General features: G+C 35.2%; 2 protein-coding genes across 5 annotated transcripts; both read right to left on the bottom strand.

Moving 5' to 3' along the window:
- Positions 1-28,651: 28,651 nt before the first annotated feature.
- Kifap3 (kinesin associated protein 3) lies at positions 28,652-202,409 on the bottom strand. Of its 4 annotated transcripts, none has more exons than XM_063253658.1 (20): positions 202,388-202,409; positions 166,415-166,546; positions 162,178-162,332; positions 160,147-160,202; positions 158,738-158,879; positions 155,552-155,651; positions 153,567-153,691; positions 151,975-152,073; positions 130,389-130,567; positions 124,223-124,385; positions 97,483-97,583; positions 90,807-90,915; positions 83,735-83,847; positions 82,336-82,501; positions 78,804-78,929; positions 76,071-76,169; positions 73,654-73,739; positions 64,291-64,480; positions 57,951-58,050; positions 28,652-29,842 (listed from the first exon to the last, which is right to left on the bottom strand). In XM_063253658.1, exons 2-20 carry the CDS (start codon positions 166,456-166,458, stop codon positions 29,734-29,736), a joined length of 2,262 nt encoding a protein of 753 aa, XP_063109728.1. In that variant the 5' UTR covers positions 166,459-166,546; positions 202,388-202,409; the 3' UTR covers positions 28,652-29,733. The 4 variants fall into 4 exon arrangements, with proteins under 4 accessions (XP_063109728.1, XP_063109731.1, XP_063109730.1 ...); XM_063253661.1 differs by lacking the exon at positions 202,388-202,409 and adding an exon at positions 192,511-192,746; XM_063253660.1 differs by lacking the exon at positions 202,388-202,409 and adding an exon at positions 33,754-33,826.
- On the bottom strand, positions 103,061-106,337 carry LOC100718945 (RNA-binding protein 39-like). Its single transcript, XM_063253662.1, is given in 2 exon segments — positions 103,061-103,369; positions 103,372-106,337. Coding segments are annotated over 2 exon segments (1,566 nt in total). The 5' UTR covers positions 104,723-106,337; the 3' UTR covers positions 103,061-103,154.
- Positions 202,410-267,663: the final 65,254 nt, after the last annotated feature.

Genomic DNA, 267,663 nt, shown 5'->3' with positions numbered 1-267,663 from the left:
CACTGTAGCACCAAACATATCAAGACAATGTAAAACCATTCAAGAGAATGAGTATTACAGGGTATTTAGAACCAACTATCAGAAAATGAACAATGGTTTCTGTATAATCTCCTTGTCTATAAAAGTTTTTGCTTATATTATCACATATAATAAAATCCAGAAAGATACAACCTGTTAAGACTGATGGAGACAAGAATAAAAGCTTGATGGGACTTCAAAGCAAGATGATACTAAATCATCAATAGCTATTATGATGTCATGTTTTCTCCAAAACAGCTGTTCCTACCATCCAATCTTCTCTGCCTCATTTCTGTTGAGCTCTTTTTCTGTCGTTTGTTGTCAGTTTGTCTTCTTCATTTCGCTTTCTGCTCCATTCATTGTGGCCTCTCTGCCAGTGTTTCTGAAGTCTTGGTATTTTCGTTTTTTAGAATATCCTGCAGTATTCTCTGTAGAGTTGAATTGGTGGTTGCAAATCCCCCTAGTTCTTCTTTATCCTGAAAGCACCTTGTTTTTCCATTAATTTCTATGGACAGTTGTGCAGGATATATCAATCTTGGCTGGAGGTTGTTATCTTTCAAAGCTTGAATTATTTCCCCCCATGCTCTTTGTGATTTGATGGTTTGTGCCGAGAAGTCTGCTATAATTCTGATGGGTGTTCCTTTGTAAATGATCTGTTTCTTGTCTCTGATGGCTTTTAGTATTCTGTTCTTATATTGGATTTCTGGAATTTTGATTATTATATGCCTGGGTGTAGCTCTGTTTGGGTTGTAGATGGCTGGGGTCCTGTATGCCTCATACATTTGAGTATTTTTATCTTTTGCTAAATTAGCAAAATTCTCTTGGATTATTTCTGTGAATAGCTTTTGTAGTCCATTTGTTTGTGTCCCTACTTCTTCTTTTATGTTCTTAATTCTAAGTTATAGATCCTCTTATCATCTTCTAGCCTTTGTATTATTGCTGTTTGTTTTCTTGTTATTTTTAAGAAGCTTTTCATTTCATGCTCCCATATTATAAATCTGCCCTCCAATTCAGATAATCTATCCTTAGTTTCTTTCAAGCTGTTATGCCAGCTTTCGATAGAGTTTTTAGTTTCCTGGTAATCTCTTTGAACCTGCTTCACATATTCTATGTTTTTTCTATTTTCTCCATCAAACAATTCTCCCCTTTTTTTCTGTTCTTCCATTCTACCATCTGTTTTTTTCTTGGGTGGTGCTTAGCATTTCTCTAACTATTCTACTTATATCTTGCTTTGTTTCATTAAATACTTCATTTTTAAACTCGTCTATGAGGCTCTGGAGATATCGCTTTATGTCTATTGGTGCCGTGTCTGATATTGCATGTTTTCTGTCTTCTTTTACATTTCCCTTTCCTGGATCAGTGTTCTCAGGATTGGGGATTGAGGACCCTTTCTTGTTGCTTCCTCTTCCCATACTTTTTGTTCCTTCCATACAAGTGAATATAGGAAGCCCATTTTTTTTTCTCTTTTTCGGTTACAGTTTGTTTGAATTGCACCGACTAGGTGTTCCTGCCCACTGCAGTGTACTAGGGAAACACAGACCTGGGCAGCCTCTGCTGGGCCCACCCCTTCAGGTCAACCTACCAAAGGCTTCACCGCGAGGCTGCACCCCCAGGCGTTGGGACCTCGTTTGGGCTAGCCTACTGGGTCTTAGCGGCATCATGCAGGCCAGGCACTCCCCACCAATCCTGCTTGAGAGGGGAATATGCAACTAATGTCACTGCAGCGCCCTGTTCTGGCAAGTCTGCCCGGTCCCAGTATGTCCTTTGCTGGAGCCTCCTACTCTATGAAAGGGTCCCCCCATTCCACTCACTCACCGCAAGTCGATGTAGGGCTCCCTGCTAGTCCTGCTCTCAACTCTGTTCACAGATTCCCACTCTCAGAGCTTTCGTGCATCTCTCTCCCTGCCCTGCAGATTTGGACACAGCAGCAGGCAGCAGGAAATTCAAATCATGGCTTTCAGTGATGCGGGTTCTAGCTCCAGTGCTGAGATTTTATCTCTTCCTGTTATAGCACCAGGATTGGATTTCCAGTTGGTTTCTCTTAGCTTAGTTCATTCCTGGGTTGGCAGGGTGTATCTCCCCTTGCTTAGGACTCCTTGTACCATACCATTCCTGGGTTTTAAGCGAAGTATCTCAGAGAGACTCCGTAGCTGCTGCTATCTACCCACCATGTTCTTCCCCATCTGCTAATGGAATTTTTAAAACATGTCCATCATCAATTCTGGACTCCTTTCTGTATACGCTTGACTTGTAGAGGGGTGGAGACTTTCTGTAGCAAGGAGGGAGTGAGATCTCCTTCCTGCTGAATTGGAATCAGAGCATGACTGCCTGTCCAGTAAAGCTGCCCAGCAACTGTGGGGTGGCGTTCTCTGCAAAGCCTGTTGCAACCAATATCTGGGAGCAGGTGCTTCCTAAAATCTCTTCTGGGGATGAGAAGTTTGAAGACTTCATCATATTTGAAAATCTTATAAGACTTTTGGATATGAGTGGCATTTCCTTAAGTTTGCCTGACTCCAGGCTCTTCCCCTGGGGCTCTCCCTTGCCAAGGGTCCTGTGTGATTTGTACAGTGTGCCTGGAGGAGCCCAGAGGTGCTGCACAATGGGGCCGATTGATGTTAGAGTAAGGGGCATGGGCTGCTGGGGTGGGGGCAGGGCTACAAAGGTCATCTCCTAACTGTACCCCGCTTCTTCAGATCTTCCCGTGTATGCTCATGCCAGTTGCTCCCAGAGAAGTGACTGCTGACAGCTTGATACTCTCATTTGATGAAGAGGATACAAAGGCACAGATCACAACCCCCACCCTGGGAAGTGTCTGTTGGGAGTCACACTCAGTGATTATCTTAGTGTTGGGCTTTTTTTTTGGAATACAACTTAATAACTAATATCTACATATTTGAAAATATGTAAGCTAAGGAGCCAAATTAGAGTCCCATCTAATTAGTGAGGACCTGCCTCTAAATGAAAAGCAAAAAGGCCTGGATATAATGCAGGATGAAGACTTTGGTCAAATTTCTGGTACTGGGAAAAAATATCTAAATTGTTTAAAAACCATGAAAGCATTCATTGTACTAATAATTTCATTTTTGATGGAGTGCAAAATGGTCAAATCTTTATTGGTTGGAATATTTGTGATTAAAATAAAATGAATATATATATATATATATATATATATATATATATATATATAGCATGGAAAAACAAGCATAATAGTAAACATATTTCACCTAGTTCAAAAGAGCCAGCTGTTTGAATTCTTCTAAATACTTGAATCTCCCTGAGTCAGGATAAAAATGCAGTCAACATGAATCATTTTGCATTTGTCAATCAAAGGTGAAATAATCACTATTTTTATAGCAGTCTCTACATTTTTCAATTTTTTGTTCATATCATTACTTTTCCAAGTAACAGCAAGACATAATTACAGAGGGTGAGTCATGAGAGAAAATCACTGTCTTTAAAATTCCAAGTCAAATTATACTGCTACATGTCACACTGTCATCTGTTCCCATTCTGACAGCTCCTCTCTGGGTTCCCACTTCCCTGAACGCTCTCTCTTCTCAGCTGTTACCCTCTTCAGCAGACCCCAGCATCTGTCCTACCAGGTACCTTTTCCCTAAGAAGGCTGTGACCCCACGAGAATGCTGACCTGTCGGTACAGAGAAAAGGAAGACAGGAAAAGGCAAACGAGCCTAGCAGGAGCTGTCCCTAGGAGCATCTAGAACCATATATGGGACGGGACAGAAGTGGGGAGTTGGTAGCTGAACAACCACGAGAGGATGGAAGGAGAGAGATGCGCAGAGGCCGGGGAAGTGCATGGTCGGCTGGGAAAGGAGTGGCACCCGGGCCGAGCCGGTGGTGACATCAGGAGAGGAAGGCTGAGCTGGAAAGGGCACCAGGACGTTCTCACGGGCAGCTAGAAGGATGTGGGGCCTGGCTGCAGGGAAAGTAGAGAGCGCTGCTAAGCAGCTTCTGTGTCTGAGGCAGCGGCTGTTCTGGGGCCAGAGGTGGGCCCTGAGCGTCACGAGGCATCATCTGCAGCCTCCATGGCCAGCAGCTGGCCAGGTGCTGCACAGTGGGTTGTGGGGAGCAAGTCACCGACAAGAGGAACCTCTGCTGCCAGGGAAGTGCTGTTCCCTATCAAAAGATGCTAAAAACAAAATCGCTTTGATGTGAGATCTCACCTTACACTTTCATGTGGCAAAGACTCAAGTTTTCATAAACTGGGATGGAAGCTTTGGAGGCAGCAAAGTCTGCTCAATGCTATATTCACAAAGAAAGAATCTGGGCTCTTCCTTAGCCTCTTAGGAGCCCTTGTTTACCACAGTTCACTAAGCACAAATGAGATGACCTGTCTAAGCCTCCTGGCAGAGTCAGCACTTTAACTGGAGCTTCTACTGCTGTGGCTTTGGGGATATGGACAGGAGATAGATGTCAGGAGTTGCAGGACTGCAGCCATGAGTGTTGAAGGCTCCATCTACCAAAGGGAACTGTGTTGGTGTTTGTCTGTTTGTTGATGTACTAGCATGAAATGTAGGAGTGCTCTACCACTGAGCTACATCCCCATTGCTTTTTGCTTTTTAAGACAGGCTATAGCTAAAGTGCCAAGACTGGGCTCAAACTTACCACGCTGCCTCGGTCTCCTGAGAGTTGAGATTGCGAGCAGGTGCGGTAACATCTGTCCAAGCTGCATCTTGGGAAACAGCCTATTGTGTATCTTTTAGAAGCAGCCCAAAGAATGTGAAGGAAGTGCACGTGGACTCTGACCTCATCCTTCCAAATCTGTGCTGTGCACCTGTGTCTGGAGGCCCAGCGTAGCACCTAGGGGCTGGGAATCTGCACTACCCGCCCCAGCACACACTCACTCTCACACACAGGTGTGTGCGGACCTCTCATCCCATTTACAACGGAGGATATCTCCACTCTGCATGTAGTTCAGACATTTGAAAAAAGCAGAAAGGGGAAAGGCTCTGCCAATCTAAATGATGTCAGAAGAGCACTTGGTTATAACAGGTGATCGGACTGGAGAGAAAACATCCCAGGAATGGTGTGGTGCTTCTAGGGTCTGCTGCACCGAGCTAGGTGCCTCCTCCACCTCCTTGTCCTGTGTTTTCCTTCTAAATAACTTGCTTGATACAGCACCTGTGTCTCTTCTCCCAGGCCAAGGAGTGAAGAGATGAAGTCTCCAGAAGGACTACGTTTCTGACAAAACGCGTGCTTCTGTGCGAAGGACGGCTCACCCTTCTGCCAGCAAACTTGCTCAGATGCCTAAAACCATATTTTGCTCACTCTCAAAGTGCGGCCTTACAGAAGGGAAAGGAAGGAAGGGGAAAGGAACAGAAGAAAATAGAAAGGAAAAAGGGAACAAAGCTTTTGTAAATAAGGAGAAAAAGGAGGGTTGAATAGAGGAGAGAGAAATAGGGAGAAAAAGATGAATCGAGATATAGACAGGCACAAACTCCCTATGATGAATACAATCACTGTGTGTAATAAAATTAAAAAATATGAGTAATCAGTGAAAGGAAAAATTTTATCATTAAATGTAATTTTTAGTACAGCAACTCTTAAAAGTTAGGCTGGGGATTTAGCTCTGTGGTGTAAGCACCTGCCTGGCAAGCCTGAGGTTGGGAGTTCAATCCTCAGTACCTAAATAAATAAATAAAATAAAAGCTATGTTGCCTAAAGTCTCCATGTTTCCTGCACCTGTTTATCTGTGTGATTGTAGTGTTTAATGAGTTGGAAGGTTCATGGGATATTTTTTTCTTTTTTTATTTAAAGAGAAAAACAAAACAAAACAGTAAGAGGGTACAAGTAATACAGAATTTAAAACAAATAAACGTAAGAAATCATTAGTTAACAGATTACATACTGTCATCTTAGAAATAGTTGTTCAAGTTACAAAAGCATACACACTGGACATTCAAACAATGAGACTGCAAACAGCTATGTTCAATGATCCAACAAAAGCTTAGTAATACGGTTTTCTATCTTACACGCTTAAATATACATGCAGTTATATCTTTTAGAGCACTTTCTTTTCCTCTCTTTTTTACAATAACAATTACACATTTTGGGTTTTATTATTCCCACAGTTATTATTACTTCTTTTGAATAGAATAAAACCAAATGTGACAAAACAAAACAAAACACAGTCAGTCAAAACAAAAGGATGGACATAGTACATGATGTAAAAACAGACTACAAGGTGATCAACAATGGTTACCATAATGCCTCTTGCTATCTTAAAAAGAATTGCCTATATCATCAGGTATAATAAAATTAAACAAAACAGTACAGAACAAAACCAATAAAACCTAAACATTGCAGACCTTACAGGACTTCAAACGAAGATAATAGTCAAACCAGAATGGGCATCATGGTGAATCTTATTGCCTTCAAAGTATATAGTAGTAGTATAGTAGTATATACCCTCAAACTTGATACTATCAAACAAAACAGAATACAGTAAAATCAGTCAATACAAGATGTTGAGAGCAATACAGGGGTTCAAATCAGGTTAATAGGAAAACAAAAAAGTTACTATAATATATCCTGCTATTTTTAATTTATTTTCCCCTTAATTAAAAAATAATAAAAAATAGTTAAAAAAGAAAGGAAAAAAAGGGGAGACTGAGATAAGAGAGGACATGACAATATAAAAACACAGGTCAGAACAGAACAAGTTAAGCAACATATGTTTCACCACCAGATAACCTGACATAATAGTAGTTACCAGTGTCTCTTTCCTTGAAATATTTGAGTATAACTTTGTATACTATAGCATCAAACATATCAAGACTGTGTGAAACCATTCAAGAGAATGAAAGTATTATGGGGTATTTAGAACCAGCTAACAGAAAACAAACAATGGTTTCTATATTATTTCTTTGCGTATAAAAAATCTTGTTTGTACTATCACATATAATAAAATCCAATAAGATACAACATGATAAAACCAATGGAGACAGAAGAACAACAGCTTGATGGGACTTCAAAATAAGATGATATTAAATCAGCACTAGCTTTTATGATGTCTTGTTTTCTTCAAAATAGCTGTTTATACTATCACAGATAATAAAATCAAACAACCCAGAATAATACCATTCCAATTAATGAGTGAAGACATTATAAGGCTTCAAAGCAATATAATGGGGAATCATGATTACCCCATACTTTTATGTAGTGTTATCATTTCTTACACTAGGGAAACTATTTGGTATTTATACATGTGAGTTTGATTTATTTCACTTACGAGTATGATCTCAAGCTGCCACCGCCCATTTATTTATAAATATCTCAATGTGATCCTTCTTTATAGCCGAGCAGTACTCCATTGTATAAAAATACCACAACTCTTTTATCCATTCCTCAGTTGATGGACACTTGGGTTGTTTCCAAGATCTGGCTATTACAAATTGTGTTGCTATAAACATGGGTGCACATATATCACTGTGGTATGATGCTTTCAGTTCTTCTGGGAATATGCCTACAAGTGGACTACCTGGAACAAATGGGACTTCCAATCCCAGCTTTTTGAGAAATCTCCAGACTGACCTCCACAAAGGTTGTACCAGTCTACACTCCCACCAACAGTACAGGAGAGTTCCTTTTTCCCCACAGCCTCTCCAGAATTTGTTGTTGTTGGTTTACTTGATCCTGGCCATTCTTTCAGGAGTGAGATGAAATTTCAGTGTGGTTTTAATTTGCATTTCTCTAATGAGTAATGATGATGAACATTTTTTCATGTATTTATTTGCATTTATATTTCTTCATCTGAGAATTGTGTATTCATCTCAGATGCCCATTTTTGGATTGGATCTTTGAATTTTGGGGGTCTGATTTTTTTTAATTCTTCATATGTTTTAGACAGAAGTCTTTTGTCTGAGGGACAGTTCACTAAGATTTTTTCCCAGTTTGTGGGTTTTCTTTTCACTATGCTGGAGATTTCTTTTGACATGCAGAAACTTTTTAATAAGAGGTGATCCCAGCTATTGATTCTGGGAAATATTTCTCATGCGGTTATGATTCTTCAGGAATTCTCTACCTACTCCTATGTCTTCAAGGTTTTTACCCAATTTGTCTTCCAATAGATTTACTGTTTCTGTTTTAATATCCAGATATTTGATCCATTTAGATTTTAATTTAGTACATGGTGATAGAGATGGGTCTAGTGTTAGTTTTTGGCATGTGGAGAGCCAGTTTTTCCAACACCAATTATTAAAAGAGATTGTCATTCTTCCAGTGACCCTGTTTGGCCCCTTTATTAAAGATAAGGTAGTTGAGTGTGTTTGTAGTTGTGGTTGTATCTTCTAATCTATTCCATTGATCTTCAGCTCTGTTTTGGTTCCAGTACCATGTTGATTTTACTACATTTGCTTTGTAGTATAACTTCAAGTCAGGGATTGTGATGTCTCCTGCCTTGCCTTTGTTGCTTAGAACTGTCTTTGTTATTCTGGGTCTCTTCTTGCTCCAGATGAATTTTAGGAGTGGTTTCTCAAGATCTATGAGGTATGTTGATGGTATTTTTTATTGGGATTGTATTGAATCTGTATAAAAGTTTTGGGAGAATGGCCATATTAATTCCTAGTTTACCTTGTGTTGTCTTAACTTTTCAAATCAACTATAGGTACATTATAAGCAAAATCATAAGCTTTTTCCTTACCATTGTTTCTAAAACTATACAGATCTATTCTCCTATTTTAAAATATCTCATAATAATTAAAATTTTACTTTGTCATCAGAATCTTTTAGTACTTCAGTAGGACCCATATACATTAGTTTTCATTGACAAAAATGTCGTGAAGACAGTACACAAACTGAGACCCAGTCCACCCAATCTGGACAGAGCAAAGTGCTGGTCGGTTGTAACCAAAAGTCCTGCTGGTTTGAGCTATCAGCAGAGATCACAACTAAAAACTGTGGGACTGAGTCTCTCACTGTCTACCTGTGAGCAGCTGTTACAGAGTCACCGTGAGTGTGGTGCTTTTGACTCCTTATCTTGCTAAATATGCAAAATTACAAATATTTTGATTTTTTAAGATAAACTGTCAGATTAGACCCAGAACTCTACAAGCACTTCTGTTTGGTGATCTCTGAGCACTGGAAGCAGGAAGTGATGGAGGCGGCTTATAAATCAGTGACTACAAACACTTGTCAAATGAATGCCAGGAAGGGAATAAAAATAAATATCCTAACTACAAGGAAGGGAAAATAGGTAATGTGTCTTGATATGTTTCAAATGCACTGAATTTTCACAATTTTCTATAAAGCTGTAAAAACATTTGGGTCATAAAGTATTTTGCAGTAGAGGAAAAATAGTTTTCTGTGGATTGAAAGATTTCAGTGTAATATTTCAAAGTCCTCAGTCTACATATAAACAAAAGTGTATTGAGTTAAACCTTACTTCATACTATCAGGGAGTGCTGTGGTCTGGATAGAAGATTATTCCTTGAAGATGGAGCCCGACAGTGTCAGGAACAGGGCCAGCCTCACCTGGCACAGGTCGGGGCTCTGCTGGCGCCATTTTGGGTGTCTCAGCAAATTCTGAAGACCTTTTTGCCTGTACGCTTCGCACTGGACCCCACGGCGAGGGTAGCTTGTCCAGGGAGGAACCTGGTATGACCTGCCGCTTTTCACAAGAGAGAAACGTGTAAGGATGTTTATGTTATACCGGTATGTGCTGGCCCAGCAGATGTCTCTGGGAACTGGTACCAGTGGTCATTTGCTCAAAGAAAAGGAAACAGTGGTTCTAGGATTCTGACAATTAGACCCAGGAAAAATACATATCAGAATGGCTGTTGAAATGTATTCTTTTAATTGTCTTCATGATAATTCATGAAGATCTTCATCTTCATTTTCGTGTGTTAATAAATCATATGTTAGTAAACAATTTGTATGTAACTATGTCTTGGTTGGTGATCTCAGAAATTTTATACAGAAAAAGTCTAGGCTTAAAGCTCTAAAAGTCTCTAAACCTCATATTTTAAATACTCTGGAAGCACAAGCATTTTTTTTTTTTGATAAAAAAATAGCAATGCCACAAACCACACTTGGTTCCTGGTGAGTCTCCCCGGTCCCTTTCTTTCTTCTGTGGTCTCCTGACCACAGTATGGATCTGTCTCTTTGCTTAATAATCTGAAGCTTGCACTAAACTGTAAACTCTGTAAGGGCAGGGTTTTGTCATTTGAGCACATTGCTGGATCTAGAACATGCCAAGCACATGGGTTTCACAGAATACTTGAATGGATAACTTTTGGTGACCAAATGATTTTAATACAATCAGTGAATTTTTCAATGTAGGCTAAAAGCATATCTTTTAAGTAATAGTATCTTAAAAAGTTAATGAAGACTCAACGTGAATGTGACCTGTCTCTGCACACAGCCACGCATTTGAGGCATAAGCTGATGTTTGGCCTTGTGTTGTCTTAGCTGTCTGGGTCAAGAAAATCCCTACTTTAAAAGTACTTGTGGCATGAAAGAATAAAGTCTTGCTTCAGCTTAGTCCAGGTCCATTCCCCCTGCCTCCCAACTCTTTGCATGGGAAATATGGCTACTTAAGGTACATTCCCAGGATGCAAGAACCAACAGCAAAGTAGAGCACCAACTGACTGACAGGATCCCTCCTGCCCCTTGCAAAGGTCAAAGCCTTTCACTCCACAGTCTGGTCATCTCTTAACACTGGGACTCTGTTCTGTATACCCAACAAGCACACTTAGTCACTTGTGAAATGGAGAAGAGATAAAAGAGTGTTCCCCCAAAGAGATTTACTTTCCTTCCTGATGTCTTCTGGCTGTACTCACCAGCTAATGTCATGGGATGGATGCAATAGATATTTTCTGAGCTCTTGTATATGGTGAGCAAAGAATTGGAAGCATACATCCAACGGTGAAAGAAAAGCAACTACATTTATTTAAGATGCTGGGAAGTAGTGCTCAGAGAGGTCCATGCAAGACAGATGTGACACAAACAGAAAAACAGTGCTAGGACAACAGGGAAGTAGAAAGCATGCACAGACAGATAAATCGTGCTTGCAGAATGTTTTAAATCCCACATACATAAGACTGCTCCAGTGGCTCAATCCCTTACATTTTTACTGTAAATTTGTATGTTAGCATAATATAGCTGACTGTGCATCTCAGTACCGTTCGCTGAGGGAGACAGGAAGCAATCTGTGTGTTTATCCCCTTGGTATGACAAATGGTAAGGTGGGTACACAAGTGCAAAAGTGGCAAAAACAAGACCTTCACCCATTTTATACTCTGTGTAGCTTTGTTTTATGTATACTTACCAGAGCATCACAGAGGGTTCAGTAGACCCACACCACTCTAAGATTTGTCAAAAAAGTTTTCTTTTGATTTTTCTGGTAGAAACAGCCAAATTCAGTACAATGATACATGAAAAGCCAGATTTGCAAGTTTTTAGGAGGTCAAAAGTGAATCCTCAGATTTCTCATACATGGATCATGAAGATGATTTATTATGTTAAAATACATGCTTTCATAAGAGAAGAGTGGTGTGGGTGAAGAGGAAAAAGATGATGATGATGATTACAGCATTGATGCTGGAAGCCAAAATTTCTGCAATAATGAAATGGAACAAGAGTTGAGTGATACAAATACAGGGAGGGCAGATCTCCTTAATTCAGATGATGAAGAAAACAGCAGTGTGAGTAAATATTTGACTAGTTGAAATGTTGCAAAATGATCATGCAACCAAATAGAATGATCCAATGTTAGAACTAGGACAGAAAACATGGTGAGGATCTTGGCAGGGATGAATGGTGTTGGACAGAATGGCAGCAATGCCATTCACTGTTGGAAATTCTAACATATAAAATGCTACAAGATGCCGTGAGATAAAAACTGAAATGTAAGCAAAATGTTCTGTATGCACCTGCAGCCATATTAAAAAATGTGTTTGTTATGACACCTCGCTAGCTGAACTGAAAGTATTCAAAAGTCTGCTGTACCTGGCAGGAATTTCTCATGGTAATTGCAGGAATGTAAAAAGGCTTATGCAAAAGCAATAGATCAAAATAAAGCCTTCATAGATGCAAAGACTCATTATGCATAATTTAGAAATTTATCTTGGAAGTGAGACATCAGGTCCTTACTCATATAGTAAAAAACCGAATGATGCTGTGAGCAGACTTGTTGCTCCCTTCTCCCAAACTAATTGGACATCAACAATTGGTTTACCAGTTTCCAGTTGATGCTACATTTGCTAAGAGAGCACAAATTGACCAGTGCAGGCACTGTACACAGGAACAAAGCAGAAATTCCAGATGAAATTTGCCAATTTCAAAATAGAGAATCGTGTAGTACAATCTTTGGATTTTAGAAAGATATAAGACTGGCCTCTTAATATGGCAAAGAAAATCAAACTGGTACTGCAGGTGTGAATATTTCACTATGATGGAAACATTGATAGGGAAACCTCAACAAAATGGTAGCCTCAGATGGAAACTTTCTACAACAAGGCCAAAGGTGGAGTAGATGCTGGTAAGTTATGCAGCAACTATGATGTCACTCAAAACACAAAGTGTTAGACTATGGTTGTGCTTTACTTGATGCTAAACTAAAAATGTGGCATAAATAGACAGTTTACAAAGAAAATAAGTGCAGAATATCATGGAGACATTAGAGAATAGGGACTGGAGCTCATTAGAAATGATTTACAGCAGAGGAAAAACAAAATGTTTCTGCCCAAGGAGCAATGCAAAAAACTGTGGAGCAAATTGGGGAGCAGATGGGTCAACAGGCAGGTGCAGCATTCCAAAGACCTACTGTGACAATGGGAAAACAAAAAGATGTCAACTGTGCCTTCCAAGAAAGTACTAGAAAAACAAAACAAATATACTATTCTACTTGCATATGGAACACGCAGTTGTCATGTGTGAAGACTGCCTTGGGTGTGACAGTGGTAGCAGTTTATTTTGGTGACAGAGTTCTATTTGTATTTTCATTGAGTCCATATAGAAATTTATTTATGATGTTATCTTTTAGGTTTTCCAAGCAGTTACACAGCTGTTGTGAAAATGTTGGTGTCTGTTCTAAATGCACATTACATGTCAAGAATTCAAAACTTTATTTATTGATGTTAGGATCCTGTTAACTGCACACTGTATAACAGAGTAAGAACCACTTGACAAAATAGTAAGACCACTGAGATGTCAAGGATATCCTACAAAAAGGCCAGGAAAGCAAAACACATGTGCTGTCAGGGTAAGCAGTTGATATGTGTATACGGAATGTGTCTTTTTCTTGTGTGGATACTGCCTGAGTGTGACAACTGAAGTAAAGTTTTTTTGGTAAAGTTTTACTGGTATTATCATGGTAGTTCATAGAAGAATTTGTTTGTGTCATTCTTTTATAGACAGTGTACCAAACAACAATTGATGTTGAAAATTTTGATTCTTTTTATAAAAAAATTAAAAATTCAATAATTAACTTTTGTGATGTTTTCCCATTAGTGCTCATTGTTTAATATACTATAACTCATAAAATTAAAAATTCTTCAGTTGAAATGCTCTGAAGAATACATATGGGCCTTACAGACCTATGTTTATGCTCCTTGATGACAAAATTAGTCTTAGGTTCTGATTAAGGATGAGCCCCTACCCTGGGTGCCTCTCCCTGGATTTCTAGGTAAGACTGATGAGAAAGATTACCAGAGTGCTGAGTCATCCTGAGTCAGGGACTTTTAACAATTATGTATGCTCCAGGTTCATACTGATTAAATTATATGAAACAATGGACGGAGGACTGGCCCTGGGAATTCCACAAACTCAAGTGGGCACGAAGGAGTGGTCTCCCAGTGACCACTGCACTACCCATAGTGGGCAGGTTAGGGTCTCCAGTTCTGTTTTGTAGGGTGAGTCAGGGTCTCCAGCTCCACTTTGTAGGGTGACCAGGATCTCCAGCTCAGAGACCCTGTCTGTGTCCATCCTTACCCCTTGTGTTGAGTGGTTCCAGCAGCCTTGCATGTCGATGAGTGATGCTTCCTGATGCATCTTTAGGGCCAGAGGGACCCAGTATTATGTCAGTGGGAGCTGTGATCCTTTAACTCAGCAATAGTATCTCCGTGCAGTATCTCCCCTTTATCCTAAGCATAAAGCCATGTACCTGGACTGCAGCCACTGGGTCTCAGGTCCAGCTGTGGCCTCTCTGCTTGGGTTGCAGACAACTGTGCTGTGCACAGCCCCAGCCCCATCTGCCCATCACGGCCCCATCTACCCCAGCCTAGCTCATCCCAACCAGGTTACCTATGGTGGTGGAAAGGACTAAATATCCCACCCTCCTCACCTCCCATGAACCTTTGGCCATGACACCCACAACATCAGGCATTCAGATGCTGCGGAAATGGGCCTGGAAGTGAACAGAATGTCCAATCCCCCAGATGCCATCATGGAGGCCTGAAACCAGGATAGAACAGCCACCTGGGGAACTCAGGCAGGTGTAATGTTAAGCGTGGGTGTCCATGTGACACAAGTTGTGGCGTTTGGCAGCCCCACTGACCCAGAGGAGGAGATCTCCTCTTTAGGCTGTTGTAGTGAATAGACAAAATTGTCTTTTAAGTACTTCATAAATTCTTAATTGTGCAGCTTTATTTCAGTTCCACTTGAGTCTCAAACATCTGCCGTGTACCCTCTAACACGTGTGGGGAGTAGCTGAGTCTCAGGTCGTCAAACCTGAGACTACAGCAAGAACACGGAGGACCAGAGGCAGACTGTAAAAACAAGCTGACCCCTGGCTCAGCTGCATATCAACAGGGGTCCGGCCTTGGGTTCTTCCTCCTCAACCATAGTACAGATAGCTGTGAGAGTGCTCGCTTCAGCAGCACATACACAGAGAGCACTGAGAGTTCTCAGCAAATGCTGAGATGCACTTTGGATTCCATCACACACTTTTTCCTTTTCTGTTTTTTATTTTGCATAAGTAAAGATGCTGGGGCTGGGACATCAGAGAGATCAGGCCCCACTTTGTCCCACTTCCCTTTTGGTATAGTTTTTCCTTAATCTCCCATCACCGCATCTCAGGACCTTGCTCTACATGCAGCAAACGTGGTGTCCAGGAGTGTCTGAGCAGAGGGAAAAAAGGAGGTGATCTGCGAGAACCCCAAATGGTGGGCTGCACGATTCAGAATAGAGCCCTTCAGAGGAAAGACTCAGGTTAGAGCTCAGCAAAGAAACTGGGAATATTAACAGTAACTGCTTCTCATAGCAACAGTGCCTACATTACCAGCTGTTATGAGACATGATGTTTGAAATTATCTTGGCATACATGGAACACAACTGTAATCCAAGATACACGGAGGCCCTGGAAGGACAATCATGATTTGGTAACTTCAAGTTTGTCTGCAAAATTAAAAAAAGTGAGGGGCTCAGTGGTGAGGCCCTAGAGTCCAGGCCCAGTAGTAGAAAAAATAATAAAAACAGTAGAAAATCTGGTTGTGGAGATAGTACAGTTAGAACAATGGAGCTGAGGAAATCACTTCTCTCCATCCTGCAGCCACCCTGCAGACTAAGTCGGGGGCAGCCAGGCTGGGGGGCAAATCCTTTAAATTCCAAAAGCGTGATTTACCTCTGTGCAGTGCAGTGGTTTTTACTTTCCTACTGTCCTGGCACTGAAGTTCTGTCTGTGCCATGTTTTGTCTGTATAGACTTCCCTTGACAACAGCATCCTGTGATACTCAATAAATGTAGCTGCTTGACACTTGCCATGTGACTATGCATTTGCAGTTCTTCGCCTGTGATACACGAGAGCCTGGAATCTGTCTGCAGGATCCATCCCACAGTAACATGTGGCAAGCCAGCCAGGAGACAGTAGACAGGGATTGTCAGCAGACCAAGTATTAGCAGCTAAGCAGTCTGTTATCCCTTGTGTCCAGATGTCTCCCCGAAGCCTCATGTGGGCACAGCTGGGGCTTTTCAGAGGAGGCTGGATCTAGAGTGTACAATGTAAGCTTGAAGGAGGATAATTACAAAATCAGCCCATTGATTGGCTTGGCACCACCATAATCCCAGCAGCCCGATACAATATAAGGGACAGTAAGAGGTGGGTCTTGTCCTTTGCTTGGTTTGCTGCCTTCTGCCCACCATGAAGTGTTTCTCCTTTGTGATGCTCCTCTGCCACGCCACCCTGCTCTGGAGCCAACTGGTTATGGACTGAAACCTCTACAAACTGTAAGCCAAATAAACCTTTCCTCCTTTAACTCTGAGTGTGGGATACTTTGTCTCAGCAATGGGAAAAGTAACTAAGACACATACCAACCAGAAAAGAAGGTGAATTCCTTTTTGAAAGGAATTCATTTGCTTTTCACACGTGACCAAGGTTGTTGAGTGTATGGGACAGATTCCCAGGATGAGCGACTCTTTTTTTTTTTTTTTTTTTTTAAATCCGTACCAGGGATCAAACTCATGACTGTGCACTTGTAAGGCAGGCACTTATGGCGCTGAGCTAAATCCCCAGCCCCGGATGAGCAACTCTTTGATTATGTTGGAGGTCACCAGACTGTGGTGGGAAAGGCTTCCACCTTTGTGTGTGTGGGGCTGGGGTGAGGAGGGGATAGGAGAGACCTGCAGATCTGTCTGTTAGGGGTGTATTTTGCTGTTGGTCCTTGCAGCACACAGTCCTCCTCTGTGACTGGTTGCTTATGCCACGAGGCAGCTGGCAAGGTTCTTGCTCCTGTAGGTACCAGGGGACTGGGGCCAGAGGGCTTCCTTGAAGTTTTTCAGTGGGCCAGGGAACATGGGTCCATTCCCCCTAATGTTATTGCTTTTCTCTGTGGGGTGCAATTGGCAGCAGGCACTGGACCATGCAGACTTGGGTGGGCACCTGCTTAGCCCCAAGGGTATTTTGGAAGGGCATGCATCATAACCTCAAATGTAGCGTGCTTTATGCTTTTCTTTCGTTCCCTGTGTCCTTTGAGGAATTCTGGTTCTCTTCTTGTCTGTGCTTCCCACTCCCTGAGGATTTCATCTATTAAATAATTCAAATTCTTTGGCTTTTTGGTGCTGAGCAACTGAGGAAACAAAGTTGAAAAGTGCAGTACTTCCTTATGGTGAAAGGACGGGAAAGTGTGTACGGTTTCAAAGTCACACAAAGTCACACTTTGCGGAGGTGCAGAGGCAGTAGTGCTGGTGGCAGGCACTGTGAGAGACAGCCTATGTGTCAGTGTGCTCACTGGTCCCTACGCCCATCTTCAGGGCCCATCAGCAGGTCCCCAGCGGGTCCCATCTGTGGTCACTTCTACAGTGCTGATTCTTCTCTCCATTCGATTTGGTTTTGCTTTTGTTGTGGTAACTCGTGGCCTTGAGTTTGTGCTTCTGTATAAAGGCAATATAAGAGCCAAGCAAGCACCTCCCCTCCCTGGGAAGTGGTGGCGGTGTGGCAGACTGCGGCCCTTCCAGGGGGAGAACCAGCAGCAGCTCCTGAGATCCGCGCCATGTTGGAACTTAGGACGCTGTGAAACCAAACAAGCAGCCTGCCTCCCTGCTAAGAATAGTGAACCTACTGATGCACGGCCTAGAGTCAAACATCCCACTTCCCCTGCCCCCTTCTCCCCCCCCCCCCCCCGCCCCCAGCCGCTCAATAGTAAATGGGAACCAGAAATCTGAGTGTCTCCTGGGAGGTTGACCATAGCAAATAAGGGGACTTCCTTCTACCATCTCTTTGAAGGCAAATATTTTTATTACTGTTTGGCTCTTTTCTGATTAATGGTACTGCTCTATTCAATATTCTGTTTTGATAAGTTCTATAGGGTTCTATATTTCATTTTGATATACGTGATTGAAAGACCAACTATTATAAAGATAACGAAATATACTGTGATTCCTATTACGGTTACCCCGGTAACCTGCTGTGAAATTCTGTACCAATTTCACTGTACGATCTTAGTTAGCTTTATTCTGTCTTGTTCTGTTGTATTTTACCACAGGCAAAATAAAATTTTTTTAAAAAGGGAATATAACCTGTTTGCTGACTGAATATTTACCATCCCTGACTTTTTACTTTGAGGTTTGGTCACCAGATGTGCAAGTTTTGCAGTTTGATCTAGTGAGATGAGTTTTTTTTAAGTACACGTCTCATTCCCTTTTCTTAGACTGCCACCTTCTGGCTTATGTGGGAGTTGCACAGGCCGCCTCGGTATTATCTCGGGGGTTTGAGAAATCCCCGGTACCGATAAAAAAAGAAGAGAGAGAGAGAGAGAGAGAGAGAGAGAGAGAGAGAGAGAAACACAGCCCAGGTGATCAACACCCCCATCCTCTGACCTCATCTCCCTGTGTTCTATCTCACTCACCCCAGTCCCCTCCATACCATTAGAAACAGAGCACCTGAGTGAGCCACTGTCTTCCACTGTGGGCAGCTGTGAGCCCAGCGGTGGGCCCAGCGTCACCTGGGAATTGACGATGTTTAAACTTAGGAGGGCATCATGCCCGAGACATCATTATTTGAGCGCCCATGAGAGACAGAACGGGAGGCACCTAGATAAAAGGTGACTTGGTCCTTACTGGAAAACCTGAGCTGTGTCAGGGCCTTGGAGGGTTGTGCTTGTTCCTCTTCCTACTCCTGTTCCCCTTCTGCTTGTTCTTGCTACCATCCTGTGATGGTCAGCAAACATGGCTACTTATTATGAGGTATACGCTGGGCCATTTTTCCTTAAGGTGCACAAGGACCTGGACTGGTATTTTTGGCCCACTCAACTGTAACATCTGCCAAGCTGAGCTGAGAGGATGTTCCCAAACCCCACGAGACCTCACCAAACATTGGAGGTGTCCCCAGCGCCCCAGAGACCTCAGCAGGAGCATGTGCCCAGGCAACCCAGCCAGCGAGGAAACTAACTCCTCCTCCACTTGGAGACACTCTCCTCTCTTTTCTGGGTGAAAATGGATTCCAGGGAGGAGAGGCAGTCTAATTGTCATGTGGAAAAGACTAGGTCATGGGGCAAAAGGCTTCTGGCCTTATGGGGGACAGGAGGGACCCAGCCATCAGTTGGGCTCACATTCTGTTGTTGACCCACACAATGTAGAAAGCCCCTTTGCTTTAGCTGTAAGGGTAGCGAGCCCTCTACGGCATATGGAGGGGCCACTGCTCCTGGAGTCTCTGTGGTCTTAAAGGAAGGTGATATTCTAGGTAAGATCGTCTAGACTGTCAAGTTTTAGATGGTTGTTGATGACAAGAGAAAAATGCGATTAGTTTTAAGGTCTCATGTAGGTAGTCACTGTTTATTCTATTAGGGAAAGTTTTGTGCATAATCTAGGAGAAGAGTAAAAGAAACAGAAAAGATATCATATTATAACTTGGAACAGGAACCTTCAGTGAAGGAAACAAGGCAGTAGCGAGTATATTCACATCATTTGCTTGGAGCGAACTGAGTTATCTGGTTCATCCAAGTGGTTGGTGTTTTCTGAGAAAAAACCAAAGGTCATCTATTGGTTCACAAGGGTATGAAGTTTGCAGTCCTTGATCCTCTAATCTCGCTGGTGGTTTGAATTTTACCCTGGGACGAGGACTCTAACTGGGATTTCTTGTATCTTAATAGCAAAGGGAGGGGTTAATAGGGCTGTGAGCTCTCGTATTAAGCAATATTTTCCTGATGGCTTGACTATTGTGTAGCCAGAAATTTATCAATAAAGGAGTTTAACCCCAGAATATCTTCTTTTTTAAGGAAATCGTACAGTACTGTTTTCTTTTTTAAAGATTTTATTTTAAAGAGAAACAAATTCAGAACAAGCTAATAGGACAGTGACAATGGTTAATATGTTGCATATTGTTATCTTCAAAGTAGTTGTTCAGCGTGCAAGATATAGGCATGAAGAACTGTCCAAGTAATATTATCACAAAGTGTTCTTTTCAATGAACTAAGAGAAATTAGTATAAATAATAAGCTATCATATATATATATATTTTTTCCTCTTCTTTTGCTTCTTTCCCCCTTCCCCCATCCTAGTTTCTCTTTCTTTTTGAACAGTTTCTTCCCATTTCACAATACATTTTGGATCTTATTTACTCTTTCAGCTTCTCATACTGGGAGACAATATGACTTTTACATGTGAGTCTGATTTATTTCACTTATGAGTAGTCTCATGTTACATCCATTTACCTATGAAACTCTCCCAGTTTATCTTTCTTTATGGCTGAGTAATATTCCATGTATAAAACAATCATGTCTTTTTTACGCACTCCTTGGTTAATGGGCATTTGGGTTGTTTTCAAGATTTAGCTATTATAAATTGGGCTGCTATAAACATGGGTGCACAGCTATTTCTGTGGTATGGTGTTTTTAATTCTGGGAGATCCCTAGAAGGGGAATCATTTGGGTTGAATGGGACCTCTCATTCTAGCTTTTTAAGGAATCTCCACACTGATTTCCACAGTGGCTGCACCCATCTACCCTCTCACCAATGGTGTAGACTGGTTCCATTTTCCACACAGCCCCACCAGCATTTGTTATTGGCGCATTCCTTGATGGTAGTCATCTTTTCTGGGGTGAAAGGGAATGTCAGTATTGTTTTAATTTGTATCTTTGGAATGACCAGTGATGTTGGACACTTTTTCATGTATTTATTTGCCATTTGTATTTCTTCTGAGAAGTGTGTGTTCATCTAGGATGCCCACTTTTGGACTGGGTCTTTGAATTTGTGGCGTGTGATTTTTTTTTTTTTTGTCAATTTATATGTTTAGATGTAAGTTTTTTGTATGAGGGACAACTGGCTATCATTTTTCCACTCTGCGGATTGACTTTTCACTCTGTTGGTGATTTCTTTTGTTGCACAAAAGCTCACTGATCCTTTTTCTGCCAGTATCATGTTGATTTTATTACAGTTGCTTTGTAGCGACATCCTCTGATTTGCCTTTGTTGCCCGAAATTGCTTTTGCTATTCTAGATCTCTTCTTCTTCCAAATGAATTTTAGGAATGTTTTCTCTAGATCTGTGAGGTATGCTAATGATATTAGGATTGTATATGTGTAACAATTTTGGGAGCATGGCCATTTTCACAATGTTAGTTCTTCTTATCCATGAGCAAGGGGTATCTTTTCAAATTCTGATATCCTCTTTGACCTCCTTTTTCAGGATACTGTAATATTTAATGTATTTCATTTTGTTGGGTGCTATTAAAAAGTGTTACTTCCACAATTTCTCTCTCAGTGAATTTATTGTTTGTGTACCAGAATGCTCCTGGGTATTGACGTTGTATGCAACTATGCAGCTGAATTTGCTTATTAACTCTGGTAGTCTTTTAGTCCAGTTTTTGGGGTCTCCTATGTAGAGTTTCATACCATGCACAAATAATGATAATTTAGCTTCCTCCTTTCCTATCCTAATTCCTTTTATTTCTTTCTCTTGTCTAATTGCTCTGGTTAATGTTTCCAGAACTACATTGAATAGGAGTAGTGACAGTGGACATTCTTGTCTTGTTCCTCATTTTAGAATGAAAGCTTTCAGTTTTTGTTTAGTGTGATGTTGGCTGTTGATCTGTCATTAATGGCTTTTCTCAGATTGAGAGAAAGACCACCTATTCCAATTTTATGTAGGGTTTTTATTAAAAACGAGTGTTGGATTTTATGAAAACCTTTTTCTGCATGTATTGAGATGATCATGGGATTTTTGTTTTTGGCTCTGTTGATGTGGTGTATTATGTTTATTGATTTGCATATGTTGAAACCCCTGCATTCCTGGGATGAATGCCCCTTTGTCACGGTGTACAATCTTTTTGACGATTTGCTACATTCTGTTTGCTAGTACTTTACTGAGAATTTTGGCATCTATGTTCCGTAAGGAAATTGGCCTGTAATTCTTTTTTGGTTGTGTCTTTTTCTGGTTTTGGTATCAAAGGAATAGTTGCCTCTAAGAATGAGCTAGGGAGAATTTCTTTCCTTTAGATTTCATTAAAGAGTGTGAGGAGTATTGGTATTAAATCTTCTCTAAATGTCTTGTAGAATTCAATCTATCAGGACCTGCGCTTTTTTCTATTAGTAAATCTTTAATTGTTTTCAATTTCAGTAATTGATATTGGGTTATTAAAACTTTTATATCTTTTTGAGTGAACTTTGGTAATACATATATTTTTAGGAACCTGTCCATTTCTTCTGTTTTCCAGCCTATGTGAATAAAGATTTTCAAAATAGTTGTTGGTGATTTTCTAAGTTTCCACAGGATCTGTAGTAATTTCACCCTTATTAGTCATTTCATTAATTTGAGGGTTTTCTTTCCTTAAATTGGATAGAGGTTTATCAATTTTATTCTTTCAAAGACCCAACTGTTTGATTCATTAATTCTTTGTATTGTTTTCTTAGTCTCAATTGCATTAATTTCTGCTCTGATGGTTATAATTTCTTCCCTTCTCTGAGCTTTGGTCTTGACTTGTTCTAGACGCTTGAGGTGCAGCGTTAGGTTGTCTGTTCTCATTCTGTGGAATTCACTGCTATTTATTTCCTTCTTAGGATTGCTTTCATGGTATCCCACAGGTTCTGGTATGGTGCATCTTCATTTTCATTTAATTGTAGATATTGTTTAATTTCTTGTTCAATTTCATGTATGACCCATTGATTGTTCAGAATGGTGTCAATTTCCCTATTGTGCCATGGGGTCCAGCTGGGTTCCTCCAGGAGGGAGGTACTCTGGCTGGCATGCCCGGGGTTTTCTGTGTGGAAGAAGGGCTCACCCAGGCCCTCACCTGCTCACCAAAATTCTCCAGGTGGGGGGGGGGGTGTGTGGTGGTGGAGAGACTCCTGCTGACCTGTTGAGTCCTCTGGTTGGTGGGGAGATTCACCGTGCTCTGGCCTCCCCAATGAGGTTCTCTGGGTTGAGGGATGGGTTGCCAAGGCTCCTGCTGGCCCACCTAAGTCATGCAGTGGGGGAGGGGTGGCCAATGTTCCCACCAGCCTACCAATGTACTGCAGGTGGCAAGAGTGGTCGCTGATGCTCCTTCTCACCTGCTGCAATCCTCTGGGTGGGGAGAAGATCACCAATGCTGCTCCTGTATGCTGAGGTCCTCCTGGTGGGGAGGGACTGCCAATGCTCCCAACTGCTGAGCTTCTCATAGTGGGGAGGCGGGCGTGGGGAAGGATGGTGGGTGCTCCCAACAGCTGCTGAGGCCCTCCAGGTAGGTGAGCAGTTTTTTAAATATGATGTTGCCAGTAAGCTTTACTAGATTGAGATAAGGACCTTTTATGTCTGTTTTCATCATGAATGGATGTTGGATGCTGCCAAAGGTGTTTCTGCATCTATGGAAATGATCATATAATTCTTACCCTTTCTTTTTTGTGGTATGTTGCATTTATTGATTGTGTATGTTATGCTGACCCATCTTTGCATCCTTGGGCTGAAGCCTACTTGGTCATGATATATGATCTTTTTGATGATTTGTGCATTCTTTGCCAGAGTATTGTGGGTTTTCCATCTATGTTTATTACAAACATTGACCTTTCTCTTTTATAGTTGGTTCCTTGTCTGGTTTTGGAATCTGGGTAATGCTTGCTTTCAGAAATTTATTTTGGGGTACCATGTTCCTTTTGATTCTATGAAAGAGTTTGAGGTGATTGTCCTTGAAGTTTTTGTAGAATTTAGTGATGAGTTTTTGTTATGGTCTTTTCAGAGCTGGTAGGCTTTTTATTACTGCTTCAATTTCAACCCTGAAATTAGTTTTTTTAAAAAATATCTTCTTGAGTTAGTTTTGATAATTCATATCCACCCAGGAGTCTAACCATTTCTTCTGGATTTTCATATTCATTCAAGCTAAGGTTTTTAGTTAACAATCTGAATGTTGGCACTGAATGTTGTGGTTTTGTCTATTTTTAATTACACTTTTTTTGGTATGGTTGGCTAATAGTTGATCTATTATTCTGAATTGCTCTTTGATTGACTGTATTGTTTGGCCTCAATTTCATCTTTGCTCATTATATGTATTTTTTCCTTGTATGAGTGTTGGATTTGGTTTGTTCTTGTTTCTCTAGGACCCTTGAAAATGCAGGTTATTCATTTGGGCTGCCTCTGTTTTTCTAATGTGGACTTTCATGACTATAAACTTCCCTTGCAGGACTGCTTTCATTGTGCCCCATAGGGTTTGGTATGTTGCACTGATATTTAATTCTAGGAGCTATTTTCTTCCTTGATTTCTTCTGAGACTTATTGATTATTCAATCGTGCATTGTTTAATTTCTAGTTTGCAAAACTTATGTAGCAAACAAATTAATGGTTTATTTAGCCACTGGTTTGTAATTTCATTGCCCTATGATCTGATAATATGCATGGGATAATGTTTTCTTTTGTATTTATTTAAGCAGTCTTAGTGTGCTAATATATTATTTTGGAGAAAGTTCCATGTTTTGCCAAAAGAATATGGAATACTGTTGATATCTATGAAGTCCATTTGCTTATTTTGCCTAACATTTTTGTCTAATTGATGTTTGTGATTATGTGGTACTGAGATCCCACTATAATTTTGTCAGTTTATATGATTTTTTATGTCTACTAGTGTTGGTTATCAAATTGTTAAATATTTAGTGCATATATATTTGTAATTTTTATTTCATATTGAAATTTTTCTTTAACATGTCATAATAATCTTTGACTCTTATGCTCAGTTTTGACTTGAAGTCCATTTGGTCTGAAAATAAGGTATACCTGCTTGTTTATAAAGTTCCATTGCTTGAAATATTTTTTCCATCCTTTGATATTTTCTATGCACTTCTTTTTGTACTAAATATATCTTATATACTTAAAATATACAAATATATAGTATGGAGACCAATTAAATGTCCACTTCTCAGTGGTGTCCTCTGGGTATAATTAGTTGTCTTTGCTTCTGTCCCAGCATTTAACCACCTTTTTCTTTTCTTTTTTTGTCTTTTTTTTCATTTTTATCAGTACCAGGGATTGAACTCATGACTGCCTGCTTGCAAGGCAGGTGCTTATGTCGCTGAGCTGAATCCCCAGCCCCAACCACCTGTTTTCTTGAGATAGGTTTTTGTAGGATAGTTAGCCCAGTATACAGTTGTCTAGGAATGGACCACAGTACTGTTAATGACTGCAGAGTATTCCAGGTATCAGAAAACAAACAAAACAAATACTCATGTCACATTGGCTAGTGATAAAATCAACATCAATTATAGCATCAAATACAAACTGAATAATGACAAATCCTGTTAATATAGTACCATCCTTCTCCAAGAAATTTATAATCTTGAATACTAGGCCAAAAACTGACCTACTTCTAACAGCAGCACAGTATTCAACAACAAGTGTAAAGTTAGCTATCTAGAGTCATAGTTTAGTAGTTACATTAGGTGGAGGGGGTGCAGAACTGGAAAATGAAAAAGCAAACTTTGAAAAATTAATCAAGGGGATAAGAGATGTAAGAGAGGAAATTCAGAAAGGCAGTCTTATTGAGTAACAAATAAAAACTATGATAAAGGAACAGCCACTAGAAGGAATAAGAAAAAGAAAAAAGAAACATCAAGAACAGGAAATAAAGAAGAGAAAAAAGTTGGGGGAGAAAAGGAACAAAATTAAAAGCGGAGAAAAATAAAGGAGGAGGAAAGAAAACCCCAAATTCCCAGAAAATCTAATGAAGGAAAAATAAAGCACAAAGAAAAATCAACAGGAGATGGTCAAAGAAAAAGTTCCCGCGCTGCTGAAGAGTGTTTTCTTCCTAAGATCCGCAGTCTAGGGATCCAGCCAATCTCAATTTTCCACGGTTAGGTTTAGGGCCCATTAAGTTTGGAGGTGCTCTCCTTGCTCTGCAGGTCCGTTTATTACCCTCCACCCAGGCTAATGGTACTGTCCAAGCTAACGCATGTCCCCGCTCCTGTTGCTGGTTAGGATGTGATCAGCCCTCTAGTCTCTGGTAGATGTAGGTCCAGGCCGACGTTCAAGTGGACTGTTGGAGTTGGCGTCCTCAGTTGGGGGATCTGGTGTTCTCTTTTTTCCTTGGGTGTTGTGCTCTTCCAGGATCAGGCTGGATGCTTGTTCTTTGCCTTTGGGGCCCCACTGCAGAGCTCCCTTGGTGGAATGGCACTGCTCCTCTGGCATGGGTCTGCTTGTTCTCCAAGAACATACACTTTTGCATGGAACCTTCTTTTACTGATCAAGAGTAATGCTTTTGTCAGCTAAATGCCTATTAGCAGTAAGCAATGTAGTAATTTAGCAAAATGAGCATACTTCTCAGTCTATTAAGATCATGCCAGACTATTATACCAGGACAGTTGCATTTAAAAAAAAAAAACAAGGAATATCACATATAGTAGTTTATATAACCTCAGGAATGGGGATTTAGCTCAGCGGCACAAGCACCTGCTTGGCAAGTGTGAGGTAGTCAGTTCGATCCCGAGTACCAAAAAAAAGAAAAAAAAAAAAAAGTTTGAGGCGAAAACTTTAAAGATATGTAAGTAATTTAACTAGCTAAGAATTTTATAAGCCAATAAAACCTAACAAGACAGTAGAAAATATAAAATTAAAAGTGAGGCCTCTACTTTAGTTGTTATAATTTGTAATAAAAAGGCATCAATATCTTGTCTTATTGTTAAATGTAGATTCTGGGCCATGTTGGAATTTAGGACTCTGGGAAGCCAAGCCAGCACCTCCCCTCCCTGGTAAGTGGCAGTAGTGTGGCCCACTGCAGCCCTTCCAGGGGGAGAACCTGCAGTGTCTCCTGAGATCCACGCCATGTTGGAACTGAGGACGCTGTGAAAACAAATGACCATTCTGCCTCCCTGCTTAGCAATAGTGAACCTACTGCTACATGGCCTAGAGTCAAATATCCCACTTCCCCTATCCTCCTTCTCCTCCTCCTCCCCACCCATTAGCAAATGGGAACCAGAAATCTGAGCATCTCCTGGGAGGTTGACCATAGCAAATAAGGGGGACTTCCTTCTCCCATTTCTTTGAAGGCAAATATTTTTATTACTGTTTTGCTCTTTTCTGATTAATGGTACTGCTCTATTCAATATTGTTTTGATAAGTTCTACAGTGTTCTATATTTCATCTCATTTTGATATACAGGATTGAAAGAACAACTATTATGAAGATAACAAAATATACTGTGATACCTATTACTGTTATCCTGGTTACCTGCTGTGAAGTTCTGTACCAATTTCACTGTACGATCTTAGTTAGCTTTATTCTGACTTGTTCTGTTGTATACTTTCAAAATAAAAATTAGGGTTGGGGGTTTAGCTCAGCAGCATAAGCACCTGCCTTGAAAGCAGGCAATCATGAGTTCGATCCCCAGTACTGATAAAAAGGAAAAAGACAAAAAAAAAAAAAAAAAGTAGATTCTGATATTCCAGTGTCAATTTTGAACTCTTTAAAAAATATTTTTTTAGGATGAACTGCCTCTAATTAGAAATGCTTTATGCAAATATATACTATTATCAATTTACAAGAAAAAACATAACTTTTAGACAGTGATTTTAAAAAATCATGTTATCATTTATATTTGAATCCCAAACTGTGTCATATGTAGATGAAAGTACTGTGCATTTAGAAATGAACACATAAAGGGAAAACTCTGAAGCTTTGCTTTTGGACCTTGCAAGGGTTTTCTGCCAAAACAAAATGATTTTTTTAAAGATGTATTTTCAGTACTTAAATTAAGCAAAGAGTAGACAGTAGGGTTTTTAAAATTATTATTATAGAGGAGCAAAAAAGCCTTTTTAGCATCTCTTGAAAAGCATTAGGTCATATAAACACACTACTAGACCGGTAAAATAATTATCTTTACAGTAAAAAAGATTTTAAAAAACCCCAACTGTTAGTGAGTTGTTGTTATAAAACTTAACTTTAAAATGATGAATAAACACAATCTTTAATCACTTTGAGACTTATTATTTAAAGCCTTTTTTTTTTGGGTACTGGGGATCAAACTCATGACCTTGCACTTACCAGACAGGCACTTGAAACACTGAGCTAAATCCCCAGCCCTATCTAAAGCTTTTTAAAAACATGTTGACTTGTACTTTAACAGGAGTTTCTATTTTCAGATACTTATCTCTCTCAAATAGTTACTCTGAGACTCAGATATTCTTTGCTCTTATATTGAAGTGTTAGTGATATATTATGAGTAACATTTAATATACACACATATTTCATTATAAAAATTGTTTCATTTATGTTTATCTTTAAAAATCAAGATATTAGACCAACATAATCCACTTCTTAGCCAAAGGAAATGCTAAAGGTCACTTGAAATATAAGATGGAAATGAACACTGCATCTTAAGTTTAACAAAGATTAAAATATAAATTTGGTGAACAACCTAGGCAAAACATATTTTATTAGCTTTAAAGATACTTGTACCCTTATTTTACCAACTAATTTAAATTTCTGTATAGTGAAGCTATGAGAAACCAAGAGCATTTAACTAGTATCAGTGTCCATTTATCTACAAGCCAATTTAAATAGAGCTTTTATAGGATAACATTTATGTGAAAGAGAAAAACATACATATTAACCTAACATATATATAACCATGGAACTAAACTAAGATTTTTATTTACATATTTGATATAAGCCTTGAGCACACAGTTTTATAATCCTGAGTTTCATAACCCTTGCACATTTGCATAAACCATTTGCTTTATTAAAAGTCCTAACAGAGCTGAAAGTCTCTAAGAGTAAATAAACAAACAAATACATTGATAAGAACTCCAAATTTATTTTTATTGAAGCAACTGCAAGCTATTAAAAACATTAACAGGCAAATGGACAAACAAAATGTACACCATATATAAAACAATTACATTAAGTCAGAACATACTCTTAAGATACCTTGGCCAAGCTGAATTATAATAATCATTTTCTTATTTCTAGGTTTATAGCCATAAATAGATTAGTCAGAACTTTCCCTATGGATTATCAGCATTCCTTTTTGTTATGTGAGGCAAGAGTAGGTTGGTGCCTTGGTTCATGAAGTTAATTCTCTCCAGTCGCCTGCCACCTGACGTGGAGTTTGCAAATGGAAGTCAAATCTTGCCAAATGCTTCTGCATTTGTGAAATGAGGCATCACTGCATTTCCTTTAATACTTTAAGCTATTTTGTACTTTCTCCTGTTCGTTACCACTACAGACTTATAAACAGCAACAGTCATAAGGGGAAAAGAGGGATGGGCCATAGATTGCTAGATGGGATTTTGTTCATTTTCTCTCATTGTAAAATCAAATATAAGGTGTCGTCTCTTTAACTTACATTTAGAGGAACACACAGAAAAATCAACTTTCTATAATCTTTCACCTTATATTGGTCCCAAGTTCATAAAATATAAATTACAGATAAAGACACTGAGTTATCCATAATCATTTAAGATGTACTACATGCTTTTAAGATCTTTGTGTATTTTTGAAGAGACACAAAACAAAAAATAAAAAACAAAACCAGATCTCTGGGTTAATTTCTCAGATGGAAGCCTGCCCGGTTCCTCAAGGTCAGACCTGCCACTTGATGTACACAGTGTTGGTTTTCCAGACTGACAGCTTTTCAGCTTTCTCTTTTGAGTGTCACGGAAAATTTTATTTAGCATCAGGATGTGGCTGGAGAGTGTATTGGAATCAACTGTATTCAACCGAAGACTGAAGACACTGGAGTCGATCTGGAGCAAACGGAAAAGTAAGAAACACACAGCCATAACAGGATCAACATGCATTATGAGGTCAAGGTCAAAGTTAGCCCAAACCACAAAAATGTCTTCTAATCTGAGAGCAAACACAGGAAGCGATGATTTTATTGAGACCCATAGCTGTAGTAGTAAGGTTCATCAGGGCGGAATCCATAAGCTGTGGCAGGGCGTCCAAGAATACCGACTGGCTGGCCAAAGCCATCCATTCCCAGGCTGAAAGAGACAAAGCAATGAGCTGTGTTTTTAAATCACAAATCTATAATGCAGGGCAGGTAAGTGGCTCAAATTTTATACCTCCATAATTCTTTTTCTGGCACTGATAGTGATTTGTAGGAATATTAACCTTGTTTCTTCCTTAAGTTAATGTATTCATTAAAATGTGTATTAAGTTCTTACTTTTCACAAGATGTTAAAAATGTCAAAAACCTGTCATCAGGTTACTATTCAAAATGAAGTAAAATAATAAGATCAAAAAGATTTCATTTAATAAATGCTCTAATGACAATATGAAAAGACTTTGCATCTAAGCAATTATCAATATACTGCTTGAGAGTGATAAATTTCACAATGGGTTTGATCTACAAATCCTTCTTCTGATTTCTCAGTGCAAAAAACTGCCACATGGTATAAATTCTAGTTCAGCTTATTTTGTAGAAATAATGGAAACCCAAAAACCTTTAGAGTTGCAGAAACCTGTTTCCCAAAGTACTTTTTAAACATCAAAGAATTATCCCACACTGAGGAAAATGACAGTGTATTTACTTTAGTAGGCAAATATGACAGCTGTAACATGCCCATGCATAGCTCATGCAGTGAAACAATACTGAGCTTAATTTCAACCAGGAAGCCATCTACAATGTGCAAATATAAGCTTTGAAGAAAATAAATACACATAAATGATTTAAGATTTGAGACTCTACAGGATGGAGATTTTTCACCAGAAAAAATCTGTTTAAGAATATATTTGCATTGCCACTAACTTCCCCTCACACTCAAAGTGAAATTGAGTTCAAACTGCTAAATTTAAATTTTAAAACAATGTGCCTAGTTTATTAGGGTGCAGCTATATAAGATGTACTGGTTGTGTGAATCAACCTTGCAGGTAAATAGAAGTTTCGAACTATCAGTGTCAGGTTATTATTTTGTACTGAATGAACCTGGGGAGGGGCGGAAAGCAAGTTTTTAGGGCTGTTTATAAAAAAATATCTGCCCATAGTTCCTCAAGGTTAGCTAAAATGTTTCAAGTCTGTATTTTATCTTGAAATAGTAAGATACAGGCACCCTTTCCTACTTTGGTATCATGGGAAGACAGAGTAAATTTTGAAATGCTAAGAAATGTTATTCTAGAGGTAGCTTAAACATGTTTCTGAAAGTAGAGTAATGGAATGGTGAACTCTTGTGTACCGGTAAGACACACCATATCAATTTAAAATTTACAGGAAAAGTTGGCTGTAGAAAAAAAAAAAAAGTTTTTTTTGAACTGGGAATTGAACTCAGGACCTTGCACTTGCCAGGCAGGTGTCGTGCCTCTGAGCTATTATCCTGAGCCCGGCTGCAGCAATCTTTTAACACTAAGGCTAACAAAGTACTCATGTATCTAACTAAACAAACTCTCAAGTACAGAGCTTGATGATACAGCCTGCGGATTCCAACTCATTCCTTATTCAGCTTTCACCTGCTACCTGCCGTCAGTGCCCCTCTGAGGTTCAAAACACAACACTCAGAGGAACCTCATGTGCCCTCGTTTCTCAATATTCACTCGAGAGGCTGTGGTGGGATCTCTTTCAAGGATTTGGAACTAAGAGGCGCATACAGATCAGTGAAGACATCTTCAAAGGTAACTACAAAGCAGAACAACTTACGGAAGACTTCTTAGCCATCCTGTTGTATTAGGGCTAAAAAATGATCCTCAGAGGGGAGTGAGCCAGCCATGCTGGCATGGCCAAGGAGCTTCTCAGCCACAGTGCTGGTGGCAGCAAACTAAGCAGGTCCTTGGAACCTGGTGATCTATGACCTGACTTTTCTGGCAAGCGTGTTCGCAATAAGGAAGAGGACTTAACAGATCTCAGAGACGGAGGCCATTCTGCATTGGAATAACATTTGTAATTCTTTGTTTAGTATAACTAACTATAACTCTTTGTTTTAGTATAACTAAAAGGGAAACTGTCCTCCCACCCCCTTTTGGGACTGGGGGCCGAACCTAGGGCCTTCACGCTGAGCTACAGCCCAATCCCTTTTCCAGCGTTCAGTGCTGAGACAGGGACACACTAAGCTTCTAAAGTACTCAGGCGGGCTTGGACTTGCCATCCGCTTGCCTTCACCTCCCAGAGCACCGGGATTACAGGTGGGCGGCACACCTGATTGGGCGAACTGGTTATGTTTTACTGTTCACCAGCAGAGTAAATAATACATGATTCCTGATCTGCCAGCTGGCTATCTTTTCATTAGAAGCTGACACATGGTTTTTTGTTTGTTTTTAAGTATCAGTGACATTGTTGATAACAATGTTATGACTGAACCTTGAGCACTGCTGAGTTGGGAGTATCTGAACCTCCAAGTCTCAGGTCTTGAACATTATAATTTCAGGCTGCTGTGGTAGTTCCGTTATTGTAGTCAATAGATCACCCAGATTACAGTGACCAGGATATCATTTAACTTTTGAAACTGGGAAAAAATTTCAAGGGAGAAAATTTGAAACTGACTTTTCAAATAAGGATTTAAAAAAAAACTATCCATCATGAATCACTGACAAATTTGCTACATGAAGAATATTTAAGACACTGTCTAGTCTGGATGGTCAATAGACAGGAGTTAGGTCCTTTCATATTATGGAAGATCCATCATATGAATAAATTAACAGATTTTAATTCCACTCTGAAACAACAGTTCTCTTTAATCTTATTTGGGTCTTTTAAATGTATTAGGAAACAGTATTCCAGGGTGCTAAGACATGAAGATGGTTATTCTCTTGGAACACGTGGAGACTTATCCTACGCCTCCCTTGGGATAAGGGTGCAGCCTTGCTGATAAAGAATCTGGTTCAAAACCAAGAAATCTTTAAATAGGAGACAGATTCTTTATGTAAATTCTTTTGGAAGGAACAGAAACCATGAATTAAAAAGGCAGAGTCATGTGGGCATGGTGGTGCACAGCTCTAATACCAGCACTGTGGGAGGCTGAGACAGGAGGATTGCAAGTTTGAGCTCAGTCTGAGCAACTGAGCCAGATTGTCTGTCTGTCTGTCTATAAATTTTTAAATGGATTGAGGAAGCATTAAAGCTCTGCATTCAATCTCTAGTGTGAGAAAAAAACAAAAAGGCAGTGTTACTGCAAAAACTTTCTTTTCCTAATCCAAAAAGACTTGGCATAGTTTAAGGGATCCTAAGAACCAAAGGAATTAAATCTGTGATACAACTTTGCCCTGTGTGACGTTTTGCTGAAGATAATCGGAGTGTGTGTATTTGGCTATTTATATTGGGGCTGAATCCCGCTCTGCACTGTGTGTGTTTCTGGTTATACACATTCTCTTCTTGCCACTCTTAACACACATAAGAAGTTGTATATCTTATATTAGCATATGCTGCTCTAAGAAAGCAGGACTAGTTATAGCATTTTTATCCTTAATGTTCACATAACTTATTTTAGATCTTTCAATTTCCCAGACGTAGTACATTTTCTAGTCCAAAGAAAACACTGTTTGTTGTGAAAAGATAACTAGGAATGGTTAGGTCAACAAATCAATCTGCTATTAAATTTTATGTCCTAAGAACAATGATTTTTGGTACCTAGACCTAGTAAGGAAAATAAAAAATTAGGTAAAGTGAAAAATTAGTTTTAAGATCCAACAATATAAAACCACATTTAAAAAAAATCTACAAATGTAACTGACACACAGCACACAGAAAATCAAATTTTCTCTAATATTTTCAAGACTTTAACCAAATCCTTAACAGCATTCATGAGATGATTCAGAGTGCGGCAAAAGAGATCTGGCGATGACAAGTGACACTTCACATGCAGGCATTACAGGGAGATAGCCGCCAGCGGGGCGCCCCAAACACTCCCAGACACTTGCTACACTGCTTTGCTGGAGCTGCCATTCCTGTAGGAGGGAAGGAACTTACCTACCTCTGGCTGCTTGTGAGGCTTACTTAGTGCATATTTGTAAAGCACTTTGAAATCCTTGGATGGAAAGTGCTGCATGAGTGAAAAGTATCATACTGTATTAAAATTAGACAAAACAACAGATCTTTTTGTTCTTTTAAGTTTCTAAGCCAGCAATGTAAGTACACAGAAGGTAATAAATTTGTGTATACTACAAGAATAAAAGAGAATAAATCCAAGCCACGTTCCTCTTTCATAGGCCTGCAGGACTTTCGGGAACGGTGTTAGAAATGATCTGGTCTTGGCTGCTGTTTACAGAGTCCACCTAGCTCTTACCTGAACACCTCCAGGAATGCGGCCCTCACTAGTTGGTCCAGGCACTTCATTCCATTTATGGGGAGGTCAAATTGTTCAGGGAGCTTTTAATTCATCAGAAATTCATTTACTTAATCCTCAGGAGACAGCTTTGAATCTTTATTATGGCTTTTGTGCTCAATAATCACTTTGATCTGAAAGAGTTTAGCTCAAAGGGAAGCTGAAATTAACATTATACTTGTGATATTCTGAAACTAGTATGACATAGGAGATCCTCTCTCTAGCCCTAGAAGTCACTATCAGAAAGTTAGGTAAGATTGAGTGTGTATGTACATATATACACATATATGGTTATGTACATACACAGAACATGGTAAAATTTCACTTATAACCACTAAGCAGAATTTCATCTTTTTAGTTCGGGTCTGTGTTTAGGGATTTCATTTTCTGAGGTAAAATCCTATACCACAGTATATTTATGAATAGGAAATAATAATTAATAATCTAGTCTTTTGAATTGTAAAGAAATATTAATGGCTGGAATTGTTTTTATTTTTTTTTGGTATTGGGAGATGAACTCAGGACCTTGTGCTTGCCAGGTAGGCGCATGAACTACATTGTGCTTGCCAGGTAGGCCACTGAACTATATTCCCAGCTGGAACTGTTTAGACAACAGAAAATACTTAACAAGACCTACCTCTCATGGGTGAGACTGTTCCTGGATTTTATAGAATAGTGTGAAATGATCTGTTAATAATAGGGAACATTTCATTCTTTCTTATCAATTAATATACTGATCATATAACCAAAATCAGAATGTTATTTTTAGTAGACCATGTTGTGCTCGCTTTGGCAGCACGTATATTCTTATTTAGACTATAAAGTGACTGTAAGAATAATATTAGCTGGAGTGTAATTTGTTCTGGGACTGGTGAGGCATAAGAAGACATGGTTTTTCCTATAAACTGTGGGGAGAATGCCAAACATGAACAAATATTTTGATAATCAGATGATGCTATGTTTCCCTAGTCTATATAGAAATAGAAGTTAAGATCACATATTCAATATGATACATGCATATTAGAAATATATATGAATTGCTATAGGAAAATCTTGGAAAGTTAGAAAGGTTTCACATACAATTGCTAAATTTTAGTGTATCTGCCATCATAGCTTTCCTGGATTTACATTTTATTGTCTTTTTCTTCTATCAGAATGTAAGCCTAAGAATGGCAAAGACTGTCTTACACAGATATATCCTTGGCACGTTGGGAATTTGACACGGAGTGGAGGTTCAAGGAGTATCTGAATATATGAATGGATCAGTCTTAAAGGACAGGTAGGATTTCACAGGGAGAGAGAATTCCTCAAAGTGCAGAATGCTGAGCAACAGAGAGGAAGGGCTAAAGAACAGCACATATGCAGTATCTTACGGTTAGAGTCATGTGTGGAACATAAGCAGAGGCAGGAGTGAAGTCTAGAGTGGGAGGTTAGGACCAGTTACCGCGACTCTTCACACACCAGATTAAGAAGTGCATGTTTTGAGAGTTGCCATGGCCTTTAAGAAAGGACAACCTACTTTTGTATTTTAGAAAGTTATCTTTGAACTCAAGGAAAACACTGCATGCCTTAATATGAGCTAAGAATAATACAAACAAAAATGAAAAGCGGGATAGAGAAATTAGAGGAGGAGGAAAAAGTGCGATGGAAGCGGGTTAAAAAACAACAACAATGGCTGTGGTCTGTGCTTCCTTCCCCCAGATGACTGCAACCGGCACGAACAGCAAACACGTACTAAAAAAAGTTATCTGTGGTAGGGAAGAAGGTGGCAGGTGACTATTCAGGAAGTCTAAATGTAAAATGCTGAGAGGGGCGCTGACTGAAATACACTTATAATTTAAAATGTATTTAAAATAACATCTAACATTTGTAGAGTGTGGTATTAAATTGAGACGTTTGTAATTTGCAGACTGACCACTAGATGGAGAGCTTGTCTTTCCAATAAGCACCTGCCCTTGCACTGCAACTGAAGACAAGTTCATCAAATGTAAACTGCCTACTTAACCTTGATAGAACGGGACCTGCATTGCTTCCTCAGATAATCGGTCTTCATTTTATAAACGTGAAGTAATTTAATGAGCGCTAAAAGGAATACCTGTTAGTCATATATGAAGAATCTGTGAACGTATTAAAGGGTATACTGTACCTGCACATAGTTATTACAGCACAACTTCTACAATTTTCATTGAGCTCACTATCAAAGGCATCGTATTTCTATAAATGTAACTGTGACAAATACACAGCACACATATGGTTGCTCAAAGTTAGTGCTTTGAACCTGAACCATTTTGTTAGTGAAAAAGTAAAATCCAAGAGAATAGTTTAGAAAAAAATTGTTTTTTGACAGTTTTTCTATGTAGTTCAGGCCAGCCTTAAACTTACTATGTTGCCCTGGCTGGCCTCGAATTCATGCCAGTCTCTTGCCTCAGCCTCCCGAGTGCTGAGAAGTTAAGCAGATTTTTAAGTGAGTTTCACAAATACATGTCAAATGTAGCTGTTGTTTTCCATTTGGGTTTCTTTTCTTAAGTTTTTATATGCATAGTGATTAGTCTTTCTTTCATTATGATAGAACTAATGCATTTTAAGGAATCACATTTTTAGTGAAATCATCCAAGCAATATTTTTTTTTCCCCAAAAACCAAGAACAAATTATAGGAGGAGGAGGAGGTTGTATTTAAAATATTCTTCTGGAGTTTATTTGAAAAATTTAAGGGACACCTGTCAGTTCTAAGAGAAAAAATACTACCTTGAGGACCGCTCCTTTCAGTTTACCTTCCATTAGGTACTCGTTGGAGTATTTTTTCTCTTTAATAGATAAAATACATTTTAATAATTTTAGAGTTAACTGGACACTGGGCATGCTCAGTTACTACATTGAGCTGCTTCAGATAAAAACTAATTTATACTAATGATGGAAGGAGCAGCATAAAACAGCCACTAATTTATTCCAAACGGTGAAGAGATTCCACTTCACAGACTCTGGGCTAATCTCAATTTACACTTCTTACACTGTTAACCTGTTGTTTATCTCGTCTACTTTAATGATTTCTATGTGGTGATGTTACACTTGGTATGTTTAATACACCAGCTCATGACTTTCCATTAGAGCTTTCGTACATCTTATTTATTATATTATAAAGTTCCACTGAAATTCTTCTCTTAACTGTAGTTCTTGGCATCCTAATGTATCTGATATAGTATTTGATGCTGTATCAGATTCTGCATGATGATCCTTCATGTGCTTCATGATGTTGTAGTTTTCGTTCAACTCTGGGATGTTTTTCCTTGGAGTTGTGCCTATTTGTACAGAGACAACAGTAACTGTTTATATTACATCAGGGACCTGCAGTTTCATTGTCCCGACACAATCTGATTAGCAGTTTGTCATTTTAGAGCATTGTGATCAAGTAGATGCATACTATACATTCACAATGCAGCCAACAAATAATGAAACAAGCCTGTGGTTTTTCTTTCTCATGGCAACTATCCTCTACCTAGGGCCTTGGGGAATAAGACAATTTTGGACACTTTTCAGGACTGATGAATTAAAATCATCTTATCTTCTTTGCTTCTGATGAGAAATATGCAGCTCTTTGAAGTTCCAGTCTATGTACAGGGGGCCCAGTTCCATCTTCTGGTACCATGTAACCTGTTCCTACTTCGGCACTCTAGTGTGTGCGTGGTTGCTGTTTTTTGTGGGGAACCTGAGGTGTTCCCCATCCTTCTTGTAAACCTGATGATGCATTGTAAGTGCTTGTTACACTCTGTCTGGTGTTTCTATGTATCCATGTAGGAACAGGCCTTTCTAAATTAGCAGTCTGCTGTCTTGGTGGAAGTCTTTTCTAATTTTTCATGTTATTCTTATTTATCTACTTTGTACATTCAAGAAAAAAAATAAACCTTGTATTCTTGTGACTCAAACCTAGTTTTCTTGAAGGGAACAATGATTTGAAAAAATTAACTGGACACTGGGCATGCTCGTACAGGCCTGTAATCTCAGTACTCTGCAAGGCTGAAGCAGAGAATATCAAGTTCAATTCCAGGCTGGGCAATTTAGAAACCTAGTAAGACTGGTTCAAAATAAAAAGATCAGTGTGAAATCTCTGGGCCCAATCCCAAAGAAACCAAACAAAAAACAAAGCTAAGCACAAAAAATAAACAAACAAACCCCTCCAACTCTAAAATTATTAAAATGTATTTTATCTATTAAAGAGAAAAAATACTCCAACGAGTACCTAATGGAAGTTGTGCAGTATGTTATCAAACTGAAGTGATATTTACTCAAGCTTATACAGTTTCAGGCTTTTTTATAGCAAACTTTTAATGAAGGTATTCCATGTAGTCATCTCTAACTTACATTTCTTCAATTAAGTAGAGAGACTTCTTGAAACTGGCAGCTCTATGCTATCAAGCAATTCCTCATTTCACACCACCAAATGTTAAGGCAATTTACTAAGTGGCTTAAATAACCTCTAGGTCAATGAACTGAATCATTAGCACCTCTCTTAAGTGACTGTCTGTTACTAGTTCAACATTTATATAATCTGTCATAATACCTTGATTTTTTTAGGTACAGAAATTACTGCTGGAGGCTTAAAGTAGAGAACATGGTGTAAGTAGCAATGTTTTCTCAGTGATAGTTTAATCATGCTGTCTGGTACTGAGTGAGTTAAATCCTGAACACCACAACTAATTACTATGTAATGCTAACCTTAGTTGCTGGTTCATTTTGAGACTCTTTAAAATATGAACTGTGTATTTTACCCCTATGCACTCTCTTAATGATTTGTTTTTTTAGACTGAAATCACTTCCAGCCATCAGTTATACTCTTGGTCTCTACATATGCACTTTTCCAAGCACAAATATTTCTTTTTCCTATTGGTCTGCCAGCCCTGTCAGAGCAAATTTCACTTTAGACTGAATGCTATGATACTTAAACCTCTTGGATTACCCGGGCTGCTAGTGTGATCTATGACCTTCCCAGACTGACAGCTGAACTCTCCAATTTGCTTATATTGCTGGGGACTAGAAAGCCCACGCCAAAAGGAAACTGTTTCTGATGTTGAGCAGAGAGGAGAGTTCTTGTTGTAGGTGGGGGTAGGGGGCTATTAAGTACTGAAAAATGCTAATAAGAAATGAAAAGAAACTAAACAGTCTGCAAAGCTGAAAACCTCAAACATAATTCAAAAGTTAATGCTAGTACTAAAAACTCTTTAGCTGGACTAACTGGTTAAAATATGAATAATGACTTAGCTCCTATATATAAAGCACCGACCAGAATTTTCGTCATAATGTATTATTGAAATGACCAAGTTCAAGAAATTATATAAAATTTAAAATCATTCTGAGTATTTTACAAATGGGCTATTGATTGCCCATCTTTCTCTATAAAATAGAAATCTGACATGCAAAAATCAAAATCAAAGACAGAATATAGCCATCTAACATGCATGCTGTCTCTATTCACATAATACCAACAGTCTCTCTTAAGTGGAAGATTAATGGTAAGTTTTTGTTAAAACTTATGGCTCCAAAGTCCTTAAGTAATACAGTTTGGAAATATTTTTAGTATAGTTTTGAAACTTTTCAGTTCTACTACCTAAGAGGCAGACAAATGTTTGCTTTAAAAAAAAATCTCAAGCTTTATCAAATGCAAGATATTTAATATAAACTTTCCAATTTATTTTATAGTGTATTCATTTGCTACCTTTTTTGATTATATAACAAACAAATCATGTTTGACAAATATCAGTCATTGATAGGTAATAACTATTGCAGCTAAATCAACCTAAGTAATATCTTTCCAAAGCTAAGAATAAAAACAGGAATAACAGAAACACTTAAACTCACTGAAATGCACATTTTTAAGTGCCAGACATGAAAGCTTGAAAATCTGATTCTAAATAAACTTATAATTGCAAGTATATATAAAAAGCACTTTCTTCAATTATTAGGTGTAATGTGAAGATTAATATTGGGAAGTATTTAATTTCTTTCTAGTCACTAATTCAGTAGTTCCACTAACAAATACAGGATACACAAATTTTCAGTCAGCAGCCTTAACATTCAGGGCCTCAGAATACTTTATATCAGCATCACATTTAGCACTGGAAAAACAGGTACTGAAATAAATTGCTACATTTATTTCTCAAACTTTCTTTGCCCTCAAGAATATATTTAATTGTTACATTACAGGTCTACAGGTCTGATGATGAAATAAAATGTTATTTCATCTTCAAAGAATGGGGAATTTACTGGTTGATACCAAGCAAAGTCTGTGTAGAACAGAATATGTAAGTACTGCATACAATTCTAACAACTTTTTATAATTTAGATACTATTACTATCTCTTAAAATTATTTTCAAAGAGCACAAGGATACATCACATTACTTGTTCTTTTTTCCCTACACTGGACCTTCCTATGCAGCCTCCGCTGGCCTTGAGCTCATCAACCTCCTGCTCAGCTCCCCAACTGCTGGGATTACAGGTGTGGACTGCCACTACTGGCTGTATTTTTAAAAAAATCATCATTGATATGCACTGGGCATTTTCCCTTAACCTGAGGACTACAAATTAAGTTTATCAAATTTAGCTAAACTAAATTTTAAAGAGGGCTTTTATTAAAAACCTCCAAATTTTCTTAAAGTTAGTGCAGTGCAGGACCTCAAAGTTAGCATGCCTGAATGGGATTTCTGTCACTGTGGATAAAATCTATTTCAGTCTATATCTGCAACTTTCTCTTTCATTATTTTTTTCTTTGTAAAATAATGGTTATCACTTTGAACATGTCAATGCCTTGAGATTGTTTCCAAGACTCTTCTAAGATTAGTACAATCTTACAGCATACACTTGGTTTTGCTATTTTTATGACAAGAAAATAATGGAGCCTTCCCTATAAATGCTTAGGCAATTCGAGCTTCTGCCATACAAGCTAGATAGTTACAAGATATCGGACTTGACATGCTTTTTACATATGCTTTCTGTTTGCTTTCACAGGGCTTTTACGAGCCATAGAGATTTCTGCCCACACATATGCATACCAATTATTGTTGTAGTAAAATAATGCCATGACCAATCATATCTTCATTTTACCGAAGCAAGGCTGGACTGCTTGTATAAATAAGGTTATTCAATCAAAACCCTTCAGATTCTCTGCCATGAATAATGCAAACAATACAACACCTTTAGAAAACACTGGGTGACTCTCCTTACTTGACTTTTCATCTTATTTTACATTCAGTGAGATTTTCTTCTTTTAAATAGTACTAAATCAAGGGTAACGCTTTTAGTTATCTCATACAAGTCCTCATCCCCACTTTGCCCACATTCCTGTATGCTGCTACTGTTTGTTTCCCTCACAAAAGTGCACAGGTCTTGAAAACATTATAGAGGACTGTGTTCATTCTGTGATGTTTTTTGTCTTCCAGGGTGTAGCTACCCGACATTGCAGAACTTTATATAAACAAGCCTGGCAATGCTGAGAATTATTCAAGGCAATGGAAAAGTGTATTTATGTATTTTAAAGATTATCTAAGTTTTAGGCACTATGTGTTATAAACCAACGTACAGATATATTAGTTGTTTTAAGTGTGCAGGCCAAGGAACAACTTGATTCCACTGAAGAGAACTCTAAACCCTACCTGCCTATGGCAGGGAGTACCTCCCTCCCTCAAAATCTGGAGAAAAAAAAAATGCAAGCTCTAGTGGACAGGAGCTGTAATAGTATCTTTTCTCCTTTAAACACACACAGAGAATGAGGTAAATTATAATGCTGTAATATTTGTAAAGGCCTTGAAACCAGTATTTAAAAGACTTTTTGAGCCTTTTAAGAGTGTACACATATTTATTTAAGAGTGCATCACTTAAGAAATTTCAGGATAAAATGTGAACACATACACAAATATGGCTTTAGGGGTTTCTTATATAAATTTCAAAATACATAACATTTTTCTTTTCGGTACTAGTGATCCATCCTAGGCCCTGCACATGTTACGGATGTGTTCTGCCACTTAACTACATCCCTCAGACCTTAAAAGATGTACATTTTAAGTTACAATTGTAACTTAAAACTTTATCTGCTCACTTCCCAAAATACTTCTTTCATCCTTTTACATTAGAGGGGCTATAAATTAGCCACTTGGTTCTGACCATACAAATCTGTATTCTTTTTAAGGCTGCTTTGTCTTTTTATTTCTCGAAGGCTAGTATGAAAATGCTTTGATTTAGGGTGGAAAAACCTGGAAAGAATTTCTTAAAAAGTGGAATGTATCTACTTTAGACACAATTTCTTCTAAAGCTAAACAAAGAAAATACGTTTAAATAAATGTGTATGTATACACACATATATTTTACATTATGTGAGATAAAATGCTGACTTGCATGCACAAAAAAAGAATTTATGCAGGAATTCATTGATTATTCTTCAAGACTATTTAAGATCTTTAATTTAAAGAGCATAAAAAGCATTTGTTAACTGTACTGTTGTAATTTGAAATAAGACCATAGAAATGCATAGCTTTTACTTTTAAAAAAAATCAACATAGACATAAAGTTATTTTTTATATACCTATAATGTAACAGAAAGATAAAATTTAGGAAATTATTAAAATTTTAAATTGCTAAATTTCTTCTCAAATACAAAAACAAGCTGTCATCAGAAGTCAGCCTGTCCACAGCGCCACACTGTCTGTGCTCTGTCTCACCCACGGGGTTTGAGTGCTGTGGCACTTATGATCTGAGCTACTAGTGAAAGGCTGTACGCGGCCTGTAATTCTTGCAGGTGAATAAGATTATAGCCTGCAATGAACCCTTTTAACTCTAGGCTTCTCCTCCATTTTTAAGTAACCACCAATGGAGGTTTATTACCTTTTTCAAGAAAAATGAGAAAACCTAATTCATTTTAACAAATCCTTTGTAATCTGAAACTTTTTCTAATGAAAATTTTAAGAATTCTTCACTGGCTATGATGTCAGTGATAAAAAAAGAAGTTCAAAGTACTAATGTTTTGTTACTTGTTCTATACCTATCATCTATCTAAAAGGAAAATTTCTACTCAGTAAACATTTGCTCCTGGGAGGCAGAGAAATCAGTGCGCACATCGGACTCCTTTACATAAATGCTCTACTCAATCTAGCAATTGTTCAAATTACATTTTGAAGGAGCCCCCCCCCCCCCTTAAAGACTGTAGCTCAAGGTGGGAATGAGTTGCCAATTGATACATTTTTTTAGAGGCAATATTTCTGTTACAATGGCACAACAAGAAGCTGTCTGGATTAATCCTTCCAAACTATTCACTGTAACAAAACTAAACTCTAGTGAATTATCAGTATGTTCACTAAAATTTTTCATTACACTGTATAATTTAGAAAGTTGTATTTAAAAAATAACGGAAATCCTTGTCAAATATTGTACTGTTCAGTTTAAAATGTCAGAACATCTGAATTTAATTTTAAAAGAAAATTCATCACTTTACCTAGATTACTTTTTGCCTCCTGTAAGAAAATATCAGTGTCCTGTGTTTCTGTAAAAGTTAATGAATGACAACACTCTAGCATAATCTTAAAATGAAGCGGGTTCATTATTTAAGATAACATAGCATTCTTTTCTAAAGAGACTAATTCTGTTTCCTTTAAAAATAAAAATTAAAATATGTTAAAAGATGCTTATTCTGGATATAAACACATCCACAATCATATGTTTTTTTTTTTTTTTAATTCAAAGTGTAGGGATAACGTTAACAGTGGGGAGGAACAGATAAAAGAACACTGATCTCCAAATACTGACACTGTCCTTAATTCCCTTTCTAAGCCTGGCAATATCATTATCCTTAAATATGTATACTTTTTAAAAAGTTGAGGGATAATAAGTAGAATGCATCTCAAAAATTATATTTTAACCCTGAAAGATATATCCCTAGAGCCTGTTCAAGTTCTTAATCAATTAAAATAGGTGTTAAATAATAAAGAAATTAATATTTTATTATTTATTAATAATTGTTATTAGTAATAAAAGCAAACATAAAACATATAACTTTACCATGAGTATATATTTTATGTTATAGAAAGTTAATTTCAATCATTATTACATAAACCTTAAGTAAAAGTATCTTTTGGAAATCATAGCAACAGTAATAATAAAAAGCTTATCAGCAAATATGCTAGATTTTTGATTTATTTATTGGCAACAATGACATAGTAATAGGAAATAAATAAAATCAGGAAAAGTATTCAGTTTGTGAGGTAGAATTAATTACTATAGAATTTATATTACCTGATAGTGAAACTTGTGTATTTTTATACTACTCTGATTATACTACCACACTCTAGATATACAACTTTAAAAGTTCTTTACAAAATTAATGCTAATGCTAATGGAGGTATCAATCCTTAAGCAAAACTGAAAAAATCTATAGTAAGGCAGCAATGAGATTGGCTATAACTGAAATTATATGGCCTCTACTCATATTTTACTCACTGCTCCACATGACAATTTTATATTCCAGATATACAATTCTAGAAAAACATTATTTGCAATTCTGAATAGTCAGTTGCTTATTACTATTAGTAATTAGACTTCCTTTGTGAGGAAAGACTATGTTTCTTTAGGATAAATGAAATTAGACTATTCATGTGATTGTATATACTTGAACTTGTAATATTAGGACATTATTAGAATTTCTCTTGGAAACTATTTTCTATGATACAGACTATGCTTACATTCAGTATACATGAGTACTCAATATACTAATTACTTATTTAGTAGAATACAAGAAAATACTATGAGTCTCTAGGTCTTCATTATGAAGGTAAGTATCTTAATCTACATAAAATACAACAATTCAAACAGGTTTTTACCCATCTAGATTATTAAATATTTTGCCACAGAGCACAGCAGGTTTCTACTAACAATTTAAAAACCCAAGAACAGAATATAATATATAGAATACATAATACATATATACCTTGACTATACATTTAACAAATGCTTTGTATTGGATACTGAAACAGTAGATTAAATATAAACAAGAAATGTTTAAAAAATAATTCACATTGAAAATAAAAAAATATAGCACATGAAATGGGGCAACATGTATCTGTGTTTGAATACTGGCTTTGACTTTTTATCAAAAAATATTTATTATGAGTCATGTGTGTCAGGTACGGCATAAACAACATTGAACACAACTAAAATAGTCAAAAAATTCTTGAACCATAAAGTACATTCATATGAAAGGAAGAGGACTAAGAAGTGAAACAAACAATAAAAGATTAGGGTAGATGGGGAGGAGCCTCTGGTAATTTTGTGAGGAAAAACTCTGAGGAAATATTTTAGCTGTGACTTGTAAGAAGTCATTTAAAAAAGTCTGAAGATTCTTCAAGCTAAGTACAGGGTGATTAGATGAGAAAGACTTGGCGAGCACAGGAGAGAGAGGCCTGGAGTGGAGACTCTTAGACATGGGACAGTTGTGGTAGATAAGGCTGCAGAAGTAGATGAGTATCAAACAGTGCGGGGCTACAGAGAACATGGGAAGAAATCAGCATTTTACTACAGGAGAATGGGAAGCCACTGACGGCAGGTGGGAGACATGGCCTGCCTCGTGAGTCACAGGCATCACACACATAGCAGCGGGGTGCAGAGGCACAGTCCTGTAGTCCCCGTACTCTGGGAGGCTGAGGGAAGACCACTGCAGGTTCAAGGCCAGTATGGGTAGCCTGATAACTTAAAGAAATCCTGTCTCAGAACAAAAAAAGTATGAAAAGGGGTGGGAATATACCTCAGTACTGGACCTAGTACTTGGGGTGGGGATGGTGGAGATCACAATGTTACAATGTTATAAAATGCCTTTATGTAAAAATCTATACAGTTCCAATTCAATAAAAATATTACCATCAGATGTCTAATTATACAGCAACAGAATAAACAAAAAATACTGTTAGAGGTTATCCAACACAATACTATAGTAAAAAAAAAAAGCTAAAAAGGATAATTTTACAAACAGTATTTAAGGTCATGGGTTTTATGAGCAGTGGCATGCAAAAATTAGCAAAGAGGCTGCCCAAATATGTATGGCTAGCAACAAAGCCTTGACGCAATCAATATTTAAAGGCAGAAAAGAGAAGGAACAGCCAGCCCAGAACATTAGTAAGGAACGAAAAAGGACTGAGGAGAAAAGTCAGGAAAACAGTATGCTCTGGGAAGAAAGAAGGGAGTTCCAAAAGCAGAGCTTTGGAACATGGTCAAAACACAGCTGAGAGTGAAAGATGAGAATGGTCCACTGGATTTGGCAAAATGGAACCACTGGTGACTGATGAGACTAGGGCTGCTGAAGAATGAATGGAAGTCTTGAGAAGTTTTGCATGCGAGGAAGTGGGAAATGGACAGTTGTTTGAATATGTGGATCCAAAGAGAGTCTCACTTTGGAAATCCCAAGTTGTATTTATATGCTGATGGGAAAGATGCAGGAGAGGGAAAAGGGTGAATGACGTGAGAGAGGTCCTGGAGAACTCAGGCAACAGGCATGGGTCGAGAGTAAAAATGGTTTACTCATTAAGAGTGTGAAAAAAAAAAGATGCTTCTTAGTAAGGGAAGAAAGAAAGGTGGGTAAAAATGAGTTAATGGATTGGGGGATTAGAAGATAATCTTGGACAGACTCTAAGTTTCTGTTCTCTTAACAGTAATGTCTCTCCCCAGCTGTTGTGAAGACTGCATTGGGAATACAATAAACAGCAATTAGCACACTTCCTGCCTCTCACTAAATATATTCTAATAAATGCTATTATTCATGAACATACGTATCTCAGATTATAGACAGACTTGAAATCACCTAGGGAATAACACTTCAAATAACGTTTAACATTTGTATTGCTTCTGCTCTTTTTGTGTAATGTCATTTATACCTGCACTGGATTATTCACATCCCAAAAGCAGTTTTATTTATGTTCCTTTTAAAGAACAACAACAACAAAAAAAAACCAGAAAAAAATTAATGTTCACTTTGTACAAAAATTTTCTGTGCACTCCAACGTTCAGAATTTAGATGAGTTGCAGGTAAAAAAAGGCTACAACGTAGCCTGCCAGGCAGACTAAAGCTCTGTCTTAACCTTCCTCTTTTTTCACATGTGAAGATACACTACTGTTTAAGTAGACACAGATAGGCTTATTTGAGATAATTCTATGAGTACAAACTACAATTTTAAAGTTCAGGATTTCTTCATTATAATCATTACATTCTAAAAAGGTCTCAAGTAGTGGGGACTGTAACGTTATTAAAATTTTCAAACTACTTCCTTTCTTACCTGTCTTTCTTACTGGGGAAACCAATAGCTACCATTTCTCCAAAAGTGGATCCCTGTTTCATAAGAAAAACTCACTTTACAGTTCCCCAATTTAGAAACGTTCTTCTAAGTTTACAACATGCTTTTAGATATTGCTTTTATGAGTTATCTAAATCAGTGAACAAGTATTACACTGTGTTGATTTATTCCAACATTTTGATTTTTATAATAATATTTATTCTGTGAAATCAGGCAACTGTAACAGTAACTGAGTTCAACAGTGAGAAATTAGAAATTGATTTACTTTTTATATATCTTATTAATAATACTTCACACTGCTAGGGATTTAGCTCAGTGGCATAAGTGTCTGCCTGGCAAGTGTGAGGTCCTGAGTTTGATCCCTAGTACCAAAACAAAAACAAATAAACAATAAAAAACCCTTTATACTTAATATGTAAATCTGATTCATATAACCATACAATATAAAGATGTATATGTTAAAGTATAACATTAAGCTTAACTGAATTAGATATTGAAAACATTTTGCAGGGATCCACTGATAAAATGGTGCAGTGTCATCTTTACTCTAAGTGTAACTATTATAATGTAGATACCAGATGGTTTAGTATTGAGATCATACCTAGTGCTTGGTGCATACTTGGAAAGACTACCATGGAGCCACCCAGAGCCAGAGACTGAACCTCGGCTAATACGTGTTAGACAAGTGCTCTATCAAGTGAGCTCCCAGCTCCAGTCCAGGGTTTGTGAAATCTATGAAATTCCCTTAAATAACTCTGGTATTTTTCTCAATAGCCAAATGTGAGAAATAATTTTCTGGCTCATTAAACTCCCTAAGTACAAATTTATGTTGAAATCCAACATAGTACATAGCCAAAGAAATACTCTATTTTATTTGAGAAAGGCTGGGTCTGTTAAAGGCTTTAAAGGGACCTAATTTGAATCTTAATCGTCAAACGGCTTAAGTCCATTCCCATGTCCCTCCCCTTGAACACCTACTCCTCTCAGCAAACATCCTGAATCTTCCAGGGTTGGCCTTGCAACCACTTGACTTGATGAAGTAGGTCACTTGAAAAGGAAGAAAGCCCAATAAAATGAATTACAGAGTCAACAAGATTAAACTGATTGCACTGTTTTCATACATCTAGCTGAAATTCTGCAAATATGCAGTTGGCTGTGGTTTGGCATTTAACAGCCTGCGATCAGTAAGGAGGAGGAAATTTTATTCTCATTAACTGTTGCAGATTTACTGCAGTGAAAAAGGGCTATGTAATCTGAGATGTGACAGTACAGAAAGATCAAAGCCAAGGACTGGAAACTAAATAAACCCTCTGGCTACTTCCTGCAAGGAAAATTCACTTTGGCAATGTAAAACAGAGCTCAGTTAAAAACTACTCTCAGTTTTATGAGCTGTCATAGCAGCTCAAGTGGTTTGGACCAGCTGAGTTTAGAACATTATATTTCCTTGTTTTTGTCTTAGATACTTCTGTAGGAAGTTTTATAGATTCCCCCTCCCTTTTAAAAAAACAACAACAAAAATCTCTTTTCTTTTAGTTGAAACTGAGAAGGTAACCACTAAACTTATTAAAGCAGGTAGGTCTTCATTTGCACATTCCTTTCTCATTTACTGCAACATAATATTTTACTCTTAGATTTATTTGACAATATAAATTTAATAATTCATCTACAATCTGTACAATTCCTATTCAAAATAAGTGCAAATCAGTTTACACAGCCCATATGGCTTGTATCTGAGGAATGAGCTATTTGTGTAATCACACATCTGGAGGGACTATAGGCAATATGAAGAAAATAGGAATTAATTAATACCATAGTTAAAAACCTATGGGTTCTAAGTGCTAGCTGTTTATAAAGAGCATATTTAAGAAAAAAGACATAGCTTAATATTTTAATAAGAAAAATGTAACAACTGTTTATAAATACATAAATCACATCAAAACACAGATGGCCTAGAATAACTCTACCTTAAACTAGGAAATGTCACTGAGTTAAAATGACTTAGTCTACTTCTCTTTAACTTCTTAGAAGGGTGGGAGTGGTTATTAACTATTTGATGAGCATATGTTTGTTATTTTTATTAGAACATGAGTAAACCACTAGAATTTTCCTTCAATGAATCTTGTTACTTTTAGATATTTTTTTGCAGTTCCAAGGCAAAATATATATGAGCAATCATCCTTGCCTACAAAATTTTGATTCTGTTTAAAAATCACAACTGATTTTTAATACCTATATAGTCAACAGAAATAGAATTAGTATATGTGAAAATACATGAGTTTGGATAATCACTCTTAGACGGTAGGGATACAATTAACTTCCTCGGTATAACTTCCTCAGTAGCTCCCAAGGCATTTCTTATAGCATAAAGCTACCCCTTAATCAATGTGTGAGCATCTTTATAGGATCCAGTCATATTCAGATTACTTTATTTATAGACTCAGTTTTGCCTGGATTTCTTCTCCTAAAAGAAAGGTCTAAGAAAGTGACAGTAAATTTGGTTTGCTTTGGAAGTATCTTTGGGTATTACAGACAGCAAATTATGAGCATACTTCCAAAAATTGCTCACATTACCAGACAGAAAATAGTATTAAATTGATGAAGGCAGTTGTGTCATCAACTTCTTTTGCTTCCAAATGCAAGTAAGTAACTGAAAAATATTTTTCCAAGTCAAAAAATAAAATTTCTTTAGGATAAAGCATCTTCCCAAGATTGTAGGATTCTAAGCCTTGATTTTTGGCTTGTATTTCTGAATTTCAGTAAAGTTTACAGTTTTGCAAATGTTGATGTGTGATAATCTAATAAAATCTGGCCTGAAAGGTTATAGGCCCAATTTACTAATAAAACCTAATTCAATTCTCCACTGGAAATGCAAACTATTAGCATACAAGCAGTGCAACGGAATATTCTTGCCTTTTCATTTCTAGAAAAAAGCTGTCTCTATAAAATGTCTAAATAAAAAAGACAAATAAGACTAACATATAATCAGCCCATGGATTAATTCATGGGCATAAAAACAGCATCATGCAAGCAAACATTTACATTGGTTAATTAGCTGAATAAATGATTTGCATGAGGCTTTTACCCTTTAAAACTGAGATAATCCTACTTATTTCATTCTCATTTTTTATACAACTGGATTTAATCTGAAGAAAAGTTAGTGGACTACTTAAAAGAATTTAAAGGTAGCGAATTAACTATAATTACTTACATGTTAACAAACAGCAGCGTGCCTCCAAGCAAATTTAAAGTACCAATGTACAGTGAACCATGTCAGATATATTTAAGCAAAATTGGTACACACTTCACGCTATTTATCTTACTCTGAATTTTTATAACATTTAATCCAAACTTTCTAAACCATAATACACTGATAAACACATCTGCTTGTCATCTGGAGGTGGAAGAACCAAGCTTAAAGGCTTCATTCTTTAATTAGTTACCTGGTCTTAGGTTAGTCCTTTAAAAATTTCTGAGCCTGAATTTTCACACTGTTAAAACAAGGATAGTGGTTCCCTTTGCACCATCTACCACACACATGTTCATGATTCAGTGCAATACATGAAGGTATACGGGTGAGGTCAGCACAGTTAGTTATTTATGCAGTCTGTTTATTTAGATTTGGACTTCTTTTAAAGTATTAAACATTTTATTCTTGGGTATTTTTAGATGGTTACACTAAGATACTCCATCTTCAAAAATAACTGGTAAAACTATTACGGGAGTATTCAGAAAGAAGAATGAGACTTCATGTAAAGATTATGTAAGAGCAAGAGCCTCATGCTTCTATTTGCACTTATTTGATTTCCTTATTACAACTGTTTGGTTACATAGTTGTTTCCATTTATGTTCTGTTTATAAAGGTCTACTTCATTAATATTGAGGAAGATGGGAAGAACTTAAGTTCTATTGGTTAAAACTAAGTATAAATCACCTTGTTACAAGGCTTAAAATGGAAGTTTACACATGTTGAAATGTCATTTGCATAAATGAATATACATTTTATAATAACTTTAAAAGGGTGCACAGATCTGGGTATTTTCAGATTGAATTATACTCTGCTTGAAATGGAGAAAATTTTTAAAGTAAACATGATATTGTCTTGTTACCAAACCCTGGTGTTATAAAGAGGTTCTACTGTTAATTTAATCACGGTTTAACAAACTTCCATTTAAATTGAGAGCAACTCAAGCAAATATCCCAACCTAAATCCAGCTAAGAAAAGTATTAGGAACCTGTGCAAATGTGCCTGTCAAGGACAAAGAATAAAGAGTGGCTATAGAAAGGTGCCTTGCTCAGACAAGATGCTTTATGAAAGTTTTAAAAATAACTTACATTGTTTAATAATGTGCTTGTTTTAAGGTAAAATGCTTGCAGATTAAGAGTAAGCCAACAAATCTAGTACTAAAATGTGTTAACAAAAGGAAATGAAAATAAATGGAATGCCAAATACTCAGCCATACTTTTGTACTACCACAATTACAGGCATGACAGTGGTATATCTATGTATGCATGTATGTGAAAACAGCATAAAGGGAGATTTTAAAATGGAGGAAGTGAATTAAAAGGATCTCTTGGTAAACCCTTAATACAGTGAAGAATGTTTTATAAGGTGAACATCATAACTGCTAAATGTCTCTAGTTTGACCTTTACATAGAGTTCACTTAGAACTCTAGTATAATGTACACTGTGGACAAAATCTTGTGGCCTAACAATAAGCGTTAAAAATGATTCTATTGGTACATACACTTATTACACTTAACATTACCTGATTTCTTTGATAATAATAACTTATTTATGCAGCCTTTATTTTTATCTTTGATTACTTGGTCAATATTAAGTATTAAAAATGAAGTCACTGAATTGAAATGGACAATTTAAGGCATTTTTCTGTATTATCAAACGTCTTCCACAAAGTCTTTATCAAAGTAAATTCCCGAAACAGCTAATTGAGTATTTTTTAGCTTTAATGTGTGGGTATTAACATTAAGAAATATGACTGGTGAAAAGGGTACCTGGCTACTTTACTTTGTGACTACCATGCCTGGAAAAATTACTAAATTAGGAGTATTGCTGTTTTTAAAGCCTTCGTGCAGCTGGGTGCAATGGTGCATGCCTGTAATCTTAGCTAGTAATTTGGGAGGCTGAGGCAGGAGGAATCCAAGTTCAAGATTAGTCTGGGTAACCTAGTGAGACTCTGTCTCAAAAATAAAAAGGACTGGGCGGGCATGTAAATCGTAAAACAAAGCAAAACAAAAACACCCCCCCCCCAACCAAAAAATCCCCAAAAGTATGTATCACATTCTCTATTGAGAAAAATCTAATGGAAGAGACATTCATATAAGGAAAAAAGTATGATCATCTGACAGAAATTTAACAACATTATAACAGGGTTTTAGTGATTAACCCTATGTCTATCAAAGGAAACATTTTGGGGAGTTTAACTTTTCTTAGAACTTTCCAAGTAGTTCCTCTACTGTTGTTACAGTAGTAAAGATCACTATCATGTAACTACTATGGGTTGGAACAAATTAGAGGGTTTGAGTAATCAATTAAAAAAGGTAAAGGACTTGTTCATAATAGAATTTTATAAACATTTATTTTTAATCACAATATTAACAGAATTTCTTTGGCCAAATTAAGGGTTATAAGGCAGACAATCCAATTCTTTTTTGAGTAATTATAAAATTAACTCATAATATGCAATTTTAATACTATACATTTCTATAAATACTACAAATTCCTTCTAGATAGAATATGAAATTTTATTATTTTTCTCAAGTAAAAACTGTAAACTATATAGCTGAGTATAATTAGTACATTAATGAAAAAAGCAAGTCTTAATTTTACATGGAAAATCTTAGCCACAGGCAAAATCATATATAGAAAAATTCAGATGAAAGGTTTTTGTTTTTTTTTGAGACAAAATTGTATTAAGTTGCCAAGCTGGCCTCAAACTCCTGATCCTCTGCCTTAAACTGCTGAGTAGCTGGGATTACAGGCATTCAACACTGTGACCAACAAAAGATTATTTTTATAATAAGAAATAATTTATTAGTTCTATCCAGTATGATATTTCAAAGTACAATAAACTATGATTTAATGTTTGAAAAAATGAGATGAAAATGAAAAACTTATGTATAATATTTAGTATATTTAATGCACAAAAAGGTAATACTAAAGTACCCAAAGAAAGGGGGAAAAAAAAGCTTAAGCTATACCATACACATAGAAAACAAAACTGTAATAATCATATGGCTTGGATAATGCACACATCCAGCTCATCTCTGACCTTGGTGAAACGGTCAGTAAATGACATCACTCTGCTAACCACCAAGAATGTTAGTCTCTCTGAAAAATATTTTTCAAAGACTCAAGGAAACCTAAGCAGTCTCTACAATTTTTTTATGAAAATTGGATTCCTATAAAAGGAAAATGGACCATTTTTACTGCAACAAAAACTGATTTGTAAAAGCTGGAAGCAGTTTAAAAATACTCAACATGAGGTTCTTGTTAGTCTTGAAAAGTAAGAGTTATAATAAAAAAAAAGATCCAAAAATATGGTATAGATTCATGGTATATAACAGGAAAAAAAGCTAGTCTTGCTCCTATTATTTTTAATTAGCTTCAATAGCAAGTTCCACTTTACTTTCTAACACCAGTTCAGATTTGTGGGGGGGGGGGAAGATTTACATTTGGCTCTCTGGGATTGGCAACTCCATAGCTAATGCCTTGGAGCCCTAATGCATTTTGCATTAGCTCTCAGTGTCGGGAAATCCTGGCGCCAAGGGATTCAAACCAATAGTGATGCATGTCTAAGACCCAGGATTCGCTGTCCAACTGCCAGTATCTATTGTATCAAACATTCAGTCTGTCTTGTAAAATGAGATTGATGAGTTTAGCAGTTTTCACTGTTTCCAATTAAACTGCCTTGATATATTACAAAAATGCAGGCATTCAGATTGAGAAGGACCCTTGACTTGGATTTTAAGAAAACACCAATTTGAATTGTTTAAACATTTCTCTTAGTCTGTCTTAGTTTCTCAGATATGAACACATTTGTCATTTTAGGAAAAATAAATTTTTTAACAATTAAAAAAACCTTCATGTCATTCAAATCAGCAATTTATTCTTTACCTTGCAGGAACTTGAGTTCATCCATTTTATACTGATTCACTCACACTGCAATGTTCAAAAACCAACAAAGTCCAGCGAGCTGTGAGAGCCAGCTGAGGAGCATGCCGCTTGGCCCTGTCACACACCTGCTCCACATTTCATCCCACATCCCACTGTCACCCAAATCATCACAGCAGTGGTAATGACACAAATTCACCATTTATATACTAACCATTTATACACTAACCTCTCCCCAGATAAAGCCATATTTATTTACCAAAGATGTATGATAAAGAAGCAAAGAAAGACCTTGTAAACCATCTGACTCTTTTCTTTGATTCGAGGAGGAAAAAACAAAATCCGAAAGAAAAAAAAAATCTCTCAATATATAATACTTTCTCTTTTTAACCATTTTTAGAGGATCAGTTTTTTCAGTATTTTAAATGCATACTTGATCTTAGCCAAAAGGCTGACAAGTGATTGTATTTCAAATTCATTATTTTTTCAGTTATCCTAAATTCTTTACAGTGTCCATAAAATCTTATTTTCATCTTCACAGTGGAGATAAATAGGAATCCAATAACATTTCTTGAAAACATTAAATATTAAAGTATTTGAGTAACTTAACATCTGTTAAAATAAATAATCTCAATAGTGGTTTGAATCAATGTTATCAACAAATTTTAGATTTATCTACTAGATATCAGAAGATTTCGGAAGAACTGAAAAAGATTCTAGTTTAAAATTTTACATCTGGGACATCAGCAAAAGTATACAAAATATGTGAATAATTATGAAGCAATTTAAAATACCAAAATCTGTGCAGAATTAAGAAATATGCAAGATCTATGGTTTATCAATATCCAGGGACTGCTAACAAGCCAAAAGTGACTGAATAAATGAAACATTTAATTTCAATGTCGATCAATAAAACAAAACGTAGAGAGTATATATCTTTGGTTACATTGAATTTTCCGTATCTCTGCTGATACAATTGACCTATTAGTTTGATCTATTACCTACAAACACTTGAGTAAACTGAACTGTAAATTATCCTGGAAATAAAAAAAAGGAAAAGTAACAGTTACATGTGCTAAAGCCTTGAGAATTATAAAAGAGATGAAGGACTAAGTTTTTCAGAGGAAGATCTTTTTTAAAGCATAATTTTCAAAACAAAATGATTATACTAGGTATATTACTCCTTAGATTTGAAAAATAATCTTTTAAGTAATCTTTTAAGTCAACATTACTGTGACGTGTCATTTATGAATAAAAAAAGCTATTTAAATATTTTTACCCCAAAAAGGAACTGAAGGCTCAAAAAAGATGTTCTCAAAGTAATTTAAAATAATTAATAGAAATGAGAAAGTCCTGATATTTTTGGACTGATATTTTTAATTCATAACTTAATCACTATTAGTCACTAAATATACCAAATATTTTCATTGTTTTATAAAATGACTATTTTCAAAATTCCAAAATGAAAGATTTTCCAGAATTGGGCTCATAAGATTCTATATATTCAATTTTAGTGAAAATGTTTAGCAGTTTCTTCAAAGTCACAATTTTATATATATAAAAACAACAAATCTTCATATAAGTAATGCATAAATTAGTGGCAGTCTACTTTAGATTGGAAGTATCTGTAACAAATAAAGAAAATGCTTTGTTCATAGTAAAACAAAATGAAATAATTAATAATTGTAATGAAAGAATAATTAGGTAAGTCTTTGATATAACTATTAGGATCAAATTTCCAAATCATTTCTTCCTTTTTCAGTTACGTTTCTGAAAACATTTGTACAGTGGAATTGCCACATGATATAGTAGTTAAAATGATTAAACAGAGCTTCTATTTAAATAATTATAGCTAATATAGCCAGAAGCATCAAAAGTAATCAAAAGCCATATGCTTTCTAGCATTTAACCACGGCTAGCTTTTATTCCTGAGGCAAGGAATTTCTTACTATGACAATCTAGTATACCAAAGAAACTATTTCTATTATTTATTGAAAGTCTATTACAGAACACTTAACTACGCATTTCATGTAATACTCCTATGTTTTTCCACTACATTTTTAAACTTTTGAGTCAGGACCATCAATTCCTTGGAACTACATTTAACAAACAGAACAAAAGAAAATAATTTGTGCTTTACAGGCAGTAAGAATATCATTTTAAGGTATTTTGTTTTACATATACGGGTGGATAAATACTTGTGAATAAAAATGTGTGTGTATACTAGGTTGCCATATTCCCCCTTTTCTTTGTAGTGCTGAGGCTTAAACCCAGGATCTTGTGCATGCTAAGGAAATGCTGTAGCACTGAGCTACATCCTCAGCCTTGAAAGGAGTTTCTTTTAATGTGAATTGTGTTCATAAATTCTTAAAAATCACTACAGAATGCTTCTTTTTTCCTCCAAATTAGAAGCATATTATACTGGAAAGAAGTAAGTTTTGGTGCTATAGACCTAAGTTCAAATTCTCACTCTATTTGAGTAAGTTGGTTACTTAAATTTAAATTTTTTTGAGGCTTGACTAGCTTTAAAATACACGTATTTCTTACTGTTAGATTTTTTTTATTGTAAAACTGATTATATATAACATAATAATGGTTACAGCAATTATAATTATGGTTAATTAAAATAGCTTATGTTACATGATCATTAAAAGTTATAATGTGCTCATTGCAACTATACTGATTTAAAAATATATAAATGATCTCTCAACTAGAAAATGGCTTATTATAATGAAAAATGGGATTTTAGAAGCAGAAATTAAATAGCTGTCTAAGGCAAAATAAGATTATCCCTATTCACAAAACTAGCTTAATGTGAAATTTTAATAGCCTAAATAAAACTATTATATGTCTATGAATGTAATAAAGAAGAAACATTGTCTATAATTTTTGGCATAAAAAATCTGTGTACCACCATTAGTAGTGAACCTACATATCTGCTGTAGGGAACTTTCTGATAATTGCAGAACAATGCCAGCCTGTTAAGACTTTAGCCCCCTTCAATTTTATTTGAATGTAATCTATGATAGAAAAATCTTCAACTAAATCAAATATCAACTTTTTAAAACAGTGATATTTAAAATACGTGTCTTGTATTCTTATATTGGTTTTGGGAAGTACTCAGAAAATAATCTATATTCACTAACGTGGCAAAAGCCTTGCCTGTTTCAATAGATAGTTCCTATTTTCCAAAGTGATAAATGTTATGAAGATTTGTGATCTCCATTTTTTTTGACATAAAAATGTTACTTCACAAACTAATTTAAAATCATGCATGTTATTGAAAAGTTTGGATTTTTCCTTAATGAAAAAGAGAAATGAAGAGTGAAGAAAATTCTAGCCCTTCAAAAACAAAAGAACATCATACATCCTATTTTTCTTGGAAGACTGTTTACCTGCCAGGAAACGAATGCTGTCCAACTACATCTCCATTCTGAAGGTGATAGTCACTGAAGAAGTCTGGACTTATGGCTCCTTCAGTGGCAATTAATCCGTCTAGTAAGAAGGAAAATGGTAACTAGTTAAACATATTTGTGGAGAATAATAAAAAGGAAACTACCATATCAAGCAACGTACAGAGGTTACTGTCATATGCATAAGAAGAAAAATCTTAACAGTATAAGAAAATAACCCATACATTTAATCGGGAAAGAAAAATGTTGGCATGACAAGTTGTTTTTTGTAAGAGTACTCCTAGAGGACCGTATGGACTAAAGTGTTTTGTTCACAACAATTCAGCACAATAATTCAACATTTATTACATATCCACTATGTGTCACATGATACTACAACGGAGAAGGCAAAGACAGTAGTATCGTTAAGCTTCAGTATATTGTAGAGAAGGAACAAAAAGGTGAGGTGAGGAGAGGAGGGTTGGTGAGAAGACAGAAACTGTGGGCCAGGTTTAAAAAGAAAAAGCACAAATAGAAGCAAAAAGGCATGAATGACATAGTGTGAATAAAAAGCAATACCTTAGGGCAGTGATGGCAAACAAAAGGATCACCATCACTGCTTTAAAGTATATTGTGCAATTTATACCCAGGCAGTTCACCTGTTTATCATGATTACAGAATTAGATATATCAAATAAATAAATTTCTAAATAAGCAATGCTTGACAATTTAAATACCAAATGTTAACTCATACATACAAACTAATGGTAAAAACTACATAACTTATTTTTAATAGAATTTTGAACAAACTAAAAATAGAGACAATGAGGAAAAAAGGTCTATATGGTGACCTATGAGATGTCTCATGTATGGAGCATATACTTTAGTATATGGCTTTTATTATGACTATCTGGATGGCTTTGAGAACTTATTGTAATATGTATGTCTGTTTTAAAAATTTTTAATCTAAGATAACAGTAAAACAATTTACATCAAGAGTGGATATAGGTACTGAGTGATGAGGGCAATAAAAGCTATGGAAGGATTACTGTATTCTACAGGTGTTAGAAAAGCCTCTTTAGGAGAGGGGGTAGAGCTGTAATTGATTTGGACCTTGAAAGACGTAGAACTTAGATGACAAAATCTTAAAACTAAGTAAAGGCATGAACAAATAAGTAAGTGAAGTAATTAGTATTTCCATCAGATCCTATACACCTTATTTGGTACACATATTCAATTATTAATTATTTGGGTTACTATCTAATTTTTGTATTGTTCATGGATTCCTTTGATATTTGTCTTATTGGTTTATTAAATATAAAATATTTGAGTTTCCATTAACGGGTCAGTGATATTTAGTGCAGTTTTAATGTACACTAGAAGATAGATCCTAAAATCTAAAATCCAGCTAAACACAGAATAGATACAAAAAAAAATCAAAGCAGACTGAACATAAGCTAGAAATTTCTTTAAGTCAGGTTTAAAAATATCAACGAGTTATTCTGTTAAACTAAAGTGCAATGACGGAGGAATAAGGCTTCAGAAATCTACCAGTTTTGAAGAAAAAAAGCTAAATAAAATACTAAAATAAATGTATGCTACACTTTGAAAATGAAGGCAAAGATGTTCATTATGCCATGAATAAAACATTTAGCACTCAGGAATACAGTTTCAAATACACTAAATACAATTAATTGAACAGATATTTATATATGAGGTTGTATTTAAAAATATGATCTAGTAAAGTGAGGCATATTAAAAGAAATTTTATTAAAAACTGATCAAAGTCTCAAAATTTTATTTTTGATTCAGAACTTTATTGTCTCCAAAGATAAGCAGAACACAGGATCACAGATTGAATTCAAACTAAAAATTCTTGAACTGAAAAGTTCAGCCAGAAATTTTATAAACACAGAATTTAATAATAGCATAATTTAAGTATTAAATAATTTAAATATACAGTAAAAAAGAATAAATACATATTTCTTAAATTCCTTTGTAGTAAGCTCAGGGCAAGGCAGTTCATTTTAAATAAACTATAGTTTCCATAATGCCTTGTATGGCTTGACAAAAGGCAGCTCTGAGATACTGAGAAATCTGTCTTCACTAAAGTGAGGTATAAAAGGCCTATGAAAATCTCATCCCAATTCTCTGCATTGTACAACCAATATTATTTATTTTAGGGAAGCAGTAAAAAGGAATCAGATTGTCTTGATTATAAACTCATATCAAGCTAGGAGTGTCCTTTTTAAACTCCTTGTTGTTTCAAAGAGCAATAAGGAACCAAAGAATTTCATGGCCAGAGGAAACAGAAAACAGAGATGAAACATGTCACAGCACTCTAAGCTGAACAGTTTCACACATATTTAGGTTATTAAATTATATGGGTTTAGTTATATAATACGATTCATATAGTTATGTGACATATCTTTCTATGAGGCTCCAAGTGATAATCAAGACAGTTATAAATAAATGGAGCTATATATACTAGAAGTGATGAAATCAAAGCAAATCTATCAACCTTCTCAATTCTGTAATTCAGTTAAAAAAGCTACCTTATAAACATTGTAAAACAAAAATTCCATATTTACTTAAATAGTTACTAAAATAAACTTTTATAAAACTATGGTTTTTAAATGCTCTTGATACAGAAGCAAACCAAGTTTCATATTCCATGAATGATTTCACATACTAAGAATAAGACTGCTCATAAGTGATGATGAACAATAAAAAGTGAAAAGTCATTAGGAATGTGCAGCAGCAATACAGTTCTATAAAATATACTTTCTATTTAGATAAAAAGTACCAAGTAAAAAGCTTTATTTTCATGGTAACAAAGAAACTTCATCAATGACTACAATCATAATTATTTTGGACTCTAAGAAAACTACTGTAAAGGAGGTGCGAGTTCCATAACCTTAGCATTCTTCTTAAACAAAACAGCAAAAAGAGTAACATATATTTTGACTGATATTTCAGTTTGAAGCCTCAGAGGCTAATACTCATGACTTACAAAGTAGAAAATGCCATTTTACTTTAAAATAAAAGGTAAGATCCAGAGAATCTTAAGTCATTCAGTTTAATCTTTGTGGCTGAAAAGTTACTAAGGCCTTATATTCATTGGAAGTAGCCTGAAGTTTCAAAGAGGCTCAGGAGTGTAAAGAAATGGCACAAGCGTTCAAATTGATATGTAGTAACTACAAATTTATCTGAAGATTCCAGGCAACAATAGAATTATAAAAAGGGGCTCATATTACCTAGATCTCCATGAGATACATTAAGAAATGATAACTTACTCTACAGATGTCACAGAAAATGCCAACGTAAAATAAGATATAAGCTGCTTTCGGAAAGCAATCTATAAATGCTGTAGAATGAAATTTCTGCTGTTGAATATATATATCATCAGGCTTTAGTTATTTAAAAAAATGAGACTAATAATATTTTATCACTCAAGTACTTATTTTTCCATCAGTTACTGCTATTTCTAAATTATGGTATATAAAAATATACATAATTTAGTTTTCAAATAAGAAGTATAACACATTTTAAAGTAACACATAAAAATACAATTTTTCATTTAGGAGCTTAATTTAAATGAACCAAATTTAGAAATGTGCTAATAACTTTAAACAATTAAAATTTCAGAAGATTTTTAAACAAGAAAATTGAAGTTATTAACTGATGCAGTTATTAGTTTTACTCAGTTTTGGAAACTGGTTAATGATTCATGCTGACAGGTAGCTATCAATCTTCAAAGACAGAAAATTGATGGTAAGACTATTTCGACACCTACAGACAAAGAATCCACATCATACATGTTTACACCATTTTCTTCATGAACACTAACTATGCCAGGAGCAGCTGCTTGCCATTACTGAACTAAGAAATCCTAGTTGGCTGAAATTAATGATTTATCCCAGCTGCTTTGAAACACAAAGCAAAATTTTATAACTACTGTGTAAAGCTCAGTTAGGAAGAAATACACTCAATTTTCTTTTTATTTATTTTAAAGAGAAAACATTTTTAAAAATACAGAATTTCAAAACAAGATAATAGGAGATTAACAATGGTTAATATATTGAATATTATTTTTAAAGTAGTTGCTCAGATTACAAGATACAGGCATGAAAAACTGATCAAAAAATATAAGCACAAACCATTCTTTTCAATGCACTAATAGAAATTAGTAACATAATTATTTAGCTTTCGTTTTATATTTTATAAAACTGTATTGCTGCTGCACATTCTTAATGACTTTTCACTTTTTATTGTTCATCATCATTTATGAGCAGTCTTATTCTTAGTATGTGAAATCATTCATGGAATGTGTGTGTGTGTGTGTATGTTTGGTTCTCTTCTTTTCTCCTATCCCCCATCTCAGTTGTGCTTTCCTTTTGAGTAGTTTCTTCCTCTTTCACAGTATCTATTGTACATTTTGGATCTTATTCACTCTGCCAGTTTCTTCTACTAAGGACACAATACAATATTTACACATATGAGTCTGATTTACTTCACTTATGAGCATGGTCTCAACTTGTATCCATTTACCTATAAAAGCCTAGGGTTGATCCTTTGTTATAGCTGAGTAGTACTCCTTGTATAAAAATACTGCATTTTAAAAAATCCATTCCTCAGTTGATAAGCACTTGGGGTGTTTCCAAGATTTAGTTATTACAAATTGTGCTGCTATACACATGGGTGCACAAATACCACTATGGTCTGATGCTTTTAAGTCCTCTGGGAATTTGCCCAGAAGGGGGATATCTGCATCGAATGGGATGTCTAATTCTAGTCTCTTGAGGAATCTCCACAGATTTCCATAGTGTTTGTACCTAGTCTGTGCTCCCACCAACAGTAGAGGAGGGCTCCCTTTTCCCCACAGCTCTGCTAGCATTTGCTATTGGTTGATTTGTTGATGACAGTCATTTTTTCTGGGATGAGATGGAATTTCAGTGTTTTAATTTGCATTTCTCAAATGACCAATGGTGTTGAACAGTTTTTCATCTATTTATTTGCCATTGGTCTCAGATGAATGCCACTGCCATTCATCTCTGATGCTCATTTCTGTATTGGGTCTTTGAATTTGAGGGGCTTGATTTTTTTCAATTCTTTGTATGTTTTAGATAGAAGTCCTTTCTATCTGAGGGACAGCTGGCTACAACTTTTTCCCACTCTATGGGCTGTGTTTTCACTCTGTTAGTGATTTTTTTTCTGATGCGTAAAAATTTTTTAATGAGATCTCAGTTGTTGATTTTTAGAAATATATTAAATTTTCAAAGTAAAGTATGAACTTTCCAGGATGGAAGCATGTATATCACATATAAAAGTAATACTATTGATGGGAGATTTATACAACTCAGAATTATGAAAACACACAAAAAACGTGAATAGTTTCGTAGATCAGAAAGGATGCTAATTATTAGTGATTTTATGTGATGATAATTTATACAATCAACCATTGATCACACACAGACCGTTCTGGCAAAATGAAGTAACACATGTAAAACATGTAAAAAAAAAAACAGTAAGATAACTTAATAAATACATGGTAGAAGCACATGGTAGGAAAAAAAAAAACGGCAAGCCAGTTCAGATATAATTTAATGTACTTTTTTTCGTAGTGTTAGGTATTGAACTCAGGGCTTGACATGTGCAAGGTAAATACTCTACTACGGGGCTAGGACTCCAGCTTTAATGTCGCTTATTTTTAACCTTCCACATCTTAATGAAAAATCCCTTTCTTTCTCTTCTCAGTAGAGTAATTAACATGGGCAAAGAACAAAACATGAAAAGCAAAATATTCAAGATTTACTAATATGTGTGCCAAGTTCATTCATTAAATAGGGTGATATGGCATAATCAATAGTCGTAATACATGTACACACTAAATTTTACCTTGCAAATATCTGCACAATTTAGAAGAAAAACTATTGCTATCAAGTATCTGAATCTTCCCAACAGTCACCAAATAGTTGGTAGTTTGAAACTAAAGGAAAAATATGACAAAATTAAACTGTTAAGATTAAATACATAGGACAACAAACCAATGTATATCTTGAAGATATACACTGAAATGATGCATTTTAGGAAGGCAACTTAACAGCAATTCATTTTCTCGGCTATGTACTTTTCAATGGAGTTCACATTAAAGATTAATTTCAAAAAATGCTGGTGAATGAATACATGTTTTTGGTGTACACAGACATTACACTTAAAATGACTAGCAGAAGCCTGTTTGTATGTTATAAAAGAAGTGCTTAGAAAATTTGAGAATGTGCAAGGTTGGGAGGCTAAAATTCCTACATACACAAAGGCAAATTTTTGCTTGGTTATTACTTTACCTGGGCTGTAGAAAAGGTCAGGTCTTTCTAGAATATCTCCTTCGTGGATATATGGCTCAATTCGATCATCACCATACAAGTATTGCTCACTCTCATCCATTTGACGACTCTCTACCATCTCCAGCCACTGAGAGTTATGCCAACAAAACTTTTCCCTCTGAATCTTCTTGGCCCATTCATCATCATATTCCTATTAAAAACGAACAGCTTAACAGTTAGTGTGCAGTACAGGTTTACTTACTAGTACTGAGGTAGCAATAGTTGATGAGGAAAGAATTTTGAGACCCTTCATTTGGTTCATAGAGAATATTAAAAATACCTGGTTTACTACAGAAAACAAACAGAATCTTATTTTGTTTAAACCACAAAATAATGACCTCATTTGTAAAACTATTTCTTTAAGTGCCTATTCTTGTTTTGACTGTGAACTTCTGAGAAGCAACCATGGTTTTATTTACCAACAAGTATATCTGTAACACTTGTCACAAAGGAAGTTCTTGGTGAATTTTTTGAAGGACAAATGAGCCAATTATTATAAATTACAGCAGGTCCTTATCTTTCAACTTGTCCCATGGGCTATAGGAACTTTATTTTTCAGATTTTTTTCTAATGACAGAAATATAAAACTGTGCCCAGTTATGGAGTACTGTGTGATATTTTGATATGTATTATATAAATCTTAAAGTAAGTTACAGATATCCTTAAACACTGTTTCTTTATGGTGAAACATATTTCTTCTAGCTTTCCTAAATATGCAGTGTCTAACTGTCACCTACAGTAATCCATTGTGGACCAGCACACCAGAATTTACTCCTACCTCTCACTGAATGTGACTTTTCCTACCATTCACTGCCTCCCCCAGTCACCGTCCACTCTTATTTTTACTTTTATTTTATATTCCATACATGAAATTATGCAGCAGTTGTCTGTGCTTGGCTTTTTGCCAGATTATTCACAAAGGTATGATCATGTCTCCTTATAATTCAATTATAACCATTAAGGTAAAACATTTAATACACAAATGAAAAGCAAACTGGTATTCTGGGGATGAAACTGAAAATATTTATTTTTTTCCTAAAATATGAGCATGTCACAGGTCACCCAAACTCCAAGAATGACTTAAAATGTCAGAAATTCTAGTCTACAAGATGACTGGTAATACTTTGACCATGTTTTTGCTTGTTTTAAGAATATTAGCTTGTTTCATTTGGCAAGAGGTATAAAATTAACTTTTATATTGGCACAAAAATTAAAAATCCAAATTACCTGAATAAAAAAATATTCAAGGAAAATGACAGAAAAGTGTATGATTAAATAGTTCTTTTATAATTTAAGTTCCAAGCATAGGGTTTCCTAGTATAAAAACAGTATTAAAATTCAGTGAAATGTCCAAAGCATATGAAATATTAGGTCTGTTCTGCCAATGAGTAAAACTTATAGCTAGGAGGCTGAAGCAGGAGGATGGCTCAAGCCCAGCCTGGGTAAATCTGCCTCAAAAATAAACGGGCTGGGTTGACTCAAAAGGCCTTGGTTCAATCCCTGTTACCATTAAAAAAAAAAAAAAAGATTAAACACTTGCCTCCCAATAATATCTGTGAAATGCTACCAATGTAGGTAAAAAAATAACTCCAAAAGATAAATATGCACAATATGTATGTAGCTTAGAAAGTAATGCTTTGTATTAAGAACATTTGAACTCTGTGTAGGTCAGGCTGGCCTCAAACTCAAGGGGATCCTCCTGCCTCAGTCTCCCTAGTGCTGGGATGACATTATTGTGCTACTATACCTGGCTGTGAGTTACCTTATACCTTCTTTTAATATTTCCTTATTTAATAATTCAGTAACAAAACACGTGCAATGTAGAAATGTGTAACAAAGATGTTCCTTCACAGATAGCCTGGTTAGTAATTTGGCCTTATTACCTTATGAGTGCACAACATTATTCTTATGATGAACTTACGTGTATAAGGTTTTTCTTTTTTCTTTCCAGAAGAGCCTATCTGACAAAAGTCCAAGCTCACAAAACAGATACCACCCTGAGCACCTGCAGCTAATTTTTCACATGTTCTTGGTAAAATAATGACACTGAGCGTTAGCACAGAGTCTAGCACCACATGTAACAAGACTACCCTTATGCATTGCTTTAAAAGGTTCTATTTTGTTAGACGACGATGGAATTATTCTGTAGAACCAATGAATATTTTTATGAACCCCCACATTTCATAATTAAATAACAGAATAACAATAGTTACTATACTGTGTGTTACCATCTTCAAAGTAATTAACTCAGTGCAAGGCATTATAAGGCCAAAAAGTATAATAGCAGATACAGATTGCACTACATTTGTCCTTTTAAAACAATTTTATTTTAATGATTATTTAAAGTAACTGTGCACTATGAAACAATAGACCTAATTTCTATGCCAGGCATAATGATTACCAAGTGCATTATTGCTTACAGCATTACAATGAAAACACTATAGTTGTTTCCTCACCTCTTTAAATAAAACAAAAGATTTTCCCTCAAACGTTGCTCTATACCAGACTGTATTATCACTTAGTATACTCACAATTGTGTCTTGCAGAAGATCCAGCAATATTTACAGAATCCTACTATAATGAACACACTGAAAGGAGTGAGTGTCAAGTAGGGTTTTCCTAAGAGGTGCCTCTAAGCTTTAACAGGTAAGTATAGTTCCTTATGTTTGTTTAATAGGTAGTACTCTTTGTTATGCCTCATATATTAAAATGGCAAAAACTTTCAATGAATAGTATCAAGACCTTAAAGGTTCTTTTAAAAATCTTATAGCATGAGATTTTGAAAATACTGTTTAGATTTTTATAATTGTAAAAGTTGTGTTTTCACTGTTGGAAAGAGAAAATTATAGAAAATATTTGTAATACCTTTACCTAGGACAAATCACTATAAATCACCAACAATTCCCAGTTTTAAAATAATCTTTTACATTCCAATATTACTAGCTTTGAAAAAATACATACATGCTTTTATTTTTTGAGATGGGTCTCCTATGTAGTTCAAATTTAAACTTACAGTGATCCTCCTGCTTTAGCCTCTTGAGTGCTAGGATTATGGGTGTGAGTCACCATGCTTATCTTGGAAAAATATTTAACAACACACACACACACACAAACACACACTAATTTAAAGGCTAAAAATGAAACATTATTAAGGTACTCTACTGGTGCCATCAGAGTTTGTTCTAGTTTGTGGAAATACAGCTTCAAATGTTTAGATCTTTAAATGTCTATTATCTTTGAATCTTAAAATGAAAAATGTTAATTCAATATTCACTTAAATATTTTTTGCTTTAGTTTTTGTTTGTAGTAAATACTAGAATCAAATTAGATAGCAATGTTTGCAGTATGATGCTGACCATTAATTTTATGTTTCTAGAAACATTTATATTTATTAAAAATCAAAATTTTAGCTCATGACTGTTGAAATTCTATTTAGTAAGTGCAGCACACAATAGGTTAAACCAGTGGTCATAAGAGTTTCAATCTTTTTAGAAAAAGTTCAAAAGCATATTTTAGGAACAGATACAAATCATTTGATAACTACTCTTACTATTTTATGGAAGAAAAATTATTTTAAAACTCAAAATGTGAGAATCTTAAAACAAAAATATACTTTCCCAAGACTAACATGGTAAATTTTACACCTCCATGTCTCATTCCCCTAAAAACACGTAACTCTTTTTGTTTTCTTTCCTCTTCTGTTTCACCAAAATTTTCAATCAAAGTTTTACCATTTTAAAAACCAATCATTCTGGAATCCCTAGGCTAACTTCCATCTTTGGGAATCTCTAAGAATACAGTTTAACAGTAATAGTAAAATCAGTTTCTTTGTATTGCAGAATCTGAATTTACCTGTATTATGGCACGGATAACACAATGTACACTGAATTAGGTATTAGGACACCTGGTTTCCAGTTCCTGCTTTTCTACTAAGTAAAGTACGCAACTTTGTAAAGCTACTTTAAATATCTTAGACTTCGACTCATTTGTAAAACAAAATCTAGCACTTAAGCTCCCTAAAGAGAAAACCTATGATTAGAATAACATGTTATTCTGCAAATAAGAAGCTATTTCTTAATACAGTTGTTGAAATGACTCTCTCCAAACTGAAAAATCTTGGAAGCTTGAGAGTTGCTTTAAAAAGTTAAACAACAACTCAAAATTAATATTCAGTGCAAAAATATTAATACATTTAACATGCAAAAATTAATTTCTTCTAACACCCCTCCCCCAGTTTCTACCCCTCGTAACTCTCACTCTCTGCCTTGTATCAGGAAATAAATATGACAATCAGGGATATCCCTGTTCAATCACCGGTAAGATATGTCATCAAAATTTGTGAAGCTGCTGTGGAAATAGTCATGAGATATGGCTGTTTTTCCCTCCACCTTAGAAACAATTATTTTCACAAGGATTATACCTTTGTGTCCTGGCTTTGATTCTTGACTTTATCCTGTATTTAAAGGAAAATACGGTCTTCTCTCTTCTCAGCTCTTGACATTATGATCAAAAGCAAAAGCACTCAGTTTCCATAAATTCTAAGGTGTCACAAAAGACTTATGGTTTGATTTTACATGGAAATATGCCATCCTTTTTGAAGTCTTATATCATTTTGTTTACTACTTAACCACTGAAACATTATAAAGACTTAACCAGACTATTATCCGAGTCTGTTCACTATCAGGAAAACTTTGTCACTGGCTTCCATCACACCTTGTATCTGATTAACACACTGTAGGGTAACAAAGAACTACGTAGATCTGCTTTGTGTTCTAACATTAGTGATGGAAAACAGATTTTCCTTTTTCCTTTAATGTGGCAGAACCCTAATTGAGACTGTAACGTGGTTTATTTAATATAATTTTTCATACTAAATTGAAGTAGGTCTAGAGTAATTCAGCTGCTCATTAATATTAAGGCTGTAGCTGCTAAAAATCCTTTTTGTATCTTGGAAAATACTTCTTCCAATAAAATGTATATATAGATACACAGTCACACCCGTACAGTAATGCTGGATTTTATGCATGTACTATCTATTTCTCACCAGAACAGTCCCGGGTGCTGACTGCTAGTCTTCACCATGGCACATTCTAACCAGAGCTCTAAGTACAATGACCTCCGCAGGAATCTAGGCCAGACTGTGCAAGGTGATATCAGATATGCCAAGCAGACCACAAAGGAAAAGTTAGAACTAAATAAAATTTAGTAAAACATTTTTCTCTTTTTTACTACATGGGTTAAATCCAAAGGTTGTCAATTAAAAAAAAAAAAGTTTCTTATTTGCATAAGAAACAGGCAAAGAATATACATATCTATTTGTGTTCATATATATTTTGTTTTTAAATTCTAACAAGCTAAAAATCTTGAATTTCTGTCTTTTTATTTATGTAATATAAAAATGAACTACAAAATATGGCTAACCAAAAAAATCTCATTAATTCCAATTTGATTATATGAAATTAATAAAATTTAAAAATTAAACATATACTGAGAAATTAAAATTTACCAACTCTACAAAATAGGCAAGAATCAGCTCCACTTGCTCTTGAAATAGAAGATTTTAGACATTTTGTGTAATTCCTGCTGTATGCCACTGTCCAACCTCCACACCTATTAAAAGTGATGGCCATTTACCCATTTTTACTCAAATCCTACTCTTTGTTGACTTCTGAAGGCCCAACTTCTAATTTTGATCTTACTCCTGGTAATCTTCCCTGCAACTTCTTTTCAGGTATTGTGACATTTTTGTTTTCTTTTTTGAGACAAGATCTCAACTGTGTAGCGCGGGTGGGCCTTGAACTCACTATGTAACCCAGGCTGGCCTTGAACTCAAAAAATTAGTCTCCTGAGTGATGGGATTATAGACATGTACCACCATGCTTTGTTAGTTTTTTAAAGTGCCCTCCCTTTCTTGCAAGATAAGTAATAAAGCCAGTTTTTCTGCCTGACACAGGCTTTCCTGGAAATCTTTGTGGGAACCCTAATAGCTAATGAAGTGGAGACTCAATTTAAACATCTTGCTTGATTTCATTTTAATCAATCAGCCTTATTAAATATAACTTTTTGTTCTTTAAGACACTACCTTATTTTTCCAAGTTTAAAATACTAGATTAAGGTATTGATTTGAGGTTATTATAACAGTCTGCCATGATCAGAATTAAGAATCAGTTAAGAAAAGCTACCATTCAAAATCACAGTAATACAAACCTGTGTTAGTACCAAGTAACACATGGCCTGTTGCTGGCCAGAAAGACCCATCTGTCTGTTACAGAGAACCTAGTGTATCCCTTTTCTTATGAACACTGTAATACAGTACGGCATTAGCACAGGTCATTGGTTGGTAACAGTCATTAGTACTATTTGTGGAAGACTAGTTCACACATGGTATCTTAGAGGAGAATCCTGTTATTTTCTAGTCAAGACTGAATCTTTCATATGCAAGGAGTTTTGTGTTGTCGAATTTTATATTTTGTCTTAGTTCTGTCACACGTTGTGTGGTTAATAAACGTAATTAATGCTTACATCCCAGAAATGTGAGGGGAGGGATTTTTTTTGTCACTTTGGGAGGAAATCTGAGGTTCTCAAATATTTAACCAAAATTGAGGTATACTTAACTTTAATTGTCTTATTAGAAGCTTTCTAGATCAGATGTTTAGATTCTATCCTTTATGACTCTCAAGGCTCAAGAGAAAATCCAATGGCTGATTGTCTTGGAATCTCCCAGAAGACCAAGCAGCCATGGCTTCTCTTTTTCTTGCTGCTGTTTCTCTCTATAATCTTAGCTCTCTGTATTGCCAACCTTTAAGAAATCTAGTTACAGAGGCAACAACTTGCTGATCAGGCAAGAGACTGGATATTGTAATACGAGTAATGTAATTCTCCCTGGTACACAGAATACTACCATTACACATCTGTTTCAATTCATCAGTTCAGGGCTTGGACCCAGCTGCATTAAACAAATCATCACTACTGCCATATCTGCATAATTTTGAGAACAAGTCCTTTACTGAAGGAAGCATATTTCCCTACGGCTTATAAGCATATAATTTTTTGTAGTATTATTCTACACTATCTTGAATGACAAAAATATTTGTTGTATTAAAGATAAATGGCTTTGAACTACAAATATTCCCATTCTCTCTATAAATTTTGAATTTATTATATAATATACATATGCTGAGAATACGAGAAAGCCAAAATCTAGCAGCATCTTAAGAGATCATCTACTATCCACTCCTATCCTAGTATAAAGTTGTGTGTGTGTGTGTGTGTGTGTGTGTGTGTGTGTGTGTGTGTGTGTAATGCTAGGGAGCCATTACTGGTGCTAACTGGACAGAGACTTCACATCTTCCTTTAATAGCATTTTTCTAGTGTTTCACTATCTTTGCTGTGTCCAATCAAATTTTTCTTGCTTCAAAATACATAAATTAAAAAAATGTACATTTTATCATTTTATTCTGGGAAACGATGTAGGACAAACTGAGCATCCTCATTTTGATTAGTAGTATAGCCTAGATGCAAAAAACAAATAATGGCAGCTATTTTCCAAGTGTCATTGTGAGCAATCTGTGTAGGATGCATTAAAATAGCTTATTCCAAAACTTTCTCCCAAATAAGGATCTTTAGCAAGCTAAGAGTATCTTTGGTCTGAGGTTAATTTACAAATTGAGTCCAAATTCAAGTAAGTCACGCAGAGTTAAAACATGGATCATTTAACAAATAGAATATTTTCACAGTAGAATATTTACCACAAAGGTTCTGATCAAGGCCTTTCAACTAATTGTCCCATTCAGTTAACTGCTCTGACATGAAGTTTACAAATGCCAAATTTAGCCATTTTGCAAGAAAACTTCAAATATAAACTATAAATAGTAATACGTTTGGCCAAAATACAGATTCCAAAAACTTCTCAGTAAAATTCCAAACAGTGAACCCATGCCATTTAAAAATTAAAATGAAAAAGAAAACCATATACATATTTAATTGCTAAGGGAGAGAAATGTTGGTCCAGATAGTTAATTGATATATAAGTTCTGAGTTAAAGAGTTTAGTCTAACTTAAAAGCATACTGAATGATCATTATGCCCATGGTAGATGCATCATATATAATCTTTACATTAAGTCTCTAGTCTTATAAAGCTGTGCCTTCACTAAATTAAATGAGCTGGTTGAGATAATTAATGTGGTAAGAGAATCCAAAATAGTTGTATTTAGATGTAATATTCTATTAACACAAGTTACCACTTCATGTTCTATTACCATTGCATTTTGCTGATTCAAGCCCTTTCAAGGCTCTTTATGAAAATAATGTAACATATGTAGTGTGGTTAAAAAATACAGTGGGTGCTTATATTTAAAACATTATGACAATGAAATATAGTTCCATAAATTCCCTTGCTTTGAAAATTTATCACATAGTATGTGTCACTTTCAGAAATCATTCTGAAATTTTTCTTCTGTTTTGCTCAGTGTCCTGTATGGATTCACCGTTAGTTTGACTTTGGGGAAGAGGCAGAAGTTGCAACATGTCAGATCTAATGAATAAGGTGAATGCAGACACAGTAATTTTTTTACAAGCACATTCCTGGTGTCAAATCCAAGTCTCGGAAGCAGACTAGGGGTCGGCACGGTTTCAGGAGAAAAGTCTGTAGGGTCAGCAAGTTTCTAGGCCAAGATTTAGATTCACCCCACAATGATATCCCTCCAGTGAACTGCACCTTAAAAACCCCAAATCATGAATAACTAAGATTTTTGTATTTTCCATCATTTCAAAGAAAGAAGTTTTTATGTGTAACAAAAATTATCAAATAACTGAAGAAACAGTCGTAAAATTTGATCAAAAAAATTTAGACAGATGTGGTAGTACATGCTAATTCTAGCACAAAGGAAGCTGAGGCAGGACTGTTGCAGGTTTGAGAGAGCTTGGGTTGGATATAGTAAGACCCTGCCTCAAAAGACACACACACACACACACACACACACAATTTATGGACAAACTTCAAAATTGATTGCATGTGTTTTGATGGGAATTGTCCCTGAGCACCTTGCTCTGATATAATTTCTTTGAAAAACAAGTGATTTCAAGATGACATGTATATTAAACTTAAACTGCGTATGTATAGAGTCTTCTTAAGGAAGAAGCCTACTAACATTAAAAGTTGAAAGCCCATTACTGTTTAAAAGGAAATTTAGTGTCATAGCATTCTCTAAACCCTATCATGATACAAAGTTTTGTTATCAATGAATATATAGAAAAAGTTAGGTTTACAATGTCTTTTCTATCCAAAGTGAATTCTACTACACTTATGTAGAATAATTACTTACTGCAATAATATCTAGTGTATTATCACAGACTTTTCGGATTTCATTATTTTTATCATGCATCAGATCTATGAGATATGCTGGAGCTTCTGAATACAAAGAGTTAAAGATAATAATTTCATTTGAGATAGTAACTTCAATCACATTAGAAAATCCCACATTTCTTTAAATGTTAAATTTAACATTTAAAATAAAATCATTAGTATAAAATGACCAAGAAATTTAGTATTTCCTTTTGTTAAAATAATAAGGATAGTGGGAATGTAAGAGAAAAGTTTAAAGATTGGAAATAGGTAAAGAAAATAAAATCAGCACATCTCGGAAAGTGGTATAATGACATAGTTCTGAAAATACAAAGAAAACTGAAGAGGGAGCTCTAGAACTGTGAAATTATAAACACTCCATCTATCCTGTCTTCCTGAAGGGCCAAGGAAGCATCATTTAGACAAAAAAGAACAGAAAAGAAGCACAGTCAAAGTCCCATGGTTAGTATAAGGTAAAACAAAACAAAATGAACAAAACTCTATGACATTTTCATTTAAGATAAAGTCTAGCATTTTAAAACAGAGAAAAGAAATGAAGAAGACCATAAAGCAGTGACGGTGAAACTTCTAGAGCTTTCACTGATAATGAACAGCTTTCTATAGCAAGTATGCCACAGGTTTGCCACCACTGTAATAGGTCATAGAATATGTACGAATGAATAACAGACATCAGAAAACTCAAGAGAAATAAAATCATTCAGGAAAGACCAAAAAAAAAAAAAAAAAAAAAAAAAGTAAAAACAACTTCAGATACTAAAAGTGAACATCTCACAAAAATAGGGTAAGGTCAGTTATTTAGGACTATGTTGATTGAGCAACATAGTTTAGACTATTCATATAGGTAATAAAGAATTTTATGCAGTAGAGGTGAAAAGTAGATTTTTAAAAATATATACAATAAACCAGAATCTAAAACAAATACCAAATCAGCTGAATACCAATTCTACTGCTATGTACCCATGACTTTATAACATTGATCACACTGGATTACAGTCTTATGTTTTTTATTTACTTGCCTATCTTTTCAATTAGACTTGTTTTGATGACAAAGACTTGACTATTATCAGTACATTACCTGCATGGTCAAAACTTCATAAATGTGTTCGGAATAAATTATTATTTATGTGTAGTAAGAGAAAGCAGATATGATATTGTTATTATCCACAATGAAAACAGAAGGGAGAATTGTTCTGTTTCTCTGGAGATGATACTGATTACAGTGCCCTTTGGATATTGTAATGATAAATTACCACTTACTGAGTCCTTTTGGGCAATTGAAAGAGTAGGTATTTTAAGTCTACTACTATTTCAACAAACCTACAAAGTAGGAGGTCTTACTTAGCTTACAGTCTTTTTATAGATACAAGAAGGTATGAAAGAGGTTATACAGCTTTTTTAAGTCCTTTCAGGTAAGTGGCAAAAGGTAAAATTTGAGTTTGAGGATATACCTCAGTGGTAGAGCATTTGCCTAACATGCAACACCCTCAAAAGAAAAAAATTAGGACTGTTTAATTATCATTCATTTAGTTTTTACTTTGTGACACACCTTGATGTGGAAAGCATGTAGGGAAGCTCTTAGCAACAAATGGCTGATATTTGGCAGATATTAAATACTTAAAATACAATCAGTAGCAGAAACCATGAAAACAGATGTGCTTTCACCAATGCAGAATCAGTAAAATTAGACAAAGATCAAAAACAGCCCTCAAAACCTCTGATATTTATGTTAACAGAAGGAAATTTTGATAGTTTAAATTTCTTAGAACTCAAAATCTGACAAGTTAAAAAAATTGTTCTTATTATAGTCTACCTGTTCATAGATTATCTCAAAGACGAGTTTCAGATTTCTTTTTGATGCTGGAATATCTGCTTACACATAATGGGCTATCTGGGGAATGGGACCCAAACACAAATGTGAAGTTCACTTACACGTGATGTATGACTGATGTTCATAGTATGGATGTAATTTTAATTAGCATTTTTAGTGAATCTGTTTTGACCATGACCTGTTGTTACATGAAGTAGAATTTTCTACTTGTGACATCATGTTGTCATCTAAAAGGCAAACATGCTTTTTTACAGCATTTTTGATTTCAGATATTTGGGTTAGGGACTGTCACCCTGCCCTGATTTAGGCTAAATAGCTTCCACGGAAAATAGTCCTCTGGCTCTTGCCTGGCAAGCTCGAGATCATGAATTTGATCCTTGGAACTAAAAAACCCTCAACCAAACAAAAAACAAAATAGCTAGTTTTGTAAATTTATTTCAAAGTATAGTGTTTTCTGTAGTATTTGAACATCTGTAAAAAAATGCACCAAAGATGTGTATTTTCTGATTATGTGAAATACCATTATCTGTTGTAAACACAAAGGATACGTGTTTCCTTGATTATGACATCTCTTGTAGCTTGGTGGAAAACCATCTGGTAGAAGACATAAATTATCTGACATACAAATTCATCATCTTCTTGCTGAGCTGAAAGAAAACAAAAACTTTACATGAAAGAATTATATATACACACACACACACACACACACACACACACACATATACACACACATATATATACACACCAAATCAAATAAACATTATAGAGAATGAGAAAAATTAAAAGTAACAAGGAGACAGTATAACTATTTCAAATTATAATACATGGGTGACACATCATCTATTTCTAGGTGTTTTTCCTAAATTACACGGCAATGGCCCACGAGGAAATTTTATAATACATTTTCAGAAAATTTGACTGAAGTTAAATTAGGTTAAATTACTTTGGAAAACAGAGCAAAGCAAAACAAAACAAAACAAAAATGCAGATTCTGAAAAAGAGAAGTTAAATCATAAATCAGGCTACTTGAGATAATCCATCTCAAAATACCAGGTAATACCTAAAAGAAATGAAGGAGAGACAAGTTTACGGGATTGAAACTGTGACCTTCACCATCTTTTGTCAACACATGTGAAAACTGAAGAATGAAATTCTCTGTTCCTAATGTGAAATGAATGGCAGCCCTTCCACTCATTAAAAGTCTGTTCTCTCTTGCAGGGTGGCCCACTCTTCTGCTGTAGGATGTAATTCTTTTCCTACAGTTACTTGGCCTAAACTTGCTCACAGAGTCTGTTCCTTTTCGTACTTTTAAAAAAACTGTGTATCATTAAAAAAAAAAAAAGCTCAGATCTTCTTATTTCTAAGATGTTGGTACAAATTGGACTGTTTTGAAAAGAGATTTCCTTTGTTGAATAATGTTCAGAAAATTAAACTTTATATATCATCATGAAATAAGTAGTCTCACTCTATAATGTAAAAGAATGTTATATAATTATAAAGGCTAATCAGTGGATTAATGTTATACAAAGAATAGCAGTAGAACAGTTGATGTCTACTGACTAATATGTAAAGGTTAAAGCATAATTACGTATAGGTATTTAAATTTAGGTCTGTGTTATGAAATTTGATTTACTAATAGTGTAGTTTGCCACAAATTCTAGGTAAAAGTTTGATGATATGTTAGAAACAGATTTTCTAATCAATACAGTATCTAAATAATGTGTGTGTATAATAAATTGTGGGCTCTTAAAGTCCAACCTGTCCCAAATGACCTTTCTTACTAACTTCCTGGACTAAAAATCATACTATCATTCTCATATATTCAGTGCTTCTTCAGTCATGTAACTATTTTTTCAGTACTAAAACATCCACGGATTTCTTAAAAGCAGTATTATACTGCCTCTGCACGTGGTCATCTCATATTGGAGAACATTAAAATACAGTAAAATATTTTGGCTGTTAGCTCACTTTACACATAGCTCTCTCAGTTAAATCATGGCAGGGCTGCAATTCTGAGATTCATGTTATTTTGCTTCAACTTTCCCCGACTCCATGAATCTTCATTTTGATGGTCAATGATATTTTATTCAACTTTAACCCACCCAACTACCTAGTGTCTCTTTTAATTATTTTCCATAGTATAAATAGCAATAAAAATGAAACTTCTACATACCATATATTGTAACTTCATAAATATAATGTGGTACAAAATAAATGGCAGACTCCATTCCACTTTTGTAAAGTTCACACCCAAGCAAGATTAACATATCCGTAATAAAAAGAGAAAATCACTTTGAAGGAGACAGTAATGACTGGGAGGAGGGAAGATGTACTTCTAGGACACTGATAATATTTTATTTGCCTATGTATCTACTGTAACACGGGTGTTCTCATTTGAAAATTCATTTAAGTCTCTACAATTTTTGTATTTTTTATGTTATACTTCAAAAACTCTACTCAATATAAAATGTACACATATTACTCCTTATATAGGAAAGACTGAGACTTAGGAAGAGTTGTGTCTATTCTTTAGATGTCTCATATTAGCACTAAAATTTTTATACTTTTAATGTATAAGATTCTAGAGAATTTGGCCCTAACCAAATATTTGATTCAGGTAAATTTTGTATACAATATGGAGAACAGTGGACCCTGGCCCCTAAGTGTGATACAAATGTAATGGGAACACTAGGCCTGCACTGTCCAGTATGTAGCCATAAGCCACTCTAGCTAATTTAAGTTAAATTAAAAATTCAGGTTCTCAGTCTGGCAGCCACATGTTCAACAGCAACATGTGACGGTCAGCACAAATATAGAACATTTTCATCACTGCAGGAAGTTCAGAGGATAGTCTCATGTTTCTGCATGTACAAGGGAATATGTTTAGAATTGGTTTCCAAATAAACTTTTCTGTTAGAATAAAAGTATAAAAAGTAAGGTTTGTGCAATAGAAGAAATTCAACTCAAGTCAACACAAAGCTGGATAGAAAGAAGAAATGATAGATCATTAGTTATTCAATGCAGGGAAAAGGAGGATAGTATCTGTAAACTGATGCCAAATTGCTTAACAGCAGTATTTATAACTTTGAAACCTAAAGCACTTTATATTACTCTATCTAATCCCAATTAGCAGTATATTTAATTCATTTTTCTTAACTACAGTTAAGTTGCTATGATTATTGTAACAAGTTAAATACTATTTTATGGTGCAAACTCTTCCTTTTAAATTTGAAAAATTTAATACTCTATTTAGACATTAACATGAAAATTATGATCATTACCATTTAGTAATTCAATAAGGGCAGGGATTATTCCAGATTTAGCCAGCAATGCTGCACAAGAATCATCCATAGATACAGTGCCAATCATTATAACCACTTCCAAAACAAGGTCATCTTCAGCAGCACCTAGGAAAAGTCAAGCCATAGAAAAATTTCATTGAAATCTGATCCAAGTCCATTTATATTATCAAAACTTCAATACACAGCAAAAATATTAAAAGCTATTACAGCAGTTCCAATGAATCTGTGGCATGCTTATAAATTTGTCCTTTTTCCAAATTTTCCGTTTGCTGATGACAGTTTGTGATGGTGGGACAGTACAAAGGTGGAAACACAACTTTGAAGATACAACTGAATGAGAATGCAAACAAAAAATAAAAGATTTATTAAAATGTTTCAAAAACCTTTGTGTGTGTGTGTGTGTATGAATATGTAGAGAGGGGGAGGGTAATTTGGAATAGAACCAGGATTAAAAAGATTATAAAACAACAGAAGAAAAAAACAAAGTTATCACTGAGCTGGGAAGATGGTGGAACAATAAGCAGCAGAGTAAATAGCCTCTCTGAGAGAAACAGTCCAGATGCTGGAATATAGCATTCTGGAGAAGACAAGAAGGGATGAAGTGGGTCCCCTCGACCCAGCAAGATCCTAAAATGAGAACTGAAGTCCACAGAGAGCATAAAAAAAAAAAAAAAAAAAAAAAAAGAAAGAAAAAGAAAAACTTAAAAGAAGTGGGTAGTTGGTGGTGCTTTCACTGGAGCCGGAACCACTGTGCCCGAAGCTCTGTTGGAACCCAGAGATGCTTGGGCACAGTGAAGCTGGTGGCTAGCAAGCCCGAAAGCCTTGGCAGGGAGACGTGGTGGTAGAGGGAGTAGCAGACCAGAGAACTGCAATGGCTGGCAGTGAGTGTGTAGGACTCAGTTGTTCTGAGGGAGTGAGAGACTGGCCGGCGCCATTTTGGAGTTGGGCAGGATAAGCCTGGAGACAGAACTGCAGCCACCTTCATTCAGCCACTCCTAGCTTGGAGCAGACTGGTGGAAATTGCTTGGGCTGAGTCCTGCCCCTCTGTGCAGTCCAATAGCCACTGTGAAGTTTCCCTAAAGCTATCCCTAACCAACCCACCTGGCTGGTGCACATTACCAGTAGTGAAGACTCACTTGCTGTGGTTAACCAGCTCAGAAAAGAGGGGCCAGCCTGCTCCACCCCAGCTTACATTCCGGTAGCCACTAGCAGACTGGGGAAAGCAGCAAACAGCAGAAATCCCTAGCCAACATACTTTGGAGTAATTATAACCAATACAGGAAGTGCCAGGGACCCCGCTACCCACTTGTCTGGAAGGAACCAGGAACATGACAAGAGGAAGAAGCAAAAGGCAGTCTCTGGCCTCCAACCGAAACAGTACTGGTCCAGGAAAGGTAAACACAGAAGGGATCAGCAGTTGCACACCTGCAGTTTTTGAAGCAACAGCAACTGAAATAAAGAAACAACTCCATGAAGCTGTAAAAGAACTTAAAACACAAATACTACTACTGGTAAAAGATGATGTGAGAAACATAATAAAAGAATTGCTAAGCACCTCTAAAAAAGACACACATTAAAGAATAGAGGAGCACAGAAAAAGGAGGGAAACCTTCAATGAAGAATATAAAAAAAATCAGAACATGAAACAGACTCAAAGAGATAACTAAGAAATTAAAAACTCCATTAAAAGCTGGCAAAACAGCTTGAAAGAAACTAAAGACACACTATCAAACCTTGAAGACAAACCTTTGCAGCTTGGCATTGTGAAAGGAAAGATTTCTTAAAAATAACAAGGAACCAGCAAGTAATAATAGAAAGGCTAGAAGATGACAAGAGGATCTATAATTTAAGAGTAAAAATCGTGAGTAAAGAAGCAGGGGCAAACACAAATGAAATATAAAGGCTATTTACAGAAATAATTAAAGAAAACTTTTCAAGCATAGGAAAAGAAAATGATATTCAGATACATGAGGCATACAGAACTCCAACCAGCTATAATTGAAATAGATCTACACCCAGACATATAATAATAAAGATCCCAGAAATTCAACACAAGAACAGAATATTAAAAGATGTCAGAGAGGAGAAACAGATCACCTATAAAGGAAAATCCATCAGAATCACAACAGACTTCTTGACACAAACCATCAAATCAAGAAGAGCTTGGAAAGAAGTATTCCAAGTCCTGAAAGAAGATAACCTCCAACCCAGATTGATATATCCTTGCACAACTATCTCTCAAAATTAATGGAGAAACAAGATACTTCAATGACAAAGAGGAACTGTGGGAGTTCATGACCACCAATCCAACCCTACAAAAAATACTGAAGGGCATGAGAAAGAGAGAGAGAGAGAGAGAGAGAGAGAGAGAGAGAGAGAGAGCCAGAGAGAGATCATGGTTTTAGGAACAGTGGCAGAGGGGGCTCACTGAATGGGGAGCTCGCCCATCAGCTGCAGATTGGTTAGAAAGCCATAACACTATTATACAATGGAAAACTACTCAGCTTAAAGAAAGAAAACCTTGAGGTAAATGGATACAACTCAAGATCATGCTCAAGGGTAAAAAGTTTCAGAATTACTTAGGTGAATAGCAGGCTGCCGCCCTAATCTAAAAACTAAAGGAGTTAGTGGGATCCAAAATGTACAATGCACCCTGTGAAAGTGAAAGGGGAGGAACTGTCTAAAAAGGGAAGGAAGGCAATGGCCACTGTTAACCTTTTATCATGATTTGAAACCCACATTTTTTTCATAGTTCTGTTTAGTTTGGTTTTATTCTGTTTGTTTGTCTACTTATATTAGATTTGATGGCATGGAAAGCTATTCCAAAGATAGCAGGATATATTATGGTAACCATTTTTGATTTTTATTAACTGAATTTGGAACTCTGTGTTGATTTCACTGTCTTGTTTTGATTGATTTTATTCTATTCTCTTTTGTTTGATAGCATCATGTCTGAGGGTATAGGCAATTACATTGAAGACAATAAGATTCACTATGATATCCATTCTGGTTTGACTATTATCTTCTCTTCAAGTCCTGCAATGTCTCCAATGTTTCATTTTTATTGGTCTTGTTCTGTACTGTTTTGTTCAATTTTATTATACTTGATGATATGGGCAATTCTTTTGAAGATAGGAACAGGCATTATGGTAACCATTGCTGATCACCTTGTATTTTGTTTTTATGTCATGTACTATGTCTGTCCTTTAGTTTTGACTGAGTCTATTTTCTTTTGTCAAATTTGGTTTTACTCTCTTTAAAATAAAATTTAAAACTATTAAAAAAAAAACAACAGGAAAGGTATGGATGGGGAAGGGAAACTACTATTAAGAAAATACTGTTAGTAAAAGGAAAAGAGAACACACATCTTGGAGTGTACCTAATGACTACCTTAAGGGAAAAAAGAGCTTGGGGAAGAACATGCTTTGGCTGGTTTAAGAGTAGTTATAAAACATTACTCCAGCAGAAAATAGCTTAGTGATTATGCAGAAATAACACACTTAGCACAGACCTGGCTTTAGTTTATCCTTGAGGTATGGAACCAACTTGTACTCTTTAAGAACCAGTTCCCAGTCCAAGTCTGGAATGGTCAAATTTGCCAGAGTTCCCAAACATTCGATCACAAACTCTTCTTCTTCATCATTAGAGATCTGGGCTGCAAGGTCTCCAACGTAATCCTGATAAAACAATTTTAATACAAAGTTAAAATATTACTTATGAGAAGAACTAACCCTAATAATGCATTTGTGAAATGCAAATTAAAACAACATTGAAATTTCATTTCACTCTAGAAAGAATAGCTGCCTTCAAGAAAACAACCAATAAAAAATGTTGGTGAGGCTGTGAGGAAAAAGGAACACTGCTCCATTGTTGGTGGGAGTGTAGACTGGTGCAGCTACTAAGGAAATAAGTATGGAGAATCAGAAGACTAGGATTGGAAGTTCCATTCAACTGGGTATATTCCCAGAAAACCTGAAAAGGTCACGTCACAGTGATATATGTGCACCTATGTTCATAGCAGCGCAGTTTGTAATAGCTAAATCTTGGAAACAACCAAAATGCCCATCCACTGCAGAGTGGATGAAAAAGATGTGGTATTTTTATATGATGGAATATTACTCAGCTATAAAAAAGGATGACCTTGAGGCCTTTATATTGAAATGGAGGCAACTTGAGACTATCCTCATAATACAAATAAATAAGAATCATATTTATAAATATCACATTTTGTTTCTAGTGTAAAAAGAAATAAGAGCTGTAGGAGTAATAAAATCCAAAACATGTAATTGCTATTGTAAAAAAAGAAAGGAAAAGAAAGTGTTCTAAAGGATATAACTGCATGTATGTTTAATTGTGTAAGACAGATAATCATATTACTAAATTTTTGTTGGATTGTTGAGCAGAACTGTTTGCACTTTCACTGTTTGCAGTCTCACTGTTTCAATGTCTACTTTGTATGCTTTACTTTTGTAACTTGAACAACTATTTTTAAGAGGATACTATGTAATTTATCAACTAGTGACTTCTTAGTGTTTATTTTTTATTTTTTGGAATTCTGTATTGTTGCTATTCTTTTTTCTGTTTTGCTTTTTTCTTTCTCTTTAAAAAAATAAATAAACGTCAAGAAACAATTCTCTTGTGTTAATAAATCTTGCACTAAGTTGTTGATACTGAGCTGGTTTAGGGTAAGAAGACTACAGTGGGTATGGAGCGGACAGGGACAGCGATCACAAAGTAGAAACAACATCAACACCAACAAGTAGAATGGGATTTCTAAGAGCTAACCTTACAAAGAAGTAGTTTCTAAATTATTTATGGGACATAAATATTTGATGAGATCTTAGAGTTATATACTCGTTTATAACACAACTCATAGTTTGTTTTAATAGCAAGTCATAAAGCATACTTACAATAAACAGATTTTTGGTTGGTCCATCATGTTGGGAAATATTTCTAATCATTTTCATCAGCAATGGATCCTTGAACTTCAGAGCCCTTTTCATGAGCATCTTCAGCCCATTTCCTAGAATAGAAAACAGAACATTTCCTCATTAAAACTAAGGCTACTTCAAGTCTCATGGTTTTATGAATCATTATAAAGCAGCATGTATGTTCAGTAAAATGCACAACCTTAACTCTATAACTTCATTAACTTAGATGCACGTTTGCACAACCCATGCTCCATCTCAACAGAGTACCTCCATTTACTCTAGAAAGTCCCCTCCCAGTCAATCCTCTTCCTCAGATACAATTATATTTGTTTTCTTCTTCTTTTCCTACTGTTTCCTATTTTCAAATACAGATTAATTCTGTGTGATCTAGATCTTCATATTAATAGACTCAAACATTGTGTGTCTTTTTATGTCTGCTGTAGGCATCAAAATTTTTCTTTTTTTTTTTTTTTTTTTTTTGGTACCTGGAATCAAACTCAGGGCCTGGTGCTTTCCAGGAGGTGCTCTGCTGCTGAGTTACATCCCCAGCCCTGCACCACAATTTTGTTTTTTGCACTATCAGAGGATATGTTTATTTTTTAAAAAATTTTTTTTATTTTAAAGAGATTAAGACAAAAGAGGACATAACAAAGCAGATCAGAACAATGTAAGCAACACAGTATTTCACCACAAGACAACCTGTAATTAACAGTAACTATCATAATGTCTCTTTCTTTGAAATAGTTGAGCATAACTTCATATACAATAGTATCAAACATAACCAAATAGTATAAAACTATTCAAGAGAATGAAAGTGTTGCAGGGCATTCAGAACCAAATAACAGAGAATGAATAATGGCTACTATATTATCTCATTTTCATAGAAAATTTGTTTATACTATTACATATAATAAACTCCAATAAGGTACAATATGATAGAATCAATGGAAACAGAAGAACAAAAGCATGGTATGACTTCAGAGTAAGATGATATTAAATCAACAATGGCTATTCTAATGTCTTGTTTTCTTCAAAATGCTGTTCATACTATCACAGATAATAAAATCAAACAAACCAAGATAAAACCATTCCAACTAATGAATGCAAACATTATAAGGCTTCAAAGCAATGTAATGGGGAAATGATGATTACCATAAACTCTTAAGTACTCTTACCATTTCTTACACTAGGGATACTATATGGCATTTATACATGTGAGTTTGATTTATTTCTTATGAGTATGGTCTCAAGTTGCATCCATTTATCTATAAATATCAATGTGATCATTTTTTGTAGCTGAGTAATACTCCATTGTATAAAAATACCACAACTTTTTTATTCATTCCTCAGTTGATGGACACTTAGGTTGTTTCCAAGATCTGGCTACTACAAATTGCTGCACCACAAATTTTAAAAACAATTTTAAACCAGAAACACTTGACCTCTAGGATTTCTTTTTCTAAGAATATATGACTAGAAATGCATAAAGACACAGAGAAGGGATAATTAGTGCACCACTATTTGTAGCGAAAAAGAAATAACAAACTCATCAATCTTCTGTGTCTGATTTTATTTGACTAAGCATTATAGTCTCATGATGCATCCACTGTTTTATAAATGACTCAAACTTATCCATGGCTGAGTGGTGCTCCAGTGTGTCTATATATGACTTTGCTTTATTCATTCTGATGTTGGGCATGTATTTTGCTTTTGAAGTTTAGCTACTCTGAGTGGTGCTGCTATAAACATGGGTATGCACATATCACCGTAACAGCCCCCATAATACATGTTCTTAGGTGTTTAAGTTTTTGTTAGTGCATGTTTGCCATATGTAATGGATAAATTCATCTCAGGAAGTTGCTACACATACATATCACATCTCTACAAGTTTTTATTTTCTATTTCCTTATCCTTCTTTTCCTCCATTCCTAGATCCTGTTCCTGTCTGCAAAAGGTCTACCTCTGTTTCCTATCATCTAATTTTCAATTTGCTTTTTATTTACACTTTGGGTTTCTCATAAAAGAGAAACTGTACAATACTTAATTTTCTGTGTCTGACTCATTTCGTAACATTAAGGTCTCAAAGTGTATCATTATAACAGTTGTGATTTTAACTCTTTCAGGAAGATATCCAGAAGCACACTGCTGGGTCAAATGTAATTACTATTTCTAACTTTTTTAGGAATCTCCATACTGATTGCTATAGTAGTTGAACTAGTTTACATTCCCACCAACAGTGTAGAAGGATTCCTATTCCCTGCAGCCTCACCAGTATTGGTTGGTTTGTAAGTTTTTGATGATAATCATTTTTTCCTGGAATAAGATGGAATCTTAGTGTTGCTTTGATTTGACAACATTTCTCTAATGCCAAAGATGCTGAACATTTTTTCTTGCATATATTGGTCATCTGTGCTTCTTCTTTTGAGAAGTGTTTATTTTAATTGCCCATATATGATTGTTCTTTTGAGGATCTAATATTTGCAGTTTTTTATATAATCAAGATATCAATTCTGTCCAAGAAGTAGCTAGAATTTTTTCTCCTACTCTGTAGATTCTTCTGCCTGTTATTTCCTTCCTTTGCTGTATAGAGCTTTTCATTTGCTATAATCCCATTTGTTAATTGTCAAGGTTTTGTGTGTGTGTGTGTGTGTAACCAGGGTTCGGTTCAGAAAGTCCTTGCTTACATGCTTGTCTTTAAGAGTTTTACCTATTTCATCATCTAGCAGATTCAGTGTTTCCATCTTCATATCTAGGCCATTGATCCATTCTGATTTGGTTTTAGTACAGAAGCAGAGATACGGGTCAAGATTCATTCTGCGTGTGGATAACCAGTTTTCCCAGCACTATTTGTTAAAAAGGCCATCTTTTCTTTAATGCACGTGTGTGGCCCCTTTGTCAAAGATCAGATTGCTCAATGTGTCTGGAGTTGTTTCCATAACCTCTAATCCATTCCATTGTCCCTCCAGTATGTTTTTGTGCCCAGTACAATGCTATCTTGATTACTGTAAGATAACTTAAAATCTGGCATTATAACACTTCCTACTTATGCTCTTGTTGCTCAGGATTGCTTTTGTTATTCTGGGTATCTTTTGGTTCCGTATAAATCTATATGTTTTCGATAGTATGGCTATTTTGACAATTACTGGTTACTATCCAGGAATAGCGGTTGTCTTTCCAATTTGTAACGACCTCTTCAGTTTCTTTTTTCAGTGTACAACAATGTTCCTTACACAGGTCTTTCATTTCCTTGTTTACGTTAATTCTTAGGTATTTAATTTGTTTTGAAGTTACCCCACTGGGATCATTTTCCTGATATCTTTCTCTGTGGATTCACAGTTGGTGTGCAGGAACACTACTGGATATTGTGTATTGATTTTTTTAATCCTGATTGTTTGCTGCACTTGTTCCTTAGTTCTAAAAATCTCTGGTAGAGAATTTTGGGTCTTATATGTAAAGGACCAGGTCATTTATAATTAATGACAATTTGATTTCTTCCTTTCCCGTTCAAATCATTTTCTTTTCTTTTCTTCTTCTTTTTTTTTTTTTTTTTTTTTTTTTGTTTTACAGCTCTTGCTAAAGTTTTAAGTATTATATTGAAGAGGAGTGGTAATGGTGGAAATCCTTGAATTATTCTTGAATTTAAAGGAAATTCTTTCAGGTTTTCTCCATTGAGTCTGATGATGACAGATCTGTCATAAACAACTTTTATCAGTTTTGAGGTAAGGTTTTGTAGTTTCTTGTAAGTCCCTGGATTTCAGCAATGTGTGATATTATTTTGCATTTTTCATTTCTAATTACACCAATATAGGTTTTTCCTTCCCTTCTTTTGGAAAATTTTGCTAGGAATTTATCTTGTATAGCCTTTCAAAGAACCAACTACCTTTCATTGATTCTTTGTATTTTTTTTGTCTCAGAATGTCTTAATTTCCATTCTAATCTTTAAAATTTTTTTCCTGTTACTATTATTGCATTTGAATTATTCTTGTTTTTCTGGGAGTTTGAGATAAATCCATAGATCATTTACTTAGGACAGCTCTACTCTTTCAATATGTGCATTTATAGTTATAAACTGCCCTTTTAGCACTGTTATTGGGTCCCATAGGTTTTGGTATGTTGCATGTATTTTCATTGTCATTTGATTCTATGAGCTTTTGAGTTCTTCCTCGATTTTTTCTGATTCGCTGATTATTCAATAATTTATCCTTTAATCTCCATTATTTGCATAATTTCTGTGGTTTCTTTTGGTGTTAATTTGTAGATCTGATAGAATGCAGGGGATTACTTTGGTTGTTTCATATTTATATAAGGATATTATCTATGGCCTAAATTGGGGTCTATGTTGGAAAAGTTCTGTGTGTTGCTGAGTAAAATGTTGTTGGATGAAACACTTCAAGATATTAATTTTAAAAGAACACTTTATTATATATATATATATATATATATATATTATATGTATATACACACACAGGAAAATCACATTTTATTTTGACATATTTCTGGACGATTAAAAGATTTAGTATTTTCCCTAGAGGTAATAAACAAATTCAGCAGCATAGCTGGATACAAAGTCAACACTCAAAGATCAATAGCATTCCTGTACACAAATTAAAACTCACTGAGAGAGAAATTATGGAAATATCACCTTTCACAATAGCATCTAAAAAAATGAAATACCTAGGAATCAACCTAACCAAGAATGTAAAAGACCTATATGCTGAAAATCGTATTACTCTAAAAAAAGAGACTGAAGAGGATATTAGAAAATGGAAGGATGTTCCTTGCTCTTGGTTTAGGAAGAACCAACATTGTGAAAATGACCACACTCCCAACTGTTATACAGATTTAATGCAATCCCAATCAAAATACCATTCATATACCTTACAGATTTAGAGAAAACATTCCAAAATTTGGAAACAGAAGAAACCTAGAATAGCAAAGATGATTCTAGGCAACAAAGGCAAGGCATATAGCATCTCAATTCCTGACTTGAAACTATACTACAAAGTCACAATGATGAAATTAGCATGATACTGGCAAAGAAATAGACCTGAGGATAAACCGAACAGATTAGAAGACGCAAACCCAACTACAAAGACACTCGGCCACCTTGTATTTGACAAAGGGGCTAAACATGTTCACTGGAAAAAGGATAGCCTCTTTAATAAATGGTGTTGGAAAAATTGGCTTTCCATATGCCAAAGACTGAAACTAGACTCATTCCTATCACCATGTACTAAATTAAAGTCAAAATGGATCAAAGATCTAAATATTACAACAGAAACACTAAATCTACTGCAAGACAAGGTAGGTAGAAATCTTGGAGGCATTGGGGTAGGCAGAGAATTCATGAACAACATGCAAAATGCATGGAAAGTACTTCAAAGAATCAACAACTGGGATCTCATATTATTAAAAAGTTTTTTTTTTAACTTCAAAAGAAATCACAATGTGAAAAAAACCTCACCTAATTGGAGAGATTTTAGCCAACAATCCCTCAGACAAAGGACTTATATCCAGAATTTATAAAGCACTGAAAAACATCAAGCTCCCCAAATTCAAAGATCGTTTTAAAAAATGGCCATCTGAGATGAACACATATTTCTCAGGTGAAGATATACAAATGGCAAATAAATACATGAAGAAATGGTCACCGTCACTGGTCATTTGAGAAATACAAATTAAAATAGCATTGAGATTTCATCTCTGGAAAGAATGGTTGCCATTAAGAAATCAACTGATAACAAATGTTGGCAAGGCTGTGGGGAAAAAGGAACACTGCTCCATTGTTGGTGGGAGTGTAGACTGGTTCAGCCACTGTGGAAATCAGTATGGAGATTCCTCAACAAACTAGGATTAGAAGTTTCATTCAACCTAGCTATTCCCCTCCAGAGTATTTTCCCCCCAAAACTGAAAAGATCATGTCACAGTGATATATGTGCACCCATGTTTACAGCAGCACAATTTGTAATAGCTAAATCTTGGAAACAACCAAAATGCCCATCAACTGCAGAGCGGATGAAAAAGATGTGGTATTTTTTCACAATGGAATATTACTCAGCTATAAAAAGGATAATCTTGAGGTCTTTATAGGTAAATGGAAGCAACTAGAGACTATCTTCATGAGTGAAATAAAACTCACATTTGTAAATATCACATTGTCTTTCTAATGTAAAAAATAATAAAAATTGAAAGAGTAATAAGATCCAAAATGTATAATAGATATTGTAAAAATGAAAGGGAAGGAAAGTGCTCTAAAGGATATAACTGTACGTATGCTTAAGTGTGTAAGATAGGTGATCATATTACTGTTTTCATTGGATCACTGAACAGCTTTGTACTGTCAATGTTTGAGTGTGTCCACTTTTTATGCTTTGATTTTGTAACTTGAACAACTATTTCTAAGAGGACAATATGTAATTTGTCACTAGTGATTTCTTACTGTTAGTATTTTTTTTTGAAATTCTGTATTATTTCTACCCTTTTTTGTTTTGTCTTTTTTTCTTTTTTCTTCAAATAAAAAAAGCCCAAAAATAAGACAAGCTTATTGTTTTTTTCCACAATAAAGAAAATGGTAACTGACAAGCCTGAAAAAAAAGATTAGTATTTTCCTATTTGTTCATTTGTAATTTTTATAATGAACATCTCATACTTGTTAAAGAAAAGTATTCTTTGAAACATCATAATATGTACTACATTCTACTAAGACATAGAAACAATAACCTATTACACTTATATTTTATTATCTTTCACGGTAGACAATTGTTTCACAAATGGAAGCTTCATTTTATGTATAAAATGTTTTAAAAATCAAAATTTAATCAATGATACTTTAGTTTATAAAATGTTATTGAAGGGTGTCTCCATTTATGACATAATATCTTATGTGACTCTTAAGAACTGTTTAAGTATAGTGATTTAGGTATCTATTATAATTCCTAGGTAAGTAAGATTTAGAAGTTCACTGTAATTCTGAGTTCTTTAGTATCTATTTTCCATCAAATTCAATTATCATGTGCTAATGAGGTTACCTGGGAAGCTAACAGGCACTAACCTTCACAGATCAGCTGTACATTCCTCTTATTAGCAGCAAGATTAATGCAGAGAGAAATGAGTTCCAAATCAATTCGTTCATCTGAGCATTCAAAGAGCATCTTCATTAACTAACAAAAAGAACAGAACAAATATTACTAAAAAAATCATAAAATGTTGTATCTTAGATTTAACATTGAAAATAATATAATCTATATTTCAACACAAAATTGAAATGGTGTTCAATAACCGAATGAGTATTTAGATAATGAACTACTAGATGCCCTGTATAAATATAAACTTCCAGGTACAGTGGAAAATAGAAGAAAAATATCAGGTAATAGTTCTGCACATAAGGAATTACTTGCAAGCTGAGCATTCCATGTAAGGAAAGCAGCTTATACAAAGGACCCAATACAGAAAGGAATACAATGGTTCTACAGAATCAAAACAGAGCATGGGTAGAAAATAAATGGCTGAGAAGAAGGCAAAAACCATGTAAGACGGGGTGTTGAAATACTACATGTTAAGGATTTGGGGCTTCATCTAAGGATAAATGGAAGTTATTAAAATGTTTCCAAATAGGAAACTGTCTAGTTAAGATTTGTATCCCCAAAAGATCAGGCCAGTGTAACAAGCAGACTAAATCACAATCATAACATGGGATCTAGGAGGCTACAAGAAAAGTCCAAGTGAGATGATGCCTGTGTAGACAAGGTGGGCCAATGAGGATTAATATAATGGATTGATCAAAGATATGTTTAGCAGAAAGAATCAAACTGGGATTTTACAACTGAGTAGATGTTGGGGTTAAGGAAAAAAAATGTAAGACCCCAAGGATCTTGTACTGACCTATGAAATGGATGGTGGAACTAATATATAACAAGAAAAGCTAATTAAGATAGCAGAGGGCTGGAGATGTACCTTGGTGGTATGGCAAGACACTAGGTTCAGACCCTAGTACTACCCCCCCCCCCACAATGTAGGACAGAGTCTTAAAAGAAAGATAGTGCTTTTAGTTCAGGTATGTTGAGTTTCTATTGTCTATGACAGTCTAGTGCAGAATACTCAGTGGAAAGTTATAAATGTAGGGCTGAGTTTAGAGGAGATATCTAGACTGGATGTATAATGTCAGGAATTGTCTTGTGTTATTGCTAACTGAAGCTGCAGGCTGAATTCAGTAAGTTGGGTATGGGTATGAAATGAGAATAGAATTCTATTTAATTATAAAAGAAAGCAAAGAAGGGTCTGAGAAGTAGCAAACCAAAAGCTAAGTAGGAAAAGGTAGGCTACCTATAGTAGTAAGCTAAATTTATCATGATGAGAGACCACTGCAATAAAAAAAGAGAAATAATCTTTATGCAATGCTTCATAAAAGTTAATCTGCTATTGGAAAATCACATTAACAGAGTATATAGTACATGAAGATATCATGTAAATCTATTTTTTCTCTAAGTCCAAATTACTAACATACAGAAATTATTTCTAAGTTTTATAAACTCAAAATTTCCATGTTTTATCTCAGAGCTATACCCTTTAGGACAGCAAGTCTTCATGAATCAGGTATATTGCTTTATATACAGAAAATGAATAATAAATATTTATTTTAGACCCTATTTTATTGAGTCTTGTTTTGATTGTTTTCTGGGCTAGTTCCAAATAACTTCTGAGTTTGAAAGATACAAACAATACACAATATCAGCAATATTTTCTATGTGCTAGCAATGAATAACAGGAAATTGAAATAAAAAGTAAATACCATTCCAACTGATAAGTGCAATTCTAATAAAATGTAGTAATCTATACGCTGAAAATTATAAAGCGTGGCAGCAGCCAAATGTTTGGCATACATCATGCTCTCTCCCAGATTACCCACCATGTGGCCAAGTAAGGAATTTTTGGATAGAGAAACATTATTACTTAATAATGCTGTAGAATAAAAAGATTCTATGGCAAAAATAAAGTAATCTTAATTTTCTGTACATATATTTAACAGATTTTGAAAATCTTACTTTACTTCTATATCAGCTAATAACAAATGTGAATAGAAATTAAATTACAAATTAGAAAAAATGTAGGTGACAATCTTCTACTGTAATTAGTATGTTTTCCATACTGCAATTTAGAACTTATTAAAGATTTCTTCTGAAGTTTGACTAATACTAAAAAACCTTATAATGAAAATTTGTTACATTAAAGCAATGGTTTAACAAGGCAAAATATTTATTGATAGCATAAATTATATCAAGTTAGCCTTTGTAGTACGAGAACTTCCCCTGAAAACTGATTTTTAAAAACATTTCCATGTGAAACCTCATACAGAAATAATTAGAAACTCCACTTTAAAATACTATTACACAGTTTGAAAACCTACCCAATCCTCATCCTCAAAACTCTGAGAAATGAGGACTAAATATGAAAGGAATGTATCAAAATACAGAATTAGCTTTTCATAGAAAGAGACATTCAGTTTTAATTAAAGCATTCAAATTTAAAAACAAGTTCACCGAAACTCCAAGCCCAACAGTGAAACCCTGCCTTTGATTACTACCCATCATACTTCAAAAGTAAGTGAAGCTGCCAACAACTAGGAAACACTGAAACTCGATTTGCTCTGTTTTAGCCATGTCTGCTGTCATCTTTTACTAATTTCACAGGAAAACGCTAAAAGGGCTTCAGCCTGGGCAGTGAAGATGCCATAGTGTTCAATCAGCCAAGTCCCGCGTTGGGTATCAGATGCCAAAGACCCAGGACTGAAATCACTGTGTCTAGACTCTCTGGCACCTGCCTTCACTTATTTACCACTGACCAGAGGGCAACCCCCACCGCTCTCAGCATTCACGTACACCTCCACCACCCCCGCCGCGCTGCCCCAACATCTTTGAATGATTATGCCAGACCTTCGCCTGCCTCCGGAATCTCCTCTGACTGGCTACTCCCTCGCTCCCTTGTTTGAAGTGATGCTCTGGTTTCTGAACTTCAGCAGATAATGGCAGCAAGAGCAAGGGGGCTGTCAGAAAGGACGTTTACCAGCATTCAGCTAAAAAAAAGCTTACAGATCAAAGAGAGGCCAAATAGGACAAGTGTGGTGGACGGCATGTGGATCACCACGAAGACTCCTGCACACTGTTCTAGAGTAAAATATTAAATAACACCATGACATCACTACCTAACCATGTACTTTGATTGGCTGTTCTACTGCCAATAAATACTTTTATAAGCATCTGGATGGCATTTGCACCTATTTAAACAAAACATACAGAGGTCTAAATAACAATGAACTGTTAATGTGTACTTTTAACTATTATTAGAATACAACCATTAACTCCCGGCTATCCCACATATGCTTACCTGAAACAGTCTACCTACTGAGACCATTACGACCATGTACAAAGCAACACTCAACCTGGTCCCCAAATTTTGCCATAGTGACAAATGAGAAAAGAAAATTAAGAGTACATTGGTAATTAGAGACAATAAAGTACACAGACAACAAAGCAGTACAATTTTGAGAAATATTGCAGGGCTGTTTTATGTATTGTCAACTATTCTTGATGTTAAATTTTTAAAAAAATTAACTCTAATTATAGGTTTATTTCATAAAACACAAACTATGTAAGAAAGGTAATATTTAAAATAGGCTATGAGTGGGTTAAAATGATGAAAAAGATAATGTTTTACTGAGTATCTTAATTTTGAATAGTGACTTAGAGTTTATAAAGCCGATATATAATATCAGATGTAAATGAAGAATAATCATGTTCCCGCATTCTTTTTGATCATATAAATTATTGTTCAATACAACTGAGCCTCTGCCTTCCTACATTCAAAGTTATTTTAGGTTTCTTTTTGACAACAGTTATAAACAATACCTGAAGATCTTTACTAAATAATTATTAATATGCATAATTCAAGGAAATAAAATATTAACTCTCAACTCAAACTTGATATGGCTTTCTTTAATAAGCAGGTTAATCAGAGGCTGTTAATAGTAAAGTTGAAGCCTCATTAGAGATTACTAACAGTACTTCTGAAAGGAAAAGAAATCTTACCTAATTTCTGTTTTGCTTTCCATCATTCTCTTATTTTGCAATGAACTTGGCATTAGGTATAAATAAAATCACGCCAACATTTGCCTAAATATCATGTAAAAACTGGGCACTGTGAAGTGTAAGTTATAGGCTAGATGGCACTTTAGGTACAAACATTCTAGATTATTTAGTTTTCTCAAAATACTGCCTTATACTAAACAGCTTTAGGATATTTACAACATAATTTGGTGCATAACGTCAGTATTCCAATAAGAGTTGAAATTAGAATAAACTAAAAAACCTTGAGCCCTAAATGTGTTTTGGAAAATTTTGTTCATGAAATACAGATTATAAATGTTCTGGAAATTCCACTGCTGACATATCTGATGTTAGAAAACTGTCTGGCAAGAAAACATGGAGGAATTCTGTTATTGAAACTGTATGGCGAAGCTGTACACACAAACTTTTAAATGGCAATAAGAATGATGTCTAAGAAGTAGTCTAAACATGGTTATTATTTATTAATCATAAAGCTTTATATTTCATATTTGACTTTATACATTCTAAAAGGCTAGGACAACACCAAATTCAAGATGCAATGCAGTTAAGCTTTATATTCCTTCTTAATTTGGACTCATTTTTCTTTTATTTAGTATTGTTCTTTAAAAAATTTAAATGTGATAAATCAATGAATCTGTGCAAGAACTGTATTTCTTTTTGGCTGCTTTCCAATTCATATCCTGTAGTCAATGAAATTTTGACACTAAATGAGATCGAAAAAGCAACACTCTTTGAAATGCCAAAGCAGAAATCTTTAGAACAGATGGAGCGAGACTGTAGTAAATCATCTGTAATCTCCCCTTGACATGGCTACTCTTTTATTGAAAACCTGTTTGACAAAGAATTTGATTATGCTTTGAATCGGTTATAGTCTGACACTCCTATCTCTGTAAGGCCTGACTTGTTAGTAAGGCGTGCTGTATTTTCTTTGAAGGATGTCTGCTTCTTATAAACAATTATATTAATTTGCACCTGATATGAAAGGCTAAGAAATTATCCTTGAGAGCTCATCAGTTTTCTTTTTAACTGCATGTATGTGAAGTTTTAAAATGCAGAAATGGCAAATTCCATCTTACTCCTGTCCCATTAGTTTGGAATCAAGGGTGTCAATTTGAATTAATGTAATGAGACATTATTATATATATCAAATACTTCAGCACACCCTTTGAAATGTGATTTTGCTTTTCTACTTTAGGAAATTATAAAAATATAATGTTAAAAAGCAGAATAGTTAGTGTTCCAATCATCAGATATTCACATTAGTGGAGCTTGGTTTAGTGATGACTAATCGCACAATGTTGATCCCATGGATATAAATATTCCTAAGAGTACAACTACACAGATATGAAATCTCTAACCTTAAAACAGACTTAAAAAAAGTCAGTAGGCTTCTTCAAAACAAACAGACCTACCATGTGGAATATATTAAAAAGAGAAGAAATGGTGGTGGATGCCTACTACAGTCTCAGCTACTCAGGAGTCTGAGGCAGGAGGACTACAAGTTTAAGATCTGCCTGGACAACTTACTAAAATGCTGTGTCAAATAATATGGCTGAGAATGTGATACAACATCTGTTTAGTAGGTATGATGCTCTGGATTCAATCCCTAGTACACACACACACACAAAAAAAAAAAAAAAAAAAAAAAGAAAAAAGAAAAAGAACAGAGGGAAGAGAAAAGATATAGGAAAGGAATGAGGGAGGGAGGGTAGGAAAAAATTGTTCTTGAGAACAATGTTATTAAAGATAGTAATATGCAATATATTAACTAGTGTTGATTTCTTACTGTTATTTTTTTGAAATTCTGTATTATTTCTATATTTTTGTTTTGCTTTTTAAAATAAAACAAATACAAAACTATCAACTACAAACAAAATTAAAAGGCATGTGACAATTGAGAAATACTTGTAACCGATATTCATGAGAATGTAAAACAGAAAAATACCATATTGTTAAAGACTCAGTAATAATTACTATTGTTAAAAGTGAAATCATAGTTGGATATATAAATGTATCCCTTCTTAGAACATAATGTGATCAAAATGTGTCAAAGACATAAGTGTTCTTAAGGAAAATCTATAGATATAGAAAAGCATTTGCTTATGTTTTTATGAGATAAGCTAGGAAAATCTAAACATATAATTTAACAATATTTAATTAATGTTCAGGAAACAATACATTTACATATTGGAAAAAACTTTAGTAGAGTATTCAATGGGAGTATATGCATGATCTATTAATAAAGCAATACACAAAATTATATAGACAATAGAATTGCAATATATTACGTTTTTTAAATCTATAGAAGAAAGTATACCAAATTTTAAATAGCTGTCTCTTGGATTGGGGTAACAGAAAGTTATTCTCATTTTGTCACAGTCCTGTACTTTATTTTAGTGAAGTGCTAATCATTGAACCTAGGACGCTGGGTATGCTAGGCAAGTTTTCTGCTAGCAGATGTATCCCCAGTTCTGTATTTTCTAAATTTTCTGTAACAAATTTATATTTGTGATAATAATAATTTTTAAGGAAATTAGATCTTAAAAATCAGGAGAAGAAAGCAAAACAAAGAACATATTTTAAGTGTTAAAACACTTAACCACTTACCTGTGGTATACAGTCAGTGTATGCAAACATTGATTTAAAGCGGTCATCCATACTTATGTGGTAAAGCACACATATTGCTATTTGTTTGTAGTTTTCGTTGCCTAAGAATAAAATAATGGATACATTTAAGTATATACACACATGCTCTGCACATACTCAAATTAATATGCTAAAACTTAAACTACTGAGTAAAATCCTTACACATTAATGTGGAAAATATTTGGAGCTCCCTAATTCAAATCCAAAGCTTGGAGCACACTAATGTTTTCAGGGATACATTTGGAGAAAAACTAGCCTCAACCCTAAAAATGCACCATTTTCATATTGCAAAATAAAAGACAGTGGGTCAATAACTTCCTCATCATTAGTGTTTTATCAAAACATCTGGTTAATACAATCTCTTAACAATAACAATGTATAAGAAATATTAAACAAAAAGTACATACAATTTCTATGAATTAAAACTGGGAATATTCAAAAGATGAAATAGAAACTATTTGTAAAATAAAAACATACATGACTATAAAATGCAAAATTAAGCATAGTCTAAAGAATATCTCAGCATTTCTGAGATTAGGTTGTTCTGAGAGAGGGGTATAGCTCAATGATAAGAGTGCTTGCCTAGATATAAAGCTAGGATATATCAGAGAAAGTCATATGCAAAATCTTAAGGGTGAATATTAATAAGTCAATGGCTATAGAAGATATAATATTTATACTTGAGGTTGAGAATTTTATTTAGAGGAAAGAGTAATGCAAAAATTATGAACTTTTTCCAATACGAGTAGGGACAAACTACGTAATTTTCACCTGTAACATTATTTAAGATCAGAGCAATTATGTAAGATTTTCATAAATCATGCTTACATTGTTGAAGGCATTCATTTACACTTATTCCAAAACCTCGTGCACATTTCCCATAGGAAAACATATTTACACAAATTTCCAAGAATGTGAAGGTGAAAAATTAAAATAATTCAACTCTATTCCCTCAAAGAGGCAACTATCTTAGGTCTTGGTCAAATAGTTTTCCAATGGTCAAATAGAAGTACTGTGTGTGTGTGTGTTTCTCTTAAGCAAGTGAACTATTATAAAATCTTTTAAAATAGGATACTAAAGTGAACTAACATTCTGAACATCAGTTGCTTCCCTCTCTTGGAGGGCATTTTTTTTTCTGGTTTATCTGTTGGTAAGTTCTAGTACTGCTACTTAATTTTCATAAAATATTATTTGAAAATATTTTCAAATGTTCAATGGGTTCACTGAAAAGTAGATTTTGAAGCCATGCAACTTACTTGATGATAAAAAGAACAAAGAGAGATCAATAACCAATATAAAAGATTCTTCAATATCAAAGTAAATCATCAAACATTAAAATCCAATGTGGGGCTAAGATTGAAACAGAATAGAAAGCTTTTCATCTAGGCTTCAGGAGTCTTTCTGCTGCTGGTGTCAATAAAAAAGATTCCAAAGCCAATGTTTTTAGTTGGTGCATCACACATATAAAGTGAGAGGAAATAAAGATTTGCCATTAAAAAATATGTGTTCCCTTTAAAGGACAATAATGCCAGTTCTCTCTGTCTTCTCTCTCTTTGTACTATATATATGTATATCTCTGTCTTCTCTCTCTTTGTACTATATATATATATATATATATATATATATATATGAATGACACAAGAGGTGAGGAATCCTAATGTTATAGAAATTTATAATAAACTGGTGAGTACTATGTAAGAGAAAGTTCCCATACAAAATACTCTATAGCAAAACTAAGTAACTACTTGCAAAAAATGTAGTGGTTCCACTGCAACCAGTCCTAACTGTGCACTTGCTCATATGTTCTTTCTCTTTTTCTCTCCATATTCATGGCCAAAGGTAAAACCACCTTGCAATTCTTCCCCATACAATCATAATACTTCTCTACCTGTGATTCTCTGTTTAAAAAAAAACACAGAAGCAAAATAATCCTAACATGTCCCAAATTTCTCTTTTCCTAAAATAAGACTAGTCAGAACTTAGCTGAAAACTAAAGGACTAAAAGAAACAGAAACTCTTAAGGATACAAGGCTATGAGACGATTATACTTTCTAACACCAATATTCTTTGAGAGAAGGGCAAAGAGAAAGGGCTAAACAATGACATTACTCCTATGCCATGTATTCAACATTTATTTTCTAGATTTAGCCTTGACAACAACTGAAGAGGTAGGTAGTATTCTTTGACTTAGACACTAGGCAATGATACCAGCTGGGTTTGTAACTCTTTCAAAAAGAACACAGCTGTGAATCTGAGATTCAAGCCTAGCACTGACTTATACAGCCCATGCACATATTTTTTTCATAAGCCTCCAAGGGACAGCAGAAAAAGTGAAATCAATAATGTCAAACAGTTGGGGATACAGCTCAGTGGCACAGCACTTGCCTAGTGTTCATGAGGCCCTAGAGTTCTCCACCCCCAGGACCGTAAAAAACTAACACAAAAACCAAAACAATGCCAGATAAGTATGTTCGCAACATTATTCGTTAGGACACTGAACAGGAGGCAGATGCTACTAGAAGAAATGTTTTAGGATCTGTGACTCTTGAGAAAGAAAGTACAAAGGCTGGAGAAGCAAGGAGATGAAATTCAGACATGAAATAGAAGAATGTGTCTGTGTCTAGATAGTTTGTTCCAATGGATGATTAATGTTCTTGGCAGGGGCAAAACTGCTCTGGAGGCAGGCAGATTAAATTTGTGGTTCTGCCACTTATTAGCTATCTGGCTTTGTAGTCTATGTAAATTCTGTACTTCAGTTTCTTCATCTATAAAAATGGAATAATGTCTTTATTTCAAAAGTTTGTTATGCAAGGATTAGGAGACTCCTAGCAAAGCACTTATCAGTCTGATAGTAGTATACTAATTCAATAGATATAATTTATTGTCATTAGTAGGTCAAAAATAACATTTTGTCTTACCGTTAGAATAATATTACCGTAAGTTCCTAATGCACATGTTGTAATGTATTCTTCTAGCCTCAAAACTATAGTTAGGAGGGATTCTGGGAAGATGGCAGAGTGCTAAGCAGCAAAGTACTCTCAGAGTCACCATTCAGAGGCTGGAATATAGCAACATGAGGAAGACAAGGAGGAGGAAAGTGGGTGGCTGGCACCCAGGAAGAATGCGTGAATTGAAGCCCATGGAGAGAATGAAGAGAGAAACTTCAATGAAGGATGTAGCTGGCAGCACCTTCTCTCTTGAGATGGGACTCACTGAGTGAGAGAAGCGAATGGAACCTGCAGAGGTAGTTATGGTGACAGTGACAGGTGGTGACCTGGAAGCCTCTGCTGAGAGATGCAGCAGTGGAGGCGGGGAGGGGACGTGAAGGGGAGCAGCAGACGTGAAGGACTGCACTGACTGGTGGTGACCGCAAGGGTCTCACTATGACCATGGGAGAAAACAATTGGCCTAGAAACATTATGGAGATGGGCAGCCTGAGATCAAAACTCCCAACTGTGGCTGGCTCCTTCTAGTGGCTTCCAGCATGGTTCAGACCCACGGAATGGGTCAGAAGGCAGTGAGCCAAATGTAACTGACTGGCCTCCACCAGAAAGTGCAGGCTTATTGAGATTACCCACCATCCTGCCAAAAAGCTACATATCAGGACTGTGTCTCCATAGATTGCCTGCCAGCAAAAGCACAGACAAACCTGGACAAACATGGAAGTGGACTATTTTCCCTCATGTCTTCTGCCTCCTCTCTCTCATTTGTTTTGTATGTTTTTTTCCTTTTCTTTCTCCTTTATTATTTGACCTTGTTTTTATGTAAGTGTGAACATGTTTTCTGGCCTCTCTGTGGTTGTGTTCTGTTTAATGTTTTAATCTTTTCCCTTACTCTTTCCCTCAAGTCTTCTACGCCAGTTTCCGTGTAGAAATTGGTGTAGAAAGTTAGTGTGATCCCCCTTGGTCCTCCAACTTTATATCTCATCTCTTCTTCTTCCAATTCTCTATCTTCTCCAAAAACTATTTTAAATTTTAAGCCCTGAGGGTAAAATAGGCATATCAATTGATATATCATTGTATACTGCATATAATTTTCTGGTGTGTTTTAGATTGTTATATAACCATAAATCTAGTTTATATGGTTAAAAGTGGTAAATTAAGGGTTAGCTCAGTTTGTCATTTTCTAGGCTGTGTTTGATGCTATTGGTACCACTATAGCAAAACTGACATAATTGTTCTACATAGGGGTTGGTTCTGGTATTCGATGACTGAGATTGACTAAGGGTCATAGAAAATATTGTGGCACAGTGCCAAAGAACCAGGGACTGGGTCAAACAATAAACTGAAGTAGTAAGATCTTCCAGCTGACTCAAAACCCAAAAATTAGCTACACCTGGAACATACTCCAGAGAAGTAGTCATTGTCTGTTATGGTTTGTGTTCAGCTGTCCCCCCCCCCCCAAGCCTCATAAAATCATAGAAGTGGCTGAATCTAGCATTTGTGATTGGGTCATTGTCTAGCTCTGGGATTGGTGGCAGGAGTACTTTCCCTCTTTTGCCCTTTAGCACTTGTCGTTTAAAGCTTGGAGCCGGCTGAGTATGGACTGAATTCTCCAAGACTGTGAGATGAATAAACTTTTTCTTGCTTCACTTTGGGTATCAGGTATTTTGTCTCAACAACAAGAGAAAAGTAACCAAGACATTACCTAAGGGTTCTAAATACTAGAAATAAAGCAACACATCATATGCAATTTACTTGCAATTTACTAGGAAATGAATTTAAACAAGAAAAGAAAATGATAAGACACTTAAACAAGATGCAACCCCATACATCCAGTTCACCAAAGGTAAATCCAGGGGGCTATAAGGAGAGACAATCTGAAAGGCTCCCAGCAGGGCTTTCTAAAGTGGTAACAATAAAACAACTGAATGAGCCTCTGGAAAAAATGAAATCAGAAATAATCTCTTAGATAACTACAGAGATGGTGTCCAAAATAAGGACTATGCTTAGTGATGTTAGAGCAGATACAGACAAAAAAATAGATGAGCTTAAGAAAATTATGGAAGCTCAGCTTAGGAAAGAAATGGAATCCATAAAGCAGATTCAAGCAGATATCAAGAAGAATAAAAATTCCATTGAAAGTAAATAAGGCCACTGTGAGGACAGGATCTCAGATAATAAAGACAGGTGTGTAGTTAGTGACCAAGAAAAAAAAAGATTTCTCAAAAACAGCAAGAGAAATCAATCTAGCAGCTGCTAAATGAGACAAAGAAAAATAACTAAAGAATGATTAGAGTCAATGAAAAAGCAGAAAATACCACAAATAACATTAAGAAAATGTTCAGACATCATGGCAGAAAACTTCCCTGGTAGAGAAAAAAGAATTTGATATTCAGATAAGTGAGGCATACAGAACAACCCCCCCCCCCCCGGAAAAAAAATCTACAGCAAGGCAGATCATAGTCAAGATTCCACTTTCCTAGAATCTTAAAAGCTGTTAGGGAAAAGAAACAAATCACCTATAAAGGAAAGCTCATCAGAATAACAGCTGACTTCTCAGCACAAACTCTCAAGTCAAGGAGAGGTGTTTTTTTTTTTTTTTTTTTTGCCTCTTCTATTTTTTTTTTCCTAAATAAAAGATGAATTCTCAAGGGAAAAAAAAGCTATGTACATAAGGAACTATGTCTTGCTTCATCGTCTACTCGGAACCAGTAGTTGTGTTGCTGTCATAGAATCAGGAAATAGGTTGTGGTAAGTTGGAAGAGGTACATACGCTGCTGTTATCATTTTACCAGCGAACCATCTGCCATGCAATGCATTGACAGCAGCAATAGCTGCAGCAATTGATGGGCACTTCACATACACATTGCCCTGAGCAGAATTCTTGTCAACATAAATATGAATACTCCTCCATGTTTATTACACTCTTCTATCACATCATCCTTAATCTCTGTATCCCATCCAACTTCTTCTTCTGTTTGGGGATTAAACATATTAGACAGCTGGAAACACTGTGTTGCAAGGAGTTGCACAGAGGCAGCTGCAGCTAAAACTGAAGCTTCAGTCTGTTGGGAAAGTTGTGTTTGCAAATCTGCCACAGCACCAAATGCCAAAGAGCCACTCATTTGTAAAGCTTGCTGTGCAGCTGGTGGAATCTGCAAACCAGTACCTTCCACAAGTCTAGGCATTAAGTGGAGACGACCAGTTGTTCCCAAGTCAATTCCAGTCCTTTCCAGTTCATCACTGTGCAAAAATGAACTGGCACTAGAAGCATCTGTACGTTCAGTAATGTGACCAACTTTCATTGGCCTTCCTGCTAGTTCAAAGCCATTAAGCTGTTCCAAAGTCTTCTTCGCACATTCTGAGTCAGAAAATGTAATGAATCTATATCCCTTCGATTGACCTGTTTCACTGTCCATCATGCGCTGGATACTTTCAATCCTTCCAAAAGGCTCAAATATCCCCTGAAGCATATCTTCAGTTATGTTAAAGTGTAATGAGCCCACATAAAGCCTCATAGGTCCAGTACTTCCCTTTTGTAAATTGTTTGCCATTGCTGCAGCTCTGTTTTTTTCTGCCTGTGATGTTGGAACTATGATTAGCACTCCTAATACCTGTTGCCCAGTTAATCCTATTGCTAGAGGCACTGAACTAACATCAACAAACTCCACATAAGCAATTCCTTCGGAACGTCTGGAATTTCTATCAGAAATCATCCTTACATCTTGAACCTTTCCTAGAAGAGTGGAGAAAAACTCTTCCAAATCTCTTGATCGAATTCTTGCTGCCAGCTGCATGCAGAAAACTGTCCTTACATCTCTCTCCTCTGGAGTTAGATTATCAATAGGTTCCCTCAGAGGGCTCTTGTCTTTTCTGATTGGGCTTTTGCTTTGAGAATGTCGTCTGCTTAATTTGATGCTATGAGGCAACCCAATCTTTCCTCGGATTGCACTGTTAAATTTTAGTCCGGAGTAGGTACTTCTGTAGCAGCCTCGGAATCTTCGATCTCAACTTCTTGAGCGGCTCCGTCTCCTTTCTTTGCTTCTGCTTTGCTGCTGTTCACGGCTTTTGCTCTTTTTCCTTTCTCTATGTCTACTATGCTTTCTTTCCTTACTTTTGCTTCTCTTTGGTTCATGACTTCTGCTCTTGCTTTTCTTCCTCTTTTTGCTACGTTCTTTATGACCGTTAGCACTGCTCAACTTGTTCTCATCCTTCTTATAAGGAGCCTCAAGCATTGCTTTATCAATATCGTCTGCCATTTTCTCTAAACACCTGTGCGGGCTTTCGGACGCCTGTAGTGCTCCTATTCAGAAAGTCCAAGTGTTCCAACTTCTAAAGGAAAACAACTTTCAGCCCACATTGATGTATTCCACAAAACTATCTTTCAGAATTGATGGAGAAATAAGATACTTCCATGACCAAGAAGAGCTGAAGAAATTTATAATCAGCCAACCAGCACTCCAAAATGTTTTGAAGGACATTCTAGAAAGAGATAAGGACTACAGTTCCATGAACCCCAACACAAGGAATACACCAGAGAAGGCAAACAATTAGAAGGGTAAAAAGATCAGCGGAGCCAAGAACTGGAAAATAATATGACAAGGATAATATATCTCAGTTATAACAGTGAATGCTAATGGTCTCAATTCATCAGTCAAGTGACACTGGCAGAATGGATCAAGAACCAAAATTCAACAATATGCTGCATACAAAAGTATTTAATTCAAAAAGAAATTCACAGACTGAAAGTCAAAGGATGGGAAACAATACTCCATGAGACAGGAACCCAGAAAAAATAGGAAGTAGCTATTCTATTTGCAGACAAAGTGAATTTCAAGTCAAGACTGATTAACAGAGATAAAGAAAGCCACTACTATCCTTGTAAAGGTAACAATCCAGAAGGAAGAAATAACAATCATAAATATAGATGCAACACATACTAGTGCATCAGACAATATAATACAAATACTAATGGACATGAAAAATCAAAAAGATTAACTAGACAAAAAAAATCAATAATGAAATGTCAGAACTGAACCAAACTTTTGAACAAATGGACTTGGTAGATGTCTATAGAGTGTTTTACCCTACAACATCAGAATGTACACTTTTCTCAGCTATACAAGGGACAGTCTCCAAAACAAGACCACATACTGGTTCACAGAATATGTTTAAGTAAATGCAAAGAAACTGAAATTATCCCATGCATACTATTAGACCACAGGGCATTGCAATTGGAAAGCTATGGCAAAAGAAACCACAAGAACTTCATAAACACAGGGAAATGAAATAGCACTCTCCTAAACAATCAGTGGGCCACTTAAAGAAGAAATTAGACAGTTTTTACAGTTGAATAATAATGATAATATAACATACTGTAACTTATGGGATACAAAAGCAGTTCAAAAAGAGAAATTTATAGAAGTCAATACACATATATGGAAAACAGCACAAGCACACATGAACAACTTAATGGTGAACCTCAAACTTCTAGAAGGAGAGGCGTAGGCTAAGCCAAAAGCTCATATATGCAAGGAAATTATAAAGATCAGAGCCAAAATTAATGCTTTGGAGACTAAAAACAAAAATACCAAAAAAATATATTTGAATGAAACAATTGGTTCTTTGAAAGAAAGAACTTTATCCAACCTTATCCAAAAAAGGAAAGAAAAAACTCAAATTCATGCAATTAAAAATGAAATGGGTGAAATCACAACAGACCCTGTAGAAATTTAGAAGATCATCTATACCTACACTTTGAAAACTTGTATCCTAACAAGATGAAAAATACAAAAGAAATGGACACATATGAATAGATACATATGAATCACCAAAGCTGAATCAAGAAGATACAAACATCCTAACTAAACCAGTATCAATCAATAAAATTAAAGATGTAAGTGAAAACCTATCAACAAAGAAAAGCCCAGGCCCTCATGGATTCACTGCTGAATTTTACAAGAAACTTAAGAGAAGAACTAACACCACTACTTCTCAAAGTCTTTAATGAAATTGAAAGGGAAGCACTACTTCCAAATTCATTCCTCGAATAAGCATTACCCTGATGCCAAAATCAGTGAAGGATCCAACTAAGAAAGAAAATTACAGGCTAATTTACCTAATGGGTACAGATGCAAAAATCCTCACTAAGATACTGGCAAACAGAATATAGCAAAAATCATCACAAGATTATGCACCATGATTATGCACCTGGGTATTCATCCCAGGGACCCAAGGATGGTTCAACATACATAAATTAATAAATGTAATACACTGTATTAACAGAGCCAAGGTAAGAAATCATATAATCATTTCAATGGATGCAGAAAAAGCTTTTGACAAAGTGCAGCATCCATTTATGATAAAAATCCTACAGAAAATTGGAATAGATGGTTTCTGTCTCAATCTGATAAAAGCTATCTATGACAAACCAACAGCCACCATCATATTAAATGGATAAAGACTGAAAGATTTTTCTCTAAAATCAGGAACAAGACAAGCATTCCCACTGTCTCTATTCTTATTCAGCACAGTCTGGAAACTTTAGCCAGAGCCGTTAGACAAGAGAAAGAAATAAAAGAAATAAGATAGGAAAGGAAGCAGTTAAACTATCATTATTTGCAGATAACACGGCTCTCTACATAGAAGACTCCAAAAACTCCACTAAAAACCTGGCAGACTTAATCAGGAAAATAATACCTTTCATAATAGCACCCAAAAAATGAAATACCTAGGAATCAATCTAATGAAGGATGTAAAAGATCTCTACATTGAAAACTATAGTATTACAAAAAAGGAGATTGAAGAAGATACTAGAAAATGGAGAGATATCCTCTCCATTTGCTCTTAGGTAAGAACCAGTATAGGGAAAATGGCCAGATTTCCAAAACTGTTATACAGATCCAGTGCAATCCTAATAAAAATTCCAAGAACTTATCTCACAGCATTAGAGAAAACCATCCTAAAATTCATCTGGAACCAGAAGAGACTTAGAATTTTAAAGGCAATCTGGGCAACAAAGGTAAGACTAGATATCACAATTCCTAACTTGAAATTGCACTATAAAAGTACTGTGACAGAAACAGCACAGTACTGGCAAAAACAAAACAAAAACACAAAAAAACCCAAACAAACAACAAACCAGATTAGAAGACCAATGGAATAGATTAGAAGATGCAGAAACAACTCCAGACTCATTAAGCCACTTTATCTTTGACAAAGGTGCTAAACATATTCACTGGAAGAAAGTCTCTTTAATAAATGGTGCTGGAAAAACTGGGTTTGCATATTTGAAGATTAAAACTGGACCCTTATCTTTCACCATGCGCTAACTAAATTTGGAATGGATCAAAGATCTAAATATTAAAACAGAAACAATAAATCTGCTGGAAGACAGAGTAGGTAAAACTCTTGAAGACACAGGTGTAGGTAAAGAATTTATGAGTATAAAACCTCAACTGCACAGAAACTATCACAAAGAATTAACAACTTGGGGTCTCATCTTACTAAAATGCTTTGCATAGCAAGAGAAACCACCAATAGAGTGAAAAGACAACCCACAATGTGGGAGAAAATCTTTGCCAGCTGTTTCTCAAAGGATTACTACTGAGAACATACGAAGAACTAAAAAATATTAGTCTTCCCAAATTTAAAGACCCAATCCACTTACCAGATGAAGAAATACGAACTGCAAACAAATATATGAAAAAAACAGGCAACATCTCTGGTCATTCCAGAGATGCAAATTAAAACAACATTGAGGTTCCATCTCATCCCAGAAAGAATGGCTATTGTTAAGAAATCAACCAATAACAAATGCTGGAGGGGCTGTGGGGAGAAAGGAACCTTGCTCCTCTGTTGGTGGGAACGTAGACTCGTGCAACCACTGCAGAAATCAGTGTGGAGATTCCTCAAAAAGCTGGGATTGAACATCCAATTTGACCCAGCTATTCTTCTTCTATCTTCCCAGAAGAATTGAGAACATCATACCACACTGATATATGTGCACCCATGTTTATAGCAGCAAAATTTGTAATAGCCAGATCTTGGAAACAACCTAAATGCCCATCCATTGAGGAATGGATAAAAAAGATGTGGTATTTTTATACAGTGGAGTACTACTTAACCATAAAGAAGAATAAACTTGAGACTTTTATAAGTAAATGGATGTAACTTGAGACCATACTCATTCATGAAATACATCAGACACGAATGTGTAAACACTGTATTGTCTCACTAGTGTGAGAAGCTGAAAGAAACTGTACACACAAAAGATAGTTAAGGTAGTTACACTACTAATTTTTCTGAGCTCATTGAAGAGCAAAGTTAGTACTAGTATTGTTTGGACAATTCAGTGTAGATATCCTGTACTCTGAGTAACTGAATTGAAGACAACGATACACAGTGTATATACCATTGTTACCCCCTAATATCGTGTTCTGAAACTTTTCCTTTTTAAAATTAAAAAAAAAAAAGTATGGTTAGAAGTCAAGTACATTTGGGAAGCAACCAAGATTTCTTTGGGGTCAGCTAGATGGGTTCAGAGGGATCTGCTTACAGTCAGTTTCTTATAAAGCTCTGCTATTCCAAATGCATGGGCTTAGCAAGTCATCTTACACTCCTGGCCCCACTAAAGTGACCCTTATCTAAGAAGGGTCACCTTCAACATCCTCTCCTTCTCATATAGTCCTTATTAAAAATTGAGAGAAGAAAATGAACTCCTCCCCAACTGGCTTCTACACACAAATGACAAATTTCTCCTTCTGCTTTCATATTTGTAATGGTACTTGTTTTCACTGTTAAGAGTGGGTAGTGGTTACAGTGGTGGTGGGTTACCAAGAGACAAACAGAAGTCTGAGATAAAACTCATAACTAGCTACCCTGCTTACTATAGCACAGAGGTATCCCTTTGTGTTTGGTCTCAACACAGCTGGACCAAAGAAACAGGAATGTGTCCGGTGCTGCATCAGACATATTTTTTTTATTTGAGGAAAGTGTGAAAAGAAGTGATGACAGATCTAAGGGACCATAATATTATATTCAGACATTTATCTAAGCCAAACTGCTGATGTCTTGTGCATTCTTTCTGGGTAAAGAGTCCCTCTGAATTCAAACAATAAATTTACAAATACCTGCACAACTATTTTCCCCATTTATTATTTACTTAGGGAATGCAAGGTGCATACTCATTCAAACTAGCTCTTCATTCCAAAAAATGTAATACTTTATAAATACTGTTGTTCCCCAGATGTTATTTTCCTGATTTTAATTCGTATCTTGGTGTTACAAATCACAGCATTTCCTTTTCTTTCTAGAATGTGAAATATATGAATGAAAATTGTAGTACATAATCACAGGTATCTTATTCTCATAAATGATTAATTTCTTAATAAAAATGCAGTCTATAACTTCATGACATCTAGAAGATGGCTGATAGCCACAACAAAATGACAAAGTATTTTAGGACAAAAGTAAGTATGTGGAATGGGAAGATGTCTGGAAATATAACCTGATTTTTCATTTAAACCCAAGCACAGAAAATAAAGTCTTACCAGCAGCCAACATTTATTATTACTTAAAGGCTGATATACAGATCATGTAGCAATAAACAGTGATTTGAGAGATTGAATGGGCCAAGTAAAATTAAGAACTTACTTTTTACTACAAGCTAATAAATAGTCTTCATTCACTAGGATATCTAAATTCTTAAAAAAATAAACTTCAGGGAAAAAATTACATATCCTAAATGAATTCCTACAAAGACAGGATTGGAGGGTATGATTTTCTCATAAGAATTCATGGCTAGAAACCATAAACCATAGCTAACCAGTCATGATTCCTCCACATCCTACAAAACTGGCAGGCATTTCAAAAGGTCTCCTTTAAGACTAATAGACATCAATTATTCCCTAATGGCACCCCAAGTTAAAACAGGCTGCCAACAATTGGCATGCTGGCATGGCACCAAAGGCTCTGTGAATTTCAGGCAGAACAACGAAAAGATTGACTATTTTGAGAATTAGTTTCTTAATGACCAGAGGTAGATTAGTGAAATCAGTTCAAGTAATAAGGGCAGGATAGAAAAAAAAATGGCTTAGTCACTATGATTCCTTTGGTATTTATGGTAATAAACATGAATCATGATGAACTCACTGGCCATTAAATGCACAGGTTATAAGTACTTCCATAGGATTTCCACAGGAATTCACCGTTAATTAGCTGGATCATTATTTGAAAGTTTTACTGAATATCTTAGCATTTGTGCAGCCATCCCCCTTCAAATAGGTCACTCCCAGCTGAGTGCAGTTAATACCTTAACAAACTGATCATTAACTCCAGTAACTGATTTTGTGGGAATTACTGCACTTATAAAATATATTCAGTAGTTTATAAGAAACACTGCCTCCCTTTTTCCTTTTCAAAGAAATTTACAGCTGTAGTTCAGCCCAAAGAGCAGAAAGAAAAAAATCATATCTTTAGGCTGTTCTCATGACCCATTTTTTTGCCAATTAAAAGACAAAACAATACGCTGATGGGTTTTGAATTTTAAAATGTCTTCAATTTTTTCATCTCCAAACTGATTAGTAAAAATACCATTCTGCTACTAATTTTGTAAGACACTGGGGATTTTTCATTCACAGTTAAGCAAAAACCGAGTTTTGAACACCAGAACTCAAGGCCAAATTTCCGCCTCTAGAGCAGACCAGTACAACCCTTTGTAAAAACAGTAAAAATACAAGTTATGGGCTATATTATTAGCCAGATTCTCATTCCTTTCTTCCCCATGTTTTCATTCAAAGTAGAACAGTCCCTTTGAAGTCACATAGACTCCATGCAAAGATAAGAGAAGTGGGAATATAAGCATCTTTATTAAAATACGGCAGCATTAAGGTGATATATTACTCTGGAAAATCACTATGAATACAACATGTTTCAAAAATCACATATGTCTTTAAGTTTACTATGACATTAGAACCCATAAGACCCTACCAATACAGTATAATGAAAATGCACAGGCTAAACTCACTTAAAAGACTTAACGACACTTATTAAACAGCAATAATCTATGTCAAGGTACACTAAAATATATTAAAGGTATAAAAGAACATCTCTAATATGTTTTCACATAATGGAACTTAATTTATTAGAGAATGTACTGAAAATACATATTCAATTCAATCACATCAATTTTCTTTTTTAACATCAATTTTTAACACTGCAACTACACTGGATGATTTTCTACTTTTATAAAAGTCCATTATTTTTAATCAAGTGATATGTGGAAAAATGACAATTTGTAAGTGATTAATAAGAAAATAAGTATAACAAATTTTGTGATGAATTAATTTTATGTCCAACATTTAACACAATGAGAAGCAAACTGTAAATCTACCATTTAGTTAACCAGTTCTCTATAGTAACAGCTAGTCACTAAAGGAGCACTCTGATATCCAACATTTTTGATAGATTTTCATTTTTTTACTGTGTACAACTGCACATTTATTATGCTGTTTATTTTTTCAGTGTGTTTTCAATTATTTTATTACCTTGTTCATGGAATTCTTTGATTACATCCAGAAAACACTACAACTTATTTGTAATAAATCCTATGGACTATGCAGCCTTGTGGTACAAATGATAAGGCAAAATAAAGCCCATAATGATGACTGCTTTCTAACTTATAGGTCCACTGCCACTGACTTAATGTGCTTTGGTCAAATTTTACCATCTAGAAATGGAGACACCACAGGCAATGTACACACACACACACACACACACACACACACACACACACACAGTATTGGAACCAGCTGGCAATAGAAGACTCTTAAGAAAAAAGGCTCCTTGATTTAATTGGGGAAACAGGAGGAAGCATAAATTTTACTGCCATTAATAACTTCAAGCAATCTTGATATGACTCTACCTCACTCTGACAGGGAGACATGTGCTTTCTGTTATGGTTTGCCACATCTGACCCCTATTGTTTGCTCACTTGATCAGGTAAGAAATTGCAGGTTTATTTATAGGACAAAATGAGGCCCATTAAAACTGAGAAACAGTGCAGTAATCTATGAGAAGCTGCATTCTGAGACAAATGTGTGAAATTCCATGTTTGGTAAATAGGTCAAACCAAGTTTTTTAAAAAATATACTTCAATTTTTTAAAGGAACTATGATAAAAATCTAATTTCCAAAAAAATGGAAAACTCCTCCTCCATGTAAACTATACTGATCATTTCCAGCTTTTAATAAACTAGTTTGAAAGGCCACTTAAAACCTATGGCTCTTTATTCCTTCACTTTATGAGGCTGTTGATTAGTAAAATAGTGTGTCATTAATGTATAATGGAAAAAGTGAATTTAACATGATGAGAAAATTTCAAAGGTGTTCAGAACTTAACACTGTCAATTTTCATTTAAAGATATATGACAGAATGGTCAAAGGAAATAACCTTCAATTTCTGTGTGATCAAAGTTAAGAGTCCAATAGTATCTGCTCTGGTGATCTCCAACAATAAGGGAAATCAGACTTGTCTAAACCGGAAAAACATCAAACATTTATCACTTAACACTTGACCTGACCAACTCCCTACATGCTGATGAAATCTTTCCAAAACACTAAAATAGTCTGAATCTCTGATTACCTAAATGCAATCTAGGCAAAAATAAATCAGGTGTCACTATTACTCTCAAAACCAATTCAGGGTCTTGTCACAAAATATAAAAATATTTATATCAATTTAGAACGATTTAGAAACTCTAATTTGTCTTCCGATGAAGACAATATGGTTTAACATTAGTCTTACTATAAATTCATATACCTTTGAGCTGATTTATGTGAAACTGTGCAACAGTCCTGATGTGTACTATTGAATCTAGGAATCACAAAAATTTTTCTACTACAGCTAATAAAGTTAGTTTCTGCACAAACCAGCCATGAAAATTAATACTTACATAGAACTTTTAACTTGGAAAACTTAAAGTTTATACAAATAGAAATTTGAATCAAGATTTAAATTATGGCTCAAGTCTTCATACTACTAGTCCTCAGTACTGTATCACTGATCAATGTGGCTTTAATGACTAATGGAAAATATGTCTAAATTAGTTAACTTTTAAATTATACATAGCTTCATTAATTATGCATGAACAATGCTTCGTAAGAGGTAAGAGTCAAGCATGAAAATATTATGATTTATAGCTATAATTATAATATAAAAAAGCTTAACAGCATCAGCATATAGCACTATTAATTCCTCATTTTATTTTTCCTTAAAAAAAACCTTGGGTAGAATTCCAAGGAAAGATAACTTGTGATATGAGATTCAACACTAAATGAACTTTTGAATATCTTTAAGGAAAAGTTTGCTTCTCTAGAAATGAAATTATATGAATAGTGCTTCTCAAACTACCTATGGTGGGGGACCAATTTTTTATTTTTCCTCCAATACTGTAAGGAATAATACTATTTAGTTACACATAACAAAAATGAAATTAAACAAAAGATGCTCAAAGTAGAAGTCCAAAAATTATTATTCCATTCAGAAAATACAATCTTAATTTGTGAAACTACCACATACATCTAAATGCTTATTTTCAATTTCTGGACTTACTCGTTTTAGGCTAGTTATAAATAACAACACACCAAATGGTAGTCAGTGGACCACACTTTGAATATACTTGTTATCAGACTCGTGTTCTTTATTAGAACACTATACAAAAGAAATGAAAACTGCATTTTGTGCTCTGATCTCTCATCCCGCAAACATTACTCTGTTTAAGTCTTTCCCTTTATGACTAAAACATTCGTGGAACTTTCTAATTATAAAATATATATTGATTCTCTTATCTGATCTTAAAATAATCCTGTGGGACAGGCCTATTTTATTCTCTCATTTTATAAATAAGACAACAACTTCAGGGAAGATCTACTGATTTGCATAGTGCTATTAAGATCATAAAGAATAAAGAAAAGGCTCAAGCTCATGTCTATTGATGTTTATTGCTTGCCTTTATTCATCCATTTGGCAACCTACCAGGCACCAAGAATCGACAATGTTCTTGGCCTTGTTATAGGCATGGGGAATCCAAAAATGAATAAAACTGGTATAGTTTTTTATTCCCATTAGCACTTACTATCTTTGCAGCCCTATGGGTGGTAGCAGTGGTTGGTGTTGCAGAGATAATATTTAAGATAATCATATGAAGTAAGTACTATGAAGAAAAATAAAACAGGACTCTGATAAAGAGAGTTTCAGGGGCCATGGTTTAAAATTTTCAATGGGATAACCAATCAGAAACTAAAGCCTGAAAGAGACAGGAAAACAGATCTTGTAAAAAAAAACTAGGGAAGAAGCTAGACACTGTGGTGCACAGTTGTAAGGCTGAGGTAGATTATAAGTTCAAGGCTAGCCCGGGAAGGTGATCCTGTCTTAAAAGAAAAAAGGAGGTTGCATATGTAGGTTAGTTAAAGGTGCTGGGTTCAATTCCCAGTACCACCATCTTAAAGAAAAAAGTCCAAGCCAACCCTAGGGAAGAATATTCTAAGAAGAAAGAGGGAATGCAGAAGTTGCCTGTTGAGGTCAAGGAATAGCAAGGGGCCAATGTGTCCTCAGCAGAAGAAACAGAGAGTATTAGATGTAGTCACAGCGAAGAGGAGGCAGCAGAAAATATATAAATCCCTGCAGACCACTGTAAGAACTCTGTCACTTTCTCTGAACTGGGAAGTCACTGGAGGGTTTTGAGTTGAGAAGAAACTTGAATTTTAATAGGACCACTCTGTGTGCTGTGTAGAGAAGAGAATGTATAGTGAAAGTGAAAGCACAAAAAATATAGGATGCTACTATATTAAATCAGGAAAGAGATAATGGTGGCTGGGATCAGAATGATAGCAGTTATATTTTGAAGATGGAGTTGACTCTATTACCTGATAGGTAATGTAATCTAGGAGGGAAAAACAAAAAGTCATGGATAACTGCTCCAATTTTGGTCTGGTTAACTAGAAAGATGAAGTTACCACTTACTAAATTAGAAAGTTAAGAAATTTAGGTGAAGGTGAGGTAGGTATCATGAGCTTAGTTTTGAACATGTTAAACCTCGGATGCTAATAAGGTATCCATGCGCTAGTAGGCTTTGGTTATGTATCTTTATATTTGGAAATCATCAATATAGGTAGAGTATTAAGTGGAAGAGATGAAGAATTAAGGGGACTAAGGACAGACAGAGAAAAAGACCAAGGAGAAGGGAACTGTAGCAAATGCCACTGAAAGGTTAGGTAGTACGAGAACTAGGAACTGACCACTGGACTTACCAATGTGGAGGTCACTAGAACTCGACCAGCACATAAGTTATGGAGTGTTAATGTGGGAGGCATGGGATAGAAGTGAAAGCTTGAAAAGATTCAAAAGTGTGTAGAATAGTAAGAGAAAAGAAGAGAGAAAAAGGAGAGGGAAACAAGGACAGCAGTTGGTAGATTGGCTGATTAATGAATGCATATGGAAAAAAAATCAGTGTCAGGAAATGACAATTCTTCTGAGGAGAGTTTAAAGAAAAGAAATAATATGACAGCTGGAAGGTAGAGGAAGTGAGAGTCAAGAATAACCTTTATTAAGATGGAAGAAACACAGCACAGTTGGATGATAATGGAGAGAAAAATCAGTGCAGGACAAAAAAGGAGAACTGTTTGAGCAAGAATCCTGAATAGAAGAAAGGGTATGGTCAGGAGTGAGTGCTGGACTGTGGTCAGAGCAGGGGCCAGTTCATCCATAACAATGAGAGAAAAGCCAAGACAGTTGCAGATGCAGGTGGGATGGAAACTGAGCAACAGGAACTTGTGGGAGTTATCTCAGTAAAATAGAAAGAAAAGTCCTGAGCTTAGAATGAGAATACAGAGAGTGGGATATGATTATTGATCAGGAAATACAGGGATGAAATTTTCAACTATGAGAAAAGGACAATAACCAGACTAAGAAAATGTATTATTGCTAGGTAGCATTAAAATCATTTAATTATTCAGAATTTACTGTCCAATGCTAACCTTCTGCACTTAGATCTTCTACTGTTGTTCTCCCACAGGATGCCCTATCTCTCCCACTCCTTCACAAAGCAGCACCAATTAAATTGAGAAACATAATTCTCACTGAAATGTAAATGGCTGAATATGTGTATGCCCAAAGTATAAAGCAAGTGATATAACTAAATGTTTACAAGACAAAGAGTTACCTGTGGGAAAAGAGGGGTTAGATTTTGCCTAGATATTCAAATATAAAATTTAGAAAGTATATATTAGCCAAACCAAAGATGACTTCTAGGTGGATTTGAGCAGCTGATTTGAGACTCCTGGTACACTGTTATCACCAAGAGTGCTTGTATTTAGTAGGAACTAAAAGCTTTAAAGGAATGCTCTACTGCACTGGCTTTCCACGTGTGGTCCCTGAGCCCAGAAAGAGGTCCACAAAATCACAGCATTTTCATAACAATATTAATACTTTCTTATTTTTATTTTAAAATGTTATCCTGTTTTTAAACTCTCATTCTCTTGTAAGTATAAAATTGAATTATCTAGAGCTACATGACATATGACAGCACCACAGATTAGGGGGGGATATGAGAGCCAGATGTAATCCAGTGAGCTTGACTAAATATAAAATAATGCAACTCTTCTAGATTAAAAAGTTATTTTTCTTTGGGCATGGTGGTACCTGCCGGTAATTGACACACTCAGGAGGCTAAGGCAAGAAGACAGTCATGAATTTGAGGTCAGCCTGCGGAACACAAGTCAGTTCAAGGCCAGCCTATAAACATGTAGTTAAGACCTTGTCTCAAAGATAAAAGGTATTTTTTTATAAAAACTTTATGCTAATATGAAAGGTTCATTTTGCTATTCGAAAATGACTAAATAAAAATTTTCAGTTTTAATTTTAAATATGATAAATATCCAAAGATATAAGTATATGATCAAAAGCTCTTTAAGTTCCTCAGTAATTTTGAAGGGTATAAAGGAATCCTGAGACCAAAATATTTTAAACTGATGCCGTAGCTATTATATCCTTACAATCAACTAGTGGACAGGAAAGACTTAGAGAAAAAAGAATTTGTAGAAAGCAATGGTTGCCTATAAGTAGCTGCCTTTATAAGCAGCTACTTAATCTGGCTAATTATGAGGTTGGCTATGCCTTACGTGTTTAACAAAGGCAAAAATTCAAATAGGTATGAGGGGGACTTGCATATTTTATACAATTTATTGTCTGAAGTTTAACTTCCTTTGAAAATCAAGTTGTTATTTCAAAACTTGTGAAAAACCTGAACGTTACTCAACGTAATCTAAACTGTATACTAGCATCCTTCTAGACAGGAAAAAAAAAAAAAAAAAAAGCCAGCATAAAAAAAAAATCATAATTGTCCAAAACTATACAGCAGTGCAATATGTCAGTATTTTTCTAAATCAAGTATGTACTCTTAAAAACAGTGCCTCTGCATACGTGATGCTTAAGCTTCACACAAAAAACAAATCATGGTGAACTAGGTTCGTCAATAGGGTATTCATGTTTGCTTCTGTGCTAACATCGTCCTCAAGCACATCAAATACTCAGCTCACTAAGCCAAAGCAGTATCTGCCTGGAGCATCAAACAAAAAAACTAAGAAAATTTCATGTTTTGAGTTATTTTTGAAATACAACCAGTACATTCCCCAGGGTACTGAAGAATATACTATGACAAGCAGTTTCCTTGCCATCTCCCAATCTGAGATATTCTGACATAAGGAAACACTCTTGAGACACATCAAAGTCAAATAGCTTGAGGTTTTTTTGACAAAGGGAATTTTTTTTGGCAATTTACTTTTTAGATGGGGGGAAAAACCTTTAAACACCTTTAAAAAGCTAACATCATGAAAAACAAGAATAGGTTGTATTGAACAATTAGCTGCATAAAGCCAAGCTTTCTAAGTCTAACTCAATTTGTATGTAATCCCGTTTGCTGAAAGCACTGGCTATGCTAGATCTCTCCAGATGGCAACATAAAGTTAATAGACATAAACTATGTGTCAAAATACAGAAATGATTCAACTCGAAAGGTTTGTAATTGATGCAGAACTAAGAAGAAATAAGCTTAGGATCCTAAATTTTAGGAAAGTAACACACCAAAAAATAAAACAACAAATAAATTTTATGATATTTAAGTAAAGGAAAATAGAGTATTTAGATATAAAGTTTTCCATGTAACCAATTAAAATATTTGAGATCATTGAAAAAATACTGCCTTCTTTTTTTAGTGCTTAGGAAAAAACAAAACTATGCAAATCTTTTTCATGGTGAAATGAAGATAAAAAAATTCAACTAATAATCTTTAATATTTCTTAGCAGTTTATGTCTCTCGGGTATCAAAAGAAAACACTAAATTAAAATTCCTAAATGGAATGCTTGATTGACATAATGAAACAACAGAAAATTTTTTATTCTATGCAATTTTTTGTTTCCTCAGAGACACATGTGGCAAAGGATCTAAGCTGTAACACAACTTCTCTACATTTAATAATTAATCAAATTTCTACATACATATTTGCAGCTCATCTTCCAAATAAACTTTGGAAAACATTATTTAGTAATCAACATCCATTTTATAATAGCAAAGGTCACAATGTACTACACATACGTTTCAGGAAACACAAAACGGGATAAAAGGTTCACAATTCATTGTACTCTAGTTAAAATAATCTATTATAAACTGTAAAAGCACTTTGTAATTATGAGTTCCCCAAGTAATAAGGAAAATCTACTTAAAATTGACAGAATTTCTTAGGGGAAATACCATAAAAATCACTTTTGCTAAAATCGGCAAGCGTAGCCCTAGAAAAGTCCATTTGGGTTTTTGTTTCTTTTAAAACTAAGTTACAAAAAAAAAATCTAAGTTACCATTATTTATTTATATATACATAGAAATAATATTTATTTCAATAACAAATATTTATTAATATCTATATAATATATATTATATATTACATCAATATATTGAAATAATTACCCATTATATAAAAATAATCACCCACTATATATATAATTTTATATATAATTACCCATTTTATATATATATTACCCAATTTATATATATAATTACCCATTTATAGATAGATGATTGATATATATGGATCAACTTGAACATACTTGATGAAAATATAAATGGATCACTCAAGTTCTACTTAATGTGTAATTCATTTTCCCCTAATTCAGTAAAGACAATCTAGAATTCTTCTGATAGTGGACTTGCAGAAAGTAATTTTTGAGTTTTCTTTGAATGACAATTTAATGGAATTGCTCTGGGTACATTCCTTCAAAAATCCTAAAACAATTTAGATTAAGTACTGTTCGACCCAGTAAGTATCAATTAATGATAAAGCTTAAAAAAAGATCCAACAAAAAGTGATATTTCTAAAGAATTGGAAAAAACTAAAAAAAAAAAAACCTCTAGTCACTTCCTCTAGTTTAATGCTTTTAGCTGAATATCAAATCAGAGGAGATAAAATTACTGAGTGTATAGTAACAAGTATGAAAAGGACTAAAATAAAAAAAAATAGGCACTGCCCATAGAATATGGCAAGTACTGTTTCCTGAACATTTTTGTTTTATACATTAAAATTCTATACATTAAAAACGTAATATTTAATTTTGTCAATAATATATACTGATATACACACATACATATTATCACACATTTGTATGTAGCTGTTCGACTACAATGTGAAACATATTTTAGTATGGATTAGGTTAAAAGAATCTTTGGAAGCCACTGCTATAAATGAATATCCTAACCCTTTCTTTCCTTTACTTTCTTCTTCCCGCCCCTCTCTTCCGGTTCTTCCCTTCCCACCTCAGTCCCTTACACTTTTCTATTTTATTGGATGGGGTTTCACTGTGCAGGTTAGGCTGGCCTTGAAATCTTCTCAGTGATCCTCCTGCTTCAACCTTCTGAATGCACCATGCCTGACTACTTTCTAAATCTTTGAAATTCATATGCTTTATAGTACTTTATCTTACCGTTTGTATAAGCTTAGTAGCTAAACATCGGACATGACATGTTAAATATATCACTGAAACCTAAATTGAGAAGTTTAGCTTATTGTGTTATGAATTGCTGATTTAATTTTCTATACATATAACTTGTACAATAAAAAATGTAATGCTGAAAATCAGTTATATACTAAATACAATTTGTTTGAACACAGCAAGTAACAAGTAAAACAGGTTTCTTCACAGTCAAACGAACTGTTACAATTTTCATGCAGAAAGCTCAAGAACATTACTAGGAAGAGATCCCTTAGGGTATTCATTTGGAATTCATTTTAAAAATACATGCAATTCAAATAAATTCAGTTGTCAGTTTCTAAGACCACAGGAGATGAGAAATATATCATTACAGGAGAAGAAAATTGCTGCTATGCCAATGCTGCTAGTATAAAAGAAATGAGAAGTGACAGCCAAGGACAGGGTCTAGGGTAGGAAAACAGAAGAATTATATATAGAAATTATAACTACATAGTGCTCTGGGACCTTTCAGCAAGAGAAATGCTTGGGTACAGAAACAGTATTTAAAGCTCTGTCTAATTATCTTCAGAGGAGCAAAGGTGAATGAATGATAATAAAAGTAACAGCTACATACATAAAGCATTGCAACAATCACTTTGCTTTTAAAAGTTCATGCTTTAATCACCACACCACACTGTTTCTCAATAAAAATTTCAATTATGTTTTGGGATTAAATTCAAGAAAATATTTCAGAAAATAAAAATATGACTTTACAAAGACTTTCTACTATAGGATGTTTCTCCAAAATTCAGAAGTTGCAACCTAATGCTCAGTGGACAGTACCTGGCAGTGGAACCTTAGGAAGCGAATTCTGGGTCTCATGAAAGCAGAGCCTTGTGCATGGGATTAACTGTATTATACAAGACTGGGCAAGTAGAGCACGATGGAAGCAGAGTAAGGCTGCCCAGTGACTGTCTCCTCAGAAAAATATCCGTTTGAATTGAAATTACCTTCGTAAGAGCTGAAGAACCCAGGTAAGAGATCACAATACTTGGTTGTAGCAAAATTAGAAAAAAAGCACTGAAGAAAGCAAGAAGGAAGGAGGTGTCCACATCACAACTGCCCCAACCACAACCATCACAGCATTTACAGACACACTCCTCCTGCTTGGAGAGAAGGAAGAATTAAGTGTCAGCCTCAGACTTGGAACTCAGTAACAGGATGACCAGAGGGAAACTCAGTATTGGGCAAAGCACTCTGGTCCTAGGCTCCAGAGCAGTGTCCTTGGATGTAGCATCTAAGTGTTGCTAGCATGGGGCCAGGGAACTGCTCCTACCATGCTTTTCCCAACCTTGTACAGCACAGCCTGGCAAAAGACTCCCTTTGCTGGACAACAGGATAGGGAAAGCACAGGTCTTTACTTTGAGTTCAGTGCTCAGCCAATGAAATTCACTAGTGGATCACAAGGCCCCTACCCCTAGAACAGGGCCAACAAACAGAAAGCCTCTGGACCTCCTCCTGTAACAAGTGGAGACCCAGCGCTTGAGCTGAAGAGAACTGTGTTCCAGCCGTCATCCACTGCAACTGTTTACAGCCGTCTCAGGCCTTACATGTACCTGTGCAGCAGGCAGGCCATAGCAGCGTGGCCTTTATCCTGCCTCCGTGCTGCACTGCTCTCAGCAGGCTGTGGGCTCTGAATGCAATCTAGCCTTGTAGTATTTGTGCAGAAGACTGGTCATCTCATCTTTCCCCCAAACCAGCCATCACGGCACAAAGAATCACTGGCCACTGGGGGAAAGAGGAGGGAGAGGGGCACCAAGTTGTTGCTTAAGAATTTACAGCTGTTCATTGCAAGTGCCACACAGAATCCTGCCACTGTCAGTCACTCACACAGGGCAGTGACCATGGGAGAAGCATTTGGGTTGACTTTGGTCATAGGCTGACTTTGGACATAGTTGCAGGGATGAACTAACCTTTTTAGGCACTCTCCCTGCGCACTCTGAACAATACATCAATTTCAGATTTGATATAAAGGTGGGCATGGGCTTCCCCTACAGCAGAAATAGTGACAACATATCAACGGAGGAATTATGGTAAACTTGGACTTAGGGTGCCATCTAGGGGTGAAACAGCACCAGAGACCACAGACCCAGGGAAAAGCAGTCTGCTTAGAAGTACCAGAATGACAGACACATATATACTCAAAACGCAGATTACCCAAATTTGATACCTAATCTATGAATATGCATGTGTCAGGAATGCCAACAGACATCACAATTCTCAGAGTCCGTTGAACTCCTCACAAGGGGAAAAAAGAGATGCAGAAACCAAGCAACCAATATATGAACTCTCAAATACAGAATTTAAAATGTTTCAGGAAAACATAAGGAAATAAAGTGCAGAGAAACAATACAGATCTTTAACAAAGAAACTTACAGAAACTTAAGTAGTTTAAAAAGCAAACAAATTCTTGAGTTGAACAGTATGAGATAAAAATCTTATGGTGTGATACTTTCTTCTTGATCTATTTTGCTATTGATACCTTGTGGTAGAAGCTATCACAAGGTATCAATAGCAAAATAGATAAATAAATTCTACCACAAGGTATCAATAGCAAAATAGATCAAGAAGAAAGTATCACGCCATAAGATTTTTCAAAGTGCTGAAGGAAAGAAAAGAAACACTACAAAATTCAAAATAAAAAACAAAATAACAAACAAAAAACTCCTGCAAAAAAAGAATCTGCCCTTTAGAAACAGAAGAGATGGCTGGGGATGTAGCTCACTGATAAAGGTGCTTGCCCAGTGACCATGATCTCCCAACTCCCCTAAAGGAATAAGGAAACATTGTGACATGTCCCAGAAAACAAATGCGTAACTTCTAAAATGCGTAACGTTCCAGTGTACTATTTGAATATAAGGAAAAAGCTGAAAAAAAAAAAAAACCAGAACTGCAATCCTGAAACATAATCAATCAGATTATTTTCTTGTTAAAAAGGGGCAATGGCATTGCAGATAGAGAGGAAAAGCAGGGAGACAAGTAGTCGGGCATAAAAAAGCTAGCACAGGGAATCACAAGTGCTTCTGTACAGCCAAGTATAAAGCTGGGGGCTGGCAGGAGCCATGGAAGATAGACTTTGGATAGACTGTCTGATGCTCTACTAAAAAATCTAATTATTAAGTTGAAAGCACAGAAGCATTAGTTCCTGAACTCATCATTGGTCTGGATATCTTTTTAAAGTAAAATCAAAATAACTTTTATGTTCTCTATTCAAAATGTGTGACTTCTCTAATACAGTATTTTTTTAACTCATGGTACACAATAATAATACAGTAGCCCTTTTTATTTAATGATGAAAAGTTTCCATATATTTGTGTTGGTAAACAGTATTTCTAAAATATGGCTGAATATACAATTTCTAGTGATATTTGCTTTTTCAAGAAATAATGAAGAGAAAATATATTTTCTTCTGGCCTCCCTGGTAGTACTTGTACTTTCATTATGGTTCAGGAAGGGCTAAGGAGGAGAGAGGTTTAAACACTCCTAGTCCATTTCATTCTACTATAGCTCAGAAATTCTGGCACACGTCATTTTTCGTTTATGCTGCTTACTGTTTTATTCTATTTCCAATTGAGGAAAACATACAGAATTTATTGTTTGGAAAGCTTTTTAACATAGTACTCAATTTTCTAGTGCTGTTGGAGAGTCCAAGAAACATTATCATTAACTTTTAAAAAGCATACCTAGGAGTGCCGTGAGTTTTGGAAGAAGTCCCACTTGTACCATCTTATTCCTCAGTCCTGTGTCAAAGGACAGGTTTAGCAAAAGCCGGAGAGTGATATTTAACAAATCTTCATGCTCGCATGGTACCAGTTTTACCAGTTTTTCAACAATATCCATTTCCACCTATATAAAATTAAAAAATGCAGTGAGGTTTTTATTATAAAATACAGCAAAGACTGAAAATCATTGTTTGTTTTTACACCAATGTATATTTTAAAGATAATTGTGTTCATCCCATTTCAATCTATAAATTTTCCTGAAACCATACTTTTGAGGAGAAAACATTTGCAACAACCTAATTGTAAATTGTCTCTTCCTTCACTCATTTGATTATATCAACTGGAAGACAAATCACATCTGATCCTTGAAAATACTGATTATTGAACACTATCCACAATATAACAGGCCTAGATAGAACATCTCAAACTGGTTTCAAGGATTTCTGTCTAAAAAGTGGACAAATAAAATAATGGAAAGATGATAAAAACTGAATACACAAAGTACTTTGGAAGCAATATGGAACAAGCTACTAATCTATCTAGAAGAAAAGGCTATTATGAACAGTGTCAACAAAGAGGAAGACACTGTATTTTGATTAAGAATTGCAGAGGTAGGGCCAGGGATATGGCTCAGCAGCACAATGCCTGCCTGTAAATGCAAGGTCCCAAATTCGATTCCCAGCACAAAAATAAATGAATGAATGAATGAATGAATGAATGGTAGAGGTAATACAGGTTTGAAGAAGCAGACAGTAGATGGGCATTTAGGAATAAGACCCCTGGTGCTCTGGAATGATCACAGGGTAAAGAATATGCTGAAGATTTGAAGATAATTTAAAAGATAGACCTTATATTGAAGGTGAAGTGTTCTGGTAAGAGGTTAGTATCATCTTATAGGTAGCAGAGAGTCCTTAATTTTAAATCCAAGGGATGATACACTCCTAAGCCTGAACAACCCTGAAATCCAAGTTCCTAGATACTAGCTAAGGGCCAACCTCATTAGAAGACCTAATTAAGACTAACACTGGTAAATGGAAAAAACAAGCTTAGGTCACTAAAGGAAAAATTATTTAAACCTTTGTCACGTTTAATGTGCAGTGCTACGCAGTGGCTAAGTGGAAATGACGCAATGTTCTGGAGAGAAGCCGGGCAACAAGTGACTGTCCACACTTTTGAACAGGGACGAGCAGACCATAGCTAGCGGGCCTGATGTGGTCGGCCACCTGTTTTCACAAAGCCCATGAATTAAGAATGACTTTTGGCTTTCATGTTGTTTTTTTTTTTGGGGGGGGGGGCAACACTGGTGATCAATCTAGCGTCTTTATGTGGCAGCTAGGGAAGCTGCCTAGCAAGGTAACTACCACTGATGGTTGAAACAGCAAGGAAGAGTGATATATCATGACACATGAAAATTGTGTGAAATTAAATTTTCCATAAAGTTGTAACACAACAGAGCCATGTTAACGCACAATAGCTGCTTTCATGTTATTATAGCAGAGTTAAGTAGCTGTGTGGTAAAGGCTGTATCACCTGGAAAACCTAAAATATTGACTATTTGGCCATTAAAGAAATGTTTGCTGGTCTCTACCCTCTGCTTTTAAAGATATAAAACTGCATGAAGAGGCAGTGTGTTATAATAACAAATTACAGAAGATACTATCAATTATTAATTTAGTAATGGAAGCCCTACATTCAAATTTTTTATGATAGCAATCAAAAAAAAAAAAAAGTATGGTGACCCATGCCTGTAATCTCAACACTCTAAGACACTAAGCAATATTGTAAGTCTGAGCCTATCCTAGGCAACTGAGCAAGATGATGTCTCAAAATAAAAAGGGTTGGGGTTCAAGCCTCAGTATCTCCAAAACAAAATACAATAGAATAAACAAAACGAAACATCCCCTTATGTTTTTCAGTTATAAACAAATGCTAAATAAAGGGAAATTCTACGTATGATATGTAATTCAAAACTATGGGGAATGTTTAAATTTAAATGTTTGCTGGGCGTAGTAGCTCACACCTGTAATCCCAACACTCAGAAGGCTGAGACAGGAGGATCATTTTGAGTTCAAGACCAGCAAAAAAAAAAAAAAAAAAAAAAAAAAAAAAAAAAAAAAAATTAAATGCTTTGCATTAACCCCCTTCAAAATACTTCCCCTTATTTCAAATATGCTTATCCCATCATTCTTGCCACCTTATTGAGCAGTTCTGGAAGTGTTCTGTGCTTTTAGTTGTGGTGTCAGGGCTGCCTCAACATGCTGAATTGATTCAGAATTTTCTCATTCGTGAAGAACAGAAAATCTTATGAGGCTACCATGGTGATACAGTGGAGGAGGATGCATGATAACGTTTTTAAGAGTCTGCTTTTCCATCGGATCTATTCAGCAGCAGCATTCGTTGTGTATTTTATATTATCTCAGGAAGGACACAAAAGAGGACTTTCAGAGCAACTTTAGAAAGCGGTAAGAGGCACGGGGGAACAGGGAGCATTTTGAAGCAGATTAATGGCAATGTGTATTTTGCTGTAATGTAGTAAGTTTTAAAAATTAAAACACATACCATATTTTCAATACATTTCATAAGTTTATAGTAGTTGGATCATAACAAAAGGGTATCTGAATAATCTTGCTTTATTTGTTTCATTAGGGTTCTAAAACATACTTCATATCTTTATTGTATTCTTTCACTGACGTCATAATGATAAGATTAACAGTTTAGCTCTTGCTTTCCTTTTTCTTTGAATTGCATATTGAAGAATGAATCTAAGTTTTTTAAAAATGCCAGGTGACAAAACCAACCTCTAATTTTCCCCCAGACTTCTATGAACATTTTACGATTACGTGGTAGCCTAACCTTAGAGCTCTTCATTAAGAGTACAAAGCAATCTCCAAAGACTTCTAAAAAACAAACACAAAAACTTATAAGCTAGTTCTAAATGTAAATGGAGAGGTAAAGAAGTATCCACACTAATTTTGAGAAAGACTAATACTGGAGGCTTTATACTGTCCGACATCAAAACTATACAATTCCAGTAATCAAGAGAAAAGGATCTTGTTGAAAGAAAAACTCATAGGTGAATAAAGGTACGTCTAGCCATAAACCATATATATATGGACAACTGATTTTTGACAAAAGTACAAAGGCAATTTCAACAAGATGCAAAGGCAATTCATGGTGAAAGAAGTCTTTTAATAAAAAGTGCTGGAACTGGATTGAAATGGACATCCCTACTCAAGACCACAAATCTCGGTCTACATCTTGGAACATATACAAACTTCACTTAAAATGTAAGGATCACAGACTAAAACAACGACAAGAAAGCCCTAAAAAACCTTGTGAAGAAAACATAGGAAGAAATGGTTGTGAGCTTCCAATAAAGATTTCTAAAATGTCACCAAAAAAAAAAAAAAAAGGTCCATTAAAAGACTTTTATGTCCTAGATTTAAAAATTAAAAACTGTGCTCTTTGTAAGACAAAGAGAATGAAAAGACAAGCCCTGGAAAAGGAAAACAAATACTTGCGAAGCATAAAACTGATAAAAATGTAGAAAAAGTCTTAAAAGTTATTAGTAAGACAATAAGCAAACCACACAACACATATCCTTTTCTTCCTTTTTTTTTCTTTTTTTGGTGCTGGGGATCAAATTCGGGGCCTTATGCAAGAAGGACAAGAACTCTACCACTGAGCCACATGCCCAGTCCCTGTTCTCTTAAGTAATGTTCTCATGACTTATTTTTTTGTATATTACAATAATTTACTATGTGAATATAATCACATTATATAAATATGAGATATGATTCATTTTAAGCCACTAATTGAAAGATATTTCTAGGTATTTTACCCTAAAAACAAGGTCAGTATTAGTTCACATTAACAGCACAAAGAACACTTTCATTAAATAAATAATACAACCTCACAAATAGAACGGTCAGCTCCCTGCCTTAAAAAAATAAATAAAATAAAATAGCCACAGGCTTTAGCTGCTAATTATATTAAGTAATAATTTTCTTTTGAAAAAGCCATAGCATATGTAAACACTTCGTTAGAGAAAAACTTAGTAATAAAATAACTTGAAGAGTTTGTTATTTATGTTCCTACTACTCAGTACAAAATGTGAAGTGTGTATCATTAGTCAATCAACACTGGACTTGTATTTAACAGAACCTACTAGACCTATCTTTTTGGCTGATTAAAAAGAAAAATTCAACCTCAATAGCAAAATTTAGTAATTCTTGCAATGTACAATAATTTTTCCTCTAATTCTACAAAATAGAATTTACCGTTAATTTATAATTAGTATCTTTATTAAGTATTTTATATAAAGTGACAGTTTAGCAATCCTCAGCAAGTTGACTTTAATCTTTAAATGTACCATTCCTTTTCACTGTTTCTAGAAGTTAACATTTAAGAAAAAATTGTTAATCTTGCTAACAATGTGTTAAAATTTAGGTAATCAAATATATCTCATTAATTTGGATGAATAATCTTCAGTTTTTCCTCAAGAAAAATGCTTTGATAAAATGATTTATATCTTCCAAACTCATATAGAAAATAATTTTAATAATAATTGAGTTTTTGACAGAAAGAACAAATAAGTTCAGTGCATTACTTTAACACAAAACTGTGCCTGGTAGTTACATATTGATGGCAAATAAATTTGAATTTTGAGAAACAACTAAAAGTGAAATTAATCAATTACATAAACAGAAGCACATATAGTTCAACTTTTATACAAAGAAAAGCAATTACTTAGCAACATGGTAACTGCTTAGGAATCTATTTATCATCTTGACATAATTATTAGATATAAGGTCAAAGAAAATCAAAAATGTTTTTAATCTCTTTGTACATTCAACCTAAAAACAATTTAAGACATGCTCAATATAAATACTAATGATGAAAATTACATGTTGAATATAGTGAGGTAAAATAAAATTTTTGATACTGAAGAATCAGAATTTAAGCACTTACAAATCTGATAAGATATTCAATACAGCATTAGTTACTTCCTAATTCATTTGACTTAAAACAAGAAAAATAATAGCTGTAAGAACTTTATATTTGACTATTAGTTCACCTGAAAATGAGATCACTTATATCAATACACAGTCACACACAGGTAATACATATAGTTCTAAAAAGAGTCATTGATAGTTAAAGCCCATATATAAATTCTAGGGTTACTCTAAGAAAATATTCAGATGTATGCTCAAAAATATATACTCAAATATGTGTACTAAAGTGCTGCTTATAATAGGTAAAATTACAAAAAACTGATATTTGAAAACACAGTATGGTTCTTATATGATCTATTTAGTGTGCTACTGGACTAACAGAGATGCTTTAGTGATGTGGGAGTAAAACAGATAAGAATATTTCTTTTACCTTTAGAGCTGGGGATGTACTCAGTGGTAGAGTGCTTACCAGCATGCATGAGATCCCTGTGGTTCAATAGCCTACATCACCAAAATAACCACTCCCCTAAAAGGCCTCACATTCTATCTTCATATATTTGTGTATCATGTATATTCTATACAGGAGAAACATTCTATGCCCAACCTGTATTTCTCAAAAGCCATTATATCAACAGAATAGCAAATAGGAGGCTAATGTAATAGTTCAAACAAGGAATGAAGAAATATGAATACAGAGTGCATGAGATAATGAAATGGCACTAAGAATGGAAAGAAGGGATAGTTTCCAGAGATATTTAAGCAGTAGAATCAAAAGGCTATGCTACCAATTGGAGTGACAGGTGACAAGACTGGAATAAACTGTAATTTCATACATTAATATTGGAAACGAAGGTAGCAAACTAGAGAAAAGTAATGGGGTCAGATGACTCGGAAGTGTAATTTTAAGATTAAACTACTTTCTATATATTATATAAGATGGCAAGATCAATTATAAATGATATTTTAGAAGCATTTTTATCCAGAAAGTTTCAATTACCTGAATATTAACTAATGTGGAATATATTCCCTAGTGAAGCCATTTCAGTGAGTTATTGCTATTATAAAATCTTCAGAATTATTGTATGAGTACAAAATGTTTATTTTTTAAATTAAGATATTCTAATAAAAAATGGCTAACATAAATTGTTTCATGAAGGAGCTTTATAAATTACCATATCGTTTTTATTCTCCATAAAAATGCTGAGTTTCTTTAAGAATGTTACAACTAGAATAAGCAGCTCAAAATTGTCCCGATCAAGAGCTTTCACCAACATATGAACTATATTCTTATTCCTCATCTTCAGTTCTGTACGAGTATCTTCAGCCAGATTCAGAAGCAAATAAAGAGCAACTGGAAAAGTAAAACAGGGAAGAGTTACACGACTGGCATACTGAGTCAATAATTTATAAAATTACTTCTTATGTATCAGGACTTCTGTTAAGAAGTAGTTTTAAAAAGATGGTATATGATTTTGAAAAACAATTATTTAGTAATTAATTAGAAAACATTAATATTAAATGATACATAACTATATGTTACATAAAACAAAACATATATACATATATTTTTTTTTCTTTTGAGATAAGGACACGGTAACTAAAATGATTGCAACTCTCCTGCATCTTAGCGCTTCATGGTAATCAAACAGCAGGATACAAGTCAGCAAATGACAGAAGAAAGGAAAATGATTTTATGCACATAGAAATACCACAAAACTTCAAAAACTAGACTGTTGTTTGAAAGAGCTATAATTTAAAATACATAGCACATTTGAGGATAAAAAAATCTATCTTTCATAAACTGATTTTCTGTTAGTCACTATAAGAAAGGTCATTTGAAATTCAGCAATACAATTGTTATATTAAAAAAGTTTAATCTCTATTAGTACTATATAGAATAATGTCATTATCCCCTTCTAAGAATGAAAATTAACAATCAATATTTTCTCTTTCACCTTGATTGATAAGGAGCTTCAGAGTTACATTAAAAAGGTTTTTAAAAATATACATATGTGTGTATATGTACATTTTATATGTGTAACATTTATATATCTATATACTCACACAAATATACACCAGTGATTTAGCTCAGCTGCATAAGCGCCTGCCTTCTAAATGGGAGGTTGTGAGTTTGATCCCCAGTACCAAAAAAAAAAAAAAAAAAAAAAAAAAAAAAAAAAATGCTGGAGGTGTGGTGGTGCACAATATTTGGAGGCTGAGGCAGGAGGATCTTTGCAAGTTCAAGACCAGCCTGGGCTACAAAGTGAGCTCAATGACAGCCTGAACTGCATAGTGAGATCCTGTCTTACAAAGACAGAAACAAAAACAAAACAAAAGTATATATGAAAGGTTTCTGTTATTCTATGCAGAACTATGTAGATTTTTGGTGCATAGTCTTTTTGCTCTCTTAATACCTTAATATTAATTACTATTTTTTGGGGGGGTGTATCAGGGATCGAACTCACGACCTCACATCTGTACTTACTATTTTTGTACAGCACTTAATGTATTCTTTTTTTTTTTTAAATATTTTTTTTTGTCTTTTTCGTTTTTTTTTTATCGGTACCAGGGGTTAAACTCACGACTGCCTGCTTGCAAGCCGCTGAGCTAAATCCCCAGCCTCTCACTTAATGTATTCTTTTTTTTTTTTTTTTTGTCTTTTTCCTTTTTATCGGTACCAGGGATCAAACTCACGACTGCCTGCTTGCAAGGCAGGCGCTTATGCCGCTGAGCTAAATCTCCAGCCCCACTTAATGTATTCTTATGAACTACCTCAACCTAAGATTATGGACACATGCAAAAAAAAAAAAAAAAAAGAAAAAGAAAAAAGTATGGTCTTGACAAAGCTGGAAATAATGCCTCTTTGTATTACATATACTTCAAATCTCATTATTTGTGGGGTAGGGTTCTCAGAATTTCTATCAATAGTGGAGAAAAATTAGCTATAGATGAGATTCTGCTTATGTTTAGACTAACCAATTAATAGCTCAAAATGTAAAGGGATGAAATTGTTTCTACACAATTCAACAGTGTTCCAAAACAAAGCTCAAGAATATATATATGAGTAAAAAATATACAACATTCAAAAATGTAAATTTCCTACTGTCAATCAAAGATTATTATTATGGTTTATATCTAGATGTCTCATGCTCATAGGCAGGGTACGTGGGAGGTAACTGGATCATGGGACATGATACTCATGAGTGGATTACTGCAGTTATGAGTTTATAGTTAAATGTGATTTGGGAGAAGAAACTTGATTGGAGGAGGTGGGTCACTAAGACATGGCCTGAAAGGCTGTATCTTCCTCCCCCTTGATCCCTCCATCTTCTGCGTCAGGCAATGAACTGTGTCTCTTCTGCTATGCCTTTCTGTCATGTTGTCTTGCCTTGGAACAAGCAGATTATAGAGCAAAACTTCTACAAATTATGAGCCAAAACAAACCTTTACTGCTTTAATCATGTGGGTGCCGGGTATTTTGTCCCAGCAATGAGAAAGATACTAGGACAATTATCAATAATACAAAGAAACAGGAAAATACAACCTATAAATGGGGGGCGGGGGGAATCAACCCCTGAAACTGTCCTAGAACAGATACAAAGGTTAAATCCATAAGATGGAAACATTCAAGGTTGTATAAATTTTCCACATCTTCTAGAAGTTAGGTTAAGAAATAGGAAACAAAAAGTATTCATACTTCTTAACAATAGGAACTAAAATGCTTGAAATTATATACTAGATGCTATTACTAGCAGTTTAAAAATGGAAGAAAAGACTGAAAAAATAATCATAAACTATCCAAAAATAATAACATAGGAAAAATAATAACAAAAATGTGAGACATGAGAGAAATGTGGAATAAATTTAAGTGTCCCTTACATGTAAGTACAATTATAGTAACTGAAAATGTAACACAAAAACTTCCAAATGTAATGAAAACCATAAACTAAGAGTTCCAATAGGCTCACTGAACTGCAAGAGTGAGAAATAAGAAGAAAATTAAACAAAGGCACAGCATAATGAAACTACTTGAAACAAATGACAATCTTACAACAACCAGAGAAAAACTTATATGCAAAGGAAGAGTTGATAAAGACTTCTCATCAAAAACAATGTGAGCAAGACAGTAAGTGAGGATAGTATCTTCAAAACTCAGAAGTTTTTACTCTAGAATTCAACATCTGATGAAAATATTTCAAAAAACAATGAAGGCTATTTCAAATGTATAAAAGACAAAGGAACATCACCAGTACATTTGTGCTATAAGAAATTTTTAAAGAAAAAAATATCAGGAAAAATATGCATCTACATAAAGCAGTAAGACAGCGTAAATGGTTACTACACACATTAATACAAAGATTACTTTATTATGATTTAAATATCTTTAAAATAAAATTAGCTGCTTATACAGAAATAACATCTTAAGGTTTATAACAAATATTCATAAACAACATAAAAGCAGGGAGAGAAAAGTAATTCTAACACTGACATTAAATGTGATAAAATAATTTCATAATAGACTTAATTTATGTAAGTTAAAGATGTATACTTGAAGGTAGACATGTTATGTTTAAAGATATGTCTTTTTTATTAAAAAACTTAAAAGAAAGAAGATTAAGATAAAAGGGGACATAACAACATAATAACACAAATCAGAACAGAACAATTTAAGCAACATAGTGTTTCACCAGAAGATAACCCGACATAACAGTAGCTATCATAGTGTCTTTTTCCTTGAAATATTTGAGTATAACTTCGTACATTATAGCATCAAACACAACATGACAGTGTAAAACCATTCAAGAGAATGAAAGTATTACAGGGTATTTAGAACCAACTAACAGAAAATGAACAATAGTTTCTATATTATCTCCTTGTCTATAAAAAACTTTGTTTATACTATCACATATAATAAAATCCAGTAAGACACAACATGATAAACCAATGGAGACAGAAAAACAAAAGCTTCATGGGACTTCAAACTAATATGATACTATATCAGCACTAGCTATTATATTGTTTTGTTTTCTTCAAAATAACTGTTCATATCATCACAGACAATAAAATCAAACAACCCAGAATAGAACCATTCCAATTAATGAAAACATTATAAGGCTTCAAAGCAATATAATGGGGAATAATGTTTACCGCATACTTTTATGGATTCTTATCATTTCACTTATGAGTATGGTCTCAAGCTGCACACATTTTTAAATAAATATCTCAATGTGATCATCATTCTTTATAGCTGAGTAGTACTCCATTGTATCCATTCCTCAGTTGATGGACACTTAGGTTGTTTCCAAGATCTGGCTATTACAAACTGTGCAGCTATAAACATGGGTGCACATATATCACTGTGGTATGATGTTTTCAGTTTTTCTGAGAATATAGAATAGCTGGAACAAATTGGACTTCCAATCCCAGCTTCCTGAGAAATCTCCAGACTGACCTCCAACAGTGTAGGAGAGTTCCTTTTTCCCCTCAGCCTCTCCAGCATTTGTTGTTGGTTTTCTTGATCCTGGTCATTCTTTCAGGAGTGAGACGGAATCTCAATGTGGTTTTAATTTGCATTTCTCTAATGACCAATGATGATGAACATTTTTTCAAGTATTTATTTGCCATTTGTATTTCTTCATCTGAGAATTGTGTATTCATCTCAGATGCCCAATTTTGGATTGGATCTTTGAATTTGGGGAGTCTGATTTTTTAAAATTCTTTATATGTTTTAGACAGAAGTCCTTTGTTTGAGGATCAGCTCACTAACATTTTTTTCCCAGTTTGTGCGTCTTCTTTTCACTATGCTGGAGATTTCTTTTGACATGCAGAAACTTTTTAATAAGATGCGATCACAGTTATTGATTCTGGGAAGTATTTCCCGTGCGGTTTGATTCCTGTTCAGGAATTTCTACCTACCCCTACGTCTTCAAGGGTTTTATCCAGTTTGTCTTCCAATAGATTTAGTGTTTGTTTTAATATTCAGATCTTTGATCCATTTAGATTTTAATTTAGTACATGGTGACAGGCATGGGTCTAGCTTTAGTTTTCGGCATGTGACGAGCCAGGTTTTCCAACACAATTTATTAAAGATGCTGTCTTTTTTCCACTGAACATGTTTGGCCCCTTTATCAAAAATAAGGTGGTTGAGTGTGTTTGTAGTTGTGGTTGTATCTTCTAATCTATTCCATTGATCTTTGGCTCTGTTTTTATTCCAGTACCATGTTGATTTTACTACAGTTGCTTTATAGTATAACTTGAAGTCAGGGATTGTGATGCCTCCTGGCTTGCAAAGTTTGCTGCTTAGAACAGTCTTTGCTACTCTAGGTCTCTTCTGGTTCCAGATGAATTTGAGGAGTGATTTCTCTAGATCCATAAGGTATGTTGGTGGTATTTTTATTGGGATTGCATTGAACCTGTATAGCAGTTTTCGGGAGAACGGCCATTTTCACAATATTTATTCTTCCTATCCATGAGCAAGGGCTATCTTTCCACTTTCTGAGATCTTCTTCAATTTCTTTTTTCAGTGTTTTATAATTTTCCTTGTATAGGTCTTTCACTTCTTTTGTGAGAGTAATTCTTAATTCTTTTTTTTTGTTGTTTACTAGTGTGAAGGGTGTGGCTTATTTTTCTCTCTGCGATCTTGTTGTTAGTGTGTAGAAATGCTATTGATTTTTGAGTATTTTGTATCCAGCTATGTTGCTGAATTTATTATACCTAGGAGTCTTTCAACGAAGATTTGGGGGTCTTCTATGTAAAGTATCATGTCATCTGCAAATAATAATTTAACTTCTTCTCTTCCTATCTTTACCCCTTTTATTTCTCTCTCTTGTCTAATTGCTCTGGCCAATATTTCCAGTACTGTATTAAACAGGAGTGGTGATAAGGGACATCCTTGTCTTATGCCTGATTTTAAGGTAAAGGCCTTCAATTTTTGGCCATTTAGTATGATACTGGCTGTTGGTTTGTCATAGATGGCCTTTATTATATTGAGGTAAAGACCATCTATTCCAATTTTCTGTAATTATAAATGAATGTTAGATCTTATCAAAAGCTTTTTCTGCATCTATAGAAATGATCATGTGATTCTTACTTTTGGCTTGATATGGTGGATTACATTTATTGATTTACGTATGTTGAACCATCCCTGCATTCCTGGGATGAATCCCACTTGGTCATGGTGTATAATATTGTTGATGATTTGCTGCATCCTATTTGTCAATATTTTATTGAGGATTTTTCTTTTTTCTTTTTTTTTTCGGTACTGGGGATTGAACTCACGACCGCCTGCTTGCAAGGCAGGTGCTTATGCCGCTGAGCTAATGCCCAGCCCCTTTATTGAGGATTTTTGTATCTGTGTTCATTAGGGAGATTGGCCTGTAGTTCTTTTTTTTAGTTGGGTCTTTCTCAGGTTTTGGTACTAGAGTAATATTTGCTTCCAGGAATGATTTAGGAAGGATTGCTTCCCTTTCAATTTCATTGAAGAGTTTGAGGAGTGTCGGCAGAAAGTCTTCTTTGTATTTCTTGTAGAATTCTGCAGTGAATCCGTCTGGGCCTGGGCTCTTCTTTGTAGGTACGGACTTAATTACATTTTCAATTTCATTGATAGAAATTGGGTTATTCAGCAGGTTTACATATTCTTGACCCAGCTTTGGTACTTCATATGTTTCTAGGAATCTATTCTTCTATCAAACCTATGAGAGTAGAGGTTTTCAAAATAGGTGCTGACAATCTTCAGTATTTCTACAGGGTCTGTAGTAATTTTGCCTTTTTCATTCCTTATTGCATGAATTTGAGCTTTTTCTTCCCCTTTTTAAATAAGGTTGGCTAGGGGCTTATCAATTATTTTTTCAAAGAACCAACTCTTTGATTCATTGATTCTTTGGATTGTTTTCTTAGTCCCTATTGCATTAATTTCTGCTCTGATTTTTATAATTTCCTCCCTTTTTGGCTTTGGGTTTGACTTGCTCTTCTTTTTCTAGATGTTTAAGGTGTAGCATCAGGTTATTTATTTGTATTTGTTCTGTTTCCCTGATGTGGGAACTCAGTGCAATAAACTTCCCTCTGAGGACAGCTTTCATTGCATCCCACAGATTCCAGTAAGTTGCAATTGTATTTTCGTTTGCTTGTAGGTACTGCTTAATTTCTTCTTTAATTTCCCCTGTGACCCACTGATTACTCAAGAGTGTGTTATTCAATTTCCATGTGTTTGCGAGATTTTTGTTGTATCTTTTATCATTAATTTCTAATTTCATGGCGCTATTATCTGATAACACACATGGGATAATTTCAACTCTTTTGCATTTATTTAAATATGTTCTGTGGGCTAATATATGATCTAATTTAGAGAATGTCCCATGTACTGCTGAGAAAAATGTGTATTCTGATGTTGTTGGGTGGAACACTGTATGTATCTCTCAAGTCCATTTGTTCACAGGTGCGATTCAGTTCTCTTACATCTTTGTTGATTTTGTCTGGTTGATCTGTCCTTTGGGGTCAATGGTATGTTAAGGTCTCCTGTTATAATTGTATTACTGCTAATTTGGTTTTTCATTTCTGTTAATACTTGCTTTATATAACTGGGTGCTCAGGAATTTGGTGCATATATATTTAAGATTGTTATCTCTTCTTCTTGAAGTTTTCCCCTAACCGGTATGTAATGACCTTCTTTATCTCTCCTGATCATCGTTGGCTTGAAGTTCACATTGTCTGCAAACAGAATAGCTACCCCCGCTTTTTTTGGGTTCCTGTTGCATGAAGTATTATTTCATCTTTTGACTTTCAGTCTGCAAGTATCCTTTTGGGTTAGATGGGTTTCTTGTAGACAGCATATGGTTGAATGTTGTTTCTTGATCCATTCTGCCAGTCTGTTTCTTTTAATTGGTGCATTGAGATCATTTCCATTAATGGTTATAACTGTTATATGTTGGTTTATCATTGACATATTATCTTTCTGCTGTTGAATCTTTATCTTTCCCTTCTGTTTAACTGTCTGCTGTGCTTTGTGGTTTTTTCCTAAGTGTATCTAAACTGTCTTTCAGTATTCTTTGCAGGATTGGCTTGGTGATCATGAAGTTCTTCAGCTGTACTTTGTCATGGAAGTATTTTATTTCTCCATCGATTTTGAAGGACAGTTTTGCAGGGTACATCAGACTAGGTTGGAAATTATTTTCCTTTAGGATCTGAAATACTTCACTCCATGCTCTTCTTGACTTTACTGTTTGTGCTGAGAAGTCTGCTGTGATTCTGATAGGTTTTTCCTTTATAGGTGATCTGTCTTTTCTGACAGCTTTTAATATTCTATTCTTATATTGGATTTCTGGGATGGTGATTATTATATGTCTGGGTGTAGTTTTATTTTAGTTATGACTAGTTGGAGTTCTATGTGCTTCACTGATCCTGATGTCAGTTTCGTTCTCATGTCTGGGAAATTTTCAGCTATTACTTCTCTAAATATCCTCTTGATATCTTTTATGTTGTCCCCTTCTTTTTCATTTATCCCTATCAATTGTATGTTGCTTTTCTTTGCATCATCTTGCAGCTGTTGAATTGCTATTTCCTGATTCCTTGTTATTTTTAAAAGATCTTGTCTCTCCTGTTTACTGGCTGCAATCCTGTCTTTGAGGTCTGAAATTGTATCTTCACTTTCATTGAGGTGGTTTTTACAACTTTCAATGAAATTTTTGATTTCCTGTATATCTCTTTGCATCTGTTTTATGTATTCTGTTTATTTTTTGTATTGTTCATCGAGGGATTCTACCTTTTTGTTTAGTTCATCCAATTTTTTAACTGTGTCTTCTTTAGGTATGTCCAGCATCTCTTTCATTTCTTTTATCATTTCTTCTTTTACCTGGGAGATTATTTCGAGTTTGAATTCCTTTAAAGCTTCCTGGAGTTGCTTCTTTATTTCAGTTGCTATCATTTCAGATATTTCAGGTGTATGGCATGTATTTTCTTCTATGTACATAGCTCCTAAAGTTTCTTGGGATGGCTGGAGGTTTGAGATTGCATTTTGGTCTTTTGCTTTGTCATTTTCCTATATTTCTGCGTTTCAAGTATTGTTCCAAGGCTTCCCCTGGATGTGTTGGAAACTGTCTCCCATGCCCTAGGCTCCTGGGACTGAATGGAAGTTGCTGAGCCTGGTCCAGTTAGGCCCTCAGGCCATCCCATGCCACCTTCATTGTTTTAGGTAGCTGGGCAGGCACCTAACTACTGTGGATGATGGGTTGAAGCTCTCCCTGGACGAAGACCAATTCCCTGGAACTCACTTCACCAACTCTCAAATCCTGTAATTGAAGAAGGTCACTGGGTATAATATAGTTCATCCACAAAACCTCCCAAGGCTAGTCTAGTGTGCCTGGGCTCTGGATGGGTCCTTGAGCTCTGGAAGAGATGTTCTTAAAGTCTCCCAGGGATCAGGGCAGCGCAAATTTACTTCCGCCGCCACTGAGTTTCCCGGTTTGGGAGAAGGTCACTGGCATGTCCTGGGCAGGCCTGAAACTTGCCAAGTGCAGCCCAGTGTGGTGGACTCTGGGCGGGTCCTTGAGCTCTGGAAGAGATGTTCTTAAAGTCTACCTGGTGCTTGGGATGGCTGGGATTCACTCCAGCCACTAATATAAGTCTTAAAATAATCAATAACAAAAGGCTTATAGTCATGTAAACAATGGAGATACGATGGAATTTTAAAACATCTTTGACCCACAAGAGAATATACTGGAGGAAAAGGTACACACAGAGATCATGACCCAACCGTATTCTGTTTGTAAAAAAAAAAAAAAAAAAAAACTCTTAATATAAAACTATATAAATTAAAAATAAAAGAATAAACAAATATATATCCTGCTAGCATTAGTCACAATAAATCTACAATGGCTATATCATCATCATCATCAAAAAGTAGATTTCAGAAAAAAACATTAAGCATAATGAAGACGATTTTATCAAAGTAAGGAGTAAGTTATTCAGAATATATTTTAGTCCTGTCATTATGTTTCCATGACAGATTCAAAATACATGGAACAAAAACAGAACTTAGAGAAACTGATAAATCCATTATTACAAGCAAAAGATTTTAGTGTTACTCTTGCACTAATTGAGAAAAGGTTAAAAAAATCAACACAAAAGAAAATCATCATCAATTGTTTCTCACTGACCTTTATAGAAAATCTCACCTCGTACAATACACATTCAACTACACATGCAGCATTTACTAAAGATCATATTACAGATCATGAAACAGATCTCAATAAATTTGGGAATGAAGTCATGTAATGAATTTTGTGATGGTTTAGATCTCAACCATTCTCCTTAAGTCTCATGTATTCAGAGGCAAGCTTTTGAAAAGAAGGTGATTGGGTCATGGGAGTGGATTAATCTATTAATGAGTTCATAGTTGAATGTGCTATTAGGAGGTGGAGCCTAGTTTAAACAGGTAGGTCACTAGGGGCATAAGAAGGAAGGGTGTGCTTCTGTATTTTCTCTCCCTCTTCTTCCCCCCACCCTATATGTCCTTCCACTTTCCTCCAACACGTCCTTTTACTATGCTGTTCCTTCCTGGGAGACAGCCAACAACAGACTGAATCCTCTAAAACTATAAGCTAAAATAAACCTCTCCTCTGTTAATGTATTTTGTCCCAGCTAATAGAAAATTGGTTAATACGTATTTTCTCTAATGATAATAGCATTAAATTGAATATCAATAGCAAAAGATCTCTGGAAAATGTCCAATTATATGGAATCAAAATAATATCTTAGTAACTAGAAGGTCAAGGAAATTATAAACTCTTTCAAATTAAATGAAAAAGAAAACAAGACATATCAAAATCTGTAGGATGCTATCAAATCAATGTTTAGAGGAAAAAATACTGGCAGCATTGGATATCTGTGTTATAGAAGAAAGGTCTTGGGTGAATGACTTCAGCTTCCACCTTATAAAAATAAAGTTCAGCAAAAATAAAGCCCAAATAAGCTAAAGGAGAAAAACAACCAGATGAAATCAGAATCAATAAAACAAAAAAGCATCAATGTAGAGAAAATCAATGAATGAAACTATATTAGATGAAATTAATGCTAAACTGTGATCAAAAGTTCATTTTATTAAAAAGTGTGCTTTCTGTAGGAATAGGAGGTATGAATTAGAGATAAACTGGATGAAAAATGAGAGAACTGTGGACAGAAGAAAACATAGTATTGGTACAAGAAATTAAAAGATCCATGTAAATAGGAAGTACACTTAAAATTTTCAGTCAAAAGACAGTTGATTCTAAAACTGCTATCAAAATAAAAAAGACAAAACAGCTAAAATAATTTGGGGGAGTTAAAGTACTAAAACTACTTAATATCAAAATCAATAAGAAGCTTTCTCTAATCAAAAAATTGCTACTAGTAACAAACTACACAAAAGCTTTCTCTAATCAAAAAATTGCTACTAGTAACAAACTACACAAAAGGGACAGAAAAAGGTAAGTGTAAAATTAGTCATTTATACAAGTGGATGAGTGAATTCTGCAGTGACAGTGATATAAACCAATTCAGTACATGACCAATAGTTTTTAAAAAACAGTGCTTGAATAGTTACATATTCATATGCAAAGAAAACAGAAGATTTTTATCTATCCTCGCACTATATAAAAAAATTAACTTAAAATATATTGTAGACCTAAGTGAAAATCCTAAAGCTCTAGAACAAAACAGGAGAAAATCATTATCACTGTCACTTAGGAAAGGATTTCCTAGATACAACACCAAAACCATGATCCATAAAACACTTAAGGTTATACTTCATCAAATTAAAAATTTTTCTTTTCAAAGGATATTATGAGAGTTAAATGATAAGCAACAATTGAGAAAGAATCTTGGCAGTTCATGTATTTAATAAAGGCTTGAGTCCAAAATATGAAACAACTGAAGTTTTAAAAACCAGGATAGGATATTGCTGGAGGCACAGAAGGACTCGGCAGAGAGCTACAGCGGTGGAGGGAAACAGTGAATAGGGAGGACTATACTGGCTGTGTGTGAATACGGAGGGCTCGCTTGTCCTCAGGAGAGAGCACATGGCCGAGAGCCATTTGGAGCCAATTTGGAGAGGGACCAACTGAGCTAGAACTCCAAACAACTGCTAGGTCCACGTGGTGGCTCCCAGCTGAGTTCAAGCCTGCAGAAAGGGCACCACCTGCTCCAGACTGAATAGGTCTCGACTTGGCCCCCATGGCCAGAATACAGCCTGAACTCCAAGAGAAGTGAAAGTGTAGACTCACTGAGATTATGCAGTGCTCTGCCAGTTTTATACTGCTGATTTGCTGGGATAAATCAACTCAGATCTGGACTCTGCCTACATTTTGCCTTCCAGTGACAAACTGGAAGTGGACTTTTTTTTTCTCTTTCATTGTGTCATTTTTTATATGAGTGTGAATGTAGTTTCTAGCTTTTTTGTGGTTATTGTTCTGTTCTTCCTCTTAATTCTTTATTCCTTCTTCCCTTTCTGTTTTCTGTAGTTTCCCAAAGTTTATGTGATTCTCTTTAGTCCTCCATCCTTATAATATCCTCCTCCTTTTCTACTTCTCTATTCCTTCCCTAATTCCATTTAAGTTTTAACCCTTGAGGATAAAATCGACATATTAAGGATTTATATACTGCACATAATTTTCTGGTTTTAGATTTTGTTATATAACCAGAAATCTGGTTCATGTGGTTAAAGGTTGACAAACTGGTAGTTAATTTGTTTGTCAATTAGTCAGTTTATCAATTTCTAGGCTGTGTTTAATGCTCTTGTTGTTTCTGGTGGTGATACTTTAGCCAGGGTGGAATAACTGTTCTAACCAGCTGTTCTTCCTGGTGTTCCAAGATTGTGATTGATTTAGGGTCTTGGAAGTCACAGTGGTGCAGTATGAAACAACCAGGCACTATGCCAAGCAGGCAACAAACTTTTCATTCCTAATAAATTGAAAAAGTAAGATCTTGCAACAGAATAAAAACCCAAAGATCAGCGACATCTGGAAAACACCCTGAAGAAGTACTCATTTCCTACGGGTTTTAAATACAAGCAATAAAGCAACTCACCACAGGCAAAATATAAGCAATAAAGCAACTTACCATAGGCAATTTACAAGGCAATTTCAATCTAGGAATTAAACTAATACAAAAAAGAAAAGACAAGATACTTAAGTAAGATACAACCCCGACATTCAGTTACCAAAGACAAATTCAAGGTCTGATAAGGTGGAATAGTTCAAGAGTCATCCACCTGGCCTTTCTGAAGTGTAACAATAAATCAAAGGAATGAGGCTTTAGAAAAAAATCAAGTCAGACAATTTCTAAGATAAATACAGAGATGGTATTCATAATGAAATCCATGCTTAGTGACATTAGAACAGATACAGATTAAAAAAAAAAGAGGAGCTTAAGAAAATGATGGAAGTCATGAACGCCCAACACAGGAAAAAAATGGAATCCATAAGACAGATTCAGGCATTTATCCAGGAGAATAAAACTTCCATTGAAATTATCAGCAGCAGAATGAGCCAATGTGAGGACAGAATCTGAGATATAGAAGATAGGTTTGTGGTGAGCAATCAAAGTTTTTTTTTAATAAGGACCATGAAAAGTCAATATAGTAGCTGCTAGATAATGCAAAGAATAATGTAAGTTTAATTGGTCTCAAAGAAAAAGCAGGACATAGCGCAAGTGAGATTATCTATCTACCTATCTATCTATCTATTCACAAACGTTATGGCAGAAAACTTTCCTGGTAGGGAAAAAAGAATGACATACACATAAAGTGAGGCATACAGAATTCCAAACCACCATGATCAAAAACAAAATGAAACACATCTACAGCAAGGCAGATCATAGTCAAGGTTCCAGAAATCCAACGTAAGAATAGAATATTAAAAGCTGTTAAGGTAAAGAAATAAATCACATATAAAGAAAAACCAATCAAAATCACAGCTGATTTGGCAGTACAAATTCTCAAGTCAAGTAGAGCTTGGAATGAAGTTTTTCCAGCTCTAAAAGAAAACAACCTCAAACCCAGATTAATGCACCCCGTGAAACTATTTTTCAAAACTGACAAAGAAGTAAGATACTTCCATGACAAAGAACAACCATGGAAATTTATGACCACCAAACCAGCACTCCAAAAAGTTATAAAGGACCTGTAGAAAAAGATAACAAGGACTAAACCTCCATGAACCCAATAGAAAGAATCTATCAGGCAAGTTAAACAATTAGAGGAGGAAAAGATGGGGGAAAAAGGAGGAGAGTCAACAACAGGAAAATAACATGACAAGGATAAATTAATACATATCATTATAACCATCAATGTTAATGGTCTCAATTCACCAATCAAAAGACATAGCCTGGCAGAATAGATCAAGAAGCAAGATGCAGCAATATACTGCACACAAGCAACACTTAATGAAAAAAGAAATTCACAGACTAAAAGTCAAAGGATGGAAATCAATACCTCATGAAACAAAAATCCAGAATAAAGCAAAGTAGTTACTCTATTTGCAGACAAAGTGAATTTCAAAGCTGGACTAAAACAAACAAAGGAAGTCACTACATCATTGTAAAGGGAAAAGTTCATGAGGAAGAGATATATATGTAACAAATAACAGTACATCCAATTATATAAAACAAATATTAATAGACATAAAAAATCATATAAACACTAACACAATTGTATTGAGGGATCTCAATACTCCATATCACAAAAAGACAGGTCAATTGGACAAAAATTCAATCATGAAATATTACAACCGAACCAAGCTTTTGAATAGATTTAGTAGATGTCTATAGAGTGTTCCAATAGACAAGTATACATTCTTCTCAGCTGCACAAGGGATATCCTCCAAAACACACCACATACTAGCTTATAGAATATGCTAAAGGAAATGCAGAGGAATTGAAATCCCATGCATATTATCAGAACACAGTGGAATGAAATTGGAAATTAATGACAAACGAAACAAGAACTTCATAAATACAAGGAAATTAAATAACAGCTTCCCAAATAACCAATGGAATAAAATGAAATAAAAGAAGAATTCTACAATTAAATGATAATGACAATACAACATACCAGAAGTGCAAGACAGAATGAAAGCAGTCCTAAGAGGGACATTGGAAAACAAACAAAGCAAGCTCAAATAAACAATGTTAAACCTTGAACCAGTAGAAAAAGAACAGATCAAGCCTAAAGCTCACAGAAGGAAAGAAATTATAAAGATCAGAGCAGAGAGACTAAAAAAACAGTATAAAGAATCAATGAATCAAAGAGTTGAATCTTCAAAAGATTAAATAAAACTGACAAACTCTTAGGCAACGTTATCAAAAAAAAAAAAAAGAAAGATTCAAATCTACATAATTAGGAATGAAAAGGGTGAACTCACAACAAACCCTGCAGAAATCCAGAAGACGATGCATACCTACTTTGAGAACTTGCATTGTAATAGGATGGAAAATGCAGAAGAAATGGACAGATTCCTAGATACATACAAATTACCAAAGCTAAGTCAAGAAGATATAAAAATGCTAACCAAATCAGTATCAATCAATGAATTCAAAGATGTAATTAGAACCTGTAAGAAAGAAAAGCCCAGGTCCTGATGGATTCACTGCTGAATTCTATAAGAAATTTAGAGAGGACCTAACACCACTACTTTTTAAACTCTTCAATGAAATTGAAAATGAGGCAATACTTCCAAATTTATTCCTGGAAGCAAGTATTACTGTGATACTAAAACCAGAGAAGGACCCAACTAAGAAAGAGAACTATAGGCCAATCTCTCTAATGAATAGAGATCCAAAAATTCTCAATAAGATATTGGCAAATAGAATGCAGCAATTAGGAAGATCATACACCATGACCAGGCTGGATTCATCCCAGAGATACAGGGATGGTTCAACATACATAAATCAATAAATGCAGTACATGGTATTAACAAGGCCAAAGATAAAAAACCATATGATCATCTCAATAGATGCAGAAAAAGCTTGTGACAAATGCAGCACCTACTGTTGATAAAAACTCTACAGAAAATTGGAATAAATTGTCTTTTTTTTTTTTTTTTTTTTTTTTACTTTTTGAGACAGGGACTCATTATGTGTTCAAGCTGGTCTTGGGCTCACTTTGTAGTCCAGGCTGTCTCAAATGCACAACAATTTTCCTGCCTCAGCCTTGCAAGTGCTGGGATTACAAGGATTATCTTTATCTAAATCTCATATAAGCCATCTATGAAAAACTAACAACCAATATCATACTAAATGAACAAAAATTAAAAGCTTTCACTGTAAAATGGGGAATAAGACAAGAATGTCCACTGTCTCCACTCTTATTGAACTTAGCTCTGGAAACTTCAGCCAGAGCAATTATATAAGAGAAAGAAATAAAAGGAATAATGATAGGAAAGGAAGAAACTAAGCTGTTATTTGTAGATGACACGATACTCTATTTAGAAGACTCAACAAATTCCATTATAAGTCTGCTAGATTTAATAAGCAAACTTAGTAGCATAGCTGGATACAAAAGCAACACTAAAAAATCAATAGCCTTCCAGTACATGAATAAAAAATCCACTGACAGAGATATTAAGGAAATAATCCTTTTACAATAGTATCAAAAAAAGCGAAAATACCTAAAATCAATCTAACAAAGGATGTAAACTATTTCTACCTTGAAAACTACAATGCTTTGAAAAAGGATTTCAGAGGATATCAGAAAATGGAAAGAAAGAACCACTATAAGTGAAAATGGCTATATTTTCAAAACTGTTACACAGATTTAATGCAATTCCAACCAAAAGTCCAACTTTTGGTTTATTTCATAGGATTATACAAAGCAATCCTTAAAGTCATTTGGAATCAGAGCTCATTCTATTCTACAAGTGCACAGGCACTTCTGCATAACAAAGGCAAGACAGGGGCATCATATCATAGTTTCTGATTTGAAATTATACTATAATGCTACTGTGCTAAAAACAGCATGGTGCTGGCAAACAAACAAAAAACCAAAATAAAAAATAAAAATTACAACAACAACAAAACCCCTCAAGGATCAATGGAACAGATTAGAAGACGCAAAAACAATTCCAGACATACTCAGACATCTTATCTTGGACAAAGTATCAAATGTATTAGGATAGTCTTTTTAACAAATGGCATGTCTAAGGGGCAGCCACATTCATGGTGGCCACAAATGACAAGAGCAAAAGGGTAAAGAGGGAAAAGCACACCTCCTTCCTTCCATTGTACTGGTATGCCAGCTATCCATCCTGGACGGGTGTAGCACTCACACTGCCAATCCCAGCACTAGACAATGAACCAATCACAAATGCTATATTCTGCTGCCTCCATGACTGTATGAGGTTTTGGGGGGACACCTAGACACAAACCATAACACACCATGCACTAAACTAAGTTTGAAACGGATTAAAGATAAAAATATTAAAACAGAAGCATTAAATCTGTTGGAATGTAGAAGGGATAAAACTCTTGAAGACATTGGTGTGGGCAAAGACTTTATGAATAAAATCTTGATGGCACAGGAACTACCACAAAGAATCAACAACTGAGATTTCATCTTATTAAAAAGCTTTTGTGCAACAAAAAAAGCATTAACAGAGTTAAGAGACAACATAAAATTTGGGAAAAATTTTTTTGCATGCTGTTCCTCAGACATAAGATTACTACTAAGAACATATAAAGAACAACAACAACAACAAAAATCAGACTTCTCAAATTTGGAGATCCAATCCAAAAATGAGCATCTGAGATAAGTACATACTTCTCAGATGAAGAAATACAAACAGCAAACAAATACACAAAGCAAAGAGATGCAAATTAAAACAAGATGAGATTCCATTTCATCCTGGAAAGAATGTTTACTATGAAGAAATCAACTAACAACAAATGTGCAAGGGGGTATAGGAAAAAAGGAACCCTTCTCCACTCTTGGTAGAAGTACAGACTGGTGTAACCACTGTGCAAATCAGTGTGGAGACTTCTCAAAAACTAGGAATTTGACCCAGCTATTTCTCTTTTAGGCATTTTCCCAGAAAGATTGAAAAGATCACACCACGAGGTCATGTGTGCACCTATGTTTACAGCAGCACAATTTCTAATAGCAAAATCTTGGAAACAATCTGAATGCTCATCAACCAAGGAATGGTTAAAAAAGGTGTTTTTTGTATACAGTGCAGTATTATTCAGCCATTAAAAAGGATAAACTGGACACTTTTATAGGGAAATAGATGCAACTCAAGTCCAGACTTCTATATCCAAGCATTGTATGGTCTCCCTAGTATGAGAAGCTTAAAGAGTAAATTACATATTATAAAAGTATATTAATTCCGGAAATAGTGTCATGTTAGCTTTCTAAAGCTTTTTCTTCCTTTTCAAAATTGTTTCAATAATTTCAAATCTTTTGGATTTTCAGAGAAAATTGTTATCTTCCAGTGTTCCACCTTAAAAATGCTTCTTGAAAATTATAATTTGTCTTTAATGTTTTCTAGTTTTCTGTAAACAGGTCTTATAAATTTCATGATGAGATTTATCACTATTTTATATTTTCATACTGTTGTAAAGCTGTCTTGTTTTCATTTCTTACTGTGAAGTGGAAGTATAGTTGCTTTCTCATAAACATTTGATTTGTAAAAAATACCTAATTAGAAAAAGAGCTAAATTTCACATTAAAATTATAAACCTATAGCTTTACAACTCTCACATGGAAATTATTTTTGAGATTTGCGATATTTTAGATAATATACTGACATAAATAATACATTGTCTTCCAGGCTTATTTGAAAATTGACTCTATTTGTCCTCAACCCTCAGCACAAAAGATATATATTGAACGTGAAAAAACAAGGCAACAAAATGGCCCAAAGATTTCCAACTGTCCCAAAGCACTTCCCAGGGATACCAATAGAGAGGAGAGTAAATGCCAGACAGCTGCCAGACAGCTAAGCCTGCAAAATGATTAAAGGGAACTAAAGAAACATAGTGAGTTAAAAGAGGACATAATCCAAAAGTGAGTGGAACTAACAAAGAAGTTCAGTACTGTGTATATGAAAGAAATAAAAAATTGGAATAGCCGACCATTCTGTTCAAAATATAAATGATAAATTTACCAGCGATACAGATTCCACAAAAGTGTCAAATTCTATAGAATTCAAAATAGCAGAGACAATAATATAAAGATAGCATTTCAGAAATTGAGGCTAAAATGGAAATTCATGATAAATGATTTAGAGGACTTTTTAAAAAAAAAGGGGACAAAAAAAGATACCCAACAGCTAGTAGTGATAAGAATCTTAACTAAGGCTAACTGGAATTAGAAAGAAATCATAAAATAGCATACATTAAATTAGAAATAAGTCTTTACAGAAATCATACAGAAAACTTTTTTTTTTTTTGAGGAAAACTTTCTAAGTATGAGAAAAGAACTCAACATACTGGTAAGTGAACTTCACGAAACACCAAATAACTACCATGAAAAAGAAATTCCCCATGACATATCAGTCAAAATCCCTAATATCCATCCAAAGAAGAGGCAATGTTAAAGCTGTCAGACACAAAGGAAAAAGGATGCAATGACAGGAACAAGTCAATACTTTTCAGTAATAACTCTCAATGTAAATAGCCTTAATCTCTAATTATAAGACACGGGTTGACAAGACCAGATTAAAAAAAAAAAAAAAAAAGAATTCAACAGTATGTTGCTTTTAAGAAACTTATGTAATTCAAAAAAATTATAGAAATAAAGCAAAGAATGGAAAACAATATTCTATGTATCATGATCCTCAAAACAAGCAGGAGTAAAAATTTTATTTTCAAACAAAGTAAATTTCAAGCTAAAATTGATCAAAACAGGCAAAGGTCACTACATTTTAGCTCACCAAATAATTTAACAGGAAGAAATGACACCTGTAAATGTGTATGCCCTGAAGACTGGGGCACCTAATTTCACAGAACAAATCCTGTTGGAGAGAAGAGGTCAAATCAACATCAGCACGATCACAGTGGGTGGCCACAGTCTCCCATTTTCACAAAGAAATCAACTAAAGAAACATTCAATTTAGGCCCATCTTTCTCCCCACAGACTAAAGTAAAAGCATAGTGGATCAAAGATCTAAATATTAAAACAGAAACAACTGGCTGGAAAATGAAATAGATCGTTAAAGGCAGCGACTTTCTGAACAGAAAGATCATACAAGAAGTAGCATCAAGTATCAGTACATGGATTATCTCAAGCCAAAATGTTTATGCACAGTAAAGAAACAAGCAAGAGAATGAAAAAGACCATCTACAGATAGGGAAAAAATTTTGCCAGCTACACACTGGATGGAGGATTACTATCTAGAATATAAAAAGAAATAAAATAAGTAAACCCTCCAAAATAAAAGATACCTCCTCCCCGCAAAAATGGAAGTGAAATGAATGGGCACTTCTAAGGAGAAGTACAAGTGGGCAATAAGCAAGGCAAAACACCGAGATTACAGCTACTCCAAAAAGAACAGCTATCAAGAAATTAAACAGCAACAAACCCTGCAGGTCACAGGGAAAAGATGTTCTTCTGTGTTGTTGGTAGGAATGCCAACTAGTAAAACCACTGTGGAAATCAGTATGGAGAGTTTTCAAAAAAACTAAAACTAGAAATTCTACTCAATCTATATATTCCCTTTCTAAGTATCCTCCTGAGAAATGTTAAAAACATGATAACTACATTGATACATGCTTACCTATGTTTACAGCATAACTTGGAATACCTAAATCTTTGAAGTCCCTCAACAGATAAATAAATAAAGAAAATGTGGTATTTATACAATGGGAGTACTACTCTGCTACAAAGAAAGATAATCTTGAATCATCTGTAGGAAAGTGGATGCACCTCAAGACCATCTCAAAAACACAACACTAAGTGAAATAAATCAGACAACACTAGCTTAACTGGCAATATAAAAAACATCAAAGAGAAAAATAAAAAATATAAAATAAGACACAGGAAGATAGCTCTTTTGAAACTGGGAAGGAGACTAAAATACTAGGGGAAGGAGTGGGGAATTCAAAAGAATTTGTACGTGTCATCATGTACAAGTATCAACTACCTACATAATGAGTATGTTCAGTATGTACCACAAAAATATGTGAATAAAAAATACTCAGTTTGAAAATCTGTTATGTTCAACAATAGCTGAATTATATTCTTCAAGAAATATTTTGAGAATTATGTAATTAAAAGTGCTAAAACAAGGTCTAAAAGGATCAGGATCAGCAAATATTTTCATGTACAAAATTAATCAAATGATCAATGAGCTACCCTAAATCCAAATCCAAAAACAAGCCAGGAACTGAAGATACAAAGATTAAAAGACACACATCATTCTCTCTGACCACCAAAAAATTCTGCACGTGACTGTAAAACCTTGCTAGTCAAGTTTTATGTTCCTCAATGAAGTTTAGAAACAAGTAAAAAGATTATCTTGAAAACTCTTCTGTTAGTTTCCTACAAAAGCAGTAAAATAATTCACTTATAAAATATGTAGAATTTCAGAGATACAGATTCTTTTTGAAAAGGTCACACACCAAATTAAAATACATGTAAGGACTAAATGGAGAAATACAGTAGAATGAAATTTTAAAATTAAAAAGGATAGAAGGACTGAACATATTAAAATTTATAGAACTATTCTGATATTAGCTTACTAGTCTTACAAAACAATAAATACTTCATTGCTTTTCTCATTGCTTAGGAATTCATACCTCTCAGAAGCTGTTCTTGTTTTACCACAAGCCCTTGGTACTTTTTAAAGGTTTTCTCATATTCCTTTTTCAAAGTTTGGTTTTCAAGGTCTTCATCAAGTAAAAACTTCAGTTAAGGACCATACATTCTAACTGAAACAAAAAGAACCCTACTGAAAACATTATGAAGAATAGTACTACTAAATGTCAAAAGCAATTTTATCTAGCTTCTTTCTCTAACAAGAGGTCAATAAAATGTTCTGCTCTGAAGGACATGTTAAACTTAAGATTCAACAATTTCCTTGGATTCTTAATCCTTGGGTAAGGAAATATTTGAACTTCATCAAATACTTGAATTTCTAATATCCAAGAAACTGCATGCAAACATTTCATTTAAACTTTGGATTATCAAGTGGGTCCATGCAAAAAGTATTGCCTTATAGGGAGTGATGTAGCTACTGAAGACACTAGGTTCCACTTTAGAGATGCCAAGAATATTTAAAGGACGGAGATTAAATCTAAAGCTTTTTATCACCCTCTTCAGATAAGGGATGCCAAGAGAAAAATATTCCAAAGAATAACGCCCACTTTTTTTTAAAAAACAAAGCAGTGTTTAGAAATGTATGATACTGTGCCCAACAGGAATAATGTTTTCATTTTTCAAAAGACATCAGTAAGCACTGAGTTCAAAGAAATTTTATTATCATGGCTTGTTGACCTGTAAAATATGTCATATTAGGACAGACAGGAATAAACTGACTTAAAAATTGCCAATTACAATAGGCAATATGATAAATATCTTCAAAATTCTAGGAAAATTGTAATGTTTGAAAGAATATCTCTGTTCTATATTCTGTATGTAAGACTACAACAAGGAATAAAAGTTACTGGTTGACTAAGCAAAGGAATATTATAATAAACAGCCTGATAAAGAACAGATTATGTAACTCTGTCAGACAAAATATGAAGATTTATACTGAAGGATAGCTTAAACTTTATTTCTAATGTTCCTTTCACAGATTTCATTATTATATAAGCCTCTCAAAAATAATATAGTGGTACCGCAATTCACAAACTTAATTTTCTCCATGGTTCTGGTTGCAAACTGAACTGGATGAAAAGCAAAAAAAATTTCCCTATAAATTTCATTTGAATTTTAACCACTGAAACTAGGTTAGTCCTCATCCAATTGCGGTGACGACCAGAAATCATGGAAAGACTTCAGTTTGTGAACTGAGGTAAAATTGCATTTACTAAGAAGAGTATTTTTATACTTAACTAAATAAATAATAAAAAATAGAACCTTAAACTAGCTTCCCACAAAGTTACCATAACCTGAGAAATAGGGCATAAACATGGTGAGCCATAATTCCACTAACCAACAGATCTTCCTTCAACTTCACTGAGTAATCAAAGTTGAGGGAGAGATAAAAGTTACCGTTAAACTCTATTCTCATACTGTCAATGATCGTCTTAACCTTCAATATAATCTTGTATGGTTTCCAATATAATCTTGCATGGTAGTACACTTAGTAATATTTAAACAAATCCTATCCATCCAAAACTTATAATAAGAGGCAAGATCAGGTCAAAATGGTACTGTAAAAGGATATCAGCCTTCTTCTTCTTAGAAAGTTCTTCTTGCCAAAGCTCATGTCTTTTTAACTCGTGATCAATGATATTCATACACAGAGCTCCAATTTTATAGTGGGTGATTACTCCATGAAACTGAGAAAAGCTTAAAAGAAGAAGTTTTAATAACTAAAGGAATATATTTTTTTGGTAGGGGAAATTGATTTTGGCAAATACTGGTACGAACAACATAGGAAATAAATTTGGCATACCCATTCCAATAAGTGCATATATCTACATTATACTCAGAAAATTTGAAATCTTAAGATTACTTTAAATATATTTTTGAGACAGATCTTATTATGTACCCTAGGTTGGCTTTGAACTCACATTCCTCCTGCCTTAGCCTGTTGCCTGAGATCACTGGAGTGTACCACCATGACCAGTTTAAATACAATTATTTTGGGCCAGGGTGTAGCTCAGCGGCACAGTGCCTGCCTGGCAAGTGTGAGGTTACAAGTTCAACTCTCAGTACCAAAAATAAATAAGTAAACACAATTATTTTTAAGAAGTTGGAAATGAAACACATTTTAAAATTAACAACTATATTAACCATTCAAAATGTTCCGAGAATTTTCAAACTATTACTCAGTAAAATAATGGAACTATTATTAGACCTATATTTTATTTATTATACAAAGTTGATAACAGAATAAAACAGTAAAATAATCAGGTTTTGTGTTTCCTAGACAATTAAGTCATGCGGATATTTATTTGCAAATGCCAGCATATTGTTAGAAACTATAGAGAAATACATCTCTAGGAATTAGCTAGCAAATTTTCAAGGTGCCTCAATGAACATCTTTCTTAAATAGAACAAAATATTCTACTTAAGTAAACAGAATATTCTACTTACATAGTATATTGTATGACTATAAATAAAATATTATTTATCCATATAAAAATAATTTTTCCTATCATTTGTGGGATCATGGGTGGAACATTAGTTAAAAAAGCTAGGCATAGAGAAACATGTCCTTGCTTAAAGGTAGAAGCCAAAAAAGGTTGATTTCATGGAAGTAAAGAGTAAAAAGGTGGTCACTAGAGGCTAGGAGGGCTTGAGAGGCAAACAGACAGAGTCAGTAAAAGGCTGAATAACAAGTGTCAAAATACATGTACATATAAATAATAATTTCTAACGTTCTTCAGCACAACACGAGGGCTATGGTTTATTATATATCATATTCTAGAATATATTTCATAAAAAACTAGGAGAGGAATTCAAAGGTTCTCAACACAAAGAAATAATAAATGTTTAATGCATAAGAAATGCTAATTACTCCAATTGATCATTACACATTGCATATATGTATTGAGGAATTATTGCACTATAGTTCTTAAATATACAGAATAAAATTAAAAAATAAAATTGACCTGTAATCCCAGCACCCAGGAGGCTAAAGCAGGGAGACTGCCATGAGTTCAAGGCCAGCCTAGACTATATAGTGGGATCCTTTCCCTAGCAAACAAACCAAACAAACAGAAAAAATAAAATTAAAAGTAAAATGTGTATATACTTGTATTGGCATACACAAGTGTACACACAAAAATATGTACAATAACAATTAACATTTACTCTGGGATAGGCTTTATTCCAGGTATTTTAATTCTTATTTACTCTAAAACTATCCAAATTTTACACAAGGAAATGAGGCACATAGACATTAAGTAACCCAAGATCACACAGTTAATAAACAGCAGGGCTTGAATTCAAATCAAGACAGTCTACTTCTACAGCCCATATTCTTAAATGCTAAGCCACTATACTAACCCATTGTGCATGTGTACATATGAGGGGTGACTGGAGATAGAATGAAAGAATAGCTGAAGCAGGACAGAGAATGGGAATCAGACAAAAACAAGTTCAGAGGCAGAGCACATGCAAACACACAGAAAGACTGAACCAATGATCCACAGACTGACAGTTCGCAATAGACTGCTTTTATTTTGTAATTTTTACCCTTACCTGGAAAAGCAAAAAAAGATGTAAATTATGTTTGTAGCTAACTCAACGCTTTGCTTCCAGTCTTCTCGCAGGACTCTTGCTAGTGCACCAAGGGCAGTTTCTATAAAAAAGGCAACATAAGAAATGAACATTTGCTTTGCCTCTGATATAAAGGATGACTGGTTTTAAATGTCTACTTATCAATAAATAACAAAGCTAAGATGCAACTAGGACGACAAAGTAGGATGCTTCTTTCCAATACAGAAAGCTTTTTTTAAAACTAAAATACGATTTTTACTTAAAACACATTACACTGTAAACAAATATAATTCAGGTAAAGTAATTACATTTATTATGAGGGACAAAACAAATAATAAAAAGGCCACTTTTCTTGATTTATATTTCTCTTTGGAATTTTACTACTAGAGCACTAATATTTTTCTTTTTTTAACATCTTACTTAATGTATAAAAAATTAAATTAACTCTAGAAAAAATCTTATTTAGAAGACATATCTATTCCACTAAAATAAGCTGACCAAATAAAACTTACACACAAAAATAAATATATTATTTCAGTATCACATATCAACAGACATAAAAAAGATCTTCCAAAAAGTTATATTCCAGGGATGTTAATAAGCTTTACTGTTACGTTTATATACAGAGGAAGCTAAAAAAGAATAAACTGATTAAGTATTATCATATATTAAGTAAATATAAAGAAATAAGATTAATTTTAAATTAGAGTTGTCCCATGGCTTATAAATTCTTAGAAGTAGTGAAATAATATAAATATATGTGTATGTTAAATATAGAAATTGTTTCAAATATCTTTAAATACCCAAGGTCAACTATATTTAATACATTGTATTATTAATATCTATTGTGGTTATAAAATACTCAGTCTAGTTCAGTGTTCTGGCTAGACTACCAAGAGAGAATTAACTATTAGTCATTAATCCACTGAGTGGATTTTTGCAAACCAAAAAATACTCTGCAACAACATTTCACAGCAGTATCCACATTCACAATGGAGAGCCCTGGAATAGTGTATGTTTTGAACAGAATTATTGTGAGGTGAAATAGGTAGGCAGTGTTCATTACAACACATAAAATCTCCATAAAGTCCTATTTAATGAGAATCAAGTTTAACACTAGTAATTCTAGTTTAACACTAGTAATCAAGTAATTCCCAAAAGGTCTTTGACCATTATAATCTAGACAAAATAGTATTTCTTAATACATTATAGAAATACTCTTCTATAATGTCATGAGTATAGGCTTAGGTTTCATGGCCAATTTTACTTCGTTTTCCTTTAGCATGAAACAGAAAAATGTCTCAATAAAAATACAGCTGCAAGACTTACACAAAAATTTATCAATAGCCAAAAGAAAATATAAAGTTTATAAAAAGTTGAAAAGCATCACATATTGGTCTATAGACTGAATGCAATCACAATCAAGTTTCCAAAGTATGCCAAATTTATCTCATACTGATACATAAAACAAATGTGTAAGACCAGCAAAACAAACTTTAAAGGAAAAAAGGATAGACGGGTGCATTTTTAAAAAATATCCTACAAATCTAGTCAAAATACAAAACAAAGCAATTAACATCATTCCACTGGTATGGGAGTCATTGGACCAAAGGAACAGAGAAAGGACACTAAAGAGATCTATGAATCTCTGGCAAAGAGTAAGTTTTCAAGAAGCACCTATTCTATAAAAGAATGATAGACAAAGTATTAAAAAGGAACTTCTAAACATGGGAAAGGAATGAGTATACGCCATTGGTATAAATACTGTTCAACATGGAAAAAAACAGAAATTATAACTGTACTTTCATTTTTAACAAAAATGAATTCTAGGAAGATTAAAGACTATAAAAGTCCACTGCTCTATAAGCAAATAGGAAAACTGGTAAAAAAAAAAAGGTCAAAATAAACTTTTTCAATCCTGTGGGAACTAAATTTCTACAAAGACCTAAAAAGAGTTCAGTGGCTGTACAGACAAAGACCACAGACTTTACAGAATTAACCTATGAAATTCATTAAACAAATACCATCCCAGAGATAGAGGGAGTCTCAGTCTCAGAGTTGCTGCAATACTATTTCAACAATGAGGCATGCGAAGAAACAGAACAGCATGATCCATGTTCAGAAACTGTCCATGAGAAAGCACACTTTCTTAACTGGTGAAAAAAAGATTTTAAGTGACCTGTATCTTAAAAAACTGAAAGAAACCATGTCTAAATAATTAAGGTATGTAAAAGTATGAGAATGATGCTTCACCAAAGAGAAGTAAATTATACAAGAGAATTTCTATACATAGAAATTCTGTAGTTAAAAAAATAGCTATCATAAAAAACTCATTACAAGGTATCAACAGCAGATATAAACTAATATATATATATATATATATATATACACATATAAAGACTATATAGCAATTTAAATCCACATAAATAAATTATAAGGATAAACATAAAAAGGTAATATAATCATATTTCTGATTTCTCCTCTACCTGACTTATAAAAAATACATGTGGTGATAGTTATATACTTGTGTTGATAAGCTTACAGGGTATAAATACAGTAACTTCGTATAATGATAGCAATACAAAACAGTAGTGAGGAAACGATATTTCGGAGTAAATTTTTATATAGTTGAAATAAAGCTGATATTAATGCAAACAGACTGCTTAAAATTGTTAGTTGTAATCCAAGGCAATCACTAAGAAAATACAATAACTTAAGAAAATGTAGTGATAGGGGATTAAACAGTAAACAAGAAAATCAAACAAAAGCAACAAGAGGAATAGATGGACAAAATGTAAAAACTACAGAGAAAGCAAGTATAAAATGCTAGATGTAAATTTTACCTTATAAGTATACCTTAACATTAATGTTAAGTAGGCTAACCATTGCAATGGGTAATACTAGATTAAACAGAAACATGATCCAACCATATGCTACCTACAACAGAAACATTTTATATTCAGAGAAACAGAGTGAAAGTAAAAAGAAAAAAGATATTCCATAAAAAGGCAAGAGAAACAGAAAATAAAAAGGACTAGCATTCAGAACATAAATATCTAAGGTATGAAATATATATGCATATCCATAATAAGTTATAAATCCAAACCTCACCGAGTAATAAAGTTTACAATAATTTTTCTATTTTTAATATTTATAGACATAAATCACCATTCAATAGTAGTTCTTCCAAGTTATCAGGATTTCGAGCAAGCTGTAGAATCAAAGCAGAACCCCGAACCTTGTCAGGAATATCTTCATACAACAATTCAAGGTATTCATCCATGTCATTAATGTTGGCAACTTCATCAATCTAAAACAAAGAAAGAGGGAGGAGTACTTAACATTAACAGTATACATAGTCACTGAATGACATTTTGTGATCAACATACTGTCCTATATGACAATAAACAAATTTCCATAGCAGCCATTTTTGGTACATGGAGGGTTTAGGTTTTTTAGTACTATGACAAATGGAATATATATAAACCTTAAAATGTGTCCATCAACATAGAGTATTTTAAATGTAATACAAAGTAATTTGTATCTACTACAATAGATTAAACAATATTTTAAAACATTGCAATGAGAATATTAAAACATTTGAACCACAAGTAATGATTTTTATCATTATCAATTTAATACTGATTGTTGTAGTCAGGGATTGTACACGAGAACAATCAGGATTAGGACATGGAGTTTATAATATTTTTATAATGGTCACCGGAAGTTAACACAGGAAAACGCAGGAAATCTATCCACAAAACCAAAGACATAGATTATTTACTCAAGAGCCTAAACCCCACAGCAATGTCCCACATGAGTCAAGATAAAAATCCAGAGCTCAGGACAATGCCTCTCACAAGTCCAACTGGAGGTCCAGAGCCCACAAGAAGGATTCCTGCCAGTCTCTTTTACGGATCCATGCCGGGAAGACCCAAGGTTCAGCAGTGGAAGCTAGAAAGTCTATGCCAGCAGGATGAAGGAGCTGTGCTAGTGGGATGAGGGTTCTATGCTGGAGCCGAGAAGTCACACTCACAACAAAGACCAGGGCTATCCTGAAAGGCACCACACCTGTCCTCAGCGACATGGAAGCCCTGAGCTCCTCCAACGACAAGCACAGTCCAGTACATGCCAGGAAGCAGCATGACAGAGTTCATCCTGGAGACCAAACAGCACATGCCTTCCCCTCCAGAGCCAAGAAGCAATGCTCGATATGAGGACCAAAGCTTCTCCAGGAGAACCAACAGCTCAGACAGCAACTCGTATGAGAACCCACAATGCTACAACGCTTAACACCTCAACCCTCAACACCTCCCTTCTTCTCCACCTATTTATCCTGGCAACTTTCCTCAGGTGGAGCATCTTTGCTCAATGCCATGCTGATGTAATCCAGCTGGTGTTAAATTGACCACCAGTTCTTAATCCATAACACTGATTATCTACCTTTTTCAGGTAAATCTAAATTTAATCATTTTTAAATTCCACATCTGACTAACATGATTTTATGCATTATTGATGGCAAAAGGCAATAGCTTTCAATTAGTCATTTATTAGATCAGAATTCATTATATTCTTACCTCTGTTCCTTCGAAAGGTGGTGGATCTTTAGGTTTGTTTGATTTTTCTTTTTTTTCTGTAAAAAATTTTTTAAATGAGAAATAGGATTTCAGAGTTTTGAAGTAATTTTTTAGCATCTGAGTTTAATTCTACTTAAACTAGAGATACTAACATTAGCTGGTTGATAAAATTTATCTTTTCAAATGTATAAAAAAGGATCTACAACACATCCATCTATTCTAGTGACTATCTTGTAGAGGATGAATTAATAAAAGCTTTAACTAATTTCTAAGTTACATTATGCAATGATTTTAACTTCCTCTATCATTAACCGGATTTACCAACAAAAGCAAACTAATTAACTAATTATTTTTTATTTCCCCCCCAATTCACATTTAAAGTGGGAAGAGGTAAGTCATTAAGGCAAAGAAAAACGAATAATTTCATAATCTGAATATGTCAAGTAACACAAGAATTAGAAACGATAGGTGTATTTACAAGCTAACATAATACATAATTAACTGGTTTAGCTCTGACAAAAGATCATAAATTTAAAGACTAATATTTAATATGTATACTAATTTAATCCTCAGTTCCTAAGAAAGAGGTATCTAAAGAGGTGGAACACAACTTTGAGCCATTTTTTGAGTTAAAAATGTAATTTCACTTCCTAAAATCATTCCTAAAATTCAACCTATCAAAGATGCTCTACTAGCCGTGCTTGGTGGCATACATCTAAATCCCAGCTACGCAGGAGAAGGAGGCAAAAGGGTCACAATTTCGAGCCCAATTTAGGCTATTTAGTGATATTCTATTTCAAAATAAAATAAAATGAATGGAGGGGGTGAGGGCTTGCTCAGCATGTGCAAGGTCCTGAGTTCCATGCCTAGCATTGCAAATAAGTAAATAGATAAATACTTTTGTAATATGGCTCAAAAAACTAAGGAATGCCTGTCCTTTTTTATTTTCTTTTTTTTTGGGGGGTGGCAGTGCTGGGGATTAAACCCAGGGCTTTGTGCATGTAAGGGAAGAACTCTACCACTGAGCCACATCACACCCCCAGCCCTACAATCCTTGTACCTTAAGTCAAAACTTGATTCTATAATTACCAAGAACATACAACAGAACTGCCCCTTACTATTTTCAGAGGATAGTAGCTAATCCAGATGAGGGCATATAATCTCAACAGATAAATTTTGTTTCAATCAGACAATTTATTATGATAGTGGTTGTAATTAGCAAAGGAAAAAATCATTTAAAGAAATGAATCACAAAATCCAGTATTATTTTGTTTCAATCACTTTTAGAACAAAGTTTCTGCCTGTGAAGTACAAATACCATGTAGAAAAACATTTTCATATTTGTTTAGTTCGTAGGAATGAGAAATACTGATTTGTCATGAAAACTCATTGACAGGGGTTTCTTTGGTTTAAAGATATTGACTGCAACTGCCTTCAGAATTATTAATTTGGCACCATGTTTTTTCATTACATAAAAATATCTTTTATAAATAGTTATTGTCTTAGCTCTGATATCTAGTTATTTTACAAAGAAACTGAGGATAGCTGAGTGGTAATAATATAGATTAAGAAACTGAATAATATTTTCCTAAGAAAGACTTGCAAAAATTGTATTTTTAGGGTAATGTAATGTAGACAGATACAGATCTGAACACATATACACAAACAGACACACTTAAAAAGTTCACTCAAATGATAAACTAAGTATCAACAAGAAATTCAGAAAATGTAAGTCTAGTAAGAGGCAGAGAAAGTGGATCTTCTCTAAATTTTCTCTTATTCTACAATCAATATGAAAGAGTCCTTTCTTATTGCTTATTTTATACACACAGACACACACACAGTGAAACAATTAAGATTATTTTACATAGAAGCATCAAAGCTAGTAGTTAGGAAGCTAGCATGTTCTTTCTTTCATTTGCTTACTTGCCCTTAACATTGGTAAATTAAAAAAAACTCTCAATATTCAAATATCTTAACTACAGTCTAATAATTTAGGACTTGCATTTTTAAAAAACCAGTTCTACGTACCTTTTCCCGACAATGAATCCCGACGATTCTGCAGGTAGTACAACAGCTGTTCTACTTCATTTAGTTTTGAGGGGTGAATAAGTTTACACTCTTCAACCACCTTCCGTGCTAGGGAAGTTATATCTGTGTTGGCATTGAGACCCTTTAGACGAATACTGCAACATAACCAATATCCAACTCAGATATTATGAAAGTACATGATAAATTCAATACTACTATTTTAAAATACATGTTATTTATAGGTTATATAGTCCACATGCTCTTGACCACAGAATCTTAGCAAAATAAGTGTTATTTATAATCAGGCTTAGAAAAATAAATGGCAATACTTTTCATACAGTTGATTACAAAAGCCAACATAGAACGTTTTCTGAATCTCTAGGCAAGTCAGCATATTCAGAAATCTTATTTTAAAGACATATATTTATACAAAATATATAGGACCTTTAGTCCTTATTGCATTTGAGGATCCATTCTAACACAAATGAATAAGTATCTTCACGTTACGTTTTCTCCAGTTGGGAATAAGAGAAGATACTGTTACTTTCAGACTTAGTGGCTATGATGGCAGTCACATTAGGTAGAAGGGAAAAAACCAATATGCATTGCAAGATCTTTAAGAGGAATTTCGTGGAAAAATTATTTTAATATTTAGATTATTCCTCTCTCTTTATTCTCCCTCACCCTCCCTTTTAAACTAGAAAATTCATTGGGACTCAACAAGAAAAGAAAGCTCAGAGTCTTTTTTTTTTTTTTGTGGTATCAGAGATCAAACTCATGACCTTGTGCTTGCCAGGTAGGCGCTTATGCCGCTGAGCTAAATCCCTGGCCCATGAAGGTTCAGAGTCTTAAGACAATTAACTGCTTATTTACATGGTCTCATAATTTAAGGGAAAATTCCAAAGACAAAATTTGGTACTGAATAAAGTCAAAGTAGTGACAAAAGATTGTCAAGCATATGTTCCATCTAAGACTTACACTCAAAAGAGAGAATCAAGCAAGTATCCACTGTGTGGAATTACTTCTTGGTGAAGATGGCTAGCTTTGCCAGCAGAGGAGACCACCTATATTGGAGGAAGTATTGGTGCAGACTTGAGAGAACTGCTTTAAACTTAGCATCTGTGAGACCATTACTAGACGCAGATGATCTCTTCTAAACCAGCCTAGTAGAGTAACACATACATTACCTTCAGCTCTTAGTCGACTCTGTCTCGCTATCCAGGAATTCTGTGAGCCACTCAGTAGTTTTTTATTGGTTTTTTTTTTTTTTAATCTTTTTCATTTTTATCGGTAGCAGGGATCGAACTCATGACTGCCTGCTTGCAAGGCAGGCGCTTATGCCACTGAGCTAAATCCCCAGCCCCCACTCAGTAGTTTTTAATACATCCTTTTTATGTTAAAATTTGCTAGAGCGGTATCTATTGTTTGGAACAACAGTAGCAGCAACAGCAGAGCACCCTAATATTCTGTCCTTTATCCTTTTCTCCTTAATCTATTTGAGTTACTTTTGTTCTGCCTTTTAAAGACTTTTACCAATTAGTTTTTCAATAGCTTTTGCTGTACATAAGAAGGTACAAACAGAGTCCATTTAGAGAAAACCTCAAAAACCACATTTATACAGCTTGTCCAGACTGCTCTGTTTCACATCACAATATGCATTTAGATTCCTCCATGTCTCTTGTTTATTTATTTATTGTCCTTTGAGACAAGGGTTTCACTATGCATTTCAGGCTGCCCTTGAACTCACTTTCTAGTTCAGGCTGACTTGGAACTCACAGTAATCCTCCTTAGCTTCCTGAGTGCTGGGATTATAGGTGTGTTACCATGCCTGGCCTCTTCTATGTCTTTCTTATAGTTTGATAGTTCACTTATTTTTATTGCTGAATAATACTTGATTGTATGGATGTACCACAGTTTGTCTATCAGTTCAAAATTAAAGGGTATCTTGGTTGCTTTCAATTGTTACTAATTTTGAATAATGCCAAAGTGATTAATGTACAGTTCTTTAATGGAATTCAGTTCTCAACATATTTGAGTAAATATCTAGGAGTGTAACTGTATTGTTGGGCTATGTTTAGTTTTGTAAGAAACTGCCCAGTTTTCTTCCCAAATGTATGCTATTTTAAATTCTCACCAACTATAAGAGTTCTTGTTCCTTCACATTCATGCCAATGTCTGTTACTGTTAGTGTTTTAGATGTTAGCTATTCAAATAGGGGTTGTGGTTTAATACAAACAGTCTTTGAAATCTGTTTCAGATCTGTTTTCTACAAACACATATGTTAGCATTCTGATGTGTTCTCTTTCTATCCAAAGTAATAGACAGGTTTTCTGCTTTTAGTGTAGTTTTTCTTTGAAATATTTCATTTAATAAAAGGACAGAGAAATAGGGCAAAAATCTTTTAAGAAAATGTCAGTTATACATTTACTTTCCATATAATAAATACATTGATTCATTGATTCACTAAGAACACTGGAAACTCACAAAGTAAAGCCTGTATTATTTTTGGACCACGACCATCAGTTTCTCATAGAGAAACCTTCAGGAAACTGACTTGAGGATGTGCTTGCACATTCCTTTGATTAACACTAGAGAATGAATGAAAAGTCTTCCGGGTCTGGGTCATATCATTGACCTCTCAGACTTAACAGCAGTCTCACTTCACACCTGTCTGAATCTACATGAGATTCTCCTCATTCTCACCAGTGACAAAACCTCTGAGTCAAAACCACAGTTTTCTTTTGATACCACAATATGACTCCTTTTCAAGTCTTGCACAGCCAACCCTGAGTAACACAAGGTTGAGTTACTAGGGTTTTTAACTTTTCTGAAATTTAAACGTATTTACTGCAGCCACAGTTAGTAGTAACTCTTGCCATGTGACTCTCTATTGAATGTAACTCTATGTAGAAAGCAGGCATATTCAAAAGTAGTAATTCTTCACTAAATGCCAGTTGAACAAAGCCAGTGACTATATCCTTAAATAGTAAAATGTATTTCTCCTGAAGTATGGATATACAAAATTCTAAAAGCAAAGAATCCAGTATGCTAGCTTTTCTTTCGAAGTTAATTATGAGATCTCAAGAGATTTTCATGTGTTCTTAAAATGTATAAAACTTAGGAGGCAAGCAATGGTAAAACAAATGGAGAGTATGACAGAATAAAAAGGTATGCACTACAATTTATAGCGTGTGTGTATGCATGTTATGTCTCCTCAATCCACTGTAAAATCTACAGGACTCATTTATCTTTAAGGAATGGATATATATTAGGCTTATTCTAACCCAAACAAGAGAATCAATTAATAGCTCTTACTAAGATACTTGAGGCTTCTCAATTCTAGAACTACTGAAATTGGGGCTTAGCAATTTTGTGTTGTAGGTGGCTATCTTGTGTACTATAACACAATTAGCAGTACTTGGCCTCTACCCTACTAAAAGCCAATTGTATTGCTTCTTATTAAGAAAAGTAAAACTATCTCCAGGCATTGCCAAATGTCCCCTGTGTGGGGAAAAATCACTCTTACTTCAGAATCACTATATACTTAAAGTGCTTTTTAGTACGCTAAACATTATCATATACCATCAGTATATTAATTCCAGAAAAAATAGAAATAGAAATTCTAATTTAGTTAACTAGTCAACATGTTTTGTATAGAACAAAGAGGATTGAGGGAGAACACATGGGAAGTCTCAAAACTCTTCTACTTCCACAGGACAGTGGAAGAAAGGAAAGTCACTATTACAACTTAAAGTTCATAAAAAGGCCAGTGCCCAAGGTATCCTGGCAAATGCAGGAAGGGAAGTATGCAAGATAAAGGAAGAGCTAAGACCAATATCTTGAGTCAGAAAAATCTTATTGCTGACATAATTAACACTGTATTTTCAACGAATGAATTCAAGTGGGCTCCACTTGGGAATTTCTGAAAGTAGCACTAGTTTCTGCAATTCCAGAGAATAAAGAACAACATGGGATTACCTAAGATCTCAATTTCTGAAACTAAAAAGCCCCATATAATCATCTTTTTATAATTTATCTCACAAGTTAGTAATTGCAAAAACCTTATTTTCTCTGGAATAAATACTGCTTAGTTATAGTTTAATATAATCTCTCACTTAGGTGGATTATGCTATGAAGAATACTGTAATAATACCCATAAAGATCAAAATAATAACAGATTGGCATAAAGTATGTTAAAATTCACTACTTTCAAAATGTACACAAATGAAAAACTTACATTTTTTGGCATTCCTTTCGTTCTCCCAACATAGGATCACCCATTTCTCCAAGAATGGTAGCTTCTACTTCATACTGAACAATAAGTGCTTTTTCTGATGGATGTACATCAATGTTACCTCCTTTAACTTTCCTATAATATAAAATAAAGAGAGAGATAACTGTATTAGAAATTTATAAAATGTCCATTGGTTCTAGTTTCTAGTTCTAAAACATGTGGGCTGGATTACACCTTTGAATCAGATTTATTCTGGATGTGAACAAGAAATAAAAATCTTCTAAATCTCTTTGCTAGCTATATAATTCATGGTCCTGCAGAAAGTACCTTCATAAATAGCATTATCTTGGAAAGAACAGCTTTACCCAAAGAATCATTCATTAAAACAAATGAGTAGCATTCCTGGAGGCAAGTATTACTCTGATATCAAAAACAGAGAAAGGCCCCCAACCAAAAAGGAGAACTAATGCGTCAGTCTCACTAGTGAATATCAATGCAAAAATTCTCAATAAAATACTGGCAAAGAGAATGCAGCAAATCATCGAGAAGATTATACATCATGACCAAGTAGGATTTAACCTAAGAATGAAGGGTAGCTTAACATATGCAAACTAATGGAATACACCACATCAACAGAGCCGAAGACAAAAATCACATGATCATCTCAATAGATGCAGAAAAAGCTTTTGATAAAGTCCACCACTCTGTCATGATAAAAACTCTACAGAAACTCAAAACAGATAGTATCTAGCTCAATCTGATAAAAGCCATCTATGACAAACCAACAGCCAGCATTATACTAAATGGACAAAAACTGAAAGTTTTCAGGATGTTCATTATGACCACTCGTATTCAATATAGTTCTGGAAACATTAGCCAGAACAGTCAGACAAGAGAAAAATAAAAGGAATAAGGATAGGAAAGGAAGAAGTTAAATTATTATTATTTGCAGATGACATGATACTCTACATAGAAGACTCTCAAAAATCCATCAAAAGACTACTAGAGCTAATAAACAAATACAGCAATGTAGTTGGATACAAAGTCGACACTCAAAAATCAATAGCATTCCTGTATACAAACAACAAACTCATTGAGACAGAAATTATGGAAATAACACCTTTCACAATAGCATCCAAAAAGTGAAATATTTAAGAATCAATCTAATAAACGATGTAAAAGACCTACACACTGAAAACTATAGTACTTTAAAAAAGGCTTGAAGAGGATGTCAGAAAATGGAAAGATATCCTTTGCTCTTGGTGAGGAAGAGTCAACATTGTGAAAAAGGCGGAAACTGTTATACAGATTTAATGCAATCTCGATCAAAATACCATTAAAAAACCTTACAGATCTAGAGAAAACGTTCCTAAAATTTATTTGGAAACAGAAGAAACGTAGAATAGCAAAAACAGTTCTGGGCAACAAAAGCAAGGTAGGAGGCATCGCAATTTCTGACTTGAAATTATACTACAAAGCTACAATGATAAAATCGGTGTGGCATTGGTAAAGAAAAAGACCTGAGGATCAATGGAACAGGTTAGAAGATACAAACACAACTGCAAAGACACATAGTTACCTTATCATTGACAAAGAAGCTAAACATGTTCACTGGAAGCAAGATAGCCTCTTTAATAAATGGTGTTGGAAAAATTGGCTTCTCACATGCCAAAGACTGAAACTAGACCCATGTCTATTACCATGTACTAAATTAAAGTCAAAATGGATCAAAGATCTAAATATTAAGGCAGAAACACTAAATCTAGTGGAAGATAAGGTAAGTAGAAGTCTTCAAGACATAGGGGTAGGCAAAGTGTTCATGAACAAAATGCAAACTGCATGGGAAGTACTTCAAAGAATCAACAACTGGGATTTCACCTTATTAAAGTTTTTTGCACTTCAAAAGACATCACCCACAGAGTCCAACAAAACTCCATAGAATAGGAAAGAATTTTAGTCAGCTGTTTATTGCTCAGACAAAAGGACTTATATCAAACATCAGGCCCCTCATTCAAAGAACCAATCCAAAATGGGCATGTGAGATGAACATGCACTTCTCAGATGAATAAATACACATGGCAAATAAATACATGAAGAAATGTTCACTATCACTAGTCATTTAAGATGCAAATTAAAACAACATTGAGATTCTCAGTCCAAAAAGAATGGCTACCATCAAGAAATCAATTGATAACAAATGTGGGTGGGGCAGGGGAGAAAAGGAACACTTCTCCACTGTTGGGAGCATAGATTGGTGTGGCCACTTTGGAAAACAGTGTGGAGATTCCTTTAAAACTAGGATTGGAAGTCCCATTCAATCTAGCTATTCCCTCTGGATGTTTACAGAAACATTGAAAATGTCATGTCACAGTGATATAGGTACACTTATGTTTATAGTAGCACAATTTGTAATAGCTAAAACTTGGAAACAACCCAAATGCCTATTAACTACAGAACGGATATAAAAGATGTGGGTGTGTGCCTGGAGGACTGTGGATACGTCAGCAAGCAGGCGATCATCACCAGTTCCAGAGGCCCGGCGGCCTGCGGTAAGTGCTCAGTGCACTCTGCCCCTAGCCCAGACTGTTCGGGACCCTCCAGGCTTCCCACTGCAGTGAAGTGGATAAGGGGGTTTGAGGCATCTACATCCGCCTCCCCATTCCGGCTGCGCTTGGAGAACTGTGGAGTTTCCAGCAAGCAGGTGGGTGCACATTATCCCCGGAGTCCAGCCTATTAGGGACTCCTGCACCATCTGGGTGCAGAGGAAGGGTGGGGAGGATCTGGGGCGCCTGCATCCGCCTCCCCGTGTGTCTGGAGGACTGTGGATATCTCAGCAAGCAGGCGATCATCACCAGCTCAAGAGGCCCCGTGGCCTGCGTAAGTGCTCAGTGCATTCTGCCCCAAGCCCAGACTGTTCCGGACCCTCCAGGCTTCTGGGTGCAGTGAAGTGCGTAAGTGGGTTTGAGGGATCTATATCCGCCTCTCCATTCTGGCTGCGCTTGGAGAACTGTGGAGCTTCCAGCAAGCAGGTGGGTGCACAGTGTCCCTGGAGCCCAGCTTATCTGGAACTACGGAGTTCTAAACAGGCAGAAGAGGGCCATTGGTTCTAGAGGCCCAGTGGCTTGGGGGAGCAGAGTGCCAGAGTCCCAGGAGCTGTGAACATAGAAGTGGATTTCCAACAGACCTTGAGGAAGCTTTCAAATAACACCTGAAACACAGAAATATAGGAAAATGACAAAACGAAATACCAAATTACAACCTCAAACCTCCAGCCCAGCTCAAGAAACCCTAGGAGCAATGTATATAGAAGAAATATATGCCATTCACCTCAACTATCAGACATAATAGCTACGGAAATTAACAAGCAAAACCAGGAAGCTTTAAAGGAATTCAAACTCGAAATAATCTCCCAGGTAAAAGAAAAAATGATAAAAGAAATGAAAGAGATTCTGAATATATCTAAAGAAAACACAGTTAAAAAATTGGAGGAACCAAACAAAAAGATAGGATCACTAGATGAGCAATATAAGAAACAAACAGAATACATAATGCAGATGCACAGAGATATACAGAAATAAAAAACTCCACTGAAAGTTGTAAAAACCGCCTCAATGAAAGTGAAGATAGAATTTCAGACCTTGAAGACAGGATTCCAGCTAGTGAACAGGAAAGACAAGATCTTTTAAAAATAACAAGGAACCAGGAAATAACAATTCAACACCTGCAAGATGATGCCAAGAAAAATAACATAAGATTGATAGGGATTAATGAAAAAGAAGGGGACAACATAAAGGATGTCAAGAGGATATTTAGAGAAGTAATAGCTGAAAATTCCCCAGACATGAGATCAGAAACGGACATCAGGTTCAGTGAAGCATATAGAACTCCAAATAGTCATAACCAAAATAAAACTACACCCAGACATATAATAATCACCATCCCAGAAATCCAACATAAGAATAGATTATTAAAAGCTGTCAGAGAGAAAAGACGGATCACTTATAAAGGAAAACCTATCAGAATCACAGCAGACTTCTCAGCACAAACAATAAAGTCAAGAAGAGCATGGAGTGAAGTATTCCAGATCCTAAAGCAAAATGATTTCCAACCTAGACTGATGTACCTGGAAAAACTATCATTCAAAGTTAATGGTAAAATACAATACTTCCATGACAAACAACAGCTGAAGAACTTCATGAACACCAAGCTAAACCTGCAAAAAAATATTGAAAGACAGTTTAGATACACAAAAGAAAAAACCACTAAGCAAAGCAGATAATTAAACAGAACAGGAAGATAAAGAGGCAACAGCAGAGAGATAACATGTCAACAATAAACCAGCATTTAACAGTTATAACCATTAATGTAAATGGTCTCAATGCACCAACCAAAAGAAACAGACTAGCAGAATGGATCAAGAAACAAAATCCAACCATATGCTGTTTACAGGAAACCCATCTAACCCAGGATACTCACAGACTGAAAGTCAAAGGATGGAAAACAATACTTCATGCAGCGGGAATCCAAAAAAAAAGCAGGAGTAGCCATTCTGTTTGCAGACAATGTGAACTTTAAACCAACAATGACTATAAAGGACAAAGAAGGTCACTACATACTCGTTAGGGGAAAACTCCAAGAGGAAGAGATAACTATCTTAAATATATACGCACCAAACTCCAGAGCACCTAGTTATATAAAACAACTATTAACAGAAATGAAAACTCAAATTATCAGTAACACAATTGTAACAGGAGACCTTAATACGCCATTGACACCAAGGGACAGATCAACCAGACAGAAAATGAGCAAAGAAATAACAGAATTGAATCACACCTGCGAACAAATGGATTTGATAGACATATACTGAATGTTCCACCCAACAACATCAGAATACATATTCTTCTCAGCAATACATGGATCATTCTCTAAAACAGACCATATATTAGCTCACAGAACATATTTAAACAAATGCAAAAGAGTTGAAATCATCCCTTGCATGTTATCGGACCATAACGCGCTGAAATTAGAAATTAATGATAAAACATACTGCAAAAATCCCGCAAACACATGGAAACTGAATAACACACTCTTGAGTAATCACTGGGTCACAGAAGAAATTAAAGAAGAAATTAAACAATACCTAAAAGAAAATGAAAATGCAGATACAACTTACCAGAATCTGTAGGATGCAATGAAAGCCGTCCTGAGAGGAAAATTTATTGCACTGAGTTCCCACATCAAGAAAACAGAACGAATACAAATAAATAACCTGATGCTACACCTCAAACAGCTAGAAAAAGAAGAGCAAGTCAAGCCCAAAGCCAACAGAAGAGAGGAAATTATAAAAATCAGAGCAGAAATCAATGCAATAGAGACTAAGAAAACCATCCAAAGAATCAATGAATCAAAGAGTTGGTTCTTTGAAAGAATAAATAAAATCGATAAGACCCTAGCCAACTTTATTAAAAAAGGGAAGAAAAAGCTCAAATTCATGCAATAAGAAATAGAAAAGGTGAAATCACTACAGATTCTACAGAAATACAGATCATCAACACCTATTTTGAAAACCTCTACTCTCAAAGGTTTGATAACACAGAAGAAACAGACAGATTGTTAGAAACATATGAAGTAGCAAAGCTAGATCAAGAGGATATAAAACTGCTGAATAACCCAATTTCTGTTAATGAAATTGAAAATGTAATTAAGTCCTTACCTACAAAGAAGAGCCCAGGCCCAGATGGATTCACTGCAGAATTCGACAAGAAATACAAAGAAGACCTAATGCCGACACTCCTCAAACTATTCAATGAAATTGAAAGGGAAGCAATCCTTCCTAAATTATTCCTGGAAGCAAATATTACTCTAGTACCAAAACCTGAGAAAGACTCAACTAAAAAAAAGAACTATAGACCGATCTCTCTAATGAACACAGATGCAAAAATCCTCAATAAAATATTGGCAAATAGAATGCAGCAAATCATCAAGAAGATTATACACCATGACCAAATGGGATTCATCCCAGGCATGCAGGGATGGTTCAACATACGTAAATCAATAAATGTAATCCACCATATCAATAAAGCCAAAAGTAAGAATCACATGATCATTTCTATAGATGTACAAAAAGCCTTCGATAAGGTCCAACATTCATTTATGATAAGAACCTTACAGAAAATTGGAATAGATGGTCTTAGCTCAATATAATAAAGGTCATTTATGACAAACCAACAGCCAGCATCATACTAAATGGCCAAAAATTCAAAGCCTTTACTTTAAAATCAGGCACAAGACAAGGATGTCCTTTATCACCACTCCTATTTAATATAGTACTGGAAGTACTAGCCAGAGCAATTAGACAAGAGAGAGAAATAAAAGGGGTAAAGATAGGAAAAGAAGAAGTTAAATTATCATTGTTTGCAGATGACATGATACTCTACATAGAAGACCCCCTAAACTCCATTGAAAGACTCTTAGATACAATAAATAAATTCAGTAATGTAGCTGGATACAAAATCAATACTCAAAAATCAATAGCATTCCTATACACTAACAACAAAATCACAGAGAGGGAAATAAGAGAAACCACACTCTTCACACTAGCAAGCAAAAAAATGAAATATTTAGGAACTACTCTTACGAAAGAAGTGAAAGACCTATACAGGGAAAATCATAATACACTGAAAAAAGAAATTGAAGATGATCTCAGAAAATGGAAAGACATCCCTTGCTCATGGATAGGAAGAACAAACATTGTGAAAATGGCCATTCTCCCAAAACTGTTCTACAGATTCAATGCAATCCCAATAAAAATACCATCAACATACCTTATAAATCTAGAGAAATCACTCATAAAATTCATCTGGAACCAGAAAAGACCTAGAATAGCAAAGGCAATTCTAAGCAGCAAAGGCAAGGCAGGAGGCATCACAATCTCTGACTTGAAGTTATACTACAAAGCAACCGTAGTAAAATCAACATGGTACTGGAATCAAAACAGAGACGAAGATCAATGGAATAGATTAGAAGATACAAGCACAACTACAAACACACTCAACCACCTTATCTTTCATAAAGAAGCCAAGCAGGTTCACTGGAACAACGACAGTCTCTTTAATAAATGGTGCTGGAAAAACTGGCTCTCCATTTGATGAAAACTAAAGCTAGACCCATGCCTATCACCATGTACTAAATTAAAATCTAAATGGGTCAAAGATCTGAATATTAAAACAGAAACATTAAATCTATTGGAAGACAAATTGGGTAGAAACCTTGAAGACATAGGGGTAGTTAAAGAATTCATGAACAGGAGTCAAACCGCATGGGAAATACTTCCCAGAATCAATAACTGGGACCACTTCTTATTAAAAAGTTTCTGCATGTCAAAAGAAATCTCCAGCATAGTGAAAAGAAAACCCACAAACCGGGAAAAGATTTTAGTGAACTCTCTCTCAGACAAGGGACTCTTGTCTAAAACATATAAAGAATTAAAAAAAACCTCAGATTCCCCAAATTCAAAGATCCAATCCAAAAATGGGCATCTGAGATGAATATGCACTTCTCAGATGAAGAAATACAAATGGCAAATAAATACATGAAAAAATGTTCATCATCATTGGTCATTAGAGAAACACAAATTAAAACCACACTGAGATTCCATCTTACTCCTGAAAGAATGGCCAGGATCAAGAAAACCAATAACAACAAATGCTGGAGAGGCTGTGGGGAAAAAGGAACTCTCCTACACTGTTGGTGGGAGTGTAGACTGGTACAACCTTTGTGGAGGTCAGTCTGGAGATTTCTCAAAAAGCTGGGATTGGAAGTCCCATTTGTTCCAGCTATTCTACTTCTAGGCATATTCCCAGAAGAACTGAAAGCATCATACCACAGTGATATATGTGCACCTATGTTTATAGCAGCATAATTTGTAATCGCCAGATCTTGGAAACAACCCAGGTGTCCATCAACTGAGGAATGGATAAAAAAGTTTTGGTATTTCTATACAATGGAGTATTACTCAGCTATAAAGAAGGATCACATTGAGATATTTATCAATAAATGGGCGCAGCTTGAGATCATACTCATAAGTGAAATAAATCAATCTCGCGTGTATGAATACCGAATAGTTTCCCTAATGTAAGTAATGATTCAAACATATAAAAGTATGTGGTAATCATGATTCCCCATTATGTGGCCTTGAAGCCTTATAAAGTTTTCACTTATTATTTGGAATGGCTTTATTCTGGGCTTCTTGATATGGAAATATTTGAAGCTATAGTATATGAAGTTATATTCAAATATTTCAAGGAAAAAGACATACACTCTGGTAACTACTATTAAGTCGGGGTATTTGGTGGTGAAGCACTAGGTTGCTGAAACAGTCATGCTTTGACCTGTATGGTTATGTTGCTATGTCCTCTTTTATCTCAATCTCTCCCTTATTCATTAAAAAAATTATTTAGTTATTTTTTATGGTTTTTTAATTAAGTGGAAAAATTTAAAAAATTAGCAGGATATATTATAGTAACTTTTTTTGATTTCCTATTAACTTGATTTGAAGTCCTGTAATACTCCCACTATCTTCTTTTGACTGATTAGACTCTGTTCCTTTCTGTATGATAGTATCAAGTTTGAGGGTATAGGCAACTACTTTGAAGGCAATAAGATCCACTAAGATGCCCATTCTGGTTTGACTATTATCTCCTTTGGAAGTCCTGTAATGTTTACAATGTTTAAGTTTTATTGGTCTTGTTCTCTACTGTTTTGTTCAAGTTTATAATACCTAATGAGATAGACAATTCTTTTTAAGCAAGCAAGAGGCATTATGGTAACCACTGTTGATAAGCTTGTACTGTTTTTACATCATGTACTATGTCTATCCTTGGTTTTGACTGACAGCTTTGTTTTGCCATATTTCACTTTATTCTCTTCTAAAAAAAAAGTAATAAGAACTAAGGAGTAATAAAACCCAAAATGTGTAAATTTTGTTGTAAAAAGAGAGGGGAAAAAAGTGCTCTAAAGTATACAACTGCAAGTGTGTTTAGGGGTGTTAAATAGCTGACCATATTAATGTTTTTGGTTGGATCATTGAACACAACTGTTTGCAGTCTCACTGTTTGAATGTCCACTTTGTATGTTTTCATACTGTGACTTGAGCAACTAAGATGATAATGTGTAATCTATTAACTGGTGATTTCTTACTGTTTTTTTTTTGTAGCTCTGTATTACTTGTACCCTTACACCGCTTTTTTTTCTCTTTTTCCTTTTAAATAAAATTTTTAAAAAAAGATGTGGTATTTTTATACAGTGGAATACTACTCAGCTCTAAAAAATAATCTTGAAGCTTTTATAGGTAAATGAAGACAACTTAAGACAATACTCCTAAGTGAAATGTCAGACTTACATTTGTAAATATATAGTCTCTCTAATGTCCAAAATAAATAATTAAAAACTGAAAGAGTAGTAAGATCCAAAATATATAATAAATATTGTAAAAATGAAGGGGAAAGAAACTGCTCAAAAGGAAAGAACTGGGATAGGGAAAGGAGAAATGGAAGAAAGGAAAAGATACGTACGTAGATATACACATATAACTGTATGTATGTATATGTGTGCAAGATAGATAACTATACCACTAATTCTGTTAGTTCATCAAAAAGATGTGCTGTCATTCTTTGATTGTTTGATCATTTTTTATGCCTAGATCTTGTAATGTGAACAACTATTTTTAAGATGACAATATGCAAAATATTAACATGTCAATTTCTTTTTTTCTTGAAATTCTGAATTATTTCTATCCTTTTTTCTGTTTTGCTTTTTAAAAATAAAAACAAGTTAAAAAACCAAAAAACAAGTGAGTGAAACACAGCAATCAAGGTGGGTTTAGAACAAAATAACCTCAACTAAAAGCATAAATATCATTTATATTTTTTAAATCAGAAGACAGTAGAATAGATTTCACAGGCCTTTAAAAAAATCGTTAGAGAGCAGAAACTATGTTCTGGGGAGAGGAAAAAGAGGAATTGTTCCAGGAATCAAGAAAGAAGTAACAGGAAAGGAAAAAAGAAGCAGAAGAGCAATACAAGAGAAGTACACAGTAGCCTATTACACCAAATTCAGGTCCCTGGGGATCAGGGAACCAAATTCACAAACATAAGTAAACCTGAGAGAGTGCCAGCAGGTCCTGTGATAAATGGACCAGCAGCCCTAACAGCAAGAGAAGCCCATGGTTATGACAAGCTGCAAATCCAGGGCGGTGATTTAGTACGAAAGGATCTCCTCCAGCATGGCTGGTGAGCTTTGGAAAAGAAATCCAGGAGACAAGGCTCTGCACTCACACACCACGAACCCCTAGGGTAGTAGATGAGAGGACTTCAAACAGGTCTCAGGAGTGACCCACCATCCCTCCTCTCTATCTGGTGGACTCCAATATTATAGGTTGTGCAAAGAAATTCTATCAATACAAACACCATAGCATGGAGGAATTTTTTTGTCTTATTTTTGTTTGCCATTACTTTCCCCCCTTATATTTATCTAATTTTCTTTTAAAATTTTTAAAGTCAGATTTTGATCCCTAGTTTTTAATATTATTACTCACAGTATTAGAGATTAAGAGTCTTCGCATACACACTCCATGTGATGAATAGATTATTTCTAACTGATGTTGAATAAAATTTTCAGGGTTCTTCTATAAAACATGCAAAACTTTATATTTACAAAGCAATTCTTTAAATGCTTAAAACATTTTGTAATTCAGTTATTCTATATTCATGCATCATATACTTTTTAAACTGATGACCAAGCTTTAAATTCTATTTTGGTAAGACATTCCAGCTATATGGATGCTGTTATGAATCATGTCTGAACACAACACACAACAAGTACAAATCTCCACTAATTTAGTGCAAAAACTGCTTTTACCAGAAAGATCTTCCTCATTAAAATTTATAGTTATCCTGATTAAAATTTATAGTTATAATAACACTTAAAAATGAAAAATTTTATTTTAAATGCCAAACTTTCAAACCATATTAAAACAAGCTATGAATGATACCAGGTATTTAACTACTGGCACAACTAACTTCCAAATGCTTTACCTGGACTCCATTAACTAGCTGAAAAAATTGAAACTGTTGTAGAGTGAAATGATTAACAAGTTATAAATATCTTCTACTAGTAGAATCAACTCAATTATACCTCTTTTCACTTTATTTCTATATATGCACAACAACAATGGGTCAAAGGTACATTAAACTTCTTTTTATCTCAATGAGAAGTCATACTTCACGAAGTAATATAAATATACCTTCTATTACTGCATAGTTTTATTGATTACTAACTTCTGAAGTCATTGTAGCCCAAGTACACCCAGCTATTTTGCTATCTATATTCCAATAATTAACAGAGAATGACAACTACAGAATTTCCTCATTGAAGAGGTCTATGTTTCTATAACTTCATGTGGTTGGTGGGATCACTATGACCATGGCATATATAATAAATGCTGGTGGGCTGGGCATGTCTGATCTGAGGCAGAACGTTTGCCACAAGTTGAAGGCCAGTCTGGCTTATACAGTGAGTTCAAAACTAGAGTGGACTACATAGTGAGACCCTATCTCGAAAAAAAGCAAAAAAGCTGGTGAATTCTGTGTCACACATTCATCATCAGTTTTCGTAAAAACAAAAATGCAGTCCTTAACTTTTTATTCAACAGGTATTTTTTTTAAAATTGTTGTAAAAAAGATCTACTGGGAAAAAAGTATCAAATAAAGTAACAGATACAGAATTGCTCAGAGTGTATTTTCCTGGTATTTCACAAACAGCCGACAGGTGACTGTTCACAGTTCCACCTGACCCTGCCAAGTGGTAGCCTAGCAGATCCATGTCCTGCAGTTTGTGGCATGGGTAAGGCACAAAAGCCTACTTTCTGGTGGGATCGCGGCAAAGCACCAAAAATGATGATGCTAACCCGATCTGATCCTTTCCTGCCTACTCAGGCTGCTCTGCGCTCATTGTTTGTCTATTCCCAACTGCAAATAAATACACACACAGAAATGTTTCAAACAAACAAAAACCTCTGCCTGACCCCACAAAATCTTGTCAGCATTTTAAGTTTTGCCTTCAAAACTTCCTTAATTTATGACAGCTACTTTAATTAATCTATTCACCTGTGAGTCTATTCCAGCCAGAGCTTAACTCCCACATTACTCTTACTTTACAGAAAAAACGCTGGTCAGGATCATCAATTTCCTCCATGTTGCTAAATTTTTAAGGTTTTCTCAGTTTACCTATTAGTTGCTTTTGTATTTGGTGGGGATTAGGAATATAATTTGAACATTTTTCCATAGAAGTAATTGACTACCTTTTACAGTTTTCATTTAAACTCTTTGGTGGTTGTTTTGATATAAGTCACTGTTAAAGTGCATTCTGCATCCCGAACAAGTATGCATCCACACACATAATAAATGGAACAAAATTTTCACAAAAGGATGCCTATTCTTACCAAATGAAATGTATTCTGTTCTATGCACAATCCACTGATTTACCATGAGACCTACAGCTTGGAAACAAAACAATTTACTAAATAGTCATGTTTACTGTGGATTTGCAATGGACCTATTTCATATAATAATTATGCATCTTTATTTCTGATCTTTTATTCTATTCAACAGTAATACTATTTTTACATTAATACCTAAGGCAAGTACCCCTTCACTTGTTTTTCTAATATTTTTCAGCATTTTAGGATTTTTGTTGTTCCATTTAAAATTCTAGAATTATCTTTGAAATTAGGTAAAATTTTTATTGTGACATTAACTGAAATATAAATCTAAAGATTAAGGCATTTGTCCATACACACAGCAAATCTAAGTTTTAACTCTGTCAATGAAATTATTTAAGTATATATTGTATGTGTAATTTATATAAAACTACAAAATTGTCTAGATCAAATTTTTGTGAGATTCATTCCCTGGTATATTATTTTGTTATTTACTTCTGTAAATAACTTTTCTCTAGCTCAATTTTTAAAATATTATATCAAAATTTGAGAGTAGGAAGTACTGTTGGATTCAGATCTGTAATTTATTTTTATTTCTTGTTTAATACTTTTGTAGTTTATTTTTCTAATGATCTTTCAGATCAAGAATTTTTTTGAAAACTTTTAATCTGCCTACTGAACATTTTAGCTACACATTTAAAAATTGCTTTTATCTGTCACTGTAGGTAAAACAATGTTTCAGCTAACTCTTTTCAAATGTACTTATTGCTAAGGACATTTGTCATGAACTTTGAGACTGCAGTTCAAAACACAGCATGTGTTCCTCTTTCAACTAGCACCGTACTGTAAGAGTGAAACAGCAGAAGATACTGAAGCACAATTGTTAGGGAAGATTAATGACTCATTCTGGTACATAACCTAGGCTGACAAGTCTACCACTCTCGACAACAAGGCAACCACGCTTGTTTCTGGGAATTATATTTTTCAGGAGGATGTGGGGAAGAGGATATGTTATGTGCATTTTGTGGATGACCAATACCACATTGCAGAACTATTCAAGTCTCTGACAACTACATATTAAGAAAACTGAACTGGTCACTTTGTATTGGTACATGCACAGACAGAGCGGCTGCCATGACTATACAGCTTTCTGGTTTCATTACTTGGGTCAAAGAGATCACTGCTCAATCACTGCTCACTGTGAATCTATTTCCTCTGTCATCCGTAAAGAAATGCTGCCTAGCTGAAAAACTTCGCCAGAACTTACTGTTTTACAGGATATCATTAATATTATTACCACATTAATGCACACATCCTTTAACTCACATCTGTTCACACAGCTTTGTGAGGCTATGGACAAAAAGAACACACATCTTCTCTTATACAGAGACGTGAGATAGCTTTCTAAAGGTAGATTACTTAACAGAGTTTTTGAGATATAAGCCACTTCACAGATATTTTTAGAAAAAAATCATTACATTAGCACATTTCAGTGACACAGAATGGGCTTCAAAACATACTTATACTTTTGTGATACAGTTTAACCTCTTCAATGAATTCAAACTGTCACTTTGAGGAAAAAGGATAATAACCATGCTCAAGCTAGCAAAGTGACTGTTTTCAAAGCCAAACAGGTGTTACTGGGTAGCAAATGAACACTAGGATTTTTGACACGTTTTGAGCATTAGCAGAGATTCTGAGAGAGAACTAAACCAAGGGCTTCTTTCTCCCAGTTGGTGTATAATGACCTATCTCAGTATTCAAAAGAGTTCAAGCATTACTTCCCAACTGCAAAAGACCCTCAAAGATGGAGGGAATGGATTCTCAACCCATTTGTGAATAAGTCAGGTGAATCAACTTTGTGCAGGAAGAGAAACAACTGCCGGAGACTGCAAATGATGGTGGCCTTAAAAGTGTGCTTGTGACTTCTTCAAAATCTCCATGTATTCGGCAAGTCAGGGCAGAATATCCTGAGATTGCCACAAAAGCACTGAAAAGCCTGCTTCCATTTCCAATGGCCTGTCTTTGTGAAGTAGGGTTTCTGCCATGACAGCAGCCAAAATGAGAATGCTAAATACACTGGACACAAGTTAAGCTTCAGTGTTACTGTCGCTCATTATCTCCAAATGGAACCATCTAGTTTCAGGAAAAACAAGCTCAGGGCTCCCACTTATTCTTCAGTATAGTGAGTGTATACGATCAGTTCATTATATATTATGATGTAATTAATAAACATAAAGTAGACAACAAAGGTAATGTGCTTGAATCGTTCCAAAATTCCTCTGCCTGTGATTCCTGGTGCCAAAAAGACTGGGACCATTGTTTTAAATCAATTACATCAAATATACTCCTAAAGAGGTAAGAAAATCCAAAACAACTAAAGGAAGCCGGGAAAAAACAATGTTTGAACAAATAAGTAATATTGATAAAAATACATTTTTACAAGGATACAAGTAAAAATACTAGAGTTGAGAAGTATAATTACTAAAATAAAAATGACAACAGGAATGTGACAGTGTTTTTTTTATTGTTCCAAATTTATTGACACCATTACAGCATAGCAAAGAGATCTGACAGTGATTTGAACAGACAGAAGAATCCTGAAGATAGTAAATGAAGCTAAACCAGTTTGAGACAAAAATCAGAGGGGAGGGGGGAGGAAACAAGAGCTAAAGAGGCAAAGAAACATAATGGAATACCATCAAGTATACATACATACATGTATATATATATGGTGCTTTTAGGAATGAAGAGAGAGAAAGAGGCTGTGAATATTGGGAAAAAAAGTCAAAACTTTCTAGATTTGTTAAGACATGAATTCACATATTTAAGAAGCACAATGAAAAAGATAAACTCAAAAAGACAGCCACAATGAGACACATTATAACCACATTGTTTAAAGCTGAAGATAAAAGAATCTTCAAAGTAGCAACAGAATCGAGTGACTCATGGTGCACAAAGGTACTTGATAAGATTAACAGCCACTTTCTCAACAAAGCCATGAAGGCCACAAGGCACTAGGGTGACATATTTATAAAATGCTGAATGAACAAACTATCAACTGGAAATATTATATCTCAAGAAACTATCTTTAAGAATTAGAAAATACGGGCTGGGGATTTAGCTCAGCGGCATAAACACCTGCCTTGCAAGCAGGCGGTCACGAGTTCGATTCCTGGTACCGATAAAAAAGTTAAAAAAAAAAAGAAAGAATTAGAAAATACGACCATCTCCCAAGATAAACCAAACCTTACATTCATTTGTCCGAAACCTGTCTTACAAGAAACATTACAAGGAGTCACGCAGCCTAGAGTGAGACCACAACAGTCAGCAAACAAATCAAAAGAAACAAGGAACACTGATAAAAGTCACTATTTGGTAAAGATAAAGTCAGTACTATTGTATTTTAAGTTTGTAGTATCTCTTTTTTTCCCCTGTATGATTTAAAAGAAAACTGCACAAACTAAGAATTACAAATCTGCCTTAAAAGGCACATAAAATAGAAACATTCAACATGCAATAATAATAATATAAAAAAGGCTGCAGATACATAGGAGCAGAATTTTTACAAAAATTTAAACAAAGGCATTATAAACTTAGAATGTTAACTGTTAATGAAATTACATACACAAAAATGAAAGTCAAAATGATATATAATAACACAAAAGACAGTACAGGAGCAACTTTGGAACAAAAGATGGCATACAGAAAACAAATAGCAAAGTGGCAGATGTTAACATCTTCCTTAATCATTTTAGATATAATTGAATTAAACTCTTAATTAAAAGGCAAAGACTGGCAAAATGATAATTAAGAAATGATCCACCTAGATGCTGACTAAAAGAGGTCACTTTGTATATAAACACATAAATAAGTTCAAAATAAAAGAATGAAAAAACGTGTATGACGCCATGAGTACCCCTTCCAAAAAAAAAAAAAAAAAAAAAAAAGATGGACAAGCCATGGAGCCAAACAAATATCTAACAAAATAGGTTTTACATTAAAAATCATTATGAGAAACAAAAAGAGTATACACTGGTGAAAGGATCAATTCCTCTACAACATCTAATAATTACAAACATATGAACATAATGATAGCTTCAAAATATGTGAAGCAAGACCTAAAAGAACTGGAAGGAAAAATAAGCAGTTCTGTAACAGCTGGAGACATCAGTAGCATACTTTGAATCATAAAATGACATATACAACTAAGAATAGTAGAAGAACTTGGACAGTACATATAAGCCATTAAACCTACAAGGCACATAAAGAATTGCAACTCCAAACTGAATACACAATCTTCTCAAGTGTAAGTGAACGTTCTTCTACATACATCTTATGTTATACAAGTCACACATTTTAAAAGATTGAAATTATACAGAATATTTTCTCCAACTACAAATGAGTAAAATGAGAATTGATAAAAATTGAAAATTGAAGAATTTTAAAAATAAAAATTGAAGAATTGATAAAAACAGAAAAAACAGAAAACTACAACTCTCACCTAAAAATCTAGTGGGTCAAACCAAAAATTACAAGTGTAATCAGGAAACATGTTGAAATGAATGCCAACAACAATACACAAAAACTTATGAGATGCTGCAAAAATAGTGCTCAAAGGAAAATTTACAGCTACAAATGCTTACATTAAAAAGGAAGAATGATTTAAAATCAATAACCTAATTTTACACCATAAAGAACTAGAAAAAAAAGGTAAGGATTAAACTCTGTTATGGTTTATATCTAAAGTGCTCCCCCAAATTCTCAGGAAGATAATTAGATCATGAGGGTACTATACTCAACAGAGGATTCATCCATTGATGAGTTCAGTAGTTCAATGTACTGTACTGTTAGGAGGTGCACATGGTTGGAGGTGGGTCTCTGGGGATGTGACATGAACAGTATATTCTTGTCCAGCTCTTTCCTTTTTATTTTTTTCTCTGCTTCTGGGCTGCTACGGGTTAAACAGCTTTGCTCAATTATGCCTTCCTGTACTATCTGCCTTGAATCTAGCTGACCATGGACTCAAACTGTAAGCCAAACTAAATATTTCCTTTAAATGTGGGTATTGGATGTTTTGTCCCGGCAACAGATTTTGGTGTTAATAGTTCTCAGTGGGGGCAAGGACTCAATTGGTAGTTGGATTAGAGGGCATGTGTGGTATACTCTGGCAGAAAATTTTTCATTTTGTTCACATCCTAAGATTTTCCAGGAGAGAACTCCCGAGATTCGGCCATGGTGGGACTCAGGCAGCTTATTCACCCGCCCTCTTGGTAAGCGCCTGTGGCAAGGTCCAAGAGGAGAATCAGAACTCCAGAGATCTGGCCATGGTGTGACTCAGGCAGCTTATTCACCTGCTCTCTTGGTAAGCACCCGCAGTGTGAGCTAGGAAGAGAACCATTACCTGTGAGCCTACTGCCATGTGGGCTGAAAAATCAAGCACCCTTTTCTTGTCTCCCCCTCCCCCAGTTACTGGGGATAGATGTCTCAGCATCTCTTGGGGATGACCATATGCAGTATAGCAAATATGGGGGATTCCCTTCTATCTTCAGTTTGAAGGCAAAGGTTGTTTTCACTGTTTTGTTTTGTTATGTTTCTTTTACTCTATGCATTATTCTCAATTGGTTTTATAATATTCTAGTTATGGTTTGATTTTGCTATATCTATTGACTGGACAACTACTGTGAAGTTAAAAAGATATACCATAGTACCTATTACTACTATCCCAGTATCCTACTGTGAAATCCTGTACCAATTTTACTGCATTGTCATGATTGGCTTTGTTCTGTCTCATGCTGTTGCATTTTTACTACCTTCAAAACAAAATTTAAAAAAATATTTTCCAGGAGAGTGAGATAAAGGGAAATGGGCCAATTAATATGACAGAGGACACTGAAAATCAGCCCAACATTCAGGCTGTGGCATGTACACTGCTGGCTAGTTTTTAGCCAGATTTACTACGAGATTCAGGATGTAAAAAGTTTTTAACACCTGCAAAACAAAGGCAAAGGAGACTAGGGTTACTGAAAAAATCAGTAACATTATGTAGGAAAACAGATGGACTTTGAGATCATAATACCAAGTAAAATAACTCAGATATAGATTAAATACCACATGATTTCTCTAATATGCTATGAGACACTCAAAATACATTAAACAGCAAAAATAAGACATGTTAAGAAGCTAACAGGTAGACTGTGAAAAGATCAGAAGGAGATCTGGAGAAGAAGTAGAGGGGAGAGCAGTGGGGACAGAACAAGGAAAATGACCAAGATTCTACATGTCGACATATCAATCCTCCAAGAAGAATCATTATGCATTACAATATACACTAATAAGTTATTTAAAGCCAAATACTATGTATCAGGACAACAGGAATGATGGCTTGAAGTCATCTGAGGAATCAGCAAGACCCCATTTTTCAGAGATGCCTGCTCCAGAAAGGTTGCCCGGACAATTGGTTGCCTTGGATTTCACAGCACTCAGCTGTCCAGGCACTCGAGAGGCCTCTGTAATCACGACCTGGGGAGCCCTGTAACTACTACTTGAACTAGTAGCACCTGACCTTGGCATCCTATACATGGTGCTGGTTCTAAAGCATTCTGCATACAAAAGTTTTGGAGCCACAGAGGCTTCCACCCAGATTTCAGGAGGAGGCCTGGGAGGCCAGGCAGTATGCCCCTAAGAGGGTGATGTGGGAAGCTGAGAGTAAAACTGCAAGTGCAGTAGAGATCCCAGAAGCTGTGGATACCAAGGACATGGAAAATCTGTGAGAATGGCCCAGGCAGTGAGTGAAGCCACTTCAAGACAGAGGCCATGAGGTGTGCAGTGGCAATGTCACAGGGATAGGAACATCGTTCTTTGGAGCTCTCATCTCACCACACCTTGCCTTGTGTACTGGACACAGAGCTACCGGATTTAATGCTTGTCCTTCTGGGTTTCAGTCTTTGGAATGCGATATTTTCCTATGCCATTGTATGTTGGAAGTGTTTAACCTTCTTTTTCAGTTTTATACGAGACCACAGCAAAGACTGGCTAGAATTTCAGGAGATTTTGGACTTAACATTTACAGCACTGTTGAAACTGTTAATACTGATGGACTAAATGCATTTTGTGCAACAAATCAGATATGTGCTTTTTAGGGACCAGGGGCTGGATACTATGGCTTAGCATAAAATGCCCACTCTCCAAATTCTCATGTGTAGAAGGTAACTGCATCATGGAGGTCTATACTATTCATCAGTGGATTCATCCATTGAGGAGTTCAGCAGTCAGATGTGCTATTAGGAGGTGGGTCGTCGCTACAGGTGGGTCACGGAGGGTGTGACTTGGAAGGGTATATTGTTGTCCCTGGCTCCTTTCTTCCTCTCTCTTTCCTGCTATCACAAGTTGAACTGCTCTCTTCTGCCATGCTTTTCCTCCATGCCATTTCTGCTGTAAAGCCAGCTGACAATGGACTGAAGCTGTGAACCAAAATAAAGTCCTTTAAGTTGTGTTGTATATTTTGTCTCAGAGATGGAACAGTGACTAAGACAAACCCCAAGCTACCAGAAAAAAATAGCAAAGCATAGAGACAAAAGAAAGAGAAAAAACAAGACAGAGAACTAAGGAAATAATAGGTGATTCTTTGATATTAAAAATTTGGCAAACATTTAGTTGGAATGATGTGAAAAAAAGATCTCAAATACTAGAATCAGAAATGAAAGGACATTGCCTTAGAAAAATTAAAATACTATAAAGGAATTACTAAGAACAATTTCATACCAACAAATTATATTATGAAAAGCCTAGAAACAACCAAGTTACCAAAACTGACTAAAATATAAAACAATCTGATGATCACCACAGCAATTAAGGAGTCTGAGTCAGTAAATCAAAAATCTTCCAAGTAAGTCCACAATTGAACGTCTTCATTGGTGAATTCAGAGGAATTTAAAGAATTAATATTGATCTTCATCATATTACTTCAAAAGATGGGAGAGGAAGCATTTCCTAATTTATTCCATCATTATCTTGATACCAAAGTGAGACAAGGTGGCACTGTGATGAAATACATGAGAAAACAAACTTAAAATGAGGGAAATCCATTTTGCCTTGCGGTTTCACTCTATGGTGACTTGGTTCCACCATTTCTGGGCCAAGCATGAAGTGTAACATCATGGTGGGGAGTGTGTAGTGCAGTAAAACTGCTACAGTTCATGGCAGCTGACAGTGAGAGGTGGGCAATAGAGCAAGTCAGAGAGAGGAGGAGTCTGGGGACAAGATACAGCCCCAAAGGCACACCTCCCTTCAACAAGGTGCACCTCCTGTGTTTCTACCACTTCTAATGTGACCATCAAGTTATGAATCCATCAATGAGAGAATCCACTGATGAAGTCAGAGCCCTTATGATCCAATGAAGTACCAAAATACCATGAGCTGGCAACCAAGACTTTTAGCCTATGGGGGAACGTTTTAGACCCAAATCATAACAAAAAAATTACTATTACCCCCCCCAAACAAACAACAACAACAAACTACAGGGCAATGTATAAAGACATAAATATCCTCAATATAACAGTAAATAGAATCCAGCAGTATATTAAATGACTACACAACACAATCTGGGTTTTCCTCAACAAATTAAAGGAGGGAAACACAGTAATGTAAGACACCACATTACAAAGCATAGAAAGTATAGTACATGATTATTGCAACTGATGCAGTAAAATCACTTGACAAACCCTAACACCTTCTTTTCATGATAAAAGGATTCAATAAATTAGGAATAGAAGAAAACTCCCCCCATAATAAAATGCATGTATAAAAAACCTATAGCTAAAATCTATTCAATGGTAAAAGAATGAAAGCCTTCCTCAAGATCAGGAATAAGAGAAAGATATCCACTTTTCCACTTCTAGACAACGAAGTACTAAAAATATGCACTTGAGTAATAAGGCAGGGCCAGGAGAGGCACCCACATTAGAAAGGCAAGCAGTTATCTTTATCTGTTGATGACACAATTTTTTTTTATGTAGAAGATTCTAGGAGGTGCACAAAATAATTCTTAAGAGCTAGTGAACAAATTCAAGAAAGCTGCCAGACAGATTAGCATGTAAAAAAAAAACTTAATTTTCATGTGCTAGCAATGAGAAATCTGAAGAGGGAAATAAGAAACCAATTTCATTACAATAGTATCAAGAAAAATAAAATAAGCATAAAGAGAATTGTAACATTATACACTGGAATTGCTCAAATTAATAATAACTAAATAAATAATAAACTAATATTAATACGATAGATTTTCAGATTCAGTACAGGCCTATCAATGTCCTAATAGCTTTTTTGCAGAAATGGAAAAGCCAACTCTAAAATCTGTATTTAGGATCACCAGAAAGGACCCTACATAGCTACAACAATCAACAATGAAGTTGAAGGACTCACAATTCTCAAAATTCATTACAAAGCTTCAAGTAAGGAAAACAATGAGGTACAAGCACAAATATAGAAATACATGTAAATGGGATAAAATTGGGAGTCCAAGAATAAACTCTTACATCTAGGGTCAATAAATTTTCAACCAGGATGGTCAAAGCAGAAATGAAGGAAAATAATAATATCTAATAAATGGGGTAAAGCAAACTGAAAATCCACATGTAAAAGGATGAAGGTGGACCATTAACACATATCATATGTAATAACTCAAAATGGATAAAATACATAAATTTAAGAGCTAAAACAGTCATAAGGACAAGACTTTATGAATTTGTATTAAGAATAATGGTTTATAAAATAATGACATTAAAAGCAAGAGTTACTAGAGAGACAATGTGAACTTCAAATTTTTATATATATATATATGTGTGTGTGTGTATATATATATATATATATATATATATATATATATGAAAGGAGGTAAAAACACACACACACACACACATCAATGACAAGAGATATTTGGGATAGTGAAAAGACAATCTAGATAATAGAATATATCTGCAAATTATGTACCTTATTAGGGTCTGGTATCTAAAATATATAAGAAACCTATTTTCTCCTAAAGAATAAAAATAAATGATCAAGAAGCCTAATAAGAAGCCCAATGTAATTAATAATCAGGGAAATGCACATTAGAATCAAACTGATACCATTTTATATTAGCTAGAATGCTCATAATTATAAATGAGAATGGACAGTAACAGGTACTGGTGGAAAAACTGGAATTCTCACAGATTACTGGTTTAACTGCAAAAGGTGCTGACACTGGAAAACATGTCAGGTTTTTTCAATAAGCTGAATATAGAATTACCATATGATGCAGCAATTCCCTGTCTAAGTATATGCCAAAAAAAAATGAAAACAAGCACTCAAACAAAAATGTGTAATGTTCTTGGCAACAGTCCCAATAGCCAACATACAAAGCAACCCAAAGTTTACATACAGATGAGTTATGGATAAACAAAATGTGGTACTGACACACGTGAAGTATTATTCAGCAACACACAGGAATGTGGCAACACAGCTGGACTATGATTATACTGTGTGAAAAAATTTGAAACAAAAATCACATCCTAATAGCATACAATACTAACCACCTCTGGTTACACAGTGTTTAAATGCTGTGTATTTGATAGAGTACACATGCTAAAAAGGGCATGCTTTATCACTTGGCCGAGTGACTTTTACACAGCAGGATCTCAACTACTAAATTACTGAATGAATGTTTTTCACTATTAAACTTGTTCAGTGGTTCCTTGAGATGTTATAATAAAGTTTTAACTCTTCAGTACAGCTCATAAGTCCTATAATGATTTGTCTCAAGTTATTTTCTGGTCTCATTCTTACTTCATTTAATAATCTACATTCCAAGCATAGAGGTTGGAATAAACACAAAGCAAGACACACAGTAGCTTAACTTCATGAAGTTCAGGAACCAGAGAATACAAAACAATGAAGTATTAAGACTGGAAAAAAAAAATAAGGTCTCAAGTATCATGAGAACCTAGTAGATTTACCTTATCAGACTGTGGGGTAAGAGAGGAAGGCCTTCTGGGAAAAGTGACATTAAACTAAAACAGAAAAGATACCAGGTGAAGAAAAAAGCAAGAACCAAACAAAGAGGAAAGGACATACAGAACCAAACACTAAAACATACAGGAAAACCAAAAAAGGTTACTTGAGCTACACATGGTATAGCAAACCTAAAATCCCAGCACTCTGGGAGGCTGAGGCAGGAGGACTGTAAGGTGAAGCCCAGCCGGGGCAACTCAGGAAGACCTGACTTTATTTTGAGATTCTGCCTCAAAATACAAAATGAAAGAACTGGGGATGAAGTCCATTGTGAAGGATTTGCATTCAATCCCCAGACTTGGGGGAGAAAAAGTACTGGTTAACTTCTCTAAGGCTAAAATATTAGGGTTGGAGGGAGCTGAGATGAAGATAGGTGCTCTAACGCAAAGGAATGGAAAGCCATTGGAGAGTGTTAAGAGGAAGCAAGAAAGAGAAAAAGAAGAAAAACATCACTGTATCTCTATGAACTGCTGTTCACTTGTCTGCGTACCTCACTGACGATATGAACTGTACCTGCTTAGCTGTTTCCTCAGTGGCACATACTACCTACGTGGCACACTTTCTGTGGTACCGAGTCAAACATTATCTAGTACCTGAGCAACAACAACAAATTAAACTCATTAGTTTGGATTCTATAGTTTGTTCCATATAAATACAAACATCATGCATATATATAGACTAGAAATTATTCAGTGATAGCAGCTACAATAAGAAATTAAAACGCTGTTAGACTGACATACTGCTCTTGTCAAAAACAAAATATGAAAATAAAAATAGTGCTCAAGAAATATATGGAATCACTATTGAAGAACCAGTAATTAAATGGAAGACCTGCCACATGTAACAAGCCTTTTCTAGCATGCCTGTGTGAATAGGCCAGCAACGTATCTGAAGGCAGGTAATGCAAATTTGTCAAAATTGGATAAAATTAAGTAATGTATTTTTTAACTTTTCCAGATTCTGACATTATTTTACATTATTTTAATTCAAATACCATGGTATGGATTCATTTTTACTTTTTGTACACAAGATACTAGACTGATCTAAAGGCACTCAAAGGTTGAAAATTACTAGTCCCAGAATGCCTCAGGAGCGACTTAGTAGAACAATCCTAAGAAGAAACTACCTCTAACACAACTGTAATACATAAAAATCAGTAAATGGAATAATAGCAGCACTCTGCTATAGAACAATCTTGAACTTATACTTGGAAAACAATTTATTTTGCCCAAAAAATTTTAACTAAAGTGATTTTGAAGATCAATAAGAAAATTTCACTGAGGAAATACTATGTTATGTTTATATATTCCTATTTAAAAATCTTTACTGATATAGTTTGGTTATTTGCCAGTTTCAGATATTTATATACAATGAAAAAGAGGTAAGATTTATGTCTCTGTCTTTCAAAATCAGTTCAGTTTATTTTACAACATTGTGAATCCCTCTTAAGAGTCTATTAATGCTTGGAAGATTTTTCTGTGATGATGAGAACAATGCCAAGCCAGGAAAAATATACTCAATAAAAATATATAATGACTTGACGTCATGCCATCTTTTAACATGCACGTTTTATCTTCTAACTGTATTTTCACATTTTTCCTCATATCTTTCAGAAAATAATATATGTTCCATTTTCAGTTGAAGAAATTGTATCTAAAAAGCATATCGCTTTTACATATTTATGTCAGTAAAAATAAACCTAGTATTTATTGAATATGTAACAGAAACAAACATAGAACATCCAAATGGAAATTTTTTTTTTCTGGTGGTTCATAGATAGCTAACTTGGTCTGGTGAGGGGTATCTTTTTAATATTTATTATTTTTTTAATCGGGGATGATCTTATCTTCAACAGAAGTCAAACAACAGATAGCAATTTAAAGATAATTGGAAAAGGAATGGGAAGGGAACCAAGAGATGGAGGGCAGCAGAGAGAAAGAAGAAAGGGATGTGAACCGAATTGAGATGTGTTCTGTACAGATGCCAGCTCCCCACGATGATCGGAATCATGTGCTGCAAAGTGCTATCAATAAAAATGAGAAAGAATGATACCACAAATATTTATATCAACCTGTTCATGCCAAGCCCTTGACACAATTATGAACCTCCCACAAATATTATTTTACACATGGCAGTCAAATGGGTGAAAGGGACCAAAAAAGCAGAAACAGCTGGACAGCAACGTTTCAGTCAGTACCAATACGGCCTTTCGCAGAGAAAAAGCCACCGTCTCTCTCATCCTCATCATTTGAAAACCCCGGGACTGTGAACCCCAACCTGAGGACAGCGCCCCGTGACCCGACGGGACTGACCTACGGGGGAAACAGCGCGGGGACCTCGCCCGGCCTGGACGGAGCAGCAGAGCCGCTCCGCGCGCTGGCGGCCACCGAGGCAGGAGGGTCTCAGGACCTCGCATGCGCCACCCTCTCGCGCCCTCCCGCGCTTCTCTGCCGGCTCCAGACCCCTACGCCAGCGCTGCCCGGTGACTCTCGCAGCCACCGAGCACACCTGGGCCCAGGGACGGCCGCGAGGCAGGGCAGAGCCTGGGTGTCACCTTTTGAGGTATCTGGCGTCCTCCCCTTGCATGGCGGCGGCGGCAGCGGCGGCTGAGAGGCCGGCTGCTACTTTCGGGTACTCGGGTTAAGCACTCTCAGCCTAGGCCACCACACTCCCCAGGCCAGCGAGGAGGGGCAGCGGAGGCGCCGCGGTTTCCACGGTGAGACCGTAACTCCTCCCACAGCAATGGTCCCCAACTGCTGCACGGAACGCCCCAGGGGATCCGGCCAAGCCCTTCTGAGGCGCATGCGTCCATGCCACAGAACCCGGATGCGCAGGCGTAGTCTGAGGCCTTGGGCGCTGTGACTAATCTGGCGCGGCCGGAGAAACGCTGGAAGATTTGGGTGTTGTGAATTTCGGTACTTCAGTTCAAGAGCAGCTCTCTGCACACAGCCCCCTTGAGGACGGGAATAGAAAGGGCAACGCTGGTTTGTAGAATTGGAATTTCAGGTTTTTAGTTTGAAAAGAGGAACGGTGTCGGTGAATTTTTAACTAACAAATGGAGCACTATGGAAAAGATATTGGGCTGTGAAGCTCTACCTTGTGGAGATAATCTGACTCTCCTGCAAAATGCATATGGTGTCAATTTTGAAAGCGGCAGATCTGTGTTTTCCAGAAGTTCAATTTTCTATCAGCTTGCCGAATGAATATTTGAGAAAACATGAAGTCCAGCCGGGAAAGAACTACAACATTACAGATATAAAGTGATTAGGTTAGCAGGCAGTGGGCAGAATGGAGAGTAAAAGTGGTTTGTAGGCATACCTTGAAGTTCAGAATACCTCCCTTCCCCCAAGAAGCAAGTATAAATTCCAATTCCTTCACTGTCTTCTGCCAAAGTACTCTTAGAATTGTTTCTTCTGAGGTGGGCAATTGTTGGCAATGCAGGGTAGAGGGAAGAATGACTGCGTATGCGTGTTCGTTTTTGTCATACTGGGACTGAACTCAGGGACTTCGCACTGAGCTACATCCCCAACCCCTTAATTTCTTATTTCAAGACATGGTCTCACTAAATTGCCCTGGCTGTGCTGGAACTTGTATCCTTTTGCCTCAGCCTTCCAGAGCGCCAGTGTTATAGGTGTATGCCAACGTGAGGGGCTCGACCTCAGCTTTTACATTTAGACAGGCTCAGCAATCACATTCATGCATTTTAATGGAGAAATATGTTCAGGTTTGGCCTTGTGCCAAATGCCAAATCAGAGTTTAAGCATACAAAGAAAGCACCTTTCTCTTAACCTCTAACCTATCACTTGTTTACTTTGGTCTAGTCCTACTGTTTCAGTAACCAGGAGCTATGTACGTAGGTGCTCTGACATCTTCAAATGCATTGATACATAGCTTGTTAATACTCCATATGGAATATTATATAGAGAGATACAGTCTATATCCTCCAAAATACCTCACTTTTATGCCTTCACCCATTAATACTTGCTAAATTCTTTCTATCAATGTTACAGTTTTTCTGTCTACAGAAAAGGAATTCTAGGCCAACTTGGACTATGTTTGTATCATGTCTTTTTATTAAACTGTTACAAAATTCAATCTTGTTTTCCTTCAAGATATTCCTGCAAACCAACTTTTCTTCTCTATTCTGCCTTCTGCTTGCTCAAACCACTGTATATCTGGAATACTGCAGTTCTTTTTGACCTGGACTTCCTATTTTCCGTGTTTTTCTCAAAATTTCACTCTGCAAACTGATACAAAAATTAATATATTATCATTCATAACACTTTTTGATACAAGGACTTGAACTCAGCACCTTGCACTTGCCAGGTAGGCACTATGCCACTGAGCTGTATCTCCAGCCTATGACATCTTTAAAGGTAATATAATAGGCTCAATTACTTTAGAATCTGCAAAGTACCTAAAATCAGAAGATAAAAATATACATTAAAATGCATAGCAACATAAAAAAGAATTCTTGCAGTGTAGGCTTCTTAATAATAATGTTTCTGTATCCTGAGTTTTTGTATCAAAAGTTGGCAGTGAACAAATATTTGATGTTGAAAAATGTGAACCATAGCTTCAAAAAACAGTTGCAACAATGAAAATCCTGGAGGAAATGCCCAGATGGCAGAAAGGAAGAGAGAGGTGAACACAAGTGCAATAAGCAGGTAAACTAAAAGGGGTTGAACTGGAGAAGATGAACTGTCAGTCTGGGGCAGGAAATGTACAAGAGGAAACCAGAACATTTTATTCCTGAAAATAAGGAAAAACTCAAAGACTAAAGAGATTGGGGAAAAAATGACAGTAGACAATCTGAGACAATCTGAGTATCAAAAGGAGTAATCACTTGCTTAACACATTGAGTAAATAAAATTGGAGTCCATTAGGATACTTAACAAGAAATAGAGACACAAGGGGAAATGACAACTTTCACCAAAAGAAACCACTACATCAAATGCCTAATGATATTCTGGATATTAGCAATTAAAGGGAAAACTTAGGTATTTTATTCAGTCCTTTTGGAAAGAAACTATAATTCATCTCTTTTTGCCAACGGATAGGTCTTCGTCACAGAAAATACTAGTAATACCAAAAAAATGATAATTACTACTTTGTAAACACTAAAATATTGAACTCAACTAAATCTGATTGATTTATTTTAAAGTACTTTAAAATATGGCAAAGTTTTACTCCACAAATTACTCAATAACTTTCATAGATTACCCAATAAAAGGAAAGTGTTATTTTTCAATGTGGAGATCTGGCTGTCAACAGCTTGTTTTAAACAAACAAGCTGTAAATATTTTAAATAAACAAGCAATCTTAGCAGCATTAGCAGTTACACTAATAGAATACGTAGTAGGAAGCATAAGAGAAATAATGTCTATGAAATATTTTTTATGAAATATTGGCAAAAATTAACTTGAGTTCAACTGTGCTGTTAGATCTGACATCTAATACCAAATAAAGGAGATGATCCTAAAGAATGGGAAGAATACTCAGTTGGATTTTAATATGTATCATAACAATAATAATCTTAAAGATTGGTGTTGGTACAGGAATACCAATTACCAATGGAACATAAAGAGACAAAAACCTGTGTATATTTGTAATCTTGAAATATGGCAAAAATGAATTTCCAGAGCATTGTTTAAAACATTATTTCAAAAAATTCTGTGGGACAATTGGTTATGTATATGTAAAAATTAAACCAGATACATTTAATAGAGTTCATGCTATCTATGAAAATTCTATGTACTAGGTACATTTAAATGTGTAAAAGCAGAATTTAACAATACTTAAGAGCAACTAAAAGACCTTTATGACTTTTAATTAAGGACTCATTCTAAAAACAAGATACAAAAAACATACAAAATAAAATATTGATAAATGCTCCACATTAAAATTGATAGCTATTAGGGGATGGGCATTTACTTCAGTGGCATAAGCACCTGCCTTGCAACTGTGTGGTCGCAAGTTTGATCCCTGGTACCGATAAAAAAGAATAAGAAGAAGACCAAAAAAATTGATAACTATTGTTTATCAAAACACAATAAAGTGGAAAAATGAGTAAAAATTATATAAACTTTTACATCTCACAGTAACTACAAAAGATTAATATTAATGCTACTTTCTGATCTTCTGATTCATAAAGAAAAACTTGAACTGGGCTTAGGGGCACATGCCTATAATCCCAGCACTTGGCAAAAAAAAAAAAAAAAAAAAAAAGTCAGAGGATAGTGAGTTTGAGGCCACCCTGAGCTGCATAACACCACTTGGTCTCCAAAAAACCAACCAACCAACCAACAAGCAAGGAAAGCCAACACAATGGGAAATGGGCAGAAAAGTAAAAGAGAAAATAGGAATAGCAAGAAAAAAATATGAAAAGATTTTCAACTTCAGCAGTAACCAGGGTGCTAAGAAATAGGTTTGACTATACCAGGTGCTGGTGAGAATGTGGAACTTTGAAAATTATTTAATAATTTCAGTTAAGGGTTCACTGGAATAAACATTTGAAGATAAAATGTCTTGAGTTATTTTGTTCCCTAAACACGCTCCCTAAATCTCAGCAGTTCTACACCTCAGAACACTCTGGCATGTGTTCATGTGCCTGTTAATCATGGTATGTCAACTGGCCTGGATTAAGAAACACCTAATAGATTAGGAAGGCATGGGTCTAGATGTGGGGTATTTCCAGAGAGGATTGGTATGTAGGCCAGCAAACTCAGATAGGAAGACACACCCTGTTTGTGAGCATATAGCCCAGATAGAATAAAAAGGAAAAGAAGTTGGCCCATGTTTTGTTTGCTGGTTGGTTAGATTGTTTCTGTGGTACTGGGGAATGAACCCATGGCTTCTATATTGAGTTACATTGACAGCCATTTTTTATGTTTTATTTTGAGACAGTGATTTACTGAATCGCTAAATTACCCATCCTTTCTCAGCTTTCCATTGTACTGGTCTTACAGGGATGCACTCTTATGCCTAACTTTGGTGCATGTTTGAAATGCTCTATTCTGCTTGAGCAGGTTTATCTTTTGTTTTTGCCATTGTTTGTAGACATGGAACCCCAGTCTCTTCAGTATTCCAATTCAAAATCACACCGGAAACCTCCAGGGAGCTTCTAGGCCTCAGTCTCTGATCATGCTGCATCCTTGATCCCTCCTTTTACGGGGCCTGCAGCTTCTTGGGTGGAGCAATTACTGGATTTTCTGGCTCTCTAGCAGGTCCTTGGTGAACCCTGTCATTTCTAATCCTGTAAGCCTGTATAATAGACCCTTTTGCAGAATATATTTTATTCTGTTCCTCTAGAGAACTGTAACTAACATAGTGTACAATGAGCCTTACTTAAAATTACCAGAGCAGCACTGTGCATTGTAAAAACAAAAAACAAAAGCTGAAAAATGATTCCTAAATATTTTTACAGATTAACAGATAGATATATTTACATAATATCATTTTACATAAGCACAGAAAAAGTTAATGAGGTAGAACTACACATAGCCTTCATCCTGACTGAAAAAAGCAAATTGTAAAGATTAAAATACTATTTATTTTAAATTCAGTATAGGTTACTTAAAGTGATTATTCTTGGTTCTTTGAAATTTGAAAATTCATAAATCATGTCATTACTTGAACAATCAAAACACAGAATTAGACTACCCTTTAAATTTCCTTTGTATCCCTACACCCCTCAGTTCCAAACTCTGGAAAATAACGATATTTTCTGTACTTTCTATAACTTTGTCTTTTCCTAGAACATCATCTAAATATAGCACCATGTGATGTAGCCTATTGGGTTTGATTTCTTTCATGTGACACAAGGCATGTAAAGGCAATCTATGTTTTTTTCAGGAATTTATTCTTTTCTAATGTTTGGTAATGATCATTGCATATATTACTGCAGTTTATTAATTGATCAGTTGAAGGGCATTTAGATTTTAGAAGCTATAAATAAAACTGATGTAAATATTTACAGATAGGTTTTCGTGTGCATCAGCTTTCTTTCTCATGGGGTACTCTAGAGTATAGCTCAGTTTTGTGGTTAACATATGAATTATTTTGTACCAAACTGCCAAATTGATTACATCAGTTTGGATTTCTTCGAACAATGTGTGTGTGTGTGTGTGTGTGTGTGTACGCGTACATGTGTGCATGTGTGAATGCATGTGGTGTGAAGGTCAATCCTCAGTGCATTGTACCTTTGGATTTAAAAATCTGTTCGTTTAGTCACTCCATTGCACATGCAGGGGTATCTCACTTGATTTTTATTGCAGTTCCGTGATGATTAGTCATACATGTCTGTTATTATGTATTGAATGATGATTTGTTACCCAGTTTTGCTGAAGTATCTGTTCAAACTTTTTGTTCATCATACATGTTTTTGTCAGACTAACCAATTGAGCAGAGAGACAGCAACAGATAGATAAGTAGGTGGAAATAGAAACAAATTGTTGATCTGAAATGAGATATACATTGCTCAGATTCTGTTATAAAAGTGATAGGCAGATGTTGTGAACAACTTTATACCAATGAATTTAGCAACTTAGTGAGAAAACACTTTAAAGATATATATTACTAAACAGAGACAGAGAAATAGAAGAATTTAAAGGTTTATATCTTTTACATAAATTGAATACTTATATTTTCCCATGATGAACACTCCAGTCACAGGTAGCTTCATTAAAGAATTCATCTACTTAAGGAACAATGTTAATTTAAATGAAAATCTGAATTTAATTTATCTGAAAATAGGGAATGAAATAATGTTTACTAGTTTTGAAATGTCAGCATTATTCTGATATCATACGCAGATAAATATAGAAAAAGCAGGTTGGTTTAATGGCATACACCCCTAACCACAGCACTGTGGGAGGATGAGGCAGGAAAATCGCAAATTTGACGCCAGCCTGGGAAACTGAATGACTTAGTGAGAGTCTGTCTCAAAAATAAAGAAGAGGAGCACTGGTGGTGTAGCCTCGTGTGAAAGCCCTGGGTAAATTTCAAGTATCCCATCACTACACACACACACACACACACACACACACACACACACACACACGATAGTAGAAACTAAAATCTAAGACAAATAGGAAGTGTGTACGTAAACATATTTAAAAGAATATTTGAAAATAAACCAGAAATACATAAAAAGAATACTATATCAAGGCAAGTGGGATTTAATTCTAGGAACTCAAGGTTAATTTAAGAAAGGAAAGTCTCATAATTTAATTTGCTATATTAACATCATGAATATAAAAATCATATAATCATCTCAATAGAGGCAAAAATATGAAAGGACTAATTTAAAAAAGTAATCAGTAAACTAAAAACAGAAAGCGATTTCTTCATTCTAATTAAAAGTATCTAGGAGCTGGGGATTGAACCCAGTCGTATGAGCACCTGCCTGGTAAGTGCAAGGTCGTGAATTCGATCCCCGGTTACCCCCCCCCCCAATTATATAAGTATCTAATGAGTTATTTCTGTACTCTCTGTTCCATTCCACTGATACATGTGTCTGTCTTTATGAGAATATTAATACTGTACTAATTACCTAACTTTATAACATATATTGAATTCAGGGAATGTGATGACTGCTATCTTTTTCCTTTCTTAAGATTGCTTTGGTTATCTGGGGTCCTTTGTGGTTCCATAGGAACTTTAGGATTGTTTTACATTTTTTGTAAAACATATCAGTGGATTTTGATAGAAATAGCATTTAATCTGTGGGTTGATTTGGATAATATGGAGACTCTAGCAATAGGACAATTTCTGATTCTAGAATTAGGGAGGTCTTTCCATGTATTTGTGTTTTCTTTAAATTTTTCATCAATATTTTGTAGTGTAGATGCAAAAGCAGTCCTGGGCAACAATAGCAAAGCAGAAGGTATCACAATCCCAGAATTTAAGTTATCCTATAAAGCTACAGTGATAAAGACAGCATGGTAATGGCATAGAAACAGACGTGTGGATCAATGAAATAGCACAGAAGATGTAGAAACAACTCCATACACATGCAACCATCTAATCTTTGACCACAAGGCCAAATGTGTGCATTGTAGAAAAGATAAAAAGCAAATGGTGCTGGGAAGGCTGGCTATCCACATGTGGAAAATTGGATCTAGGCCTACATCTTTCATTATGTACTTAATTAAAACAAAAATGGATCAAAGATCTAAATATTAAAACAGCACATGAAAGAAGATAAAACAGGGAAAACTCTTGAAGATATCGGCACAGATAAGAACTTTCTAACCAGAAACTCCAATTAGACAAAAATAACACTGAGAACCAGAATATGAGATTGTATCAAATTTTAAAGCTTCTGCCAGTCTTAAATTCTGTAGTGGTACATGCCTCTAATCCCAGCACTTGGGAGGCAGAGGCAGGAGGATTGTTTCAAGTTCGAGGCCAGCCTGAACTACATAGTGAGTTCAAGTCCAACTTGAACAGCAGAGCAAGACCTTGTCTCAAAAAAAAAAAAAAAGCTTCTATAAAAGCAAAGAAAGAAATCAACAGACTGAAGACACAACCTACAGAATGGGAAAATTGTTTGCCAGTGATGCAGCAGACAATGACTAATATCTAGGACACACAAAGAAAAAAAAAGATAAAAGGATCTCAGAAGCCATAATTAGTCTTTCATAATCTCATGTGTTGTTTTTCATTTTCATCTTATTCACATCCCTAATGGTTATAAACTGTGTGAGCAAGGGAATCAATCTTACTCCACGGAACACTTTGCATGGTGGAGTGGTTAAGAACTTGAATGCTGAAGTTGAAGCTGAGTTAGAGTTACAGATCTGCCACTGCTTTCCTCTATGACCATGGGATGTTTCTGTACATGTGAAATAAGGGTAATTATTGTCTATATATCCTAAAGTTCTTGTAATATTAAACAAGATAGCATACATAAATTTGTGACAGCTGATGATCACATAAAGACAAAAATTCATATCAAATGAAGCAGTTGTTTGAAAATCTAGTTTTATTACTCATGTATTATTTATTAATTACAACCTATTTATAATCACTTGGCTCTGGAAGAGTCACCTAATCACTGTTTCTATTTCATTTAGAAAACTGTTGATACCTACACTGTGAAAGGTGGTGGGTAGGAGAAAAGAAGTTAATATTTCATTACATGAAAATGTCAGAGGTTATTGTTTCAACTTCATCCTTATATTTGTCAACCCCATTTTGAATTCTGCATTGGTCCTTGTGAAACATTTAAAAGTATTGAAAAAAGTGATTGCTACCTCATACTTTTATAATTTAACAAAAGAATGAAAAAGAGTATGCAAAGATGCACAAAACCAAGCATGGTGGGACTTTCTGTTTGTATGTGGTACTGCAGATAGAGCCCCATACTTTTGCAGAGAGCCACATCCCCAGTATTTATTATTTTTTATATTTTTTAAGATAAGATCTTTCTAAATATCCCAGGTTGGGCTGAATTTGGGATCCTCCTGCTTCAGCCTTCAAGTCTGAGATTAAGACATGCACCAGCACACCCAGCTGGTAGACCTCATTTAGATACAAATAATCCCAGTGATACACCCAGATTCTAAAGGATGGCTTCTGAAAGGTTGTAGGAGCCAGGCTGAATTGAATTGGGTAGCCTTTGTTCATACCAAACTTTGTTCTTTCAGATACAACTTTTCCTATTAGCTTTTTCTAAGCTCTAAGTTTCTCTATTCTTCTAGGGCATATATTGTACTTAAGAACATTATTTTGTTTATAATTCTCAGTAGGAGTGATTTAAAATGTATTACAACTATGGATTTTCGTTTATTTTCTAATCAAAAACCTTGGCACATAGTAATTAATCAACAGCAACTGCTGCTATGTAAATGTAGTTACTGCCTTCAAGGGATGTATAAACTGTCAGGTATGTAAACAAAACTTGCTGAACATATTGATTCATGGCATAGTTACAGCAAGGCACAAGTAGAATGCTAACCCAAGAGAGAGTGTAGTTTCATACTGCGGCAAAGACGCTCAGAGTAGTACTTCCAAACGATGAATATATTTGTTTAACAGAGAACATAATAGGTGTGCTCTAAGGAAAGTCAGTGGTACATGAAAGATGCAAAAACATGAAATATGTTGTATTTAAGTAATTGTGACTAGTTTGAGACAGGGAATCAGGTTGGAGTGAAAAAAACCACGAAAACTACGTTTGCAAAGCCATCAAAATCATGACCATGGGGAGTGTTATAGATGGAGGTTTCCTGTAGGCATGAAAAAGTTTCTACCTAATAAAGTCATATGTTGAAAGTTACTACTTTTTGGGGTATTAGTTGTTCTATAGTTTATTTCCAAGGCAACATAGCAGGTATATGAATGATATTTTAAAACTAGTCCAAATATGCTCCTTTTAAATTTCAATCCTTGGTTGTTTCAGTAATTTATAGAAAATTCTTTCTTACCTTTGGATTGCCCTTGGGACATCATAAAATGGCCATTGTAGGTCAAAGAGTCCATACCCGCTGGCTGTTAATGCAGTCATCTTCCCACTTTTAATTTGAGGTCACATTGTATATCCTTAATGCAAAGGAGATTTCAGTTAAAAGATGCTTTTAAAAGATCACCTCTTTTTTAAGGTGGTAATCTTTGTAGACAACCAATATGACATTAAAAAGCCACTATGATGTCACTGGGTTGCTCCCAGAATCAGGATAACAAGGAAGTGGCCCACCAGAGTAATAAATAATCAATCTCTATGATTTTCTTCTTATTCAGATTATGGTGTGAATCATCTTTTGAGAAAACAGTTGTTTCATTTGCCAACCTGATAACTCTTAAACACATAATCAAATGAATCTATTACCTGATATGAATAGTAGGCATGTGTGTTCAGTCACACACATCCACATTGGTGAATTCACATATGCAGATGAATATATTCATGTTCTATCGGAAATACCTTGCAAGAGAGCAGAGCTACTGTGTTTTTTTTTTTTTTTTGGAGCAATGTACATGGCAGGGTGAGGGAAAAAGAAGATTTGAGAATACTTAGCCAACATTTTATGAACATATCATTGGTTTAGAGTTGGGTCTGCAAAAATGAAGACATAGTTCCTAATCTGAAGAATTAGATCTAAACCCAGTAGAGATACAATTGAACAAATAAATGAAATCCAAAGCAATACATTCTGTGGTAGAGCTACAACATGATCCTGTAGAAACCAAGCAGGAGGGGAGACCAGTGAGTCACATATTAGGTGCTTGATGATTATTGTATACAAGGCACTCTCCTAAGGAATTGAGATGATAAGGTGAGCATCATCTCATCTTTCCTTCGGATTGCCTTTGGGACATCATAAACAGCAATGGGTGAGCAAGTACTTAATGTCGCCATGTTTCCCATACATCTGCATTCTGGATCATGTTATTTTAAACTATTCTTGTCTGTAGATTTTGTCTTAGAAAAATGAGTTACCGTTCTTTTTAATTTAATGCTCTGATTCCATAAGCTATCACAACGAAGACAATTTCAGTTAGAGAAATTAAGTGAACCTCATGTTTCCTTGATATAGAGTGTATCATGTGATCCAAGCAAAATTCATAGCTAAAGTAATAGCCAAAATGGTAGTCAAAAACCATCTGCCAGGATGAGATGAGTTCAAACACCATGGCTATTAACACTTGTATTTTCCCTGAACGTCCTGTAGCAGAATCAGAAAATGTTCAGAGTTGAAAAGTACTCAACAACACTTCTAGCATGTCACTCATTCAACACCCAAATGCTCACCAAAGAGTGTTCCTCTGCCTCCGAAGAAAAGGTTCTTCTTTAAGAGGAATGCTTGTGACATATCATCAGTGTCATTAAGAAGAGAACCAGAACTGTCTGCTCATTCCAGATGAATTCTGAGCAACTGCCAGTTGGCAACCATTACTTTGACTCTGAGTACAAACCCATTTCCAGGGTTAAAATACGTTACTTTCTATAGCGTGGCATAAATCGTGCCCTAAGTACAGAGTCAAAACTGAATCTCGTCATTTCACAATCCCAGAAATTGTGAGGCTGAGGTTCAGCACCAACCCGGGGTAGGTTCATATAGGATTAAGGCTCATCTAAGCTATGAGGTAAGACCCTATCTAAGCAAAACAAAACAAAACGAGTCAAAAGTAAATAAATAAAAATGGACTTTTACAACATTTTTCACTTTCTTCCTTTTTCTTCTCTTTCCTATTCATTTTAAAGCAGAAATCTTGACCTAACTGCACACATTTTGTTCTCTGCCGCAGAACTCAGCTAAGGCATATAATGTCACCAACCTGAAACTTCTGTGAATGTGCTAAGAACAGCTTTGCTATATTCAGCTGTGCTCATCACAAGATTCCCCACTGTACCATGGCCTTCAGCTATGATTTTTTTGTAACTCCTGCATGCCATCCTATGAAAAAGAAAAAATTTTTTAATCAGCACTTCAGACTTCAGAGACTACTCCTCTAGAGTTTGCTGACATTAAAATTTCATTTTTTTCTCCTGAGCTCCTGGCAACTGTTGACTCAATTTTCATGCAATGAATTCTTTTTACTCCTCCGTTAACTCCCTTCCTTTTTGCCTCTTCTTCCCTATTTCTCAGTCTTCCTTCCTTCTTTCCTTCTCTCCTTCCTTCCTTCTTTCCAAGTGTAGATATCACAGAGATATGTCTGTATATTGCAAAGAAAATTATTCCCAGTTCTGTAACTATTGCCCATCTTCACTGTCATTTTCTCTTAAATTCTTTTCAGCTCATCATTTCATTAAATTATTGCTTAATACATTATTTTTGCATTCATGCATGCTAACCTATCATAGTACAGGCTATTTAACATTTCTTTAAAACTTTAAAAAATAGTTACCTACTTTTTTGAGAGAAAGTCTTTCTATATAGTCCAGGTTGTCCTCTAAGTCCCAATTTTCCTGCCTTCACCTCCTGAGTATTGGGATTAAAGGTGTGTACTATCATGTCTGTGCGTCTCTTTCATTTTATATATATATATATATATATATATATATATATATATATATATAATTTGTTCCTGTATATGAGGTACAGCAGTGTGTCAATGCCTGTGTACAAAGTGCTAAGATCAAATCACGGCAATTACCATTTCTGCCATCTCAAATATTATTTTTGTGTGTTGGGACCCTTCACATTCTTTCTGTTCATTTTTAAAAGTATAATTGTTTTACACTGTAATTATCTTATTGCACTGTATAAATTAGAACTGCACTCCCAACTCTATTTTGGAATCCACTGTCCACCTTCTTACTATCTTCTCTTCCAGTGACCGCTACTTGGTCTCCATTTCTGTGTGATCAACATGTTTTAACTTCCATGAATGAGCAAAGTGGTATTTGTCTTGCTGTGTCTGCATTATTTCACTCAATGTCCTCCACTTCAGACCATATGACAAAATTGATGCAATTCCAGAATTTTCTGGTAGAATACTTTTCCACTCTCTATATATGTACTACATTTCAAAGATTCATTTGACCATGGATAGACATCTCCATCATTTATCTTGTGAACAGTGCTACAATAAATGCAGACAGACATAATGATTTTATTTTCCTTGTGTAGTACCCAATAATGGGATTTTTAGACTATATGCTAGTTATATTTTCAAATTTTTAAGGAAATACCATATTATTTTTCATAATGGGTGCATTAATTTGCATTTCCACCAATGTTGCTTTGAATTTTTCCTTTTTCTTCACTCTCACTAGATTTGTTATTTTTAGTATATTTAATAATAACCATGCTAGTTGAAGTGAGCTCATATCTCACTGTAGTTTGTGAGCATTTTTTATGTTTGTTGACTGTTTATCTTCATTTGAAAAATTACTATTCAAGTCATTCATCCATTTTTACATTGGTTTAATAGTCTTTTGACTATTGAGTCATTATATATTTTGGATATTAACTCTGTGAGACAAATAGTTTCAAATATTTCTCCCATTCTATAGGTTGTCTCTTCACTCTGCTGATTGTACAGAAGCTTTTTAGTTTGATATAATATTATTTTGTATTTTTTTTTTTTGTTGGATGTGTTTTGAAGTTTTTTCTAAAAACACATTTCCTTGTCTTGGTGTCTTCAAGTGTTTCCTCTGTTTATTTCTGCTAGTTTTATGGTGTGTATGTGGGGTGTTACCTGTAGGTCTTTGACTCATTTTTAGCTGATTTTTTGACTCATTTTGAGTTGAATTTTTATATGGTGAGTGGCAGAGTTTCATTCTTTTGTGTGTGTGTGTGTGTGTGTGTGTGTGGGTGTGTGTGTGTGTGTGTATGTATATATTTCCCAGTACTATTTGTGGAAAATACTGTCCTTACATACGCTGCCCTGGTCTGTGTCTCCCTACTACCCTGCAGTGGGTGGGAACACCTAGGCAGCATGATTCAAACAAACCGTAACCCACAAAGAAAGAAACTGAGCCTCCTATATATGCCTGGATGGAAGGAACAAAAAATATGAGAAGAGGAGGCAACAAGAAAGGGTCCTCAGCCCCCAATCCTGAGAACACTGATCCAGGAAAGGGAAATGCAAAGGAGAATAAGGACAGAAAACATGCAATATCAGGCACAGCACCAACAGACATAAAGCAATATCTCCGGGACCTCATAGATGAGTTCAAAAGTGAAATATTTAACCAAGTAAAGTAAGATATAAGTAGAACAGTTAGAGAAATGCTAAGCACCACCCAAGAAAAAAAACAGATGGTGGAATGGAAGAACAGAAAAGAAGGGGAGAATTGTTTGATGGAGAAAATAGAGAAAACATAGAATACGTGAAGCAGGTTCAAAAAAATTACCAAGAAACTAAAAACTCTATTGAAAGCTGGCATAACAGCTTGAAAGAAACTAAGGATAGATTATCTGAACTGGAGGACAGATTTGTAATGTGGGAGCATGAAATGAACTTCTTAAAAATAATAAGAAAACAAACAGCAATAATACAAAGGCTAGAAGATGATAAGAGGATCTATAACTTAAGAATTAAGAACATAAAAGAACAAGTAGGGACACAAACAAATGAACTGCAAAGGCTATTCACAGAAAAGTCCAGGAGAATTTCCCTAATTTAGCAAAAGGTAAAGATACTCAGATGTATGAGGCATACAGGACCCCAGCCACCTACAACCCAAACAGAGCTACACCCAGGCATATAATAATCAAAATTCCAAAAATCCAATATAAGAACAGAATATTAAAAGCCATCAGAGACAAGAAACAGCTCACTTACAAGGGAACACCCATTAGAATTACAGCAGACTTCTCTGCACAAACCATCAAATCATGAAGAGCGTGGTGGGGAAATACTTCAAGCTTTGAAAGACAATAACCTGCAGCCAAGATTGATATATCCTGCACAACTGTCCCTGAAAATTGATGGAAAAACAAGGTGCTTCCAGGATAAAGAGGAACTAGGGGAATTTGCAACCACCAATTCAACTCTACAGACAATACTGCAGGATATTCTAAAAGAGAAAAATACCAAGATTCCAGAAACAGTGGCAGGGAGGCCACAATGAATGGAGAAGAAAGTGAAATGAAGTGAATGTCTGACAACTAATGACAGAAAAAGAGCTCAATAGAAATGAGTCAGAGAGGGTTAGATGGTAGGAACAGCTATTTTGGAGAAAACAAGACATCATAATAGCTAGTGCTGATTTAGTATCATCTTGTTTTGAAGTCCCATCAAGCTTTTATTCTTCTGTCTCCATTGGCCTTAACAAGTTGTATTTTATTAGATTTTATTATATGTGATAATATAAGCAAAAACTTTTATAGACAAGGAGATTATACAGAAACCATTGTTCATTTTCTGTTAGTTGATTCTAAATACGCTGTAATACTGTCATTCCCTTGAATGGTTTTACATTGTCTTGATATGTTTGATGCTACAGTATACAAAGTTATACTCAAAGATTTCAAGGAAAGAAACACTATGGTAACTACTTTTATGTCAGGATATCTTCTGGTGAAACACTATTTTACCTAAATGGTTATGCTCTGACCTGTGCTGTTTTGTTGTTATGTCCTCTTTTTATCTCAATCTCGTTTTTTATTATTTACTTTTTTATTTTTATCTTTTTAAGGGAAAAATAAAAAATAGCAGTATATATTACAGTAACCCACTTTGATTTCCTATTAACTTGATTTGAAACCCTGTATTGCTCTCACCATCTTGTTTTGACTGATTTTCCTCTATTCTGTTTTGCTTGATAGTACCAAGTTCAAGAGTATAGGCAACAACTGTGAAGACAATAAGATTCATTATGACACCCATTCTGGTTTGACTATTATCTTCTTTTGAAGTCTTGTAATGTCTCCAATGTTTTGGTTTTATTGGTTTTGTTCTCTACTGTTTTGTTAAATTTTATTATAACTGATGATATAGGCAATTCTTTTTAAGATAGCAAGAGGCATTATGGTAACCATTGTTGATCACCTTGTATTTTGTTTTTACATTATGTATTATGTCCATCCTTTTGATTTGACTGACTCTGTTTTGTTATGTCACATTTGGTTTTATTTCTTCAAAAAAAGTAATAAGAACTATGGGAGTAATAAAACCCAAAATGTGTAATTGTCATTGTAAAAAAGAGAGGAAAAGAAAGGGCTCTAAAGGATATAACTGCATGTATATTTAAGTGTATAAGATAGATAACCATATTACTGAGTTTTGTTGGATCATTGAACAGAACTGCTTGCAGTCTCACTGTTTGAATGTCCACTTTATGTGCTTTAATTTTGTAACATGAACGATTATTTCTAAGATGACAATATGTAATCTATTAACTAGTGATTTCCTACTGTTTATTTTTTCTGAAATTCTGTATAATTTGTACCCCTTCTCTGTATTTTTTTCTTTTTCTCCTTAAATAAAATTTAAAAAAAATACTTTCCTTTATCTTACATTGTTGGCATTTTTTGTCAAAATCAGTTGGCTATAACTTGGATTTTTATTATATTCCATTGATCTGTGTATACATTTTTGTTTTTTTTTATTTTTCCAGTACCAAGCTCTTTCAGTAACTATAGCTTTAAATTTAGCACATCTTGAAGTTAGCTGATGACTATTGTTGATTTTCCTCTTCAGGATTACTTTGGCTATTGTCTTTTGTTTCCATTGAACATTGTGTTTATTTTGCTTAGTTCTGTAAAGAATGTAATTGATATTTTAATAGAAATTTGACTTAATAGAAATGTCATGTAAATTACTTTGGGTAGTGTGTACATTTTAACAATATTAATTCTTCCAGCACTTAAGCATAGGGCATTATTCTGGTTTTTGGTATCTATAATTTCTTTAATTGTTGTTTTATATTTATTTTAGATATCTCTTCTTTGATTATATTTATTTCTAGATTTGTGTGTGTATTGCTAATAAGATTTTTTTTCTGTTTATGCTCACAAAAATATCAGTGTCTTTAGTACACTGATTTTATATCTTGCAATTATACTGAATTCATTTATAATTTCCAACATTATTTGATGAAGTCTTTAGATTTTTGTAGATATAAGATTATACAACCTGTGATTAAAGATAATCAGCTTACTCTTTTCCAATTTGAACGCCCTTTATTTCTTTCACTCCTTGTTATGGTTGATACTTTGTGTCAACTTGAGAAGTTTAGAATTTTAACTAAGAAACTCAGCAGGGAACCAAGATCCTTACTTTGTAAATATCCTCAGATTGTGCCAGAGGAGGGCACAGGGGTGGTATGTGTGCTACACCTGCCCCGGGTGGGGGAATAGCTTGCTTGCAATGTAAGTGAGAAGAGGCTCTAGCTGCTTTTTCTGGCTGCTACCTTGAAGTGTTTCCTGGTGCCATACCACCTTGCCTTGGAGCCAGCTGATTACAGACTGAAACCTCCACAAACTACAAGCAGAATGAATAAACCTTTCCTTCTTTCATTCAGGGTGCTAGGTATTTTTTCCTAGCAACGAATGAAAAGTAACCAAGACACTCAGCTAATTACTGTGGTCAAGGCTTCTAATGCTATGTTGAACAGGAATTATGAAAATGGACATTTTGTTTTTTTCACATCTTTAGCACAGTGTTGGCTGTGAGTGTTTACTCATGTTCATTTCATCTGTATCTAGTTTGCTGAGAGTTTTTTCATGTAGTCATGTTCAATTTTATCCAATTCTTTTTATATGCCTATTGAGATTATCATATGACTTGACCTTTCATTCTGTTGTTCTGCTCTATTGTACATATTGACTTGTGTTTCAGTTTAAATCTAAAATGTTTTCAAAGGTAAGGCTTTTGAAAGGTGATTGAATCATGGGGGTGGTATACTCATTAATTGATTAATCTGTCATAGTTAAATGTGTTATTAGGAGGTAGAGCCTGTGGTGTATTGTTCCTGGTCCATTATCCTCTCTCTCTCTCTCTCTCTCTCTCTCTCTCTCTCTCTCTCTCTCTTTCCTCACTGCCACAGGTTAAACAGCATTCTTTCATTACCTTCTACCCAGCCATATCTGCCTCTGAGCCAGCCAACTATGGACTGAAATCTTTGAAATCAGGAACCAAAATAAACTTCTCTTCCTTTAAATTATGGATCCCAGGTCTTTTGTTCCAAGATGAGAAAATCACTAATGCAGAAAAGTGGTCAAAGGGGTATTTTTGCTATGACTGTACCTTATAATGTGGTTCAGAAGGCTTTGGAACTGGTTTGTGGAAGATAGAGATATAGTCTAGAGAACTTTAGAATGATTTAAGCAGAGCTAGATGGGTGATTCTGATTGGATCTCAGATCTGTGTGCTGATAGGAATGTGGACAGTAAAGGTCAGGTTCATGAGATTTCAGATAGCAATGAAGACTGTCAGGAAACTGACTACAGAGCGTTTATGTTATATTCTTGAAAAATACTTGCTTTCATTTATCCATGTCCTAATACTGTATATTAGGCTGATTTAAAAGTGATGTACTAATTAATCTGGCAGAGGATATTTCAAATCAACCCAATGTTTAGCCTGTGGAATAGATACTTTGGCTGATTTCAGACAGATTTACATTGAGAATCAGTATCAAAAAACAAAAATGTGAACATTTTGCAACTTGGCCAGAAAGGAAGAGAATAAAATTAGAGCCAAGAACAATATGATTGTTGAAAGATGAGTGTTATTTAAAAGAATCTAAGGTCTTTTCATAAGGGCCATAGGAGAGATGATTGAGGACAATCTTAGGAATTTTCTGAGCCCTTTCATCACAGGGTTAAGGATGTAAAACAGTAAATCCCTTTAAAAGGCTTTGCTCTGAGAAAACTTCCTAGAATTCTGCCCTCTCATGACTGCTTGAGGAAGTGTACCTTCTGGTTAAACTATCCAGACTCTCAGGATGCTGCAGCTGTGGTCCAAAGAATCATGCTTCTGTTCCAGCAGGCCACACGCCTTGACGTAATCCATGTGGTGTTGATTTTACAGGCATGCAGAATGTAATTGTTGTGGGATCACAGGGGGTCCACCCAGAGTTCAGAAGAAGGCCTGAGAGGCTAAGCAAATGTGTGTGACAGTCTCATTCTCTTCCAGGAGCCCAAAAGGGAATGAATGAAGCTGTGAGTACTGTGATACATGAGGCTGCAACTGAGAACACAGGAAGTTGGAGACGTCAGGAATGGGGAACATCTGCAAAGGAAAGCTGTTGGTAGGGGGACAAACAAAGCCTGATAGGAAAACCATGTGGCCTAAAACTGTCAAGGCCATAGAGGTAGGACTGCCCAGACTCTTGAGAAGTCACATCTCAGCATTATGTCTCCTGGATGCTGGGCGTGAAGATTAAATATTTGTCCTCCTGTCTTTCTGTCATGGTTTAGTCTAGTGTTTTTCTACGTCCTCATTTCTCCCTTTTGGAATGATAGTGTTTATCTTGTGCCAGTGTGTTGAAAGTGATGTTTAACTATTTTTTGTGATGCTAAGAACTGAACCCAGGGCCTTTCTGCCACTCTGTAGTCCTGTCGTTTCAATTTTGTTTTGGTGGTGGGGCATGGTCTTGCTAAGTCACTAAGTTTCCCAGACTGTGCTCAAACTTACATTCCTCCTATCTTGGTCTCCCAGAGTGTTGGGAATATAGGCAAGTGCTAACATATGAACTTTTACTTCAAAAAAAATTTTAGAAGGGTTCACAGCTAACATTTGCCGTTGGTTTCAGAAGAGTCTTTGAAATTAGACTTTTGAGGAACCCTGAGACTGTTGTGATTTTAGTAGCATTAAGAGATGAACTAAATGAGAAGGACATGAATTTGTAGGAACCAGAAGTGGAATGTTCAGGTTAGATTTAAAATAAATGTCTCCCCAAATTCTCACATGTTCAAAGGTGGGCCTTTTTGGAAGGTGACTGAGTCATGGGGCTCTATACTAATCAGTGATCCATTAATAATGAGTTCTTTGTTGAATGTGATATTAGGACTTTGGAACTGATTAGAGGGAATAGAGCACGGAGAAATTGATGAGGAGAAGTGCATTTTTGTCCCCATGTTATTCCTTTTGTCCTTGGGCCTCCTAGTAGCCATGGGTTAAACAGTTTTTATCCACTAGGTCCTTCTACCTTGGCCAAAATAAATCTCTCTTCCTTTAAGTAGCAGATGTTAGGGATTGTTTTTCCGTTGAAGGTAAGGTGAATATTACAATATGTTTATTTAACCTTTGGATGAAACCATCTTGGTAATTATGTATAAATTTTTTGATCATTGTTGGAATTAGCTTGCTAGAATTTGTTGAAAACTTTTACATCTATGTTCACTAGAGATATTGGTCTGTAGTGGTTTTTGTTTTAGGTTTTGTTTGGTGTGTTTGGCCTTAGTATGACTTTATTATGAGGGTAATGCCAGTCTTGTTTGATAAAGATCTCTTCTTTTTAAATTTGGGATAGTATAAGAACATTTGGAGTTCTTTAAATGTTTTACAGAATTCATCTGTGAAACCATTAGGTCTGGGGCTTCTCTTTGAAGATTTTTATTATTGATTTAATCTCACCATCTTTTGTATTTTGCATGTAGTGTTCAAAAATACAGCATCTTGCTTTCTGAGATTTCCAAGCTCTGTACCTTTTTATTTTTAAAAAATCTCTATTGTTTCTGTCTTGCTACAGCATGATCTTAGCCCACATAATTTTTCTCCCAAACACAGAGCCTTGTGGTAGAAGGAAGAGCTGGAGGCTCAGTATAGGCATTTCAGAAAAACAGACTGCTTCATCCTTTACAGAACTTCAGCAGGTATTGCTTTGCACCTGCAGAAAGGAACAGACACTGCTTTTTAAAAATTCATTTTTATTTTTATTTGTGTTAGTTCATGTTTGCAGGACATAATGATTACATTCATACTGAGAATTTGGTGCATGTGCATAGCGCATCTGAATTCTTTTTTCATCCCCTTTATCCTCCTCCTGCTTCTCCCTCAATTGCTTGGTCTCCTTCACTTTTGAAAAAAACTGTCTCTATTTTTCATATTATTATTTCTCCTTGGTTTTGATCTTTAATTTATTTATATTATGGGTTTCTAGGTAAAATCATAGGATACTTAAGCTCATGTGTCTGATTTATTTCACTTAACATTATGGTCTCAAAGTCTATCTATTTTTCCACAAATCTCTCATTTTTCATTCTTTTTGGCAGAATGGTGCGCCATTGTGTATAAATATCATGCTTTTAAAATCTAATTCAACAGATGATAGATATATAGACTACTTTCATAATTTAACTACTATGAATTCATTTGCTAAAGACATAGACATGTCTTTAACTCTTTTGGAAAGATACATAAAAGGGAAATAGCATTGAGTCAAATGGAAGTTCTGATTCTTTTTTTCAGGAATCTACATACTGATTTTTATAGTGGTTGCACTAATTAAATGCCCACCAACAATGTGGAAAGGTTGCTTGCTAATGTTTATTATTATTTTTCTTTTCAATGATACCCATCCTTCTTGGGCAAGATAGAATCCCATTGTTATTTTAATTTGTTCTTCTCTAATGACCAGAGATGTTGAGCATTTTTCATGTATTTACTGATTACTTGTACTTCTTAGAAATGTGTGTCATTTCAGTTGCCCATATTTTTTCTGCATTTTTTATTTTGTGGAGTGTAACTTTTCTGAGTTCTTCATATATCGTGTCTACTAATCCTCTGTCAGAGAAGTAGCTGCTAAAATTATTTCCTCATTCTGTGAAGTTCTCTTCTTTACTCTGTTGTTTCTGTTTTGTGCAGAAGATTTTAATTTGATAAAATTCTATTTGTTGATTTTTGATGTTATTTATGTGCTATTAGGGTTCTGTTGAGAAAATCCTGGCCTATACTTCTGTGTTCAAGAGTTTTACCTACTTTATCTTGCAGCAGATTAAGTGCTTCTGTTTTTAACATTTAGATCTTTGATTCATTTTTATTTTAGCTTAGTCCATGAAGAGAGATATGCATTTAAGTTCAAGATTTGGCATGCTATCAGGCTGTTTTCCCAGCACTATTTGCTGAAGAAACTATCCTTCTTATAGCATATATATTTGGCTCCCTTGTCAAAGATCAGTTGGCTACATTGTTTGGGTTGGTTTCTGCAACCTGTATTCTGTCTTATACAACCACATGTCTGTTTCTGGGCCAGTACTATGCTGTTTTATCACTATAGAATTGCACTATATCTTGAATTTTGAAATTGTGACACTTCCTGCTTGCTGTTGCCCAGGATTGCTTTTGCTATTTTAAGTATTTTCTGGTTTCATATGAATGTGAAGATTGTTTTTGATAATTCTGTGAGACACTATATTGGTATTTAATTTCAATGCATTAGATCTATATAACTGTTTTTGACCAGGAGTGGTGGAACATTCCTGTAATCCTAGTACTTGGGAGGCTGAGACACGAGGATTGCTGGGAGTTCAAGGTCAGCCTGGGCTACAAAGGGATTTCAAGGGCAGTCTGAACAGCACAGTGAGACCTTGTCTCAAACAACAAAACAAAACAAAAACAAAAATCCCTGTTTAGGGCAGTATGGATATTTAAAAATATTAAAATATTAGCTTTGCCTGTGCTAAAACAGGTAATGTCTTTTTTTCTTTTTTTTTTTAATTTTACTTTTTACTTTTTTATTTTAAAGAGAATAAAAGCAAAGCAAAATAAAATAGAACAAAGCCGGTCATAACAAACCAGTGTAAATGATACTGGACTTCAAAACAGTACAAAATCAACAATGGTTACCATAATGCCTCTTGCTGTCTTCAAAATAGCTGCAGACACCTTCAAACATAGCAGAAATCAAACAAAGCAGAGTAGAATCAATAAAAACAGAACAATGAATGCAATAAAGGACTTCAAAACAAGACAATGGTAAATCCAAAATGGCTACCATAATATATCTTGCTATATTTGAAATAGCTGCCCATGCCGTCGGATATAACAAAATCAAACAAAACAGAATAAAATCAAACCCAATAAAATAATGAAAATGATATAGGACTTCAAGATAATAGGGAGTTAACAATGGCTACCACTTGCAGCAAGAGATCCCCCACAGATGCCACACTGCATATTGTGATCTTCTGAATAGATCAGACCACTGGTCCTAGATCTGCAAAGTAAGTGAAACACCAAACACCACAAGCATCGAATTACATTTCACCCGAACAGCTATCATTGAGGCCTGTGTTTCTCCAGATCAGCTGGTTTTTATGAGAGTGGTGGTGGTGGTGTTGGCTCTTTTTGTTTCCCAGCCCAGGAGCCAGAAGGTGATGGGATCTCGTTACCCCTTGGGGCAATGGCCCACACATGGTGCTGGTTCAATGCAGGGTGCTTGCTTCTTACTAATTTTTTGTTCTCTTTCCCTGCAGTCATGAATGGTACTGACTCATGGGAAAAGGCTAGGGTCTGGCTCTTTGTATTTTCTCATATCCTCTTCGATCTCTTTTTTCAGAGTACTGTAGCATTCCTTGTAGATGTCTTCACTTCCTAGTCATACAAATTTCCAAGTATGTCACTTTTCCTGAAGGTATTGTTTTTCTAGTTCTTTTTTGGTATATAAGAACACTATTGATTTTTCTGTGTTGATTCTGTATACTGCTTTGCTACTAACTTTGTTAAGTCTTTTGATGGAATATTTTGAATCTTTTATGTGAAGTATCATGTCATCTTAAAATAACAATAATGTACTTATTCTTTATTTTTCTCCTGCCTGATCGCTCTGGCCAATGAACTGAGCAATATTGAACAGGAGTGGTGAAAGAGGATGTCCAGGTTTGTTCCTGATTTTAGAGAGGAAGGTTTAGCTTTTCCTTATTTAACATGATGTTAGCAGTAGATTTATCATTCAGGGCTTTTCTGAGATTGAGATAAGGTCCTTCTATATCTATTTTCTTCAGGAATTTTGTCAGGAATAGATGTTAGATTTTATCATGAAAGCATGTTGAATTTTGTTAAAGGCTTTTTCTGTACACATCAAGATTATCATGTGATTTTTGTCCTTATTTCTGTTTATAAAATGTATTACATTTTTGATATGCAAATGTTGATCCACCCTTGCATTCCTTGGTTGTTTATAACGTATGATTGTTGATAATTTGTTGCATTGTTTGCCTAATATCTTTGAGGATTTTTGCATTTAGTTCATTAGAGAGATTGGCATGTAGTTCTCTTTTTTGGTTGGGACCTTTTCTGGTATTGAAATCGGTATTGCTGGCTTCCAGAAATGACTTTATATTTAAATTTCATTAAAAAGTTTGATAGTATTGGCCGTAGATCTTCCTTGAATTTTTGTAGAATTTAGTGGTGAAACCATTGGTTCTTTGGTTATTACTTAGTAGGTTTTTAAATTTATGCTTCAATTATATTTCCTGTTATTGAATTATTCAGGGTTTTTATATTTTTTTAGTTTAGTTTTGTTACTTTATATATATGTAAGAATCTATGCATTTCCTCAAGATTCTCCAGTTTATTGGAGTACAGATTTTTGAAATTGTTGCTAATAATATTTTGGACTTTGCTTGTGTTCATTATGATTTTGCCTGTTTCATTTTTAATTGCTTTGACTTGGGCTTTCTCTCTCTCTCTCTCTCTCTCTCTCTCTCTCTCTCTCTCTCTCACACACACACACACACACACACACACACACACACACTCTTGCTGAAAGGCTAAGCACTTATTTTGTTCACTCTTTCAAAGAACCACCCCTTTGATTTTTTTATTCTTTGTATTTTTAAAGTCTCAATTTTATTAATTCCCTCTCTGATCTTTTTGTTTTTATCTCTCTTGCATGTACTAGCTTTGGATTTGGACTGCTTTTGTTTTTCTAGGACTATGAGGTACATCATTAGATTATTTATTTAGACTCACTCTGTTTTTCTGAGTAGGACATTCAAGCCTGATTTCATTGTATCTCATAACTTCTGGTATGTTCTTTGGAATCATTGTTTGATTCTAGGAACAGTCTAGTTTTTTTTTTTCTTGATTTATTCTATGACTAATTGGTTATTCAAGAGAATATTGTTTAATTTCTATAAGTTTTCACAGTTCCTGTGATGATTTTGCCATATATTTCTAATTATATTGCACTGCGCTCTGAGAATTACTTGGGATAATTTCACTTCTTTTGGATTTACTTAAGCATGTTTTATAGGCTTGCTTGTGATCTATTTTGGAGAAACTTATACATGCTACTGAGATGAATGTGTATTCATTTTGGGTAGAACAGTCTGCAGATATCAAGTGCATTTGTTCAGAGGTGTGGTTCAACTCAGTTATTTCTGTTTTTCTATTTATTCTCTTTGTTACAGATGTGCATTAGGTTTTCCAATATAATTGTGTGGATATTTATATAACCTTACATGTCCATAGTATTTGGTTTATGAAGTGGAGTATGGCAGTGTTCAGTGCATATACGTTTATAATTGTTATTGCTTCCTTTTGAATTGTTCAGTTATCAAGTATCTAATGACCTTCTTTGCCTCTTCTGATCAATTCTGTCTTGAAGTTAACTTTGTATGAAAATAGAATAAGCTACTCTTGCTTGTTTTGAATCTCCTGTGGCATGGAGTACTATTTTTCAGTTCTTTGAATTATAATGTAAAAATTTCTTTGTGGATCAAATGTGTTTCTCTTTCTACTGTAGAGTGTAGAGTTTTGTTTTGTGATCAAATCTGTCAAACTCTGTCTTTTGACTGGTGAGCTGAGAACATTTACATTGAGTTATTGCTGAAAAATATTGACTTATTCCAGTCATTGCATTATTGTACGGTTACTGATTTCCTTTTTCCTTGTGTTTAACTACTCACCCTATCTGATGTATTCATTGTGTTAGACATTTTGGCATTGTTGGCTTCCTTTTCTCTTTCTAGAATATTATTGATAATTTTTTAGTCTTGGTCTGATTGTCATAAATATTTTAGTATGCTCTGTTCATCCAAAGACCTTATATCTTCATCAGTTTTGAAAGATAGTTTTGTGGGATATATCAATCTAGGTTGGAAGTTATTTTCTTTTGAGGTTTGAAACATTTCATTTCATATATTTTATACTCTTCTTCAAGGCATGTGTTGAAAATTCTGCTACAATTCAATGAGTTGACATTTTTAAGAGATTTGTTTCTTTTCTCTAATTTTTTTCTCTAATAGCTTTTAAGATTCTGTCCTTGTGTTCTGGAATTTTGATCATGATGTGTTGTGGAGAAGCTGTTTTCTCATCATTGTTATATGGGTTTCTATATGCCTCATTTATCTGAATGTTAAATTCTTTCCCCATATTTGGAAAGTTTTCTATTATTTCTGTTTTTAAAAAGATAGTAAAATCCAACAAAACAAGACAGACAAAAACCATTCAAAACAATACAGTAAAATTGGTACAGAACTTCAAATTAGGATACTAGGAAAATAACAATAGCTACCATAGTATATCTTCTCTTCACATAGTTGTCCATTCCATCAGCTATAGCAAAGTCAAACCAAAATCAAAACACATTTAAATCAATCAAAATAGAATTGAATAAAACAAAACAAGTAACCAGAATAAAGCAAAACAGTGAAAACAATATTTGACTTCAAGGACAAGACAGAAGGAAATCCCTTATACTTGCTAAATTGCATACTGTCATCCTCCCAAGAGATGCTCAGACTGCTGACCCCAGGCCTGCAAAATCAACCAAACAAAAGAAGCATTTAGTTGCTTTATTGTCTTCTGAACAACTTGGTTGCTTAGGGAGGTGCGGACTATACACAGTAGTGTTTGATTGTCAGCTTGCATGCTAGTAGGCCTGGTAAGCTCACAGGAGGCGCTATCTGACTTTTCCCCAGAAAGTTTGACTAGCTGATTTCTTGGTTGGTCTTCCCAGTCCCAGCATGGCCAATTCTCAGGAGACGTTGACTTTTTTCTGCCTGGAATCCACATGGCTTAGGTGGCTTACCAGAAAGTGTGGCTAGTTGATTTCTTGGTTGGTCCCCCCAGTTCCAGCATTGTTTTCTATTATTTCTGTGAACAGTTTTTCACATGCCACTTGTGCTGTCTTCCGTTTTCTCACTAATTCCAAGTAAATTTAGATGAGTTCTCTTTATATCATTTAGTAGCTGCTAGACATGTTTTAATGTTGTCTTGTTTTTAAGGTACCTTTGAGCACTCATCTCACTGACACCAGCCTTATCTTATAGTTCTGACACTCTTCCCTCACACTGGTCACTTCTACCACCCATACATTAAATAGTATTTTTAATCTTCTGGATTTCTGTTTAGTACAATTTCATGGACTCTAATTCTTTGCTAAACTGGTCATTCACATTTTTTATTGTTTTTTTTTTTTAACTTCACATCACTTTTTATTAGCATCTCCTTTGATCATTTTATTTATTAAGTCCATTATCTGTTTAATTGTATGTTTTAAGCTCACTGAGCACCTTGTTGATCTATTTTTTTACCTTCTCTTTGATCATTTCATGTAATCCAGCTGTGTAGAATTTGATTTCCTTCCCTTTTATAGCCCATGGATCATCTTTCAGTGACATAGGATTTTTTTTGAGAGATTTTGTTGCCTTTTCTTTTCATATTCCTTGCTTTTATTTTGTGCCGAGATTTTCAGGTTGATTATAATGGAAAAACTTTGTTGTTAGTATGGAGATCTCTTTAACAAGGGCCTGATTTTCAGTTGTGCATTCTGGGTACAGCTAAATAGCTCAAGGCCTTTGCCTTTGTCCCAAGATCTAACCACTTTCATTAATTTGGAAGGGAAGGGTGAGTGGAATTAATCCAGCACCTAGTTTTTAGAAACAAACTGCAGTATTATTGATGGTGCAAAGGCAAACCAGATTTTGGCATGTCGAAAAAATTAGCAAGAGTTATATTAACGTGACAATAGGGACAAAATCAGCAACAATTATAAAATCAAAGAGAAACTGAATATTGATGTAACATGCAGAACAATGAAAGCTATTACTCTATCAACCCTTAACCATAGAACAAAGATCTATAATTTCAGTATAGATACAAAAACAAACCAAATATTAATAAATAGTAACTATCTTCTAGATGACCACTTTAATAATAGAAAAAATCTCAACAACAATAGCATAGATTTAATTAACATCTCAAGTTGAGTAAAGCTTAGCAAAGATGGAGTAAGGAACAGAAATGAATGAAGTAAAATTTAAAAAAATAAAAAGGGAAGATGAAAAGAAAGTGAGATACAGGATCCTACTAAGGAGTAAATGAAAATTAATAGAATCAGATAAAAGTAACATAAGAGAACAAATGAAAAAAGAAGGAAAAGGAAAAAATAAAGAAATAAAAAGAAAAAAAATAAGAGAATAAGAAACAAACAAACTCTAAACAAATTAATGCTCACTAGAGGAACAGCTTTAATGCAAGATGTATAAATATAGGGACTTACAAAGTAGGCTTATAATGGTCAGCTGCAGAATGAGATGCAGAAGAGTGAAAAAGGGCCATCTGTGCACTGGAGATACAAAGGAACCAGTCCAAGTTAGAAGTCCCGGATCTCCCTGCAGAGTCCTGTGCAAATCCACATTAGGAGGCTGAACGCTCTGTGCTGGAAGGCTGAACTGTCTGCACTGGATGCACTGCTCTGTGCATCTCTGCACAGGAGATGACGTTCAAACTGAGGATGAAGACTGGAGCTGCTGTGAAGAAACAGAAACCAGCCTTCCTTCTTTGTTTCCCTTTTATTCCATTCAGGTGACGGTCCTACCTAGCATGAATTTTTCGGTCTTCAAGCAATCCCTTTAGCCTCATCCAGAAACATGGAAACACAGAAATCCATTTTTTTTTGAAATCCAATTTAGCTGGGTATTTCTTACTCAAGTTGACACAATCAATTAACTATCACAGAAGGAATTTGAGCTGCCTGCCTGACTTTATGCCAGTATTTTCTGATCTCTGAAAGGCACCTTCGAATACTCTGATGCCTCAGAATGGAAGGTGGGACCCTTCTGTCCTTCTCAGTCTCAGTTTAGACTTCTCAAGATGTCAATGTCCAGCCCTGTTCCTCTTCATGACCCTCTTGTGGCTCTCTCTCACTAAGACACTTGGTAGAGTGACACCAGCAAAGTCTGTAGTTGTTCTAGGACTCAGTCTTAAGCAACTAACCTTTTCCCAAAATAGCTTCTAACGAAATCCTCTCTAATATGATGGGCAATCCATTGGATTTCTTCTCAGTCTCTACTTTTGACTTGCAGAAGTAGTCACTTTCAGAGTAAAACATCATTGTGTTTTTCTGGTTTACAGGAACTGTGGGCTTTTCTTGGGCTAGCACTGCTGACCCTGTCCAGTGTTTCTCTCTAGAGTTGCTGACCTTTTCTGGGCTTGCCCTGTGTTGATGAAGACAAGCCCTCTTCCCTGGCAGCTGGAGTCAACTTTTCAGACTGTGTTATTATTTTCTCTGTGCTTTGCTATTTGTCTATCTTTTTGGTAGTTTCTAGTTTTCTTTGTTTCAATTCCTGGAAATTTTTTTCTCCTTCATTGAGTTTTTGTTTTTCAGGTGACTCAGTTCCAAGACTCAAAGACTCTGAGTTTTACTGCTTATTTCTACTCCACCATTTTTAAATCTCTCACTGAGTTGTTTTCAAAATGGCTTATTGCATTTTACAAGGATTATCTTTTGAGTATATTTGAGTCTCTTGTTCTTGAGATCATATCAAATTCTTTCTTGCTTTCCCTTTCGTTTCCCAACAATGACAGATAGACACCAGCCCATCAATTTTGTGTTACTAGCAGTTTGCCTTTATGTGCTCATGTTTTGAGGTTTGTATTGTACTTTTACCCAGTTTTATTGGCATTTTTTTGCTTTTCTATCTTGTTTCTCTGTGTTTTTTATGTAACTATTTGAGAAGAAAAAAATATGCTACCACTGCTATCTTTCCAGAATTCTACAACAGTTTATCTTTTGTTGTTCTTCTTTTTCCATTCTTTTAAAAAAATATGTGGTCAAGGGGTTCAAATTATTTTCTCAAGCTCACACACCTAGCAGCAAAAGCCAAATGTATATGAAATCACTTGATTCTCGCCTGGTGCAGAGAAATCACAAAGCCCTGCTCTTCCAGTCTCCTCCTCACCTTTGTTTTCTCATCCTTCTTTTTTTTTAATTTTCTTGCATTTTAACTCTTCATTTCATTCTCCAAAGCTTACATTTAAGCTAGTTATGACTTCAAATCCTTTGCAAAGTCCTTAATGCTATTCTAATGTCCCATAATATGACACTGAAGTTTTTAATTCCATAAAGCTTTAAACAAAATTATTTTCACTTAAATTTATACTCCTCTTCCTTTAACTATTTCATTTTTAAGCTCTTAGGTTTTTAAAGTGAAAACTACCAGTGTCATATTCTTTGTCTCCTGCTTCATTGAAATACAGCTTGTTAGAAGAACAATAATGTCCTTAGTTTATTGATTCTGTCTGTAGGCATTTTACATAATCCTTTAAATGCTTTCTCTTTCATGTTTCATCTCCACCCCAGAAACTACATTTGATATAAAGCAAATAAAATTTGACCTGAAAAACATTTGGTTTTATTTCTAAGTTCAAAACCCATAGCACTTAAAAATATTTAAACTTAGCAAAAGTCAAATTCCCTGTTTTTGAGACTTTTACTTACTATTCATCTCTTGGACACATGTTCATAAAACCTCAGCTCTATTAGTTGGGGTGTGTGACTCCTGATACCACTTTGACTGACACTGATTTATTCAAAGATGAACTACAAAGGCTGTATGTTCTGTAATGCACAAACTCTAATTTACTAATTTTCCATCTTTTTCTACATAAGAATAATTAGTAATTATATCTCAGGGAGCAGGATTTTGTGGTAGGATGAAGATACCACAGAAGACCTAAAGGATTCTGTATCAAGCTGGTTCCTTTATGAAATCCTTCTTCGGGTCTTTGCTTTGTAAAGGATTTCCTGGGTTGGTGATATTCTATACAGAAAATGTTATTTCATTATTTTTTCCCTCTTGAACTTCCTGCTCTTACTGTGAAAGTTTAGTTCATACCACTTGAGTTTACTTATTGTGGTTTACATAAAATTATGCTTCACTCATCTACACAGAGTAGATAATAGTTATTTGCCTATAAATCTAACAGGTACTGAGTTTTATTTACCCTCCTTCTCTGTGGGCACTTTGTGAATAAATGGGCAGTTGTTCCTGAAACATTTTCCATTTTTATGAGATTTGGAACAGTTTTGCCTCATTGCTTGGTGTGCTTTTTAGCAGCTTCAGGCTCCCTCTTTCATGATATTTACTCTGGAGCTGGTGTGAACAGAGGCTCTTGGAAAGGGTAGAGTGTTAATATTTTGGAGCACATCATGCTTCATGTGAAAGATTGCTTTTCCCAGCTGCTGGGAACTGCAGCAGAAACAGACTTTTCATATTGCACAGAGGCAAATACACACAACCATGAGCAGTCACATACCTACCCTCAGCCTCCTGTGCTCTCTGAGTTCACATGTATATAAGCATGCCAGCAGACCTACCCCCAAGTGGATAGGAACGTTGATTTGCATTCATTTCTAGAATATTTGTGACTGCCCATGTGTTTCTCATTAATGTTCATGTTTGATTGCTCAAAGCACTTTCAAAAATTAAATAAACTGCTATAAAAACTGTCATTTTGTGAAAAAAAGTAAATTAGAGTTTGTTCATTACAGTCTATTGGGCTGAGCAAACAGAAAAGAAAAAATGAGATAATACATTTCTGTCTCTTTATGTGTATTGCTGTAAAGGACAGTGGAATTCAGGAATCATCATATGTTTGAAAGTTCAGGGGATTTTAAATAGTTTTTGAACAAATCAAGCATGAAATAGCACTAGTTATATAAAAGAAGTCATTTAAAACAGAGCCCACATGTGATTTAAAACCATTTCTGCTTTAAATATACATTTAGCAATTAAAGTTTCTGGCCCCAAAACTTAAAGTTAAATAATGTGATATCTGAATATAATAGCGTTAATTTTGGAGGTATATTTATTGTTTCAATCTATGAGAGGAACATAATTTGGTAAATTATCATGCACAACGTAATATGACTAACACCTGAAAAATTAGAAATTTCTCCAAGTGTAATTACTTGATTTTATCTTTATTTTACCCACCCACCAACAAATGGTCTCAAACTTAGCCCACTTAAAGCTGTCGATCCTTATAAGAAGACAGAAGTGTATCTACTTTGATACTTATAATCTATGTATCTATTTGGATGCAAGCAGCTAAGTCAAATGTTTCAAGACTAAAATATCAGATTGATGTTGATTCCAAACCTTTATTTATTTTTTCATCCTTCACATTTTAGATTGTAATTGATATATTATTTTTAAATTTTCTATATTGACATTTTAGGGAGCTTAGAGGCCCAAAGAAAGGGCTGTTCTTTCCAAAGTTAGTTAATTCCTAGGCCTAGCAACCAACTTGCCTGGGAGCATCCACTGATACAGTCCAACAAATCAGAGTCCACATCCTCAGTTATGTCTTTTATCAAACTCTCATACTTTTATCAAACTCTTCATACATGAAGCCAATACTCATATGACCTTAAATCACTCCAAGGCCAGGCCCTAGACAGGTAGGGACCATGGCTAAAGCCTGGTAAAATTATTCAAACTGTCTGATTCAAAATTTAGTTTACACTGTCTTACTCATTCCTTCCTATAAAAATCTCAATACAGTGGGCTTTTATTTCCCATATTTCCCCCTACCATGATGTCTTCTCAAAGACCTGAGTACATTCCCATATGGCTCTGTGTGGTATGACATGATACCTTCTCCTAAATGAAGTAATGAATTACAGTATCTTTTTCACTGGAATCATTTCCTGATGTGTTGCCCTCATTGTGCCTAATTAAAACAAATCCAAGGTACATTTTAGTACATATTGGGATCCTTCCCTATCATTGACTCCTACCTTCTTCTGAACCTTTTGTGTTTCCTTGCTCCTACAGATTTTTCTGAGTCTGGAAAGCTAGAAATTTAGAGTGAAAACACTGAAGCATATATGCTAATGGTTACTTAAACTTATTAGGCTGCCTTTGGTACTCAACCAGTTACTGTAGTCTGAGTGGCATGAACCATGTACATTAACGTTGGAATAGTTTGGGAGGCTAAATGCCCCGGATCAAGGCCTGGCAGGGTGGTTCCCCTGGAGGCTCTCCCTCTGGTTTATACATGGCTCCTTCTCACTGTGTTCTCAGTGGTCTTAGTGTGTTGAGAAAAGGAGAGCTCTGTGATTCTTTCTTATAAAAACATTAATCTCCTAGGACCAGAGCCTTATCTTTATGACATTTCTTAGTTTCAAACATTTCCCTAGAAACTTCATTTCTAAGTATACTGACTCTGGGAATTAGGACTTCAACATGTGAATTTTGACACACACACATTCCAAGTGGTTTTGACAATGTTTTTGCATTTGAAAATAGAGTTAAGACTACTCAGAAATTCTTCCTAAAACCTATCAAACCTAACTTAAGTACTGAAAAACAATCATTACATTGAATTTTAAGTAAATAATTTTACTATATACGTTTATAAAATGAATTATCTCAGAACAGTAAATAAAGTTATGTTACCTGAGATTCTGGAGTTAACTTTTAGGCCTCAAGAGCTCAGGAAGGAGCATTCAGAAGGCTTCTTATTTGTGCTACTGGTTCTTTTTTTTTGCTTCTGCATGGAACAGCCAGTGCTGTCAAATGCTCTTTCTCTTTAGACAGAAATCCTTTAAATCTTTCCAGAGGGATGAAGTTATTCATCATTCCTTCAAACTAGCTTTTAAGCTCAGTGTGAAAATCTTAGAGTTCTACCAAAATATGGTGGTGAGCTTCACAAGTACACACTATAGTTACAGAGACCAGGCTTGTTCCACTTGACAGTTTGGTATTTCTTTTTCAGTAGGTTCTACTCTATTTTATTTATTAGACTCTACTTCCTAGACTATTGTCCATAAGGGACATTAACTCCTTTTGGTGAATATAATATGAAATACGAAAGTTAAGATTAAAATTGCCTTCTTAGCATGTGCCATAAAACATCAAGCTAGTGGCTGAGTCCTAACTGATTCCTATGTCACTGATCTCTAGAGACAACCTTTCCGCAATTCTGAAACAAGTTATCATCAGTCATTCCTTTGATTTACCTCAAAGTCTCTCTGATATTGTTTCCTTTCTTTTTTATACATAAGTATATTATTATCATGTCTTAAGACAGTATTTTCTACTTTATTTTTTTTCAGTATTTTCTACTTTACATACTCACCTTCATTTGAATTCTTATCTTCAGTTAAGAGTATCATACTATGTTTTGTTGATCAAATTAGAAGTCTTGGATTCATTTCTGTTTCCTTTCTCTTCCATGCCCCTCACATATAAATTTCTGAATCATGAAGTTTCTATCATTTACATATCTCTAATTTCATTTATTCAAAAATCATTTAACCTCTTATCCACCAGATTCTAGGAACTTGATGGTGAATGAGATTAGCCCAGTCCCTACCTCATAGGTTTTGTTGTCCAGTGGGCAGTAGGCTTTCCATGATTGGGAAATGCTGGTTACTTTGGCCCAGGGTAAGGAGGGGGCACCAAGACAAAGGGAATACAGATAGAACAGCAGATGCAGAGTTACGAACAAAGGAAAGAATGTCTCCTAGAAAGTGGAACCATGAGGAACAATCATGACTGCCTTGTAAGTGATCTTATCTGTCTCCCCTTTGATTGATCTTCCACCTCTGAACAAAACTTTCATTCTATAACACGTCTGTGTTTCAGGTCCCTGGACGGACTTTCATCACAGAGCAAAATCCAAGCTTCACATGTCACATGGGTTACCTACCACAGACCTGTGTAGGACACCTTTAGTTCCCACACGTCACTTGCTGTTTCTCAGGAAAAAATACATTTTAAACTCCTTTAAATTTGTTTCTTCTTACTACATTTCTCACTCAGTCAGTCAACATTTATATCACTGGTTTAAAAACTTCTCTGGCCCTTCAAATTCTCACATAAAATTAACTGCTTTATGTCTGTTTTGATATTTTGTTCCAGCTCATTAATGTGTATGACCACCTCCTTAGCCAGACTATATCTCAAGCCCTCTTTTATTTTACTTTGTTTTTCTAGTTCTGAAAACAGCAGCTAACATATCCTAAATGTTTAGTTAATAATGTTTAGTTTATATTGAGTCCATATTTCTCAAATTCTTGAATTTGCTCTTTCACAAGTGCTCTTCTCATCTATGCAAAAGTAAGGTACTTAATTCCTTTTGTCTGATTTTTCTTCTCATTTTTTGGATGCCATTGATTAATTAAATTCATACTTTGTATTTAACTAAGAAAGTTCTTTACTAAAGGTATAGCAACTTGGGAAAATCATTTATTATAGTGATATTATAGAATTGCTTCTCAAATATTTACATATTAGGAAAATGACTGATTTTTAATAATATTGGGCATCTAACATTCATTTCCTTATGCAGATACTGATATTGATTCTTGAAATATAAATTAGTGTTGTCTATTAACTATTCTAGTTGTTACTTTTCTTTGGAGTTCCCTAAATTAATTTAAGAAATTATTAAATGAGTTAAATGAATAAATATAGTGTGCAAGTTTTTTTTTATTTTAAAGAGAATAAAACAAAACAAAACAGCAGAGCAGATCAGAACAAAACAATGCAAGCAACACAGATTTCAAAACAAGTCAAAAGGAAATCAGCAGTGGTTACCATAATGCATCTTGTTTCCTTCAAAATAATGGTCCATATCTTCACACACAATGAATTCAAACAAGGCAAAAATAGTATACAACCATTGAAAACAAAAGATTGAAAGCATTACAGACCTTCAAACCAGACAATAGGAAATTCAACCATGGCAACTATAATGTCTCTTGTTCTCTTCAAAGTATCTGTCCATATTTTCACATATATTGACATTAAATAGTACAAAACACACTAAAACTAATCAAAACAAAGAATAAAAGAATTACTGGGGCTGGGGATTTAGCTTAGCGGCATAAGCGCTTGCCTTGCAAGCAGGCAGTCGTGAGTTCGTTCCCTGGTACCGATAAAAAGGAAAAAGACAAAAAAAGAATTACTGGACTTCACAACAAGATGGAAGGACATCAGCAATGGCTATCATAATGTCTCATTTTCTTCAAAGTAGTTGTTCATACAATCACACATAATAAAACCATTTCTTATAAATTTTTTAGGAAAAGTTCTAGGCATGTCTAAGCCTATACATGTACATCTATCCTTTCTGTAGTAGATGGAAAAACAAAACAAAAGAAAACAAGAAACAAGAGACAAATAAATAACAATAACAAAGAGCCAAAACATGACAATATAGGCTTTCAAAACAAGGTGTTAGGAACATAACTAAGGTTGTTACATTGCATAGTTATCTTCAAAAGAGTTACTCAGATTACCAGATATAAACATGCAAAATTAATCTAATCCTGTGAATGTTAACTGTTTTGATCTAAGAACTAATAAAATTAGTAGCACAATCATCTTAGCTATCTTAAGTGTATATATACACAAATTTATATCTTTTTTCTTTTCCCTTACTTTTTTTCCTTTTCCCTGAGTTATTTTTTCCATGTTGTGAAATTTCTTACCCTTTCAACAATATTTATTGAAGATAAATAGATGTGGTTGTATCTTATAATCTATTCCATTGATCTTCAGATTTGATTTTATTCTAGTACCATGCTGATTTTATCATAGTAGCTTTGTAGTATAACTTCATGTCAGGGATTGTGATGCCTCCTGCCTTGTCTTGGTTGCCCAGGATTGCCTTTGCTATTCTAGGTCTCTTTTGGCTCCAGATGAATTTTAGGAATGATTTCTCTACATCTGAAGGGTATGCTAGTGGTATTTTGATTGAAATTGCATTAAGTCTGTATAACAATTTTGGGAGAATCGCCATTTTCACAGTTTGTTCTTTCTATCCATGAACAAAGAATGTCTTTCCATTTTCTGAACTCCTCTTTTATTTCTTTTTTCAGAGTATTGTAATTTTCACCTAGTAGATCTTTTACTTCCTTTGTTAGATTGATTCCTAAGTATTTCATTTTTTAGATACTGTTGTGGATGGTGTGGCTACTCTTATTTCTCTCTAAGTGAGTTTGTTCTTTGTGTAGAGGAATGCTATTGCTTTTGAGTGTTGGCTTTGTGTCCAGCTATATTATTGACTTTGGTTATTATACTTAGAAGTCTTTCAATGGAGTCTTCTATGTAGAATATCATGTCATCTGCAAATAATGATATTTTAACTTTTTCTTTTCCTATCCTTATAGCTTTTATTTCTCTCTCTTGTATAATTGCTCTGGCTAATATTTCCAGCAGTATATTGAATAGGAGTGCTGATAGTGGACATCCTTGTCTTGTTCCTGATTTTAGAGTGAAATCTTTCAGTTTTTGATCACTTAATATGATGCTGGCTGTTGTTTTTCATAGATGGCTTTTATTGGATTGAGGTAAAGACCATCCATTCTGATATTCTATAGGGGTTCTTATCATGAATGGGTGTTGGACCTTATCAAAAGCTTTTCTGCATCTATTGAAATGATTCTTGTCTTTGGCTCTATTGATATGGTATATTACATTTATTGATTTGCACATGAGGAACCATCCCTGCATTCCTGGGATGAATCCCACTTGGTTGTGGTATATAATCTTCTTGGTGAATTGCTGCATTCTGTTTGCCAATATTTTATTGAGAACTTTTATGTCTATGTTCACTAGGTATATTTGCCTATAGTTCTCTTTTTTTGGTTGGGTCTTTCTCTAGTTTTGGTATTAGAGTAATATTTCCTTCCACAAATGAGTTAGGGAGAATTGCTTCCCTTTCCATTTCATTGAAGAATCTGAGGAGTGTTGGAATTAAGTCTTTCTTGAATTTCTTGTAGAATTCTACAGTGAATCCATCAGGATGTGGGGTTTTCTTTGTTGGCATGGTTTTAGTTACATTTTCAATTTCATTAATTGAAATTGAATTATTCAGCAATTTTACATCTTCTTGATCCAGCGTTGGTAGTTCACATGTTTGTAGTAATCTATCAATTTCTTCTGTGTCATTAAATCTATGAGAGTAAAAGGTTTTGAATTAGGCATTGATGATCTTATGCATTTCCACAGGGTCTGTAGTGATTTCACCCATTTCATTCCTTATTGCTTGAATTTGAGTTTTTTCTTTCCTTTTTAAAATAAGGTTGGCTAGGGGCTAATCAGTTTTACTTATTCTTTCAAAGAACCAACTCTTTGATTCATTAATTCTTTGTACTGTTTTCTTAGTCTCTATTGCATTGATTTCTGTTCTGATTTTTATAGTTTCCTCCCATCTTTTGGCTTTGGGCTTGACTTGCTCTTCTTTTTCTAGATGTTTGAGGTGTAGCATCCGATTGTTCATTTGTCATTATTCTGTTTTTCCTGATGTGGGAATTCACTACAATAAGTTTCCTTCTGAGGACTGCATTCATTTCATCCCACAAGCTCTGATAAGTTATATTTGTATTTTTATATTCTTTAATTTCCTCTATGATTCATTGATTGTTCAGGTGTACATATTTAATTACCATGTATTTAAGGAGTTGCTGCAGTGTCTTGTCATTAATTTCTAGTTTCATGGTATTATGATCAGATATTATGCATGGGATAATTTTGATTCTTTTGTATTTACTTGGGCATGTTCCATGAGCTAATATATGGTCTATTTTAAAGAACATCCTACATGCAGTTGAGAAGAATGTATATTCTGATGTTGAATGGAAAACTCTGTACACATCTACTAAGTCCATTTGTTTACACATTTGCTTCAGTTCTGTTATTTCTTTGTTGATTTCCTGTCTAGTTGATCTGTCTCTTTGTATCAATGTGGTGTTAAGATCTCCCATTATAATTGTGTTATTGTTTATTTGATTTTTGATTTCTATTTGTGTTATTGCTTATTTGATTTTTCATTTCTATTAATAATTGTTTTATATAGCTGGGTGCTCCCATGTTTGGTGCATATATATTTACAATTGCTCTCTTTCTCTCTGTTAAAAATTTCCCCTAACTAGTATGTACTGACCTTCTTTGTCTTTTTTGATCATTCTTGGTTTGAGGTTCACATTGCAAACAAAATAACTACCCCTGCTTTTTGGGGGGGTTCCTGTTGCATGAAGTGTTGTTTTCCATCCTTTGACTTTTTGTTAGATGTGTTGTATACAGCATATGGTTGGATGTTGTTTCTTGATCTATTCTGCCTCTCTGTTTCTTTTAATTGGTGAATGGAGGCCATTTACACTAAAGGTTATAAATGATATATACTGGCTTATTTTTGTCATGTTCTCTTTCTGCTGTTGGTTCTTTAGCTTTTCCCTCTGTTGAATTGTTAGCCTTGGTTAGTAAGTTTTTTTCTGTTTGTATTCCTGAAGTCATAATTATTTTTATGCCTATCTAGAATATATTTCAGTATTCTTTGCAGGGTTGGTTTGGTGGTCATGAAATTCTTCCATTGTTCTTTGTCATGGAAGTATCTTATTCTCCAACAATTTTGAATGACAGGTTTTTCAGGGTACATCAGTTTGGGTTGGAAGTTGTTATCCTTTTGGATTTGAAATATTTCACTCCATGCTCTTTTTGTCTTCATTGTTTGTATTGAAATGTCTGCTGTGATTCTGATGGGCTTTCCTCTATAGGTGATCTGTCTTTTCTTTCTAGCAGCTTTCAATATTCTGTTCTTCTGGGATGTTGATTACTATATGTCTGGGTGTAGATTTGTTTTGGTTATGGCTAACTGGCATTTGATATGCTTCACTTATCTGTATGTCAGTTTCGATTCCTATGTTTGGGAACTTTTCAGCTATTACTTCTGCAAGTAGTCTTTTGATATCATTTGTGTTGCTGCTTTCTTTTTAATTTGCAGCCATTAATCTTATATTATTTTTCTTTGTGTCATCTTGCAACTGTTGAATTATTATTTTCTGATTTCTTATTATTTTTAAAAGTCTTTCCTTTCCTGTCACTAGCTGTAGTCTTGTCTTCGAGGTCTGAAGGTCTGTCTTCACTTTCACTGAGGCAGTTTTGCCAGCTTTCAAAGGAATTTTTGATTTTCTGGATTCTCTTTTAATCTGTTTTTTTCTTATATTGTTCATTCAAGGTTTCCATCTTTTTGCAATACTCCTCAATATTTATGTCTTCTTTAGATGTGGTCAGCATTTCTTTGATTACATTTTACTTTATTCTTCTTTTACTTGGGAGATTATTTTTGATCTGAGTTCCTCTGCAGCTTCATGGAATTGTTTTTTTACTTCAGTCCTTATCATTTCAGGATCAGGTATATGGCTTACATTTTATTCTATGTCCATATCTCCTAGGTTTGTTTGGAATGGGCTGGAGGTTTGAGATTGCATTTTGCTTTTTTGTTTTGTCATTTTCCTGTATTCCTGTGGAGAAGCTGAATGCAAGGTGTCAATTGCTTTCTGGTTTGAGGATATTTGTCTGTATTGTGGGGATTTTCCCAATTGAGTGGAGGTCATTAGTCAGACCTTACCAGGTTCCTAGTGGCACTTGAAGGCTCCTTAAATGTGCCTTCAGCACACCCAGCGTGTTACTGTGAAGCTTTCCAGCTGCTTGATGTTGCTTGTTCGGACTCTGCCAGGTTCTGAGTGGTATACCAAAGCTGAACGGCTAGATGGAGTACATTCTGCAGGCCTTCAGCTCATGCCACATGGGACCCCAAAGCTCCACAGCTGCTTGAGGTCACTGGGCGGGGCCTTACTAGCTTCTAAGCAAGGTGCCAAGGTTGCACAGCTGAATGGAGTTCACTGTATGGGCCTTCAGCTCATGTCACTGTGTTTAGGAGATTCCCTGGTCACTAAGATTGTTGGGTGGGGCCTACCAGGCTCCAAGAGAGGTGATGAAGTTATAGGGCTTGCTGGGTTTTGCCGTGTATGGCTTAGGCTCATTCCACTGAGCTCAGGCAATTCCCTGGCCACTTGAGGTCAGTGGGTGTGGCCCAACAGTAGTGTTAAGTTTGATTCAGGAATATTTACCACAAATTTATAGGCAGAAATATTCAAATCATCAAAAATAAAACAATTCTTATTGACAAGAAAATTATTCTTATTCATAAGCAAACAACTCTGAATTTCTTTGTATGTTATGACACCCTACATCTAAACCACTAAATTGTCCCTGTGAATTGTTCTCCATATAACAGAATTTTAAGTGCTTCTGTACATTTCTTTGTGCTGTTTCTTTGCCTAAATACCCTTACCACTTGATTTTACTTTAGATCTTTAAGAATCACCTTTACTATTGGATCCCCCATGAAACATTCCCTAAGCCTTTTGACAGAGTTAAAAGTGTTCACAAGTACTGTTTTTACCTTTATCAGAGCATATTCCACATGATATTGGTTTTATCTTTTTAGTATACGTCTTTCCCTACTGCATGTTAACTTTTTAAGGAAAGGATCCATGTTTTGTTCATTTATTTTATTCCAGCGTTCCTAACACATTGTGTGTATTTGGTAAATATTTTTTAGTTTACTAAATTTTGATGTTTAATATGTTTTCTATGATCAGTGTCTTTTCAGGGCCAGTGCTAGCCAAAAGTGTGAAGTTTTCCTTTTTTTTTTTTTTTGGTACTCTGTTATAGTCTCCTTTCTTAGGACTTTCAGTGCCTATACCATTGTTCTTGTGCTTTTTTGCACTCTTCTCTCATGCTTAAGAATATGTCTGGTATACTTATTAACACTAAGATTTTATGAGGGATACACCAAAGTAATGAATGGTGCAATTCTAGACACTAAGACATTTGAATAGAGAAGATATATTTTGGCAAGAAGGAAGCTTTCAAGTTGTGGTTAAATCATGGTTAGTGTGTTGCTATTTCTCTTTATTGTTATCACTAAACAATTTGGGACATCCATAGATCTAGGCTCTTTGAGTTCTTTAAAACTTATCATATAATCAAATCCAACTTAGAGGAATACTGGATAAGCACAGTAAAGCATGTCTTTTAATTATTGTAACTGAAAAAATGTTTATATACCCAGAAAGAATTAAACATCTTGATTTTTTGATTCATGAAGTTTGCTATTTACGATAATTATCACAAAAATTTCTGCCTTAACTATGCAAACTAAATTAGCAGACTAATACTTGAATTTCTGTACATTTCAGCATGCCATCTGAGGCCTTTCCCAATCTGACTCTTCATTAATCTTATTATTTCTGTTTCTCCACTACGTATTCTCTTTTCAGTCCTACAACACTAATTCTTTTTTGACATTAATTCATTTTTACTTTCTAAACAAAAATGTTTATAGTTACAAAGCACAATGTGTTGTGTCTATGTATTCATTTTAGAAAAATTTAACAAAGCTAATTAATGTAGCTATACCTTACCTGCTTACCAAATTTAAAAACATGACATATTATCATCATTCTATATAATGCAACTTAGCCTATACCATTTGTTCTCTCTGTATGCCTTCTCTTGTTTATCTCTTTTTAAATTATGACTCATCTTTCAGGGCTACCTCTCTTGGGAAAATTGTAATTGATTCCTAAAATAGAATGAATTGCTCCTGCTTCTATGCTCCCCTGGTACTTTTGCCTAGATTATAGATTTTGTTATAGTATTCCAGTTTGTTGTATCCTTCCTATATGTTCCATTATAGTATGAATTTCTTGATAGAAAACTTATAGTTTCATTATATTTACATATCCCTACTATTTCCATTTCAGTTCTTAGAAACTCAGAGTATTTTGTCTTGTACCCAATGAAGGGTTGTTGTAAAAATTAAAGTAAGTCAAATCAGCCCATAGATACTGGAAGCTAAAATAAAGTTATATATCTGGGATAGATAACACTTGGAACTATAGGACATTAATCTTTATGTTTAATTTATATTAATAACATTGGCCAAGGGAACTGTATATATTATTGCAATCATAAGATGATGTTTGACCACACAAATCAGTCTAGATAGTGGTATAAAATATGTACAAATTAAATGTATTCTTAATTAATTAACCTCAAACTCTTCAACCTTGAATGACTGATTACCTTGGAGACTCTGCAACCTCTGAAATCTAATGACCCATTTGGTGTTCATGACTAGCTTGTGTGGAACTCAGAGGCATAGTAGATGCTGACCGTGGTGCTGAAGGTTTAAAGGACATTTAATAGGTTCTTAGGCACATGGTTTACACAATATAACAAAACCAAGCCCAGCTTAGCAGAAATATATTTTATTTCATAGATTATATTTTGACATGTGCTACTATGTTACTGATATCAAACCTACAACTCTCATGATCAGTTCTAGTTATTATTTTTCAATGAAGAGTAGATTGAGCTAAAGATAAAGGTACAGACAAGTGTTCACGAAAGGTAGGGTTTTCACTGGAGAAAACAGGATTCATCATATAGACAATTATCTTCAAGTTTATTTACTGACTATAATTTTACTTCCACACGTAGCTTCAAAGCTTACAAAAATAAATGAGGTAAGATTTGTGATATGGAGATTATGGATATTGAAGATTTTTTTGATAAACAAAGTTGATCAATCAAGGTAGATTAAGAACATATATCTTTAAAGTTAGCTTTAATTGTATATGAACATTTTCATTTTTATATAAGGCTTAGACATGTAATGTAACACAGAAGTTGTGAAATGCCACTATATGGATTCCTTTCAAAGTCTGTTTAGATGAGGACCTTTGGGTAATTAAATGTGAACATAGAAATGAAGAAACAAAATTGTAAAATTTTATTTATTTATTTATATTTTAAAGAGAACACAATGAAGCAAAATAAAACAAAGCAAACCAAAACAAATCAGTGACACAGGACTTCAAAATAGTATGAAATCAATAATGGTTATTATAATGCCTGTTGTTGTCCTCAAAATAGCTACAGATACCTTCAGATATAGTAAAAATCAAACATAACAGAACATAATAGAACCAGTATAAACAAAACAATGAATGTAATGAAGGACTTCAAAACACAGTAATAGTAAATCCAAAATGGCTACTATGGTATATCTCATTATCTTTGAAATAGCTGTCCATGCCATCAGATATAATAAAATCAAGCAAAGCAAAACAGAATAAAACCCAACCCAGAAAAGCAATGAAAATGATACAGGACCACAAAACAAGATAACAGGGAACAAACAATGGCTGCCACCTTCAGAAAGAGGTTCCACTAATATATGCTACACTGCATATTGTTACCCTCTGAATAGATGATCAGTACCAGCTTTAGACCTACAAAGTCAGTGAAACACTAAACACTACAAGCATTAAGTTGTATTTTACCTCATTAGCTCTCATCACAGACTTTCTCTGGACCAGCCAGGTGCTTACAGAGAGTTGGGGTGGGGACTTGGCTCCTCTTGTTTCCCAGCCTACATATAGGAAGGGGCTGTGGTCTGGCTGTCTCCCCGGCCACCCATGCATGGCGCTGATTTGCCAGGACACCTTGCTTCTCAGAGACTTCTTGTTTTCTTCCCCCATAGTCCAAAATTACAAAAGTTTAAAACACAATTTTATTTTAAAAGAAAATATCTTTTCACATTGTACAGTTAAGATAATGAATGTAAACATATTTTATAAATTGTAACTTCTTATGAAAATTTTCACACTTTATTTTTCCTTACTTAAAAGAAAAACATATTTCTTAACCTTTTTGGATATTATGATATATTTTCTGGGACATAAAAATCTCCATTACTCTAAACAACAAGATGATTTTAAGTATCGATGTGTTATTGAGTAAACAATTATTCCTGGATAACAAATTGACTTGCAAATATCAATTCTTTTCTTTCCAAAATATTGAAAGCTAATAAAAGCAAATTGTTAGTTGGTGTATTATTGAAAATAACTCTTGATCATGTAGAAATTTTTGGTCTATGCCTTAATAAATATCAATAAATACATAGATGCATTGCAATAAATTTTTGTGATCCAACCATGATAACTTTTTCTCTGCCCCTTTATCTATTGCAACAAATTATAGTAGATTTTATGGTAATCTCATCTCATTAGAGCCATAAGTTATTTATCCTTAAGTACATTAGTAAATGAAAACATAAATCCTCATTTTATTAAAGTAAATTTCTAATAAATTTCATTTTATTAAAAAATTCCTTATTAACTCTGAAAATGATTGGTATTTTGCCTGCTTACTTTTGGAGTGTCCAGGATCTTTGGACATGTTCTTTATTTGAAATCAATCTTTCTGAAATTTCATCTAGTTTAGCGCTATTGAATTCTATTGTCATGCTGCAAACTCCCAAATTGGTGTCTCTATGCTCCTTTTAAACTCTGGAATCATGAAGTCAACTATTTCCCCAACAGTTCCTCCAACACACCTGACATCTTAAACTCAAGTTTTTCTCAAAATCTGCTCAGTCAACAACCTTTCCATTTAGTTGAGGGAAATTCCATCCTCTAGTAGCTTGGCTCCCAAACCTTGAACTTTTTCTTCATTCTTTTATTCCTTTTATATTCCACATTTACTCTGCCAAGAAATCCTCTGATTTTATCTTCAAAAAATATCTATAATTTAATGACTTCTCTCACAGCTAGCAACTTGCCGAAGTCTCCATCTCATATTATTCCAATGCAGTAGTTTCTTTACTGGCATCCCCGAGGGTACAGTTACAGTTTATTCTCAATCTGCAGCCATATTTGTCTTGATAAATCCTGTCATATGATGTTGCTCCTTTCATAGCCCTGCAGAAGCAACTGTTATGTTTATTTTGATACTTCCCCTGGCCTGAACTACTGTGTTCACGTAGTTCATTAAACGTTATTCTGGAGCTCTCTGTCAGGGTGTTTTTGAATGAGACTAATCTTTAAACTGGTGGTCTTCGAGTAAAACAAGTTACATGGTCAGTAGAAAGTCTGAAAAGAACAATGAACAACTTCCTCTGAGTAGGAGGGGATTGTGCCAGCAGCTTTCAGAGTGGAACTGGTCATTCTGGTTCTTCTCTGTCTGCAGCCAGTTGGGCTTCCTGTCTTTCTCTGTCCCACTGTCTGTACATACACTTGCCTACACACACACACACACACCCCTTATGGAATCTGTTTTTCTGGAGAATTTTAACATAAAATTTTAAAGGACCATGATTCATATTATAATAAAACCTATCCATTTGTACAGCAAAACAAGATAAGCCATCAGTTAAAATGAATATTCAGGTTTTCTGTTTCTTAATTTTTAAAATTGCTATAATATGCCCATTTTCAAGTCATTGCCATAAAAATGAGAATTTCGATTCTATATTATCTCTGTAATTGAGAATGAAGAAGGGAAAAGATTATGCATATAGAGGTAAATAAGATAGATACTATAATCTCTATTAGTTCATCAAAAGAACAGTTTGTACTTTCTTGGGTGGTTGTTTAATCATTTTTTATGCCTATGTCTTGTAAACAAAACAACTATTCTAAGATAACAATATGCATTATATTAATTGGTGTTAATTTCTTACTATTTTTTGAAATTCTGTATCATTTCTATCCTTTTTTCTATTTTGCTTTTTTTAAAATAAAAAAATTGTGATATGTATTTATGATTTCTTTTTTTAATCTGTATTTCCAGAAGCCTGTATATTTTATATTAGTCTTTTAATTGTGTCAGTTGTTTCGTAAGATCTTTTTATTGTCTCTGTTTGATTATGTTAGCTTCTGTTTTCATCTTCATCTTTTTTCTGTTGTATGTAGAATAATAATAAAGACTATTGTTAACTTCATAACAGATCAGGGATGGCTTTGGTGTCATATATTTGAAAAACAATTGATTTTCAGGAATTTTGATGATTTAAAATTATAGTGTGAACTGTAGTCTCCTTTACCTCACTATGACTTTGCTTGTACTTAACTGTAAAAGTATTCTAATTTTAAAAATGGCTTATTTGTTTGCCCATAGTGTAGTTAGAAATAGGTTTCGTTTCTGAATATATGGAGATTTGAGGAGATCTTTTATTTTTTGGAGTTTAACACATGCACATGCTCAGATCTTAATGGACCATTCAATTAGTTTTGATGATTTTTTACTTACACAAATCACACTTACATCAAATCAGAACCCTTTTGAAGCCAGGTGTGGTGACACATACCCGTAAGACCAGCACTTTTGAGGCTAAGACAGGGGCATCACAAGTTTGAACTCAGTCTGGCTACGTAATTCAAGGCTAGTCAAAACTACATAATAATACCTTGTCTAACAACAAGAGCAAAAAAGAGAGAAATGTTATATTACCTCAAAAAATGTTTTATTGCTATTTCCTTCCTAGAACAACTGACAAGTTTAATAATATGTCTGCCTGAAAATTTCATAAACTTTTATGTACTTTTTGTATGTGGGTTTTTTCACATGGAAAATTTAAATTTTATGCATGTCATTTCCTGCCTCAGAATTTCATTCCTTTGTTGTTGCTAAATAGTATTCCGTAGAATACACCATAACTGCTTCACTGTTGTGATAGTTGTTATCAAATGTTAAATAAATTGCACCAAACCTAGTTAGTTATGTTGTATTATGTCTTTTAAGCAATACTGTGTTGGAGACCAGGCTCTGTAAGCGTTAAATTGCTGACCATAGAGGGATCTCTGGCTGTGTAAGAACTCACACTCATAGTGCTCTGAAGTCAAGATAACACCGCAGCTGAGGCAACCGGGGACATGGGCTGCTGACACTCCCTATTCCAGAGCAATAAATCTGCCAACCTTGGAGATCAAACAGTTCTCTTAGTTGGCAAAATTTACTATCTTTGTTCCTCAGGGCCTTGATCAGTTTTGTGGGCTTTGGGCTTTTCCTGCACTTCCAATCTGTGGAATAAATATAGGCTGGAAAAGTTCTTTGACCTAACTCCTAGAATCTTTACTTCTGAGAGAGAGTTCTGAAGTCTTCCTAGAGCCCCCTAAACTGTATGATTCTCTCTCTGTCTCTGTCTCTGTCTCTCTCTCTCCCTTTCTCTCCCTCTCTCTCTCCCCGCCTCTCTCTTTGAGATAGAGTTTTGCTGTGTAGCTCAGGCTGGCTTTGAACTCATTTTGTATACCAGTCAGGCCTTGAACTCACAGTGATCCTCCTGTCTCAGCCTCCAGAGTTCTGAGATTACAGGCATGAGACTCTATACTCGCTTGCTTCCTCATTTATTTAAGCTGTTTGCTGTCTGCTTGTTTAGGAGATTGGGGCTAGGCCAAGACCCCGATAATACTGGAATTCAATTTGTTAATATTTGATTAAGGATTTTGCATCTATATTCATGAAGCGTGTTGGTCTGAAGTTTTGTCTGATTTTAGTTCAAGCCAATACTGGCTTCATAAGATGAGTTGTTGAGTATTCTCTCTTCTTCTGTTTTTGAAATATTTATATAGTACTGGCATTATTTCTTATTTAAATATAAGATAAGATACCAGGACATCCTTTTGGGTTTCCTAGGCAATTCTTTTCTTTGCTGTGTCTAATTCGCTGATAAACTTATTGAAAACTATCTCCAATGTCATAGTTTTCCCTATTTCATCTCTGATAAAGTTCCTCATCTGTTTTTGTCTACTTTTATGAGATTTAAAATTTTTAAATTCATACTTATTTGAAAGTTTCTGTCTGATAATCCCAACTTCTGAGCCATCTCTGAATTTCTTCCATTTTATCATTCCACGATGGTTATATTTTATTGCATTTTGAGTGACTCTTAAAATTCTTGATTAAATGCAGGATAATCATAGTAAAACATAGTGGATAGTCAAGTAAATAATATTTAATCTTTGAAAACAGCATTCCTGTTCTCTGAAGTCATTAGTTATTATAGGATTGAATTAAGTTCATCTAAATTGAGCTAGGTCTGGGTTCTGTGAGTGTTTTAATCATGTTCAAGGTACCACAGGTAGGCTTCATATTTTTTAGTGGTGCATCTCAGTTCTCCTGCTCTGGAACTCAGGAAGGAGGTCCTGTCTCTGTCATCCTTCACGTTACTCTGCAGGAGACTGATACTGCCCAGGGCTTGGTGCAAGGCATGCAAACATGCAGAGGAGGATGAGAGGGGGATTCCATTTGGTTTTGTCTCTGCCTCAGGCTGAAGTAGTCCCTGTTTACCTGAGCCTCAGAAGGAGTCACTCTCAGAAGGAATCTTCTCTGCTTCCTCCTCAGGAACAGACAACTGTCTTCCTTAGTACAGGCTTCATGGCACAGAGGAGTTTCTCCCAGTTCCCCCACCCTGTCCATCCTGCAAACCTATGATTTAGCAGGACACTCTCAATGCTCCTGTCCTACTCTGTCTTTCTCGTGAGCTCTCAAAAACAATGACACAAGAATTTTGAAGACTCTTCCTACATCTGAGGCTCTCAGGATCCTACTCTGTCATCCCACGGTTGCCTTTTGTCCTTAAATTTCAGCTGTGTTCTTCTGACTCCTGGCTGTGTAACTACCTTTCTGGATCACTCTGTGAAAGGTACCACAGTCATTATGTGCTGTCTCTGGAAAGGAGCTTGCCACCTTTTGGGTTTCTATTCATTTGGTTACCCTCTTGTCACTGGGAAGTCGAGTCATAAAGTCACAAAAAATTTACCCTTTTTCCTGTATTCTCAGTGTGCCTTTGACAATAGAATTCAGTGAAGATGCATAGGTAGCTACGCAGGAGTAGGTGTAGAGGTTATTGTAAACTAGAGAGAGAGAGAAGATTTACAACTTCATAGGCATCTGCTTTGAGTGCAAGTTCAGATATCATTTTATATTTAGAACAATCATTCGTAGGGCTCAGGGAACTATGACGACTATTGTTTTTTTTTATGTAATATGTATGCTTACTGGCATTTTTCTTCAGATTTACTTTATTTCAGAAATGTCTTCCTTGTTCTCTTCAAGCAGTCCCTGTTCCCTCAGAGACCTTACTCATATAAGAAATTCATGAAAAATATTTATGAAAGATATTCTAATCTAAATCATGCTTTAAAGTGAGTGTTTTAAAGAATGTTCCCCTTTCTGATATCAGTCATAACCTACTATGACACTGAAGAATATTGTGTTATTTATTTTGGATTTAGACAGCCAAAGAGGCCAGGTTCTTAGATGGAACATGCACAATGTATAACATTAAAATGTCATTGTGCTTTGTGGGATTTCTTTGGATCTGAGACTTAACACGTGACTATAAATGTATTATATAGAAAAGCCTTTGTTTTTATCCTTTAACTATAACTGGTATAACATGATATTTTGGATCCTCTTTGTCTCTCAGGGCCACTAATATCTAACTACTTATCTAATATTTGGACATTGGATGGAAGCTTTTACTCCTCTATCTCATATTTATCATTTACATTTTAATTCAACATTATTTTCCCTAAGTGAAAGCTTCTTAGAATTTCTAGATCACAAAATTCCCTTACTTTTTCTTTCCAATCTCTTGCTCCCCTGACTACTTACAACAGTTATCCTACTTTTACTTCATAAATGTCCACAGTTTTCTTGTGGCAGAGCTATACCTGTTTTAATTCACTGTTATATATCCCAAGCTCTAGCATAGAGCCTGGGCATTCAAATAAATGACTGTTGAATACAACTGAAACTCTGGTGTGCTGTTCTGAAAACCATTTTGGGTTCTTCACTGAATGATAAAAGAAGGGAGATCACTGCTTTTGGATAATCAAAATCTAAGTGATTTCCCTAATTGTTTGAGAAAAAGTAGTGTTTCTGGAAGAGCAGTATGTCTTTGAAGTTGGTCTGCAACTTGCTGTTGTGTTCATCTTTGTGCCTAGTGGCTGAATGATCTTGGACAAATTATTTAATGACTCAGGGTTTCATTTTCTTTCCTCATTTAGTGGAGTTAAGAGAGTATATCTTATTTGTCTGATAGAGGAGTTAACGGAATTAATCTGTACAGAAATCTAGTATCATAGGATGGGGTTCATGGAGTATCCCCCTAAAAAGGAGATGGAAATCTCACCTTGACCCAAGAACATCAATGAGAACCACAGACTTGTTTTAGGCACAGTTAGAAACAGATAATGGGAAGGATCTGCAGTCTGAGGCACTGAAGAGTGCATAGCTCTGATGTGTAGCATCAGGTGACTTGTTACCTGAAGAATGGGGTCAGCTTGTTTAGACTAGCTTTATTGGTGCAGGCCAGGGCCCAGCTGATCGTTGTCTCAGTTCTGGGTTTGCAAGATGTATTCACAGAAATCCTATCTTGAAGGAGCAATTTGATCTACATGAAATGATTATTTCTGCTTGGGGTGGTCTCATCAGTATCTCTGCTGAAGTCCAAGATGACTATATTTTGGTTTCTGTAAGTGTTGAAGGAGGGTGAGATAGGTGATGTAGATTTAGGGCAAATCAACTTGGCAACTTTTAGGCAGACACTCCCTAAATGATTTATATGCGTATAGGCAGACCTGAGCAGGAATCTCATGCAAAGTTTTAAAGAAATAAAGGAGGCAGGAGGACTGTGGATATCTCAGCAAGCAGGGAGGGATCGCAGGTTCCTGAGGCACCGCGGCCTGTGGTGAGTGCTCAGCACACTCTGCCCAAATCTCAGACTGTTCCGGACCCTCCAGGCTTCTGGGTGCAGTGAAGTGGAGAAGTGGGTTTGAGGCCTCTACATCCGCCTCCCCATCCCGGTTGCACTTGGAGAACTGCTGAGATCCCGACGGGTGGGCGGGCCCACACTATCCCCGGAGCCCAGCCTGTTTCGACTGCCACGCCTAGCCATTGGTGTGCAGAGGACGGGCTGGGTGGATCTGGGGTGCCTGCATCGGCCTCCCTGTGTGTCTGGAGGACTGTGGATATCTCGGCCCAGACTGTTTGGGTCCCTCCAGGCTTCCAGGTGCAGTGAAGTGGAGAGGTGGGTTTGAGGTGTCTACATCTGCCTCCACATCCCGGCTGCAATTGGAGAGCTGTGGAGCTTCCAAGGGGCAGGTGGGCGCACAGTGTCCCTGAGGCCCAGCTTGTCTGGAACTGCGGAGTTCTGAGCAGGCAGAGGAGGGCCATTGGTTCTGCAGGCCCAGTGGCTTGGGGTAGCGTGGTGCCAGAGTCTCAGTAGCTGCAAACATAGAAAGGGATTTTCAACAGATCCTGAGGAAGCTTTCAAATAACACTTGAAACACAGAAATATAGGAAAATGACAAAACGAAAGACCAAATTACAACCTCAAACCTCCAGCCCATCTCAAGAAACCCTAGGAGCAATGTATATAAAAGAAAATATATGCCATTCAACTCAAATATCAGACACAATAGCTACAGAAATTGACAAGCAACTCCAGGAAGCTTTAAAGAAATTCAAACTCGAAATAATCTCCCAGAAAAAAGAAGAAATGATAAAAGAAATGAAAGAGATTCTGAATATATCTAAAGAAAACACAGATAAAAATTGGAGGAAATAAACAAAAAGATGGAATCCCTAGACGAGCAATATAAGAAAAAAACAGAATACATAATGCAGATGCACAGAGATATACAGGAAATAAAAAACTCCACTGAAAGTTGTAAAAACCGCCTTAATGAAAGTGAAGATAGAATTTCAGACCTTGAAGACAGGATTGCAGCTAGTGAACAGGAAAGGAAAGATCTTTTAAAAATAACAAGGAATCAGGAAACAACAATTCAACAACTGCAAGACGATGCAAAGAAGAATAACATAAGAATGATAGGGATTAATGAAAAAGGAGACAATATAAAGGATGTCAAGAGGATATTTAGAGAGGTAATAACTGAAAATTTCCCAAGCATGAGATCAGAAACCAACATCAGGATCAGTGAAGCATATAGAACTCCAAATAGTCATAACCAAAATAAAACTACACCCAGACATATAATAATCACCATCCCAGAAATCCAACAAAAGAATAGATTATTAAAAGCTGTCAGAGAGAAAAGACAGATCATTTATAAAGGAAAACCTATCAGAATCACAGCAGACTTCTCAGCACAAACAATAAAGTCAAGAAGAGCATGGAGTGAAGTATTTCAGATCCTAAAGTAAAATAATTTCCAACCTAGACTGATGTATCCTGAAAAACTATCATTCAAAATTGATGGTGAAATACGGTACTTCCATGACAAAGAACAGCTGAAGAACTTCATGAACACCAAACCAACCCTGCAAAAAATATTGAAAGACAGTTTAGATACACAAAGGAAAAAACCACTAAGCAAAGCAAATAATTAAACAGAACAGAAAGATAAAGATGCAACAGCAGAGAGATAACATTCCAACAATAAACCAGCATTTAACAGTAATAACCATTAATGTAAATGGTCTCAATGCACCAATCAAAAGAAACAGACTAGCAGAATGGATCAAGAAACAAAATCCAACCATATGCTGTTTACAGGAAACCCATCTAACCCAGAAGGATACTCACAGACTGAAAGTCAAAGGATGGAAAACAATACTTCATGCAGCAGTAATCCAAAAAAAAGGCAGGAGTAGCCATTCTGTTTGCAGACAACGTGAACTTTAAACCAACAATGACCATAAAGGACAAAGAAGGTCACTACACAGTCGTAAGGGGAAAATTCCAAGAGGAAGAGATAACTATCTTAAATATATACGCACCAAACTCCAGAGCACCCAGTTATATAAAACAACTATTAACAGAAATGAAAAGTCAAATTATCAGTAACACAATTGTAACAGGAGACCTTAATACGCCATTGACACCAAGGGACAGATCAACCAGACAGAAAATGAGCAAAGAAATAACAGAACTGAATCACACCTGCGAACAAATGGATTTGATAGACATATACTGAATGTTCCACCCAACAACATCAGAATACACATTCTTCTCAGCAGTACATGGATCATTCTCTAAAATAGACCATATATTAGCTCACAGAACATATTTAAACAAATGCAAAAGAGTTGAAATCATCCCTTGCATGTTATCGGATCATAGCGCTCTGAAATTAGAAATTAATGATAAAAGATACTGCAAAAATCCTGCAAACACATGGAAACTGAATAACACACTCTTGAGTAATCAGTGGGTCACAGAAGAAATTAAAGAAGAAATTAAACAATACCTAAAAGAAAATGAAAATGCAGATACAACTTACCGGAATCTGTGGGATGCAATGAAAGCTGTCCTGAGAGGAAAATTTATTGCACTGAGTTCCCACATCAGGAAAACAGAACGAATACAAATAAATAACTTGATGCTACACCTCAAACAGCTAGAAAAAGAAGAGCAAGTCAAGCCCAAAGCCAAAAGAAGAGAGGAAATTATAAAAATCAGAGCAGAAATCAATGCAATAGAGACTAAGAAAACCATCCAAAGAATCAATGAATCAAAGAGTTGGTTCTTTGAAAGAATAAATAAAATCGATAAGCCCCTAGCCAATATTATTTAAAAAAAGGGAAGAAAAAGCACAAATTCATTTAATAAGAAATGAAAAAGGTGAAATCACTACAGACCCAATAGAAATACAGAAGATCATCAACACCTATTTTGAAAACCTCTACTCTCAAAAGTTTGATAACACAGAAGAAATAGACAGATTCTTAGAAACATATGAAGTACCAAAGCTAGATCAAGAGGATGTAAAACTGTTGAATAACTCAATCTCTGTTAATGAAATTGAAAATGTAATTAAGTCCTTACCCACCAAGAAGAGCCCAGGCCCAGATGGATTCACTGCAGAATTCTACAAGAAATACAAAGAAGTCCTAATGCCGACACTCCTCAAACTATCCAATGAAATTGAAAGGGAAGCAATCCTTCCTAAGTCATTCCTGGAAGCAAATATTACTCTAGTACCAAAACCTGAGAAAGACCCAACTAAAAAATAGAACTATAGACCAATCTCCGTAATGAACACAGATGCAAAAATCCTCAATAAAATATTGGCAAATAGGATGCAGCAAATCATCAAGAAGATTATACACCATGACTAAGTGGGATTCATCCCAGGAATGCAAGGATGGTTCAACATACACAAATCAATAAATGTAATCTACCATATCAATAAAGCCAAAAATAAGAATCACATGATCATTTCTATAGATGCAGAAAAAGCCTTCGATAAGGTCCAACATTTATTCATGATAAGAACTTTACAGAAAATTGGAATCGATGGTCTTTACCTCAATATAATAAAGGCCATTTATGACAAACCAACAGCCAGCATCATACTAAATGGCCAAAAATTGAAAGCCTTTACTTTAAAATCAGGCACAAGACAAGGATGTCCTTTATCACCACTCCTATTTAATATAGTACTGGAAGTACTAGCCAGAGCAATTAGGCAAGAAAGAGAAATAAAAGGGGTAAAGATAGGAAAAGAAGAAGTTAAATTATCATTGTTTGCAGATGACATGATTCTCTACATAGAAGACCCCCTAAACTCCATTGAAAGACTCTTAGGTACAATAAATAAATTCAGTAGTGTGGCTGGATACAAAATCAATACTCAGAAATCAATAGCATTCCTATACATGAACAACAAAATCACAGAGAGGGAAATAAGAGAAACTGCACTCTTCACATTAGCAAGCAAAAAAATGAAATATTTAGGAATTACTCTTACAAAAGAAGTGAAAGACTTATACAGTGAAAATTATAATACACTGAACAAGGAAATTGAGGATGATCTCAGAAAATGGAAAGACATCCCTTGCTCATGGATAGGAAGAACAAACATTGTGAAGATGGCCATTCTCCCAAAACTGTTGTACAGATTCAATGCAATCCCAATAGAAATACCGTCAACATACCTTATAGATCTAGAGAAATCACTCCTAAATTTCATCTGGAACCAGAAGAGACCTAGAATTGCAAAGGCAATTCTAAGCAGCAAAGACAAAGCAGGAGGCATCACAATCCCTGACTTGAAGTTATACTACAAAGCAACAGTAGTAAAATCAACATGGTATTGGAATCAAAACAGAGCCGAAGATCAAAGGAATAGATTAGAAGATACAACCACAACTACAAACACACGCAACCACCTTATCTTTGATAAAGGAGCCAAGCAGGTTCACTGGAAGAACGACAGTCTCTTTAATAAATGGTGCTGGAAAAACTGGCTCTCCATTTGCCGAAAACTAAAGCTAGACCCATGTCTATCACCATGTACTAAATTAAAATCTAAATGGGTCAAAGATCTGAATATTAAAACAGAAACACTAAATCTATTGGAAGACAAATTGGGTAGAAACCTTGAAGACATAGGAGTAGGTAGAGAATTCATGAACAGGACTCAAACTGCACAGGAAATACTTCCCAGAATCAATAACTGGGACCACTTCTTATTAAAAAGTTTCTGCATGTCAAAAGAAATCTCCAGCATAGTGAAAAGAAAACCCACAAACTGAGAAAAGATTTTAGTGAACTCCCTCTCAGACAAGGGACTCTTGTTTAAAACATATAAAGAATTAAAAAAACTCAGACCCCCAAAATTCCAAGATCCAATCAAAAAATGGGCATCTGAGATGAATACGCACTTCTCAGATGAAGAAATGCAAATGGCAAATAAATACATGAAAAAATGTTCATCATCATTGGTCATTCAAGAAATGCAAATTAACACCACACTGAGATACCATCTCACTCCTGAAAGAATGGCCAGGATCAAGAAAACCAACAACAACAAATGCTGGAGAGGCTGTGGGGAAAAAGGAACTCTCCTGCACTGTTGGTGGGAGTGTAGACTGGTACAGCCTTTGTGGAGGTCTGTCTGGAGATTTCTCAAAAAGTTGGGATTGGAAATCCCATTTATTCCAGCTATTCCACTTCTAGGCATATTCCCTGAAGAACTGAAAGCATCATACCACAGTGATATATGTGCACTTATGTTTATAGCAGCACAATTTGTAATCACCAGATCTTGGAAACAACCCAAGTGCCCATCAACTGAGGAATGGATAAAAAAGTTGTGGTATTTCTATACAATGGAGTATTATTCAGCTATAATGAAGGATCACACTGAGATATTTATCAATAAATGGGCACAGCTTGAGACCATACTCATAAGTGAAATAAATCAATCTCACCTGTGTGAATACCGAATAGTTTCCCTAATGTAATTAATGATTCAAATATATAAAAATATGTGGTAATCATGATTCCCCATTATATGGCCTTGAAGCCTTATAAAGTTTTCACTTATTAATTGGAAAGGCTTTATTCTGGGCTTCTTGATATGGAAATATTTGAAGCTATAGTATATGAAGTTTTATTTAAATATTTCAAGGAAAAAGACAGACACTATGGTAACTACTATTAAGTCGGGTTATTTGGTGGTGAAGCACTAGGTTGCTGAAACAGTCATGTTTTGACCTGTACTGTTTTATTGTTATGTCCTGTTTTATCTCAATCTCTCCCTTATTCTTTAAAAAAATTATTTAGTTATTTCTTATGTTTGCTTTAATTAAGGGGAAAAATTAAAAAAATTAGCAAGAGGTATAATGGTAACTTTTTTTGATTTCCTATTAACTTGTTTTGAAGTCCTGTAATACTCCCACAATCTTGTTTTGACTGATTAGACTCTGTTCCATTCTGTATGATGGTGTTGGGTTTGAGGGTATAGGCAACTAGTTTGAAGGCAATAAGATTCACTGGGATGCCCATGCTGGTTTGACTATTGTCTCCTTTGGAAGTCCTGTAATGTTTACAATGCCTAAGTTTTGTTGGTCTTGTTCTCTACTGTTTTGTTCAACTTTATAATACCTGATGAGATAGACAATTCTTTTTGAGGAAACAAGAGACATCATTGATAACCATTGTTGATAAGCTTGTACTCTGTTTTGCATCATGTGCTATGTCTATCCTTGGTTTTGACTGACAGCTTTGTTTTGCCATATTTGACTTTATTCTCCCCCCCCCAAAGAAGTAATGGGAACTAGGGAGTGATAAAGCCCAAAGTGTGTGAGTTTTGTTGTGAAAAAGAGAGGGAAAAAAAGAGCTCTAAAGGATACAACAGCAAGTGTGTTTAGGGATGTTAAATAGCTGACCATATTGGTGTTTTTGGTTGGATCATTGAACGCGGCTGTTTGCAGTCTCGCTGCTTGAATGTCCACTTTGTATTCTTTGATACTGTGATTTGAGCAGCTGTTTCTGGGATGATAGTGTGTGGTCTGTTGACTGGTGATTTCTTACTGTCTTTTTTTTTTTTTTTTTTTTTTTTTGTAGTTCTGTATTACGTGTACCCTTACACCACTTTGTTTTGTTCTGTGTTTTTCTCTTTTTCCTTTTAAATAAAATTTAAAAAAAAAAGAAATAAAGGAGGAAGATACAAAGTGAAGGTCAAGTTTTGTTCTACTTTGTTCAGCCACTGGACCTCTGTAGTTTCAGTTTAAGAGTCACGATGGTTTTGCACATGCATGTGCATGTGTGTGTTTGGTTGATTCATTTTCAGAAAAAAATTTTTTAATCCTTGACTACCTTAGAAGCAAACAGAAACCATGTTTTTAATGAATAACAGTTTAAGGGTTCAAGATTACATGTGCTATTGTCTCTGTGATGGCCTCTGAAGGTCTTACTAGCAAGTGATTCTCAAGAAGTAACGACAACTGGCTCTTTCCTTCTCAGACTTTTCCCTGTTGTTTTTCCAAGAGGGGATGAGATGGGCTTTCTAAGAGAAATCAGGCAATCATGCATGTCCCTTCCCATGCAGCGTATATGGTATCAACTTACTTTGTTCTTTCTTTTTCTTTCCTTTCCTTGGTCTTGTCCTAATTAATTTGCTCAGGATTATTGAGCAAAATGGAACAAAGAGAATGAATAAGAATCCCTGTGATCAAATAGGAGTATGTCAATACTAATCTACTGAAATTTTATCAAGCAAGAACTATTTCACCCACTTAGTGATGGTACTGATATTTGAATAGCCTGTGAACTAACCAGAGGCCTCAATATTATCTGTTTTTAAAATTCCAGCATGAAGTTAGGTTGCAGGCACTGTGGGAGTCCCAAGAGTTACGCTTTTTAACACCAAGGTAAACTGGGGAAATTCCTCTGATGGCTGAATGCCTGTGCAACCTTCCCAACCATTTGGACTCCTTTCCTTCTTTAAAAATCTTTCCGCTGACTTTAGAGGAGAATTATGCAGAACTGTAAAGAGGTTATTTTTGGATTTAAAGGTCTCTGTGGTTTTCATATCCCAGGAACCATTTTTAAATTTATAATTATTTTTAGTTTTCTAGGCAGGCCAGAGGAATAGGATAGCATCAGGGAAATAGGGGATGCTGCAAACTGAAAGTTATGAGTACAGAAAATCAGATCAGAGTTCTAGGCCAAAATTCAGAATATTAAACATAAGAGTCAAAAGCCAAGTTGTTAAAGCAAGGACAGGAACACAGAAAATTAGAACAGGAGACAATTGAGTTAGATTGCTCAACTGAGATCAGGGAGTCCACAGGTCAACAGGAAGGAGGGTGAAAAAATGCATCAATTTAGGTTTCCAAGCAAGGGCTGCACAGCACTGAGGTGGTAGACCACCAGGAAGACAGGAATGCCTCGGAGCTGCCTTGTTTCCAACTTGCCTATTTTCTTGAAGCTTACTAGAAAAAGAATACTGTGAAATAAGGCTACTAATTATCTGTCTGTTGTACTGACTTCCTTCCCAATCCTCAGTATCTTTGTTAAGTTAATGAACTGTACAGATTCCCTCCAAGATTGTTCCTACTAGTGTGTATTAAATTTGAGAGGAGAGATTCTAGTGGTGGAGAAAAGGGTGCTCAAAGATACACTGGTCTCCTGCCTCACTTACTCCATTTTTGATTGCTTCTCTCCAAGAGCAACGCTTCAACCTGTTTTTAACCTGTTTTTTTATTTCTAAGCAACAATATTCTATCACTGTCTCTAGATATTTTTAAATTTTAGGTTCTATCAATTTCCCTGTCAATATATGTTGACAAGAAACAGTTTTATGATTTATCAATGTCTTTGTATTGCTAAATAAAAATTTATGCTATTTATGGCCTACCTTCTATCCCTAGTTTTTTTTTCATTTTTAAAGATGTGAATCACAGTGTTTTTAATGTGCCTATGGTAAATTAATCCTTACACTAAGCTATCTCTTCCTATTCTATTCAGTGTAGATAACCTGTGCTTTCCCTCCTAGACACCCCTGTCTGTTCCAAATTGTACTTACCATTAATTTTGTGGAAATACTGCATGTTTGCCATTATGGAAACTTCTTTTCACTAGCATGTGAGGATTCCTTTTCCTTTTTTTATGATGGATTCTCTGTTTTCCTGGATCCTGTATGCTTAAAATACTATATTCTCTCTGTCTATTTTAGAGCAATCATATTCTTCCCTTTAATTTCATAGCTTAAGCTTGGGTTTTAATGGTGTGCTATTTTTTCCCACAGTGCTGATGAATGGAATTCCAATCCTTAGCCTTAAATATTTCTGACCTCCCTAACAGCAGATAGAAGAAATCTGAGGAAAATAAAAAGGGGGAAATAGCTCATCACTTCTCACAGTCATATAATTATAAGAGTCTTCTGCATTGTAATTGTAAAACTCTGATAAAATGAGAATTTGAAAAAAGTTTGCAAATAACACCAATTTCACTTTCTTCTCCAGGTCAGGTATGTATGCACATATGTATGTATATGTATGTACATGTAGGTACATATGTATGTATGTGTGCATCTATCGATCTACCTATCTATCTATCATTGTCTATTGTGTGGTTTAAAACTGCTCTTAGAATTATTATTTATGAAATTTAAACACACAGACATTACAATTCAAGTGGATATATCTTTTCTTGGAAAAACTTTTTATATGATTTATTTGTTGATCCAGGAAAGTGTTAAGAATGAAAAAAAACATCTATGTTTCTGTTTGGTTTTTATTCGAACAAAACTGTGTCATACTTAGAATTTACATTCTCCCCTTTCTTGGCTTAGCCTCTCATTTTGATGTAGCGCATTTTTTAGAATCTCTTCTTAACTGGTGCATGGGAGGTTACTTTTGGTGCCTTCTTTGTGTCAAAAAATTGTATTATTTTCCTCCCACTCCACAATGGATAGTTTGGCTGGGTATTAGCATTTTAGTATGATGGTAAACATAGCTCCATTTTGTAACCAGACTTCCATTTTGTGCTGTACATATAAGCATTTTTGACACAGTTCATTCTCTGTACACCTAGCTGATACATGCAACTGCAAGATTCTTTACATCATGCCTGGCAAAATATTTAGTCCATTATCCAGAAACAGTTGTCCAATGTAATGATAAAATAGCCAATGTTATTCTGGACTGGCCCTTGCCCAGCCCTTAAAACTCTCAAACCTTTTCCCCTCAGGATCAACATCTCCAACCATGCAGGTAGGGTGCTGTTTGCTGTCTAATAGATCTTGCTTGTCTTCCTTTTGGCCTCCATGGGTGATTCTTTGTATTCGTTGCAATATTAGCACTAAAACAAATTTGTCTCAGAATTTTGAAGCTCTTTCCCCACTGTGTTCTGTCAGTGCTGTCATTTAGATGTTCACTATGCAAGTCTGACCATCCTTTTCTCTCACTTGCATTCCTGGGGAGTATCATAACTGGTCTCTGCTCTTCCACTCTTCCTTCTTACAGTCTGTTCTCAACACAGCAGCAGAAGGCGTCCTTTTAAAAACAGTATCCTGTCACTTCTCTAATCATAGCCTTACCGTGACTCTTCACCCCAACTTTAGTGCCTTTCCTACTGATGCAGTGAGTGGTCTGTCTGCAGGAGTCCCTCATCCTTCTCTGGGATCATCTCTGTTTTCTTCTCTGTGTTAACTAGTCCAGGCGTACCAGCCTCCAATGGTCCACAAACACCCAGATATGCTGCCACCGTGGCCAGGACCTTCGTTTCTTTCAAGTCTTAAAACATGCTTTCTTGAAGAGGAACTTTAGAGTTACCTTATTTAAAAAAACCTGCAGTCTTTCTCTCTTTTCATTCCATTTCCTATTTTATGTGCTCTACTTTTAAAAACCTATCTTTGGCACTTGTATAAGTTATATTTGAATATTATAGAAATTCCCTAAGGACAGAAATCTCCATTTTACTACTCATACACTCAGAACCTAAAGCAGTACATGATTAGTGCATAACAAATGCTGAATGAATTGAGAAGTGGTTATCATATCTTTCTTCCATGTAATGTGACAGAGATCTTCTATTTTAGTAATATTTCCAATAGAAAGGTTACTTATGCAATCAAACATTTTGTTATCTTATGGGCCTCCATCTGTTTTCCATATTGCAGATAGGATAATCTTTCCAAAATATAGATTTGATTATGTCAGCTTTATTTCTTCCCCTCCTCCTCTCTGTTTAAGACATTCCTTTTGGCTCAGTTTGCTTTACAGTTAAAACAGAATTACTTAACATGGTGTATGAAGCTCTGCATGGATTGCTTTTCCCTAACCTTAGTGTCTTTGCATGAACTATTCTGTCTTTTTGGAATGCTTTGCTCTACATTTTATGTGTAATTAACTGTAGGAGCAAAGACACATTCTAATGGGGGCAGAGGTCCTTAGAAAAAAGTCCTGCAAGAGACTTAAGCAAGGCTTTGCGAGGGAACTAGCATTTTAAAATGTACTGCCTCATTCATAATGCATCCTTTAATATCTTTTCATCCCATTGTTACCAGCCATTAAGTCAATGAATCATCTTTAAAAACCAGCAACACTGCAAAAATTATTTTTATAAGGAGTAACCTTCCTTTTTCATTGCTTATTGTTATCTTTAAAGTAATTACTCAGAGTACAGATACGGGCAAAAAGATTCTCTAATATTAGCACAAATTTTCCTTTTCAATGAATTAAGAGTCACTACTGGTATAACTAAATTTCCTTTTTTCCTTCCTTCCTTTCCCTTTTCCGCCATCCTAGTTCTTTTTGCACTGACCTGATCAGTAAGTCTAGATGGATTTTCTGTGATTCAGCCACAATCTGGTACTGCTACTGGCAGATCTCACAGATTTTTAAGAGATGAGTTAATTAGGCATCCAGCCCACAGCAAGGAAGTGGAGAAAAAGTTACAAGACTTCATTTGGCTCCATATGCACATCTGTCATGTCTTTTCTTTGGGTTTTGGATGTGTGCATGCAACGCAAATACAAAGATGTACTACTTTAGATTATGTCTCCCAACCCAGTCAATGCTCACAACTCCACAAAACACACGTGTTGGCCAAAATCCTATTAGCATCAGCCTGGAATATGACCCCAGAGAGTCAAGTAGTTTATGACTTTGGTTGACACCGCATATTTAATTCATCTGAAGTACATTTTATAACTAGAATGACAGATTTCAGGGAGATCCTAGAAATCTTGATTGACCAAGAGAAAATGAGAGGCAGCTTTTCAGCCTCACTTTGTTGTTATCTGGTCTTCATCAGAGAACCAGAGCCTGAAGTCTGGCCCTTCAGTCTGGGCAGAGGACTAGTCAGCAAAACTTTCAAGTTTAATTTAGCCTAAGGTTGGCATTTCCTAGAACTGTCCTGTGCCTGTGCTGCATGTAGGTTAATTGCTGATGTCACCAGTAGCAAGGATTTATATATCATCCATTTGAACGTGGTAGGACGGAAAAAATTAAAACACACTAGAACAAACATGATCTACCCTTCCTATCAACTGAAGGACAACTGTAGTTCTACAAATGGAAATACCACACTTTGTCTATTTAAGTTACTCTGCGCGAAAAAGAAAGATCATCCAAGACATATAAATCATAGGAACTTCCCTCTGCAGTAACCATTTTCCCTCTTCAGAATTATCATTCTATAATTGGAAAAACCCTAGAGTTTAAAGTATGCCTTGCACAAATGTCACTTCCAGTCTTCAGTGCTAATCCACAGGAAATGTTATCCTAGTGGTCTCCAAGGCCCAATGTCTAGGTGTTGGCTACATGATAAACTTATGTGAAACTTTCTTAGTGAGATATAGTCCTCCAGAGGATTGAATTTTTCAAGGCTTAGTACAACCTTACTGTTTAAAATAAGATTTAAACTTCCCTTGTCAGGTTCTTTTAAGAGCTTTTTAACTTTTTTTTATGTGGTGCTTTGACCAGGTTCTAATTCCTGGCCTCCAGGGACAATTTTTGACCATCTCAACCATTTCACATCTGTTTTCCCAGGGTTAGAGCAGTTTGTACAATTAATTAATGCTATTTTTTTTGTTTGTCTCTACAGAAGACCTATGGGAGAATAATTTGAGAAAGAAAAATACAACATGTTGTTAGCTAAAATAAGACTCTTGCTACTGTACTGATAATAGTACAGATTTTTAAAAACCACTTTTCAATCATATAGTCAGCTGTTTTGCACAGATTAAAGAATGATGGAATAGCAACTTTTGGAAAGAAAGCACCACCTACCAAATCAAATTTTCCTAAGCATGGCTAAAATATAATTTACTGAGCATAGACAAATGGCATCCAAAGACTTCTAAAAGGTCTAGGAAGGGATCATGGATAACTATTAAGTAATCATGGTCTTAAATAAATCAGGATTGTGTGTCTAGCACATGAGTAACCCTACTTTAGGCTATGCAGATGATACAGAGTTGAGTAAAAACAGCCCTCAAATTGCCTCTAATGGAGACAATAATAAGACATAATGACTCATGCTTTAACTGGAAGAATTTATCTTCTGCTAGCATAGAATGCCTGTTCACTCTGCAAAGCAAGGGAAGGAATTGGTTTTCCTTAAAAGAAAATCTCAGGTGTGCTAGTCTGTCTGTGATCATGAAATTAGTTGGCAAGCCTGAGATTCCACCTTACAAAGCATTTTAGGAGCTATAACCCTAGGCCAGCACTGCCCAAACGTTCTGTGATGAAAGAGATTTTTGCATCTGTGTTGTACAATATGGCAAACAATAGCCAAAGAGGTTTTTGAATGCTTGAAATATGGCTAATATGGCCATGGGACTGAATTTTAAATTTTGTGTGATTGTAACACATTTAAATTATTTAAACGGGCAAAATGTGTTTGAAAACAAGGACATGATGGTTGTATTGTGAAAGTTTTCCAGAAAGCAACTTGTTTTTCAGGGAAGAGCCCAGGAGAGCCATGCAACCTTCAGAATGTAATTTTACTGCTAGAGACAACTCATGGTCCCACACATGGGAGAACATTTACCATTTGCTCATGTCATGAACCATTCCTCTTTTTCATTGTCTTTTCTTGCAAAACTTTCTTGAGTAAAATGAGCTTGAGGTGTTATATCTTTCTCCAGAGACAAGAGACAATCACATCTCATTGGAACCACAGAAAGTAATTATTGAAATAAAAGGTAAGCAAAAAAGAAAGGATTGAACTTCATTTGCATCTCTTTTTCCTTCAAAATTTTAGACTAAGTTCAGGTAGGAACATAAACTCATCTCTACCTGTGCTTACACTGCACACTAACTGAATTTACAGATGAAATAAAACATAATTAAAATTTTAATTTCTTGCCCTTAAAAATGTGGAAATTGTTAGGAACCAGAAACAAAAAGGGAATTCAAAGGCACTAAAAGTTAGAGTTGATACCCTTGCATTTCACAAAATTAGCATATAAATATACAGAGCCTACCCACTGAGGGATGGGCTTTGAATGGACTGACAATTGTGTGATAATGCAGAGGCTAAGAAAAAGTCTAGAGCTAGACTTTTTGGGTTCAAACATTCATCCTTGCAACTTAATAGCTATGTGATCATGAGCACACCAAACAACCTCTCTGTGACTCAGGTGTTTTAAATCTATAAAGCGAAGACAAAAAAATAGACTCTTAAAGAGGTGCTGTAAATGGAATTGTTATATTCACAGTACACAGTACTGCTTGGAATGATTTTGGTACTATATAAAAGCTGATCTGGCTGCCACCCCTCCAGGGGGAGAACCACCAGTGTCTCCTGAGATCCGCACCATGTTGGAACTTAGGACGCTGGGAAACCAAGCAATCAGCCTGCCTCCCTATTAAGTAATAGTGAGTCTACTGATGCACAGGCTTAGAGTCAAACATCCCACTTCCCCTGCCCGCCTTGAGCAAATGGGAACCAGAGGTCTGAGCATCTCTTGGGAGGTTGACCATGTGCAATATAGCAAATAAGGGGGATTTCCTTCTACCATCTTTTTGAAGACAAATATTTTTACTACTGTTTTGCTTTATTCTGATTAATGGTACTGTTCTATTCAATATTCTGTTTTGATAAGTTCTATAATCTGTACTTCATTTTATTTTGCTATACGTGATTGAAAAAACAACTACTGTGATGATTACGAGATATACTGTAATACCTATTGCTGTTATCCCAGTAACCTGCTGTGAAATTCTGTACCAATTTCACTACACTGTCTCAATTGGCTTTGTTCTGTTATATTTCACTATCTTCAAAATAATAAAAAAATTTAAAAAATGAAAGCTGATCTATTTTAACAGTGAAATGCCCATAAAAATGGCCTATCAGTCAGTGGCTCCTGAGATCTGGCCATGGTGGAACTTTGGTGGCTGCACAAGAGTGCCTGCCTTTTTGGTAAGCATTTTCAGCATGAGGCAAGAAGAGAACCAGTCAGCACCTCCTGTGAGCCTCCCCATGTGTGGGCTGAGAATAAAATATCCTATCTCCTCCCCTGACTTAGCAACTGAGGACAGAGGTCTGAGCATCTCTTGGAAGGATGACCATATGCAATATAGCAAATATGTGGGATTTCCTTCTATCTTCTGTTTGAAGGCAAATGTTGTTTTCACTGTTTTATTTTGATTAATTGTTTTACCTTATTCAGTATTCTCTTTCGATTGGTTTTATAATATTCTGTTTTTGGTTTGATTTTGCTATACATAGTTGACTGGACAACTACTGTGGAGAAGATAATGAGATATACTAAGGTATCTATTACTGTTATCGTGATATCCTGCTGTGAAGTTCTGTACCAATTTCACTGCACTGTCTCAATTGGCTTTGTTTTGTCTTGTTCTGTTGTATTTTTATTACCTTCAAAATAAAAAAAATGGACTAGCCAAGATTAAAAAGGTTCAGAAATTTTGCAATAATATGGAGGGATTGAAGGTCTTACACTTCTGGTGGATAAATTAATGCATCTGTATTGGAAAGCGGCTTTTTAGAGTTTCGCAAAGTTAAATGCATAGTGTACTGTTACTCACTTTCAGATCTGTAGTCTAGAGCAACTCTCACACATGGATGCCAAAAGCTTTTGGAAGGATGTTAGTACCAGTAAAAGCTTATAACTACCCAAAGTTCTATCCATAAGCAAAGATTAAGGTGGTGAAGCTGTGTCATGGAATACTATATTTTAGGTAAACTGAATGAATTGTAGCATATGTTTCCATACTTTTCTTGATTGTGTTCACTAACATAAATAAACTAACATTGCTGACTAAGTGAATTGGAGAAGACAAACTTTGTACATTTAAGAAAATAATTTGTTGACTTGTTTGTGGAAAAGGGATTATATACCAAAAATACAAAAAAATGAAGGGAAATGCCTCAGATTGGTGTGTATTTTCTGAAAAAGGCAGCAGGGCAGTGGGGGTAGAGAAAATTGTCAACTGCAACTGCACTTGTATATCTAGTGCATTTCATTCTCATTTTTATTTATTTATTTACAGTCCTGGAGAGTGAGTCTAGATCTTACACCAAGTTACATTCCCAGTCCTCCTCTCTCTTTCTCTCTCTGTGTGTCTATCTAATAATCTTTTTGTATCTATCTATCTATCTATCTATCTATCTATCTATCTATCTATCTAATCTATCTATCTATTTATCTATCTATCTATCTATCTATCTATCTATCTATCTATCTATCTAATCTATCTATTTATCTATCTATCTATCTATCTATCTATCTATCTATCTATCTATCTAATTTTGTTTTTGAGACAGGTTTCTTTCCCAGGTTAAATAGTCCATGAATAGTGCTGACTCACAGGGAGAGATTTCACTCTGTTATCTTTTAAAGGAAAGAGTTAGATAAGATCGTGAACATTTTATAATTCCTTTAGGAAACATTATTGAAGCAATGAAAAAGGTTCACACTTCTGAGTCCCTTTACTCCTTACCCCCAAAAGCTAGAACAAAGGATTTTTAAATGTTTTACGATGAAGAAATGATAAATGTTTTAGGGGTTGGATGTATTTAAATAGCATAAAATATATACATATTTCAAGATATCACACAATACTCCATGAATATATACATGTTAATATTTTTATTTATCAGTTGGAGAGTAAATTTAATTTAAAAAGAAAAAACTGAACCAACAATAATTAAAGCAGCAAAAGTAAATTTTAGTCAGAACTATTGCAAAATGGGGAAAAAAGCCTCAGTATAGATATGGGCTTAATTCCAAGTAAGCATGGTCAAGTAGGAATTTATAAGTAGGGCTACGGTAAGTGGATGGAAATTACAGGTAAAGCATCAAGGGTAAGAAGAGGTAAACTGACTTCACAAGATACTTGCTAGAAACAGTATAAGGTGTTCAGCTACCAATGTAAAGGATCAAGATTTTCTTCAGACATTAAAAGCGATCAGACATTGCATTAGAGAGTCTCTCTAAGATGACTTAACAGGATTCTTGCTAAAACTGATCTACCATGACAGAGGAAAGCCTAAATTTGGTTTAGTGGAGCAGGGGGCTCAGAGGAGTGTATTTAAATGTTTAGGCAAGAATGCTATATCATTAACTGCAATTACTTGAACAGTTTTCGTCAGCGTCTGTAGACTGCCACGCTCCATTTGAAATACTTTCCTAGTCTGAATCGCTTTTACATTTTTGCATTTAGTTATGAAACATGAACTCAAGGTAGAACAGCCTGTCATTTGACAACAGTGTTAGCAGGGAGTAAAACCATAGGGTTGTTTCCACTTAGGCTCAACAGTAGTTTTTTGATGGTGGTTTTCTACTACACCAGGTCACTGATATGAAGAAAAACCAGAAAGTATCAAAGGAGACAGTCTTGATTTGTTGGTGATAGAACTGAACAAATTTTGCTAACCCTTAACAGTATCTAGCAGAATATAAGGCATTCTTGTGGGTCTCCCCAGGATAATTTCACAAGGGGTTACCTTATATGGAGATGAGTGAATTTCAAGCAGTCAAAAATGCAGTAGGGAAGCAAGCCCTTATGTTGATAGGAGATAGTTTACCCAGTGTGGCTCTGAGGATGCTGTTGTCTTTCTGTGTGGTCTCTGACTCCTGAAGATGGAAAGGGCAGTGGAGTCTTTGGATAACATGCATTGGCTTTCCAGTTTCCTGTACCATTTAACTAATGCAATGTGGTTTCTACCAGTGTTAATGGTAGAAGGAGTATCCCACGTGGGAAAATCTCATTCTGGGAGGATTTGGGAAACTGTTACTGAGGCATTCCTGCAGAGAAAGCCTTTTACCATTGAGAGATCATGCAGATTAAAGTCAGTGCATACTGGTAGACTTGTGCTTTCTGTAACTGGAAAAAATACAAGCTAAAGAATGCAAACCATTCTTGCTTCTTCTTTTTTTTTGTACCCAGGATTGAACTCTTGACCTCGCACTTGCCAAACAGATGCTTATGCCACTGAGCCAAATCCCCAGCCCTAACCACTGCTTCATTAACATGCTCCACAGTTTGTGATTTCCATAGGGAGTCACTTATGCTAAAATATACACAAGGACAAGAGACACACAGAACAGCCATGCCTGTGTGTCCAAAGTCCACATGAGTGTACTGAACAACTGGCTGTCACCCATCCAATCTTTTCTGAGTTGTGTTTTGGACTATGTAATTCTCTTTTTTTATTTTCTTAGGAGCAGCACTAAACAATTTGGCCTCTCAAGAAAGGGTGAATAATTTTGCTAGAGGCGAGGGCCTGAATTGGAACCCAGGTGACATAGTTTCAAAGCTTGGACACCATTTGGATTTTTTGTGTAGTTGGATAAGAGTTTGCTAATTTGGCATATATATCAGTCGATTTACTTCCAGAGAACTTTTCCCTTAGATACTGTACCTTAATTCTGGCTGAATAAATCTGTTGTGGTGATAATAATGGCTACAGGGCCAGGGGTTTAGCTCAGTCGCATAGGCGCCTGCCTGGCAAGTGTGAGGTCGTGAGTTCAATCCCCAGTACTGCAAAAAACAAAACAAAACAAAACAAAAAAAGATTGATGATAATAATGGCTATAGAAGTTCTGCTGTGTGTAATCTAGATTTCTGTGGCACCATTTGTTGTCATGAATCTTGTCTGGTTTCCATAACATACCCAAGTTGTGTACTATCCTCAAAGGCATGGTGGCTATTAATATCAATGTCTTTCCTGGCTCTGATGCAAGCTTGGGAGATAGCAATTATCTTGGTCATCTGAGCTGATTTAACATTTGGCAGAACTTGATCTTGAAGGTTTAAATTGATCAGGAATGACACAACCAGTCTGAAAGATCCAGCCTTCTTGTGAAGTTAAGAGCCACTGACACACAGAATGAGAACTTGGGAGAGAGTCTCTGTTGATTAATCTAGCATAAGACAATGTAATGCTCTTGTGTCATGGTGCATCTCATCAGAGGATAAAGGGAGTAAGGTGGTGAGGTTAAAGTTTTAACAGTGAAGTTTGGGTGATGAGGAGAAAGTAGTAAAATTTCATCAAAGTTAAGTCCATACTTGGAAAAATCTCATGTGATTTTATCAAGCTGTAGGGTCTGCTCAGCATGAGGAACATGGACATCAGGCAGATGACCTAATAGTAAAACAAACTAGCTTGGACAAGCTGGGCAGTTGTGAACATGGCTCATAAGCAAGAGGGAAGTGTCTTGGGTATTGGGTTCATGACTAAACTATGTCCCAGAGGTCTTTGGTGTCTACTATGCTTCTGGGATAACATTCTGAGGGTATAATCCTCTATTCATGTACAATAGAGGGAAAAAAGAGAAACTGGGATGTCTCAGAGTGGGAGGTGAAAAACTAAAGAATCCCCAAGTTTCTCAAAATCATGTTTGGATGGACTCTTGGGTCTGAGGTTATCTCCCTGGTCATGGCATAAAGGGGTGAAACAAGGATAAGACATTAGTTATCCATACTCTATTGTTAGCCACAGGCCCCCAAACCCCCTCAGTAATTATTTTGCTTCAAGAACAGGAAAACATTGCACAATAGAGGTTAAATCTGTGAAGTAGTTTCACATATACTTGAAGTATAACAGGTACAAAATGACTATATTTGATTTTTTGTGTGCATGTGTGTGGTGCTGGGCTGTATGCATGCCAGGCAAGAGCTCTACCACTGAGCCCCATCCCTAGGCCAACTTTGAATTTTATCTGTAATCACTTTATAATCCTTTTTGCTAATATCTTAAGGAGATATTTGGTGTCCAAACAAGCCATAACTTCGAATGAGGTCATTTACATGTTAGATCAAAGTACAGTATCTTAGTTACTGTTCTTGTTGCTGAAACAAAATATCATACACCCAAAGTTAAAAGGTGGAAAGGTTTACTGTAGCTCATGGTTTGCAGAGGTTGTAGTTCAGAGTTGGCTGGCTCCAGGCATGGCACATGGCAGAGGGTGACAGTTCATGGCAGGCAAAAGACAGTAAGGTAGCAAGGCAGTAAGCAGTGGAGTAGAGAAATAGTTAGCAATGTCAGCAGCCCTCTCTTTGTCCCTTGTAGTCTATCCAGGCTACATGCCCTTAGGGCGGGCAGCGCTCACACCCTCCGAAAAGTCCCCCCTACCACTACATGGAGTTTTGGGGGTGCGGGTGAGGTGGGGAGGCATCTAGACCCAAGCTATACCATGGAGTCTCCTAAGAATTTAAACCCTCAAATTGACATTTAGGGTGCATGAGACAAAGGCTCCCCTCTTCTTGTATATAACAGTTAATATATATTCTTAGGTTTCCTTGTTGCAGGTAAACAGGTGTTGATCATTTTTATGAAGGGAAATACTAAAAACCTTGGACAACAACAAATCAATGACTGTGACCGATTGGGTGTTGGAAGAGATAGCAGACAGGTCAGTGTTAGGATTAGGCACCAAGGGAAAACTAGGTTTGACAATTTTATTTATAGATGTCAGATCTTGAATGAATTGATGTTCATTCCCATTTGGTTTTATGATGAATAAAATGGGTATTTTGCACGAACTGGAAGTGGGACACAGACTTTTTTTCTGATCAATCTTGATCAGATAGAGTCTCTCAAGTCCTTCTGGTTTGAAATAATATTGAGGAATTACGTGAATGGGCATGAAAGGGTTTATTTCAACCACGCAAGGTCATCAAGTCATGCGTATCAATCTTGGCTGAGATTTAGGTGTGTACATGTAGAATGTGGCTTCCCCATCTATGAACTTTGACCAGGCAGATCCTGCTGTTTTGCTGTTACACAGCTACAATCATAAGACTAGGATTATAAACAGCAAGTGTGTTTAGGGGTGTTAAATAGCTGACTATATTAATGTTTTTGGATCATTGAACACAGCTGTTTGCAGTCTCTCTGTTTGAATGTCTACTTTGTATTCTTTGATACTGTGATTTGAGCAACTACTTCCAAGATGATAATATGTAATCTATTAACAGCTGATTTCTTACTGTTATTTTTTTTTGTAGTTCTGTATTATGTGTAACCTTACACTGCTTTGTTTTGTTTTGTGTTTTTCTTTTTTCCTCTTAAATAAAAAAAAAAGACTAGGATTATAACTTTCTTATTATTGCAGGAGAAGGACAGATGTTACCCCGTATCAAAACTTAAGCTGGAGTCAAGATTTTGCAATGCCGTTTTGGCGTTCTGTCATTGCTCCTGATCAAGCCAGAGCATGAACTACTGCTTCCCTAATTATGTAACTTATAATCTCACCAGCTGAGGGTTAGAGTGGCTCCCTAGAACATGACATCCAGCCCTGCTGGCAACTGCACTCCACCTTAGAATCAGTGAGCAATGGGAACCCATGGGCCTTTTACTGACCCTGTGTCAGTGTATTGATCCAACTGTGGGCTATGACATGCATTTTCCTTTGTTTGCATGACTAATAAAAACAACTATATTAATGTGCAGAGGCTAATAAAATGAATACATTTTGTCCATTGTTTAGATGAAGATTTCAACCTTGCCAATATTTCCAGTCTTCTAGCATCTTGCTTTGGATACATCCTCTCCCTTTACCTCAGGGTTAGCATTCTCATCACTGTGTTTACTAGTCACTTGAAGTCATACTGCTTAGATTTGTGTTTTAATTTAATGGACCTAGTAATACACTTTTTATGTACCTATAAATATAAATTTGACATACTTTTGCAACCTGCTTTCAATTTACAACTTATTTTTGAGATTTGCCTATGTTTACAGCGTATCAGTAGTGGTTAAGCATATGAGATGAGGCAGACCAAGGCGAAGACCTGATTTAGGGACTTAAGATATGAGCCATTTTTACATTCAGCCAGTTTTGTTATTTACAGAGAAATAGAAACCAACTGATGGGGTCTCTATCTTATAGACCCAAAATTCTGTTACTCAGACAAGAAGGGGTGGATGACTGGAATACATGTTGTGGGATATCTCATTACTAAGAGATCATTCCACAATAGAATTAAGTGGTTTTACAGTCTGCAGCTCTAGTTTGCAAAAAGCCTCATCAGTACCTGGGAGCTGATACAAAACTGTTCATGAAGCCTTCCTGGGGAGAGAGGGAGGTAAGTGGGCAATGCCCACCCAAGCCACTCACCTGTTTTCTGAGGGAATCCCTGGCATCCCATGGTACTCTGCTTGGCTGTGGTTCCAGCCTGCATGGCAGGCATAGAAGACTACAACCATGCTAGTGTGTATTCACCAACTGTGGTTTATTAATTTGCATTGCTATTTTTTGATTTCTAACTCTATAAACATATGTTATTTTTTAATTTCAATGTTGTTGGACAACTGGGTTGTTATGGGGTTTTTGTTTACTTGGTATTGTGAACAAAACCATAGCAAACATGGTTGCATGTATTTCCTAGTCCAGGTGTGTGAAGATTATTTTAGGGTATAGACCCAGGAATGAAATCGTTTGGTCTAGAATACAGATATCCTTAATTCTATGAGAAGTTTCAAATTGCTTTGTAAAATGCTTGTGTCAGTTTTCACAAAAATGCATGTTTCATCATGATTTCTACTGCTCCACATCCTTACCCGTGCTTGGCATTTCAGGACGTCATTGTTGCCAGTATTTTGGGGCATGTTGTTATAGTTAAAATCTCATCTAGGGGATTAATGACTTGAATATTTTCAAAATGTTCCATTGGCATTTGTATTTACTTTATTTGAAATATCTATAAGTGTTTTTACTCTATTTCACTACAGTATTGTTTGTATTTTGTTATTTCCTTGAAGAACCATTTATTTAGTGTACTGATTTTTGATTGATTATCGAGAACACAATACTTCTGATTCATTTGTTGGTTAGTTTTTTACTTTTTGTGGTTTCCTTGAAGAACAAAAGTTTGTTTTAAAATTTTATTTAGCTCAAATTAATTACCTCTTGTATTTTTAAATCTTAAAGTATTATTATTATTATTTTTATTATTTTTGGTACCAGGGATTGAACTTGCAACCTCACACTTGCCACACAGGCATCTATGCTGCTGAGCTAAATCTCTAACCCTAAGAAAGAACATTTTTAACAAAAATGTTAACTCAAGTACCAAGAGTTTTGGAATTTCACTTTTTACATATAAGTAAAAAGTGGAGTAGACATGTGTATGATGTGAGATGGGGATCCAGTTATGCCAATGCCAGAACTCTTTTGAAAATATCTTATTTCCTATTGCAAATTATCTATCAATTTATCATGTAAAAATAAATTTGTTTTCAGCTTCTGCATCTATCTTTCTGTGGTTTTTTATTTTGTTTTGTTTTGATTTTTGTGCTGGGTATTAAACTCAGAGCATTTTCACTGACCTATGTCCCAGCTCCTATCTATCTATCTATCTATCTATCTATCTATCTATCTATCTATCGGTCATCTATCTATCTTTGAGACAGAATGTCACCACATTGTGAAGTTGACCAGAGTAGGATCAAACCTGTGATTCTCTCTGTGCTGAGACTACAGGTGTGTGCCTCTACGCAGATTTATCTCTCCTTTAATAACTCACCAGCTTTAATTTCACTTTTCCTATAGTGCATTTTTTTCAGTTACTCTTTCAGTGAACATGTACGAGTGGCATTCTCTTTGACTGAAAAATCTCTTTTATCATCCTCTTTGTTGAATTTTAATTTAAAATTTTTATTTGAGGATATTTTATATTTAGTGGATTTCCCTAAATACTTGTCTTAAAATATTGCTGAATGAATATACTTT

Source organism: Cavia porcellus, unplaced genomic scaffold (assembly GCF_034190915.1).
Source record: "Cavia porcellus strain 051 isolate PalLab524CR breed Dunkin Hartley unplaced genomic scaffold, mCavPor4.1 scaffold_7, whole genome shotgun sequence".
NCBI classification, from domain to species: Eukaryota; Metazoa; Chordata; class Mammalia; order Rodentia; family Caviidae; genus Cavia; species Cavia porcellus.
This window is presented reverse-complemented; position numbering and strand designations above follow the sequence as displayed.

Coding starts and splice junctions, on each gene's coding strand:
- Kifap3 (XM_063253661.1), bottom strand. CDS start 192,542: ATGCAAGGGGAGGACGCCAGATACCTCAAAAG. Junction 160,203..162,177: donor GGATTCATTGTCGGGAAAAG/GTACGTAGAACT, acceptor AATTTTTTACAG/AAAAAAAAGAAAAATCAAAC. Junction 90,916..97,482: donor ACACTGACTGTATACCACAG/GTAAGTGGTTAA, acceptor TCTTTTTGTTAG/TTAATGAAGATGCTCTTTGA.